The sequence below is a fragment of the Dendropsophus ebraccatus genome, chromosome 7 (assembly GCF_027789765.1).
Source record: "Dendropsophus ebraccatus isolate aDenEbr1 chromosome 7, aDenEbr1.pat, whole genome shotgun sequence".
Taxonomy (NCBI): Eukaryota; Metazoa; Chordata; class Amphibia; order Anura; family Hylidae; genus Dendropsophus; species Dendropsophus ebraccatus.
The window spans coordinates 3,365,800-3,574,635 of record NC_091460.1 but is presented as its reverse complement, the minus strand read 5'-3'; the positions used below and the strand labels follow the sequence as shown (position 1 = coordinate 3,574,635).

General features: G+C 48.1%; 4 protein-coding genes and 1 pseudogene across 4 annotated transcripts in view; 2 read left to right on the top strand and 3 right to left on the bottom strand.

Annotated features, from left to right (window-relative positions):
* Positions 1-11,867: 11,867 nt before the first annotated feature.
* LOC138797207 (zinc finger protein 665-like) lies at positions 11,868-174,134 on the bottom strand (annotated as a pseudogene).
* Positions 89,036-91,637, top strand: LOC138797175 (zinc finger protein 585A-like). Its single transcript, XM_069977006.1, has 2 exons — positions 89,036-89,156; positions 89,419-91,637. The coding sequence occupies exons 1-2, from the start codon at positions 89,090-89,092 to the stop codon at positions 90,636-90,638; spliced, it is 1,287 nt and encodes a 428-aa protein (XP_069833107.1). The 5' UTR covers positions 89,036-89,089; the 3' UTR covers positions 90,639-91,637.
* LOC138797202 (zinc finger protein 665-like) lies at positions 119,440-143,377 on the top strand. Its single transcript, XM_069977039.1, has 5 exons — positions 119,440-119,601; positions 119,690-119,825; positions 127,559-128,376; positions 134,606-134,607; positions 141,744-143,377. The coding sequence occupies exons 1-5, from the start codon at positions 119,578-119,580 to the stop codon at positions 142,765-142,767; spliced, it is 2,004 nt and encodes a 667-aa protein (XP_069833140.1). The 5' UTR covers positions 119,440-119,577; the 3' UTR covers positions 142,768-143,377.
* A 20,908-nt stretch (positions 174,135-195,042) lies between the features above and the next one.
* The window catches only part of LOC138797147 (zinc finger protein 345-like), a 165,366-nt gene continuing 151,572 nt past the window's right edge, over positions 195,043-208,836 (bottom strand). The window contains exon 9 of the transcript XR_011363894.1: positions 195,043-195,526. The gene's annotated coding sequence lies outside the window, so the exon portion shown is untranslated. The remainder of the gene's footprint in view (positions 195,527-208,836) is intronic.
* Positions 196,307-207,202, bottom strand: LOC138797103 (zinc finger protein 345-like). The gene is made up of 7 exons (XM_069976905.1): positions 207,190-207,202; positions 204,757-204,863; positions 204,598-204,676; positions 204,283-204,359; positions 204,021-204,207; positions 197,822-198,016; positions 196,307-197,748 (listed from the first exon to the last, which is right to left on the bottom strand). Exons 2-7 carry the CDS (start codon positions 204,829-204,831, stop codon positions 196,553-196,555), a joined length of 1,809 nt encoding a protein of 602 aa, XP_069833006.1. The 5' UTR covers positions 204,832-204,863; positions 207,190-207,202; the 3' UTR covers positions 196,307-196,552.

Genomic DNA, 208,836 nt, shown 5'->3' with positions numbered 1-208,836 from the left:
CCCAAGGGGGGAATAACCCTAACCCCAGGGGGGGAATGACTCTAACCCCAGGGGGAATAACCCTAACCCCAGGAAGGCTTCTAGTATAAGTGTAAAAAAAAATAAAAGTCAGAAACATCCCCCTTTTCCCATGTTATAAATAAAAGTAAATAAGCTAAAATTATTATGTTAATTTGTTTTCCCTGAGACCCATTGGCATCACAACATATGGGGTAAATTCGCCCCTGCGAGCCCCTGGGACGAAGGAATATTTAATGAAAAAATAACAATAAAATTTTAATCCCCTCCTCCATGAGGTATAAATAGGCTCCACCTCCCCCTAGACCTCAGTCTAATTATAAAGAAACATAAAACACAGGGAGGGAGTCTTGTGATGCCAATGGGTCTCGGGGAAAACAAATTAACATAATAATTTTAGCTTCCCTTACGTCCCATTGGCATCACAACATATGGGGAATTAGCAAGCATTATCCCCAATGGGCGGGTTATTTATTACATCCGCATTAAGAACAGATCTTGCAAAGGTTGTTCTTGACAAGAAAGAAGTATCCAGCCTGAAATATCTCACAAAGGTAGTCAAAGACGACAAGGTAGCTGCCTGGCATATGTCCTCAGGTGGCACAGCGGCACACTCTGCCCAAGTGGGGGCCACAGCTCTAGTAGAGTGAGCCCTGGCGTCTCAACACAAAGGATAAGTCCCATGGGTCTACCTGCTTTACCAGGTTAGGCATAGTCTAGCCTTAACAAAATTCTTTACCTCCAAGATCTGAAAAAAAACGTGAGTTTAGGTGTGCAGAGAGGGCTGCTATCTGCACCTTGATGGAACTAGGTTTTAATCCTTTATAGAAGCCTTCCTGTAAAAACTCCAATGACTGTGTAGTACAAGGTTTAAGTCCATCAATACTCCTGCTCGCACACCAATCTTGAAAATCTTCCAAATATGTGCATAAGATTTATTTGTAGTGCTACTACGAGCGTGAGAAAGGGTATACTATACCTTCTCAGAAAAACTAGAGTCTAATATGGTCCTCTCAGTCTCCAAGCTGTCAAGCTGAGGCTGGAAAGATTCCTGCACAGGTGCTGACCTTGGAATATTAGATCCGGATGCAGAGGTAATCTCCAAAATTCCCCTCTGCTCATATTCATGGGCAGGGTGAACCATGACCTCTTCGGCCAGAAGGAAGTTACTATTATTACTGACGACTGATCAAACTCTGGGAATCATGGCTATGGGAGGAAAGATATACGCCAGCTGGTATGTCCATGGTATTGTCATTGAGTCCACTACCATGGGATTGTCTGCCCTGTAAAGGGAACAGAAATTCCTCCGTTTGGCATTGCTTGCTGATGCCATGAGGTCTCTCTGAGGAAGCCCCCATCTCTGGGTTAACTGAATGAACACTCTCCTTGAGAGAGACCATTCCCCCGGTAATGTCAGGTCTCGACTCAGTCGATCCGCCAATGTATTGTCGACACCCCTGATATGAATCGCAGAGAGTCTGGTTATTCTGGTTTCTGCCCAACAGAAAATCTTCTCTACTTCCCTGAGGAGAGAAGGGGATCTGGTACCTCCTTGTTTAGGTACACCACGCATGCCATGTCCTCTATCCGGATTCTGACTGCTCTTTGTAAAATAAGAGGAGAAAAATGAAGTTCTGTTGACTCCAAGATCCTGCAGTCGTGATGACTGTCAGATGAGCTCCCCAACCTGTTCCTGAAGCATCTGTCGTGATGGTTATCCAGTGTGGTTCTGAAATTAAAACTCCATGTTTGACTAGTCTCCACCACATTAAAGAATGTCTTGTTTGAGTCGATAGAACATGCATCGCATCCAAGTCCTTCAGTCCTCGGTTCCATACTGTTAGTGCTTCTCTCTGAAGAAATCTCATGTGCCATAACGCCCATGGCACCGCGTCCGCAGCTGAGGCAAGTAGCCCTAGAATGCGCATTAATGTTCTTATGGATACCTGACGAAGAGGAATTAGGAATTAAGTCTGATTTCTCTATGTTGATAAGCCAACCTAATTGTTGAAGTATGTCCTGGACATAGCTCAACTGGACTCTCAGAAGATCCTGAGTCTGAGTCATAATCAACCAATCGTCCAGGTAAGGGATAATCTTTATCCCCTGTAAACTGAAGTGAACCATCATGGTGACACTACCTTTGTGAAAACAAAGGGTGCGGAGGTATTCCGGATGGAAGGACTTTGAATTGTAAGTGTCTTACCTTCCCCTGGATTTGGATGGCGATTCTTAAAAATCTCCTGTGAGCCTTCAGAATCGGTACATGAAGATATGCATCCGGTAGACCTATGGTGACCATAAAATCTCCCTCCTGGAGGATAGATTCTACCGATCTTATGTTCTCCATGTGGAACGTCTTCTTTACGATGCACCTGTTGAGATATTGCAAATCTATAATAAGCCTCCACTTTCCGTATGGCTTTGTCACTAGGAGTAAACTCCCTGACCGATCTCAGATAGAGGAACATCCTCTAGAGCCTCAATGGAAAGGAGGTGAAGAATTTCTGTCTCTAGGACTAAGTGTCTTTCTGGCTTAAGATTTCTTGACAGAAGAAATCTTGGAGGAGGAAGAGATGATAAATGAAGGACATAACCATTTTGAATAATATTTAACACTCAGTGATCTTTTCTTAATTCTTCCCAGGCAGGGAGAAACAAACTCAGACGTGTTCCCACTGGACAGCTTCTGCGTCAGAAGTCTGGTTTCTTGTTGGTGTCCTTATTCTGCTGCTTCCCAGAACCTCTTCTGGAATAGTTTCTTCCTCAACCTCTGTACTGGTATCTCCCTTTGCCTCGCTGAGGAGATTTTGCTCTGCGAAAGGAATCACGGCTTTTATAGGACAATGGTAGTGACTTCCCCTTCTTGTCAGACAATTCCTCCATTAATTTATCCAGCTCAGAGCCAAACAGCCTACCTGGCTGGAACTCCATATTACAGAGCTGAATTTTGGAGTTAGCATCTCCAACCCAGGGTTTTAACCATAACGCCCTTCGGCAGCGGTCGAGAGCGCCCTAGTTTTTTTACGCCAACCTGGTTCCCTGAGATGCAGCATCGCAGAGGAAGTCAATGGCCATATTGACCTTTTTTGGCCATTGACATTGACATCACGCCGACACCGCAGTGCTGAGACGCATGCAGTGCCCATGCGTTCCACAGTCGAACGTGACCGGAAGAAACGCCAGCAGCTCAGGTGACACGCAGAATGCGTTCCAAGACGCTCTAGGTAAGAAAAACTTAAAAGCTAAGACCTGCAGAAGCAAATATCAGGATACTACCTGGACACCGGCTCCAGCGGCATCCCAGCAATCATTACCTGGAGAGAAAAGCTGAATGCAACAGGTTAACAAAGCATAAAAACGGAGGAGGGACAAAGTCCACTAGGGCTAACAGCAACGAAGTAAAAAAAAGACTGAGGTCTAGTGGGAGGTGGAGCCTATTTATACCTCATGGAGGAGGGGATTAAAATTTTATTATTTTTTCATAAAATATTCCTTCGTCCTTCGTAAGGGAAATAAATAAATAAACATGTTTGCTACCGCCGTGTGCGTAATCGCCTGAACTATTAATTAATCACATTCCTGATCTCGCATGGTAAACAGCGTAAGCGCAAAAAAAATCCCAAAGTGCAAAATTGCGCATTTTTGGTCGCATCAAATCCAGAAAAATTGTAACAAAAAGCAATCAAAAAGTCGCATATGCACAATCAAGATACCGATAGAAAGTAAACATCATGGCGCAAAAAATGACACCTGACACAGCCCCATAGACCAAAGGATAAAAGCGCTATAAGCCGGGGAATGGAGCGATTTTAAGGAACATATATTTGTTAACAATGGTTTGAATTTTTCACAAGCCATCAGATACAATATAAGTTATACATGTTACATATCATTTTAATCGTAACGACTTGAGGAACATGCATAACAAGTCAGTTTTACCCCAGGGCAAATGGCGTAAAAAAATACCCTTCAAATAAAAGAAATGCGTTTTTTTTTTTTCAATTTCACCACACATTGAATTTTTTTCTGGTTTCACAGTGTCCTTTATGAAAAAATTCAGCCGTCATTGGGAAGTACAATTAGTGACGCAAAAAATAAGGATAAGGGCTCATGTGGGTCTCTAGGTTGAAAAATGCAAGTGCCATGGCCTTTTAAGCACAAGGAGGAAAAAATGAAAACGCAAAAATTGAAATTGGCCGGGTCCTCTAAGGGTTAAACAGCGCACACATTGCTTAAACAAATTTGCTATGTAGCAATTAGGGATGGTCCGAACCGAGTTCGGTTCGGGTTCGTAAGGACTCGAACCCTCGGTAATGACTCCCGCTGTCTGCCCGCTCTGTGGAGCGGGCGGATCCAGCGGGAGGACCGCCTGGAAAACTGGGATACAGCCATAGCCATAGGCTGTATCCCAGTTTTCCAGGCATTCCTCCTGCTGTATCCGCCCGCTCCACGGAGCGGGCAGACAGCGGGAATCTGCTGCCGAGCGTTCGGGTTCATACGAACCCGAACCTCGGCATGTTCGGACCATCCCTAGTAGCAATACATCTTGTGCTGAGTGCAGAAGGACCTTTGGCATCGGGTTGTTACCACAACAACAACCCAGTGAGCATATGCACTACCAACAGGACAAAGGTCCCGCATGGTCTTGCTACTGCAGATGGAGGTGTGAGCAGCACGCTAGGTCTCCCACACCACTAACTGTACGTTCATTTTTATTTACTTTTTTTTTGTATATTCTATATGTTGTTATAACACTGATTGGTGCTTCCTCATTACATGGGAGTCAGCCTTTCTTTTAGGCTACATGCATGTTTATTCATGGAGTGTTTTATGCCGTTTGTCTAGTTTTGTCCGTTCTTATCTGAGGAAGAGGCCATGTGCCTTGAAAACAGGTTTATAATTATTGGACTATTAAAAAAATGTACCCCTTTGGGTACAAAGCCTGCGCTTATGGATGATGTGTTTTTGAAGTTTGGATCTTATTCACAATGGCGCCATTTGTCCGCTCACCATACACGGTCACCACAGCAGCATAAGAACAGTTCACACACTGCACAGTGTCAGAAATACTAACATCTATGGGCTGAAGGCCAACAGTCACCCCTCCCATACAGCTTCCCTCTTACCCATGACAGCAGTGAGGTACATGTGTGCCAACTGCCCACGTCTGCCCCATCAGGCAGAGTACAGATACATTGTCCTCTCACTACGGAGCTTGTTCTCTATAATGCTGCGGTACTGCTGAGGACAATACTTACACTACCGTTCAAAAGTTTGGGGTCACATTCAAATGTCCTTATTTTTGAAGGAAAAGCACTGTACTTTTCAATGAAGATAACTTTAAACTAGTCCTAACTTTAAACAAACCCCCTCTATACATTGCTAATGTGGTAAATGACCATTCTAGCTGCAAATGTCTGGTTTTTGGTGCAATATCTACATCGGTGTATAGAGGCCCATTTCCAGCAACTATCACTCCAGTCTTCTAATGGTACAATGTGTTTGCTCATTGGCTCAGAAGGCTAATTGATGATTAGAAAACCCTTGTGCAATCATGTTCACACATCTGAAAACAGTCTAGCTCGTTACAGAAGCTACAAAACTGACCTTCCTTTGAGCAGATTGTGTTTCTGGAGCATCACATTTGTGGGGTCAATTAAACGCTCAAAATGGGCAGAAAAAGAGAACTTTCATCTGAAACTCGAAAGTCTATTCTTGTTCTTAGAAATGAAGGCTATTCCATGCAAGAAATTGCTAAGAAATTGAAGATTTCCTACAACGGTGTGTACTACTCCCTTCAGAGGACAGAACAAACAGGCTCTAACCAGAGTAAAAAAAGAAGTGGGAGGCCCCGTTGCACAACTAAGCAAGAAGATAAGCACATTAGTCTCTCTAGTTTGAGAAACAGACGCCTCACAGGTCCTCAACTGGCATCTTCATTAAATAGTAGCCGCAAAACACCAGTGTCACCATCTACAGTGAAGAGGCGGCTGCCGGATTTTGGGCTTCAGGGCAGAGTGGCAAAGAAAAAGCCATATCTGAGACTGGCCAATAAAAGAAAAAGATTAAGATGGGCAAAAGAACACAGAGATTGGACAGAGGAAGACTGGAAAAAAGTGTTGTGGACGGATGAATCCAAGTTTGAGGTGTTTGGGTCACAAAGAAGAACGTTTGTGAGACGCAGAAGAAATGAGAAGATGCTGGAAGAATGCCTGACGCCATCTGTTATACATGGTGGAGGTCATGTGATGGTCTGGGGTTGGTGCTGGTAAGGTGGGAGATTTGTACAGGGTAAAAGGGATTGTGAATAAGGAAGGCTATCACTCTGCACCGCCATGCCATACCCAGTGGGCAGCGCTTGGTCGGAGCCAATTTCATCCTACAACAGGACAATGACCCTAAACACCTCCAAATTGTGCAAGAACTATTTCCAGCAGAAGCAGCAGCTGGTATTCTATCATAGGGAATGGAGTGGCCAGCGCAGTCACCAGATCACCACCCCATTGTGGGAGCAGCTGGGCCGTATGGTACGCCAGAAGTGCCCATCCAACCAATCCAACTTGTGGGAGCTGCTTCTAGAAGCGTGGGGGGCAATTTCTCCAGCTTACCCCAACAGATTAATAGCTAGAATGCCAAAGGTGGGCAATGCTGGAATTGGTGCACAAGGAGGATTCTGGGAGGAAAGCAAAGTGTGATGGAAGAACAATGTTATTTCACATACAAATCAGTATTTCCAACCTTGTCAATGTCTTGTCTCTATTTTCTATTCATTTCACAACGTATGGGGGTGAAGAAGTGTGACTTTTCATGGAAAACACTAAATTGTTTGGGCGACCCCAAACTTTTGAACGGTAGTGTATACAGGAGAATATATCTAAAAGCTAAGGGATAGGGGTATATGGGATGGGGTGGGTGCTGGTGGAAGTGCCTAACCATTCATCTGTGAGTAATCTCAGATATATGTGGCCTCACACATAGCCAGCACATTGCCCAACCCTGGAGCACCTCCTAAATATTGTCTCACCCAATCACCATCATTCCCTTAGGCTCTTATGTTCTGTGAAGTTGTCTGTGATTGCAGATCCCCGACCATGGAACATTTTAGGAGCCATTGAATCCTATAAGTGTATACAGACTATCAGTGCTGTGATCCGCACTGGGTAATAAGTTTCCTGGACATCCTTCAGCAGCACACAATGGGTTAAAGTTAAAGGGGTAGTGCAGCGAAAAACTTTTCCCCCCATTCCCTCCCCACATGAAAAGTTATATAGATCCATAATATACATAGATAGCAAATTCAAGGCCCTTACCCGACTTTCGCTGGTCCCGGAAGAGGCAGTCGGGCTTAGCGTGTCCCGGGGCTCCAGAGCTGTCAGCGCTGCTCACCGGCCGCCTCCGGCCACTGCTTGAGGTGTGATGCTCTCTGTGCCTCCTGCTGCCGGGCTCTCCGGGGCCGGTGCACTGCAGCAGGAGGAGAACGGTGTGGGGTGGAGGCGGCTGACAGCTCTGGAGCCCCGGGACACACTGAGCCGCTCAGCGCTGCCTCCGGCTTCTGTATCCACAACTCGGGGTGGAGGGGTGATCGCTGCAGGGCTCTGTGGGGACAATAAACTTTGGAGTCAGCTCCGGGGGCTGCCCTCCCCCCTGGAGATACAGTATAATGTAGTTTGAACGGCGGCACATGTGGCTGTATATGCGGTAATGTGCGGCAGGGTAAAGCAGGTTGTACACTGTCAGTGTATGACCTGCTTTACCCTGCCGCGCTATCTACAGCATTGTCACTACTATTAGTACTGCAAGTCCCAGCGCACCCGATGGCCAGACACATGTCAGTTCAGTGTATGGCCATCGGGTGCGCTGGGACTTGCAGTTCTAATAGTAGTGGAATTACTGAGACGCTGACCAATAGCAGCGCAGGGGAGGCGTGCCAAGCCAGGGAGGGAGTGCCGGGAGCCCCAGGAACGCCCCGGATAGTGACGTCTCAGCACTACGTGTCGACCCCAGATGGCGACCCGGGGCCGTAACATGGTCTTGCCCGAAACCGGAAGTCAGCCTCTTCCGGGACCAGCGAAAGTCGGGTAAGGGCCTTGAACTTGCTATCTATGTATATTATGGATCTACATAACTTTTCATGTGGGGAGGGAATGGGGGAAGTTTTTCGCTGCACTACCCCTTTAACTCCCCTAGATGGAGGCAGAAGAGACATAATTAGCAGTAATTAGCAATGATTAGTAATACATGATGTATATAAGGCAGAAGGAAGGAGTTTTTTTCTTTTGTTAGATGCCATAGAAGAGACAAGTGTGTTTTTTCTTTTTATGAAAATAATTCATTTATATACTCTACTTTAAGATTCATAATCCTGCGCAGTGAGTGATCTCTGCTATAAGGATGTGCTATGGACCCCAGGCATGAGGGATCCTGCAGGTGGGCCTTGCACTAATCACTGGTCCTGTCTCAGTCAGTCTGTCTGTGCGATTCGGGGCCAGTGGTGGATTACCTGGTAAGTCTCATGTTGTGTTAGTGCTGGTTCTCTGCATACTGTGCTCTGCTGGAGTCCGGATGGTAAACAGGAAGTTCACTGCTCGTGATGCCAGTCAGCCCCGTGTGCCGGCGTCTGACGTCACTTCCGGTCTGTCGGCACTTCCGTCTGTCAGCATCTTCTAGCAACTTCCTTTATGATTGATAAATGCTTAATTTAAATACTACGTATATTACAGTACGTTGTGCTTCATGCCGTCCTAAAAATACTGAAGAACCTGATACGCAGGATGTCATAATTTGGGTTACGGATTTCGTTGAAAAATCACTTGCAGCTAAAGAATGTCGTCATTCATGTCAAAAAAAGAAATCTAAGCGTAGTATTTCTCCTTCTATCTCTCATCCTGTGAGTATTTGTATCCTAGGTGCATACAGGTTTGTGTGTCACTCAGCTAAGTTCAATTTTTTCTACCCTAAGGGTCAGAATATAAAGTGATTGATGAGATTGGATCTTCCTCTGATTCTGAAGATGATAATGAGATTTTCAAGGGTTATTTCCCTATGGATAGTATCTATAAACTAGGCAAAGCTGTTCAGGCTGAGTTCCACCCTGATGAAGTGAAGGATGGAGCCTCCTCAAAAAAGCCAAGGGCTTTTTCCGTGGGGGAAACATCCAGGTCCATGTTACAGGTTGAATGGAAGAAACCGGAAAAATCTTGTATGTCCTCAAGGAGGAACAATCCAAGGAGTGGGCTGATCCTCCTAAAGTGGATACTGCTATAGCCAAACTGTCCAAAAATACGGTACTACCTGCTGAAGATGGTTCTAATCTTAAGGACCCTATGGATAGGAGGATTAAAGTAGCCTTCAAAAGATCTTACACGGCTGCAGCTGCCCAAGGGGTTGCTTTCTCCTCCTTTGAAGTATCCATAAGTCTGAGGAGATGGCTGGCTAAAGTCTGGGGTGAACCAGGACAAGGTCCTCAGTTCATTCAAGAAAGTCAATATGGCCATTGACTTTCTGTGTGACGCGGCTTCTCAGGAGACTATGTTGGCAGCCAAGACTATGGAGGACTTTTATTAAGTCCAGTGTTTTCTGCGGCGGACTTAAAAATGTCCCCGCAGCTCCGGCACTAGGGAGATTTATGTAGAGGCAGACTGCCTCTACATAAATCCCATGCGCATGGCAGGAAACCTACGCCAGCTGAGAGCTGAAATAGTTTTCCTGCTTATTCTTTGCGACTCTAAAGATGAATAGTGCGGACTCTGAGACCGCGCCCCCCGTTTCGCCCCTTCACACCCCCTCCCCGCCTCATGGCGTACCGGGCGGAAAGTGCCCATTTGCAAATATTTTATTCGCAAAACGGCCATCTGCGAATAAAATTTGCGTTACTTAAACAAATTCATGATAAAAAAGAAATTCCGTATGGAAAATATAAGATCCGTAAAGACCATCCTCCAGGAGGGACACTTTATGGTATCGATAGACCTACAGGACGCATATCTACACGTTCCTATTCTGCCAGCGCACAGGAAATTCCTGCGGATCGCCACTCAGCTTCAAGGAAAGGTAAGACACCTTCAGTTCAAGGTTCTTCCCTTTGGCATAACTTCATCCCCCTTTGCATTTATGGTGGTGCCGGCCATGATGGTCCTTTTCAGACTACAGGGAATAAAGATTATTCCCTATCTAGACGATTGGTTGATTATGTCTCAGACTCAGACTCTTCTGAGCTCTCAGCTTATGTCTTGGACATTCTTCAGCAGTTAGGGTGGCTGATCAACCAAGAGAAGTCGGATTTGACGCCATCCAGGATAAAGACTTTTTTGGGCTTCGTCATAGATTCCTCACAGATGAAGCTGTTCTTGTCACCATCCAGGCTATTACGCATACAGAGGGGCGCCCAGTTTCTCATTGCTCCACGTCAAGTATCGCTTCGGACTTTAATGACATTTCTAGGGCTCCTGTTATCGGCTGAAGATGCAGTTCCGTGGGCGTTATGGCATATGTGGTTCCTCCAGAGAGAAGGTCTGACAAAATGGAATCGGACCTAGAAGATTTGGAGGCACTCCATGTTCTATCCACACAGACCCGTCAATCCCTAACTTGGTGGAGACAGGTGAAGCATGGAGCTATCATAACAGAACCCCATTGGGTAACAATGACCACGGATGCGTCAGGCTCAGGATGGGGTGCACATCTGGGAGAGAGTAATATCGGGAACATGGAACAGACAAGAACCGTCCCTTCCATCGAACGTCCGAGAACTCAAGGCTATCTATCTAGCACTTCTTCACTTTGCTCCGATTTTGTTGCAGAAGGTTGTGAGGATCAGAACAAAGAACACTGCTTGTGTCGCTTACATCAACAAGCAGGGAGGTACCACATCTCCTCTACTTCTCATGGAAGTAGAGCACATCTTCATATGGGCAGAACCCAGAATAGCAAAACTGTCTGCTCTCAATATAGAGGCATCCACAACACGCTGGCAGACCGTCTGAGTCGGGGACTGACCATTCCAGGAAATGGTCGCTTTCGAGGAAAGTGTTCATTCAATTAATCCAAAGATGGGGACATCCTCAGATAGACCTCATGGCATCAGCAAACAATGCCAAACTGAGGAACTTTTGCTCCCTGTACTCGGCAGACAATCCGACTGTAGTGGATGCAATGTCAATCCAGTGGAATTTCCAGCTGGCTTACATATTTCCGCCGATCTCCATGATTCCCAGGGTCCTGATGAAGATCAGGCAGGATCAAGCTTTAGTCATCCCACTAATAATTCCTTATCAGTGGGAATATAGTGAAAGAGGCATCCCATGGGTTGCCTGTCTAATTGGACCTGCCAGTTAACTTTAATGAATGATATGACATCTTCCCAGAATTGGCGTAAGTCAGGACAGTCCCACATACCATGAAGCAAATTCGCCCTGGGCAGAGAGCATTTTGTGCAACTACGAAGATAGTGGGCAGGAGCATTGGTGTATGAGAGATTGTAGGCTAGCGTAGCCTTGTGAGGAAGGCGAGATGCATCCCCCTCCATCTCTCATCCACTATGGATGCCCTGATAGCCAAGAGTCCCTTCAATAGATTTTCACGCAAGTTATCCTCCGAAATATACGTTTGCCAGTGATAGAAAATCTGAGAGGTCGTGTTGGTCAAAGAGAAGGATTGGAGGAGACGATAAAAGATCGAAAGAGTCAAACTTTCCAGGCATTTCCGCCGCCGCAAAGCCCTGTGCCCTTGAAACACAAAATGCTCTAAGCTGAGAGAACTGAAGAAAATGTGATTGTGGAAGGGAGTATTTACAACGGACCAGGTCCCATGATAGCAGAGTACCTGTTGTTACGTCCAATAATTCACCAACTATTTTTATATTAGCTGTTTTCCACATCTCAAAAAGTTTATTTTGGCATCCAGGAGTAAATGAAGGGGCTTGCCATAAGGGCATGAATGTAGAAGGGTGAAGGGTTAATAAACTTGAGGAGGAGGACACACCATCGTAATCCTGTGCCTGCCGGTGTTCCTCCCAATGGTGATTGTGTGCGATGACCACGTCTAGCTAGAATCTATCCCACGGCTGGTCAGACATGCTGAGCGCCAGTGGTGATGTATATACTTCTGCAGGGCACATTGTGTGTGTAGTTACTCTCCCGCCGAGGTGCCAAGCAGGGGGAAGCAGGGGCCGCCGAATGGGACCGATCGAAGATAGAGCAGCAGTCTGCAACCACCACTCCTATTACACAGGGCGACAAGCGACGGACGCTATCGTGATCAGGATTTTGAACGACCACAACCAGCCAACATTGTGCGTGTCGATTAAGCATGGTCTTTTAACGGACGCATGGTCCATATTACTTGTGTTACTGTGAGTAGCCCGAGTGCTCTGTACACGCAGCCATGGCCCCCAGCATCTCCGCACGTCTCTCATGGGGCGCGTCTGGGACGTCATTAGTCAGCAAGTGCAATCAGCGTGGCAGAAGTTTCCCCAGACACCAATAATAACCGTATTACACGCCTGGCGCTATCACCCCCTTACATCTAATAAAATTTGCACATTATTACATGTCCAGTCATCCTGTCATTCTCCTTCTTGGGGTTGCCTGTTGAGGAGTGTATAATGGACAGCAGACTGAGGCAGATTCCACCAAAAACAAACTTTCTATTGGATTTTTAATGTCTGTGAAGAATTAGAGGAGAGAATTTTCTTTATTTGCTCTAACTAGACCGCGGTTTATTCTCTATTCAGTTTCAAACCTTCTTCCGTAAGTGACTTCTCTTATGTACAACTAGATTTGATTTATCTGTAAAACATTTCCCACATTCGGAACATGAATACGGCTTCTCCCCTGTGTGACTTCTCTCGTGTATAACAAGACTTAGTTTAATTGTAAAAGATTTCCCACATTTTGAACATGAATATGGCTTCTCTCCTGTGTGACTTCTTTCATGTCTAACAAGATTTGATTTCTTTGCAAAACATTTATCACATTCTGTACACGAATACGGCTTCTCCCCTGTGTGAATTTTCTGATGCTTTTTTAGATAAGATTTAGTTATAAAACATTTCCCACATTCTAAGCATGAATGTGTCTTCTCTCCTGTGTGAATTCTCTCATGTCTAGCAAGTATCGATTTATGTGTAAAGCATTTCCCACATTCTGAACATAAAAATGGCTTCGCTCGTGCATTCATTTTTTTGTCTTTTAAAATATCTGATGTTTTTCTAAACACTTTTCCACATTCGTCACATCGATTCATTTTATGACCTGTCCCTGTGGTCGCAGTGTGTGAGCGGTCAGGAGGATTATATGATAGATCTGTAGTGTGACGTCCTGGATGTACAGTAAGGGGGAGGAGGGCTTCTCCTGAGGAGTGCTGCTCCGCACTGCCAGCTTCTTCCTTATAACTCAGCCATAACATGGAGTTTTCCTCGGAGTTCTCACTGGAATTTCCTGTTAAGGGTTAAACATGGATTCTTAGACTTTTGTTACAAACCACAATGTAATCAGATTTATACTATTGTTATTTAGTTGGACCCAGACATACAGCATTTGTATCTACGTCTGCGGTTACGTGGACGATCAGCGAGGGGAGATGCGGCCGTCTTCCCTTTGTACTTTTCCTTCTTTTTGGCCCATTTATGGGTTTGGACACAGAAAACGGCAGAAAAACCATCTGTGTGATTTTACCCTGTAAGTGGATTCTGTGTAGAGAAATCTCATAGGGGATGTACAGGATGGAGGAAGGAGATCAGTCACAGTCTGTAATAAAGGTCTCTAGGACCCTGCGGAGTCCATTCTACCAGAGTGCAGGAGACAGAAGGTCCTATCAGCTGCTATAAAGGGGGAGGCCGCAGAGAACCGGAGCCATCATGGCTGCAGCTCTATATGTACAACACATCAATGGGAGAGAACGGCCGCCTGATCATCAGACGTCTGATTATACATAACACAGGGGGTCACCGGGGGCTGGAGGAGTTACTGTAATGTAGCTGTAAGGTGGAGCCCCCCCTTATATTCCTGTGACACCCCCCCCCTCACTATACTGCACTATACATATATACACGGGGGGGGGGGTCACCGGAGGCCGAAGTGTTACTGTAATGTAGCTGTAAGGTGGAGCCCCGCCTTATATATCTGTGACCCCCCCTCACTATACTGCAGTATACATATATACACAGGGGGGGGGGTACTGTAATGTAGCTGTAAGGTGGAGCCCCCCCTTATATCCCTGTATAACTCCATCCTCCCATACCTGGTATAGCAGCTGCCGGCGTCTCCTCCTCCTTCACCTCACTCATACACGGGGGATCGCCCCTCATCCTCTCTTCTTCTGCTTCATCCTCCACTTTAATATTAGTCACCTGATCTCCCCCCTGATGGGACATATAGAACAATTCAGTACAATCCAGCAGACAGGAGGGAAAATCTAACACATCAACATAAGAAACCAGCAACATGTATCTATCAGCCTCATCACATCTATGAGTGCAGGAGCAACAACCACCAGCACCGGGGGGCGCTATAGAGATATAGTGCTATAGCATCAGCCTCATCTACCTGCTGATTGTCTGCTGGGACATTTCCCTCTGGACAGTCCTGGGAATACAGAGGACGGGGACACCTCTCTGGTGGATTCCTGTCACTGCCTCCATCTGTAGGGAAGACACAGGGAGACAATCCATTATACACTGCTACATGTCATCAGGAGGAGGAGAATGGGGGGGGGAGGAGGATGGGAGGAGGAGGAGGATGGGAGAAGGAGGATGGGAGGGGGAGGATGGGAGGAGGATGTAGTGGCCCCTCCCCCCTGCTCTCTAGAATCAGGAAGGTCTCCTCTTACCTTGTGCTGTGAGGCCGGGCGGCTGATCCTCCATCATGAGCGGCTGCTCCCCCCGGTACAGATCCTTGTGTCCTTCTACATACTCCCACTCCTCCATGGAGAAATAGACGGCCACATCCTGACACCTTATAGGAACCTGACACACACAATGATCACACAGTCATCCCCCCCAGCCTGCTGCCTCCTGGATTACTCTATCATCTCCCAGCATTCCCCAGTGTCACCTCTCCAGTCAGCAGCTCAGTCATCCTGTGGGTGAGTTCTAGGATCTTCTGCTCATGTATCAGTGATGGAGGCTCCGTGATGGGGCCCCGGGCCCTGCTCCGCCCTCCTGACTCCTGGGGGAAGGCCACACCCTCCCCCCATGTCTTCTTCACTATGGTGTAATCCTGGGGATGGAGAGAGACAATGAGGGGACTGAGCCCAGTATTCCTGCCTCCTCCTCACTACAAAGAGGAGATTGTCCCCCTGTATAGAGCTCTAGTGAGGAGGAGGAGACACATCTGGACTACTGGGGTCAGTGCTGGAGACCACCGCACCTACAAAGAGGAGACCAGATCCAGAACATAGAGCGGGGGAAGGAGGGAGGGGCCAAAGAGCTCAGACAACAATGGTGGAAATCTAGAGAAGTTACCTCTCCGGTCAGCAGGCGGATGATCTCCAAGGTGACGTGTAATATTCTCTTACTGATCTCATTCCTGTCCTTCTCCATCCTTGGGGGGTCATTCAGGAGAAGGAGCGTCTGGGGGAGAAGAGGAGACAACTGGAGCACAAGGAGGGGCTAGTCCTGCTGGGGCCTTTATGTCACAGCCAGGGGCCCCAAACTATACAGGGGCCACAGCATATGTAACATCCCTCCTCCTGTAAGCTTACCTTACTGCTGGGGTCACACACTGATAGTAACACAATGTAACATCCCTCCTCCTGTAAGCTTACCTTACTGCTGGGGTCACACACTGATAGTAACACAATGCAACATCCCTCCTCCTGTAAGCTTACCTTACTGCTGGGGGGTCACACTGATAGTAACACAATGTAACATCCCTCCTCCTGTAAGCTTACCTTACTGCTGGGGTCACACACTGATAGTAACACAATGCAACATCCCTCCTCCTGTAAGCTTACCTTACTGCTGGGGGGGGGGGGGGTCACACTGATAGTAACACAATGTAACATCCCTCTTCCTGTAAGCTTACCTTACTGCTGGGGGGTCACACACTGATAGTAACACAATGTAACATCCCTCCTCCTGTAAGCTTACCTTACTGCTGGGGGGGTCACACACTGATAGTAACACAATGTAACACCCCTCCTCCTGTAAGCTTACCTTACTGCTGGGGTCACACTGATAGTAACACAATGTAACATCCCTCCTCCTGTAAGCTTACCTTACTGCTGGGGGGGTCACACTGATAGTAACACAATGTAACATCTTTCCTCCTGTAAGCTTACCTTACTGCTGGGGGGGGTCACACACTAATAGTAACACAATGTAACATCCCTCCTCCTGTAAGCTTACCTTACTGCTGGGGGGGTCACACTGATAGTAACACAATGTAACATCCCTCCTCCTGTAAGCTTACCTTACTGCTGGGGTCACACACTGATAGTAACACAATGCAACATCCCTCCTCCTGTAAGCTTACCTTACTGCTGGGGGGTCACACTGATAGTAACACAATGTAACATCCCTCCTCCTGTAAGCTTACCTTACTGCTGGGGTCACACACTGATAGTAACACAATGCAACATCCCTCCTCCTGTAAGCTTACCTTACTGCTGGAGTCACACACTGATAGTAACACAATGTAACATCCCTCCTCCTGTAAGCTTACCTTACTGCTGGGGTCACACTGATAGTAACACAATGTAACATCCCTCCTCCTGTAAGCTTACCTTACTGCTGGGGGGGTCACACACTGATAGTAACACAATGTAACATCCCTCCTCCTGTAAGCTTACCTTACTGCTGGGGGGTCACACACTGATAGTAACACAATGTAACACCCCTCCTCCTGTAAGCTTACCTTACTGCTGGGGTCACACTGATAGTAACACAATGTAACATCCCTCCTCCTGTAAGCTTACCTTACTGCTGGGGCGGTCACACTGATAGTAACACAATGTAACATCTTTCCTCCTGTAAGCTTACCTTACTGCTGGGGTCACACTGATAGTAACACAATGTAACATCCCTCCTCCTGTAAGCTTACCTTACTGCTGGGGGGGTCACACACTGATAGTAACACAATGTAACATCCCTCCTCCTGTAAGCTTACCTTACTGCTGGGGGGGTCACACTGATAGTAACACAATGTAACATCCCTCCTCCTGTAAGCTTACCTTACTGCTGGGGTCACACACTGATAGTAACACAATGCAACATCCCTCCTCCTGTAAGCTTACCTTACTGCTGGGGTCACACACTGATAGTAACACAATGCAACACCCCTCCTCCTGTAAGCTTACCTTACTGCTGGGGGGTCACACTGATAGTAACACAATGTAACATCCCTCCTCCTGTAAGCTTACCTTACTGCTGGGGTCACACACTGATAGTAACACAATGCAACATCCCTCCTCCTGTAAGCTTACCTTACTGCTGGGGGGGGGGGGGTCACACTGATAGTAACACAATGTAACATCCCTCCTCCTGTAAGCTTACCTTACTGCTGGGGTCACACACTGATAGTAACACAATGTAACACCCCTCCTCCTGTAAGCTTACCTTACTGCTGGGGGGTCACACTGATAGTAACACAATGTAACATCCCTCCTCCTGTAAGCTTACCTTACTGCTGGGGGGGTCACACTGATAGTAACACAATGTAACACCCCTCCTCCTGTAAGCTTACCTTACTGCTGGGGGGGTCACACACTGATAGTAACACAATGTAACACCCCTCCTCCTGTAAGCTTACCTTACTGCTGGGGTCACACACTGATAGTAACACAATGTAACACCCCTCCTCCTGTAAGCTTACCTTACTGCTGGGGGGTCACACTGATATTAACACAATGTAACATCCCTCCTCCTGTAAGCTTACCTTACTGCTGGGGTCACACTGATAGTAACACAATGTAACATCCCTCCTCCTGTAAGCTTACCTTACTGCTGGGGTCACACTGATAGTAACACAATGTAACATCCCTCCTCCTGTAAGCTTACCTTACTGCTGGGGTCACACACTGATAGTAACACAATGTAACATCCCTCCTCCTGTAAGCTTACCTTACTGCTGGGGGGGGTCACACACTGATAGTAACACAATGTAACATCCCTCCTCCTGTAAGCTTACCTTACTGCTGGGGTCACACACTGATAGTAACACAATGTAACATCCCTCCTCCTGTAAGCTTACCTTACTGCTGGGGTCACACTGATAGTAACACAATGTAACATCCCTCCTCCTGTAAGCTTACCTTACTGCTGGGGTCACACTGATAGTAACACAATGTAACATCCCTCCTCCTGTAAGCTTACCTTACTGCTGGGGTCACACACTGATAGTAACACAATGTAACATCCCTCCTCCTGTAAGCTTACCTTACTGCTGGGGGGGGGTCACACACTGATAGTAACACAATGTAACATCCCTCCTCCTGTAAGCTTACCTTACTGCTGGGGTCACACTGATAGTAACACAATGTAACACCCCTTCTCCTGTAAGCTTACCTTACTACTGGGGTCACACACTGAGGAGCAGAGATCTCCACACACAACACAACAGCAGTGACTGCCCGACCAGGAGCTGCTCTGTATCTGGTAGATGCTGGAGGTGTAGAACCTGTGATGATGTCACAATCATGTGGGGGCGGAGCTCAGCAGTGCAGGAGAGAAGAGATGGTGGTGAAGGACCTGTGATCATGTGACAGGAGTGGGTGGGGATTAGCATTTGGTGACACTGTTGCTATGGTTACACGTAGCAGCAGCTCGGGGAGATGTTGAATCTATTAGAGTCTATGTTGGTGTTTGTGCCTTTCTTGGTGATTAGATATTGATCGGTGCACTTGCATTGCATAGTATTGATCTCTGATATCGGGGCTCTGCCTGAGGTAGACACTAGATGCAGTTCGCCATCGGGACCACATGGACAGAAGCTGCTCCGATCACTGACACGGAAGCTGAGATTACGCCGTTTAACCCAGGTGTAATGTTATGGAGTGGGAGACCCCAGTTGCTGATAGCGGCCGATCCTCACCCGCTATGAAGTGAGCTCCGTTTCCGGAAAGAACGCACGTTTCGTTTGTGGTTTTCGCTGCAAAAGAGCCCTTATAGTCCCACTAGCGTAGCTGCAAGAGTTTAGCTTTTTTACTGCGGGTCCCTTAAGGTTTTTTACACTAAAATTCTGCAAAATTCTGAGTCTAAAGCATTTTTTTAGCCTTTAGCTCCAATTGACATTTTGCAGAAAGATAATAAGTGCCTGTAATAGAATCCTTCTCTAACTTCAGGTCAGGTGTAAAAGTTACGCAGTTACTCACGTGCAGGTCGTTTTTGCACAAATGAGAAGAAACTGAATGATGCCCCCCCCCCCCCTCCTCCGTGGGTCAGCGGAGTCCATTATTATGGCAGCAGCTAGACAGGCCGGGGTGACTCGATCGGATCCTGATAGGTGTGATATATAACCTGATTATCTATCCCACAGCTGCAGAAGGTCTGTAGAACCATCCAGGTGGCCCCAAAGATATCTGGGATCAGGGTCAGGGTAGTACTGGGTAGTCTTGGGACATCTAGGTAATTGGGATACACCTAAATAGACTGGAAAACTTCACCCACAGAAACACGGACCATGTGATGGAGAATGGACTAGAGAAAAGCTGAGATTCAAGGAGGCTTTACTCTGATTGTATTAAATAGCGGCAAAGTCTCCAACAACCTTAAAGTGAAGGTACCAACAGCTACAGCACAGGCTTTTTTTTTTACCTTAAAGGGGTATTCCAGGGAAAATTGATAAATTGGTAATGGAAAGGGTTAACCAAGGTTAACCCTTTCCTAATATACTTACCTGTCCTTTATTGCTCCCCAAAGGAGATCTGCGGTCCGGCCACGTGATCTTCCAGATTACGACTCGTGGATCCTCTTCTTCCGGTTCGGTGACGTCACCATACCCGGCCGGCGTGTGGCTCTCTGTCTTATTAGCGGCAGAGCACTGAACCCTGACTGGCTTGGTAGCGTGTAGCCAATCAGGGTTTAGTGTTCTGCCTCTCCACACACACCAGTTACATCTGCAGGGGCCGCGTCAGCACGACATTGTGAGGGGTCCCTGCGGGGTGCCATCAGACATCACTCTGCAGGACACCCCTCCCCCCCCCCCCCCCCGTGTCAGCGATGCCGACCTGAGTCCCAGGAGGGGAAGGGATACGGCGGGCGGCATCGCTGACACGGAGGGGGGGGGGGGGGAGGTCCTGCTGAGTGATGTCGGATGCATACCTCCCAACCGTCCCGGATCCCGCGGGACGGTCCCGATTTTGGGGTGATGTCCCGCGGTCCCGGAACGGCCCCCCCTGTGTCCCGCCGCCCCCCCCCTCATTCCTCACTGAAGCCATCTGAAAGTGTCGGAGGCTCCTGCAGCTGCTGACAGTGTCAAATGGCTTCATGTCTGCACATGCAGGGAGCTTCTGGAGCAGCCGGCCTCACACACAGCTCAGCTGCTGCCCCGGAAGCTCTCTGCTCCAGCCCCGCGGTACCTGCACTCTGTCTCCTCTCTCCTGTCTGTCCCCTACACGCTGCTGCTGATGATGACGTCACAGGTCAGGGACAGACGGAGAGAAGATGAAAGCAGATACCGCGGGGCTGGAGCTGTGAGCTGCGGGGGCTGAGCTGTGTGTCAGGCTGTCTGCTCTCTCCTGCTCTGTCCCTGACCTGTGACCTCAGCAGCAGCTGGAGAAGCTCTGTGACTGATCCCTGACTAGGTGAGTATGTATCTTTATTATTTTCTGTCAGGGATGGGTCTGCCTAGAGGAGAGGGAGGAGTGGGACCTACAGTACTATAGGGGGTGGGGGGTGGGGGTACTACAGTGGGACCTACAGTACTATGTGGGGGTGGGGGTACTACAGTGGGACCTACAGTACTATGTGGGGGTGGGGGTACTACAGTGGGACATACAGTACTATGTGGGGGTGGGGGTACTACAGTGGGACATACAGTACTATGTGGGGGTGGGGGGTACTACAGTGGGACATACAGTACTATGTGGGGGTGGGGGGTACTACAGTGGGACATACAGTACTATGTGGGGGTGGGGGTACTACAGTGGGACATACAGTACTATGTGGGGGTGGGGGGTACTACAGTGGGACCTACAGTACTATGTGGGGGTACTACAGTGGGACCTACAGTACTATGTGGGGGTGGGGGGTACTACAGTGGGATATACAGTACTATGTGGGGGTGGGGGTACTACAGTGGGACATACAGTACTATGTGGGGGTGGGGGTACTACAGTGGGACATACAGTACTATGTGGGGGTGGGGGGTACTACAGTGGGATATACAGTACTATGTGGGGGTGGGGGTACTACAGTGGGACCTACAGTACTATAGGGAGGGTTACTACAGTGTGTTCTATGGGGAGAGGGGGTTACTACAGTGAGATTAACTAGGGGGAGGGGGGGTACTACAGTGGGATATGGAGGCACAGAGGGGTCTGTACCATATGGGGCATAGAGAGTTACTGTGAAGCAGATGAGGATGATACTGGAGACAGGAGCCTAAAATGTTTGTCTCGCAGATGGCCGGAGAGGTTTTCAAGATGGCCGTGCATGATGGCGAAGAAACACAAAAGTGATCAACAAGAGAAGACGTCCCCTGTGAGTCACTAAATAACTGCACTATAATCACCTCTAAGGTCTGCAGGTGTACAGCCTCATCTACCGCTATATGGTCACTGCTGAGGGAGAGAACTGCTCTGTGTATAGTGGATGTTATGCAGTAATAGTATAAGGGGGGGATAAGTCACTATGCGGTGAAGATCTGGTGGGAATATTTGTTTCCTATATAATGGTAATAGGTAATGCGGCTATGGAGGTGTGGCTATGGGGGCGTGGCCATAGGGGCGTGGCACATTGCCGTGACTGTCCCTCTTTCCTCCCAGCAAAAGTTGGGAGGTATGCGGATGTCACACAACAGCACCCTGCAGGGACCCCTCACAGTGACCGGCCCCCCTCCCTGAGTAATCATTGTGATCCCCCCGGCCCCCCTCCCTGTGTTATCATTGTGATTCCCCCCCCCCTCCCTGTGTTATCATTGTGATCCCCCCGGCCCCCCTCCCTGTGTAATCATTCATATACACAGATCACTCACCCCCGGTGTAAGCAGGCTGCAGCGGCGCTGGACCCGATCTCTGCGCCTTTTTCAAGCAGCTATCCTCAGCTGACAGGCGCTGTGTACAGAGCAAGGAAGAAATCTCTCCTGCCTCACACACAGCGCCTGTCAGCTGAGGATAGCTGCTTGAAAAAGGCGCCGAGATCGGGTCCAGCGCCGCTGCAGCCTGCTTACACCGGGGGTGAGTGATCTGTGTATATGAATGATTACACAGGGAGGGGGGCCGGGGGGATCACAATGATAACACAGGGAGGGGGGGGGGGATCACAATGATAACACAGGGAGGGGGGCCGGGGGGATCACAATGATTACTCAGGGAGGGGGGCCGGTCACTGTGAGGGGTCCCTGCAGGGTGCTGTTGTGTGACATCCGACATCACTCTGCAGGACCTCCCCCCCCCCCCTCCGTGTCAGCGATGCCGTCCGCCGTATCCCTTCCCCTCCCGGAACTCAGGTCGGCATCGCTGACACGGGGGGGGGGGGGGGGGAGGGGTGTCCTGCAGAGTGATGTCTGATGGCACCCCGCAGGGACCCCTCACAATGACGTGCTGACGCCGACCCTGCAGATGTAACTGGTGTGTGTGGAGAGGCAGAACACTAAACCCTGATTGGCTACACGCTACCAAGCCAGTCAGGGTTCAGTGCTCTGCCGCTAATAAGACAGAGAGCCACACGCCGGCCGGGTATGGTGACGTCACCGAACCGGAAGAAGAAGAGGATCCACGAGTCGTAAGCTGGAAGATCACGTGGCCGGACCGCAGATCTCCTTGGGGGAGCAATAAAGGACAGGTAAGTATATTAGGAAAGGGTTAACCTTGGTTAACCCTTTCCATTACCAATTTATCAATTTTCCCTGGAATACCCCTTTAATTGTTCAGTGGAGGTGTGGGGAAGCCGGTGGCACGGTCCTCCATTTGAAACGCCACCCAGTTCCAGTACTCTGCACCGGCGTTCTTTTTCTAAACAAGGGCCGGAGCAATAGTGACAGGCCCGCTGCCCCCCAGTGTGGCAATATCCGCCCCTCCCCTCTGTGACGTGGCCCCACTGGTTCTAAGAAAACTCTTTACCGCGCAGCGGAGTCTAATCCTGATACCTCAGGGAATACTGAAGCTGTCTGTCAGGAACTTACCTGATCGGGATCCAGTGCCGTCCTCAGCCTCCGGGCCGCAGCGCCGCCTCCCGACGTCCTCCCGAGTGACGTCACGGATACCCGACAGCGTCTCTGGTAACTCGGCCGCTCAGCTGAGCGGTGTTTTGCCGCTACCACTTAATCCCTCCTGTCTGTCCCATTCTATCTTTGATAGCTATGGTAAGTGCAATACCTTATCCAGACTTGTGCTGTTTGGGGGCAGCTTCCTCCGCCGGTGGTGCTGGCTGGGTTTTGGTATGGTATTTTTGGGTCTGGTCCTGTGGCATGGGGGTTACAGGGCCGTTCCATGGCCTCCCTTCCCTGACTGTGCACGCCTGCGGGGGTGGTGGTCGCTGACTGGCACAGTGTGGACTTAGTGTAGGGACCCATGTGTATCAGATACCTGCACGAGGTACATGGGGCAGTGTGGCTTGATCAATTCACATACAGAATTCTGATGTTTTTTATGCAGCCGAGAGGTACTAGTATCAGCCATAGGTGTGAGGTGCAGCACTCTTTTTCTTCCCTGAGCAGCATAAGAACAGTTCACACACTGCACAGTGTCAGAAATACTAACATTTATGGGCTGAAGGCCAACAGTCACCCCTCCAATAACGCTCCCCTCTTACCCATGACAGCAGTGAGGTAATGTGTGTCGACTGCCCACGTCTGCCCCATCAAGCAGAGTACGGATCCATTGTCCTTGCACTGCGGAGCTTGCTCTCTATAATGCTTCGGTACTGCTGAGGACAATAATTATAGAGGAGAATATATCTACAAAGATAAGGGATAGGGGTATATGGGGGGTGGGTGCTGGTGGGAGTGCCTAACCATTCATCTGTGAGCAATCTCAGATATATGTGGCCTCATGCATAGCCAGCACATTGCCCAACCCTGGAACACCTCCTAAATATTGTCTCACCCAATCACCATAGTTACCTTAGGGCCATATCCCATGGGCCCGATCAACTATGTAAACGAGCGCCGATCTGCTAGATCGGCGCTCGTTTACTGGGCCTATTCCACGGCCCTATGATCGTTATGCGAGTGCTGCAGGGACATCGTGGCCGGGACCACCGCAGCCAGTGATTGGCTGAGTGGTCTGACAGCTCAGTCAGGCCGCATCGGAGTCATGCTGTGCCGCGGGACCCGGGGAGGAAGCTGGAGAGGAGGAGAAGCCCTGCAAGGTAATGTATGGTGCTTCTCAAATCGTCGGTGACCGATGGTTTTAGGTCTAAACCTAAATAAACGATCAGCCGATGACACGATCATTGGCTGATCGTTTTCTCTATGCCACCGAGTGATAATCGGACGAATCGGGCCGATTCGGCCGATTATCGCTCCGTGGAATAGGGCCCTTAGGCTCTTATGTTCCATGAAGTTGTCTGTAATTGCAGATCCCCGACCATGGACCATTTTAGGGGCCATTGAATCCTATGAGTGTATACAGACTCATATCATAACATAACATAAGAGACATATCAGTGCTGTGATCCGCACTGGGTAATAACACTCTATAGCATCCAAGAAGTTCGCAAAAAATGTGGATCAAACCAAACTTGACAATTTTTTGTTTACCAGTTCAACAGGAACCCGACACGAAGAACCCAACAGTCCTTCTAAGGGCTTAAAATTTTTAAAACATTTTTTTTTCTACTCTCGGCTGCTGGCTTGGACTTTTAGTCCATCTGTCAGTAGTCAATTTGTTCTGTTGCTGACATTCTCTTGGCTTGTTGGGATTTGTAGTTCAGCTATACCTATCTTCACTGTGCTGTGTCCTGTGCAACGGGTGCCTTAAAAAAAAAATTTGCATCAGTTACACACATACTCTATACAACCACCCAGCTGTTGCCCATTATTGGTGTAATGGTGCCATTAGGCAGCCTCAGAGGCATCCATACATGCTGCCCCTGCTGTTTCCTGTCAATTTCTGTGGTGTTTCCATCATTTTCTGAGGTTTCCAGGTTTTCACGCAACCTTCCCTGGGCCGAGCTTTGGTCCCCTGCAAAAATGCTTGAGTTTCCCATTGACTTCAATGGGGTTCGTTACACAAAATGAGCACCCGAGCATCGGGAAATATTCATCTCGAGTATCAAGCACCCGAGCATTTTAGTACTCGCTCATCTCTAGTTACTAGCACACAGGTCAACATACAAATCCACATCAAGAAAGGAGTCGGTCCCTTAGAAAACGGATTTTGAAAATTTGCAGACCTGAGGTTTCCCAAATGATTTCCCCACGAAGCCGACATTGGGATTGTGAGTTATTCGCTTGTTTTTAGCATCACTCTTTCTTAAAAAACAGAAAATGTCAAACTTTTAATATTTTTTTTTTTTTTACAAATATCGACCGACATTCATGACTAACATAAAGTTCAAAATAGAATAAGCAATGCCAGCTTACCGCCGTTCCCTTGGCCTCACTGCTCGGGCTCTCACTCCAACCAGTGCGTTTTCACATGACAAACAGGAAAAGATGAGTCCAGCTTCCGGCCAGGAATGCATGAATTGAGCTTTTATTTTCACCCCAGCACCGTGCACACACTGCGGCAACCCCCCCAAAGAAAATTCCAACGCATTTCAATTGTGAACCGCAATCCTTATCATGGCTACTGACCTCATGGGGGAATCAAAACTTATAGTACCAGGTTTCCGGGCGCTCGTGATATGGAGACCACGCCCCGCTGTTTACGTCAGCCTCGGGATACACGGTCTCCGTATCACTAACATAAAGTACAATGTGTCATAAAGCGCTTATCTTAGAATCACAAAGTTATCAGCACATGAAGTCTCTGAACGGTTAATAAGCTGGAGGAGGAGGAAACGCGATCGTAATCCTGTGCCTGCCGGTGTTCCTCCCAATGGTAAATGTGTGCGATGACCACGTCTGGCTATAATCTATCCCACGGCTGGTCAGACATGCTGAGCGCCAGTGGTGATGTATATACTTCTGCAGGGCACATTGTGTGAGTAGTTACTCTCCCGCTGAGGTGCCAAGCAGGGGGAAGCAGGGGCCGCCAAATGGGACCCATCGAAGATAGAGCAGCAGTCTGCAACCACCGCTCCTATTACACAGGGCGACAAGCGAGGGCCGCTATCGCGATCAGGATTTTTCAACCTGTCGAAGGACCACAAACATCCGACATTGTGCATGTCAATTGAGCGTTGTCTTTTAACGGACGCATGTTCCATATTACTTGTGTTACTCTGAGCAGCCGAGCGTTCTGTACACGCAGCCATGGCCTCCAGCATCTCTGCACATGTCTCTGTGGTGTTGACCCCCGGTGCGGAGGCACGGGCAGTCACTTGCCAGATGGTTAAGCGTGACGCCAGTCTTGTGGTGGTTGGCTGAGATATAGCCTTGCCCGGTGGTATTTTGTTGTGACACCAGTGCCGGTTGGGCACACAGGTATGGTGGCACACCTACTTTTAGTTTATACTATACCTTGTTCCCCTGTGGACAGTGACCTGCCAGGCTGTTTGGGGGTCCCTTGGGTTATTGTCACGGTGGTCCGGAGTGGAATAGTGACCCACCCGGACTATTGGTACTCACACCACAGAAAGGGGGGATGACCCAAGGACCGTGTGTGTGCTGTGTCGGTGCTTGACTAGCAATCACAGGGTCTCTTTAGCATAAATATACTTGTTTACTCTGAAGACACTTGAGGTAGGCAGTAGACCATACAGCTTTGCCTTGATACAATACTTTACAGTTGATAAGTTACGTAATACTGTACAGTTCAGATCTGTTTTGAGAGTAGAAGGAGTGTTACAGTTGTGCTGACTTAATTGCGTGCTGAGAGGTAGTAGAGAGGATCAGAAGAGTAGAGAGGAGGATGTCGAGAGAGTCCCAACCCAAGTAGTACAGTGCTCTGCCGGAACTTCAGAGATAGAAATAGAAGAATACTTGAGAGAATACTTGTGCCTGTGTTTTGACTCCATATCCAGTGTCAAGTGACCCGTCCTGCAGGGTGACACAAGCACCAAACCTTGTTACCTGGGATGAGCCGAATGCTGAGAATTCCCTGCTTACACATGCGCTGCGAGATAGAGTGCATAGGCTTCTAGCAACTTTGCTCTATCCGGATCAGTTCCTTACTTCTTTATGGATACTGTCCTTCACTGTGTCTCTCCTTGTCCACGGACTGGGATGTTCCCTGACTTGTCCTCTCTAGTGGAAGCTTAACACTGCATAGTGTTGAGTGAGGTTACTTGAGAAGAAAACTTTAGGGAGTTTTCTACCTCTACAGAGTCTGGAGACAAAAGACCCTACACTTCATCTATCCATGTGACTTCTCTCCTACAGCACATGTAAGGTGTGCTGTGAGTGGGTGAGGAGTGTATATGTAAAAGTAAATAGAGAGATGATAGGTGAAAAGAAGAAAGAACTCTCATTGGTGTACAGACCCATAAGCAAACAATAACCCTTTGGCTCCTACATCTGTGCAATATCTAACTACACATAGTTAGATATCCCAGCCAGGAGATGCTGTGCAGCCCAGTTACCAGCCACCACTTCCTCAAAGACCTCAGAGGAGACGGGCGGTTTGGAAACAAGTTGGCTCAGGTAGGTTGCGAGCTGTAGAGCAGAAGCAGAGCACGTTTGGCCTCTCTGTGCAGAATAGTTTTAGTGTTCTTGCTGATATAAATAGGGATACTGTTGCTGTTGGAGACATGGCCGCTCAGGTGATTTCCAATGGGGATGTTGTTTTGGATGGGCCACTGAGGGCAGAAGTAAAGGTTAGTAAGAAGAGAAGGCATCTTCTAGTTGGTGATTCGATTGTTAGAGGTGTTGTAGGACAGGAGGAGGATGTGTTTAGAGAGGTGAGATGTCTCCCAGGTGCTACTGTCAGGAGGGATAGGAGACGGATTGTGAACATTGTGAAGCCTGCTAGTATAGATAGCAAGGTTGATCTGGTGGTTCATCATGGAACCAATGACTTGTCCCAAGGAGGTGTGGATATGGTTAAAAAGGAATTCCAAAATTTTAGCCTGAAGCTGAGCAAGATAACGGATTCTGTGACATTTTCAGAGGTTTTGCCGGTCTGTAATCAGAACAACAAGGCAGGTCGTATCTCAGAGTATAATGCATGGTTACGGCAGTGGTGTAAGGCTGAAGGGTTTGGGTTTGGTAGTCATAGCTTTTGCAAGTGGTACAAAAAGGACATGTTCAAGAGGGATGGTTTGCACCCATCACACATAGGTACACAGGTACTTGGTGAGGAATTCAGATTGTTTTTGGACAGACATTTAAACTAAATGAAGGGGACAGAAGTATAATAGAGGAGGAGGATTTCTGTCCCCAACCAGTAAAGACAATAAGTGTATCCGGATTGGTGAAAGCGCAGTGGTTGGTGCTGTAGACAAAGTGGTTGGTGCTGTTGATGCAGTTGTTGGTGCAGTAGACACAGTGGTTGGTGCAGCTGATGCAGTTGTTGGTGCTGTAGATGCAATGGTTGGTGCGGTTATTGTTGGTAAGGAAGATGCTGTTGGTGCTGTAGATGCAATGGTTGGTGCGGTTATTGTTGGTAAGGAAGATGCTGTTGGTGCTGTAGACGCAATGGTTGGTGCGGTTATTGTTGGTAAGGAAGATGCTGTTGGTGCTGTAGATGCAATGGTTGGTGCGGTTATTGTTGGTAAGGAAGATGCTGTTGGTGCTGTAGATGCAATGGTTGGTGCGGTTATTGTTGGTAAGGAAGATGCTGTTGGTGCTGTAGACGCAATGGTTGGTGCGGTTATTGTTGGTAAGGAAGATGCTGTTGGTGCTGTAGATGCAATGGTTGGTGCGGTTATTGTTGGTAAGGTAGATGCTGTTGGTGCTGTAGATGCAATGGTTGGTGCGGTTATTGTTGGTAAGGAAGATGCTGTTGGTGCTGTAGACGCAATGGTTGGTGCGGTTATTGTTGGTAAGGAAGATGCTGTTGGTGCTGTAGATGCAATGGTTGGTGCGGTTATTGTTGGTAAGGTAGATGCTGTTGGTGCTGTAGATGCAATGGTTGGTGCGGTTATTGTTGGTAAGGAAGATGCTGTTGGTGCTGTAGATGCAATGGTTGGTGCGGTTATTGTTGGTAAGGAAGATGCTGTTGGTGCTGTAGATGCAATGGTTGGTGCGGTTATTGTTGGTAAGGAAGATGCTGTTGGTGCTGTAGATGCAATGGTTGGTGCGGTTATTGTTGGTGCGGTTATTGGTGCTGTAGATGCAATGGTTGGTGCGGTTATTGGTGGTAAGGAAGATGCTGTTGGTGCTGTAGATGCAATGGTTGGTGCGGTTATTGGTGGTAAGGAAGATGCTGTTGGTGCTGTAGATGCAATGGTTGGTGCAGTTATTGTTGGTAAGGAAGATGCTGTTGGTGCTGTAGATGCAATGGTTGGTGCGGTTATTGTTGGTAAGGAAGGTGCTGTTGGTGCGGTAGATGAATTTGGGAATAAAGGTATTATGAAGCTTAGTAATCTTCGGGCAATGTGTACGAATGCTCGCAGCTTAGGAAACAAGATCTGTGAGCTGACGGCCATTATGTCTAGAGATGATTTGGACCTTGTTGCTATAACAGAGTCTAACAGGTTCAAAGAGTCTAATGATTGGGAAATAGCTATAGCGTGATATATAGTATACAGGAAAGACAGAGCAGAGAGAAGGGGAGGGGGGGAAACCATATATGTCAGGAATAGTCTTATATCCACAGTCATCCAAAATACATATAAAGAGCTGGAGACTCTCTGGGTTTGTATGCAGTCCAAAGAGGGATCTGTTATTAGGATAGGTGTTATCTATAGGGATCTGTTATTAGGACAGGTGTTATCTATAGGGATCTATTAGAATCAGTGTTGTCTATATGGATCTGTTATTAGAATAGGTGTTATCTATAGGGATCTGTTATTAGAATCAGTGTTGTCTATAGGGATCTGTTATTAGAATCGGTGTTATCTATAGGGATCTGTTATTAGAATCAGTGTTATCTATAGGGATCTGTTATGAGGATAGGTGTTATCTATAGGGATCTGTTATTAGAATTGGTGTTATCTATAGGGATCTGTTATTAGAATTGGTGTTATCTATAGGGATCTGTTATTAGGATAGGTGTTATCTATAGGGATCTGTTATTAGGATAGGTGTTATCTATAGGGATCTGTTATTAGGATAGGTGTTATCTATAGGGATCTGTTATTAGGATAGGTGTTATCTATAGGGATCTGTTATTAAAATCGGTGTTATCTATAGGGATCTGTTATTAGAATCAGTGTTATCTATAGGGATCTGTTATGAGGATAGGTGTTATCTATAGGGATCTGTTATTAGAATTGGTGTTATCTATAGGGATCTGTTATTAGAATTGGTGTTATCTATAGGGATCTGTTATTAGGATAGGTGTTATCTATAGGGATCTGTTATTAGGATAAGTGTTATCTATAGGGATCTGTTATGAGGATAGGTGTTATCTATAGGGATCTGTTATTAGGATAGGTGTTATCTATAGGGATCTGTTATTAGGATAGGTGTGATATATAGGGATCTGTTATTAGGATAGGTGTTATCTATAGGGATCTGTTATTAGAATTGGTGTTATCTATAGGGATCTGTTATTAGGATAGGTGTTATCTATAGGGATCTGTTATGAGGATAGGTGTTATCTATAGGGATCTGTTATGAGGATAGGTGTTATCTATAGGGATCTGTTATTAGGATAGGTGTGATATATAGGGATCTGTTATTAGGATAGGTGTTATCTATAGGGATCTGTTATTAGAATTGGTGTTATCTATAGGGATCTGTTATTAGGATAGGTGTTATCTATAGGGATCTGTTATGAGGATAGGTGTTCTCTATAGGGATCTGTTATTAGGATATAGGTGTTATCTATAGGGATCTGTTATTAGAATCGGTGTTATCTATAGGGATCTGTTATTAGAACCAGTGTTATCTATAGGGATCTGTTATGAGGATAGGTGTTATCTATAGGGATCTGTTATGAGGATAGGTGTTATCTATAGGGATCTGTTATTAGGATAGGTGTTATCTATACGGATCTGTTATTAGGATAGGTGTTATCTATAGGGATCTGTTATGAGGATAGGTGTTATCTATAGGGATCTGTTATTAGGATAGGTTTTATCTATAGGCCTCCGGGGCAAAGTGAGGACTATGATAATATGCTGATGGATGAAATTACTAACATGTCAGTAAAGGGGACATTGTAGTTATGGGGGATACAACATGCCGGATGTGGATTGGAATATCCCGTCTGCACTTACATGTAAAAGCAAGAATATAATAGAGACCCTTACAGGGGCATCTCTTATACAGCTAGTGAGGTCACCAACCAGAGGAGAGAACATTCTAGATTTAGTATTTACTAATGGAGATCGGGTGTCTGAAGTTAGAGTGGAAGAAAATTTAGGTTCCAGTGACCACCAGTGTTTATGGTTTGACGTACAAACTGACTACGTCCAATCCCATACTACAACAAGAGTATTGGATTTTAGGAAGACAGACTGTAATAAAATGGGGGAGTATTTAGATAAAGAATAAGGAGGGTGGGATAAAACATCGGGAGCGAGCACTCAGTGGGCAGAATTAAAAAATGCCATATTAAAGGCAACTAGACTATATGTACGAGAAGTTAGCAAAAGTAAAAGGAAGAAGAATCCATTATGGTTTACTAGAGAGGTTAAGGCCATTATAAAGGGAAGAAAGGCAGCGTATAGGAAGTACTAGAAAATGTACCCGTCGCTGCCCGGGTATAAAGTGTCAGTGTGTTAATTAGATTTGTTCTAAGGTGCCCAGGAGGCCAAGCTAAATGTATTGTTTCATCTGAGTTAATCAGTGGAATTAGTGTATACCTGTAGTGCATAGTTGGAGGGGTTCTGTATACCCACAATGTATAGTTTTTAGGGGTCTCGCATATCTGTAGTGCATAGTTGGGGGGGCTGTATACCTATAGTGTATAGTTGAGGGAGGTCCTGTATACCTGCAGTGTACAGTTGGTGAAGGTCCTGTATACCTATACTGTATAGTTCGGGGGTCCTGTATACCTGTAGTATATAGTTGGTGCTGTATACCTGTAATGTATAGTTGGTGGAGGTCTTGTATACCTGTAGTTTATAGTTTGAGGGTCCTGGATACCTGTAGTGTATAATTGGTGGAGGTCTTGTATACCTGTAGTATATAGTTCGGGGGTCCTGTATACCTGTAGTAAATAGTTTGAGGGTCCTGTATAACTATAGTATAGAGTTGGTGGAGGTCCTGTATACCTGTAGTGTATAGTTTGGGGTCCGATATACCTGTAGTATATAGCTGGTGGAGTTCCTGTATACCTATAGTATATTTGGGGTCCTGTATACTTGTAGTGTAGAGTTGGTGAAGTTGCTGTATACCTGTATTATAGAGTTGGTGTAGGTCCTGTATACCTGTAGTGTATGGTTTTGAGGTCCTGTATACCTGTAGTGTATAGTTTGGGGTCCTATATACCTGTAGTATATAGTTGGTGGAGTTCCTGTATACCTGTAGTGTATAGTTTTGGGGTCCTGTATACCTGTAGTGTATAGTTTGGGGTCCTGTATACCTGTAGTATATAGTTGGTGGAGGTCCTGTATACCTGAAGTATATAGTTGGTGGAGGTCCTGTATACCTGTAGTATATAGTTTTGGGGTCCTGTATACCTGTAGTGTAAAGTTTGGGGTCCTGTATACCTGTAGTATATAGTTTTGTGGAGGTCCCGTGCACTTGTAGTGTATAGTTTTGGGGTCCTGTATACCTGTAGTGTCCTGTATACCTGCAGGGTTGTATTTACCCGTATGGCAGTGTTATTCAGTCACAGTGTCGGTATTGGTCATGTCTGGTATGGGGGTGTTATCCAGTCACAGTATGGCGGTATTGGTCAGGTCTGGTGTGGCGGTGTTATCCAGTCACAGTATGGTGGTATTGGTCAGGTCTGGTATAGCAGTGTTATCCAGTCACAGTATGGCAATATCGGTCAGGTCTGATATGATGGTGTTATCCAGTCACAGTATGGTGGTATTGGTCAGGACTGGTGTGGCGGTGTTACCCAGTCACAGTTTGCCGGTATTGGTCAGGTCTGGTATGGCAGTGTTATCCAGTCACAGTATGGCGGTATTGGTCAGGTCTGGTATGACAGTGTTATCCAGCACAGTATGGCGGTATTGGTCAGGTCTGGTATGGCAGTGTTATCCAGTCACAGTATGGCGGTATTGGTCAGGTCTTATATGACAGTGTTATCCAGTCACAGTATGGCGGTATTGGTCAGGTCTGGTATGACAGTGTTATCCAGTCACAGTATGGCGGTATTGGTCAGGTCTGGTGTGGCAGTGTTATCCAGTCACAGTATGGCGGTATTGGTCAGGTCTGGTGTGGCAGTGTTATCCAGTCACAGTATGGCGGTATTGGTCAGGTCTGGTGTGGCAGTGTTATCCAGTCACAGTATGGCGGTATTGGTCAGGTCTGGTGTGGCGGTGTTATCCAGTCACAGTATGGCGGTATTGGTCAGGTCTGGCAGTGTTATCCAGTCACAGTATGGCGGTATTGGTCAGGTCTGGTATGACAGTGTTATCCAGCACAGTTTGGTATATCTGTTGTGCCCTGTATATACATGTACTGTATGGATGGAGTAGGGGGTCCTGTATATACATGTACTGTATAGATGGAGTAGGGGCTCCTGTATACATGTACTGTATAGATGGAGTAGGGGGTCCTGTATATACATGTTCTGTATAGATGGAGTAGGGGCCCTGTATATACATGTCCTGTATAGATGGAGTAGGGGGTCCTGTATATACATGTACTGTATAGATGGAGTAGGGGGTCCTGTATACATGTACTGTATGGATGGAGTAGGGGGTCCTGTATACATGTACTGTATACATGGAGTAGGGGGCCCTGTATATACATGTACTGTATAGATGGAGTAGGGGGTCCTGTATATACATGTACTGTATAGATGGAGTAGGGGGTCCTGTATATACATGTACTGTATAGATGGAGTAGGGGGTCCTGTATATACATGTACTGTATGGATGGAGTAGGGGGTCCTGTATATACATGTACTGTATAGATGGAGTAGGGGGTCCTGTATACATGTACTGTATAGATGGAGTAGGGGGTCCTGTATATACATGTTCTGTATAGATGGAGTAGGGGGCCCTGTATATACATGTCCTGTATAGATGGAGTAGGGGGTCCTGTATATACATGTACTGTATAGATGGAGTAGGGGGTCCTGTATATACATGTACTGTATAGATGGAGTAGGGGGCCCTGTATATACATGTACTTGGAGTAGGGGGTCCTGTATATACATGTACTGTATAGATTGAGTAGGGGGCCCTGTATATACATGTACTGTATAGATGGAGTAGGGGGTCCTGTATATACATGTACTGTATAGATGGAGTAGGGGGTCTTGTATATACATGTACTGTATAGATGGAGTAGGGGGTCCTGTATATACATGTACTGTATAGATGGAGTAGGGGGTCCTGTATATACATGTACTGTATAGATGGAGTAGAGGGTCCTGTATACCTGTACTGTATAGATGGAGTAGGGGGTCCTGTATACATGTACTGTATAGATGGAGTAGGGGGTCTACCAGTTATTACTGTGGATGTTGTGAGGCAGCTTCCCTAGCAACCATTGCTCCCTGTGAAAATGAAAGCAGTAATCCTATTGGTTGCTAAGGCTCCAACTGCCGTGTCTGCTGCAGCTAATTATATCACCTGTGTTTGCAGTGAGGAGATTTTCCCATTCATCTCTATGAGGCGCCTCTCTTTCCCCTCCCCCTCCCCTCCTGTACATCTGGCGGGGACGGGAACTTCGCAATAACCTTCCCGGGCACCCAATGTATCTGTGGGCCAAATTTGGGGTCAAACGGTTCAGGCATTTGGAAGTCTATAGAGGACAGACAGACAGACAGAAGGACAGACAGACAGACAGACTTTGATTTTTATGATATAGATAAGGAGACTGGTAATGAAGCTGACAGAGAGACGTATAAAAGTATACAGAAGGAGGCAAAGCAGATTATAAATGCTGCTAAAGAAATGACAAAATCTGTTACTGCGGGGAATAAAACCTTCTTCAGATATATAAGTGACAGGAAGAAGAAGAAGAATGGCTGCAGCATTACTAAAATAAGTAATGGGGAGAATACGTTTATTGATGGAGATAAGGCGGTCGCTGACTATTTGAATAGTTACTTCTGCTCAGTGTTTTTAGCAGGCGGCCTTCACAATCACAGGATGGTTGGACGCAGCATTGCCTCCAGCTATATGGGTTCGGCTCCAGTATTTTCAGAGGCTGAAGTTGCAGAGGAACTTGCCCGCTTAATAAGGCGATGGGCCCAGATGGGATCCATCCCAGGGTTCTTAAAGAACTCAGATCTGTGATTGCTGCCCCCCTGACAGATCTGTATAACCAATCCCTGCTAACAGGAGATGTCCCCGATGATTGGAGAACCGCCAATGTTATACTAATCCACAAGAAGGGGAATAGAGAAAAGATCAGTTACTACAGGCCAGTGAGCCTGACATCTGTAGTAGTGAAAATGATGGAAACTCTTCTAAAAAAGAAGATAATGGATCACCTAAAAATCAACAATTTGATGGATCCAAACCAGCATGGCTTTACTAAGGGCCGATCATGTCAGACTAATCTCATTGATTTCTTTGATTATACCACAAAAGTTGCTGGATGAAGGTGCCTGGGATATCGCCTATCTGGACTTCAGCAAAGACGCAGATACAGTTCCCCATTATGAGCTGATAGAGAAGTTGGAGAAAATTGGACTTAATCCCTGGATAGTTCAGTGGATTTGTGGTTGGCTGAAGGATAGATATCAGGGGTGATGGTAATGGTGTATATTCCGAGCAGAGACTGGTTACACGTGGTGTGCCTCAAGGGTCTGTTCTGGGTCCTATTCTTTTACTATGTTTGTAAGTGACATAGGAGAAGGGTTGGTAGGTAAGGATAGTGACATAGGAGAAGGGTTGGTGGGTAAGGATAGTGACATAGGAGGAGGGTTGGTAGGTAAGGATAGTGACATAGGAGAAGGGTTGGTAGGTAAGGATAGTGACATAGGAGAAGGGTTGGTAGGTAAGGATAGTGACATAGGAGAAGGGTTGGTGGGTAAGGATAGTGACATAAGAGAAGGGTTGGTAGGTAACGATAGTGACATAGGAGAAGGGTTGGTGGGTAAGGATAGTGACATAGGAGAAGGTGTAACGATAGTGACATAGGAGAAGGGTTGGTAGGTAAGGATAGTAACATAGGAGAAGGGTTGGTGGGTAAGGATAGTGACATAGGAGAACGGTTGGTAGGTAAGGATAGTGACATAGGAGAACGGTTGGTAGGTAAGGATAGTGACATAGGAGAAGGTCTGGTAGGTAAGGATAGTGACATAGGAGAAGGGTTGGTAGGTAAGGATAGTGACATAGGAGAAGGGTTTGGTAGGTAAGGATAGTGACATAGGAGAAGGTGTAACGATAGTGACATAGGAGAAGGGTTGGTAGGTAAGGATAGTGACATAGGAGAAGGGTTGGTAGGTAAGGATAGTGACATAGGAGAAGGGTTGGTGGGTAAGGATAGTGACATAGGAGAAGGTGTAAGGATAGTGACATAGGAGAAGGGTTGGTAGGTAAGGATAGTGACATAGGAGAAGGGTTGGTAGGTAAGGATAGTGACATAGGAGAAGGGTTGGTGGGTAAGGATAGTGACATAGGAGAAGGGTTGGTAGGTAAGGATAGTGACATAGGAGAAGGGTTGGTGGGTAAGGATAGTGACATAGGAGAAGGGTTGGTAGGTAAGGATAGTGATATAGGAGAAGGGTTGGTGGGTAAGTATAGTGACATAGGAGAAGGGTTGGTAGGTAAGGATAGTGACATAGGAGAAGGGTTGGTGGGTTAGGATAGTGACATAGGAGAAGGGTTGGTAGGTAAGGATAGTGACATAGGAGAAGGGTTGGTGGGTAAGTATAGTGACATAGGAGAAGGGTTGGTAGGTAAGGATAGTGACATAGGAGAAGGGTTGGTGGGTTAGGATAGTGACATAGGAGAAGGGTTGGTAGGTAAAGTTTGTCTGTTTGCTGACGACACAAAAGTGTGCAATAGGGCTGATATTCCTGGAGGTGTCAGTAATATGGAAAACGATTTAGCTTTGCTAGATAAGTGTCCAAACAGTGGAAATTGAAGTTTAATGTTTCCAAATGTAAAATAATGCACCTGGGGAGGAGGAATCCTCTATCCGAGTATCACATCGGCAGTACTGTGTTGGAAAAGACTTCAGAAAAGAAGGATCTAGGGGTAGTGATATCTGACAGCCTTAAAATGAGTCACCAGTGCAACCAGGCGGTGGGGAAAGCAAATCGTATGCTGGGCTGTATATATATAATGGTATGCTGGTGTGTATATATATATAATGGTATGCTGGGCTGTATATATATAATGGTGTGCTGGGCTGTGTATAATTATATATATATATATATATATATATATATATATATATATATATAAAAAATGGTATGCTGGGGTGTATATAGAAAATAGCAATTGAAGACAGCGTCTTTTAAAGTATCAAAAAGTTTTTTCTTTTTTCTTCTATATGCTTGAGAAAGGCTCAATATGGTTTAAAGGGCCGAAACGTCTGTTTTTCTGTACGCATATGGCAAAATAAAAGAAGAGACTTTTTGATACTTTAAAAGACGCTGTCTTCAATTGCTATTTTCTATGTGGATGAAGTACTGGGTACGGGCCAACCCGGTGGGGCTGTATATATAATAGTATGCTGGGCTGTATATATATTATATACATATACACTACCGTTCAAAAGTTTGGGGTCACCCAGACAATTTAGTGTTTTCCATGTAGTCACACTTCTTCACCCCCATACATTGTGAAATGAATAAAAAATAGAGACAAGACATTGACAAGGTTAGAAATACTGATTTGTATGTGAAATAACATTGTTCTTCCATCACACTTTGCTTCCGTCCCAGAATCCTCCTTGTGCAGCAATTCCAGCATTGCCCACCTCTGGCATTCTAGCTATTAATCTGTTGGGGTAAGCTGGAGAAATTGCCCCCCACGCTTCTAGAAGCAGCTCCCACAAGTTGGATTGGTTGGATGGGCACTTCTGGCGTACCATACGGCCCAGCTGCTCCCACAATGGGGTGGTGATCTGGTGACTGCGCTGGCCACTCCATTCCCTATGATAGAATACCAGCTGCTGCTTCTGCTGTAAATAGTTCTTGCACAATTTGGAGGTGTTTAGGGTCATTGTCCTGTTGTAGGATGAAATTGGCTCCAACCAAGCGCTGCCCACTGGGTATGGCATGGCGGTGCAGAGTGATCGCCTTCCTTATTCACAATCCCTATTACCCTGTACAAATCTCCCCCCTTACCAGCACCAACCCCAGACCATCACATGACCTCCACCATGTATAGCAGATGGCGTCAGGCATTCTTCCAGCATCTTCTCATTTCTTCTGCGTCTCACAAACCTTCTTCTTTGTCATCCAAACACCTCAAACTTGGATTCATCCATCGTCCACAACACTTTTTTCCAGTCTTCCTCTGTCCAATGTCTGTGTTCTTTTGCCCATCTTAATCTTTTTCTTTTATTGGCCAGTCTCAGATATGGCTTTTTCTTTGCCACTCTGCCCTGAAGCCCAAAATCCTGCAGCCGCCTCTTCACTGTAGATATTGACACTGGTGTTTTGCGGCTACTATTTAATGAAGATGCCAGTCGGGGACCTGTGAGGCGTCTGTTTCTCAAACTAGAGACTCTAATGTGCTTATCTTCTTGCTTAGTTGTGCAACTCGGCCTCCCACTTTTTTTTCTACTCTGGTTAGAGCCTGTTTGTGCTGTCCTCTGAAGGGAGTAGTACACACCGTTGTAGGAAATCTTCAATTTCTTAGCAATTTCTGGCATGGAATAGCCTTCATTTCTAAGAACAAGAATAGACTGTCGAGTTTCAGATGAAAGTTCTCTTCTTCTGGCCATGTTGAGCATTTAATTGACCCCACAAATGTGATGCTCAAAGGAAGGTCAGTTTTGTAGCTTCTGTAACGAGCTAGACTGTTTTCAGATGTGTGAACATGATTGCACAAGGGTTTTCTAATCATCAATTATCCTTCTGAGCCAATGAGCAAACACCTTGTACCATTAGAAGACTGGAGTGATAGTTGCTGGAAATGGGCCTCTATACACCTATGTAGATATTGCACCAAAAACCAGACATTTGCAGCTAGAATAGTCATTTACCACATCAGCAATGTATAGAGTGGATTTGTTTAAAGTTAGGACTAGTTTAAAGTTATCTTTATTGAAAAGTACAGTGCTTTTCCTTAAAATAAGGACATTTCAATGTGACCCCAAACTTTTGAACGGTAGTGTATATGTTGTGAGATATAGTGAGATATGTTGAAAATTTTCTCACCTGTAATTTTCATTTCCTGGAGTCCGGAGGCAGCACACCAAGGGTTAACTGGATCTCATCCACCCGGATAGAAGAGTAATTATTCCTAGCAATACAAATAGAATAATTAGATAACCAGAATACAACATGGCCTATAAGGCCTGGCTAGGGACTCCAATATACGTACAGTTTGTAGCAATAACACCATGGGCGGGATTACTGTGCTGCCTCCGGACTCCAGGAAATGAAAATTACAGGTGGGAAAATTTTCAACTTCCTAATCTTCCTCCGGCAGCACACCAAGGGAATGCAAAGCAATGACAAGAGGCGGGTTTTAGATAGATGATGTTCCCTGGATCACTCCCTTGCCAAAGGCTGATCCCTCAGATGCAAATGTGTCAAGTCTGTAATGTTTCATAAAAGTAGTGGCTGAAGACCATGTTGCAGCTCTACAAATATCTTCCAACGGGATGTTGGCGCGTTCTGCCCAAGAGGTTGCTGTAGATCTCGTTGAATGTGCTTTCAAGGCTAGTGGACATTCAAGCCCTTCTGCTGAGTAGCAGAATCTGATTAAATCCTTAATCCATCTGGACAAGGTAGGTTTACTTGCTTTAGCACCGCGGTTAGCTGCTGGGAATTGAAGAAAAAGCGCTTCAGATCTTCGATATTCGGAGGTCTTATCCAGGTAAATGGAAATGGCCCTTTTCACATCCAGTAAATGTAAGCCAGACCCTTCTTCCAGAACCGGCAAGATAATTTCTTGATTGAGATTGGAAGATGATGACACCTTCAGAAGAAACCCTGGCATGGTACGTAACACCACCGCATCCTGTAATATTTGTAGATAAGGCTCCTTATAGGATAAGGCCTGGAGCTCACTTATCCTTCTGGCTGAAGTGATGGCTATCAAAAATAAGGTCTTCCATGACAAAAATTTTATATCTGCCAACTCCAAGGGTTCAAACGGTGGTAAGCATAGACCCTTTAATATTAATGACAAATTCCAGGATGGTACAGGGCTACGAAAGGAGGGTCTCAATTTTGCAATAGCCATGAAGAAACATGAGACCAATGGTACGCCTGTGAATCTACCTTCTAGATGAGCGTTGATGGCTGTTAGATGAACCTTTAATGTGTTGAGTTTGAGGCCTTTATCAAAACCATTCTGCAAAAATTGTAGCAGGGATCCTATTTCCTTAGTAGATCTTGAAGTTTCTGAACACCATGAAGAATAAAGGGTCCAGATTCTAGAGTATACTCTCGTAGTGCTGGGTTTTCTGGATGCTAGGATTGTATTCACTACATTCTCTGCCTCTCTGTCTTAGGGAAGACCTCTCATTCTCCATGCAGTTAGTTGAAGATTGTTCACCTGCGGGTAAGTCATGCCTGCTTGAAGGAGAAGATCATTGCATTGAGGAATTCTCCTCTCGATAACCTCAATGCGAGTGGAAACCAAGCTCGTCTGGGACAATGGGGTAGGATAAGCACTGCGTCCACCTTCTCCTGTTGGATCTTCCTCAAAACCCTCGGAATCATTGGAAGAGGGGGAAAGGTGTATACAAATTCTTCTTCCCAGGTTATCGAGAGCCCGTCTATGGCTACTGGGTTGCCCTGTTTGAAAAGGGAGCAAAATCGGGGAACCTTTGCATTCCTGTGGGTCGCCATTACATCTATTGTCGGAGTTCCCCACCGCTTTATGATCTGCTGGAATATTCTGGTATTTAGCTCCCATTCCCCAGGAAACATTAGATGTCTGCTCAACCAGTCTGCTTGGATGTTCAACGATCCTTTGATATGAATAGCAGAGATTGCTCGTACATTGTTCTCGGCCCATTTCATTATGAGGTTGCATAGACTGTTAATAGACTGTTGAAATATTGTCTGATTGTATCTGAACATCCTGGTTTGTCAGGAGGGGACTGAAGTGTACTAGGGCCAGCCTCACTGCTCTCAGTTCCTTCAAGTTGGATGACAGGTGGTTCTCCTCCGATGACCATCTTCTCTGTACCCAACTTGTCTCTGCATGGGCACCCCAGCCCCAATCTGATGCATCCGTGGTGACTACCATTGGGAGATGATGACATAGAGTTTTGCCCTGACGAAGATGATGCGTGGTACGCCACCAGAGAAGGCTGTTTTTGAGTACCGGTAGTATAGGCATCTGGTGGTCTAACCCTGGTGTAGATTTGTTCCAGAAGAGGAGGATGTGCTTCTGTAACACTCTGAAATGAGCCTCAAGCCCAAGGGACTGCTTCTATAGAGGATGTTAGAAGGCCTAGGATCTTCATGGCCGTTCTCACTTTGCAGGTTCTGCTCCTCTCCAGAAAGCGAACTGCTCGTATAATCTTTGAGATTCTCTCCTCTGACAGCTGTAGAGTCATCTTCTGGGTGTCTATGATATACCCTAGGAATTGAACGCTCGATGATGGGATTAGAGATGATTTCTTGTGGTTGATCAGGAATCCATCATCGGTCAGACACTGTAAGGTGATGTTCAGATGTTGAGATAAGACCTCTCTTGACGGAGCTCTGAGTAGCCAGTCGTCTAAATAGGGTGTGATGAAAATCCCTTTCAGCCTCAGGGCTGCTGCTAGAACTACTGCCACTTTGGTAAACACTCTTGGTGCCGAGCTGATGCCGAATGGCAGGCAAGTAAACTGAAGATGTCTCACTCCTTGGCGGGTCTCGACCGCTATCCGCAAGAACTTTCTGTGAGACTGGAGGATTGGGATATGTAGGTAAGCGTCTCGTAGATCTATTTTTGCCAGGACATCTCCTTGCTGAATGGACATTGTGGCTGAAATAATGGATTCCATCTTAAAATGTTTCTTTACTATGTGATGATTCAGGTAAGTCAGGTCTATCACAAGGCGCCAGTCTCCTCCTGCCTTTGGAACTGCAAAGATTAGGGAGTAAACCCCCCTGCCTCTCTGGAGTGTTGGGACCTCTTCCAGGGCCTGTTTGAGAATGAACTGATCTAGTAAGTCCAGGATTACAGGCTTTATGTTTCCGTTGACCATGAAACGGTTTGGAGGCATCTTCTGAAATTCTATAGAGTAACCTCTGGTCACTGTCGATGTTACCCAGGCATCTGACGATGTCTCGGACCAGAGATTGGCAAAACTGAGAAGTCTTGCCCCAACCGGCGGAGGAGGAACTGTGGCGTCAAAGGTTGGAGCCCTTGCCGTTGAAGGGCTTCTTTTTGGAGGAGCTTTGCTCTTTCTTAGTCTTGTAGCGATTTTGTCTATTATAGGGACGAAAATTGCGTTGTCTGCGGGGTGAGCTCCGTCCTTTGCTTTGAAATGGCCTGGATGATCTCTTCCTGGTAGGTTGTGGGAAGTTTATACCCTTGTCTTCATTCAAAGACTTGAGTATGTCCTATAGCTCAGGCCCAAATAGGGAGGTTGGGTTAAAAGGCAGAGAGCAAAAATTATGCTTGGAGCCTGCATCCCCGCCCCACTGTTTCAACCAGATAGCTCGTCTTGCAATAGTAGATGAAGCCATGACTCTAGAGGCAAATTTTAGGCTATTCATCTCCCCATCACATAGAAAATCTGTTGCTGCTTTCATCATGGGTATTTCTTTAAGTAGATCCTGGCGGCAATACGTCACTTCCGGCGCACTCCGGTGACGTCAAACGCCATAGGAGTGTGGTCGCGGCGGCCATCTTGGAGGAGGCAGCCGCATGTGTCATACTGTAACAGGCCGGTTAACATCATGGAAGTTGGTAAGGCTGGCAATCTTATCCAGGGGAGGGGGGGGGGGGGGGGGGGGGGGGGGGCGCAAGAGCTCACAACAGCGAGTTAGCGCCCCGAGTGGCGGATCTCGGCAGAAACATGGCGTCCAATATGGCAACCACGGGATCAAGGGGCTTACATTAGCACCTATGCAACATGTCACTATACCGATTTCCATGACCCAGTGACAGCAAGGCAGAGGGAAAAGTCCAGGCCAAAGGCCAATCTCCACTATACCCCCATAACAGTATGTCTGAAAAACAAGAGATATATGTTACATGAGAAATGGTATAAAAACCTTATATACAGCTGCCACAGTGTGGCAACCCATCTATCTGTAAGAAGAGAAAAAAAATACGTATATTGGAGTTCCTAGCCAGGCCTTATAGGCCATGTTGTATTCTGATTGGTTATCTAATTATTCTATTTGTATTTCTAGAAATAATTACTCTTCTATCCGGGTGGATGAGATCCAGTTAACCCTTGGTGTGCTGCCGGAGGACGATCAGGAAATATATATATATATATAATGATATGCTGGGGTGTGTATATATATATATATATATATATATATATATATAAATAATGGTATGCTGGGCTGTATATATATATAATGGTATGCTGGGGTGTATATATATATATATATATAATGGTATGCTGGGGTGTATATATATATATATATGAATAATGGTATACTGGGCTGTGTATATACATATAATGGTATGCTGGGGTGTATATATATATATATATATATATATATATATATATAATGGTATGCTGCGGTGTATATATATATATATATATATATATATATAAATAATGGTATGCTGGGGTGTATATATATATATATATATATATATATATAATGGTATGCTGGGGTGTATATATATATATATATATATATATATATATATATATAATGGTATGCTGGGGTGTATATATATATATATATATATATATATATATATATATATAATGGTATGCTGGGCTGTATATATATATAATGGTATGCTGGGCTGTATAGCTAGATAACATAACCAGTAGGAAGAGGGAGATTGTGATCCCGCTGTATACAGCTCTGGTGAGGCCACATCTGGATACTGTGTCCAGTTCTGGAGACCTCATCTAAAAAAGGACATTGATAAAATAGAACGGGTCCAAAGACGGCTACAAAAATGGTGGAGGGTGTGAGGTATAAACCATATCAGGTAAGACTAAAGTATTTGTATCTGTATAGTCTGGAGGAAGAAGGGAAAGGGGGGACATGATGGAAACCTTTATATATGTTACAGGAGGAAGAAGGGAAAGGGGGGACATGATGGAAACCTTTATATATGTTACACGAGGAAGAAGGGAAAGGTAGGACATGATGGAAACCTTTATATATGTTACAGGAGGGAAGAAGGGAAAGGGGGGACATGATGGAAACCTTTATATATGTTACAGGAGGGAAGAAGGGAAAGGGGGGACATGATGGGAACCTTTATATATGTTACAGGAGGAAGAAGGGAAAGGGAGGACATGATGGAAACCTTTATATATGTTACAGGAGGAAGAAGGGAATGGGAGGACATGATGGAAACCTTTATATATGTTACAGGAGGAAGAAGGGAAAGGGAGGACATGATGGAAACCTGTATATATGTTACAGGAGGAAGAAGGGAAAGGGAGGACATGATGGAAACCTATATATATGTTACAGGGGGAAGAAGGGAAAGGGAGGACATGATGGAAACCTTTATATATGTTATAGGAGGAAGAAGGGAAAGGGAGGACATGATGGAAACCTATATATATGTTACAAGGGGAAGAAGGGAAAGGGAGGACATGATGGGAACCTTTATATATGTTACAGGAGGAAGAAGGGAAAGGGAGGACATGATGGAAACCTTTATATATGTTACAGGAGGAAGAAGGGAAAGGGGGGGCATGATGGAAACCTTTATATATGTTACAGGAGGAAGAAGGGAAAGGAGGGGCATGATGGAAACCTTTATATATGTTACAGGAGGAAGAAGGGAAAGGGGGGACATGATGGAAACCTTTATATATGTTACAGGAGGAAGAAGGGAAAGGGAGGACATGATGGAAACCTTTATATATGTTACAGGAGGAAGAAGGGAAAGGGGGGACATGATGGAAACCTTTATATATGTTACAGGAGGAAGAAGGGAAAGGAGGGACATGATGGAAACCTTTATATATGTTACAGGAGGAAGAAGGGAAAGGGGGGACATGATGGAAACCTTTATATATGTTACAGGAGGAAGAAGGGAAAGGGAGGACATGATGGAAACCTTTATATATGTTACAGGAGGAAGAAGGGAAAGGAAGGACATGATGGAAACCTTTATATATGTTACAGGAGGAAGAAGGAAAAGGGAGGACATGATAGAAACCTTTATATATGTTACAGGAGGAAGGGAAAGGAGGACATGATGGAAACCTTTATATATGTTACAGGGGGAAGAAGGGAAAGGAGGACATGATGGAAACCTTTATATATGTTACAGGAGGAAGAAGGGAAAGGGGGGACATGATGGAAACCTTTATATATGTTACAGGAGGAAGAAGGGAAAGGGGGGACATGATGGAAACCTTTATATATGTTACAGAGGGAAGAAGGGAAAGGGAGGACATGATGGAAACCTTTATATATGTTACAGGAGGAAGAAGGGAAAGGAGGACATGATGGAAACCTTTATATATGATACAGGAGGAAGAAGGGAAAGGGGGGGACATGATGGAAACCTCTATATATGTTACAGGAGGAAGAAGGGAAAGGGAGGACATGATGGAAACCTTTATATACACTCACCGGCCACTTTATTAGGTACACCATGCTAGTAACGGGTCGGACCCCCTTTTGCCTTCAGAACTGCCCCAATTCTTGGTGGCATAGATACAACAAGGTGCTGGAAGCTTCCTCAGAGATTTTGGTCCATAGTGACATGATGACATCACACAGTTGCCGCAGATTTGTCGGCTGCACATCCATGATGCCAATCTCCCGTTCCACCACATCCCAAAGATGCTCTATTGGATTGAGATCTGGTGACTGTGGAGGCCATTGGAGTACAGTGACCTCATTGTCATGTTCAAGAAACCAGTCTGAGATGGTTCTAGCTTTATGACATGGCGCATTATCCTGCTGAAAGTAGCCATCAGATGTTGGGTCCATTGTGGTCATAAAGGGATGGACATGGTCAGCAACAATACTCAGGTAGGCTGTGGCGTTGTAACCATGCTCAATTGGTACCAAGGGGCCCAAAGAGTGCCAAGAAAATATTCCCCACACCATGACACCACCACCACCAGCCTGAACTGTTGATACAAGGCAGGATGGATCCATGCTTTCATGTTGTTGACGCCAAATTCTGACCCTACCATCCGAATGTCGCAGCAGAAATCGAGACTCATCAGACCAGGCAACGTTTTTCCAATCTTCTACTGTCCAATTTCGATGAGCTTGTGCAAATTGTAGCCTCAGTTTCCTGTTCTTAGCTGAGCGGAGTGGCCCCCGGTGTGGTCTTCTGCTGCTGTAGCCCATCTGCCTCAGAGTTGGCCGTACTGTGCGTTCAGAGATGCTCTTCGGCCTACCTTGGCTGTAACGGTTGGCTATTTGAGTCACTGTTGCCTTTCTATCAGCTGGAACCAGTCTGCCCATTCTCCTCTGACCTCTGGCATCAACAAGGCATTTCCGCCCACAGAACGGCCGCTCACTGGATGGTTTTTCTTTTTCGGACCATTCTCTGTAAACCCTAGAGATGGTTGTGCGTGAAAATCCCAGTAGATCAGCAGTTTCTGAAATACTCAGACCAGCCCTTCTGGCACCAACAACCATGCCACGTTCAAAGGCCTCAAATCACCTTTCTTCCCCATACTGATGCTCGGTTTGAACTGCAGGAGATTGTCTTGACCATGTCTACATGCCTAAATGCACTGAGTTGCCGCCATGTGATTGGCTGATTAGAAATTCTAAAGTGGTAACGTGCAGTTGGACAGGTGTACCTAATAAAGTGGCCGGTGAGTGTATGTTACAGGAGGAAGAAGTGAAAGGGAGGACATGATGGAAACCTTTATATATGTAACAAGGGGGAAGAAGGGAAAGGGGGGACATGATGGAAACCTTTATATATGTTACAGGAGGAAGAAGGGAAAGGGAGGACATGATGGACACCTTTATATATGTTACAGGAGGAAGAAAGGAAAGGAGGGACATGATGGACACCTTTATATATGTTACAGGAGGAAGAAGGGAAAGGGGGGACATGATGGAAACCTTTATATATGATACAGGAGGAAGAAGGGAAAGGGGGGACATGATGGAAACCTTTATATATGTTACAGGAGGAAGAAGGGAAAGGGGGGACATGATGGAAACCTTTATATATGTTACAGGAGGAAGAAGGGAAAGGGAGGACATGATGGAAACCTTTATATATGTTACAGGAGGAAGAAGGGAAAGGGAGGACATGATGGAAACCTTTATATAGGTTACAGGACAAATAAGGGTCAGGAGGGAAGTGTTTTTAGTATAAAACTAAGCTCAAGAACAAGAGGAGACAGTGAGAGGTTATCTGGGGGAAAGATCAGAAGCAACGTTAGAAAATATAATTTTACTGAAAGAGTAGTAGATACCTGGAACAAACTTCCAGCAGAGGTGGTTGGTAAATCTACAATAACAGAATTAAAACACGCCTGGGATAGACATACATCTATTCTAAGATAATAAGAAAGAAAATACTAAAAGGCCGACTAGATGGACCCAGTGATCTTCTTCTGCCGACAATCTTCTATTGGATTTTTAATGTCCGTGAAGAATTAGAGGAGAAAATTTTCTTTATTTGCTCTAAACAAGACCGTGGTTTATTCTCTATGTGAATTCTTTATTCCGCTTCTTCCCTGTGTGACTTCTCTTATGTACAACTAGATTTGATTTATCTGTAAAACATTTCCCACATTCGGAACATGGATATGGCTTCTCCCCTGTGTGACTTCTCTCGTGTATAACAAGACTTAGTTTAATTGTAAAAGATTTCCCACATTTTGAACATGAATATGGCTTCTCTCCTGTGTGACTTCTCTCATGCACAACAAGATTTGATTTCTTTGCAAAACATTTATCACATTCTGAACATGAATACGGCTTCTCCCCTGTATGAATTATCTGATGCTTCTTTAGATTACATTTAGTTCTAAAACATTTCCCACATTCTAAGCATGAATGTGGCTTCTCTCCTGTGTGACTTGTCTCATGTCTAGCAAGTAGCGATTTAGTTGTAAAGCATTTCCCACATTCTGAACATGAAAACGGCTTCTCTCCTGCATTAATTCTTTTGTCTTTCAAAATATCTGACGTTTCTCTAAACGCTTTTCCACATTCGTCACATCGAATCATTTTATGACCTGTCCCTGTGGTCGCGGTGTGTGAGCGGTCAGGAGGATTATATGATAGATCTGTAGTGTGACGTCCTGGATGTACAGTAAGGGGGAGGAGGGCTTCTCCTGAGGAGCGCTGCTCTGCACCGCCAGCTTCTACCTTATAATTCAGCCATAACATGGAGTTTTCCTCGGAGTTCTCACTGGAATTTCCTGTTAAGGGTTAAACATGGATTCTTAGACTTTTGTTACAAACCACAATGTAATCAGATTTATACTATTGTTATTTAGTTGGACCCAGACATACAGCATTTGTATCTACGTCTGCGGTTACGTGGACGATCAGCGAGGGGAGATGCGGCCGTCTTCCCTTTGTACTTTTCTATCGTTTTGGCCCATTTATGGGTTTGGACACAGAAAACGGCATAAAACCATCTGTGTGATTTTACCCTGTAAGTGGATTCTGTGTGTAGAGAAATCTCATAGCGGATGTACAGGATGGAGGAAGGAGATCAGTCACAGTCTGTAATAAAGGTCTCTAGGACCCTGCGGAGTCCATTCTACCAGAGTGCAGGAGACAGAAGGTCCTATCAGCTGCTATAAAGGGGGAGCCGGAAAGAGAGCAGGAGCCATCATGGCTGCAGCTCTATATGTACAATACATCAATGGGAGAGAACGGCCGCCTGATCATCAGACGTCTGATTATACATAACACAGGGGGTCACCGGGGGCTGGAGGCGTTACTGTAATGTGGCTGTAAGGTGGAGCCCCCCCTTATATTCCTGTGACACCCCCCCCTCACTATACAAATATACACAGGGGAGTGTTACTGCAATGTAGCTGTAAGGTGGAGCCCCCCCTTATATCCCTGCCCCCCCTCACTATACTGCACTATACATATATACACAGGGGGGGGGGGGTGTTACTGTAATGTAGCTGTAAGGTGGAGCCCCCCCTTATATATCTGTGACCCCCCCCCCCTCACTATACTGCACTATACATATATACACAGGGGGGGAGGGGGGGTTACTGTAATGTAGCTGTAAGGTGGAGCCCCCCCTTATATCCCTGCCCCCCCTCACTATACTGCACTATACATATATACACAGGGGGGGGATGTTACTGTAATGTAGCTGTAAGGTGGAGCCCCCCCTTATATCCCTGCCCCCCCTCACTATACATATATACACAGGGGGGGGGGTGTTACTGTAATGTAGCTGTAAGGTGGAGCCCCCCCTTATATCCCTGTGCCCCCCCCTCACTATACTGCACTATACATATATACACAGGGGGGGGGTTACTGTAATGTAGCTGTAAGGTGGAGCCCCCCCTTATATCCCTGTGCCCCCCCCTCACTATACTGCACTATACATATATACACAGGGGGGGGGGGGTGTTACTGTAATGTAGCTGTAAGGTGGAGCCCCCCCTTATATCCCTGCCCCCCCTCACTATACTGCACTATACATATATACACAGGGGAGGGGGGTTACTGTAATGTAGCTGTAAGGTGGAGCCCCCCCTTATATCCCTGCCCCCCCTCACTATACTGCACTATACATATATACACAGGGGGGGGGTGTTACTGTAATGTAGCTGTAAGGTGGAGCCCCCCCCTTATATCCCTGTGCCCCCCCTCACTATACTGCACTATACATATATACACAGGGGGGGGGGGAGTGTTACTGTAATGTAGCTGTAAGGTGGAGCCCCCCCTTATATCCCTGCCCCCCCCCTCACTATACTGCACTATACAAATATACACAGGGGGGGGGTTACTGTAATGTAGCTGTAAGGTGGAGCCCCCCCTTATATCCCTGCCCCCCCTCACTATACTGCACTATACATATATACACAGGGGGGGGGTGTTACTGTAATGTAGCTGTAAGGTGGAGCCCCCCCTTATATCCCTGCCCCCCCTCACTATACTGCACTATACATATATACACAGGGGGGGGTGTTACTGTAATGTAGCTGTAAGGTGGAGCCCCCCCCTTATATCCCTGTGACCCCCCCCTCACTATACTGCACTATACATATATACACGGGGGGGGGGTGTTACTGTAATGTAGCTGTAAGGTGGAGCCCCCCCTTATATCCCTGCCCCCCCCCTCACTATACTGCACTATACATATATACACAGGGGGGGGGGGGGGTGTTACTGTAATGTAGCTGTAAGGTGGAGCCCCCCCTTATATCCCTGCCCCCCCTCACTATACTGCACTATACATATATACACAGGGGGGGGGGTGTTACTGTAATGTAGCTGTAAGGTGGAGCCCCCCCTTATATCCCTGCCCCCCCCCCCACTATACTGCACTATACATATATACACAGGGGCGGGGGGTGTTACTGTAATGTAGCTGTAAGGTGGAGCCCCCCCTTATATCCCTGCCCCCCCTCACTATACTGCACTATACATATATACAAAGGGGGGGGTGGTTACTGTAATGTAGCTGTAAGGTGGAGCCCCCCCCTCACTATACTGCACTATACATATATACAAAGGGGGGGGTGGTTACTGTAATGTAGCTGTAAGGTGGAGCCCCCCCCTTATATCCCTGTGACCCCCCCCCCTCACTATACTGCACTATACATATATACACGGGGGGGGGGGGGGTGTTACTGTAATGTAGCTGTAAGGTGGAGCCCCCCCTTATATCCCTGCCCCCCTCACTATACTGCACTATACTGCACTATACATATATACACAGGGGGGGGGGGGGTACTGTAATGTAGCTGTAAGATGGAGCCCCCCCTTATATCCCTGCCCCCCCTCACTATACATATATACACGGGGGGGGTTACTGTAATGTAGCTGTAAGGTGGAGCCCCCCCTTATATCCCTGCCCCCCCCCTCACTATACTGCACTATACATATATACACAGGGGGGGGTGTTACTGTAATGTAGCTGTAAGGTGGAGCCCCCCCTTATATCCCTGTGTACCTCCATCCTCCCCTACCTGGTATAGCAGCTCCCGGCGCCTCCTCCTCCTTCACCTCACTCATACACGGGGGATCGCCCCTCATCCTCTCTTCTTCTGCTTCATCCTCCACTTTAATATTAGTCACCTGATCTCCCCCCTGATGGGACATAGAGAACAATTCAGTACAATCCAGCAGACAGGAGGGAAAATCTAACACATCAACATAAGAAACCAGCAACATGTATCTATCAGCCTCATCACATCTATGAGTGCAGGAGCAACAACCACCAGCACCGGGGGGCGCTATAGAGATATAGTGCTATAGCATCAGCCTCATCTACCTGCTGATTGTCTGCTGGGACATTTCCCTCTGGACAGTCCTGGGAATACAGAGGACGGGGACACCTCTCTGGTGGATTCCTGTCACTGCCTCCATCTGTAGGGAACACACAGGGAGCCAATCCATTATACACTGCTACATGTCATCAGGAGGAGGATGGGAGGATGGGAGGAGAATGGGAGGAGGATGGGAGGGGGAGGAGGATGGGAGGAAGAGGAGGATGGGAGGAAGAGGAGGATGGGAGGAAGAGGAGGATGGGAGGAAGAGGAGGATGGGAGGAAGAGGAGGATGGGAGGAAGAGGAGGATGGGAGGATGAGAGGAGGAGGATGGGAGGATGAGAGGAGGAGGATGGGAGGAGGAGGAGGATGGGAGGAGGAGGAGGATGTAGGGGCCCCTCCCCCCTGCTCTCTAGCATCAGGAAGGTCTCCTCTTACCTTGTGCTGTGAGGCCGGGCGGCTGATCCTCCATCATGAGCGGCTGCTCCCCCCGGTACAGATCCTTGTGTCCTTCTACATACTCCCACTCCTCCATGGAGAAATAGACGGCCACATCCTGACACCTTATAGGAACCTGACACACACAATGATCACACAGTCATCCCCCCCAGCCTGCTGCCTCCTGGATTACTCTATCATCTCCCAGCATTCCCCAGTGTCACCTCTCCAGTCAGCAGCTCAGTCATCCTGTGGGTGAGTTCTAGGATCTTCTGCTCATGTATCAGTGATGGAGGCTCCGTGATGGGGCCCCGGGCCCTGCTCCGCCCTCCTGACTCCTGGGGGAAGGCCACACCCTCCCCCCATGTCTTCTTCACTATGGTGTAATCCTGGGGATGGAGAGAGACAATGAGGGGACTGAGCCCAGTATTCCTGCCTCCTCCTCACTACAAAGAGGAGATTGTCCCCCTGTATAGAGCTCTAGTGAGGAGGAGGAAGAGGAGACACATCTGGACTACTGGGGTCAGTGCTGGAGACCACCGCACCTACAAAGAGGAGACCAGATCCAGAACATAGAGCGGGGGAGGGAGGGAGGGGCCAAAGAGCCCAGACAACAATGGTGGAAATCTAGAGAAGTTACCTCTCCGGTCAGCAGGCGGATGATCTCCAAGGTGACGTGTAATATTCTCTTACTGATCTCATTCCTGTCCTTCTCCATTCTTGGGGGGTCATTCAGGAGAAGAAGCGTCTGGGGGAGAAGAGGAGACAACTGGAGCACAAGGAGGGGCTAGTCCTGCCGGGGCCTTTATGTCACAGCCAGGGGCCCCAAACCTTACTGCTGGGGTCACACTGATAGTAACACAATGTAACATCCCTCCTCCTGTAAGCTTACCTTACTGCTGGGGGGTCACACACTGATAGTAACACAATGTAACATCCCTCCTCCTGTAAGCTTACCTTACTGCTGGGGTCACACACTGATAGTAACACAATGTAACATCCCTCCTCCTGTAAGCTTACCTTACTGCTGGGGGGTCACACACTGATAGTAACACAATGTAACATCCCTCCTCCTATAAGCTTACTTTACTGCTGGGGGGTCACACACTGATAGTAACACAATGTAACATCCCTCCTCCTGTAAGCTTACCTTACTGCTGGGGGGGTCACACACTGATAGTAACACAATGTAACATCCCTCCTCCTGTAAGCTTACCTTACTGCTGGGGTCACACACTGATAGTAACACAATGTAACATCCCTCCTCCTGTAAGCTTACTTTACTGCTGGGGGGTCACACACTGATAGTAACACAATGTAACACCCCTCCTCCTGTAAGCTTACCTTACTGCTGGGGTCACACTGATAGTAACACAATGTAACATCCCTCCTCCTGTAAGCTTACCTTACTGCTGGGGGGTCACACACTGATAGTAACACAATGTAACATCCCTCCTCCTGTAAGCTTACCTTACTGCTGGGGGGTCACACTGATAGTAACACAATGTAACATCCCTCCTCCTGTAAGCTTACCTTACTGCTGGGGGGGTCACACACTGATAGTAACACAATGTAACACCCCTCCTCCTGTAAGCTTACCTTACTGCTGGGGTCACACACTGATAGTAACACAATGTAACATCCCTCCTCCTGTAAGCTTACCTTACTGCTGGGGGGGTCACACACTGATAGTAACACAATGTAACACCCCTCCTCCTGTAAGCTTACCTTACTGCTGGGGTCACACACTGATAGTAACACAATGTAACATCCCTCCTCCTGTAAGCTTACCTTACTGCTGGGGTCACACACTGATAGTAACACAATGTAACACCCCTCCTGTAAGCTTACCTTACTGCTGGGGGGGTCACACACTGATAGTAACACAATGTAACACCCCTCCTCCTGTAAGCTTACCTTACTGCTGGGGTCACACTGATAGTAACACAATGTAACATCCCTCCTCCTGTAAGCTTACCTTACTGCTGGGGTCACACACTGATAGTAACACAATGTAACATCCCTCCTCCTGTAAGCTTACCTTACTGCTGGGGTCACACTGATAGTAACACAATGTAACATCCCTCCTCCTGTAAGCTTACCTTACTGCTGGGGTCACACTGATAGTAACACAATGTAACATCCCTCCTCCTGTAAGCTTACCTTACTGCTGGGGGGGGTCACACACTGATAGTAACACAATGTAACACCCCTTCTCCTGTAAGCTTACCTTACTGCTGGGGTCACACACTGAGGAGCAGAGATCTCCACACACAACACAACAGCAGTGACTGCCCGACCAGGAGCTGCTCTGTATCTGGTAGATGCTGGAGGTGTAGGACCTGTGATGATGTCACAATCATGTGACCAGTACATGTGGGGGCGGAGCTCAGCAGTGCAGGAGAGAAGAGATTGTGGTGAAGGACCTGTGATGTAATCATGTGACAGGAGTGGGCGGGATCAGCATGTGGTGACACTGTTGCTGTGGTTACACGTAGCTGGAGCTCTCGGAGATGTTGGATCTATTAGACTCCATGTCGGTGTGTATGCGTGTGTGTGTGTGTAGACTTTGTTTTCCTCCATTCTCCGGTATTTGGTAGTTACAGCTGATTACAATGAGTGTACAGGAGCTGTAATACCACACACAAACTGAGGAGGAGAGTGGCGCTGTGGGATTTACTACATCTACAATCCATTGTGTATATTTGTGCATTTTTAAATCTGTTTGGTCACAGTGGATTTTCCCTCCTCGCCTCTAAGAGCCGTAACCTTCTCATTTCTCCATTTACAGGGACGTGAAAGGACAATTGTACTTTGTGAAGAGTCTGAATACACCGATCTCCATGGTTACAGCTTTACTAAAATTTTACTATTTTTAAAACAGTAAAACTTCTTTTAATGATGTTTTTTTTAATTCTGATGAATATTACCCTATTATGACCCCTATGACCGTTTTATTTTACCCTACGGAGCTTTTGGGGGGTTTTGTTTATGATTTATAGTTTTTAATGGTGCCACATTGGTGGAGGTGGGATTTTTTTTATCACTTTTTATTAATTATTTTCTAATTGATAATGTGACAAAATAATCAGCAATTCTGGTGTTTTTTCCGCTTTTTGTTTAAGCCACCATGGCCCTTTCCACCAACGCCCTGTTATTGGGAGGCTGTGGAGTCCGGCTGGGATGTCGAGGCAGTTCCACACGATCCACCATCATCATCATATTGAGAGTCAACGTGGAGCCCCACAAATCACTCCATTTCAGAAGCTGCACCCCCCAAACTGTTCAAAATCACTTCCATAAAGTATGGAAATACCCCACATGTGGAAATAAAGTGCCAAGTGGGCGCAAGGAAAGCCTCCAAAGGGAAGGAGCGCCATTTGGATTTTGGAAACTGGATGTGTCTTGAATGGACGGAAGCCAAAGCCCCTGTGCTGCCAAAAAAGTGGAAATCCACCACAAGTGACCCCATTATGGAAACTACACCCCTCAAGGAACGTAACAAGGGGCGGAGTGAGGATATAGACCCCACTGGTGACCGAAACATAGGTGGAACAATCTGCCATGAAAATGTAAAATTTAATTTTTTAGACATTTGTTTAACCTTGTAGTTTTCATGTTCACAAGGCCGTACATGTGGCCCTAATGTCTTTGTTTTTCTCCAGTAGAACAGTGGTAATTTTGGAATTAGGACCCCATTGGCATATGGTACGCCTGGAAGCAGTCTGCAATGCAGAGTCCTGGTTTGTCAGGACAGGTATCACACTGATAGCACACCCTGCATTTTTCTGGAATCTCCCCCGTGTGAGCGACTTCCCCAGGAAAGTGCGGCCCTGGCACCATACAGGGACCTCCAGTTGTAGAAGTAGTCGGCCCTGCTCCTTCTTCCAAATACTAGGGCCTTGATGACTGCCTCCTGGAACGGAAGGTTCTTCTCAGAATGCCTGGCACAGCAGTAAAGCTCACAAGCATTGTACAATGCCCTTTGGACCATGTGCACGGCCAGCTTTTTGTACCACACGTTAGTCTTTCGCAGAGCGCTGTATGGCTTGAGGACTTGGACAGACAGATCAACTCCTCCCATGTACTGATTGTAGGGGGGGGGGGGGGAGGCTGGGGGGAGGGGTTACATTGCATTATCGCTACAATGAAAACATTTCAAGACGGCCTCAAGGTGAGACCTTATTGTAACCATCAAGTAAATTGGAGTGTTGTATAGAACATGAACACTCCAATACTGCCTCGTTTGTTTTTTTTACTATCCCTTCTTGGGGTTGCAGTTTCCGGGTTGAGGAGTGTATAATGTACAGCAGACGGAGGCCGATTCATCAAAAAATATGAACTTTTTAATGTCTGTTAATTATGATAATTATCAGAGGTGAATTTTTATTTTTATTTTATTTTTTTGCTCTAAACAAGACCATGGTTTATTCTCTTTGTGAATTCTCTGTTCCACTTTAACCCCTTAAGGTCAAAGCCTATTTTCGTTTTTGCGCTTTTGCTTATTCCATTTTAAGTTTAAAAGTCCATAGCGCTTGCATTTTTTCACCTAGAGACGTATATGAGCGCTTATTTTTTGCAAAACCAATTGTACTTTGCAATGACAGGCATTATCTTTCCATAAAATATGCTGCGAAACCGGAAAAAAATCATTTGCGCTGTCAAATTGAAAAAAAAACGAATTTGTTTTGATTTCTGGGAGTTTTGCATTTACGCCGTCCGTCCTATGGTAAAACTGACTTGTTATGCATGTTCCTCAAGTCGTTACGATTAAAACGATATATAACATGCAGGGCTCCAGACTAAAAAATTTACCTAGGAGCCATTGGCTCCTAACCTGAAAAATTTAGGCGCCAAATAGAATATTTGGTCGCCAGCATTTTAAAACATGTAAAATTAATGTTATGTTAAATGGGACTTACTGTGTGCAGAGGCCACGGCAGCCTCCTCCTCCTTTAGATCCTTTCTTTTCTTAGTTTGAAAACGTTCAACATGGAAACTTGCAACTTGACAACCATATCCAGTCTGACTCAGTACTTCAGCCTCACTTGGCTAGCCTTTTAATGAGGCCTACTCTTCTGAACTTGAACTTAAAAGCTTGCAACTTGACAACAATATACAGTCCACTAGAATGTGTGAGGTGGTCTACAAGTCAGGTTCTGAGTCAGTGTCACTGACTGCCAGTATGTAAGTGCCCCCTGGCCATCCTTTATATTGTGGCCTTCTCTTCCTCTTTGAGTTGAACCAGCGCTTCACAGAGGGCTCAGGATTGAACAGTTCAAGGGAAGGGCCTTCGGAGCTTATGCGAATTAAGTCCTCCAGTGTTGAAATATGAAGAGAACTCCGGACTTGTGACTTGATTCTGTTTTGGGCAGAAAAACCCCTTTCGCATTGTGCAGCTGATATAGGAAGTATTAACATAATGTGAATTAAATGTAAAACATTCCCAAAGTCCGTACAGTATGGCTCCTTTGAGATGAGCGTTTCCCACAAACTGCTGTAAGAAAGGTCAGCAAACTGCCCTTTAACTAAAAATTTCAATTGCCTCCATTCTGCTTGGATTGCTTCCACTTCGCAGCCATTTTTTAACAAAATGGTTTTATACCATTTTGTTAATGTGTCAATCTCCTCCTCTCCATATGTAACAAGATCATCAGGCCAGGAATCATGAGAAAAGACAGAGAAACACTGGATGATGTCTGGACAGCTTGTTCTACCCTCCTCCTCACTACTTAGCATTACTTCAAATCTTCGTTCCAGTTCACCCACTGTTACTTCCACTGTTCTTCTAATGTGCTCATTTAGGTTTTCCATAAACTCCTCCTGTGCATCAAAATCTTTTAGCTGGATATTCTGAAAAGCAATACACCTGGTATGACTCGTCTTGCGCCTTTTAGCCATGTGACTTGCTCTCTGTGTGCCAGTCTGCATTTCCTCTACATTAATTTTTTTATAAAACTCTTGCAATTTGCCATTTCTCAGTGGGACTTCTTTAAAGTTGTTAACTGTCATGATACACGTTTTAATGGCAGCAACTGCTTGGGGAAGGATGAGAGAGTTCTTCTGGAGAGTCAGACTTAACTTTGAGATCTCCCCAAAAAGGTCATGGAGGAAATGACGACAAAATGCAACAAACATCAGGTTCTCCATTTGCTGCACAATGTGCTTGGCTCTTCCTGAAATGTCACTATTTTTTGAGGATACAGAAAGCTGTTCCATATGATGGTGCACAGCGGTGTACTGCCCTTGCCCAGTTTCTTGATCAAACGACAGGAAAACAGAGAGTGCCCGGAAGATATGAGGTAGCCAGCGCTGAGTCTTTACTGCTGAGGGACAGCGGATTTTACAGCCTAACTCTGCACCAATGACTCTCAACTCCCGTTTACTTTTGGGACTAAAGTGATAAGTCTTCCAGACAAGATGCAGAAGATCATATACTTTTTGGACCATAGGTAGACATTTTTGTGTATTTAACATGGCCAGTTCCAAACGATGCGGTAAGCAGTGAAATGAGAGTATATGCTCTCCTATCTCTTTTCTCATTAGGGCACCTATACCACCTGATGCACCCATATTGACACTAGCTCCATCTGCACCAAAAGCACTGAGCTTATGGGGCCACCAATATGGATCACTGTGGTCTGCACTAAAAATATCTCCAATACTTTCTAGTATTCCCCGAGCATGGCTATGCTGAAGTGCACCTAATCCTAGCAGACGGTTCACAGGGACACCTGACAAAATATACCTGCAGTATACTATCACATTATCACTTCCTGATACATCAGTTCCACAGTCTGTTATGATTGAAATGTAAGTTGCCTTTGCAGCTTCATTTAATGTTTGAGCTTTAAATTCCTCTGCAATGCAACCAATAATCTCTGCACATGCAGCGTCATTGTCATATGTCTTGGATATATCCATTCCATTTTTCTTCATAAGTAAGATTTGAGCCGCATACTTTGTAAATGGTAGCTCTTCACGTGCTATCATGTAGGCCACATTAAATTTAATCTTCATTTCTTTAAAGTCTTTCTCAGCTGTTTTTTCACAAGCATGAGCTTCAGCACGAGCTAAAGGTGTCTGTTTGGGGCCACTCCGAGCTATTATACAGTCACCAGCTACAGCACGAGGTAAAGGTGTCTGTTTGGGGCCACTCCGAGCTATTATACAGTCACCAGCTACAGCAGGAGGTAAAGGTGTCTGTTTGGGGCCACTCCGAGCTATTATACAGTCACCAGCTACAGCAGGAGGTAAAGGTGTCTGTTTGGGGCCACTCCGAGCTATTATACAGTCACCAGCTACAGCAGGAGGTAAAGGTGTCTGTTTGGGGCCACTCCTAGCTATTATACAGTCACCAGCTACAGCAGGAGGTAAAGGTGTCTGTTTGGGGCCACTCCTAGCTATTATACAGTCACCAGCTACAGCAGGAGGTAAAGGTGTCTGTTTGGGGCCACTCCGAGCTATTATACAGTCACCAGCTACAGCAGGAGGTAAAGGTGTCTGTTTGGGGGCACTCCTAGCTATTATACAGTCACCAGCTACAGCAGGAGGTAAAGGTGTCTGTTTGGGGGCACTCCTAGCTATTATACAGTCACCAGCTACAGCACGAGGTAAAGGTGTCTGTTTGGGGCCACTCCGAGCTATTATACAGTCACCAGCTACAGCACGAGGTAAAGGTGTCTGTTTGGGGCCACTCCGAGCTATTATACAGTCACCAGCTACAGCAGGAGGTAAAGGTGTCTGTTTGGGGCCACTCCGAGCTATTATACAGTCACCAGCTACAGCAGGAGGTAAAGGTGTCTGTTTGGGGCCACTCCGAGCTATTATACAGTCACCAGCTACAGCAGGAGGTAAAGGTGTCTGTTTGGGGCCACTCCGAGCTATTATACAGTCACCAGCTACAGCAGGAGGTAAAGGTGTCTGTTTGGGGCCACTCCTAGCTATTATACAGTCACCAGCTACAGCAGGAGGTAAAGGTGTCTGTTTGGGGCCACTCCTAGCTATTATACAGTCACCAGCTACAGCAGGAGGTAAAGGTGTCTGTTTGGGGCCACTCCGAGCTATTATACAGTCACCAGCTACAGCAGGAGGTAAAGGTGTCTGTTTGGGGGCACTCCTAGCTATTATACAGTCACCAGCTACAGCAGGAGGTAAAGGTGTCTGTTTGGGGGCACTCCTAGCTATTATACAGTCACCAGCTACAGCACGAGGTAAAGGTGTCTGTTTGGGGCCACTCCGAGCTATTATACAGTCACCAGCTACAGCAGGAGGTAAAGGTGTCTGTTTGGGGCCACTCCGAGCTATTATACAGTCACCAGCTACAGCAGGAGGTAAAGGTGTCTGTTTGGGGCCACTCCGAGCTATTATACAGTCACCAGCTACAGCAGGAGGTAAAGGTGTCTGTTTGGGGCCACTCCTAGCTATTATACAGTCACCAGCTACAGCAGGAGGTAAAGGTGTCTGTTTGGGGCCACTCCTAGCTATTATACAGTCACCAGCTACAGCAGGAGGTAAAGGTGTCTGTTTGGGGCCACTCCGAGCTATTATACAGTCACCAGCTACAGCAGGAGGTAAAGGTGTCTGTTTGGGGGCACTCCTAGCTATTATACAGTCACCAGCTACAGCAGGAGGTAAAGGTGTCTGTTTGGGGGCACTCCTAGCTATTATACAGTCACCAGCTACAGCAGGAGGTAAAGGTGTCTGTTTGGGGCCACTCCGAGCTATTATACAGTCACCAGGTACAGCAGGAGGTAAAGGTGTCTGTTTGGGACCACTCCGAGCTATTATACAGTCACCAGCTACAGCAGGAGGTAAAGGTGTCTGTTTGGGGCCACTCCGAGCTATTATACAGTCACCAGCTACAGCAGGAGCTAAAGGTGTCTGTTTGGGGCCACTCCGAGCTATTATACAGTCACCAGCATGAGCTACAGCAGGAGGTAAAGGTGTCTGTTTGGGGCCACTCCGAGCTATTATACAGTCACCAGCTACAGCAGGAGGTAAAGGTGTCTGTTTGGGGCCACTCCGAGCTATTATACAGTCACCAGCTACAGCAGGAGGTAAAGGTGTCTGTTTGGGGCCACTCCGAGCTATTATACAGTCACCAGCTACAGCAGGAGGTAAAGGTGTCTGTTTGGGGCCACTCCGAGCTATTATACAGTCACCAGCTACAGCAGGAGGTAAAGGTGTCTGTTTGGGGCCACTCCGAGCTATTATACAGTCACCAGCTACAGCAGGAGGTAAAGGTGTCTGTTTGGGGCCACTCCGAGCTATTATACAGTCACCAGCTACAGCAGGAGGTAAAGGTGTCTGTTTGGGGCACTCCTAGCTATTATACAGTCACCAGCTACAGCAGGAGGTAAAGGTGTCTGTTTGGGGCCACTCCGAGCTATTATACAGTCACCAGCTACAGCAGGAGCTAAAGGTGTCTGTTTGGGGCCACTCCGAGCTATTATACAGTCACCAGCTACAGCAGGAGGTAAAGGTGTCTGTTTGGGGCCACTCCGAGCTATTATACAGTCACCAGCTACAGCAGGAGGTAAAGGTGTCTGTTTGGGGCACTCCTAGCTATTATACAGTCACCAGCTACAGCAGGAGGTAAAGGTGTCTGTTTGGGGCCACTCCGAGCTATTATACAGTCACCAGCTACAGCAGGAGGTAAAGGTGTCTGTTTGGGGCCACTCCTAGCTATTATACAGTCACCAGCTACAGCAGGAGGTAAAGGTGTCTGTTTGGGGCCACTCCTAGCTATTATACAGTCACCAGCTACAGCAGGAGGTAAAGGTGTCTGTTTGGGGACCACTCCGAGCTATTATACAGTCACCAGCTACAGCAGGAGGTAAAGGTGTCTGTTTGGGGCCACTCCGAGCTATTATACAGTCACCAGCTACAGCAGGAGGTAAAGGTGTCTGTTTGGGGCCACTCCGAGCTATTATACAGTCACCAGCTACAGCAGGAGGTAAAGGTGTCTGTTTGGGGCCACTCCGAGCTATTATACAGTCACCAGCTACAGCAGGAGGTAAAGGTGTCTGTTTGGGGCCACTCCGAGCTATTATACAGTCACCAGCTACAGCAGGAGGTAAAGGTGTCTGTTTGGGGCCACTCCGAGCTATTATACAGTCACCAGCTACAGCAGGAGGTAAAGGTGTCTGTTTGGGGCCACTCCGAGCTATTATACAGTCACCAGCTACAGCAGGAGGTAAAGGTGTCTGTTTGGGGCCACTCCTAGCTATTATACAGTCACCAGCTACAGCAGGAGGTAAAGGTGTCTGTTTGGGGCCACTCCTAGCTATTATACAGTCACCAGCTACAGCAGGAGGTAAAGGTGTCTGTTTGGGGCCACTCCGAGCTATTATACAGTCACCAGCTACAGCAGGAGGTAAAGGTGTCTGTTTGGGGGCACTCCTAGCTATTATACAGTCACCAGCTACAGCAGGAGGTAAAGGTGTCTGTTTGGGGGCACTCCTAGCTATTATACAGTCACCAGCTACAGCAGGAGGTAAAGGTGTCTGTTTGGGGCCACTCCGAGCTATTATACAGTCACCAGGTACAGCAGGAGGTAAAGGTGTCTGTTTGGGACCACTCCGAGCTATTATACAGTCACCAGCTACAGCAGGAGGTAAAGGTGTCTGTTTGGGGCCACTCCGAGCTATTATACAGTCACCAGCTACAGCAGGAGCTAAAGGTGTCTGTTTGGGGCCACTCCGAGCTATTATACAGTCACCAGCATGAGCTACAGCAGGAGGTAAAGGTGTCTGTTTGGGGCCACTCCGAGCTATTATACAGTCACCAGCTACAGCAGGAGGTAAAGGTGTCTGTTTGGGGCCACTCCGAGCTATTATACAGTCACCAGCTACAGCAGGAGGTAAAGGTGTCTGTTTGGGGCCACTCCGAGCTATTATACAGTCACCAGCTACAGCAGGAGGTAAAGGTGTCTGTTTGGGGCCACTCCGAGCTATTATACAGTCACCAGCTACAGCAGGAGGTAAAGGTGTCTGTTTGGGGCCACTCCGAGCTATTATACAGTCACCAGCTACAGCAGGAGGTAAAGGTGTCTGTTTGGGGCCACTCCGAGCTATTATACAGTCACCAGCTACAGCAGGAGGTAAAGGTGTCTGTTTGGGGCACTCCTAGCTATTATACAGTCACCAGCTACAGCAGGAGGTAAAGGTGTCTGTTTGGGGCCACTCCGAGCTATTATACAGTCACCAGCTACAGCAGGAGCTAAAGGTGTCTGTTTGGGGCCACTCCTAGCTATTATACAGTCACCAGCTACAGCAGGAGGTAAAGGTGTCTGTTTGGGGCCACTCCGAGCTATTATACAGTCACCAGCTACAGCAGGAGGTAAAGGTGTCTGTTTGGGGCCACTCCGAGCTATTATACAGTCACCAGCTACAGCAGGAGGTAAAGGTGTCTGTTTGGGGCCACTCCTAGCTATTATACAGTCACCAGCTACAGCAGGAGGTAAAGGTGTCTGTTTGGGGCCACTCCTAGCTATTATACAGTCACCAGCTACAGCAGGAGGTAAAGGTGTCTGTTTGGGACCACTCCGAGCTATTATACAGTCACCAGCTACAGCAGGAGGTAAAGGTGTCTGTTTGGGGCCACTCCGAGCTATTATACAGTCACCAGCTACAGCAGGAGGTAAAGGTGTCTGTTTGGGGCCACTCCGAGCTATTATACAGTCACCAGCTACAGCAGGAGGTAAAGGTGTCTGTTTGGGGCCACTCCGAGCTATTATACAGTCACCAGCTACAGCAGGAGGTAAAGGTGTCTGTTTGGGGCCACTCCGAGCTATTATACAGTCACCAGCTACAGCAGGAGGTAAAGGTGTCTGTTTGGGGCCACTCCGAGCTATTATACAGTCACCAGCTACAGCAGGAGGTAAAGGTGTCTGTTTGGGGCACTCCTAGCTATTATACAGTCACCAGCTACAGCAGGAGGTAAAGGTGTCTGTTTGGGGCCACTCCGAGCTATTATACAGTCACCAGCTACAGCAGGAGCTAAAGGTGTCTGTTTGGGGCCACTCCGAGCTATTATACAGTCACCAGCTACAGCAGGAGGTAAAGGTGTCTGTTTGGGGGCACTCCTAGCTATTATACAGTCACCAGGTACAGCAGGAGGTAAAGGTGTCTGTTTGGGGGCACTCCTAGCTATTATACAGTCACCAGCTACAGCAGGAGGTAAAGGTGTCTGTTTGGGGCCACTCCTAGCTATTATACAGTCACCAGCTACAGCAGGAGGTAAAGGTGTCTGTTTGGGGCACTCCTAGCTATTATACAGTCACGAGCATTTTTATGCTTCAGACTATCTCCATGTTTTTTTATTGTTTCTTTCTTGAAATGATCTGTTCCTTTAATGAAATCTGTCTTTCCAGCAACATCACCGGCCTTGGAGCAAAACTCACAGCACATCACTCCTTTCTCTTTATTGTATTTAAGCCAAGGAAATTCCTGAAGCCAAGCGCTCTTAGTGTCGGCTCCTGTGGACGGGATCTCTTGTTGCACTGCTGGAATTGCTTGCTTGATCTGATTCACTGACTAATGAAAGCGTTTCATCTGAATTATCCTGATCTATTATAGTAGACTGGCTGGAAGATGCAAAAATCTGTTATTTTTTGTTTCGCCATTGAGCCAATTGCAGTAGCCTGTATATAACAATAAGGATAATTACCTAATTGTCATGGACAAGTCCATTATATTAGTAATATAAAAGCCCAGGCCCCCCCCCCCTGCTGCCGGTGTGTTCCCTCAGCCAGCTGCCATCTTACCGGCAATGATCTACTATATATATATATATATATATATATATATATATATATATAGCCCCCGGCAGCCGATGACATATAGCCCCTGTGGCAATGTATATGGGAAGAGGTACTGTGCAGTGTATACATACACACACACTGAGGGAAGTGGTACTGTGCAGTCTATATATACAGACACTGAGGGAAGTGGTACTGTGCAGTCTATATATACAGACACTGAGGGAAGTGGTACTGTGCAGTCTATATACATCCAGACACTGAGGGAAGTGGTACTGTGCAGTCTATATACATCCAGACACTGAGGGAAGTGGTACTGTGCAGTCTATATACATCCAGACACTGAGGGAAGTGGTACTGTGCAGTCTATATACATCCAGACACTGAGGGAAGTGGTACTGTGCAGTCTATACATACAGACACTGAGGGAAGTGGTACTGTGCAGTCTATACATCCCCTACCGCCAGCCACCCCCCCCCCCCCCAAACCACCCCACCACACCCCACTGACTACCGCACTTGGCCGCCATCACAATAGACACACTACCCAGGCCGCGGTCCCCCCCACACACATTACTGGCCGGCCGCCACCCCTGCCGCCCCTCCGGTTATACTCACCCAGTCACCAACAATCTAAGTATGGTGCCGCTGGGGTGAACTTGAGGATCCGCCGGGTGAGGAGAGGCGGGAGAGAGGCGCTGGATGAGTGTGGCGCCTCTGCGTCCGTCCGTCCAATGAATGACGGACGTGCTAGATGACGTCACTGGAGAAGCGTGTCCCCAGTGTGCGGAGACACGCTTCGGTGCAGCGTGCGGAAGGCGGTCACTGTCCTTAAAGAGACAGTGCGCCGCCGCCGGGGCCAGTCGCAAATGGCGCCCAGATTAATAAATCTGGGCGCCATTTGCATGATGTCAGTCGCATTGGCGACCATTTTGGTCGCCATCTGGAGCCCTGAACATGTATAACTTATATTGTATCGGATGGCCTGTAAACAATTCAAACCATTGTTAACAAATATACGTTCCTTAAAATCGCTCCATTCCCGGCTTATAGCGCTTTTATCCTTTGGTCTATGGGGCTGTGTGAGGTGTCAGTTTTTGCGCCATGATATGTTCTTTCTATCGGTACCTTGATTGCACATATACGACTTTTTGATCGTTTTTTATTACATTTTTTCTGGATTTGATGCGACCAAAAATGCGCAATTTTGCACTTTGGAATTTTTTTGCGCTGACGCCGTTTACCGTACGAGATCAGGAATGTGATTAATTAATAGTTCGGGCGATTACGCGCGCGGCGATACTAAATATGTTTATTTATTTATTTATTTATTAATTTATATTTATAAAATGGGAAAAGGGGGGTGATTTGGACTTTTATTAGGGGAGGGGATTTTTTATTAATAAAAACACTTTTTTACTTTTTTTTTTACTGTAACTAGAAGCCCCCCTGGGGGACTTGTATATAGACAGCACTGATCCCCCTGGGGGACTTGTATATACACAGCACTGATCCCCCTGAGGGACTTGTATATACACAGCACTGATCCCCCTGGGGGACATGTATATACACAGCACTGATCCCCCTGGGGGACTTGTATATAGACAGCACTGATCTCTCATAGAGATCAATGCTGTGTATATACACAGTAAAGATCGATTAGATCGGTCATAGATTGCTATGGCCTGCTGCAGGCCATAGCAATCTATTGCCGAGCCGGGATCAGTGTCATTCCGACGCTGAGGCCCGGCACGGGCAGAAGAACGGATCTCCCCCCCGCGATCGCATCGCGGGGGGGAGATCCGTCCCACTAGACACCAGGGATGTGTTTACCTGAGCCTCTAAGTGCAGCTGTCAGGTTTGACAGCTGCACTTAGAGGCTTAATTAGCCGGCGCGGCAACGGGACCCGCGCCGGCTAATAGAGGCACTGCCCGGCTGCACGTGTCAGCCGGGATCAGCGCCGTTCAGAGCGGGGTCCCGCTCTGAACACCCCGAGCGGCACCATGACGTATCAGATACGTCATGGGTCGCTAAGGGGTTAAAGCTTCTTCCCTGTGTGACTTCTCTTATGTACAACAAGATTTATTTGTAAAACGTTTCCCACATTCTGAACATAAATATGGCTTCTCCCCTGTGTGTCTTCTCCCATGTATAACAAGACTTTGTTTATTGGTAAAACATTTACCACATTCTAAGCATGAGTATGGCTTTACTCCTGTGTGAATTCTCTGATGTGTAACAAGAGTTTATTTACTAGTAAAACATTTATCACATTCTGAACATGAATACGGCTTCTCCCCTGTATGACTTCTCCTATGTATAAAAAGATATTTGCAAAACATTTCACACATTCTGAGCAAGAGTATGGCTTCGCTCCTGTGTGAGTTCTCTGATGTGTAAGAGGAGATGATTTCCTTGTAAAACATTTATCACATTCTAAACATGAATACAGCTTCTCCCCTGTGTGTCTTTTCCCATGTCTAACAAGACTTAGTTTATTTGCAAAACATTTCACACATTCTGAGCATGAGTATGGCTTCGCTCCCGTGTGAATTCTCTGATGTCTAACAACAGTTGATTTCCTTGTAAAACATTTATCACATTCAGAACATGAATACGGCTTCTCTCCTGTGTGAGTTCTTCTATGCTCCATTAGAAATGATTGCTTCTGAAAACATTTCCCACATTCTGAACACGAAAAAGGCTTCTTTCCTATATGAATTCTTTTGTGTCTTAGAATATCTGCTCCTTCTATAAACTCTTTTCCACGTTCGTCCCACTGGATCATTTTATGACCTGTCCTTGTGGTAGCGGTGTGTGAGCGGTCGGGAGAAGCTTCCTCATGGTCAGGAGGATTATATGATAGATCTGTAGTGTGACGCCCTGGATGTACAGTAAGGGGGAGGAGGGCTTCTCCTGAGGAGCGCTGCTCCGCACCTTCATCCTCTTCTTTATAATTCAGCAATAACATGGAGTTTTGCTCAGAGTTCTTGTGATTTCCTGTTAAGGGGATAAACATGGATTCTGAGACTTTACCACAATGTAATCAGATTTATATTATTGTTATTTAGTTGGACGCACACATGCAGTTCTTTCTATCTACTTCTGTGGTTACATGGACTATCAGAGAGGAGATGTGCCTGTTGTCCTGCTCATACCTAGTAGGACCTCGGTACAGTCATCGGCTCATGGTAGATATCTGAGACTGCGCTCTTAGCTATGATTTGGTATTTGCCTGTTTCATTTGCTTCAGTCTGATTGCTTCTGCTTTGGTGATTGATTCCCCACCACACCCGTCTCTTCCCTGCCGAGTACTTCTGGTCAGTAACAGTTACCCTCTGTGTTGCTGTGACTGACATCCTGCTTTCCCCTCATCCTTTGTCAGTCTGTGTTCTGTGCAGGGACAGTCAGGTGTTAGACGGGGAGACAGTGTGTAGCAGGGACAGGTTATCAGGAAGGTTATCGAGGAGGAGGGGGAGCAAGACCAAAACAAAGTTATAACTCCAAAGGAACTAACAACCAATCAAAAAACGCATACGACGTGCAGGGAGAAAACACAGATACCGCTCAAAGATACCCCGCACGGGAAAGACGCAAGAGAGCATACCAATAAACCCATGCAATTCATCACAAAATAATGAAGGGTCTATGATCCCTACAGCTCCAGAGACCCATGATTATCCTTCACCTGGACCGGATTTCTCTGAGGCGACATATGCCGGGGACCCGTTTGCAAACACTCTTACACCAAATTTTCATTCTGATGCAATACTAAATCTCTCATCATTTAAACTTAACCAGGATCATGTAAGTCTGCTGGAAAAAGGTCTCACTTTCGTGCCATCTAATCACTTCGATATGTTTCGAACATTAATGGACATCAACCGCTTTGCCAGACTGCTCACAGTCAAAAGACATTTTTTTCATTTCTGTTCAGAGCCTTCCACCATTCTCACAAATGATTATGATACAATAAATAATGAATTTGTGGAATTACTCTTCCAGGACCAAGTAAATTTGTTACAGTTAATAGACTTGGGCATTGACGGCACCACTGAAAACGAGCAGACAATACATAATGTACAAACCACTGCATCCAATCCCTCCTTCTACCCTTTTAAATCTCGGGTGGAAGCTCTGGACAACTTCCAATACGCCATGGAGCGGGATCTTAAGAAATTGTCAACCAACACAGGGTCCATTTACAATAATGTCACAAATCGCGAAAGAAAAGCCATAAAAGATCTTCAAGCCAATAAAAATGTAATCATTAAAATGGCCGATAAAGGCGGAAAAATCGTACTGCTTGATCGTGAGACAAATTGTAATGGTGCCTACAACATCTTAAATGACACAACCACTTACCATAGATTAAAATCGGATCCCACTCAGATCTTCAGGGAAACTTTAACCAACATCATCCAGGAGGGGATAGCATTGGGTATAATGGAGGAAAAACAACTCCTTTTTTTTTGTCCCTGCCACCCCTACCCTGCCAATTTTTTATGGATTGCCAAAAGTTCATAAGGGAGCCAACCCCCCACCTCTACGTCCCATCATCTCGGGGGTTGGCTCCCTCAATGAGAGGGTGTGTGCCTGGCTGGACAAGTTACTCCAACCCCTGGTAGTGAGAGGACCAGGGTACTTGAAGGATTCCGGATCAGTCTTGAACATTTTTAAGGATTTTCCTTGGAGCCCCTCTTTATCCTGGTTAAGTTGTGATGTGACAGCTCTGTACTCGTCCATACCGCACGATTTGGCGATTGCAGCCCTGTCACATCACTTGTATAAGTACAGTAAATACAGTCATGAACTTAAAGAATTTATTATTGATTTAACAACTTACTTACTCAAACACAATTATTTTTCTGGTGAGTTTTTCCTACAAACAAAAGGAGCCCCAATGGGGGCCAGATTCTCCCCCACTTTAGCAGGTCTGTACATGGCCTGGTGGGAGGAGCAATTCATTTTCAGTCCCAATAACCCTTTCCTTCAAAACATAAAATGGTATGGACACTTTATTGATGACCTGTTATTGGTCTGGGACGGCAAAGAAGAAGAGGCAAACAATTTCATTAAATACATAAATAACAATACGCTTAATCTCTCCTTCACTAGCCATCTCCACAGAACAGAAATTGTTTTTTTGGACATTAAATTACAGGTGTCAGACTCAAAAAGAAGTGTTATCACATCAGTCTTCCGTAAGAGCACGGCAGGCAACACTATACTGCACGCCACCAGTGAACATCCCCTACATACCATACAAGCTATTCCAGTAGGGGAGTTCACACGAATCAAACGCATATGTTCAGACAATGCGGTTTTTGAATTTCAATGCAGAGAAACTTCAGCCCGTTTAAGCAGAAGAGGTTATAGTAGACAGAACATTAGAAGAGCCAGGAACATTGTGGCCATGAAAAACCGAGATCTACTCTTAACCAAAACCACAAGTAATAATGCACAATGTGAACAGACACCATCTACCCAAATAGCATATTCTTCCCAATACAAACAAATTATAGACATTCTCAAGAAGAATGTTCCCATCCTAAGACAGGATGCCATTCTCTCTGAGATTCTTGATGAGGGCTTCAGATGTGTACCACGCCGGGGTAAATCCCTGGGAGATCTACTATCTACTATAGACACATCGCATGTTAACTGTAGGCTTGCGGGCTGCCACAAATGTGGAGACAATCGTTGCCCAGCCTGCAAGTTTATTCCAAATAACAAAAAAACCTTTTGCAACAGTGCTGGAAACAGAAATTATGAAATTTATGACTTTCTGAATTGCAATAGCGATCACATCATTTACATTATTGAGTGCACTACCTGCAAGCTGTATTATGTTGGCTGCACTATAAGGAAATTTAAACAACGAGTGAGTGAACATCTCACCAGCATCAAAAAACAAAATAGAACCAATGTTTCGGGAGCATCCAAGCACTTCATAGAAATACATGAGGGAGATGTCAGCACGTTTAGTACATATGCCATAATAAAGGTTAGGAAACCACCGAGAGGAGGAGATTGGCAGAAGCAAGTTCTGCATAAGGAGGCAGAAATGATATTTCGTTTAGATACACGGCATCCAAAGGGTCTTAATTACAAGAATGATTTGCTTTTTCATTATTTCTAATATATATATCATTATTTGTAATATATATAATCATTACTATTCTTTGCTTGCTTTCCAAAAAAATATTTTTTTTCCCTTTTTCAACTTTAATTACTCTTAGGTGTAGTTCACATTTGAGTTTTACTTATGCAATCCATGCATTCCATTTTTTTGTAATCATTTATTCCTGTCTCTTTAGTAATTTGTCACTCATACTTGTATTTGGTCTAAGAGCAGGAGTACCTCATTATGCAATACCTGTGCTGTCTCAGCACATGATCCATGACGTAGGGATCCTTTTACTGGTTGGTCGCCTGTTTTTATTCGTTCCCAATTCACTTTTCTTTAGACCCTGATTAAGCGCAGAAGCGTGAAACGCGTAGGTACTTGTTTGCCCACCATGGGTTTTTAATGCACGAATAAAAGTTATATTTTATCCACTACGTCCCGGAGTGCCGACTTCCCAATCCCCCTTCTCCTCTTGCTGAAGTCTAGCTTATGGCGTCTGGCCAACGCCCTGGAGTTCGAGCACCCGCCTTTGCACTCAACCTGTTGCTGCTATCCCTGAAGGACTGGTGAGCTGTATCTCTTTTTTCTTTTTTCCTTTTGCTGTAGCAGGGACAGTCAGGTGTTAGACAGGGAGACAGTGTGTAGCAGGGACAGTCAGGTGTTAGGGAGACAGTGTGTAGCAGGGACAGTTAGGTGTTAGACAGGGAGACAGTGTGTAGCGGGGACAGTCAGGTGTTAGACAGGGAGACAGTGTGTAGCAGGGACAGTCAGGTGTTAGACAGGGAGACAGTGTGTAGCAGGGACAGTCAGGTGTTAGACAGGGAGACAGTGTGTAGCAGGGACAGTCAGGTGTTAGACAGGGAGACAGTGTGTAGCGGGGACAGTCAAGTGTTAGACAGGGAGACAGTGTGTAGCAGGGACAGTCAGGTGTTAGACAGGGAGACAGTGTGTAGCGGGGACAGTCAAGTGTTAGACAGGGAGACAGTGTGTAGCAGGGACAGTCAGGTGTTAGACAGGGAGACAGTGTGTAGCAGGGACAGTCAGGTGTTAGACAGGGAGACAGTGTGTAGCAGGGACAGTCAGGTGTTAGACAGGGAGACAGTGTGTAGCAGGGACAGTCAGGTGTTAGACAGGGAGACAGTGTGTAGCAGGGACAGTCAGGTGTAGGTGCTTTTAGGAAGGAGGGACCCACAAAAGCCCTTGTTAGAGCTTAAATTATAGACAGTGGAGATTGATGACACATATACACAGCTATTACACCGGCTAGCAGCACATCAGTGTATTCAGACAGACAGGCAGCTGCAATGTATTCAATGTGAGGAATAGGCTGCATTGTATCTGTCTAGTATACAGCTGTATACTCCTTGTGTGCCTAGGCAAAAAATAAAAGCTTGGTACTACTTTTCTGCAAGCTGTGCGCCACGTACAAAAAGTCGAACGCCCACACTCCCTTATGTGTAAGAAGGGCAAATGGAAGGGGCAGATGAATTTGAAAATGTAAATAGGACGTGTCTGATCGCATCACACACACACAATGACAGGTAGCGGTGTAGTTGTCATAGGCAACGTGATTTAAAGGGGGTGCAGGAAAATGCTTCTTTTGCTTAAAATTTGGCTTTCTGTCCAAGATGATGTAGAGGAAAAAAGAAAGAAGGTTTCCTGGTGTATTTTCCACTTTACATAGCGGTTATATGGTGTTTGGAGTGTATAGCTGAGAGGCTGTGATAGTGGCGTAATGCTGCGACTTTGATATGTTAGATGCAGCCAGGCATGCGTCCCCTGCTGTCCCAGCTGCATCCAGAGCTGTTGGCGTCATTTCCTGAGGTCTCATTGTGGACTTGGTGACCTCCTAGTGGTCGGATTTTGATTTCCAAGATTTGAGCATTTTTCTCCCATACCTGTTATAGCAGCTCCCAGCGCCTCCTCCTCCTTCACCTCACTCATACACGGGGGATCGCCCCTCATCCTCTCTTCTTCTGCTTCATCCTCCACTTTAATATTAGTCACCTGATCTCCCCCCTGATGGGACATATAGAACAATTCAGTACAATCCAGCAGACAGGAGGGAAAATCTAACACATCAACATAAGAAACCAGCAACATGTATCTATCAGCCTCATCACATCTATGAGTGCAGGAGCAACAACCACCAGCACCGGGGGGCGCTATAGAGATATAGTGCTATAGCATCAGCCTCATCTACCTGCTGATTGTCTGCTGGGACATTTCCCTCTGGACAGTCCTGGGAATACAGAGGACGGGGACACCTCTCTGGTGGATTCCTGTCACTGCCTCCATCTGTAGGGAACACACAGGGAGCCAATCCATTATACACTGCTACATGTCATCAGGAGGAGGAGGAGGAGGGGAGGAGGAGAAGGATGGGAGGGGGAGGAGGAGGGGAGGATAGGAGGAAGAGAAGGAGGAGGATGAGGATGGGAGGAGGATGGGGGGAGGAGGAGGATGGGAGGAGGAGGAGGATGGGAGGAGGAAGAGGATGGGAGGAGGAGGAGGATGGGAGGAGGAGGATGGAAGGAGGAGGAGGATGGGGGGAGGAGGAGGATGGGAGGAGGATGAGGATGGGAAGGGGAGGAGGATGGGGGGAGGAAGAGGAGGATAGGAGGAGGATGGGGGGGGGAAGGAGGAGGATGGGGGGAGGAGGAGGATAGGGGGAGGAGGGGAGGATGGTGGGACGAGGAGGAGGATGGGAGGAGGGGGGGAGGAGGATGAGGATGTAGGGGCCCCTCCCCCTGCTCTCTAGCATCAGGAAGGTCTCCTCTTACCTTGTGCTGTGAGGCCGGGCGGCTGATCCTCCATCATGAGCGGCTGCTCCCCCCGGTACAGATCCTTGTGTCCTTCTACATACTCCCACTCCTCCATGGAGAAATAGACGGCCACATCCTGACACCTTATAGGAACCTGACACACACAATGATCACACAGTCATCCCCCCCAGCCTGCTGCCTCCTGGATTACTCTATCATCTCCCAGCATTCCCTAGTGTCACCTCTCCAGTCAGCAGCTCAGTCATCCTGTGGGTGAGTTCTAGGATCTTCTGCTCATGTATCAGTGATGGAGGCTCCGTGATGGGGCCCCGGGCCCTGCTCCGCCCTCCTGACTCCTGGGGGAAGGCCACACCCTCCCCCCATGTCTTCTTCACTATGGTGTAATCCTGGGGATGGAGAGAGACAATGAGGGGACTGAGCCCAGTATTCCTGCCTCCTCCTCACTACAAAGAGGAGATTGTCCCCCTGTATAGAGCTCTAGTGAGGAGGAGGAGGAGGAGACACATCTGGACTACTGGGGTCAGTGCTGGAGACCACCGCACCTACAAAGAGGAGACCAGATCCAGAACATAGAGCGGGGGAGGGAGGGAGGGGCCAAAGAGCCCAGACAACAATGGTGGAAATCTAGAGAAGTTACCTCTCCGGTCAGCAGGCGGATGATCTCCAAGGTGACGTGTAATATTCTCTTACTGATCTCATTCCTGTCCTTCTCCATCCTTGGGGGGTCATTCAGGAGGAGGAGCGTCTGGGGGAGAAGAGGAGACAACTGGAGCACAAAGAGGGTCTAGTCCTACTGAGGCCTTTATGTCACAGCCAGGGGCCCCAAACCATACAGGGGCCACAGCATATATAACATATACAAACGAAAATACTAAGCATATAAGGCCCCAGCAGTGCAGTGTGTAGAGACTGTGAGCTCTGTGTATATATCTGACTGCTGAGCTCCGCCCCCACATGTACTGGTCACATGACTGTGACATCATCACAGGTCCTACACCTCCAGCATCTACCAGATGGTCGTGTCTAAATACAAGTGAATCTACGTACCCTGTCCATTCCCTCACTTGGAAATAGCTTACTCACTCTGAGGATGCTAAATCCAAGTGGATCTAGGTACCTGGTACAGGACCCTATAGCGGTGTAATGACTGGGCCTGTACAGCATCTTATAGCGGGTGTAATGACTGGGCCTGTACAGCACCCTATAGCAGGTGTAATGACTGGGCCTGTACAGTATCCTATAGCGGGTGTAATGACTGGGCCTGTACAGTATCCTATAGCGGTGTAATGACTGGGCCTGTACAGCATCTTATAGCGGGTGTAATGACTGGGCCTGTACAGCACCCTATAGCAGGTGTAATGACTGGGCCTGTACAGTATCCTATAGCAGGTGTAATGACTGGGCCTGTACAGCATCTTATAGCGGTGTAATGACTGGGCCTGTACAGCATCCTATAGCGGGTGTAATGACTGGGCCTGTACAGTATCCTATAGCGGGTGTAATGAATGGGCCTGTACAGTACCCTATAGCGGGTGTAATGACTGGGCCTGTACAGCACCCTATAGCAGGTGTAATGACTGGGCCTGTACAGGACCCTATAGCAGGTGTAATGACTGGGCCTGTACAGCACCCTATAGCAGGTGTAATGACTGGGCCTGTACAGGACCCTATAGCAGGTGTAATGACTGGGCCTGTACAGCATCCTATAGCAGGTGTAATGACTGGGCCTGTACAGTACCTTATAGCGGTGTAATGACTGGGCCTATACAGCACCCTATAGCAGGTGTAATGACTGGGCCTGTACAGTATCCTATAGCGGGTGTAATGACTGGGCCTGTACAGTATCCTATAGCGGGTGTAATGACTGGGCCTGTGCAGCACCCTATAGCGGGTGTAATGACTGGGCCTGTACAGCACCCTATAGCGGGTGTAATGACTGGGCCTGTACAGCACCCTATAGCAGGTGTAATGACTGGGCCTGTACAGTATCCTATAGCGGTGTAATGACTGGGCCTGTACAGCACCCTATAGCAGGTGTAATGACTGGGCCTGTACAGCACCCTATAGCGGGTGTAATGACTGGGCATGTACAGCACCCTATAGCGGGTGTAATGACTGGGCCTGTACAGTTCCTATAGCGGGTGTAATGACTGGGCATGTACAGCACCCTATAGCAGGTGTAATGACTGGGCCTGTACAGTACCTTATAGCGGTGTAATGACTGGGCCTATACAGCACCCTATAGCAGGTGTAATGACTGGGCCTGTACAGCACCCTATAGCAGGTGTAATGACTGGGCCTGTACAGTATCCTATAGCGGTGTAATGACTGGGCCTGTACAGCACCTTATAGCGGATGTAATGACTGGGCCTGTACAGCATCCTATAGCCGGTGTAATGACTGGGCCTGTACAGCACCTTATAGCGGGTGTAATGACTGGGCCTGTACAGCACCTTATAGCGGGTGTAATGACTGGGCCTGTACAGCACCTTATAGCGGGTGTAATGACTGGGCCTGTACGGCACCCTATAGCAGGTGTAATGACTGGGCCTGTACAGTATCCTATAGCGGGTGTAATGACTGGGCCTGTACAGCACCTTATAGCAGGTGTAATGACTGGGCCTGTACAGCACCTTATAGCGGGTGTAATGACTGGGCCCGTGTGTAAGGATTGGTATAGATGTTATTTTGGGCATGTTATCAGATCCATGTCTTCTAATGTTCCTTGCATTTACCATAGTTCATCCATTCTGTTTTTTCAGCTACTACTATGCTGTAGTTAGGTGGCTGCTGCTCATTGTTTTAACTGGCTGCTTATGGAAATGGGGGGGACCTTACACACCTTTTTTTTTTTTTTATTAAAATGAAAAGTGTAGGGGCCCCTCCTATTTCCATGACTAACCATGTTAAAAAAAAAAAAAAAAAAAAGGCAGCAGCCTAGTTGTATCAGGGTGGGAATGGGAATTTTTTATCGCCCATTAGCCAGAATCCTACTCTACACTGACGAGGGGCAACTACTCTGAAACGATCGTCTGTGGATGGATGCCTGCCATGGTATTTCCCTATTCATGTTCCAATACTCACAACCGAGTGGGACTTAAGGGGCTACGTATCAGGGTGGTTTGGTGATCTCCCCACTGGGAGACACCCCCTTGGCAATAGGTTTTCCTCCCCTGGAGAGATATCTGGCTATTCCCGTGTTTTGAGACTCGTAACTGAGACTCCACGGACCCTTCTTTTGCATATTTCAATTTATAGGGGGCAATGCATCAGTGGAGACTCTTCAGTGAGTACTCCAATTGATTTTTTTTGTCGCCGGTTTCCCTGAGTTCAGCGATTGCCGTGTTTTGTCAGGGTGGGAATGGGCATCTATTTTGGCCCTTCCCAGCCTAATAGCACCAGCCTGCCACCATCTAGTCCAGGAGCACCTTTTCTTATTCTGTGGGACTGCTGGCACCCGGTTCTTCACAGGACCAGGTACTGGCGATGGCTTCCACTACTAAGCCTTGCAGCATCAGATACTATTTTAATGACGTGAGAACTGTATTGCTTCCCAGTGTAACAGTGCTCCCCCCTGTGCCCCATATAGTATAGATCTTCTTTATGCCTCGTTCTAGGTAGGGTGTAGTAGTGGAGGTATAGTGGATAAGGGGTGTAGTGGATAATGGGTGTAGTAGTACAGGAACAGATGAGGGGTGCAGTAGTAGTACAGGTATAGATGAGGGGCAGGGACGTAACTCAGAGTCATGGGGTCCCATAGCAGACAACTTCATGGGGCCCCATGAAACCTTGAAAAGGGGCAGACTGGGGGAGGAGAGCACACACCTGGTTTACTCCTCCTCTCACTTCGGGCACACACGTTCCCCTCCCAGGCAAATATGGAGGGCCCAGGCTCTGGAGAAGGCCGCAGGATAGGGTCACTGTGGTTACTGGAAGTGTACAGGAGGAGCGGGGGCGCAGTGCAGACCCGCGATGCTGCTGTACAGCTCCAGTAATCACAGCGATGCTACTATCTCTGCCCCAGTCACCCTATCCTGCAGTCCGAGGCTAGGGGCGTGTGCGGCTGGGAGTGCGTATACTCATCCCGCTATGGGGGCAAGTCAGCGGCAGGGACAGAGGACACTGCTGGGCGCTCTCCCTCCTCAGGCTTTGCTTCAGCAGCTGAGCCCGCCAACAACGCCCGTTTGTCCAATGATTTTATTATTTCTTTAAAATGAGTTTTCAAAAAAAAAAAAGCAGATAGATTATCAAATTTTGGGTGAATTAATTTGATGTATCGCCCAGCCCTACTGTAAAGTAAACACAAAAAAACAAGACACAGGTGAAAAATGTGTTTTATTCAAATATAAAACACGTTGACCATTTTATTAAACCAAAAGATCGATCTAGTCCACGGAATACGGAATGCTCTGGATAAAGAGATCTAAAAAAACAAAAAGGAGAGAAAGACAAAGAGAAAAAAAGCTGAAGCAGAACACCCATCATTTTGAGAGGTGTTTTGCTCCTTATAGTATGTAGCATCTGTGCAGATAGCTGCTTACAGGCACCCAAGGGGTTAAGTGAGGATGCGTTACATCCCAACTGAAGTCATGTACCCCCACTTCATGAGATGCTCCCGCCAAGTACCCCCAAGGATGCCATTGATAAAAGAAAGTTGCCTTAATGAGCCATAGGCTCCGTCAGATATGGATTCCCAGATCAGATACCCCCCCCCCCATAACAATCTGACTGACCTGTAATAATGCCAGTAGTAATGTCTAATAATTTGACCCCTGTCGCCTTCCTAGGGCTGGACGATTAATCAAATTACTCAATTAATTAATACTCCCCCCAATACTAGGCTACTACTCCCCCTAATACTGCTCTACTACTCCCCCCAATACTGCTCTATTGCTTGCACTGCCATTGCTGCTGCTACTCCCCCCAATACTGCTCTACTACTCCATATACTGCTCTGCTACAATCTCAATACTGCTCTACTACTACTCCCCATACTGCTCTACTACTCTCCCCAATACTAGTCTACTACTGCCCCCAATACTAGTCTCCTACTCCCCCCAATACTAGTCTACTACTCTCCCCAATACTAGTCTACTACTCCCCCCAATACTAGTCTACTACTCCCCCCAATACTGCTCTACTACTCCCCCCAATACTAGTCTACAGCTCCCACTACTCCCCCCAATACTAGTCTACAGCTCCCACTACTCCCCCCAATACTGCTCTACTGCTACCCCCAATACTAGTCTACTACTCCCCCCAATACTAGTCTACTACTCCCCCCAATACTAGTCTACTACTCCCCCCAATACTAGTCTACTACTACTCCCCATACTGCTCTACTACTCCCCCCAATACTAGTCTACTGCTCCCCCCAATACTAGTCTACTACTCCCCCCAATACTGCTCTACTACTCCCCCCAATACTAGTCTACAGCTCCCACTACTCCCCCCAATACTAGTCTACAGCTCCCACTACTCCCCCCAATACTGCTCTACTGCTACCCCCAATACTAGTCTACTACTCCCCCCAATACTAGTCTACTACTCCCCCAATACTAGTCTACTACTACTCCCCATACTGCTCTACTACTCCCCCCAATACTAGTCTACTGCTCCCCCCAATACTAGTCTACTACTCCCCCAATACTACTCTACTACTCCCCCCAATACTGCTCTACTACTTCCCCCAATACTAGTCTACTACTTCCCCCAATACTAGTCTACTACTCCCCCCAATACTAGTCTACTGCTCCCCCCAATACTAGTCTACTACTCCTCCCAATACTAGTCTACTACTCCTCCCAATACTAGTCTACTACTCCTCCCAATACTAGTCTACTACTCCCCCCAATACTAGTCTACTACTCCCCCCAATACTAGTCTACTACTCCCCCCAAATACTGCTCTGCTACTCCCCCCAATACTAGTCTACTACTCCCCCCAATACTAGTCTACTACTCCCCCCAATACTAGTCTACTACTCCCCCCAATACTAGTCTACTACTCCCCCCAATACTAGTCTACTACTCCCCCCAATACTAGTCTACTACTCCCCCCAATACTAGTCTACTACTCCCCCCAATACTACTCTACTACTACCCCCAATACTACTCTACTACTCCCCTCAATACTGCTCTACTACTTCCCCCAATACTAGTCTACTACTCCCCCCAATACTAGTCTACTACTCCCCCCAATACTAGTCTACTACTCCCCCCAATACTGCTCTACTACTACTCCCCATACTGCTCTACTACTCCCCCCAATACTAGTCTACTGCTCCCCCCAATACTAGTCTACTGCTCCCCCCAATACTAGTCTACTGCTCCCCCCAATACTAGTCTACTACTCCCCCTAATACTAGTCTACTACTCCCCCAATACTAGTCTACTACTTCCCCCAATACTAGTCTACTACTCCCCCAAATACTAGTCTACTACTACCCCCAATACTACTCTACTACTCCCCCCAATACTGCTCTACTACTTCCCCCAATACTAGTCTACTACTCCTCCCAATACTAGTCTACTGCTCCCCCCAATACTAGTCTACTACTCCCCCAATACTAGTCTACTGCTCCCCCCAATACTAGTCTACTACTCCCCCAATACTGCTCTGCTACTCCCCCCAATACTAGTCTACTACTCCCCCAATACTGCTCTGCTACTCCCCCCAATACTAGTCTACTACTTCCCCCAATACTAGTCTACTACTTCCCCCAATACTAGTCTACTACTCTCCCCAATACTAGTCTACTACTCCTCCCAATACTAGTCTACTACTCCCCCAATACTAGTCTACTACTCCCTCCAATACTGCTCTACTACTCCCCCCAATACTAGTCTACTACTCCCCCAATACTAGTCTACTACTCCCCCCAATACTAGTCTACTACTCCCCCCAATACTAGTCTACTACTCCCCCCAATACTAGTCTGCTACTCCCCCCAAATACTGCTCTGCTACTCCCCCCAATACTAGTCTACTACTTCCCCCAATACTAGTCTACTACTCTCCCCAATACTAGTCTACTACTCCTCCCAATACTAGTCTACTACTCCCTCCAATACTGCTCTACTACTCCCCCCAATACTAGTCTACTACTCCCCCCAATACTAGTCTACTACCCCCCAATACTAGTCTACTACTCCTCCCAATACTAGTCTACTACTCCCCCAATACTAGTCTACTACTCCCTCCAATACTGCTCTACTACTCCCCCCAATACTAGTCTACTACTCCCCCAATACTAGTCTACTACTCCCCCCAATACTAGTCTACTACTCCCCCCAATACTAGTCTACTACTCCCCCCAATACTAGTCTGCTACTCCCCCCAAATACTGCTCTGCTACTCCCCCCAATACTAGTCTACTACTTCCCCCAATACTAGTCTACTACTCTCCCCAATACTAGTCTACTACTCCTCCCAATACTAGTCTACTACTCCCTCCAATACTGCTCTACTACTCCCCCCAATACTAGTCTACTACCCCCCAATACTAGTCTACTACTCCCCCAATACTAGTCTACTACTCCCCCCAATACTGCTCTACTACTCTCCCCAATACTAGTCTACTACTCTCCCCAATACTGCTCTACTACTACTCCCAATACTGCTCTACTACTCCCCCCAATACTGCTCTACTACTCTCCCCAATACTAGTCTACTACTCTCCCCAATACTGCTCTACTACTACTCCCCCCAATACTGCTCTACTACTACTCCCAATACTGCTCTACTACTCTCCCCAATACTGCTCGACTGCTTGCACTGCCATTGCTGCTACTACCCCCCACTCCTGATATCACAACTACTACACCCCTTATTTTCTAGTCTAGTTATCTTGGAGCCATATACCCCCCCCTCTTGGAGCCATGTAGCCCCGTCATATTGTTTATTTGCCCCCTCTGTATCCCCAGTTTTACCTCCCCCGCTCCGTGCCCCCAGTTTTAGTCCCCCTCCCCCCCCATGCCCCCAATAAGTTTAAGGCCCTCCTCTGTGCCCCCAATCAGATTTATGCCCTCCTCTGTGCCCCCAATCAGATTTATGCCCTCCTCTGTGCCCCCAATCAGATTTATGCCCTCCTCTGTGCCAGATATATTTTATTGGCCCCTCTGTGCCCCCAATTAGTTGTTCTAGAAAAAAACTTCAACTCACCTATCACCTGCTCCCTGGCAGCGTTCTGGTGGCAGCGCGCTCTCCTCTCCCGGCACCTCCTTCATCCTCTGCGCGTCTCCTCTCCCGGCACCTCCTCCATCCTCTGCGCGTCTCCTCTCCCGGCACCTCCTTCATCCTCTGCGCGTCTCCTCTCCCGGCACCTCCTTCATCCTCTGCGCGTCTCCTCTCCCGGCACCTCCTTCATCCTCTGCGCGTCTCCTCTCCCGGCACCTCCTTCATCCTCTGCGCGTCTCCTCTCCCGGCACCTCCTTCATCCTCTGCGCGTCTCCTCTCCCGGCACCTCCTTCATCCTCTGCGCGTCTCCTCTCCCGGCACCTCCTTCATCCTCTGCGCGTCTCCTCTCCCGGCACCTCCTTCATCCTCTGCGCGTCTCCTCTCCCGGCACCTCCTTCATCCTCTGCGCGTCTCCTCTCCCGGCACCTCCTTCATCCTCTGCACACTCTCCTCCTTCTCCTTTCGGTGCGGGCAGCGTTGGACAAGGACACGGCCTGCGCCGAAAGATGACAGGAGAATGAGGAGAGCGCATCAGGTGATTCAGGAGAACTGGAGAGTGATAGGAGGTGGTGAGGGGGCATCCGGGCCTAGGCGACCGCTGTGGCCCCTATAGCTACGCCACTGGCTCTCACAGATGGTGACTGCAGCACATCGCAGAATGCTCCCACAGACCCCTGCAGATCATTGCATAACATCATTACTACAGAGCCCTGACCCCGCAGACCATCGCATATGACTCCTACAAAGCCCTGACCCCCACCTGCCCTGCAGACCATCACTCCTACAGGCCCCCACCTGCCCTGCAGACCATCACCCCTACAGGCCCCCACCTGTCCTGCAGACCATCACTCCTACAGGCCCCCACCTGTCCTGCAGAACATCAATCCTACAGGCCCCCACCTGTCCTGCAGACCATCACTCCTACAGGCCCCCACCTGTCCTGCAGACCATCACTCCTACAGGCCCCCACCTGCCCTGCAGACCATCACTCCTACAGACCCCTGACCCCCCCCACCTAACCTGCAGACCATCACTCCTACAGGCCCCTGACCCCCATCTGCCCTGCAGACCATCACTCCTACAGGCCCCTGACCCCCATCTGCCCTGCAGACCATCACTCCTACAGGCCCCTGACCCCCATCTGCCCTGCAGACCATCACTCCTACAGGGCCCTGACCTCCATCTGCCCTGCAGACCATCACTCCTACAGGCCCCTTCTGCAGACCATTGCATTACACGTTACTACAGACCCCCTGACCCTGCAAAACTTCATAAAAAATGCCCCCAGAGAGCAGCTTACCGATTCCAATGTCCGGAAACTCCTCACACGGCCATTACTGTCATCTCCTACCTCACAGAAAGCCGGGGACACAGACAGACGCTGCAGCAACACAGTCCTGACTGACCCTGACCGGCTGCCTCCTCACTACTGCTAGGAAAGGCTGGGAAACCATAAGCTCCTCCCACACAAGTCACATGGGCGTGATGTCATCAAGGGGACATAGATTCACTTGGAAATAGCATCTACCCTACCGGTCACAGAGCAGCTCCTGGTCCCTCAGTCACTGCTGTTGTGTTGTGTGTGGAGATCTCTGCTCCTCAGTGTGTGACCCCAGCAGTAAGGTAAGCTTACAGGAGGAGGGGTGTTACATTGTGTTACTATCAGTGTGAGACCCCCCAGCAGTAAGGTAAGCTTACAGGAGGAGGGGTGTTACATTGTGTTACTATCAGTGTGACCCCAGCAGTAAGGTAAGCTTACAGGAGGAGGGGTGTTACATTGTGTTACTATCAGTGTGTGACCCCCCCAGCAGTAAGGTAAGCTTACAGGAGGAGGGATGTTACATTGTGTTACTATTAGTGTGACCCCCCAGCAGTAAGGTAAGCTTACAGGAGAAGGGATGTTACATTGTGTTACTATCAGTGTGTGACCACCCAGCAGTAAGGTAAGCTTACAGGAGGAGGGATGTTACATTGTGTTACTATCAGTGTGTGACCCCCCAGCAGTAAGGTAAGCTTACAGGAGGAGGGATGTTACATTGTGTTACTATCAGTGTGACCCCCCCAGCAGTAAGGTAAGCTTACAGGAGGAGGGGTGTTACATTGTGTTACTATCAGTGTGTGACCCCCCAGCAGTAAGGTAAGCTTGCAGGAGGAGGGATGTTACATTGTGTTACTATCAGTGTGACCCCCCCAGCAGTAAGGTAAGCTTACAGGAGGAGGGGTGTTACATTGTGTTACTATCAGTGTGACCCCAGCAGTAAGGTAAGCTTACAGGAGGAGGGGTGTTACATTGTGTTACTATCAGTGTGACCCCAGCAGTAAGGTAAGCTTACAGGAGGAGGGATGTTACATTGTGTTACTATCAGTGTGACCCCCCAGCAGTAAGGTAAGCTTACAGGAGGAGGGATGTTACATTGTGTTACTATCAGTGTGTGACCCCAGCAGTAAGGTAAGCTTACAGGAGGAGGGGTGTTACATTGTGTTACTATCAGTGTGTGACCCCAGCAGTAAGGTAAGCTTACAGGAGGAGGGATGTTACCTTGTGTTACTATCAGTGTGTGACCCCAGCAGTAAGGTAAGCTTACAGGAGGAGGGATGTTACATTGTGTTACTATCAGTGTGTGACCCCAGCAGTAAGGTAAGCTTACAGGAGGAGGGGTGTTACATTGTGTTACTATCAGTGTGTGACCCCAGCAGTAAGGTAAGCTTACAGGAGGAGGGGTGTTACATTGTGTTACTATCAGTGTGACCCCAGCAGTAAGGTAAGCTTACAGGAGGAGGGATGTTACATTGTGTTACTGTCAGTGTGACCCCCAGCAGTAAGGTAAGCTTACAGGAGGAGGGATGTTACATTGTGTTACTATCAGTGTGTGACCCCAGCAGTAAGGTAAGCTTACAGGAGGAGGGATGTTACATTGTGTTACTATCAGTGTGTGACCCCAGCAGTAAGGTAAGCTTACAGGAGGAGGGATGTTACATTGTGTTACTATCAGTGTGTGACCCCCCCCCCCCCAGCAGTAAGGTAAGCTTACAGGAGGAGGGATGTTACATTGTGTTACTATCAGTGTGTGACCCCAGCAGTAAGGTAAGCTTACAGGAGGAGGGGTGTTACATTGTGTTACTATCAGTGTGACCCCAGCAGTAAGGTAAGCTTACAGGAGGAGGGGTGTTACATTGTGTTACTATCAGTGTGTGACCCCCCCCCCCTCCAGCAGTAAGGTAAGCTTACAGGAGGAGGGGTGTTACATTGTGTTACTATCAGTGTGTGACCCCAGCAGTAAGGTAAGCTTACAGGAGGAGGGATGTTACATTGTGTTACTATCAGTGTGACCCCAGCAGTAAGGTAAGCTTACAGGAGGAGGGGTGTTACATTGTGTTACTATCAGTGTGTGACCCCCCCCCCCCAGCAGTAAGGTAAGCTTACAGGAGGAGGGATGTTACATTGTGTTACTATCAGTGTGACCCCAGCAGTAAGGTAAGCTTACAGGAGGAGGGGTGTTACATTGTGTTACTATCAGTGTGTGACCCCCCCAGCAGTAAGGTAAGCTTACAGGAGGAGGGGTGTTACATTGTGTTACTATCAGTGTGTGACCCCAGCAGTAAGGTAAGCTTACAGGAGGAGGGGTGTTACATTGTGTTACTATCAGTGTGACCCCTCAGCAGTAAGGTAAGCTTACAGGAGGAGGGATGTTACATTGTGTTACTATCAGTGTGACCCCCCAGCAGTAAGGTAAGCTTACAGGAGGAGGGATGTTACATTGTGTTACTATCAGTGTGTGACCCCCCAGCAGTAAGGTAAGCTTACAGGAGGAGGGATGTTACATTGTGTTACTATCAGTGTGACCCCCCCCAGCAGTAAGGTAAGCTTACAGGAGGAGGGGTGTTACATTGTGTTACTATCAGTGTGACCCCAGCAGTAAGGTAAGCTTACAGGAGGAGAGATGTTACATTGTGTTACTATCAGTGTGTGACCCCAGCAGTAAGGTAAGCGTACAGGAGGAGGGATGTTACATTGTGTTACTATCAGTGTGACCCCAGCAGTAAGGTAAGCTTACAGGAGGAGAGATGTTACATTGTGTTACTATCAGTGTGTGATCCCAGCAATAAGGTAAGCTTACAGGAGGAGGGATGTTACATTGTGTTACTATCAGTGTGACCCCAGCAGTAAGGTAAGCTTACAGGAGGAGGGATGTAACATTGTGTTACTATCAGTGTGACCCCCCAGCAGTAAGGTAAGCTTACAGGAGGAGGAATGTTACATTGTGTTACTATCAGTGTGACCCCCCAGCAGTAAGGTAAGCTTACAGGAGGAGGGATGTTACATTGTGTTACTAACAGTGTGTGACCCGCCCAGCAGTAAGGTAAGCTTACAGGAGGAGGGATGTTACATTGTGTTACTATCAGTGTGACCCCCCAGCAGTAAGGTAAGCTTACAGGAGGAGGGATGTTACATTGTGTTACTATCAGTGTGTGACCCCCCCAGCAGTAAGGTAAGCTTACAGGAGGAGGGATGTTACATTGTGTTACTATCAGTGTGTGACCCCCCAGCAGTAAGGTAAGCTTACAGGAGGAGGGATGTTACATTGTGTTACTATCAGTGTGTGACCCCAGCAGTAAGGTAAGCTTACAGGAGGAGGGATGTTACATTGTGTTACTATCAGTGTGACCCCCCCAGCAGTAAGGTAAGCTTACAGGAGGAGGAATGTTACATTGTGTTACTATCAGTGTGACCCCAGCAATAAGGTAAGCTTACAGGAGGAGGGATGTTACATTGTGTTACTATCAGTGTGACCCCAGCAGTAAGGTAAGCTTACAGGAGGAGGGATGTTACATTGTGTTACTATCAGTGTGACCCCCCAGCAGTAAGGTAAGCTTACAGGAGGAGGGATGTTACATTGTGTTACTATCAGTGTGACCCCCCAGCAGTAAGGTAAGCTTACAGGAGGAGGGATGTTACATTGTGTTACTAACAGTGTGTGACCCGCCCAGCAGTAAGGTAAGCTTACAGGAGGAGGGATGTTACATTGTGTTACTATCAGTGTGACCCCCCCCCAGCAGTAAGGTAAGCTTACAGGAGGAGGGATGTTACATTGTGTTACTATCAGTGTGTGACCCCAGCAGTAAGGTAAGCTTACAGGAGGAGGGATGTTACATTGTGTTACTATCAGTGTGACCCCCCCAGCAGTAAGGTAAGCTTACAGGAGGAGGGGTGTTACATTGTGTTACTATCAGTGTGACCCCAGCAGTAAGGTAAGCTTACAGGAGGAGGGATGTTACATTGTGTTACTATCAGTGTGTGACCCCCCCCCCCCCCCCCCCCCCAGCAGTAAGGTAAGCTTACAGGAGGAGGGATGTTACATTGTGTTACTACACAATCAGTGTGACCCCAGCAGTAAGGTTTGGGGCCCCGGCTGGACTAGACCCTCTTGTGCTCCAGTTGTCTCCTCTTCTCCCCCAGACGCTTCTTCTCCTGAATGACCCCCCAAGGATGGAGAAGGACAGGAATGAGATCAGTAAGAGAATATTACACGTCACCTTGGAGATCATCCGCCTGCTGACCGGAGAGGTAACTTCTCTAGATTTCCACCATTGTTGTCTGGGCTCTTTGGCCCCTCCCTCCCTCCCCCGCTCTATGTTCCGGATCTGGTCTCCTCTTTGTAGGTGCGGTGGTCTCCAGAACTGACCCCAGTAGTCCAGATGTGTCTCCTCCTCCTCCTCCTCCTCCTCACTAGAGCTCTATACAGGGGGACAATCTCCTCTTTGTAGTGAGGAGGAGGCAGGAATACTGGGCTCAGTCCCCTCATTGTCTCTCTCCATCCCCAGGATTACACCATAGTGAAGAAGACATGGGGGGAGGGTGTGGCCTTCCCCCAGGAGTCAGGAGGGCGGAGCAGGGCCCGGGGCCCCATCACGGAGCCTCCATCACTGATACATGAGCAGAAGATCCTAGAACTCACCCACAGGATGACTGAGCTGCTGACTGGAGAGGTGACACTGGGGAATGCTGGGAGATGATAGAGTAATCCAGGAGGCAGCAGGCTGGGGGGGATGACTGTGTGATCATTGTGTGTGTCAGGTTCCTATAAGGTGTCAGGATGTGGCCGTCTATTTCTCCATGGAGGAGTGGGAGTATGTAGAAGGACACAAGGATCTGTACCGGGGGGAGCAGCCGCTCATGATGGAGGATCAGCCGCCCGGCCTCACAGCACAAGGTAAGAGGAGACCTTCCTGATTCTAGAGAGCAGGGGGGAGGGGCCCTACATCCTCCTCCCATCCTCCTCTTCCTCCCCATCCTCCTCCTGATGACATGTAGCAGTGTATAATGGATTGGCTCCCTGTGTGTTCCCTACAGATGGAGGCAGTGACAAGAATCCACCAGAGAGGTGTCCCCGTCCTCTGTATTCCCAGGACTGTCCAGAGGGAAATGTCCCAGCAGACAATCAGCAGGTAGATGAGGCTGATGCTATAGCACTATATCTCTATAGCGCCCCCCGGTGCTGGTGGTTGTTGCTCCTGCACTCATAGATGTGATGAGGCTGATAGATACATATTGCTGGTTTCTTATGTTGATGTGTTAGATTTTCCCTCCTGTCTGCTGGATTGTACTGAATTGTTCTATATGTCCCATCAGGGGGGAGATCAGGTGACTAATATTAAAGTGGAGGATGAAGCAGAAGAAGAGAGGATGAGGGGCGATCCCCGGTGTATGAGTGAGGTGAAGGAGGAGGAGGCGCCGGCAGCTGCTATACCAGGTATGGAGGCCGCACAATGGTTGCTGATTCCCTGGTGCTGATACTGATGTCGCTGTACTCTGCACCGGACGCTGCAGCCGCTCACTGGCCTCACCGGTCACTATTGGAAGTGCAGGAATGTGTGTGTGTATATATATATATATATATATATATATGCATGTACACCTGTAATGATCTTGTGTGTATCCAGTAGAAATGTTCCAGGTTACTTTGTACTTTGTGGTTTGGAAAGATGTCACTAAATTCCTTTTCACCTTAACAGAAAATCCTACCAAGAACCCTGAGGAAACCTTCATGTTATGGCTGAATTATAAGGAAGAGGATGAAGGTGCGGAGCAGCACTCCTCAGGAGAAGCCCTCCTCCCCCTTACTGTACATCCAGGACGTCACACTACAGATCTATCATATAATCCTCCTGACAATGAGGAACCTTCTCCCGACCGCTCACACACTGCCACCACAATTAAAGATCGGAAACGGGGGAAAAGGTTTCAACGTGAGAAAGCGTCTTCAAAAAGCACAAGTGTATTTAGACACAGCATTCAAACAGGAGACAAGCAATATTCATGTTCAGAATGTGGGAAATGTTTCACATTTAAATCACAGCTTGTTAAACATGAGAGAAGTCACACAGGAGAAAAGCCATTTTCGTGTTCAGAATGTGGGAAAGGTTTTACAAGTAAATCAAATCTTGTTACACATGGGAGAAGTCACACAGGAGTTAAGCCATATTCATGTTCAGAATGTGGAAAATCTTTTTTTACTAAAGACAAACTAAGGAATCACCACATGACTCACACAGGGGAGAAGCCGTTTTCATGTTCAGAATGTGAAAAAAGTTTTATTACTAAAGTCAATCTAAAGATTCATCAGAGAATTCATACTGGAGAGAAGCCATATGCATGTTCAGAATGTGGGAAATGTTTTACTAATAAATCCTATCTTGGTACTCATGAGAAAATTCACACAGGGGAGAAGATGCATTCATGTTCAGAATGCGGGAAATCTTTTATTACCAAAGTCAAACTAAGGACTCATCTGCGAATTCACACAGAAGAGAAGCCATATTCATGTTTAGACTGTGGGAAAGGTTTTACAGATAAATCAAGTCTTGTTATACATGAGAGAGTCCACACTGGAGAAAAGCCATATTCATGCTCAGAATGTGGGAAATGCTTTAAAATTCAATCTGACCTTGTTAGACATAAAAAAATTCACACAGGAGAAAAGCTCTATTCATGTTCAGAATGCGGAAAACGTTTTGTAAATAATTCAGACCTTGTTAGACATGAGCGAATTCACACAGGAGATAAGCTATATCCATGTTCAGATTGCGGGAAAAGTTTTATAAATCATTCAAATCTTGTGAGACATAAAAGAATTCACACAGGTGAAAAGCCCTATTTGTGTTCAGAATGCGGTAAATGTTTTACCTATAAACCACAACTTCTTAAACACGAGAGAAGTCACACAGGAACATAGAGGCAGGTTTCTCCGTTCAAAACAAACACTTGGGTCCCGGTTTCCTAGGTAGCCGGGGGTGTGACCACTAGGACTGCCGCTGTCCTCCATCCCTTGGATGAGAGAATGGGTTTCGGAATACCCCTTTATTATACCTTCTGTATGATTTTGATCAGATGTTGGTGATAAATCCTGATGTAATAATGGCTGTTTGATGGACGTTGGTCCAGAGAGGCGGTTATGTGATGTGCTCTGTACGGCCGCTGTCTTATTAGATGATTTCAATAACCGCAATAAAGATGTGTGGATGAATATAAAATGGCGGCTTTGAGGGCATCCCGAATAGGTGATCGACATCTTTACGGATTGTTGGGGAAATATGAGGCTGACTGTAACAGCCCCATTACAAGAAACCGTTATTGGATGTGCTTGGCTGATTACGCTGGGAGCAGTGTCATGTGACCAGAACGTCCACATAAGTCTAAGGGCGGTGTCACTGACATAGTGTAAGTCTATGGGGCTGTGTCATCACATAATGTAAGTCTATGGGGCTGTGTCACTCACATAGTGTAAGTCTATGGGGCGGTGTCACTCACATAGTGTAAGTCTATGGGGCTGTGTCATCACATAATGTAAGTCTATGGGGCTGTGTCACTCACAGTCACAGAGAGGGGAGAGAGATTGGGACATCGGGCGGCCGTCTTCAAGAAGATGTTTGATGATGAATCGAGTGTTTTGGACGTTGGTTTCATAAAGTGAAGTGACACTTTATTAATAATAATCTACTAATATTGATGGTGATTGGATGAGAATGACATCTGCCAAGTGTCAGACCCGGAGCTGCTCACAGCAAATACAGGGGAGGCTTCATAGCCGGCCTAGGCTAGTATGTAGGAATAACAATTACTCATCCGTCCCTCTTCCCTTCATCCATTCACCTTCTCTTCATTTATCCATCTTCCTATGACTTGTCTATCTTCCCTTCATCCGTTTATCCATTGTCCCTCCATCCGCCCATCTTCCCTCCATCCGCCCATCTTCCCTCTGCAGTGTCCCAGAACACGCTGTCTGTTTCTGTCAGGTTATTTTTGCTATTACAGCCATGCCTGTTCTGGAAACTATTTCCACTGCAGCTGTGACTATATAGTCCGTATTACTCTCAGGTTCCTGTATATTGTACATGTGTTTAACTCTGTGCAGTGGTATGCAAAGGCTGAGGATCATGTGACCAAGCCCTGTAATCATGGTTCCTCCAATGGCCGTTGAGCTTTGGCCAGGAGTACCATGTGACTTCCCCTTGCTAGTTCGTTCCGGCCCCTGCTCCCAAGCAAGGAGGTCGTGTGTTTGTGTCTCTCTTCACCTTCAGAAGAGTGGACCTGGTGTTCTGCTGTAACAGATCCTGGCTGTCCGTCTGCTCAAGTTCCTGGAGTATCCTCTCATCTGGGTGTCGTTCCTGTTATTCATCTTCTCATCAAGTCAAGATTCATACCGCAAGTACTCTAATCCACCCAGCCTCTCTATTCCTCTATCACTACTACTCCCATCATCCGGCACGTTTCACCTCAGCCTACGCAGCATCACCTTAGCTCTGTCTATATAAGTCTGCTATATACCCGGTTGCATCCGGAAGAGACTGTTGCTACCAGTTACCTTAGTTACAATAAAAGTGTAACCACCGCTGTTACTGAACCCTGGCATTGGTGTCCGTTTACTGGTGCCCTGACTAGGTACAGCGAAGAATCGCATGCCCAGTAGCAATTATACCGCAGTATCTGCAGACCGGTCCCTCAGCTGTGCCACCCTCAGGCCCTGTACTGTGACAACCCTATACCCTGCAGCTGCCCCGCTTCCTGCCCGCTCACAACACCTGCACTGCGAAGTGACCCCCACGGGTCAGGGCATCGCACCTCTATTTGCCCATCTTCCCCTCCATCCGCCCATCTTCCCCCTCCATCCGCCCATCTTTCCCCTCCATCCGCCCATCTTCCCCCTCCATCCGTTCATCTTTATTCATCCATCTTCCCCTCCATTCGCCCATCTTTCCCCTCCATCCGTTCATCTTTATTCATCCATCTTCCCCTCCATCCGCCCATCTTCCCCCTCCATCCGTTCATCTTTATTCGTCCATCTTCCCCTCCATCCGCCCATCTTTCCCCTCCATCCGCCCATCTTCCCCCTCCATCTGTTCATCTTTATTCGTCCATCTTCCCTTCCATCCACCCATCTTCCCCCTCCATCCGCCCATCTTCCCCCTCCATCTGTTCATCTTTATTCATCCATCTTCCCCTCCATCCGCCCATCTTTCCCCTCCATCCGTTCATCTTTATTCATCCATCTTCCCCTCCATCCGCCCATCTTCCCCCTCCATCCGTTCATCTTTATTCGTCCATCTTCCCCTCCATCCGCCCATCTTCCCCCTCCATCCGTTCATCTTTATTCGTCCATCTTCCCCTCCATCCGCCCATCTTCCCCCTCCATCCGTTCATCTTTATTCGTCCATCTTCCCCTCCACCGCCCATCTTCCCCTCCATCCGTCCATCTTTCCTTCTTCCATCCTACTTGGTTGAGCTTGAAGGTTGTCTTACTTCAGTTGTACAATGTAACTAAATATTAAGATCACTCAGTCGCTCCCTTCTCTCTCTCCACGAGGACGCCATTAGCACGGAGGGAACGGATGGAGCTTGTTTGCATTATGTGTCCAAGGTGATGAGATGACGTGGACAATAGGCGGCCATATCTGATTCCTGCTTCCATAATCCTACCGTATGTCAGCCAGCAAGTGACCGCTATGTATGAGACGGTAACTCAAGTACAACTAGGAAAAGTCTCTTCCAGGTTCTGTCCGGAAGTGATGGAGATAAACATTTCTATGATTGATAGAATATATGAACCACTCCCGATACAATATAACAACCAACAAGAAGCTATCCTGACACTACACACCATGGCACCTGACAGCTCACAACCATTAGGCAGGCTAGTCCACTGTGGCTCGGCTCACTCACCTTCGGGTGGTGCGCAACATGTAGCAGTTCATAATGTTCATGTAAGATAAAAATGCGGCTCTCACCACTGGTGGTTAAAATAGACCTTTATTCCATTAAAGTTGCCTGGAGTAGAGATTTGTGGGCGGGCAAAAGTTTTTGTTTGGGAGCATCCCCACCGAACAGAACACCAGGGCATGCAGCTGGGATGCTTTTCAGCCCCGCCACCATTGTCCCCTTTGCAGAGCAGCTGCATGCAGGACATGGAGAGAGAAGCAGGGCTGCTGTCAGAGGTCTGTGTGGTCACATGACAGCAATGGGGAAGGGGGGGGGGGTTCTCAGCATGAACCAATCAGGAAGTGAGAATCACACAGCTGTGCAGGAGGACAGTGACAGAAACTTTTCTATACAGCAGTGTGAATGGCTGAGTGTGAGTGGAGGCACATTATAGCAGCAGTGTGTATAGCTGAGTGTAGTGCAGATACATTACAGCAGTGTGTATAGCTGAGTGTAAGTGCAGACACATTATAGCAGCAATGTGTATAGCTGAGTGTGAGTGCAGGCACATAGGAGCAGTGTGTACAGCTGAGTGTGAGTGCAGGCACATTATAGCATCAGTGTGTATAGCTGAGTGTGAGTGCAGGCACATTATAGCAGCAGTGTGTATAGCTGAGTGCAAGCATGAAGGAATGAGCAGGGCAGATGTGGGCACATACATGCAGCACTCTCTGTCTGCGGAGAGAGGGGTTACAGCTATGAAGAGATTACCCCCCCCCCCAGTCCTGTCCCCTGATGCAAACCTCAGCCTGAAGTGGACCTGCTATGATTTGGAAGGTGAGGGAGACTTCCTGAGTCAGAAAACTGTGCTGTAGACCCCGCTATGCAGGTCATGCCCCTCCCCCACTCCCCCTCCCACCCAGTACAGGGAACTCTTGAAGGGGTTGTTCACCAATTTTTTTTTTTCTTTCAAATCAACTGGTGCCATAAAGTGCCAGAGATTTGTAATTCACTTCTATTAAAAAATCTTAAGTCGGGGGGCGTGGCTTAGCTATGGAGCCGTGAGGACGCTCATCTGTGGAGCTCCGCGCCGGGCACCGCTATCCGGCCGTATATCGCAGGCATCCGTGGCTCTGCTGACATGTCACGCTCTCAGGGGACTCAGCCTGACACTTTGGGCCGTCCGGTCACCCGCTCGGTTGCGGCAACCCCGGGCATAGACCGTTTCTTTCGGCCTTCTCCTCCAGCCTCACAGTCGGGCCTGCTGGGCAACATGGCGCCCGCGCCCGCCCCGTCGCAGAGTGATTTGCTGCCATCCTCACAGCTACAGGGGGTAAGCGACTCGGGTGCTCAGCATCTCCCGCCCGATACCTCCCTGGCCCCCGCGCACCCCACCTGGCCTGATCATGGGACCTTGCCCCGGGTTGAGCGCGACCCTGCTGCCGCATCACCGCCTGGCTCCCCGGGGGCCATAGTGCACTCCGAATTGCAGCTGCTGCGGGGGCTCATCCAGGCTCTCCCGTCTAAGCAGGACCTGGACGCTGTGGTCCAGAGGATAGAGGCCGCGCAGCAGCAGGCTATAGAGGCGGTCAGGGAGGACGTCTCGGCTCTTACTACCCGCTCCACCACAGCCGAGGAGGCTATTGGGGCCCTTACTGCTAGAGTTGCAGTCCTGGAATCTGAGACGTCCCGGTCTCATAGGCAGCTCCAGTCCTTTGCCCTAATGCTAGATGACCAGGAGAATCGGGGGCGACGGAATAACGTCCGCCTGAAAGGCCTGCCGGACCGGGGGGCTCGGGATGACCTTTTACACCGTGTCACTACCCTTTTCAACATGGTTACCCACAGGCCTGAGGAGGCGACTTTCACGGTGGATCGTATACACAGGGTGGCCCGCCCACAGGCACAAGATGGAGCCACGCCTCGGGACGTCCTCTGCCGCCTACATTATTACACCGATAAGGAACTCATCCTGAGGGCGGCCAGGGACTATGGGCCCATCATGTTTGAGGAGGCGGAAATAAGGCTTTTCCCTGATGTCTCCGCCAGGACACTCTATATGAGAAGGCTGCTAAATCCGTTGCTGGTCCTGGTCCGTGAATGTGGTGCCATATACCGGTGGGGCCACCCCTTTCACCTTATAGTGAAGCGTGGAGAGCGCTCCTACATCCTCCGCAACCCTGATGACCTCCCGGGGCTTTTCTCTTTCCTGGACACTCCACCCATCTCGATTCCGAACTGGCTGTCGGTGGACCGGGTGTCACAGCCGCAGACCCGATCACGCCGCCGCTCTACCTCGGTCAGACGCGGCTCTTCCCCACAGCTGCCTTTCCTGGACTACCCCACAGGTCCAGACCTCTCCGCTGGCCTCCCGCAGGAAGCTTAGGAGCCTATGTTGCTACTAGACTGGTTGGACCCGGATGTACCCGTCCAGTTGGGTTGTATGGTTTGCTCTATTTGCCTGGTCGGCTCGCTTGGTGTACCCACGACTGGTCTTCCAGAGTGTCAGAGACTTAATCTTCCTGAACTATATGTCCCTCTTTTTCTGGATCCACTGCCTGGGTCCTATGAGAGTGTTTTATGTTACATTCCTGTGATAAGCATAACTATGAGTAAGAACATATGTTTCTGTTTAAGCTGATGTGCCCTGGGGGGGTCCCATTGCTCGTTTGCGCTGGGCCCCCTCCAGTGTTTTTCCCTTTATTCTTTGTTTCTCTACGGCCTGATGCGGTTGCCTGGCTGCGGCTCCCCTCCGTGGCTTTCTACCTCCCCTCTACTCTCCCCTGAGGCTTGGCTTAGTTGCCTCCTCGGTGGGTTTCTTCTGGACTTCTTCCTTTCAGTTCCCTTCCCCCCCCCCTTTTTTTTTTCTCTTTTTTCTCTTTCTATTTCCTTTCTTCTCTTTTTCTCTCTTCCCCCTTTCCCCCTTCTCCTAAACCCTTCTGTTGTTCCCGGGAGCTCCCTTTAGGCTCTCGGTTTCCTTGGGTCCCACACCCGCCTCCCTCCCCCCTTCTTTTTTCCCTCTTCCCTCCCTTCTTCCCCTCTTTCCTCCTGTATCTCCCCGGGTTATTTGTTTGTTGTCTTGTTTGTTGGTGTTTGTTTTTGTTAGTCCCCCCCCCTTCCATCGCCCCGAGTCATACTGATGCCTATGGCGCCCCTTCCCGCAGAGCTCCGGGTTGGGTCCCTCAATGTTAAGGGCCTTCATGACCCCGGCAAGCGCTCGATACTGATGAGCTTCCTGAGGAAACAAGCGCTCCATGTGGCATTTCTCCAGGAAACGCATCTGCGTGAATCTAACCGTATTACCCTCTCTAACTCCACTTTTCCTTCTGCCTACCATAGCTTCTCGCCAAATCCCAAATCCTGTGGCTCGTGCATCTTGGTTTCCAGGAGTCTTCCCTGGGAGCATGTGGAGACACGTACGGATGAGGAAGGTAGGGTGGTGCTCTTGAAGGGCCGTATCGCTGCACATCTTTTCACCTTTGCCTCTTTTTACTTACCAACGGCGGGCCAGACCCGTGCCCTTTCCATGATGTTGGAACTCTTGGATGACTTTGCAGAGGGGACACTGGTCCTGGGGGGAGACTTTAACCTGGTGTTGGACCCTCAGTTGGATACTTCCACGGGCCGTACACACCTTAGTCAGGCGTCAATGGGGCGCATCTGTAGTATACTGCACGACCACAGGCTGGTGGACGCATGGCGTCTCTGCCATCCTGTGGATCGGGACTACACGTTCTTTTCCCCAGCCCACAATGTCTATTCTAGGCTCGACTACTTCTTTCTTCACCACCGCGACCTTGGCTTATTGAACCGGGCATTGATTGACAGTATCACATTTTCAGATCATGCCCTGGTGGTAGTTGGTTTATCACTACCTGCTCTTCAGCGGCCTCAGTGGCAATGGAGACTTAACTCTTCTCTCCTCCAGGATGTGGTGGTTAGGAAGGATGTGGAGACCACGTTGACACATTACTTCCAAGACAACTTAGCAGTGGATACATCCCCGACGTCGGTGTGGGAAGCACACAAATGTGTGGTCAGGGGAGTGCTGGTGAAACATGGGGCCTGCCTTAAGAAAGACAGGACCTCGAAAACAATAAAACTTCTGGACCACCTTAGAGAGCTCGAAACAGCTCATAAGAGGGCCCAGACCCAGGACTCTACCACCGCTCTGATCCAGAAGCGTGATGAATTGCGTGCTCACTTGCTTCACAATGCTAAAGCCAGAAACACACGTTCCAAATGGGTATGCGCAATAAATTGTCAGCAAGGGGTCTATTCCTTTACCCCAAATCCTTGTTAACCCAATACAAACTCCCTACTAAAAAAGCCTATAAAACATATATTGTATACCAAAAAAGCGAAAACAAGGCTTTCAGATGAATATAATAATTTAATTTGCATATAACAAGTAAATTACATGTATCAATTAAAAACACATTAGCAAAAAAGAAAAGAATAAAATAGTATCCTACAAACACACTGCTTATAATAATAGTTTATAAAAAATGGAAAAATACCATATTCTCTAGAGTCAATGGAGCTATTATTTCTATTATTGCAAAGCAAGCCTCCCAATTATGGGCTGAAAAGTGCAGAGTTAAATCTGGCCGCTATCTAAAAATACATAAAAATACAATTGTAGCTGTTCACAATGACTCACCCATAGCAGTGTGGTAGTGCTTGACCCCTACGCACGTTTCGCGTGGCTACGCTTCCTCAGGGGACGCCCCCTGAGGAAGCGTAGCCACGCGAAACGTGCGTAGGGGTCAAGCACTACCACACTGCTATGGGTGAGTCATTGTGAACAGCTACAATTGTATTTTTATGTATTTTTAGATAGCGGCCAGATTTAACTCTGCACTTTTCAGCCCATAATTGGGAGGCTTGCTTTGCAATAATAGAAATAATAGCTCCATTGACTCTAGAGAATATGGTATTTTTCCATTTTTTATAAACTATTATTATAAGCAGTGTGTTTGTAGGATACTATTTTATTCTTTTCTTTTTTGCTAATGTGTTTTTAATTGATACATGTAATTTACTTGTTATATGCAAATTAAATTATTATATTCATCTGAAAGCCTTGTTTTCGCTTTTTTGGTATACAAACAATGCTAAAGCCACCTTGTCCAAGTGCAGACACTTTTATTATGAGCACGGTAACAAACCCGGCAGAGCGTTGGCTAGAGCGTTGCGAGCGCAACAGGCACGGTCTTACATCCCTAAGATACAGACTGGTCGGGGCTCAACGGCACATCTCCCAGATGAGATTGCGGGCGCGTTCCGGGATTACTACGCAGACTTGTACTCTATTGATGGTTCTAACCCGAATGTAGCGAGTGAGGGGTTCAGGGAGCGCATTCAGCATTACCTTGCGGAGTCTGGATTTTGCCGCCTGGAGTCGGATGCGCTGGAGGGTCTGGAGGGGCCTATCTCCCAAGCGGAGCTCTCCCTGGCTATTAAGGAATCTCCTACCGGTAAAACCCCGGGTCCCGACGGCCTATCCTTGGCCTATTACAAATCTTTCCAAAATCTCCTAGCTCCACATTTCCTGTTGGCCTTTAATTCGATATCTGGATTGGGGGTGTTGCCCCCGGATTCCACACGTGCGCACATAGCTGTAATTCCCAAGGAGGGCAAAGATTCTTCACTATGCGGCAACTACCGTCCCATTTCACTGTTGAATGTGGACCTAAAACTCTTTTCTAAGATCCTGGCGACACGCCTGTCCACGTTGCTGGGGGGGGGTCGTTCACTCTGACCAGGTGGGCTTCATGCCGGGCAGAGAGGCCAGAGACAACACCATTAGGGCCATTGACCTTATCCATAAAGCTAAGACCATGGATCTGCCTCTCATGCTTCTGTCTACTGACGCCGAGAAGGCATTTGATAGGGTCAATTGGCCCTTTATGATGGAAGTGTTGCGTTATCTTGGCCTGGGTCCCAACTTTATGATGTGGATCGCTGCTCTTTATAACAATCCCTCTGCCAGGGTGAGAGTGAACGGCCTCCTTTCAGAGGACTTTGCAATAAGAAACGGTACAAGGCAGGGTTGTCCACTGTCCCCCCTCATTTTCATTCTGACCTTGGAGCCCCTGCTTTGCAAAATTAGGTCTAACCCGGACATTGGGGGGGTTCCTGTGCGCGACACCACCCACAAAGTGGCTGCATATGCCGACGACTTGCTATTTTTCATTTCTAACCCGGTCATTTCTCTGCCTAACCTGATGACTGAATTGGAGGCGTTCTCCCAGTTGTCCAACTATAAGATTAACTTCTCCAAGTCTGAGGCCCTGAATATTGGCATGCCTGATAGGGTGGTGTCGTCGCTCAGGTCTTCCTTCCGGTTCCGGTGGGCCTCTTCAGCTATCCGCTATCTGGGAATTTCTCTCCCGGCGGACCTTACTAAATTATATGCCTTAAATTTCCCATCCCTTCTCGCCAGGATACAGGAACAGTGCGCTGTGTGGACCCGGGGTTTTTTCTCCTGGTTTGGCAGATGTTCGATCTTTAAAATGACCATCCTCCCCAGGCTCCTCTATTTCTTCCAGTGCATCCCGACTCGCATCCCCTCCTCCTTTTTCAAAACGCTAACCTCCCTACAGATTAAGTTTATTTGGAACAACCAGCATCCCCGCCTTCGGCGTGCAGTCTTGCACCGCCCTAAAAATGCCGGAGGCCTTGGCCTACCCGACTTTCGAGCCTATCACACAGCGGCCTTGTTGACCCGTGTCATTGACTGGTGCCGACACGCGGATATTAAGCCCTGGGTGGGTCTGGAACAGTCTTTCACCAGCACTCCTCTCAACTGCATCCCTTGGATACACTTATCGTACCTGCCTAGGTTGCGGTCGCACCCCACTATTGGCCCCACCCTACTAGCATGTGCTAGTTCCTCTTGTCGCTCCCACCTTCTTCCGCTACACTCTGCTCAATTCCCTGTCTTGGGGAACCCAATGTTTACCCCTGGGTTGGAGGACCCGGTTTTTCGGGCCTGGGTGACGGCGGGACAGTACAGAGCGGACACGTTCCTGAGGGGTTCCGAATGGACGGCCCCCGCGACGTTAGGCAGACACAGACAGATCCGGTACCTTTGGGCTCCTGGCGTGTGGCTCAACTGCGTCACTTTCTGCGCACCCTACCTGACCCTTCCTCTTTTGACACCTCTAGGACCCATTTTGAAACCCTTTGCCTAGACTCTGGCCCATTGAGACACTCTCTCTCTCTCACCTACTCTGCTCTCTTGTCCCCTCTGGACCAGCCCCCTCCTGACTATTTGCTAAAATGGGAGACTGACTTGAACTTAACCCTCACCCCACAACAGCGGGAACACATCCTGATTCTGGTACACAAGTCGTCCTTGAGTTCTGCCTTACAGGAAATGGGCTACAAAATCTTGACTCGTTGGTATAGAGTACCAGTTAAGTTGCATTCGATCTGGCCTCACGTGGATCCAATGTGCTGGCGGTGCGGTGCTTCTGAGGGCACCCACTTACATGTTTTTTGGTCCTGTCCTGTTCTGAAGCCCTTTTGGGATTTGGTGAAGAGAGTCACACTTCAGGTGACGGGTAGCCAGATGGAACTGACCCCGTCCCTCTTCCTCTTGCATCACTGTGCAATTCCTGCCTCTAAATATAGGAAATCTCTTCTGCGCTTTTTGGTCATGGCCGCGAGGGCCTGTATCCCTCTTTACTGGAAGCGAAGCATCCCCCCGCCGATATCGCTATGGGTCTCCAAGGTCAACGATCTTATGTACATGGAGGACCTTACTTCCTCCTTGCATGATACTCACAAGAAGTTCCGCAACACCTGGTTTGCCTGGATGTCCTTTAAGGACACTCCGGACTATGCCGTTTTGGTGGGCAACCCTCCTTCAGATTGATCAATTTGCCTTGGGGGCCCATAGGATGGTTTTCGGCCACTGGGCCTTGCCTCTGGCTTGACCAGGGGCTTCCCGTGGACTCCCGCGCTGGGGGTGGGGGGGGTTTTGTGTCCCCCTTTCCTCCTCCTCTCCCTTCCCCTGTTTAGATGTTTAGTATGTTTTTCGTGTATGCTCATGTTTGTCTCCCCCCCCCCCCTCCACCCCATTGTTCCCCCCCTTCTTCCCTCGCTCTTGTCCCCCCCCCCCTGCCTCTCTCCTTCTTCCTCTCCCTCCTTCCCCCTTTCTCCCATCCTCTCCCCTCTTTACCTGCTCCCAGCTAGTCCCTTTGGGGGCGGGTTTCTTTTTCCTATATGCATAAAATGTTTGGGGGACGGGGTGGGCTGGGCCTCCCTGCCGGGCCTGTAGGCCGGGGTTCATTGCCCGTGCTCTTTGGGTTTTGGTTTGTTATGCAACTGTTATTTATATCACCTGTTACCTCTGTGCACCTTGTTCTTTTTCTTCTTGATTGGCCTGCTGGGTCTGGCGGGCGTGTTGCTGCGCCTTTCCCGTATTCTCCGTAAATAAAGAATTTAAAAAAAAAAAAAAAAAAAAAAAAAATCTTAAGTCTTCCAGTACTTATCAGCTGCTGTGTGTCCTGCAGGAAGTGGTGTTTTCTTTCCTGTCTGACACAGTGCTTTCTGTTGCCTCATCTGTCCATGTCAGGAACTGTCCAGAGCAGCAGCAAATCCCCATAGAAAACCTCTCCTGCTCTCCAGACTGGAAATAATACAACTTCCTGTTGGGCATACAGCAGCTGATAAGTACTTGAAGAATTGAGATTTTTTAATAGAAGTAAGTTACAAATCTCTGGCACTTTATGGCAGCAGTTAATTTGGAAGAAAAATTTTTTAGTGTACAACCCCTTTAAACAAAGTTACAATTTTGAAAAACTGTGATCTTTTTTCAAAACGCTCTTAAAACAAGTTACTCTTAAATCAAGGTACCACTGTACTGGGGACCTGATAGTGGGGTGTGTAATATACTGGGGACCTGATAGTGGGGTGTGTAATATGCTGGAGGCCTGATACTGGAGTATATAATATACTGGGGACATGATACTGGAGTATATAATATACTGGGGTTCGTAATATACTGGGGACCTGATAGTGGGGCGTATAATATAGTGTATATAGGGAGAGATCTATGAAGAGATTACCCCCACAGTCCTGTCCCCTGATGCAAACTCAGCCTGAAGTGGACCTGCTATAATTTTGAAGGCGAGGGAGACTTCCTGGGTCAGAGTACAGGGCTGTAGACCCCGCTATGCAGGTCTGAGCTCTTCTTGCAAAACGTTCTTAATCCAAGTTACTCTTAAAACAAGGTACCACTGTACTGGGGACCTGATAGTGGGGGGTGTAATATACTGGGGACCTGATAGTGGAATGTGTAATATACTGGGGACATTATACCGGGGTGTGTAATATGCTGAAGGCCTGATACTGGAGTATATAATATACTGGGGACCTGATAGTGGAATGTGTAATATACTGGGGACATTATACTGGGGTGTGTAATATGCTGAAGGCCTGATACTGGAGTATATAATATACTGGGGACCTGATACAGGCGTGTATAATATACTGGGGACCTGATACTGGGGTGTATAATATACTGGGGTGTATAATATACTGGGGACCTGATACTGGGGTGTATAATATACTGGGGACATGATACTGGGGTGTATAATATACTGGGGACATGATACAGGGGTGTATAATATATTGGGGTGTATAATATACTGGGGCCCTGATACTGGGTTGTATAATATACTGAGGACCTGATACTGGGGTGTATAATATACTGAGGACCTGATACTGGGGTGTGTAATATACTGGGGACATGATACAGGGGTGTATAATATACTGAGGACCTGATACTGGGGTGTGTAATATATTGGGGTGTATAATACACTGGGGTGTGTAATATACTGGGGTGTATAATATACTGGGGACCTGATACTGGGGTGTATAATATACTGGGGACCTGATACTGGGGTGTATAATATACTGGGGACATGATACTGGGGTGTATAATATATTGGGGTGTATAATACACTGGGGTGTGTAATATACTGGGGTGTATAATATACTGGGGGCATGATACAGGGGTGTATAATATATTGGGGTGTATAATACACTGGGGTGTATAATATACTGGGGACCTGATACTGGGGTGTATAATATACTGGGCACATGATGCTGGGGTGTATAATATACTGGGCACATGATACTGGGGTGTATAATATACTGGGCACATGATACTGGGGTGTATAATATACTGGGCACATGATACTGGGGTGTATAATATACTGGGGACCTGATACTGGGGTGTATAATATACTGGGCACATGATACTGGGGTGTATAATATACTGGGCACATGATACTGGGGTGTATAATATACTGGGCACATGATACTGGGGTGTATAATATACTGGGCACATGATACTGGGGTGTATAATATACTGGGCACATGATACTGGGGTGTATAATATACTGGGCACATGATACTGGGGTGTATAATATTCTGGGCACATGATACTGGGGTGTATAATATACTGGGGACCTGATACTGGGGTGTATAATATACTGGGCACATGATACTGGGGTGTATAATATACTGGGCACATGATACTGGGGTGTATAATATACTGGGCACATGATACTGGGGTGTATAATATACTGGGCACATGATACTGGGGTGTATAATATACTGGGGACCTGATACTGGGGTGTATAATATACTGGGCACATGATACTGGGGTGTATAATATACTGGGCACATGATACTGGGGTGTATAATATACTGGGCACATGATGCTGGGGTGTATAATATACTGGGGACCTGATACTGGGGTGTATAATATACTGGGGACCTGATACTGGGGTGTATAATATACTGGGCACATGATACTGGGGTGTATAATATACTGGGCACATGATACTGGGGTGTATAATATACTGGGCACATGATACTGGGGTGTATAATATACTGGGGACCTGATACTGGGGTGTATAATATACTGGGCACATGATACTGGGGTGTATAATATACTGGGCACATGATACTGGGGTGTATAATATACTGGGCACATGATACTGGGGTGTATAATATACTGGGCACATGATACTGGGGTGTATAATATACTGGGCACATGATACTGGGGTGTATAATATACTGGGCACATGATACTGGGGTGTATAATATTCTGGGCACATGATACTGGGGTGTATAATATACTGGGGACCTGATACTGGGGTGTATAATATACTGGGCACATGATACTGGGGTGTATAATATACTGGGCACATGATGCTGGGGTGTATAATATACTGGGCACCTGATGCTGGGGTGTATAATATACTGGGGACCTGATACTGGGGTATATAATATACTGGGGACCTGATACTGGGGTGTATAATATGCTGGGCACATGATACTGGGGTGTATAATATACTGGGGACCTGACACTGGGGTGTATAATATACTGGGGACCTGATACTGGGGTGTATAATATTTTCCACACCCCAGCCCCACAGATACAGGAGGACCGTCCTGGAGAAGACTTTCCGCTCTGTTTCCAGTCTCTTTGATGAATAGTTTCTGGCACGTGAAAGCGTGAGCAACACGGACGTAGCGTTACACGTTCACTATAGACATGCTGAGGGCCGAGTCCGCTGTGTACAGATAGAGGACTCCCTAAATAGAGTAACGCTCAGTGAAGCCGGAAACCAACAGCAATACATGGGAAATGCGTCATCTCAAGTACAGATCTATTGATTGTTGTGTTTCAGGTGGCCGTTGTGGCTGAGCACATTTAAAGGGGTGTTCCAATATTAATTCTTATCCTAGAGCTGGAGTACCCCTTTAAAAGATTTAATTAAAACGCAGTTGATTTCTAAGTTCCCACAAATCAAAGAGAACAAAAAAAAATACAGTTGTCTCAAATATCTAATAGAGACGTATGTAAGAGGCTTAGTGTGTGCTCCACCTACAGGCTGATCTAATGTAAGTGTATAACACTGCTCTGTATCTGGTAGATGCTGGAGGTGTAGGACCTGTGATGATGTCACAATCATGTGACCACTACATGTGGGGGCGGAGCTCAGCAGTGCAGGAGAGAAGAGATTGTGGTGAAGGACCTGTGATCATGTGACAGGAGTGGGCGGGGCTCCCCACACACTGCACTGCCAGGACCTTATACCCTTCTATATGATGGAGAAGGACAGGAATGAGATCAGTAAGAGAATATTACACGTCACCTTGGAGATCATCCGCCTGCTGACCGGAGAGGTAACTTCTCTAGATTTCCACCATTGTTGTCTGGGCTCTTTGGCCCCTCCCTCCCTCCCTCCCCCGCTCTATGTTCTGGATCTGGTCTCCTCTTTGTAGGTGCGGTGGTCTCCAGCACTGACCCCAGTAGTCCAGATGTGTCTCCTCCTCCTCCTCACTAGAGCTCTATACAGGGGGACAATCTCCTCTTTGTAGTGAGGAGGAGGCAGGAATACTGGGCTCAGTCCCCTCATTGTCTCTCTCCATCCCCAGGATTACACCATAGTGAAGAAGACATGGGGGGAGGGTGTGGCCTTCCCCCAGGAGTCAGGAGGGCGGAGCAGGGCCCGGGGCCCCATCACGGAGCCTCCATCACTGATACATGAGCAGAAGATCCTAGAACTCACCCACAGGATGACTGAGCTGCTGACTGGAGAGGTGACACTGGGGAATGCTGGGAGATGATAGAGTAATCCAGGAGGCAGCAGGCTGGGGGGGATGACTGTGTGATCATTGTGTGTGTCAGGTTCCTATAAGGTGTCAGGATGTGGCCGTCTATTTCTCCATGGAGGAGTGGGAGTATGTAGAAGGACACAAGGATCTGTACCGGGGGGAGCAGCCGCTCATGATGGAGGATCAGCCGCCCGGCCTCACAGCACAAGGTAAGAGGAGACCTTCCTGATGCTAGAGAGCAGGGGGGAGGGGCCCCTACATCCTCCCATCCTCCCCCCATCCTCCTCCCATCCTCTTCCTCCCCCCATCCTCCTCCCCCTCCCCCCATCCTCCTCCTCCCCCCATCCTCCTCCTCCTCCCATCCTCCTCCCCCTCCCCCCATCCTCCTCCCCCTCCCCCCATCCTCCTCCTCCCATCCTCCTCCTCCCCCCATCCTTCTCCTCCTCCCCCCATCCTCCTCCTCCTCCCATCCTCCTCCTATCCTCCTCTTCCTCCCCCCATCCTCCTCCTCCCATCCTCCTCCTGATGCCATGTAGCAGTGTATAATGGATTGGCTCCCTGTGTGTTCCCTACAGATGGAGGCAGTGACAGGAATCCACCAGAGAGGTGTCCCCGTCCTCTGTATTCCCAGGACTGTCCAGAGGGAAATGTCCCAGCAGACAATCAGCAGGTAGATGAGGCTGATGCTATAGCACTATATCTCTATAGCGCCCCCCGGTGCTGGTGGTTGTTGCTCCTGCACTCATAGATGTGATGAGGCTGATAGATACATGTTGCTGGTTTCTTATGTTGATGTGTTAGATTTTCCCTCCTGTCTGCTGGATTGTACTGAATTGTTCTATATGTCCCATCAGGGGGGAGATCAGGTGACTAATATTAAAGTGGAGGATGAAGCAGAAGAAGAGAGGATGAGAGGCGATCCCCCGTGTATGAGTGAGGTGAAGGAGGAGGAGGCGCCGGCAGCTGCTATACCAGGTATGGGAGAAGGGAGGTACACAGGGATATAATGGGGGGCTCCACCTTACAGCTACATTACAGTAACACTTCAGGTGTTTTGAGAATTACACAAATATTAATTTTTACAAAGTCTACTGCTTCGGTTTTTAAATGGCAATTTGCATATACTCCAGAATGTTATACAGAGGGATCAGCTTATCAGCAATTACTTACACAGTGAATATTTGCCTAGAAAATGAACTTTATCCCCCAAAACACATTTCACCATCATTGCAGTCCGGCCTTACAACGAGCAGCTAACATCGTTTCAGTGATCGCTCCAGTAACACAGGTGTGGGTGTTGGTGAGGACAGGGCTGGAGATCAATCTGTCATGATTAAGTAAGAATGACACCACCGGACACTATAAAAGGAGGCTGGTGTTTGGCATCATTGTTTCTCTTCTGTTACCATGGTTATCTCTAAAGAAACACGTGCAGTCATCATTGCACTGCACAAAAATGGCCGAACAGGGAAGAGTATCGCAGGTAGAAAGATTGCACCTCAGTCAACAATCTATCTCATCATCAAGAACTTCAAGGAGAGAGGTTCCATTGTTGCCAAAAAGGCTCCAGAGCGCCCAAGAAAGACCAGCAAGTACCAGGACCGTCTCTTAAAAGTGTAGTCAGCTGCGGGATGGGGCTACCAGCAGTGTAGAGCTTGCTCAGGAATGGCAGCAGGCAGGTGTGAGGGCATCTGCACTGTGAGACTGCGGAGACTCTTGGAGCAAGGCCTGGTCTCAAGGAGGGCAGCAAAGAAGCCACTTCTCGCCAGAAAAACATCAGGGACAGACTGATACTCTGCAAAAGGTCCAGGGAGTGGACTGCTGAGGACTGGGGGAAAGGTTCAGGGAGTGGACTGCTGAGGACTGGGGGAAAGGTCCAGGGAGTGGACTGCTGAGGACTGGGGGAAAGGTCCAGGGAGCGGACTGCTGAGGACTGGGGGAAAGGTCCAGGGAGCGGACTGCTGAGGACTGGGGGAAGAGGTTCAGGGAGCGGACTGCTGAGGATTGGGGGAAAGGTTCAGGGAGTGGACTGCTGAGGACTGGGGGAAAGGTCCAGGGAGTGGACTGCTGAGGACTGGGGGAAAGGTCCAGGGAGTGGACTGCTGAGGACTGGGGGAAAGGTCCAGGGAGGGGACTGCTGAGGACTGGGGGAAAGTCATTGTCTCTGATGAATCCCCTTTCCGATTGTTTGGGACATCTGGAAAACAGCTTATTCGGAGAAGACGAAGTGAGCGCTACCACCAGTCTTCTCTTATGCCACCCAGGGCCAATTCTGGGGTCTCCGCTGCCTGAAGACCACAACGCGTACCCGGCACCCCCCGTATACAAACACCATTCCTCCGCCACCCCCCCCCCCCCCACGCACTCCAGCCCTGCGGCCGCTCACCTGTCCTGCCGCAGCACTCCCGCCGCCAACGCTCACCGCACTCCCACGCCGTCAGTCAGCGGCTGTCATCGCTGACATCCCGCCACCAATGATAACCGCTGTCCCAGATCATCGCGGCCCCCGCTGACCCCGGGCACTTACAACTTGCTGGAGGACCATGAAAGCTGCTGACTTGACAGCGCGGGAGCGTGGCGGGGGACAGCGGTGAGCGTTGGTGGCGGGACCGGACGGCTGCCGCAGGTCAGGTGTGCGGCTGCAGGGCTGCTGTCGCCACCTGTAACCGGCACCCTGAAACCATTCATGTGTGTGGTTGCTTCTCAGCCAAAGGAATCGGCTCTCTCACAGTCTTGCCTAAAAACACGGCCATGAATAAGGAATGGGACCAGAATGTCCTCCAAGAGCAACTTCTCCCAACCGTCCAAGAGCAGTTTGGCCACCAACAATGCCTTTTCCAGCATGATGAAGCACCTTGCCATGAAGCAAAGGTGATAACTAAATGGCTCAGGGAACAAAACATAGAGATTTTGGGTCCATGGCCTGGAAACTCCCCAGATCTTAATCCCATTGAGAACTTGTGGTCAATCATCAAGAGACGGGTGGACAAACAAAAACCAACAAGTTCTGAGCAAGCAGTGATTGTGCAAGAATGGACGGCTATCAGTCAGGATTTGGTCCAGAAGGTGATGAGAGCAGCCGGGGAGAATTGCAGAGGTCCTGAAGAAGAAGGCACAACACTGCAAATATTATAGACTTGCTGCAGTCACTCATCTAACTGTCAGTAGAAGCTTCTGTTACTCATAATATGGTGCAATTATATTTCTGTATGTGATAAAAACATCTGACAAACACACAGAAAAACCAGAGGTCAGGGGATCATGGGAAAATAGAAGAGTTGTGTTATTGTCAAAACTTTTGGCCATGACTGTACAGATAAATATTCAGCGACTTACAGGGACTAACAATATGCATTCTAATCCTACCAGAAGTTCCCTGCAAGAACTCTGAGGAAACCTTCATGTTATCGCTGAATTATAAGCTAGAAGATGAGGATATCATGCAGCGCTCCTCAGGAGAAGCCCTCCTCCCCCTTACTGTTCATTCAGGACGTCACACTACAAACTGGACATTGAGGACTTCCCAGTACACATCATATCATCCCGCTAATCATGAGGAACTTCTTACTCGTCGATCAAGGACAGGACGGCAAGAGGATAAATATATTCAATGTGATGAATGTGGAAAACACTTTACAAGAAGATCAAGTCTTTTCACACACAGAAGACTTCACACGGGAGAGAAGCCATATCAGTGTTCAGAATGTGGGAAATGTTTTGCAAAAAAATCAAATGTTGCTATTCATGCAAAAGTTCACACAGGAGAGAAGCCTTATTCGTGCGCAGAATGTGGGAAACGTTTTGCACATAAATCACACCTTGTTAGACATGAAAAAAGTCACACAGGAGAGAGGCCGTATTTATGTTCAGAATGTGGGAAATGTTTTATTGCTAAATGGGAACTAATAAATCACCAGAGAACTCACACAGGAGAGAAGCCTTATTCATGTACAGAATGTGAGAAACGTTTTATTACTAAAAGGGAACTAAAAAATCACCACAGGAGTCACACAGGGGAGAATGCTGTTGCTACAGTCATAAAGTCACCCACACTTCAGGACAAATCCATGTGAAGTTTGTTACCGTGTGGATGTATGAATATATGATCTTTATTCATTTAGTATATAAAGACAAAGGTGATTCCAAGCCTCTTCACGCTCCTCAATGCCAAAAAAAGTTTTAGTAAAGTCAAAGTGAATGATGCTATGACATAAAGCTCTGGCTCTGTGACCCCTTACCACTCTACGGGCAGTGTGATGAGAGCTCAGGATTTATGTGTATATTTCGATACATTAAAAAAAATGTGCTTGGACACAGGCTGAAGTTTAACATCACAATATAGCACAAGCCAAAAAAGAGAGCAAGAAATCGCACTTACCATGCAAAAACGTGTTCTTTATTGTGGAATCTTCAGAACATTACTTAGGCATCACATCGGGGCAGGGAGAGGGAGAAGGAGAGTAGCTTCAGGAACGCTGTGTGCTTGGTGTATAACAATGCAAATGTTTGGTGACACGAAATGGAATGGACCACCACCACTGGTAGCTGTCATCGTTCTTTGGTGGGCTACTGTCTTGTTTGGGGTCTAATTAAGTTGAGATTCCATCTCTTACAGATGATCCCCAATAGCATCTTCTCTCACGGTCCAACATTACCCCCACATAATAACATTATAGTGATCAGAGTGCAGTTACATTCAGTGACTCACACCCAGTGACTCTTCTCTCATCTGAATCGTTCACTTCCCCCTCTCTATTTGGTCCCAACCATCATGAAGATGTCTTTCAGCCATGACTTGTCCCCGCAGCATTTATTGGACAAACATTCTAGGTTCTGCAGTTTTGTAGCCCCATCTCCTCATCCCTATAACAACTCCCCATCCATAGTCCCCCAAAGCATCAATACTTCCCACAATTTACGACATAATAGTTAGCATCTTCTGCTCCTCCAAGCTGTAAATACTTACCTTATTGCCCCTTTACTTTAGTAAGATCCCCTCTGCACCTCTACAATGTTATGACCCTTTTTAGCCCTCAAATTATATAATAGTAGCAAAAAAAACCTTCCTGTACTTCCAAGTAGCAATAATCCCCCTGAGACAGCACAGGACATCAGCAGGATAACTCCTATCATCACTGGGACACAGCACCCATGTGAAGACCTTGGGACCCGGCGTGGTCTCCTGTCTGACCCACAGGGAAGAATAAAAGAATTACATTTGTTTAGTCTTGAGAAGAGACTATTGTTTCATGCTGGTGGCAGGATACGCTGTAAAATTCCTGCCCTTATGCCGTCTGTTCAGGCTCGCAGGGTTAACTGCATTGTAAGTGTATGCAGGCAATAGTGCTTCCAAAAGAAGTCCATCTCCAGCGCACACCTAAACAGACATGGTATCCTGCTGCCAGCGTTAACTGATAGGTAAGCCTTAAGTATTTAAATGGCCCATACAAGAAATATGGTGGAAGATGTTCCAGGTAAAACCCCCTCAAAGGACAAGGGGGCACCGCCTCCGCCTGGAGAAAAGAGGCCTCCGCCTGGAGAAAAGAGGCCACCGCCTCCACCTGGAGAAAAGAGGCTTCTGCCTGGAGAGAAGAGGCCACCGCCTCCGCCTGGAGAAAAGATGCAACCGCCTCCGCCTTTACCATGAGAATAGTGATTTGTGGAAGATTCACCCCAAGATCTGGTCACAGCAAAAACACTGGAGGCTTCACTACAGGAGAGAAGGGGGTACACCACAATAACATCAATGTATACAGTATAGAATGTAGAATGTATCCATCTACCATCCCTTCATCCATCCACCTATCCCGCTTCCTCTCATCCATCATTCCCCTTCCCATCATCCATCCCTCCTTGGTTGAACTTGATGGACATGCGTCTTTTTTCAACCGTACTATGGATCTTTTGCACAGCCTGAGGTGCTGGCCGAGCTAAACATGTGCTCAGCCTGAACTAAACTGACTGGCCTAGTCCAGATCCTGCCCTCTAGCTAAGTGCCCTATTACATTGTTGATTATCGTGGAAATTGTTGTTATACCGTTCTAATTTAAATGATAATCGTTTTGTGTAAATGCAGCAACGATCAAATGACCAATTAGAAATCGATCATCGTTCGAATGGTGCTGACACCAAAATAATCGTTAATCGTTCGCTGTAATTTTGCATTCGGCCACTAATCGTTCGGTGTACTTCCACATTGTTCCTTCATTTGCTGGGATCAGATGGAGTAACCGATCTTAGTAACTAGCGACTATCTCATGTGAATTATCTCATATGCCACAAGATCAGGATTATATGATAGATCTGTAGTGTGAAGTCCAGGATCTACATGTAATGGACCAAGCACAAGGAGGTTGATTGCCGGGATCACTGAGGAGTGCTGGCCTTCCTTCCTGAGAAGCGGAGTCTAAGGAGCTCACGGATTTCAACAGCGCTCGAAGCAAGGCCGTTTGGACTTCACTGCGGGGAACTGAAGAACTGAATGAGTGCTGGAGTCCAAGGCTAGGTACTCTTAGGGTAGGTTCACACTACGGAACCCGAGCAGAGAATTTCCAACGGATTCCGTAGCTCGTACCTATTCATGGCCTCTCCGTCCATGCCATAGACACCATTCTATGCACGGGCGGATTCCGCCGAAAGAATTCACATGTCAATTATTTCGTCGGATAGCGGAATCGGGCCTCCCATAGAATGGTGTCTATGGAGTTGGCGGAATAGCGCTCATCCGCGAAAGGGTACGAGCTACGGAATCTGTCAGAAATTCTCCGCTCGGATTCCTTAGTGTGAACCTACCCCCACTCTGTGGTAGAAGTGCAGGATGCAGTGTTACAACGTAGTTCAGACTGAAGCTGAGCTGGAATTAGGAATGGATGGAGATCCAAGTAGCAAGAGTGTTGCTAGGAAGTGGCAGAAAGCCAGGGACCACAGCCGTTGTTGCTGACTGACCAACAACAACTGAGCAAGGAGGTGATGAGGTGGAGACTATATATAACTTTAGAGAACTTGCCAGAATACTCCAGATCCTGTGGGCTGAGCTTATAAATTCAGGTGAACAGGTGTATGTCTGCCACTAGAGGGAGCCCAAGCTGAGAGATTATGACAGCACAGTGCGACCCAGAGCAGATAGGAGGTAACGGACATGGCCACGAGCCTTTACAGTACAGTAAGGGGTAGGACGGCTTCTCCTGAGTGCTGCCCCAAGGCTTCATCTTCTACTTTATAATTCAGCGATAACATGAAGGTTTCCTCAGGATTCTTACTGAAATTTTCTATTAGGATTAAAGATAGTTAAAGTTATGTTTTTTAGAGAAATACCTATCAGAAAGTAGATTCTTGTTTGCATCTACCTTGTATCTCCATGTGTGATTCAAGCTTGTAAACCTTTATGTGTAATGTATAATTGTGACAAAAAGTCCAGAAATCTGGTCTTCACTTTTATTGCATAAACTTTATAAATTAAAAAAAAATGAATCTGAACATCCTTGTCCGACCATCAGGATCGTCCTCAGCCAAAATAATTGTCCCTTCAGCACCATTTAGGTATTACTTTCACCCCTTCCCACAAACATACAGCCACTAGTTCAGGGACTGTGTCTGCACCATCAGCAGCTGATCCTTGTTATAATATAACCTCATCATCCTTCTGTAATGGCCGGGATCAGAGATAGTGCTTATCCTGTTTCATCCCTTAGTTACTACAGTCCTCAGAAGCTGCAGCATATAGAGGGTTATACAGGAGGCAGAGACTGAGATTATAACTCAGAGGTGACGCCATAGGTGCTGCCTAACAACTGACAACAATAATGCTTCTGTTTCTCCTGTTTTCAAATCCAGTCCTGGCTTTGGCTTCAAATCTTTGGCAGATAATCTGTCACATAATCTTTCTGTGTAAAAGGGCCCTTAGATTTGTATGCTCAGAAGCTGCACAGCTGAAGTGTGTAAAGGGTTATTGTTTATTTGTGTGTCACATGGATCTGCGAACCAACAGGAATCTGTTCTTCTTCTCTCCTATCACCTCTCTCTTTACTTCTTATGTTTGCACTCCTCACCACTCACAGAGCACCTTAGATGCTGGGAGATAGGAAGCCACATGGGTGGAGGAAGTGTATGAGTCTTTTGAGCTGGACATTGTAGAGGAAGGACGCAAGCTAGACAGCTCTCTGCAGTGGTCCACTCCGGGCCCTGGCCCTCTGCCAAGTCCCCTACTTAAGTCAGTCTTAGCTTAGCTAGTGTAGGAAGCAATGATGCTGCACAACCCTATGCAGTGGTAAACCCCTTCCAGGAGAGTACAAGTCAAAGACAACCTCATTCCACGCCGTGGACTAGGAGAGTCGCAGTGCAGAACAGTATCCACAAAAGCTAGGAACTGATCCAGATAGAGCAAAGTTGCAGTAAGCCTATGAACTCAGGTGTCAGCAGGGAACCCTCAGCATTGTGCTCATGCCAGGTAACAAGGTCTGGGGCCTGTGTCACCCTCTAGGAAGGTTCAGCCAAGTCTAGTGGGCATAAGGTGGTGTGAAGACTAATCAAAGGTCAATACACGGGCACAGGTCTTCTTCTTCTTCTTTTAAGTATTCTACCTCATTCTCCAACCTCCCGGTAGAGCACAGTACTACATGAGTTGAGACTCTCATGACATCCTCCTCTCTGCTTCTCTGTACCACTCTCCAAGTTACTCAGTCAGCACGACTGTATCCTACACTACATTCCTGTCACAGAATTGGTTGCTGTATTGTCAAGTATTTATCTAGGTGTTATTAAGCCTATTATCAAGTGTTTTATAAAGAGAAACTTCATATCTTTGTAACCTGCCTCAAGCCTGTACTTTCTAGTAAAGATAACTCTATTTATGATAAAGAGACTTTCTGATCCTTCGCCTTGCACCGACACAGTACACACCGCAACCTTGGGACACTTCCCCTTTCTGTGGGTGGCAGATCCGATAGTCTGGGAGGGTCACTATACCACTCTGGTCACCTGTGATTCCACTATCCCAAGGGACCCCGTAGCAACCCGGCAGGACACTGACCACAGGGGAACAGGGTGTAGCTGGCCCTTTAAACTAAAAGCAGGTGTACCACCATACCTGTGTGTCCAACTGGCACTGGTGTCATGACACAACATCCCAGGGACCAGCTACATCTCAGCCAACCACCACAGGAGTGTCGTCACACCTCGCCACCTACCAAGTGACCGGCCGATCCTCCGATATTACACCACCGGGGGTACACCACACTTACAGGTTAATATGACCAACCCATCCTCCTCGATCGAGCCAGTCCTGTTTAAGTGGACTCTGATAATTGTTAGCTTAGGGTTCTATACATGTGTGGTCATTATAACATTGACTGTGGCAGTATTGTGCCTGTTGAATGCTTTAGGGATTGGTTCGTCCTCTCCGGAAGAGGGCATGACTTTAGGCATTGTTCTCCACTTTTTGCATAGAGTTACTTTAGTGTTTGGGCTGATAAGCAGAAGCGTGGTTAGGACCGTGAAGTACCTGATGTATCCACCAAGACTGGTCATCCTTAGTATACTGTAGAGTCACAGCAAAAGGCTTGATCACTGGGGAGTGTTTGGACCCGAACTGATCGGAAGAAGTTAGGAGAAGTGCGCACTTAGGGCTTATTCACATCACGTTTATGCCATCCGTCTCTCGTACACAATTTTATAGGTTTTTAATATATTGCAAAGTATATATCTGTGGAGCCATAGGTTTTCATTGTGCAAACGGATGTAATTTTAAATTACATTTTAGTAAATTTTGCTTCTAATACATTTCAGCATTATTTATTTTCTCAGACCAAAAAACTTTTTGATCGTATGTCTCTTAAAAACATATTATTGAAAGTGTTCATGCGAGTAAACGTATTTGTTTATTAGACGTGAGCATGCGCCGCTCATAGAGAACTCACCAAAAATCTTACATAATAATTGGGCCCCTCTTTGGTGTTTTTTTATGTGACTCTGCTCCCTGTCCACAGCCCCTACACAGTTTGGAAAGTGGGCGACCCTCAGAAATGTCTCTGCTATCTCTAAGCGCTGGGGGCGGGAGGAGGAATGACCTCCGGATGTCGTCTCTACCACAGGATTTCACAGCTGATTGTTCTCTGCCCCAAATAGTGCTGAACACAGAGAGAGGAAAAGCTGTCACCTGCACTGCTGAGCTCCGCCCCCACATGTACTGGTCACATGATTGTGACATCATCACAGATCCTACCCCTCCAGCATCTACCAGATACAGAGCAGCTCCTGGTCGGGCAGTCACTGCTGTTGTGTTGTGTGTGGAGATCTCTGCTCCTCAGTGTGTGACCCCAGCAGTAAGGTAAGCTTACAGGAGAAGGGGTGTTACATTGTGTTACTATCAGTGTGTGACCCCAGCAGTAAGGTAAGCTTACAGGAGGAGGGATGTTACATTGTGTTACTATCAGTGTGTGACCCCAGCAGTAAGGTAAGCTTACAGGAGGAGGGATGTTACATTGTGTTACTATCAGTGTGACCCCAGCAGTAAGGTAAGCTTACAGGAGGAGGGATGTTACATTGTGTTACTATCAGTGTGTGACCCCAGCAGTAAGGTAAGCTTACAGGAGGAGGGGTGTTACATTGTGATACTATCAGTGTGTGACCCCCCCAGTAGTAAGGTAAGCTTACAGGAGGAGGGATGTTACATTGTGTTACTATCAGTGTGACCCCAGCAGTAAGGTAAGCTTACAAGAGGAGGGGTGTTACATTGTGTTACTATCAGTGTGTGACCCCAGCAGTAAGGTAAGCTTACAGGAGGAGGGATGTTACATTGTGTTACTATCAGTGTGACCCCAGCAGTAAGGTAAGATTACAGGAGGAGGGATGTTACATTGTGTTACTATCAGTGTTGGACCCCAGCAGTAAGGTAAGCTTACAGGAGGAGGGATGTTACATTGTGTTACTATCAGTGTGTGACCCCCCCAGCAGTAAGGTAAGCTTACAGGAGGAGGGATGTTACATTGTGTTACTATCAGTGTGACCCCCCCAGCAGTAAGGTAAGCTTACAGGAGGAGGGGTGTTACATTGTGTTACTATCAGTGTGTGACCCCCAAGCAGTAAGGTAAGCTTACAGGAGGAGGGATGTTACATTGTGTTACTATCAGTGTGTGACCCCAGCAGTAAGGTAAGCTTACAGGAGGAGGGATGTTACATTGTGTTACTATCAGTGTGACCCCAGCAGTAAGGTAAGCTTACAGGAGGAGGGATGTTACATTTTGTTACTATCAGTGTGTGACCCCAGCAGTAAGGTAAGCTTACAGGAGGAGGGATGTTACATTGTGTTACTATCAGTGTGACCCCAGCAGTAAGGTAAGATTACAGGAGGAGGGATGTTACATTGTGTTACTATCAGTGTTGGACCCCAGCAGTAAGGTAAGCTTACAGGAGGAGGGATGTTACATTGTGTTACTATCAGTGTTGGACCCCAGCAGTAAGGTAAGCTTACAGGAGGAGGGATGTTACATTGTGTTACTATCAGTGTGACCCCAGCAGTAAGGTAAACTTACAGGAGGAGGGATGTTACATTGTGTTACTATCAGTGTGTGACCCCCCCCCCAGCAGTAAGGTAAGCTTACAGGAGGAGGGGTGTTACATTGTGTTACTATCAGTGTGACCCCCCCCCCCCCCCCAGCAGTAAGGTAAGCTTACAGGAGGAGGGGTGTTACATTGTGTTACTATCAGTGTGTGACCCCCAAGCAGTAAGGTAAGCTTACAGGAGGAGGGATGTTACATTGTGTTACTATCAGTGTGTGACCCCAGCAGTAAGGTAAGCTTACAGGAGGAGGGATGTTACATTGTGTTACTATCAGTGTGTGACCCCAGCAGTAAGGTAAGCTTACAGGAGGAGGGGTGTTACATTGTGTTACTATCAGTGTGTGACCCCCCAGCAGTAAGGTAAGCTTACAGGAGGAGGGATGTTACATTGTGTTACTATCAGTGTGACCCCCCCCCCAGCAGTAAGGTAAGCTTACAGGAGGAGGGGTGTTACATTGTGTTACTATCAGTGTGTGACCCCCCAGCAGTAAGGTAAGCTTACAGGAGGAGGGATGTTACATTGTGTTACTATCAGTGTGTGACCCCAGCAGTAAGGTAAGCTTACAGGAGGAGGGGTGTTACATTGTGTTACTATCAGTGTGACCCCAGCAGTAAGGTAAGCTTACAGGAGGAGGGATGTTACATTGTGTTACTATCCGTGTGACCCCCCCCCAGCAGTAAGGTAAGCTTACAGGAGGAGGGATGTTACATTGTGTTACTATCAGTGTGTGACCCCAGCAGTAAGGTAAGCTTACAGGAGGAGGGATGTTACATTGTGTTACTATCAGTGTGACCCCCCAGCAGTAAGGTAAGCTTACAGGAGGAGGGGTGTTACATTGTGTTACTATCAGTGTGTGACCCCAGCAGTAAGGTAAGCTTACAGGAGGAGGGATGTTACATTGTGTTACTATCAGTGTGACTTCAGCAGTAAGGTAAGCTTACAGGAGGAGGGATGTTACATTGTGTTACTATCAGTGTGACCCCCCCCCCCCCAGCAGTAAGGTAAGCTTACAGGAGGAGGGATGTTACATTGTGTTACTATCAGTGTGTGACCCCAGCAGTAAGGTAAGCTTACAGGAGGAGGGATGTTACATTGTGTTACTATCAGTGTGTGACCCCCCCCCCCCCCCCCCCAGCAGTAAGGTAAGCTTACAGGAGGAGGGATGTTACATATGCTGTGGCCCCTGTATGGTTTGGGGCCCCTGGCTGTGACATAAAGGCCCCGGCAGGACTATCCCCTCCTTGTGCTCCAGTTGTCTCCTCTTCTCCCCCAGACGCTCCTTCTCCTAAATGACCCCCCAAGGATGGAGAAGGACAGGAATGAGATCAGTAAGAGAATATTACACGTCACCTTGGAGATCATCCGCCTGCTGACCGGAGAGGTAACCTCTCTAGATTTCCACCATTGTTGTCTGGGCTCTTTGGCCCCCTCCCTTCCTCCCCCGCTCTATGTTCTGGATCTGGTCTCCTCTTTGTAGGTGCGGTGGTCTCCAGCACTGACCCCAGTAGTCCAGATGTGTCTCCTCCTCCTCCTCCTCACTAGAGCTCTATACAGGGGGACAATCTCCTCTTTGTAGTGAGGAGGAGGCAGGAATACTGGGCTCAGTCCCCTCATTGTCTCTCTCCATCCCCAGGATTACACCATAGTGAAGAAGACATGGGGGGAGGGTGTGGCCTTCCCCCAGGAGTCAGGAGGGCGGAGCAGGGCCCGGGGCCCCATCACGGAGCCTCCATCACTGATACATGAGCAGAAGATCCTAGAACTCACCCACAGGATGACTGAGCTGCTGACTGGAGAGGTGACACTGGGGAATGCTGGGAGATGATAGAGTAATCCAGGAGGCAGCAGGCTGGGGGGGATGACTGTGTGATCATTGTGTGTGTCAGGTTCCTATAAGGTGTCAGGATGTGGCCGTCTATTTCTCCATGGAGGAGTGGGAGTATGTAGAAGGACACAAGGATCTGTACCGGGGGGAGCAGCCGCTCATGATGGAGGATCAGCCGCCCGGCCTCACAGCACAAGGTAAGAGGAGACCTGTATATAGATATCACTGTTACCATCTCACCACATGAGCTTTGAGCAGTTTCTTTAACCAATTGGGAATAACCTGGCAGAGGAGGAATGCAGGGGATTTATAATAAATAGAGATGACCAAGTAGTAGTTGATCGAGTAGGTATTGGATGAAATACTACACTATTCTATATACTCGTCTTCGATCGAGCATCCGACCAAATACGCGTAAAAATTTTAATCCACTTCCACCTTCCCTAGCGCGATTTTTGGACTAATAACTATGCGGGTGTGTGTTTCTGAGTGTGTGTGGCCCTAGGAGCACGCTGCCATCGCGAGAACGGCGTCTACATTCGTTGGCTGGCTTACTCATGTGGCCTTCAGGCTTTAAGAACTTGGGATTACCTGCTCGTCGTTAGACGCCATCTTGGACCTAGACAAGGAGAGTGTGAGTAGAGCAAGGAGAGTTAGGTTGTAGTGGATTGTAACCAGGAGGGACCCCCCAAAAGCTCTTTTTATGGCTACAAAAACTATATACAGCTTTTCCCATCTTCGACTGCTAGGGCCCATATGCTTTACTTTGCACATATGGTCGTCCTGCTCAGCTAAGTTTGGGCTCATGTCTAAAGCTTCCCTCTTAACTCTTTCCTTCTCTTCCCAGACTTTTTACCAGGCCTTCAGTCTCAAACTGTACGACTATGGGGTACCAAAAAGCTCTTTCAATTTGCAGACATTGTTGATCCACTAACTAGGACCTTGCTACCCTTTGACAAACTTATGGACAGATCGGACCTGCCGTCTTCTGAAAGGCTAACATACCTACAAATACGGCATCTCATGATGTCTCGCCTGGGTTCTCTCACGGTCTCTAAGCCCTCAGCATTCGAACAGGTAGTGAGATGCAACACCTCTACCTCTGGGCTAATCTCAGATATGTATCGCATCATTAATTCACCCGTGGGGGGGATCCTTGGTGAGACACGCATACATGTTAAAGTGGGAGGAGTTTCTGGGTAGACAGCTTCCACCAGAATGCTGGGGCGTTATTTGGGAGAGGGCGGCAAAGTCTTCCATTTGTACTACGTATAAAGAATTGCATTATAAACTATTGATGCTTTGGTATCATACACCAGAATTACTCAATAAATTAAATAACACAATTTCTCCTTTACGCTGGAGGTGTTTGAGTGCTGTTGGGTCCCTTTTTCATATTTTCTGGGGATGTTCCCTTGTTCAACAGTTTTGGACGGATGTTTGCGGCTTGGCTGCCACAGTCCTCAGAGTGGATATCCCAAGGGACTCCGCAGTATGCCTGCTCAACCTCTTCCCTAAGCTCCTTGGGAAAAAGCAAGCTAAACTATTGTTGGTTTTCCTAACGGCCGCTAAATCTCTCATAGCTAGGGGTTGCAAACAGACCTCCCCCCTCACTTTAGATTGCCTCATGGCTAGGATCCAGGAATTACGATCCCTGGAGCGACTAACGGCCTCTCTTAATAATAAAGTGGATATGTTTGAGTCGGTCTGGTCTCCATGGGACTCTTATTATGCTCCCCTCCTCTCCGCCACTGGGCTGCCCTAGAGCCTTACTTCCTCTCTACCTATCTCCTCTTGTCTCGCCCTTGTCTTCTATGTTGGTTTGTCTTGTTGATACCCCATGTTATAGTGGGCCTATGTTTAGGGCCTGTTTAATGTTCACAGATACTGAACTGGGTCCTCCCTCCTGACAGGTTTCGGGACTCTATAGATGTCTTATTGGAAGTGTACATGTCATGCTTGTTGCTTCGATTCTGTGTCTCTAATTTGGACACCTCGAGATGATAATATGCTAATTACTTGTATATGTACACTTTATGCCTTGTTTTATGATTTTCTGGTTACGGGGATATCCTTTTGTGTGTTTGTTTAAAAAAAAGTTTGAATGGAAAAATTTTAATAAAAATTACAGTTATAAAAAAAAAAAAAACTATATACAGGACAGCAAGCTGAATATCCATGCTACAAGCTGTATATACAAGCTTTAGGGAGGAGAGTGTCAGTAACTTACCTGACCGCGCTCCAGCGTCGTCTGGTCCGGCTGGAGCGCAGCGCCGCCCTCCTCGGCCGAGCCGGGTGACGTCACGGAGACCCGACGGCGTCCCTAGTAACCAGGGAAGCCGCGGGTCTCGCGTTAATGTACGTCGCCCGGCCAAGCAGCTGAGTGCTGTTGAGCTCAGGCTGAGTGACGGATCTCTCTGCCACTCAGCCTGCAGCGCACCAGCTGCTATGTGTCTGGATTCAGGAGGCCGGACCAATCAGTCTTTGGTCCGGGCTCCTGATCCAGTATAAAGTGTTTTCAGTGCCAGCCTCTAATCGCTGGCTATTAGTTGTTTCTGATCCCAGCTCCCCAGTCCCTTGTATTCTGTCCTATCCTTTTCCATTTTGTCTTGCCTGGATTCTGACCTTTTTGCCTGTCCCCTGACTCTCCGCTCGGTTCTGATTTTGTACTGCGTTGCTCGTTTGGTTCCTGACTCGGCTAGTTGACTCTCCGCATTGTGTTTGTCTGTCTGTCTGCGTTTTATGTTCTGCACGTATACAGCATAGGGATTGTCTTCGTGGTTGTCCGCGACCGTCTAGGGTCGACTGAGGCAAGTAGGCAGGTGACAGTGGGTGGGGTCAGATTTAGGGCCCACTGTCGAGTGTCTTGTCTTCACCTGCCGATCGTGACAGAGAGACTATAAAAGCCCTACAACACAGCATCGAGCTGCTTCCATGATAGTACAGAGACTTTCTGGCACTGCAGTATATCATAAGTGACCCAGATCTTGCAGAATAGAATTCTGCTGCGTTTGTTGCTGCGACAGATAGGAAAAAAAAATACTAGGTTCTCACGTATCGCCTGTTACGTAAAAGTTGAAAACACCTCCTGTCTCTGCCTAAATTGGCGTACTTCTGTTGGGGTATTAAACAGTCAAAATAGTCTGTTGCGCTCTGTGACAAATTCACAAAAAAAATCAAACGCCGCATAGAGATATATCACACAACTTTGGGTACAGTTTAACATTTTTGAAATGCAGAAGGCTAGAACAAAGGGATGAGGATGGGTGCGCAGAAATGCTGGTGGGGGCCCATGCCGCGGTCAAGCTCGTGGGGATACAATGCGTGCTGGTGAGGGGCAGCCAGCTTTGCGCTCCTCCAGCATCCCTGGCTTCATCGGAGATTTAAGCGGCGGGCGGGGTAAACAGCTGTTGAGGCCTGAGCAGCAGGAACAGGAGGTAAAATGAATAGTGGATAACGCTTCTAGTAAACTCTCCACCAACCAGTCATCCAAACAGTCCCATCTCATCGCTAGCCAAGAGTCTGGACTGCAGGAACCTCATTGTGACCCTCCTTCCTCCAAACCTGCCCAGTGTTACCAACAGTGTCATCCCACCCTTGCCCATTCCCAAGAACCCTTTTTAGGTACTTTTCCGAAATTGGACTCCGTTCACATACAGCAAGAATCCCAGGAGCTAGCCAAGAGTCTGGACTGCAGGAACCTCACTCTGACCGTCCTTCCTCCCAACCTACCCAGTGTTACCAATGGTCATCCCACCCTCTGCCACTCCCAGGAGCACTTTTCAGGTCCTTTTCCGGAATTGTTCTGTTTGAATACAGCAAGAATCCTAGGAGCTAGCTGAGAATTTTGTGGGTAGTTATTCCCAAACACTGCAGCATCTGCCATTTCTTGGTGATTTTGGTGGTGTGGACCGGCAATCTGCACCCGAAATCATGGGAGACGATGGCAAGACACATTTGCCATGAAGGGAGACTGTTGAGATGTCTGGTGGGCAGGAGGAGGAGCAGAGTGAGAAAGTGGAAGAGGAGGTGCTGGATGACCGAACCGACCTGGCCAGGGGTGATGTATAGCGGGGAAAGTAGTGGAGATGTGGAGACCTGCGCAGCACCACAAAAGACAGCAAGAGTCAGAGGGATAGCCAGAGGCAGAGGACAGTTGGTTCAGAGAAGGCAGGCCAGAGCCAGCAGGGCCAAAGCTCTTCCCGGTAGCAGCCAGTCGCGCAAAGCCCCCCATTGAGGGCACGTTCTTCTTTGGTGTGGAGATTTTTTAACGTGTGCAGACGACCAACTGAGTACAGTTTGCACATTCTGCCGTTGACTAGGGGCTCTGAGAAGAGCAACCTGACTAGAGCACTGGGTGGAGTGGGAGCGAGCAAACGTAGGACAACCTTCGCCCCCAGCATTGCCACCACTGCCTCTTCCCCTGTTTTGTGTGCTGGCATTGCAGTCCAGAACACCAGCCAGGACATCTCCACATCTGCCTCTGCTTCACGACTTTGGGGCCTTCTCCTTCAGCCTCTCTTTGGCTTGTGTCCGCTCCTTCACATTATCTGCCTCGTCCCATCACTTGTCAATTTTCCAGGCATTTGATCACCTCAAGGTCTCTTTAAAGGCTCACCTTAAGGGCCTAAAAAGTTTTGCAGGAAAGTTTATGGCGCTGCGCTAGGATGTCCAAAAATTTACCTCTCTTATGTATGGCCTGCTGCCATATATCAAAGTTTTTAAATTCCACTGTGTAGATTTCTGTGGCCTTTAAAAAATGTTGCAGGAAAGTTTATGGCGCTATGGGCTAGGTTGTCTAAAGATTAATCTCTCATGTATTGCCTTCTGCCTTATGTCAAAGTTTTTAATTCCACTGTGTACGCTAGAGCCTTCAAAATATCTTCTGTAATCAAAAATTGTCGCAGGACACTTTTATAAAACGCTCTGCACCAGGTTGGAAAAAAATAAAACCTCTTCTACGTATGGCCTGCTGCCATACGTCAAAGATTAGGGGACGCTACATCTCCCTGACTGTACACTGGGAGACAGGGCCCGGGTCGTGCACCCTGGGAGGGCCTACCTGCTACCCCCGCCCAAGATTACGGGCCCTTGTTCTGTCAGGGTTTCCACATCCCCTCCTCCTCATCCACTGTAACGCCGCCCTCAGCTGCTACCTTTTGATAATTTTCAAGTTGTAGCTGTTTTGATAGCAGAATCAGCCATGTCTTTTGAATCAGCCAGGTTTTTTAATGTTGAATTTAAGTTGAAGTTGAAGTTTTTTAATTGAAAGCGCCTCAAAAATGGGTATATGGCTCTTCAAATCTCGCAACATGATGGAGAAATCTGAGAGGGAAAATCCAATGCTGGAGTTGAGCCTCAATATCTGTGTTGTTGAGAGTGTTGACATGTTTGACATGCTGACCCGAGCCGCTAAAGGGCAGGAACAGCTCACTGGGCACACCCTTATATTTTCAAATTCTCGCTACACAGTCATGTCTTTTGGGAGGTAATGCAAAATAAATTCTTGAGAAAGGCCTTAAGGTCAGAGACTATGAACAGATGAAGGAAAACTTGTCTTTCATTTGGTTTTGGTATCCATGGGCACATCCATCTGGGAATTCAATATGACCTAAGCGTAGGACTTTATGGGCTGTATTTCTATGTGCTTCTTGGGCGACCTCGATTCAATATTGCTGACAAGAAGCGTTTGGAGTGTAATGTTGATAGGCTGAGATAGTGGCATACTTGTCAGGACAGGGAGGTAAAGACAGGACAAGACAGTGGGCCCTAGGTCTCAACCCACCCACTGTCCCTACCTACTTGCCTCAGTCGGCTCTAGGCAGACGCGGACAACCACAAAGGCGTTCCCTATGCTGTATATGTGGAACACAGAACAAGACAGACAAACACAATATGGGATAGTAAACAAGCCAAGTCGGAACCAAACGGGCAGCGCAGTACAAAATCAGCAACCAAATCGGATAGTCTAAAGTCAGGTGGAAGGTCAGAAAACAAGTCGAGCAGTCAGAGGGAGTTAGAAAGGGAATCGCAGGAATAGACATGGGGGGAGCTGGGATCAGGGTATTAATCTAATTGCCAGCTCTGAGACACTGCCTCAGCTCTGTTTTATGCTGACCAAAAGCCCGGTCTGGATCCTCATTGGACTGGCGCTCTGATCCTCCAGGCTGCAGACAGGCAGAGAAACCTGTCAATCAAACAGACCACCTAGCTGTGTAAATCAAGTCCCACAGCCTCTCAGCTTAACTCCTGCATTGCCAGGAAGCTGAGAAGCAAGCGGGTGTGTCACACAAAAGCAAAACGGGCCCAGTTCCCACCAGGTTACTGCACAATCCTGACAATAATACTGCGACTTGGGTGTCTTGGATGCATCCATGCTAAATTCAACCACTCAGAGGTCACCAAGAAACGAGCATTTTTTTCCCCATAGACCTTAATGTTATTCTATTGAATAGGCGGACATCGCGGTCCGTTCAAATTGAATTTCGAGCTTTTAAATATTTCGCTACTCGCTTATCTCTAATAATAAACCATTGTGAGGTTCTCAGCTCCGTATTCAGTGATCTCTCTATTCCTGCTCTGTAGGTTGTTTCCCCCGAACACGATCACAGGTTTTTGCTCCACTTTTCCTGCTCTTATCATGACTTACGTTTATAAGAACTAGTAATAGGGGAAACAAAATGTCGTGGACATGAAATAGAATTGATCTAGCAATCTGTCTTGTCTCATGAGAGCGGAATTCACATCCACATCCTTCAGCGATCAGAGAATTTCTAGAAATTTAAGTTCCTCAGTTGTCCTTAAAATTTGATTCAAGTGCAATTTGCCATTACAGGAGCAGGGGCTACCCAAGATGAAGTTTAGAACTTTCAGCTTCAGATGAATCAATATTTTTTGAGAAATTCAAATTCAGTCGTTTCAGAATCAGTTAAAAATGATGGAACCTCCTTAGTTTTGCTCCCGATGATTTCACTTAAATCGGTCGCTAACATTTACTAGGACCGTACAACAGCAGTGATGCAGACAGATCACTGCTTACTGTATAGGGGTAGGGACTCCTAGCAAAATGATAGGTGTCCCTGCTCCTTTTACTTAGTTTCCAGGTGATGTAACACAGAGTAAGGTGGGAATGCACTGAGCATGGACTTTTCTTGTCAGAATCTGACTACTCTTACTCTGACTGAGCAGAACTTTTGATTTGTGTTTGCGACATATAAAAAGTCCCTAATAATGACAAATGCACAAATAGGATTGTCACTTACCCCTGGGCTCAGCACTTGTCACCAGTCTCAGTGAATGTGAGCTTAAGAAGAGTACATAATATGTCTCAGGCACTCTTGTTTTTTTTGTTTTTTTTAAGGGGTATTCCACTCAAACATAACTTTATATGTTGCTGCCCTTGTTGAGACTAACAATTCCTTCCATACTTATTATCTATAAAATCTGTGTGTAAGCCTCTGTCTGTCTCCCCCTCCGTTCTGAGACGACTGATGTAAACAAGTCTTTGGCCGGCTATTTCTGCAACATTGTTGCTTCTTTGTAATGCTGAGAAGGTTGTTCTGAGGTCAAATTGCTGATGAACTTACTGTGATTGACCTTCTCAGCATTACAAAGTAGCTACAATGTTGCAGATAAAGCCTGCCAGGGACTTGTTCACATCAGCGGTCTCAGAAGCGAGTTGGGAGGAGGGGGAGACAAAGAGAAAAGCTCACAGATTTTTGTGTCTTCAGCGGAAAGCAGCAGAGAACTGGGGGAAGGAGACTGAATAGATAACAGGTATGGAAGGAATTTGTTTCAGACAGAACACAGAGGCAATGGCCGACATTCACTTATTTATGTAACCATCAAATCGGAATCAGTATATTAACCATGTACAAATAAATGTTCAGCGACTTACAGGGACTAACAATATGCATTCTAATCCTACCAGAAATTCCCTGCAAGAACTCTGAGGAAACCTTCATGTTATCGCTGAATTATAAGCTAGAAGATGAGGATATCATGCAGCGCTCCTCAGAAGCCCTCCTCCCCCTTACTGTACATCCAGGACGTCACACTACAAATTGGACGTCGAGGGCTTCCCAGTACACATCATATCATCCCCCTAATCATGAGGAAATTTTAGCTGGCCGATCAAGGACAGGACGGCAAGAGGGTAAAAATATTCAATGTGATGAATGTGGAAAAAAGTTTACAAGAAGATCAAATCTTTTCTCACACAGAAGACTTCACACAGGAGAGAAGCCATATTCCTGTCCAGAATGCGGGAAATGTTTTGCAAAAAAATCAAATGTTGCTATACATGCAAAAGTTCACACAGGAGAGAAGCCTTATTCGTGTGCAGAATGTGGGAAATGTTTTGCCCTTAAATCCCATGTTGTTATACACGAGAGAGTTCATACAGGAGAAAAGCCTTATTCGTGTTTAGAATGTGGGAAATGTTTTACACACAGATCACATCTTGCCAGACACAAGAGAAGTCACACAGGAGAAAAGCCCTATTCATGTTCAGAATGTGGGAATCGTTTTACGGATAGATCACATCTTGTTAGACATGAGAGAAGTCACACAGGAGAGAGGCCGTATTTATGTTCAGAATGTGGGAAATGTTTTATTGATAAAAGGGAGCTGAAAATTCACCAGAGAACTCACACAGGAGAGAAACCTTATCCGTGTACAGAATGTGAGAAATGTTTTATTACTAAAAGGAAACTAAAAAATCACCAGAGACTTCACACACGGGAGAAGGCTTTAGCTACAGTCATAAACTCACCCACACTCCAGGACAATTCAGTCACAGTTAAAAATTAAGAAAATCCGTGTAAAGTTGTTTTTTTTTTTTTTTTTTTTACTATGTGGATGTATGAATATATGATCTTCAGTCATGTAGTATATAAAGACAAAGGTGAGTCCAACCCTCTTCAAACTCCTCAATGCCAAGAAAGTTTTTGTAAAGTCAAAGTGAATGATGCTATGACATAAAGCTTTGGCTCTGTGACCCCTTACCCCTCTACAAGCAGTGTGATGCGAGCTCAGGATTTATGTGTCTCAAATCAGAATCAAATTTCCTAAAATATTAAAATTTCAATACATTAAACATATTGTACTTGGACACAGGCTGAAGCTTAACATCACTATATAACTGTGTGCATGGTGTATAACAATGCAGATGTTCAGTGACCCAAAATGGAATGGACCACCACCACCTCCAGCAGCATAACTGGCAGCTGTCATTGTTCCTGGGTGGGTTACTGTCTTTTTTTTTAGGGTCTTCTTAAAGGAGAAGTTCGGCAAAAATTTTTATTAAAGAGATACTCTGGCCCGGGGGTATTTTTCAGCTATGGCCGGGGAGGGGGTGGTTATGGATGGCGGAGGTCACTTACCTCCCCGGTTCCAGCGCCGGGTCCTGGATCGTGTCGCCGGGGACGGCCGCTTCCTGGTGTGAGCAGCTCAGCCATTCAGCGGCCGAGGCGGGACTCCACTACGGCCACTGAATTGCTGAGCTGCGTCACGTCTCATGCGGCAGCTCACACCAGGAAGCGGCCGCGGGACGGGTGTACCAGGCAGTGCGATCCGGGACCCGGCGCTGGAAAGTAAGTGACCTCCGCCGTCCATAACCACCCCCTCCCCGGCCATAGCTGAAAAATACCTTCGGCCCGGAGTACCCCTTTAAAGTATTGTATAGCCCCCCCAAATCACCAATATACACTTATTATGGGAAATGATTATAAAGTGCTTTTTTCCCTGCACTTACTACTGCATCAAGGCTTCACTTCCTGGATAACATGGTGATGTCATGACTGCCAGAGCTGTGCGGGCTGTGGCTGCTGTTCGGGGGTTGTGCAGTTTCCGGTGAGCTACCAGGGGGCACACACTCTGCTCTATCACAGGCCGCAGCTGCAGCCCCGCGGTCCTTCTCTACCGCTCAGCAGCGACGCACGTGACATCCTCGCGCCGAACAGGAGAGAAGGTTCGTGCACCGCGGGGCTGCAGCTGTGAGCTTCCGGCCTGTGATAGAGGCAGTGTGTGCCCGCCGGAAGCTCACCGGACGCGAAGCTGCGTTGGGGGCGGACCTGCCCTGCCTACCTCACCTGCCTCTGCTCCCCGGCCGCTCCCTCTTCCCCCAGCCTCTCCTCCTGCACCCCCAGCCTCTCCCTCTGCACAAGTTTTGGTCGGAGAAGTCTTCATGATGCTGCGCCAGATGGAGAAGAAAGCAAAAAAGTGAGCGACGACAATCGGAGAAGACGTCACCTTTGAGTCATTAGTAACTGCACTGTAATCACTTCTATAGCGTGCAGAGCCTGTGTACCATTGGGTCAGTGTATTGTTTGCGGTAGTGTACTGACACAGCCCCGCGGTGACTACAGTAAACTAGCGCAAACTTTTAAACTAGGACCCAACAGCTGCAGGCACTACAACTCCCAGCATGTACTGACAGTTTGCAGCCCTCAGGATATCCTGGGAGTTGTAGTAAAGTGTAGACAGATGTATTGCTGGACCTTCAGGGCTGATGGTTGTCACCCCCAGATTGCAGCCACAGGAGCCTCTGCACACAGTGATTTATTATAGGGTTGTCCTCTCAGAGACTACAACTCCCAGCATACCCTGAGAGCTGTATAGAGGGGGTTCTGAGAGTTTTAGTTCGACTGAAAAAGGGATTTGTCACAGATACAGATGAATCCAGGAAAGGACGGGGTCAGTATGTCATGTCTCACTGGTTCTTTATTGATGGCCCCAAGGATCATTTCCTCTGGTGGGCCCCCGGTGCCCCAGTCCGACACTGGACAGAAGCAGTCCCTGGCCTCCTTCCTTCCTCCATCATGTCTGTTGAGAAGAGCGGGCATCAAGCAGAGCGGCACACAAGTGCCAGGGTATATATCATGCATGTAACCGAGGAGAGGGGGGGCGCCTCAGCGTGCAAAGTGCCTAGGGCAGCGTGAACTCTAAATAAAGGCCTGCATACGTGTTACCATCATACTGCTAAACGCCAAATAATACCGCAGCACAATTCCCGCACATAACGGCTCCATAGTGACTCAATATTATCACAAGAAAACTGCCACATTCTGAGCATGCAACCTCTGCTTAAGGCTCCGTTCACACGGAGTAAAACTGGCGGAATTCCGCTAATTTTACTCTGTATGAACGGAGCCTAATGACTAAAAAATACCACCGCTACTGCTAAACACTGAACAACATTACCCCCACATAATAACATTATAGTGATCAGAGTGCAGTTACATTCAGTGACTCACACCCAGTGACACTTCTCTCATCTGAATCGTTCACTTTCCCGTCTCTATTTGGTCCCAACCATCATGAAGACTTCTTTCAGCCATGACTTGTCCCCGCAGCATTTATTGGAGAAGCATTCAAGGCTCTGCACTTTTCTAGCCCCCATCTCCTGATCCCTATAACAACTCCCCATCCATAGTCCCCCAAACATCAATACTTCCCCCAATGTAAGGCTCACATAATAATTACCCCCAAGCTGTAAACGGCTCCCCTTTTGCCCTTTTACTTTAGTAAGATCTCTTCTGCGCCTCTACATTGTTATAATGCCCACTTTTTTCCCTTAAATTATACAATAGCCCCTTCATCTACCCCTAAGTAGCAATAACCCCCCCCCCCCCACATGTGCCCTTCAAAAAGTAATAATCCCTCTCCTGTGCCATTCAAAAAGTAATAATCCCCCTCCTGTGTTCCCAAGTAACAATAATCCACCTCTTGTATCCCCCAAATAGTAATAATCCCTACTCCTAATCTCCCAAGTAGCAATACCTCCCCCCCCCCATTGTGCCCCTGACTGATCTGCAATCGGAGACACAAGCTGCCAGTGTGAGAAAGCAGGAGGCCGGGCAGCAGAGATTATTCATGAAGAGGAGGAAGCAGCGGTTAGACGGCCAGAGGGCGGCACAAACACTGACTCACAACTCCTCTTTGACTCTTCATTACAGTAAGAGACGTTAGATTGTGTATAATCGACTGCACAGACACATTACCAAAAGGTACCACACTCACTAGGGGACTACCAGCTACAGCACACTGTCACCGCCTCGGGTACAGCTACAGCACACTGTCACTGCCTCAGGTAAAGCTACAGCACACGGTCACCGCCTCAAGGGACTGCCAGCTACAGCACACTGTCACCCCCTCAGGTACAGCTACAGCACACGGTCACCACCTCAGGGGACTGCCAGCTACAGAACACTGTCACCCCCTCAGGTACAGCTACAGCACACGGTCACCGCCTCAAGGGACTGCCAGCTACAGCGCACTGTCACCACCTCAGGGGACTGCCAGCTACAGAACACTGTCACCCCCTCAGGTAGAGCTACAGCACACTGTCACCGCCTCAAGGGACTGCCAGCTACAGCGCACTGTCACCGCCTCAAGGGACTGCCACCTACAGCACACTGTCACCACCTCAGGTACAGCTACAGTACACTGTCACCACCTCAGGTACAGCTACAGAACACTGTCACCGCCTCAGGGGACTGCCAGCTACAGCGCACTGTCACCGCCTCAAGGGACTGCCACCTACAGCACACTGTCACCGCCTCAAGGGACTGCCAGCTACAGCACACTGTCAGCACCTCAGGTACAGCTACAGCGCACTGTCACCCCCTCAGGTACAGCTACAGCACACTGTCACCACCTCAGGTACAGCTACAGTACACTGTCACCCCCTCAGGTACAGCTACAGCACACTGTCACCACCTCAGGTACAGCTACAGCACACTGTCACCCCCTCAGGTACAGCCCTCAGGGGACTGCCAGCTAAATCACACATAATAATTCACCATTTTATTCCATGAAATAAGGATGTGATACAATAGAAGAAGGAAAGTTCCTATTCGGTGCAGAAAAATTTGTTTGCAGAGGTCGGACGTTTCCTGGAGGTCTTGACCAGGTTTGCAGACGGTGCAGCAGGGATTGTGTCCGCCTCCTCCATAAACGTCTTTCTTCTCTAGATCTTTCAGGTTTTGGGGCTGTCACTGGCCAACATTAAGTTTCAGCTCCCTCCAAGGAGTTTCTATTGGGTTCAGTTGTGGAGACTAACAAGGCCATAACAGGAAATGTTTCTTACGGAGCCGCTCCTTAGCTCCGGCTGGGGGTCTCCTCCTTAGTTGTCCTGGCAGGTCGATTTTAGAAAACCAAGGAGCACCTACCACTTGGTTAAGCAGGTCCGGGATCAGAGGAAGGGGGTGCAAGTATTTGATGATTATTTTGTTTAATTCTCTGTAGTCGATACACGGACGCAATCCACTATCTTTTTTCTTTACAAAGAAGAACCCTGCACCCATAGGAGACACCGAGGGTCTAATATGCCCCTTTTTCAAGCTTCCTGGATGTATGTGCGCATTGACTCTCGTTGTGGAGGGGACAGATTAAAGATGCGACTAGAGATGAGCGAACCTGGAGCATGCTCGAGTCCATCCGAACATTTGCCATATGATTAGCGGTGGCTGCTGAAGTTGGATAAAGCCCTAAGGCTATGTGGAAAACATGGATATAGTCATTGGCTGTATCCATGTTTTCCAGACAACCTTAGAGCTTTATCCAAGTTCTGCAGCCCCCGCTAATCAAATGCTGAACATTCGGGTTCGGATGGACTCGAACCCGAACCCGGTTCGCTCATCTTTAGATGCGACCCTTAGGGAACCTGGCCCCAGACACGAGATAAATAGCGCAGTCATACGGACAATGAGGCGGCAGAGCATCAGCAACCGTTTGATTAAAAACGTCAATATAATCTGAAATAAACTCTGGGATCTAAGACGAGTCCTGAACTGAACATACAGGTGGGACAACACAAGAGAGATGAGATTCACAAGAACTACCCCCCTGACCAGTTCCGTGGTTCTCCAGTCAAACAGGATTGTGTTGGCGCAGCCATGGCAATCCCAAAATAATATCTGCTGCTAGATTCTCCAAAACAAAAAAAGAAATCTCCTCCCGGTGGAGATAGCCCACCTGCATGGTGACCTCAGGGGTGCGGTAGTTCACAGATCCTGTTTTTAAAAGATTGGAATCAGCGCCAGCTACAGAAAATGGATAACATAGTGACAACATTTTAAGACCCAACGAATGGGCCACTGATGCCCGAACAAAACTTAGGGCTGCCCCCGAGTCCACCACGGCTGTACCATCAACAGAACCATTGCAACATAGAGTAACGGGTAACAGAAATTTTTCTAAATTCTTTGGCGGTACCTGGGTGCCTGAGTGACCCTCCGGACCATCACTCAGGCACTGGAGTTTTCTGACTTCTGGGAGGGCTTTACCGGACATAATCTCAGGAAGTGGCCGGATTTTCCACAGTACAGACAAAGAGAATTCTCCAGGCGATATTTTCTCCTGGCTGAAGTGTTGCCCAAGACCATGGGTTCCTCCTGAGACTCGAGAGCAGCAGGTGCAGATGCCCTAGGAGACAGTTTGGGAAACTGAACTGACCTAGGTTGTCCCGGAGTCACCCCTGACCTTTCTCGTTTCCTCTCCCTCAGCCTTCGGTCTATGGTCACATAATCGGGCAGTGAAGGTACAAAATCAGAATCCAGGAAGAAAGGTCGGGGTCACGAAATCCAAAAAAGGTCAGAGTTACTATAACAAACAGTCAGAGGAAGGCTAGGTCAAGGCATAAGGTGCTATCACAGGCAATGAATGAACACCAAGGGCTGGAACTTATAGTGAACAGAAATCAGATACTGACAGCTGACTGGTCATGTCAGCTGTCAATCACAATCAAACTACAACACCTAATGCCGATCAGCTGGGGGGTGGTGAAACCCCACCCGCAGCTACAAGAGAAATCAAAACAAAACACAGCAGGCTGGCTGCCAGGGACGCCGTCCGTGCGCCCCTAGCAACCAGCCCCACTCATAACCACAGACGCCATCAGCATCTCCAGGGGCCGTGCTGGAGGCGGAAGCCCTACCTGTTACTAAGGACGCTGTCGGCGTCTCCCACAGCCGAGCCGTGTACCTCGGAAAAGCCGGGAGCTGGATGCACGGCCCGGATTGTGATTGGTGATGTCACACGGACCTGGACATGTGCCAGTGGGAGCAGGGGGACCGTGTGTGTCCTGCAGGATTATAATCTAGGACGGTGTAGCGTCTTACTAGCCATAATCTATGAGACTGTGGTCCCAGCTCTCCTCAGGTCAGTGACTAGCTCCTTTGGTGTAGTTCTGGGCTCATTCCTGACCTTTCTCAGAATTAGCCTTACCCCACCAAGTGAGATCTTGCAAGGAGCCCAAGATTGAGGAACATTGACAATCATCTTACGTTTCTTCTATTTTTTAGAATGTTTGATAGATTCTGTCTCTCACAGGTGAAGTTACCGACCAGAAATATTACACCCCCCCCCCCCATTCTGTGCAGGTGGGAAAACGTGCAAAATCGACAGAGTATCAAACACTTATTTTCCCCTTTGACTACAGAGGACTACAGAACAGCACAATGCCAGTAAGCTGCTTGTAAGGCCAGCAGGATATTGTCATCTATATAACAGGCCTGGTTATAGATAAAATAATTGGGCCCCTCTTTGGTGTTGTTTATGTGACTCTGCTCCCTGTACAGTTTGGAAAGTGGGCGACCCTAAGAAATGTCTCTGCTATCTCTGCGCTGCGCTGGGGTAGGATGAGGAATGACCCCCGGATGTCGTCTCTCCCACAGGGTTTCACCGCTGAAAACAGAGAGAGGAAAAGCTGTCACCTGAGGGGAGATACCTGAGAAAGAGAAAGAATAAAGGTCACTCTTATTCTTAAATAAAAAGAGTAAATAACCTCCTGACATCATCTGTTACATCATAAAGCAGCCCGCAAAAGCATCATGTGACACCTATATAGTCACTGGTCACCTCACAGTACCAGTCAGATCACCTCAGCAACAGGCCAGCAGGGGGATGATCTCCATGGTAATGTGTAATGCTCTCTGGGAACCCCGCCCACTCCTGTCACATGATCACAGGTCCTTCACCACAATCTCTTCTCTCCTGAACTGCTGAGCTCCGCCCCCACATGTACTGGTCACATGATTGTGACATCATCACAAATCCTACACCTCCAGCATCTACCAGATACAGAGCAGCTCCTGGTCGGGCAGTCACTGCTGTTGTGTTGTGTGTGGAGATCTCTGCTCCTCAGTGTGTGACCCCAGCAGTAAGGTAAGCTTACAGGAGGAGGGGTGTTACATTGTGTTACTATCAGTGTGTGACCCCAGCAGTAAGGTAAGCTTACAGGAGGAGGGATGTTACATTGTGTTACTATCAGTGTGTGACCCCAGCAGTAAGGTAAGCTTACAGGAGGAGGGGTGTTACATTGTGTTACTATCAGTGTGTGACCCCAGCAGTAAGGTAAGCTTACAGGAGGAGGGATGTTACATTGTGTTACTATCAGTGTGACCCCCCCCCCCCCAGCAGTAAGGTAAGCTTACAGGAGGAGGGATGTTACATTGTGTTACTATCAGTGTGTGACCCCAGCAGTAAGGTAAGCTTACAGGAGGAGGGATGTTACATTGTGTTACTATCAGTGTGTGACCCCAGCAGTAAGGTAAGCTTACAGGGGGAGGGGTGTTACATTGTGTTACTATCAGTGTGACCCCAGCAGTAAGGTAAGCTTACAGGAGGAGGGATGTTACATTGTGTTACTATCAGTGTGACCCCCCCAGCAGTAAGGTAAGCTTACAGGAGGAGGGATGTTACATTGTGTTACTATCAGTGTGTGACCCCAGCAGTAAGGTAAGCTGACAGGAGGAGGGGTGTTACATTGTGTTACTATCAGTGTGTGACCCCAGCAGTAAGGTAAGCTTACAGGAGGAGGGATGTTACATTGTGTTACTATCAGTGTGACCCCCCCCAGCAGTAAGGTAAGCTTACAGGAGGAGGGATGTTACATTGTGTTACTATCAATGTGACCCCCCAGCAGTAAGGTAAGCTTACAGGAGGAGGGATGTTACATTGTGTTACTATCAGTGTGTGACCCCAGCAGTAAGGTAAGCTTACAGGAGGAGGGATGTTACATTGTGTTACTATCAGTGTGACCCCAGCAGTAAGGTAAGCTTACAGGAGGAGGGGTGTTACATTGTGTTACTATCAGTGTGTGACCCCAGCAGTAAGGTAAGCTTACAGGAGGAGGGGTGTTACATTGTGTTACTATCAGTGTGACCCCCCCCCCCAGCAGTAAGGTAAGCTTACAGGAGGAGGGATGTTACATTGTGTTACTATCAGTGTGTGACCCCAGCAGTAAGGTAAGCTTACAGGAGGAGGGATGTTACATTGTGTTACTATCAGTGTGACCCCCCCCAGCAGTAAGGTAAGCTTACAGGAGGAGGGATGTTACATTGTGTTACTATCAGTGTGTGACCCCAGCAGTAAGGTAAGCTTACAGGAGGAGGGGTGTTACATTGTGTTACTATCAGTGTGTGACCCCAGCAGTAAGGTAAGCTTACAGGAGGAGGGATGTTACATTGTGTTAGTATCAGTGTGTGACCCCAGCAGTAAGGTAAGCTTACAGGAGGAGGGATGTTACATTGTGTTACTATCAGTGTGTGACCCCAGCAGTAAGGTAAGCTTACAGGAGGAGGGATGTTACATATGCTGTGGCCCCTGTATGGTTTTGGGCCCCTGGTTGTGACATAAAGGCCCCGGCAGGACTATCCCCTCCTTGTGTTCCAGTTGTCTCCTCTTCTCCTCCAGGCGCTCCTTCTCCTGAATGACCCCCCAAGGATGGAGAAGGACAGGAATGAGATCAGTAAGAGAATATTACACGTCACCTTGGAGATCATCCGCCTGCTGACCGGAGAGGTAACTTCTCTAGATTTCCACCATTGTTGTCTGGGCTCTTTGGCCCCTCCCTCCCTCCCTCCCCCGCTCTATGTTCTGGATCTGGTCTCCTCTTTGTAGGTGCGGTGGTCTCCAGCACTGACCCCAGTAGTCCAGATGTGTCTCCTCCTCCTCCTCCTCCTCACTAGAGCTCTATACAGGGGGACAATCTCCTCTTTGTAGTGAGGAGGAGGCAGGAATACTGGGCTCAGTCCCCTCATTGTCTCTCTCCATCCCCAGGATTACACCATAGTGAAGAAGACATGGGGGGAGGGTGTGGCCTTCCCCCAGGAGTCAGGAGGGCGGAGCAGGGCCCGGGGCCCCATCACGGAGCCTCCATCACTGATACATGAGCAGAAGATCCTAGAACTCACCCACAGGATGACTGAGCTGCTGACTGGAGAGGTGACACTGGGGAATGCTGGGAGATGATAGAGTAATCCAGGAGGCAGCAGGCTGGGGGGGATGACTGTGTGATCATTGTGTGTGTCAGGTTCCTATAAGGTGTCAGGATGTGGCCGTCTATTTCTCCATGGAGGAGTGGGAGTATGTAGAAGGACACAAGGATCTGTACCGGGGGGAGCAGCCGCTCATGATGGAGGATCAGCCGCCAGATGATAGATGTCCCCGTCCTCTGTATGCCCAGGACTGTCCAAAGTGGAATTACAGTGTCCCAGAGAATAATGAGGTAGACGGCGCTAAATTTGCCACAAAATATAATAAGGTGAATGAGCTCAGGGTAATTTTCATTTCTTTTTTCTCTGTTTAGGATGAAGATCTGATGGATATTAAGGTTGAGGTTATAGATGACATAGAAGAGGAGGATGTCTGGTCTGATCAGCAGGGTAAGGAGGGGTACACTGTCATTGGTTTTACTAAAATATCCTCTCGAGGATCTGCTAAATCCTCCTCCTCCCATCCTCCTCCTCCTCCCCCCCATCCTCCTCCTCCCATCCTCCTCCTCCTCCTCCTCCTCCCCCCATCATCCTCCTCCTCCCATCCTCCTCCTCCTGATGACATGTAGCAGTGTATAATGGATTGTCTCCCTGTGTGTTCCCTACAGATGGAGGCAGTGACAGGAATCCACCAGAGAGGTGTCCCTGTCCTCTGTATTCCCAGGACTGTCCAGAGGGAAATGTCCCAGCAGACAATCAGCAGGTAGATGAGGCTGATGCTACAGCACTATATCTCTATAGCGCCCCCCGGTGCTGGTGGTTGTTGCTCCTGCACTCATAGATGTGATGAGGCTGATAGATACATGTTGCTGGTTTCTTATGTTGATGTGTTAGATTTTCCCTCCTGTCTGCTGGATTGTACTGAATTGTTCTATATGTCCCATCAGGGGGGAGATCAGGTGACTAATATTAAAGTGGAGGATGAAGCAGAAGAAGAGAGGATGAGGGGCGATCCCCGGTGTATGAGTGAGGTGAAGGAGGAGGAGGCGCCGGCAGCTGCTATACCAGGTATGGGGGCCGCACAATGGCTGCTGATCGGGCCCCTGTGACTATGTACATATCAGGCTTATCACCACAAAAAGGCCCTGAGATTTGTATTAGCACCTCTCATTCCTTAAGGCCCTATTCCACCAACAGATCTGACGACAGATTATCTGCCAAAGATTTGAAGCCAAAGCCAGGAGTGGATTTGAAAAGAGGAGAAATCCAGTCTTTCCTTAATGACCTGATCTCTGTTTATAGTCTGTTCCTGGGTTTGGCTTCAAATCTTTGGCAGATAATCTGTCGTCAGATCTGTTGGTGGAATACGGCCATTAGCTGTATGTTCCCAGAGATCTATGAGTTTTCGATTACTTGATTACTCTGATTTGTTTTCCCTCCTCAAGCAGCAGCAGAGTTATGGGGGTACATCTGACCTCTGACCTCTGTGCCGGTAATCTGTCAGCTGTCATTCTCGTTCCAAACTCCTAACACTATTACATAGCTGTTAGGACATATGGTACCTTTCCTATCCCCAGCTGCGCTTCCAGGATGTAGAGAAATGCTTTTAAGTCAAGGAGGCGTTCCCATGCTCCTAAATAGCTGCCCGCTGGAATATCTCCTCTCTCCCTGCCTGATTGACACTTTGAAGCTGAGGTCAGGGCTAGGAGGGGGAGGGAGGAGGTGTTACAGCAGGGTCAGGTGTTACAGCAGGGTCAGGGATGGGAGGGGGGAGGTGTTACAGCAGGGTCAGGGATGGGAGGAGGAGGTGTTACAGCAGGGTCAGGGACGGGAGGGAGGAGGGGGAGGTGTTACAGCAGGGTCAGGGATGGGAGGAGGAGGTGTTACAGCAGGGTCAGGGATGGGAGGGGGGGGTGTTACAGCAGGGTCAGGTGTTACAGCAGGGTCAGGGATGGGAGGGAGGAGGTGTTACAGCAGGGTCAGGGATGGGAGGGGGAGGTGTTACAGCAGGGTCAGGTGTTACAGCAGGGTAAGGGATAGGGGGAGGAGGTGTTACAGCAGGGTCAGGGATGGGAGGAGGAGGTGTTACAGCAGGGTCAGGGATAGGAGGAGGAGGTGTTACAGCAGGGTCAGGGACGGGAGGGAGGAGGGGGAGGTGTTACAGCAGGGTCAGGGATGGAAGGAGGAGGTGTTACAGCAGGGTCAGGGACGGGAGGGAGGAGGGGGAGGTGTTACAGCAGGGATGGGAGGGGGAGGTGTTACAGCAGGGTCAGGGATGGGAGGGAGGAGGGGGAGGTGTTACAGCAGGGTCAGACATGGGAGGGTGGAGGTTACAGCAGGGTCAGGGACTGGAGGGGGAGGTGTTACTCTTCATGAGCTCAGCAATGCCTCTTTGACTCTTGTAATTATATAATAGCATTTTTCTGCATCCTTGAATCACAGATATAGACAGACACAACACAGTCATGGAGCTCCTGACTTACTGAGCAGACTGATCGCCGCTGAACCTACAACCTTATACTGGCCATAACCTCATGGTAGTTCTGCAGCTCGGCAACCTCCCACACGTGTCATGCCTAGTCCATATGGTCAACTTGGTTTTTCAGCAGTTCTGAAAACCTTCCCTGATCTGGCAGAGCTTCTCCTGAAGGTGCTCCGCGTGTGCATCCATTTCCAAAGACCTCTCTTATTCTCTAAGAGGAAAAGAGTTCTTGAGTGACACAATTCCACAAGGCCTGAAAACCATGTTCCATCCTGGCTGCCAGGATTGGATATTACGCTTTGTGTTAGAGAGAGCGACGATCGCTACCGTAAGGTCACGTCACTGGGGTGATAAACGCTATTGAGTCTGTTTACCACATAAATTCATGTACAGCCACCTAGATGATAGAATGATAAATTACTCCTCAAGTTTCCTTGTACCCCAATATCTCATGCAACTATTCTGTCAGAGTTAGGGAACTGGATGACAAAGGACTGGTGCTGCCCCGATGCTGGCACCTGCCCCACCGCCTAATTGACTTAACTGCCTTAGGTGGCAGTGGACAACTGGTCAACAGTCCCTAACCTGAACGAAGGCAAGACAGACACAAACACAATGAATTAGGGTCAGGGGTCTGTGTCAGAAACGAATAGGCAGCGCAGCACCAAAATGTAATCCAAAAGAGAAGTCAAGAGTCAAAGCCAGAAAGTCAAGTTAGCAGTAACACAATGCAGGAACAACACTAGGTCAAGAGGGAACTCAGGGTATAAGGCTCTATCGCAGGCAAGAAATAGGGAGAGGATACTTATGAGGCCTGGAGTCCCAGCCGCAGGACTGTTCTGAGGGCTGACTGGCGGTGCTGCCTGCCAGTCAGTTAATTAAAATCACAAACACCTTGTGGTAAAACCCCGACCACGGCTACATCAGAGGGAATAGGAAGGCGTGGGGAGCTGACTGGCTCCTGCCATATTCGCTGCCACCACCTGTACTTATCAGGCAATAGAGGCCTATAATGGATATCTCAATATTTTGACAAATTTGATGGACTAAGAGCCTGATCGAGGGAGCCGTAGTCTACTTACTTACACAGTGCACCTCATTTGTATATAGAAAAACGACATTTTGGTTTTCTGTTACATTCAAAATTGTGTAAATGGTTATAATTTTGGTTATAAATTTGGAAAAAGAAATTATAATGTTCATTTTGCGTCCACAGGAAATTCCAGTAAGAATTCCATGTTATTCCTATATTATAAAGTAGAAGAAGAGGATGAAGCTGCGGAGCTCCTCCCCCTTACTGTACATCCAGGACGTCACACTACAGATCTATCATATAATCCTCCTGACCATGAGGAACCTTCTCCTGACCGCTCACACACCGCTACCACAGGGACGGGTCAGGAACAGCGGGAAAGATTTCATTGTGGTGACTGTGGAAAAGAGTTTGCCAAAAACTCGTCTCTTTTTGCTCACAGAAGAATTCACACAGGAGAGAAGCCGTATTCATGTTTAGATTGCGGAAAATCTTTTGCGTATAAATCACATCTTGTTCTACATGAGAGAATTCACACAGGAGAGAAGCCATTTTCATGTTCAGAATGTGGTAAATGTTTTAGAGATAAATCGCAGCTTGTTATACATGAAAGAATTCACACAGGGGAGAAGCCGTTTTCATGTTCAGAATGTGGAAACTGTTTTGTATCCCAATCAAATCTCATTAGACACAGGAGAATTCACAAAGGAGAAAAGCTGCATTCATGTTCAGAATGTGGGAAATGTTTTACACAAAAATACCATCTTCTCGTTCATGAAAGAAAGCACACAGGAGAGAAACCATATTCATGCTTAAAATGTGAAAAATGTTTCAGAGATAAATCACAGCTTGTTCTACATGAGAGAGTTCATACAGGAGAGAAGCCGTTCTCCTGTTCAGAGTGTGGGAAATGTTTCACACGTAATTCACTGCTTGTTATACATGAGAGAATCCACACAGGAGAGAAGCCGTATTCATGTTCTGAATGTGGGAAACGGTTTACAGATAAATCAGGCCTTGTTAAGCATGAGAAACGTCACACAGGAGAGAAGCCGTATTCATGTTTGGAATGCGGGAAATGTTTCTCGTGTAAATCATACCTTGTTATACATGAGAGAATTCACACAGGGCAGAAGCCATATGCATGTTCCGAATGTGGAAAATACTTTAAAACGAAATCAGATCTGAATAACCATGAGAGAAGTCACACAGGAGAAAAACCATATTTATGTTCAGTATGTGAGAAATGTTTTGCTCGTAAGTCACAGCTTGTTATACATACAAGAATCCACACAGGAGAGAAGCCATATTCTTGTTCAGACTGTGGGAAATGTTTTATTTCTAAAGGCAATCTATGGAATCATCAGAAATGTCTTAGAAGCCAAAAAGACCTTCCCTCACAATGAAAGGTTAGGAGTAAACAGTTGCAATTTTTCTAAACCGTTTTAGCCATTTGTATCTTTCCTTGTACTTCGTGAATTTTCAAAAAATTTCGCACAGTTTGATAAAATTTTGCACAGTATTTTAAGTCTAAGAAATAGGTAAGTCCCATTATAGACACGTATACATTTGGGAAATGACAAGTGATTGGCACATACAGACCATTGGCGTCAGTGGGGCCTTTGCCAAGAGGCGTTTGTTGGAGCCGGTATCCCATTTTGCCAGGTTGCTGATGAATATATGGAAGATTCTGCAGAATCCATCCTCAGTCTCCGAACCTTAAAGCATTTCCTTGAGGCAGTAGTATTGTAGTACTATGGAGAATTCGGTCCTCCCGGGGTACAGCTCTATCCCCCAACAATCATGTAGAAAAAAAAGAGGATTGAGGACAACATCGTCTTCCAAAACACGTGCTAAATCTTTATTGTGCCAGTTTGCATAAATATAGTGCAACGTTTCAGCTCATTGTCTCGAGCCTTTTTCAAGCAGGATTTTGGAGGATTTTGGGATACGAAGCAGTATACATGTATATCATGAGAATACTAGCGTCACAGATACAACTTTCTATCTGCACACTGGCTTTGGTATCATTTGAAAATAATAAAAAAAAACTGAAAAAAATCCTGTGTGAAGCTCCTGAAACACTTTTGCGCACTTTCCAGTGAAATGACCTGCAGGTTTCTGAGGTGACTGCTTTGCGGCAGCTGCTTTTATAGTGAGGTTCTGGCAGCAGACTTCTTTTTTACATAATTGTGTACAGAGTACAGCGATCACTCAGACGGCTCCGCTATACACTGCTCACTCGGCTCCGCTATACACTTCTCACTCGGCTCTGCTATACACATACTTATGCTGATGTCTGCACCTCACAGCCCCTGCACCTCCCCCACCTGCCAGCCGGCTGGATCCTCACATGTGTTCTCTCTCTCGGACCTCCCGCTCTCCCTCTCCAGCCTTATCCTCCTTCCTCCTCTCTCTCGGACCTCCCGCTCTCCCTCTCCAGCCTTCTCCTCCTTCCTCCTCTCTCTCGGACCTCCCGCTCTCCCTCTCCAGCCTTCTCCTCCATCCTCCTCTCTCTCGGACCTCCCGCTCTCCCTCTCCAGCCTTCTCCTCCTTCCTCCTCTCTCTCGGACCTCCCGCTCTCCCTCTCCAGCCTTCTCCTCCTTCCTCCTCTCTCTCGGATCTCCCGCTCTCCCTCTCCAGCCTTCTCCTCCTTCCTCCTCTCTCTCGGATCTCCCGCTCTCCCTCTCCAGCCTTCTCCTCCTTCCTCCTCTCTCTCGGACCTCCCGCTCTCCCTCTCCAGCCTTCTCCTCCTTCCTCCTCTCTCTCGGACCTCCCGCTCTCCCTCTCCAGCCTTCTCCTCCTTCCTCCTCTCTCTCGGACCTCCCGCTCTCCCTCTCCAGCCTTCTCCTCCTTCCTCCTCTCTCTCGGACCTCCCGCTCTCCCTCTCCAGCCTTCTCCTCCTTCCTCCTCTCTCTCGGACCTCCCGCTCTCCCTCTCCAGCCTTCTCCTCCTTCCTCCTCTCTCTCGGACCTCCCGCTCTCCCTCTCCAGCCTTCTCCTCCTTCCTCCTCTCTCTCGGACCTCCCGCTCTCCCTCTCCAGCCTTCTCCTCCTTCCTCCTCTCTCTCGGACCTCCCGCTCTCCCTCTCCAGCCTTCTCCTCCTTCCTCCTCTCTCTCTGACCTCCCGCTCTCCCTCTCCAGCCTTCTCCTCCTCTCTCCCTCTCCGTCCTCCTCTCCCTCTCCAGCCGCGGAGACCTCCGTGCAGCTCCGGCTCCTCTGCATAAATCATTTCAGCGGGGGTCTGCTACACACAGTAGCCGACCCCTGCTGCATATGGAGCGGGCTTAGGAGGGGTCAGATGCCGCTGTCAGTGTGACAGCGACATCAACACTGTTACATAGCCGGCACTAGCGATCGCAAAGTGCCGGCTATTTAAAATTGGCGCCGCCGGGAGCGGAAGGAGAGAGAACAGAGGAGGAGACTGCAGGGGCAGTGAGAGGCACATAGAGAACACGGCCGGCGCTCAGCTAGCCGCCGGCCGTGTTCTCTGCGTTATACTTTATGTTAAAGGACAACTCCCACAAAATTTTTTTTTTGCTCATTTAACACACATTACAAAGTTATATAACTTTGTAATGTGGTTAAATACCCGGCCTGGCCCCCTTCCCCCACTTTCGGACCCCCAACCCCCCGCCCGGAAGTTAAAGAATATATACATTACCTATTACGATCGTCACGGTCCTCTTCTCCCGGGCGGCATCTGGTGACGACGACGTCAGAGCCGGGGGGCGGTCCGGGTCTTCTTCCTCCTCGGCGTCTTCATGCAAAGTGAATGGGGATGAAAAGGCTGCTGGTGCACATGCGCACCAGCAGCCTTTTCATTGGCTGGAGCGCATCACATGGCTTCCAGCTTGCTCAGCCCTGATTGGCTGAGCTTGCTGGAAGCCATGTGATGCGCTCCAGCCAATGAAAAGGCTGCCAGTGCGCAAGCGCACTGGCAGCCTTTTCCATCCCCTGGAACCGGAAGTCGGAGACATCGCTGGATGGCGGACGGCGGCGACGGAGAGGCGGACGGCGGGCGAATCGAGTGGCGATCGTCACCGGAGAGATGGTGAGTATGGTGTCTGTGTGTGTCTGTGTTTTTTTTTTTTGGGGGGGTCCCGCGGGAGTTGTCCTTTAAGTTGCCTAATAGTGCAGCTTTAACAAAGTATCGATACCAGGAAATCCTGGTACCGAACCGTTTTTTAGCCCGAAATATCGATAGTAGTATCGATATTTCGGTGCATCGTGCATCCCTAGTCCTGACACGGTTCAGGTTTCACTTGCCCCCACATGACCTCTCTCCTGGCTGTCCCGAGTCTACAGAGGACGAAAGAAGAGATGCAAAGAGAATGGTGACTTCCAGTTGGGAAATAATGGCACCCCCTGGGAACGCAATCAACCAATCACTATTTCAAGCCATTTTTTCCCAAAAAATTTTTTATTTTTAGTGTGTGAACATGGTCACAGTCCAACAGGCAATATACCTACCAACTATACAGCTATAACAGGCAGTATACCTACCAACCATACAGCTATAATAATACTCGCAGTATACCTACCAACCATACAGCTATAATAATACTCGCAGTATACCTACCAACCATACAGCTATAATACTATAACAGGCAGTATACCTACCAACCATACAGCTATAATACTATAACAGGCAGTATACCTACCAACCATACAGCTATAATACTATAACAGGCAGTATATACCTACCAGCCATACAGCTATAATACTATAACAGGCAGTATATACCTACCAACCATACAGCTATAATACTATAACAGGCAGTATATACCTACCAGCCATACAGCTATAATACTATAACAGGCAGTATATACCTACCAACCATACAGCTATAATACTATAACAGGCAATATACCTACAAACCATACAGCTATAACAGGCAGTATACCTACCAACCATATAGCTATAATACTCGCAGTATATACCTACCAACCATACAGCTATAATGCTATAACAGGCAGTATATACCTACCAACCATACAGCTATAATACTATAACAGGCAGTATACCTACCAACCATACAGCTATAATACTATAACAGGCAGTATACCTACCAACCATACAGCTATAATACTGTAACAGGCAGTATACCTACCAACCATACGGAAAAAAAAATGTTACCTGAAATTTTCTTTTCCTGGAGTCCGTAGGCAGCACAACAATGGGTTAATACTAGATCCCTGGAACAAGGCAGAGGAGACTAATTAGCAGATAATTAACAGATTAAGTCAATTAATACCCCATAAATACCCCGAAGAAACCCAGACACATCGAGTTAGTATGCAGCAAAACAAATTTATTGGGAGGAGTAGCTTGTGCTGCCTACGGACTCCATGAAAAGAAAATACAGGTAATTTTCTGTCTTCCTGGACGTCCTGCGACAGCACAATAATGGGACTTGGATAGCAACTTAAGAGAGGGAACTATTTACAGCCGCTCCTTGTAGCACCTGTCTGCCAAAGGCTGAACACTCAGACATGTCAAGTCAATAATGGTGGATGAAGGTGGAAGCACTTGACCACGTCACGGCTCTACAGATCTCTTCCAGAGGGGCACAACTGGTTCAGCCCACGAGGTAGATGTTGAATGTGTAGAATGTGCCCGCAAATGGGAGGGCACCTCCAATCCTTCCTTATGATAACAGAAGGCAATGGTATCCCTAATCCACCTTGCCAGTGTTGGCTTAGAAGCTTTAAGGCCAGCTGAAGAAAGGGCAAACAGGAGGAAGAGATTTTCAGACTCTTACCTGTTGATGTAGCACAGGACCGCTCTCCTCACATCTAGCAGTGAAACTGCAGGATCTTCCGAGACAAGCGAAGGCAAAAATATCTCTTGGTTAAGGCTGAAGGAGGTGGACATCCTTGGACGAAACCCCGATAGGGTACGTAATGCCAGACAATTACCCAGGTCCCTTAGATAGGGCTCTCTTGCTGATAAGGCTTGTAGCTCGCTAATCCTCGCTTTTGAAAGGGTGTCTATGACCTCTTCTGAAAACCCCTCCTCACAGAGAAGGTTTAGTCCATCAGCCAAGCTGTCAGATAAAGCCTCTTGAGGTCTGGGTGGAACACTCCCCTCTGGGGGAAGAGATCTGGATGAGTTGGAAGTTTCCAGTATCTTCCTTTCGAAAGAGACCACATGAGAGGAAACCAAGCCCGGCGAGGCCAGAATGGGAGAATCAGGATGGCCTTGGTTTTCTCTCTCTTTATCTTCTCCAAGACCTTCTTTACTAGAGGAATGGGTGGAAAGGCATTGACGAAGGTTGTTTTACAAGATATGGACATCCCGTCCAGGGCAAATGGCTGGTGTTGGCGGGTCAGCGAACAGAACTTGAGAAGTTTTGCGTTCTGTCTGGAAGCAAACACATTGACCTCTGGCATTCCAACCTTCATGTTGAATGATCATGATCATGTTGAATGCTGATGTGCTCAGACTCCACTCTCCCGGTAACAGGCGATGCCTGCTGAGCATATCAGCCATTATGTTTAAAGCACCTCTGATGTGAATTGCTGATATTCCCAGAAGACTGCTCTCCGCCCACTGGAATAGACGCCTGCACTCCGACATCAGTAAGGTAGATCTGGTTCCTCCCCGTTTCCTCAGGTAGAACACTGTGGCCATGTTGTCCGTCTGGACAAGCACCTCCTTGTAGAATAGGATCGGTTGGAAGAGTAGAAGGGCCAACCTTACTGCCTTACTCCCTACAACCTTACTCTTTCCAATTGGACGACATCTTCCCGTCCTGATGAGACAAAGATTTCTGCATCCAACTCTGACCAACATGGGCACCCCAGGCCCAGGAGGAGGCATCCGTCGTGAACACTACTTTCTCCCCAGGAAGAAGAGACACTCCAGCCTCTAGACTACCTGGATGCAGCCACCATCTGAGATCCTGTCTTGTTTGTACAGGAATGAGTAGGCGATTGTCCAAAGAAGATGTGGTCCTTTCCCAAGAGGCGAGAATGTTGTCCTGAAGGCTTCTTGCATGGGCTCGGGCCCAGGACACCGCATCTATTGCGGAGGTTAGACAACCTAACACCTTCATTAAGCGTCTTATTGACGTGTAAGGATGCTCTATCAGGCTGCGCACTTCGGACCTTATCTTGCAGATCCTTTCGGACGAAAGGGTCAAGGGCATCTGCTGAGAGTTGATGACGAAACCCAGATACTGAACTCTCTGAGACGGGATCAGACTGGACTTCTCCTAGTTTACTAGGAAGCCATGTTCTTGCAGGAGCCGTAGGGTGGTGGACAGGTGGACCCGCAAAAGATCTTCTGATGATGCTTTTATCAGCCGATCATCCAGATAGGGTATTATCGTAATCCCCTGGAGACGGAGAGCTGCTGACAACACAACGGCCACCTTTGTAAACACCCTCAGTACGGAGGACAGGCCAAAGGTTAGGCATGTAAACTGGAGATGCCATTGAGCTTGGTGAACATGTATAGCAACTCTCAGAAACTTCCTGTGAGCAGGCAGTATGGGTATGTGGAGATAGGCATCTGTAAGGTCTATCAGGGCCATGAAGTCCATTGGTTGGAGACATGCTACAACCGACTTGATGTTTTCCATTTTCCAAGTGCTTTGCCACTAGATGTTTGTTTAGATAAGTGAGATCTATTACTAGACAAAACTTTGTTTGTTTTTGGTACTGTAAATAGTCTGGAGTACACGCCTTGAAACTTCTGATGTGCCAGAACCTTCTTGAGTGCCTCTTTCAGCAAGAATTCTGACACCGGGGGGGGGGGGGGGGAACTTTTTTTGTGACATAGGAGGAGGAGCCTCCGGACTGCTTCTGGTTGCAAAATCTAGATGGCTTGTAGTTCTTTTTGAACTTTGGAGAGGTGCGTCTGCGTCGGAATGATTTAGTGCTGTTGTTTTAGATGATTAGGGGAAAAACTGCCCCCTTATCCTCATTAATTTCTTTCAGAATTGGATGAAGTTGAGGGCCAAACAAGCTGGATGAAATGGCAAAGCACAGAAATTGTTCTTGGGCGATAGATCTCCGGCAGACCACTGCTTAATCCAAAGACATCTTCTATTGGAGTTAGTTAGGGCTAGGCTGCAGGAAGATAGACGGAGAATGTCCAGAGGATAGTCACAGAGAAACTTAGCTGCTCTTTTCATAGATGGAACTTTCTTGAGAATTTCATCTCTTGGAACACTTTCCTCAATTTCTGACGATAGCTGGCTGAGCCGGGTACGGAGGGCTCTAGCCACTGGAAGCGCTGCCAAGGATGTTTTAGCCGAAAAGGAAGCTGAAGAGTATGCTTTTTGGGTTTGAGAGTCGGCCTTTTTATCCATCGGTTCTTTCAATAGAGTTGACTTATCTGAAGGATACACAGAACTCTTAGACAACTTTGTAACCGCCAGGTTTATCTTAGGGGGCAGTTCCCATGGTTCACTCTCTTTTGGGTCCATTTGATAAATTGCCTTGAATCTGGAGCCTGGGTCTACTCTTTTCTCTGGCTTTTTCCAATCCATCTCAAAGATGGTCTTCAGAAGAGGATGGCTCGGAAAGACCTTATCTTCCAGGTTTGGTAAATAGTACAAAGCCTCCTTTTTGGACTTCTTCTGAACCGGCCTGTTTACTTGACTGCTGTAATCAGCTTGCTGAGATCCTCCTTATGGAAGAGATAATATTCTCCTGAATTATCATGATCAGAAGAGGAAGAGGAGTCCGAGATATTAGACGGGGGAGCTGGTGAAAGGGCTTTAGAGCATCTAGCCCTCTTAGCAGAAGGTTAAAGGGGTTGTCCAGCGAAAATTATTTTCTTTTAAATCAACTGGTGTCAGACAGTTAAATAGATTTGTAATTTACTTCTATTTAAAAATCTCAAGTTTTCCTATACTTATAAGCTGCTGTATGTCCTGCAGGATGTGGTGATTATTTACATTCAGAAACAGTGCTCTCTGCTGACATCTCTGGCCGAGTCAGGAACTGTTCTGAGCAGGAGAGGTTTTCTATGGGGATTTGCTGCTGCTCTGGACAGTTCCTGACTCGGCCAGAGATGTCAGCAGAGAGCACTGTTTCTGAATGTAAATAAACACCACTTCCTGCAGGACATATAGTAGCTTATAAGTATAGGAAAACTTGAGATTTTGAAATAGAAGTAAATTACAAATCTATATAACTTTCTGACACCAGTTGATTTGAAAGAAAAAATTTTTTGTTGGACAACCCCTTTAAGACAGGATACTGTCCACACGATATCTGAACCAGTCAAAGAATCTCTCAGCCCGAGTCTGGAAAACATTCTGAGATGGGGCCAGAGAGTTAACCCATGTATCCCCTTGGGCGTCGTCAGGCAAGGGCTGATGGCATAATACACAGTCTCTATGTCTCGACTTTATCCCTCTCTTTCCATGGCGATCAGTGGACTGAGACATCTAAAGAGAGAGGAAACAAATAGATAAGGCCCCGACATTTAAGGCAAAGTAAGAAAGGGAGAAGTTTACCATCCCACTTACAATTCAGCTGCCCGGCAAGTGCTAAAACACGCCAGGGAGGCCGCCACTTCTGTAAATACCTTAGATTTCCTGCCTCAAGCAGACACCTGCGCTGTAGACCTCATTTCCAGTGCGCCCTGGGTGTAATGCGTGACATTTCCGTTGTGCACGGCCTGTAGAGCGTCACTCGCAGGCCTCAGCACGTCACTTCTGGTGCGCGATGGGCCCTAGAAGCTTCACATCTGGCGCGCGGCCTATGGTACCTCACTTCCAGAGCGCGCGACCTCTGACACATCACTTCCAGTGCGCGCGACCTCTGACACATCACTTCCAGTGCGCGCGACCTCTGACACATCACTTCCGGCCAGTGCGACCTCTGACACATCACTTCCAGTGCGCGCGACCTCTGACACATCACTTCCAGTGCGCGCGACCTCTGACACATCACTTCCGGCCAGTGCGACCTCTGACACATCACTTCCAGTGCGCGCGACCTCTGACACATCACTTCCAGTGCGCGCGACCTCTGACACATCACTTCCAGTGCGCGCGACCTCTGACACATCACTTCCAGTGCGCGCGACCTCTGACACATCACTTCCAGTGCGCGCGACCTCTGACACATCACTTCCAGTGCGCGCGACCTCTGACACATCACTTCCGGCCAGTGCGACCTCTGACACATCACTTCCAGTGCGCGCGACCTCTGACACATCACTTCCAGTGCGCGCGACCTCTGACACATCACTTCAGGTCAGCGCGGGTCCCTGTGATCTGCATTTACAACCATGATTGTCACAGCTACTATGCTCCCGGGAAACACAGGCTGAGATAGGAACCAGCCATCGACTGGAAAGGTAAAGACCACCGGGATATGGGGATTTAGCAGGGACACTGACTGCATAGGACTGACTGCCAGACCCCAGCAGGGAAACACTCGCTGCATAGGACTGACTGCCAGACCCCAGCAGGGAACACTGACTGCATAGGACTGACTGCCAGACCCCAGCAGGGAAACACTCGATGCATAGGACTGACTGCCAGACCCCAGCAGGGAACACTCGCTGCATAGGACTGACTGCCAGACCCCAGCAGGGGAACACTCGCTGCATAGGACTGACTGCCAGACCCCAGCAGGGAAACACTGGCTGCATAGGACTGACTGCCAGACCCCAGCAGGGGAACACTGGCTGCATAGGACTGACTGCCAGACCCCAGCAGGGAAACACTGGCTGCATAGGACTGACTGCCAGACCCCAGCAGGGAACACTCGCTGCATAGGACTGACTGCCAGACCCCAGCAGGGGAACACTCGCTGCATAGGACTGACTGCCAGACCCCAGCAGGGGAACACTGGATGCATAGGACTGACTGCCAGACCCCAGCAGGGGAACACTGACTGCATAGGACTGACTGCCAGACCCCAGCAGGGGAATTGCTGTCACGGGGAATGGCTGGAACGATAAAATCTTGTTTCTGAAAAAGAAGAAAAACGTGATTAGTATAACGCAAACTCCAAAGAAGTCACCCAGTCTCTTCTCTTGTTGCAGAAGAAAGAAAACTCAATGTGTCTGTCTTCCTTCGGGTTATTTATAGGGTCTTAGGGTCCATTTACACAGAAAGATTATCTGACAGATTATCTGCCAAAGATTTGAAGCCAAAGCCAGGAACAGACTATAAACAGAGATCAGATCATTAAGGAAAGCCTGAGATTTCCCCTGTTTTCAAATCCATTCCAGGCTTTGGCTTCAAATCTTTGTCAGATAATCTGTCAGATAATCTTTCTGTGTAAACAGACCCTTAAATGACTTAATCTGTTAATTAACTGCTAATTAGTCTCTTCTGCCTTGTTCCAGGGATTTGGATTAACCCATAGTTGTGCTGATGCAGGATGTCCAGGAAAGCTATAATACTGTAACAGGCAGTATATACCTACCAGCCATACAGCTATAACAGGCAGTATATACCTACCAGCCATACAGCTATAATACTGTAACAGGCAGTATATACCTACCAGCCATACAGCTATAATACTGTAACAGGCAGTATATACCTACCAGCCATACAGCTATAATACTGTAACAGGCAGTATATACCTACCAGCCATACAGCTATAATACTGTAACAGGCAGTATATACCTACCAGCCATACGGCTTTAATACTGTAACAGGCAGTATATACCTACCAGCCATACAGCTATAATACTGTAACAGGCAGTATATACCTACCAGCCATACAGCTATAATACTGTAACAGGCAGTATATACCTACCAGCCATACGGCTTTAATACTGTAACAGGCAGTATATACCTACCAGCCATACAGCTATAATACTGTAACAGGCAGTATATACCTACCAGCCATACAGCTATAATACTGTAACAGGCAGTATATACCTACCAGCCATACAGCTATAATACTATAACAGGCAGTATATACCTACCAACCATACAGCTATAATACTATAACAGGCAGTATACCTACCAGCCATACAGCTATAACAGGCAGTATACCTACCAACCATATAGCTATAATACTCGCAGTATATACCTACCAACCATACAGCTATAATACTATAACAGACAGTATATACCTACCAACCATACAGCTATAATACTATAACAGACAGTATATACCAACCAACCATACAGCTATAATACTATAACAGGCAGTATATACCTACCAACCATACAGCTATAATACTATAACAGGCAGTATATACCTACCAGCCATACAGCTATAATACTATAACAGACAGTATATACCTACCAACCATAACAGGCAGTATGCCTACCAACCATACAGCTATAATACTGTAACAGGCAGTATATACCTACCAGCCATACAGCTATAATACTATAACAGACAGTATATACCAACCAACCATACAGCTATAATACTATAACAGGCAGTATATACCTACCAACCATACAGCTATAATACTATAACAGGCAGTATATACCTACCAGCCATACAGCTATAATACTATAACAGACAGTATATACCTACCAACCATAACAGGCAGTATGCCTACCAACCATACAGCTATAATACTATAACAGGCAGTATATACTTACCAACCATACAGCTATAATACTATAACAGGCAGTATGCCTACCAACCATACAGCTATAATACTATAACAGGCAGTATATACCTACCAACCATACAGCTATAATACTATAACAGACAGTATATACCTACCAGCCATACAGCTATAATACTATAACAGGCAGTATATACCTACCAACCATACAGCTATAATACTATAACAGGCAGTATATACCTACCAGCCATACAGCTATAATACTCGCAGTATACCTACCAACCATACAGCTATAATACTATAACAGGCAGTATATACCTACCAGCCATACAGCTATAATACTATACTAGGCAGTATATACCTACCAGCCATACAGCTATAATACTATAACAGGCAGTATATACCTACCAGCCATACAGCTATAATACTATAACAGGCATATTACAGCAGATATTTGGGCAACCATCTATACTTGCTGTAGTCTATACCACATCAGCAATCCCTACTGCGTATGGGGCTCCAGAGGGTGGTGTGCCCGGGCTGCTCTTCCATCCAGCCCGGGGCTCAGCCTCCAAGTCTATAGAAACATTTGCACCTCTACACTGATGACCCCCGTTTTACACAAACACAGGTGACATCACTCTGTCCTACCGTTAGTGTAGGGCTAGCTGGGTGTTGTAGTGTCGTGGTTATGTGACGAGTGGTGTGCTAGCCAAAGTCCCTGGTGTCCCACACCTTCTCTGTCACTGTAGTTATTCCCATGATACAATTCAGAGATTCCGGGAAACAACTGGAACAAACGTCTCGTGCAGAAGTGCTGAGTTCCGTCAGACGAAGAGCCGGCAAGGGAGTCCTGGAGCAGCTTTAACCTCTCTGTCTATAGGTATGTAGGGGTACATCTAGATTTACCCCCCACCCCACCCCCCATGGCTGGACCAAGACTGGGGATAGCATTGCTTAGTGAATGACCCCCTGCCCCCTGTATGTTAGTAATGACCCCCAATGTGCTCTCCTTATAGTAATGAATGACCCCCTTGTGTGTTCCCCTTATAGTAATGACCCACTGTGTGTTTACCTTATTGCAATGCCCCCTCCCCATAGTAATGCCCCAATTGCACACCAGAAACAAACAAACAACAAAATAAACCTCAACTTACCAACGGTCCACCGCAGATGTGTGTCTTCACACACAACTTTCTTCTCCTATCCTCCAGCACGGGCATCGCGTCGTATGCTGCCTGTGGCGGGAGTCTTGGCTGCAGAGTGGAGTGAGTGGAGCGCTCACAAGGGAGCACACTGATAGTGACACAATGTAACATCCCTCCTCCTGTAAGCTTACCTTACTGCTAGGGGGTCACACACTGATAGTGACACAATGTAACATCCCTCCTCCTGTAAGCTTACCTTACTGCTGGGGGGTCACACTGATAGTAACACAATGTAACATCCCTCCTCCTGTAAGCTTACCTTACTGCTGGGGGGGTCACACTGATAGTAACACAATGTAACATCCCTCCTCCTGTAAGCTTACCTTACTGCTGGGGGGTCACACTGATAGTAACACAATGTAACACCCCTCCTCCTGTAAGCTTACCTTACTGCTGGGGTCACACACTGATAGTAACACAATGTAACACCCCTCCTCCTGTAAGCTTACCTTACTGCTGGGGTCACACACTGATAGTAACACAATGTAACATCCCTCCTCCTGTAAGCTTACCTTACTGCTGGGGTCACACACTGATAGTAACACAATGTAACATCCCTCCTCCTGTAAGCTTACCTTACTGCTGGGGTCACACACTGATAGTAACACAATGTAACATCCCTCCTCCTGTAAGCTTACCTTACTGCTGGGGGGTCACACACTGATAGTAACACAATGTAACATCCCTCCTCCTGTAAGCTTACCTTACTGCTGGGGTCACACTGATAGTAACACAATGTAACATCCCTCCTCCTGTAAGCTTACCTTACTGCTGGGGTCACACACTGATAGTAACACAATGTAACATCCCTCCTCCTGTAAGCTTACCTTACTGCTGGGGTCACACACTGATAGTAACACAATGTAACATCCCTCCTCCTGTAAGCTTACCTTACTGCTGGGGTCACACACTGATAGTAACACAATGTAACATCCCTCCTCCTGTAAGCTTACCTTACTGCTGGGGTCACACACTGATAGTAACACAATGTAACATCCCTCCTCCTGTAAGCTTACCTTACTGCTGTGGTCACACTGATAGTAACACAATGTAACATCCCTCCTCCTGTAAGCTTACCTTACTGCTGGGGGGTCACACTGATAGTAACACAATGTAACATCCCTCCTCCTGTAAGCTTACCTTACTGCTGGGGTCACACACTGATAGTAACACAATGTAACATCCCTCCTCCTGTAAGCTTATCTTACTGCTGGGGGGGTCACACACTGATAGTAACACAATGTAACACCCCTCCTCCTGTAAGCTTATCTTACTGCTGGGGGGTCACACTGATAGTAACACAATGTAACATCCCTCCTCCTGTAAGCTTACCTTACTGCTGGGGTCACACTGATAGTAACACAATGTAACATCCCTCCTCCTGTAAGCTTACCTTACTGCTGGGGTCACACTGATAGTAACACAATGTAACATCCCTCCTCCTGTAAGCTTACCTTACTGCTGGGGTCACACACTGATAGTAACACAATGTAACATCCCTCCTCCTGTAAGCTTACCTTACTGCTGGGGTCACACTGATAGTAACACAATGTAACATCCCTCCTCCTGTAAGCTTACCTTACTGCTGGGGTCACACTGATAGTAACACAATGTAACATCCCTCCTCCTGTAAGCTTACCTTACTGCTGGGGGGGTCACACTGATAGTAACACAATGTAACATCCCTCCTCCTGTAAGCTTACCTTACTGCTGGGGGGTCACACTGATAGTAACACAATGTAACATCCCTCCTCCTGTAAGCTTACCTTACTGCTGGGGGGTCACACCGATAGTAACACAATGTAACATCCCTCCTCCTGTAAGCTTACCTTACTGCTGGGGTCACACACTGATAGTAACACAATGTAACATCCCTCCTCCTGTAAGCTTACCTTACTGCTGGGGTCACACTGATAGTAACACAATGTAACATCCCTCCTCCTGTAAGCTTACCTTACTGCTGGGGTCACACACTGATAGTAACACAATGTAACATCCCTCCTCCTGTAAGCTTACCTTACTGCTGGGGTCACACACTGATAGTAACACAATGTAACATCCCTTCTCCTGTAAGCTTACCTTACTGCTGGGGTCACACTGATAGTAACACAATGTAACATCCCCCCTCCTGTAAGCTTACCTTACTGCTGGGGTCACACACTGATAGTAACACAATGTAACATCCTTCCTCCTGTAAGCTTACCTTACTGCTGGGGTCACACACTGACAGTAACACAATGTAACACCCCTCCTCCTGTAAGCTTACCTTACTGCTGGGGTCACACACTGACAGTAACACAATGTAACACCCCTCCTCCTGTAAGCTTACCTTACTGCTGGGGTCACACACTGATAGTAACACAATGTAACATCCCTCCTCCTGTAAGCTTACCTTACTGCTGGTGGGGTCACACACTGATAGTAACACAATGTAACACCCCTCCTCCTGTAAGCTTACCTTACTGCTGGGGTCACACTGATAGTAACACAATGTAACATCCCTCCTCCTGTAAGCTTACCTTACTGCTGGGGGGTCACACACTGATAGTAACACAATGTAACATCCCTCCTCCTGTAAGCTTACCTTACTGCTGGGGTCACACACTGATAGCAACACAATGTAACATCCCTCCTCCTGTAAGCTTACCTTACTGCTGGGGGGTCACACACTGATAGTAACACAATGTAACACCCCTCCTCCTGTAAGCTTACCTTACTGCTGGGGGGTCACACACTGATAGTAACACAATGTAACATCCCTCCTCCTGTAAGCTTACCTTACTGCTGGGGTCACACACTGATAGTAACACAATGTAACATCCCTCCTCCTGTAAGCTTACCTTACTGCTGGGGTCACACACTGATAGTAACACAATGTAACATCCCTCCTCCTGTAAGCTTACCTTAACTGCTGGGGTCACACTGATAGTAACACAATGTAACATCCCTCCCCCTGTAAGCTTACCTTACTGCTGGGGGGTCACACTGATAGTAACACAATGTAACATCCCTCCTCCTGTAAGCTTACCTTACTGCTGGGGTCACACACTGATAGTAACACAATGTAACATCCCTCCTCCTGTAAGCTTACCTTACTGCTGGGGTCACACACTGATAGTAACACAATGTAACATCCCTCCTCCTGTAAGCTTACCTTACTGCTGGGGTCACACTGATAGTAACACAATGTAACATCCCTCCTCCTGTAAGCTTACCTTACTGCTGGGGGGGTCACACACTGATAGTAACACAATGTAACATCCCTCCTCCTGTAAGCTTACCTTACTGCTGGGGTCACACACTGATAGTAACACAATGTAACATCCCTCCTCCTGTAAGCTTACCTTACTGCTGGGGTCACACACTGATAGTAACACAATGTAACACCCCTCCTCCTGTAAGCTTACCTTACTGCTGGGGGGGGGGGGTCACACTGATAGTAACACAATGTAACACCCCTCCTCCTTTAAGCTTACCTTACTGCTGGGGGGGTCACACTGATAGTAACACAATGTAACACCCCTTCTCCTGTAAGCTTACCTTACTGCTGGGGTCACACACTGAGGAGCAGAGATCTCCACACACAACACAACAGCAGTGACTGCTGGACCAGGAGCTGCTCTGTATCTGGTAGATGCTGGAGGGGTAGGACCTGTGATGATGTCACAGTCATGTGACCAGTACATGTGGGGGTGGAGCTCAGCAGTGCAGGAGAGAAGAGATTGAGGTGAAGGAGACATGGGTATAGTTGTAGTTCAGTAACATATGGAGGGGTGTGTGATGTAATGGTCGCCTCTCCCGTTTCCTTCTCTTTGGGATGGGTTGTTGGTCACCGTGTGATATAGGGGCCCAGCTGTGTCGGTGACTGATCTCTGGGGTCAGAGTGTGGAATCATTCAGGTTCATACTCATTGGATCCAGCACCTGCAGCTCTGTGTTCAGCACCAGGGACAGCACATTGAACACGTCACATAGCTGTGCATCACAGAGAGCGCTCCCAGCTTTCTGCATTAATAATTCTTGAAATAAGAAATATTGTAAATCTGATTTTTGAGACACTAAATATAAATAATGGAAAAAGAAGGGGTGGAGGTCCTCTGGTCAATCAATGGATACAGTAAATTATTGCAAAACATATAATAAATGAATAAATGAATATATTTTAGTGTAAAGGTTAAAAGTATTGGCACCATAAAATAACTGATCAATCTATCAAACCACAAATGTCAGCGGCATATTATACAATACAATCTCAGACAATTGGTAAAGGTAAATGTGGTTTATAGGCAGATAGTTCCTCCGTAGCTGTGATAGAGACAGAGTTCTTAATTGGCCTCAATTGGATACATTTGTGCCAGAATTCATAGATATTTGCTGTAGTTGCACTTAACTGTTGGTGTTTGAGTCTGTGGTATGGTGCTGCAGTTGCACAGTGGAGCCGGTCATTACCCCCATTACCCCCATTACCCCGGTCACGGGAGGGAGGGGGGTGACAGGTTCCCTTTAATGAGCCCATTTGTAACAATAGCAAAGTGACAAGCAGGATCATATTTCAACAGAGCCGTGCGGGGTAATGACCGGGGTAATGGGGGTAATGACCGGCTCCACTGTGCAACTGCAGCCCGATACCACAGACTTAAAGGGGTATTCCTCCCAAGAGCTAAAAAAATGAAATGCTCCCAAACCTAGCTGGTCTTACTCACCAAGTCCCTCTGAGTATTTTGAGACATCTCCCATCTTTCTAGCTGCTGCCGTTCCTGAGTTACAAGTTTTTCTAAAAGCCGATCTATATCCAAGATAGGAAACTACATTTCCCATCATGCAATGCTTCTGCCTGATGATGGCGATGTAGCAGAGCTGAGACAATAGAGGAGATGATGACAGTGTAGCAGAGCTGAGACAATAGAGGAGATGATGACAGTGTAGCAGAGCTGAGACAATATAGGAGATGATGACAGTGTAGCAGAGCTGAGATGGCCGTGTCGGTGTAGCAGAGCTGAGTTGGGGGGACGGTGTAGCAGAGCTGAGTTGGCGGTGACGGTGTAGCAGAGCTGAGTTGGCGGTGACGGTGTAGCAGAGCTGAGTTGGCAATGACGGTGTAGCAGAGCTGAGTTGGGGGGGACGGTGTAGCAGAGCTGAGTTGGGGATGCCGGTGTAGCAGAGCTGAGTTGGGGTGAAGGTGTAGCAGAGCTGAGTTGGCAGTGACGGTGTAGCAAAGCTGAGTTGGGGAAGCCGATGTAGCAGAGCTTAGTTGGGGTGAAGGTGTAGCAGAGCTGAGTTGGGGATGACGGTGTAACAGAGCTGATTTGGGGGTGACGGTGTAGCAGAGCTGAGTTGGCGGTGACGGTATAGCAGTGCTGAGTTGGCGGTGACGGTGTAGCAGAGCTGAGTTGGGGGTGACGGTGTAGCAGAGCTGACTTGGTGGTGACGGTGTAGCAGAGCTGAGTTGGCGGTGACGGTGTAGCAGAGCTGAGTTGGCGGTGAGGGTGTAGCAGAGCTGAGTTGGCGGTGACGGTGTAGCAGAGCTGAGTTGGCGGTGACGGTGTAGCAGAGCTGACTTAAGGGGAAGGTGTAGCAGAGCTGAGTTGGGGATGACGATGTAGCAGAGCTGAGTTGGCGGTGACGGTATAGCAGTGCTGAGTTGGCGGTGACGGTGTAGCACAGCTGAGTTGGGGGTGACGGTGTAGCAGAGCTGACTTGGCGGTGACGGTGTAGCAGAGCTGAGTTGGCGGTGATGGTGTAGCAGAGCTGAGTTGGCGGTGACGGTGTAGCAGAGCTGAGTTGGCGGTGACGGTGTAGCAGAGCTGAGTTGGCGGTGACGGTGTAGCAGAGCTGAGTTCGGGGTGACGGTGTAGCAGAGCTGAGTTGGGGGGGACGGTGTAGCAGAGCTGAGTTGGGGATGCCGGTGTAGCAGAGCTGAGTTGGCGGTGACGGTGTAGCAGAGCTGAGTTGGCGGTGACGGTGTAGCAGAGCTGAGTTGGGGGGGGACGGTGTAGCAGAGCTGAGTTGGGGATGCCGGTGTAGCAGAGCTGAGTTGGGGGGGACGGTGTAGCAGAGCTGAGTTGGGGGGGGACGGTGTAGCAGAGCTGAGTTGGGGATGCCGGTGTAGCAGAGCTGAGTTGGGGTGAAGGTGTAGCAGAGCTGAGTTGGCAGTGACGGTGTAGCAAAGCTGAGTTGGGGAAGCCGATGTAGCAGAGCTTAGTTGGGGTGAAGGTGTAGCAAAGCTGAGTTGGGGATGACGGTGTAACAGAGCTGATTTGGGGGTGACGGTGTAGCAGAGCTGAGTTGGGGGTGACGGTGTAGCAGAGCTGAGTTGGGGGTGACGGTGTAGCAGAGCTGACTTGGTGGTGACGGTGTAGCAGAGCTGAGTTGGCGGTGACGGTGTAGCAGAGCTGAGTTGGCGGTGACGGTGTAGCAGAGCTGACTTAAGGGGAAGGTGTAGCAGAGCTGAGTTGGGGATGACGGTGTAGCAGTGCTGAGTTGGCGGTGACGGTGTAGCAAAGCTGAGTTGGGGGTGACGGTGTAGCAGAGCTGACTTGGTGGTGACGGTGTAGCAGAGCTGAGTTGGCGGTGATGGTGTAGCAGAGCTGAGTTGGCGGTGACGGTGTAGCAGAGCTGAGTTGGCGGTGACAGTGTAGCAGAGCTGAGTTGGCGTTGACGGTGTAGCAGAGCTGAGTTGGGGGTGACGGTGTAGCAGAGCTGAGTTGGGGGGACGGTGTAGCAGAGCTGAGTTGGGGATGCCGGTGTAGCAGAGCTGAGTTGGCGGTGACGGTGTAGCAGAGCTGAGTTGGCGGTGACGGTGTAGCAGAGCTGAGTTGGGGGGGACGGTGTAGCAGAGCTGAGTTGGGGATGCCGGTGTAGCAGAGCTGAGTTGGGGTGAAGGTGTAGCAGAGCTGAGTTGGCAGTGACGGTGTAGCAAAGCTGAGTTGGGGAAGCCGATGTAGCAGAGCTTAGTTGGGGTGAAGGTGTAGCAGAGCTGAGTTGGGGATGACGGTGTAGCAGAGCTGATTTGGGGGTGCAGTGTAGCAGAGCTGAGTTGGCGGTGACGGTATAGCAGTGCTGAGTTGGCGGTGACGGTGTAGCACAGCTGAGTTGGGGGTGACGGTGTAGCAGAGCTGACTTGGTGGTGACGGTGTAGCAGAGCTGAGTTGGCGGTGACGGTGTAGCAGAGCTGACTTAAGGGGAAGGTGTAGCAGAGCTGAGTTGGGGATGACGGTGTAGCAGAGCTGAGTTGGGGGTGATGGTGTAGCAGAGCTGAGTTGTCGGTGACAGTATAGCAGTGCTGAGTTGGCGGTGACGGTGTAGCACAGCTGAGTTGGGGGTGACGGTGTAGCAGAGCTGACTTGGTGGTGACGGTGTAGCAGAGCTGAGTTGGCGGTGACGGTGTAGCACAGCTGAGTTGGGGGTGACGGTGTAGCAGAGCTGACTTGGTGGTGACAGTGTAGCAGAGCTGAGTTGGCGGTGACGGTGTAGCAGAGCTGAGTTGGCGGTGACGGTGTAGCAGAGCTGACTTAAGGGGAAGGTGTAGCAGAGCTGAGTTGGGGATGACGGTGTAGCAGAGCTGAGTTGGGGGTGACGGTGTAGCAGAGCTGAGTTGGCGGTGACAGTATAGCAGTGCTGAGTTGGCGGTGACGGTGTAGCAGAGCTGACTTAAGGGGAAGGTGTAGCAGAGCTGAGTTGGGGATGCCGATGTAGCAGAGCTGAGTTGGGGGCGAAGCTTGCCGCGGGCGATCGCGGGGGCCGGAGCTAGGCGATCGCGCGGGGGGGGGGGGGGGTGCGGGGGTCTGAGTGCTGGACGGTGGGGAGGTCTGAGCTCTGGGCTGCAGGTGACCGGGGGGCTGCTGTTAGAGAGGGATGCAGTCACAGCTGCGCTGATCATTGTCTTCCTCTCTAGCAGCAGCCACCCCATCAGTGTTCTCAGTCACTACACTGTGCTGGGACTGAGGACACGTGATGCCGACACGGAGGGTGGGGGCCAGGAGCAGGGAGCGTGTCGGGTTGGACTGAGGTCTGATGATTCTCTGCAATCCGTGGGGGTGGGGCACCTAGATAACAGCAAAACTGTGCAGAATCCATAATAACTTTATATTGGAAAGATGGAAAGCTACGGGTGGTCAGCGTATTAATGCAAACATAATTTTGGGGGGAATACCCCTTTAAACACCAACAGTTAAGTGCAACTACAGCAAATATCTATGAATTCTGGCACAAATGTCCAATTGAGGCCAATTAAGAACTCTGTCTCTATCACAGCTGCGGAGGAACTATCTGCCTATAAACCACAGAGACTTTGTGCACATTTTCACTCCTTGTTCTTTTGCATTTTTCATTTTATCTTCGAGTTGGTTTTTGATTTTGGATTTTGATCAGTTATTTTATGGTGCCAATACTTTTAACCTTTACAGTAAAATATATTCATTTATTTATTATATGTTTTGCAATAATTTACTGTATCCACTGACTTGACCAGAGAACCTCCACCCCTTATTTTTCCATTATTTATATTTAGTGTCTTAAGGGTGTAGACACATAATAGGTTTTCCTCGCCAAGTCATTAGCAGTCACACTCACACTAACCATATCCTGTGCTGATTTTAGAGACAATTCTGCTTCCCTCCGATACGGTACAGGAACACCGTCCCACTGGGAAAACCTGCCCTCAATCTACTATAGCGGCTTTCAAGACGGTCACTGCCCCCCCTTCTGTATACTCGCCCTCTAGCATCACTGCCCCCCCTTCTGTATACTCGCCCTCTAGCGTGGTTATCCTCCCTTCTGTACCTGAGGTGGTGACAGTGTGCTGTAGCTGTAGCTGAGGCGGTGACAGTGTGCTGTAGCTGTACCTGAGGTGGTGACGGTGCGCTGTAGCTGTAGCTGAGGCGGTGACAGTGTGCTGTAGCTGTACCTGAGGCGGTGACAGTGTGCTGTAGCTGTACCTGAGGCGGTGACAGTGCACTGTAGCTGTACCTGAGGCGGTGACAGTGTGCTGTAGCTGTACCTGAGGTGGTGACAGTGTGCTGTAGCTGTACCTGAGCTGGTGACAGTGTGCTGTAGCTGTACCTGACGTGGTGACAGTAGCTGGCAGTCCCCTAATGAGCATGGTGCCTTTAGGTAATGTGTCCGTGCAGCGGATTATGTACAATCTCAGGTCTCCTACTGTAATGAAGAGTCAACGAGGAGTTGTGGCTCAGCGTTTGTGCCGCCTTACCGCTCCTTTCTCTTCTTCATGAATAATCTATGCTGCCCAGCCTCTTGCTCGCTCAGCTGTCAGTCAGTGCCTCTGCTGCCTGGCCTCCTGCTCACTCAGCTGTCAGTCAGTGTTTCTGCTGCCCGGCCTCCTGCCCGCTTAGCTGTCAGTCATCTGCTGCCCAGCCTCCTGCTCGCTCAGCTGTCAGTCAGTGCCTCTGCTGCCCGGCCTCCTGCTCGCTCAGCTGTCAGTCAGTGTCTCTGCTGCCCGGCCTCCTGATCGCTCAGCTGTCAGTCAGTGTCTCTGCTGCCTGGCCTCCTGATCGCTCGGCTGTCAGTCAGTGTCTCTGCTGCCAGGCCTCCTGCTTGCTCAGCTGTCAGCCAGTGTCTCTGCTGCCAGGCCTCCTGCTCGCTCAGCTGTCAGTCATTGTCTCTGCTGCCTTGCCTCCTGATCGCTCAGCTGTCAGTCAGTGTCTCTGCTGCCCGGCCTCCTGCTCACTCAGCAGTCAGTCAGTGTCTCTGCTGCCCGACCTCCTGCTCGCTCAGCTGTCAGTCAGTGCCTCTGCTGCCTAGCCTCCTGCTCGCTCAGCTGTCAGTCAGTGCCTCTGCTGCCCAGCCTCCTGCTCACTCAGCTGTCAGTCAGTGTCTCTGCTGCCCGGCCTCCTGCTCACTCAGCTGTCAGTCAGTGTCTCTGCTGCCCGGCCTCCTGCTCACTCAGCTGTCAGTCATTGTCTCTGCTGCCTTGCCTCCTGATCGCTCAGCTGTCAGTCAGTGTCTCTGCTGCCCGGCCTCCTGCTCACTCAGCAGTCAGTCAGTGTCTCTGCTGCCCGACCTCCTGCTCGCTCAGCTGTCAGTCAGTGCCTCTGCTGCCTAGCCTCCTGCTCGCTCAGCTGTCAGTCAGTGCCTCTGCTGCCCGGCCTCCTGCTCACTCAGCTGTCAGTCAGTGTCTCTGCTGCCCGGTCTCCTGCTCACTCAGCTGTCAGTCAGTGTCTCTGCTGCCCGGCCTCCTGCTCGCTCAGCTGTCAGTCAGTGCCTCTGCTGCCCGGCCTCCTGCTCCCTCAGCTGTCAGTCAGTGTCTCTGCTGCCCGGCCTCCTGCTCCCTCAGCTGTCAGCCAGTGTCTCTGCTGCCCGGCCTCCTGCTCACTCAGCAGTCAGTCAGTGTCTCTGCTGCCCGGCCTTCTGCTCACTCAGCAGTCAGTCAGTGTCTCTGCTGCCAGGCCTCCTGCTCACTCAGCAGTCAGTCAGTGTCTCTGCTGCCAGGCCTCCTGCTCACTCAGCAGTCAGTCAGTATCTGCCAACAGAGGCAGTTTTAACCTTTTATGACATCACGGGTGCTTAAAGGGGGAGTCCAGCCAAGACCCTTTGTTTCAGAATGCCAGGGGAAGGGGTAGGTGAAAATTACCATCCACTTACCGCCTGGCTCCTGCCCGCATCCTGCAGGCTGGGCCATATCCTACAGAGAACTACAAAAGGATCCCCACATGGTGCGACCTGACCCCAACCCACCTGGTCAGCAGTCCGGCCAGGGGATTAGACTGATCCCATGAGTCTCCCCCAATGCTTCTATAAAGGGGGACTCATAAAAAAACCTCAGCCCCCCGCTGACCATGGCCGCAGCGCTGTCCCATCTCAGTCAGGGATTGGCTGAGTGCGCTGTCCCTGCCGAGATGTGTCCGTCCCAGAAGTGTGGTCAGCGGGTGATCGGGAGACCCCGCAGGAGGAGAAGGGAGAGGTGCGGATAAGATGTTTATTATGTTTTATATAGGGTAGCAGCACTATATATCAGTAGTCTTTAAGTGCAGGAGTTTCACTTTAAAGGGAACCCTGACCGACTGCAGATCCTTATAGGGGACAATCAGCAGGGGCACATGGGTACTAGGACCCTCCCCTGCACTGTATATGGGCCTGGTGCACTGGGGCGGCCCACCTCTCGTCACACCCTACATGATCACTACATAGATGGCCACTGCAGGGGCAACCAAAGGATTCTGCAAGGGCGGGAGGGGCGGGACGCCATATTAGTGAACGGGGGGACTTGGCGCATTTTTATTACACTGGTTTTCTGATTAAATATTTGGGAGATTGATTGATTGGATAACCCCGCCCCATCCAATCCGATCTTAGAAAAAGTGATGGTTATGTCTGGAGCGGAAATATAACACACAGAAGGAAAGAGCTCTCATTTGTTATAGGTTTTTATTCACCTTTGTATATCACAACAATGTAGCCACAGCGATTGATTGGGTCTCCTCCATAGATCCCCCTCGCAGCTCACTGGCTCTTCTTCCCCTCTAGTTATACACTCAGTTCTTCTCCCCCATGGATCCCTTTCACAGCTCACTGGCTCTTCTTCCCCCTCTAGTTATACCCTCAGTTCTTCTCCCCATGGATCCCACTCACAGATTAATACCTCTTCTTCTCCTTTAGTTATACTCTCAGTTCTTCTCCCCCATGGATCCCACTCACAGATGAATGCCTCTTCTTCTCCTTTAGTAATACCCTCAGTTCTTCTCCCCCCATGGATCCCACTCACAGATGAATGCCTCTTCTTCTCCTTTAGTTATACCCTCAGTTCTTCTCCCCCCATGGATCCCACTCACAGATGAATGCCTCTTCTTCTCCCCCATGGATCGCGCTGACTGAATCTTCTTCTCCTCTCCTTATAGCCTCAGTTCTTCTCCCCCATGGATCCCACTCACAGATGAATGCCTCTTCTCCTTACACCCTCAGTTCTTCTCCCCCATTGATTCCACTCACAGATGAATGCCTCCTCTTCTCCTCTCCTTATAGCCTCAGTTTTTCTCCCCCATGTATTTTTCCTCTTGCACCACGTCTCACATCCCGGACAAAAACGAACAGTTTATTTTCTGTGAACTATTTCAATTAGATCATCAACACGTCTTCTCTCCTGTGTGAATTTTCTGATGATCACTTAGTTTATCTTTAGCAACAAAACCTTTCCCACACTGTGAACATTGATATGGTTTTACTCCTATGTGAATTCTCCCATGTCTAACAAGATGGGTTATTTTTGAGAAACACTTCCCACATTCTGAACATGAATGGGATTTCTCTCCTGTGTGACTACTCATATGTATAATAAGTTCTGATTGATATACAAAACATTCCTCACATTCGGAACATGAAAATGGCCGCTCTCTTTTGTGACTTCTCATATGCATAACAAGTTCTGATTTACTTGTAAACTGTCTTCCACATTCTGAACATGAATAAGGCTTCTCTCCTGTGTGACGCCTTAAATGGTATTGTAGTTCTGATTTATTTAGGAAACATTTACCACATTCTGAACATAAATGTGACTTCTCTCCTGTGTGGCGTCTTAAATGTTTTGCAAGAGTGGATTTTTCTGAGAAACATTTCCCACATTCTGAACATGGATAAGGCTTTTCTCCTGTGTGACTCCTCTCATGTTTTACAAGATAATCTTTAGTTATGAAACATTTCCCACATTCTGAACAGGAATATGGCTTCTCTCCTGTGTGAATTTTCATGTGCCTATTTAAACCTGATTTATTTTCCAAACATTTCCCACATTCTGAACACGAATATAATTTATGTTTTTTGTGAATTCTTGTGTGCTTACGAAGTTCTGATTTTTTCAGGAAACAATTCCCACATTCTGAACATGAATATTCTTCTGTGTGAGTTTTCTGATGATAGATTAGGCTGCTATTTGCAGTAAAACATTTCCCACATTCTGAACAAGAAAATGGCTTCTCTCCTCTGTGACTTCTCTCGTGCTTAATAAGATTTGATTTATAGTTAAAAGTTTTCCCACATTCTAAGCATGAAAATGGTTTCTCAGTTGTGTGAATTTTCTCATGTATAAAAAGATGTAATTTACTTGGGAAACATTTCCCACATTCTTGACATGAATATGGCTTCTCTCCTTTGTGACTTTGATCTGTGAAAACAATAGAGATTTTTGTAAACTCTTTTCCACATTCATCAGATTGACCCCCCCCCCCCCCCTCCTTTTCTCACCTGTCCCTGTGGTAGTGTGTGAGCAGTCAGGAGAAGGTTCCTCATGGTCAGGAGGATTATATGATAGATCTGTAGTGTGACGTCCTGGATGTACAGTAAGGGGGAGGAGGGCTTCTCCTGAGGAGTGCTGCTCCGCACCTTCAGCATCTTCTTCCTTATACTTGGGTGAGAACACGATGTTCCTCTCAGATTTCTCACTGGGATTTCCTATAAAGGATAAAAATGGATTTTGTGATTTTTTTTTTTTAATCAAACTTCAGAATAGAGAAAGTTCTAACATCTCAGCAGCTTCCTCTGCAGTTTGTGGAGACAACAGGACGTAGCAGCTATAAAGGTTCTGTATGACGGCTGTAATACCATCTATCACCTAATATACATCATATATACCATCTATCACCTAATATACATCACTAGAAACTGTACCTGGCGCTGCCCGGGTATAAAGTGCCAGTGTGTTCATTTGATTTGTTTCAAGAGTGCCCAGGGGGCCAATCTATACCCTTGCTTTTTTGTTTATAGGCCCTATATACCCCCTATATACCCGACAGTTCTGCACTGTTTATGTAAACTGTAGCTTGTGCACATTAGAAATAAACCTAAACATCCTAAATACCTAATAGACAAACTGAGATGTCATGTGATCAGACTGTATACAGAGCCTGGTTACATACAACATTGGCAGGGTTATATACAGAGCCTGGTTATATACAACATTGGCAGTGTTATATAGTTGGTGGAGGTCCTGTATACCTGTAGTGTATAGTGGGAGAGTCCTGTATAACTGTAGTATATAGTTGGCAGAGGTGCTGTATACCCGTAGTGTAGAGTTGGGGGCCCTGTATACCTGTAATGTATAGTTGGTGGAGATGTTGTATACCTGTAGTGTATCATTGGAGGGTCCTGTATACCTGTAGTGTATAGTTGGTGGAGGTGCTGTATACATGTAGGGTATTGTTTAGGGGTCCTGTATACCTGTAGCATAGAGTTGGTGTGTGTGTGTGTGTGTGTGTGGGGGGGGTCCTGTAAACCTGCACTGTATAGTTCGGGGGCCCTGTATAACTGTAGTATAGTTTGAGGGTCCTGTATACCTATAGTATATAGTTGGTGGAGGTCCTGTATACCTGTAGTGTTTAGTTTTGGAGTCCTGTATACCTGTGCTGAATAGTTTTGGGGTCCTGTATACCTGTACAATAGAGTCAGTGGAGGTCCTGTATACCTGTAGTGTATAATTTTGAGGTCCTATATATTTGTGTATAGTTTTGGGGTCCTGTATACCTGTGCTGAATAGTTTTGGGGTCCTGTATACCTGTACAATAGAGTCGGTGGAGGTCCTGTATACCTGTAGTGTATACTTTGGGGTCCTGTATACCTGTGGTGTCCTGTATACCTGTACTGTATAGTTGGAGTAGGGGGGTCTACCATATATTTCTGTGGATCTGTTGTGAGGCAGCTGGCCCTAGCAACCAATCAGATTCCAGCTCCCTGTGAAAATGAAAGTAGTAATCTTATTGGTTGCTAAGGCTTCCAACTGCCATTACTGCTGGGAGCTGCTGTGCTAATTATATCACCTGTGTGTGCAGTGTGGAGATTCTCCCATTCATTTCTATGGGGTGCTCTTCCCCCTCCCCCTCCCCCCCTGTACATCTGGCAAGGACAGGACCTTCGCTCTAACCTTCCCAGGCACCCAATGTATCTGTGGGCCAAATTTGGGGTCAAACGGTTCAGGCGTTTGGAAGTCTATACAGGACAGACAGACTTTCATTTTTATGATATACTAGAAAATGTACCCGGTGCTGCCCAGGTATAAAGTGTCAGTGTATTAATTAGATTTGTTCTAAGGTGCCCAGGAGGCCAATCTAAAGGTATTGTTTCATCAGTTAATCAGTGGAATTAGTGTATACCTGTAGTGCATAGTTTGAGGGGTTCTGTATACCTACAGTGTATAGTTTTTAGGGGTCCCGCATATCTGTAGTGCATAGTTGGGGGGTGAGGGGGCTGTATACCTATAGTGTATAGTTGGAGGGGTCCTGTATACCTGTAGTGTGTAGTTGGGGGGGGGGATGTATACCTGTAGTGTGTAGTTGAGGGAGGTCCTGTATACCAGTAGTGTATAGTTGGTGAAGGCCCTGTATACCTGTACTGTATAGTTCGGGGGTCCTGTATACCTGTATTATATAGTTGGTTCTGTATACCTGTAATGTATAGTTGGTGGAGGTCTTGTATACCTGTAGTATATAGTTCAGAGGTCCTGTATACCTGTAGTGTATAGTTTGAGGGTCCAGTAAACCTGTAGTATATAGTTCGTGGAGGTCCTATATACCTGTAGTGTAAAGTTTGGGGGTCCTGTATACCTGTAGTATAGAGTTGGTGAAGGTGTAGTATACCTGTAGTAAATAGTTGGTGGAGGTCCTATATATCTGTAGTGTGAAGTTTGGGGGTCCTGTATACCTGTAGTATAGAGTTGGTGGAGGTCCTGTATACCTGTAGTGTATAGTTTTGGGGTCCTGTATACCTGTAGTATATAGTTGGTGGAGTTCCTGTATACCTGTAGTGTATAGTTTAGGGTCCTGTATACCTGTAGTATAGAGTTGGTGGAGGTCCTGTATACCTGTATAGTTTGGGGTCCTGTATACCTGTAGTATATAGTTGGTGGAGTTCCTGTATACCTGTAGTGTATAGTTTAGGGTTATGTATACCTGTAGTGTATAGTTTAAGGTCCTGTATACCTGTAATATACAGTTCGTGGAGGTCCTATATACCTGTAGTGTAAAGTTTGGGTGTCCTGTATACCTGTAGTATAGAGTTGGTGAAGGTCCTGTATACCTGGGTATATCGTTGGTGGAGGTCCTATGTACCTCTACTGTATAGTTTTGCGTTCCTGTATACCTGTAGTGTATAGTTTGGGGTCCTGTATACTTGTAGTATATAGTTGTTGGAGGTCCTGTATACCTGAAGTATATCGTTGGTGGAGGTCCTATATACCTCTAGTGTATAGTTTTGGGGTCCTGTATATACCTGTAGTGTAAAGTTTGGGGTCCTGTATATATCTGTAGTAAATAGTTGGTGGAGGTCCCGTGCACCTGTAGTGTATAGTTTTGGGGTCCTGTATACCTGTAGTGTCCTGTATGCCTACAGGGTCGTATTTACCATTAGGCACCCATGGTCTGGTGCGTAGGGTAACACCTTGCAGAGGGGCAGTACCCTCCCGTTTAGACTTGCCCGAAAATCTGGTGTCTTTTCAAGGGGGTAAGGTGGTATTGGTCGGGTCTGGTATAGCGGTGTTATCCAGTCACAGTATGGTGGTATTGGTCAGGTCTGGTATGGAGTTGTTATCCAATCACAGTATGGTGGTATTGGTCGGGTCTGGTATGGCAGTGTTATCCAGTCACAGTATGGTGGTATTGGTCAGGTCTGGTGTGGCGGTGGTAAGTGTGACGTCTGGAGCTATTACCTACCAGTCCTGATGCTAATTGGTGAGTGAGGAAGGGGCATCTTCAGGTTTGGGGCAGCAGCAGCAGCTGGTAATACGGCCCTGTATACATGTACTGTATAGATGGAGTAGGGGGCCCTGAATACATGTACTGTACAGATGGAGTTGGGGGCCCTGTATACATGTACTGTACAGATGGAGTTGGGGGCCCTGTATATACATGTACTGTATACATGGAGTAGGGGGCCCTGTATATACATGTACTGTATAGATGGAGTAGGGGGTCCTGTATACATGTACTGTATAGATGGAGTAGGAGGTCTTGTATACATGTACTGTATAGATGGAGTAGGGGGTCTACCAGTTATTTATGTGGATGTTGTGAGGCAGCTGCCCTAGCAGCCATTCAGATTCCAGCTCCCTGTGAAAATGAAAGTAGTAATGCTATTGGTTGCTAAGGCTTCCAACTGCCATTACTGCTAGGGAGCTGCAGCTAATTATATCACCTGTGTGTGCAGTGTGGAGCTCCTTACATTAATTTCTATGGGGCGCCGTTCTTCCCCATCCCTCTCCCCTCCTGTACATCTGGCGGGGACGGGACCTTCGCTCTAACCGTCCCGGGCACCCAATGTATCTGTGGGCCAAATTTGAGGTCAAAGGGTTCAGGCATTTAGAAGTCTATATGGGACAGACAGACAGACTTTCATTTTTATTAAATAGATATAAAACACTATATAAACCCATTAAATTATATGCTCCCAATGAGAGAGAGAGAGGAGACATCAGGCCTCTCAGGTGACGGCCGACCAGTCAGAATAAACAATAAACAAACATAACAATATCAGAAGAAAAAGTTGCTGATGGTGCGACTGGTCTGCAGGTACTGCTGCTGCTGCTGGGTAATATTCTGCTCCTCGCCTGATTTGTGTCCCACAAATACACTCGCCTCATACTACACAAATTCTTAATAGTGCCGCTCCAATAATGACCTCAGTACCCCCATCAGTAATAGTACCCCCCCCCCCCCCCCAATAATGACCTCATAACCCTGTGTAACTCCATCCTCCCCATACCTGGTATAGCAGCTCCCGGCGTCTCCTCCTCCTTCACCTCACTCATACACGGGGGATCGCACCTCATCCTCTCTTCTTCTGCTTCATCCTCCACTTTAATATTAGTTACATTTATCTGCTGATTCTCTAGGGCGATCTCCTCCTCGACTTTAACCTCGGCCTTAATACCAATCACATTTTCACCCTCAACAGATGATAAACAATATGTTAAATTCTCGTTCAAAAACTTTATGATCAAAAGTTGGAAAGACTTTACCTGATTTCCCTCTGGACAGTCCTTGGAATACAGAGGACGGGGACACCTCTCTGGTGGATTCCTGTCACTGCCTCCATCTGTAGGGAAGACACAGGGAGCAAATCCATTATACACTGCTACATGTCATCAGGAGGAGCAGAGAAAGATGGGAGGTGGAGGAGGAGAATCTAGGGGACCAGAAAAAGAGGTTTTACTTTTGCAGCCAATGTCCTCCCCCCCCCCTTACACTGCTGAACGGCCATGAAATCCGTCTCTTCTTGTGCTTCAAGTTTAAACTCAACTTTGATATCAGTCAGATCTTCCCTCTAAACAGACAGAAAAAAAATATAATAAGAACTCATATGAAACTTGATCCTTGAGTCTGCAACTTTATGGTCATATTGTGAGGAGATATCAGCGCCCCCTACCTGATGATTCTCTGTACAGTCCTGGGAATAAAGAGGACGGGGACATCTATCACCTGGCGGCTGATCCTCCATCATGAGCGGCTGCTCCCCCCGGTAAAGATTCTTGTGTCCTGATACAGCAAGGAAAAAGCTATTTCACACAAAACACAATGTAACATCCCTCCTCCTGTAAGCTTACCTTACTGCTGGGGGGGTCACACTGATAGTAACACAATGTAACATCCCTCCTCCTGTAAGCTTACCTTACTGCTGGGGTCACACTGATAGTAACACAATGTAACACCCCTCCTCCTGTAAGCTTACCTTACTGCTGGGGGGGTCACACTGATAGTAACACAATGTAACATCCCTCCTCCTGTAAGCTTACCTTACTGCTGGGGTCACACTGATAGTAACACAATGTAACATCCCTTCTCCTGTAAGCTTACCTTACTGATGGGGTCACACACTGATAGTAACACAATGTAACACCCCCCCTCCTGTAAGCTTACCTTACTGCTGGGGTCACACTGATAGTAACACAATGTAACATCCCTCCTCCTGTAAGCTTACCTTACTGCTGGGGTCACACACTGATAGTAACACAATGTAACATCCCTCCTCCTGTAAGCTTACCTTACTGCTGGGGGGGTCACACTGATAGTAACACAATGTAACATCCCTCCTCCTGTAAGCTTATCTTACTGCTGGGGTCACACACTGATAGTAACACAATGTAACATCCCTCCTCCTGTAAGCTTACCTTACTGATGGGGTCACACACTGATAGTAACACAATGTAACACCCCCCCTCCTGTAAGCTTACCTTACTGCTGGGGTCACACTGATAGTAACACAATGTAACATCCCTCCTCCTGTAAGCTTACCTTACTGCTGGGGTCACACTGATAGTAACACAATGTAACATCCCTCCTCCTGTAAGCTTACCTTACTGCTGGGGTCACACTGATAGTAACACAATGTAACACCCCTCCTCCTGTAAGCTTACCTTACTGCTGGGGTCACACTGATAGTAACACAATGTAACACCCCTCCTCCTGTAAGCTTACCTTACTGCTGGGGTCACACTGATAGTAACACAATGTAACACCCCTCCTCCTGTAAGCTTATCTTACTGCTGGGGTCACACTGATAGTAACACAATGTAACACCCCTCCTCCTGTAAGCTTACCTTACTGCTGGGGTCACACTGATAGTAACACAATGTAACACCCCTCCTCCTGTAAGCTTACCTTACTGCTGGGGTCACACACTGATAGTAACACAATGTAACACCCCTCCTCCTGTAAGCTTACCTTACTGCTGGGGGGGGGGTCACACACTGATAGTAACACAATGTAACACCCCTTCTCCTGTAAGCTTACCTTACTGCTGGGGGGGTCACACTGATAGTAACACAATGTAACACCCCTCCTCCTGTAAGCTTACCTTACTGCTGGGGTCACACTGATAGTAACACAATGTAACATCCCTCCTCCTGTAAGCTTACCTTACTGCTGGGGGGTCACACACTGATAGTAACACAATGTAACATCCCTCCTCCTGTAAGCTTACCTTACTGCTGGGGGGTCACACTGATAGTAACACAATGTAACACCCCTCCTCCTGTAAGCTTACCTTACTGCTGGGGTCACACACTGATAGTAACACAATGTAACATCCCTCCTCCTGTAAGCTTACCTTACTGCTGGGGTCACACACTGATAGTAACACAATGTAACATCCCTCCTCCTGTAAGCTTACCTTACTGCTGGGGTCACACACTGATAGTAACACAATGTAACATCCCTCCTCCTGTAAGCTTACCTTACTGCTGGGGTCACACACTGATAGTAACACAATGTAACATCCCTCCTCCTGTAAGCTTACCTTACTGCTGGGGTCACACACTGATAGTAACACAATGTAACATCCCTCCTCCTGTAAGCTTACCTTACTGCTGGGGGGGGGTCACACTGATAGTAACACAATGTAACATCCCTCCTCCTGTAAGCTTACCTTACTGCTGGGGTCACACACTGATAGTAACACAATGTAACATCCCTCCTCCTGTAAGCTTACCTTACTGCTGGGGGGGTCACACTGATAGTAACACAATGTAACACCCCTCCTCCTGTAAGCTTACCTTACTGCTGGGGTCACACACTGATAGTAACACAATGTAACATCCCTCCTCCTGTAAGCTTACCTTACTGCTGGGGTCACACTGATAGTAACACAATGTAACACCCCTCCTCCTGTAAGCTTACCTTACTGCTGGGGTCACACACTGATAGTAACACAATGTAACACCCCTCCTCCTGTAAGCTTACCTTACTGCTGGGGGGTCACACACTGATAGTAACACAATGTAACACCCCTCCTCCTGTAAGCTTACCTTACTGCTGGGGTCACACTGATAGTAACACAATGTAACACCCCTCCTCCTGTAAGCTTACCTTACTGCTGGGGGGTCACACACTGATAGTAACACAATGTAACATCCCTCCTCCTGTAAGCTTACCTTACTGCTGGGGGGGTCACACTGATAGTAACACAATGTAACACCCCTCCTCCTGTAAGCTTACCTTACTGCTGGGGTCACACTGATAGTAACACAATGTAACACCCCTCCTCCTGTAAGCTTACCTTACTGCTGGGGTCACACACTGATAGTAACACAATGTAACACCCCTCCTCCTGTAAGCTTACCTTACTGCTGGGGTCACACACTGAGGAGCAGAGATCTCCACACACAACACAACAGCAGTGACTGCCCGACCAGGAGGGTGGAGGCTAGAATGTAGTTGCCACAGGTAGGTCTTGAGGACCTTTGATGACGTCATGCCCATGTGACCAGCCTCATGTGTGGGAGGAGCTATCTTCCTCTGCTCGTTTTCTATGAGGCGGCTGGTTTCCCGCTTTTCATGAGGCAGCAGTATAGTGAGTGCAGTGTATATGATCAGCAGGAGGTAAACCACTGTTTTGAGGGGTGTGTGGGAGCACTGCTATGTGATGCTCTGCAGGGTCAGTGTGTGTGGGTGCACTGTTATGTGATGCTCTGCAGGGACAGTGTGTGTGGGTGCACTGTTATGTGATGCTCTGCAGGGACAGGTTTGTGGGTGCACTGTTATGTGATGCTCTGCAGGGTCAGTGTGTGTGTGGGTGCACTGTTATGTGATGCTCTGCAGGGAGAGGTTTGTGGGTGCACTGTTATGTTTTATGTGATGTTCTGCAGGGTCAGGGGTGTGTGGATGCACTGTTATGTGATGCTCTGCAGGATCAGGGGTGTGGGGATCCATTGCTTTGGTTGAAAGCCCAGTGCACCCCAGCCGCCAGCAGTGATACCCCCATTCTGTGGCACTGACCGTACCCCTTTGTCCCCTGGACCTTCAGTGCTGGCCACCACAGCCCCCAACTCCCCTTCCCCCCGCCACCTGGACCCCCCCAGTGATGATCACAAAGACCGGACACCATCAACCACCCCCACCCAGGAGCGCGGTAATGATCCGGCTCTCTGAGTGGCACAACTACCCCCCCCCCTGAACTTACTGATGAAGACGGGCTCTGGGCTTCTGCTCCTGAATCGCTGTAATGATCGACTATGCCCCCCCCCCCCCCCCCCCCCCCCTGGACCTCTGCGGTGCTGGCCGTCACAGCCCCTAACCAGCCTGTACCCTCCCCCCCCCATCATCCCTTCCCCACCCCACCCGGGTTCGCAGTTAAGATCATGCCCCCTGAGTGGCACAGCTCCCCCCTCACTGATGAAGATGGGCCCTGGGCTCCTGGACAGCTGTAATGATTAATGATCGGGCCCCCCATTCCTGGATTGTTGCCATGGTGCCCAACTGCAGCTTTAAAGGAAGGCCCCAGCGGGTGAGATGGGGGACCTCACAGTGCAGAGTGATGAGTGCCCCTCTGACCGGGAGCCCGATGGAGTGGTGCCCCTTGTATAGCGCCCTGCTTGCTTTCCCCTCTGTCCACCTCCACACTCCCCCTTCCCCTGAACCTCAGAAGTTCTCCGACCCCCCCAACTGAAGGCGAAGATCCCCCTACCTCACCATACCCCGGACCCCCACCCGAACCTCAGCAGTCCAACCGTCCCCCGGACAAAGGGGCTGATCCTCCATCCCAGGTCTGACGGACCTCAGCGCTGAAAATATCAGCAGTGACAGCCTGACAGGAGAGGTGAGATTACCCCCTAAAACTACAACCCCCACCATGTCCTGCTAACAGCTCATGATGGGAGTTGTAGTTTTGCAGCCTGTGGCCATCCAGAACTACAACCCCCATCATGCTTATAGGCTGATCATTTTGGGAGTTTTAGTTCTGCAGCAGATTAGAGGATGACAGCATAGGAGGAGGAGGAGGCGGCAGTGGCACAGTAGAACTACATCTCCCAGCATGGTGTGGTGATATGAAGCACTACAGTACACAAGGGGACATGTGATGTGTGTGGAATGTATGTTGGCACACTAGACCATAGGGCTGGGCGATTAATCAAATTCAATTAATTTGCCCAGAATTTTAGAATTGATTTGAATTTTTTGTGAAAATCGTAAATTCATCGTAAAAATCATTGCGGGCGGTGAGGTGCACGAGGAGAGAAAGAGCTGCACAAGGCTGAACGTGGTTCTTGTGGCCGGCATTCTCTACCGGCCAAACACCAGGAGCGAGACGCCCATCACAGTCACTCTACCGCCGCAGGCGAGTGACCATCTGAACCCGAGCAGTGCGGGTCAGAGGTGGGCGGTGCCTGGGAGCAGAGGGTGCACTCCGTACTGCAGGGGAGAAGGACATGTCCCAGAGAGTGCCGACCACATGGGGACTACCGCCTCCCTGTACAGCCGGCAGCGGAGCGCCCCCAGATGTCACAGCACACTGGCAGCCGGGGGAAGAGCAAGCGGAACGGGTAAATACAGCCCTGCTCCCCGGTCTCTGGAGGAGGCTGCGGGGCTGCAGGGTAAGGTGATCGCATTGCTACGAGTCCTGGAGCTTTACAGCAGGATCAGGGGGTGCAGTGTAAACCCCCAATCCTGCTGTACAGCCCCAGAACCTGCAGCAATGCGATCACCTTACCCTGCAGTCCCCGCGGCCTCCAGAGACCGAGGAGCTCCATGTGCGGCCGGGAGGAGGTGTGTCCAGCTACCCCAGTCCCATCTGGCACCCCCAGCCCCTCCCCCAGCTGCCCCACTTCACTCTGTTCCCCCCAGATGTCCCCCCATTCAACCCCAGCCACCCCAGTCCCCCTCTGTCACCCCCGGCTGCCCCAGTCCCCACCAGCTGCCCCAGTCTCCTCTGTTCCCCCCAGCTGCCCCAGTCCCCCCCCCCTCTGTCGCCCCCAGCTGCCCCAGTCTCCTCTGTTCCCCCCAGCTGCCCCAGTCCCCCCCCCCTCTGTCGCCCCCAGCTGCCCCAGTCCCCCCCCCCCCCTCTGTCGCCCCTAGCTGAAGGGGTATTTTCTGCTCTCATGGTTCCTGGTCAGGCCACCTCCAGTTCGATCAGGCTGTCCATCACTGCTGATGTCTTCACTGCCGAGATCTGAGGTGGGGTAGTTGGGGACAGTTGGGATGTGGAGGATCACTCCTGAGGTCCTGCTGGGATTACTCCTGAGGGGAAGGGGAAGTAGGGGAGCACTTTTGAGGTTCCGAAGGGTCCAGGGTGGAGGATTGCTGTGGATCGGCAGGGACACAGGGGAGAGTAAGTAGTGCGCTGTGCTCTGCGTTGACACAGCCGGGAGATACAAGGGATGCTACTCAATCAGGGTACGGGGTGCGCTCGTTATTGCAGGGTAGGGTCCGGGTGGCAGGGGTGAGGGTGGGTAAGGGGAACTCATCGTTGCACAGTGAGGTCTGTAAAAGGAACACTGGGGCACCAAATCAGGAGTTCTGGATGCTTTCCTGGTGTGCATCAGGAAAGCATCCGGAGTTCTGGTGCTCCCGTATAGTTCTACGGGGGCATCTGTGCCAGAATTTCGGATGAAATTAGGACAGAATGTGAAAAATCCTGACCTATTTTCCGGAACAGACGCCCTTCAGAAAAAATCCTGAAATGTGTCCATGACTAATGCACCCCTATGGGTCTGGAAATCTGGACAGATTTTCCGGATTTGTGACACATGATAGGTGTGTGGGGGGGAGGAGTTGTTTCTTAGCAATTATCACTGCTGGCGAGAATGAGATGGGTGGGGCTGCAAACATCACTGCTGCGGTCCCGGGGGACTTAGCGATCATCATTGTGCTGAGGTTGTGGGGGGCGGGGGTAGCTAGATAGAGGAATGCTGCCAAGAATGCCTGTGGTCTGCTCCCAGCCTAGTGCTCCCAGTCTAGTGTCCGCTGCACTGGCACTGTGCCTGCCTGGGAGGGGGGGCTGGTGCCTGCAGCTCCATGCAGGCGCCCACCCCGGCATGTCACATGCACCCAGCCTGGCTTGTAACCAGAATTCCGGACACTTTCCTGATGTGCATCAGGAAAGTGTCCAGAATTCCGGCACTCCCATAGACCTCTATGGGCTGTCTCAGACATCTTTGCGACATATCCCTGCATCGGATACAAAAAAAACTGTGAATATAACCTTAATTTTCAAAATAAAGGTATAATATTAATTGCATAAAAAGCCTTGTACACACTATTAGTTTATACAACCAGAACCTGCTGACAGATCACTGTGCAATATTAATCTTTAAATTGTTTGTAATAAAAGTTTATTTAAAAAAAAATGGTTTCATGTTTTTATTGGGGTGGGGGAGAGCTGGGGGTGTTGTTTCATTGTGTTTATTGGGGTGGGGGAGAGGTGATCAGCTGCTGATTGGCTGAGCTGACACTGCACAAGTCTTTGCTCAGCCAGTCATCGCCTGCAGCAATGCCCCGCCTCAGCCGCTGAGTGGCTGATGGTAGATTTGAAGAGACAGAGCACAGAACACTAAAAGCTCAGTGTGCTGGGTACTGGAGAAGGAAGATGTTGAAGGGGAGTATGGACGCTTTACCCGCACTGCACCCATCCCAGAAAGGAAGGGGGCGTTTAACCCCCCTTCCTAGCGGGGATGGGTAAAGAGTGAGATTGGTCTGGCCACTAGGGAGTTGGTGTGGATACAGTGCATCCTCACAACCCCATCGTGGGCACATTGTTCAGTATGGCACCAAAAGGGTTAAGTGGAGATGCGATGCATCCTCACTTAACCCCTTGTGTACCGGACTGTAAGCAGCATCTGGCAAGATGCTGCATATTGTAAGGTGCAAAACACCTGTCAAAATGATGGGTGTTCTGCTCCTGCCCTTTTTTGTGTCTCCCCTCTTGTTTTTCAGATATTGGTAAACAGGCTTGTGACTGATTCGGTGGACAATGTCAATGACCAGTGTGGTCAACGAGGAGTGTGGGGGAGGTTTATATTTTGAATAAAACATTATTTTTTTCAATTTGTCATCTTTACAGGCTGACAGATGGCATCCATGAGTCAGGGCTTAGTGTTAGCTGGTATAAAATGGCTAACACTAACCCCACCTTCCCCCATTATTACCCCAGTACCCACTGCACCAAGGTTGCTGGGTACCCTATACACACACATACATATATATTCCGAGTGAGTTGGGGGATGCGTCTCCCTGCGTGCTGCTCATTGGCAGGGTTCAGAATGTAAAAGTTACAGCATTTCCCCATGTGGGTTAGTTTTTTATTTTTAAGCTTTAGGCTATGTTCACACTGCGTATGAATCCGGCCGTAGTTCATACGCCGCCGTACATGTGCGGCCGAAACTACGGGCGTGGGAAAAATCGACATGCGGCCGGATGATACAAACTGCAAACATACGCCCGTAGTAGAGTTCTGCTTCCCTAGCTTGTTTCGTAGTGATCTGAAACAGGTCATTTACTTGGAAATCTTCGCCCAATAAAACACACAGAACCTTTTGGATCGAAAAATAAAGTTCAATTTGGCTGAAACACAGGTCAACAAAAAAAAAAATGTACTGGTGTCCAAAATATTTTAATGATTTTGGGGTATTTTTGGGGTGCTGATTCTAAATATGCTATCAGTTTTGCCAGATTGGCTCAATTTTTTTTCATGTCTTATTCATTTTTGAAGATTACTTTCTAAAACTACTTAAAATAAACTAAAAATCAACATTTACTTTGTAAAATTTATTGTATTCATGACAATAGCAATAAAGTTAATGCGCGTGTAGCAAATTACGTCTTTTTTTTTTTTACACATTTCACGAAAATTCTCAAAAACTTGAGCCAATCTGGCAAAACTGATGACATATTCAGAATCAGCACCCCAAAGTTACCCTAAATTCGTTGAAATATCTTTGGCCCCAAAAATGCTGTTGACCTGTGAAATAAGTACTCCGTACGGGACCGCATCGAAATCCACGGCCGTGAGTTACAACATTTCCGTCCTCAAACAATGGTCTTGTTCATTTTTCATGGCGCCGTATACGATCCGGCCGTAAGCTCATACGTAGTGTGCACTGTGCAGGCGTATATCGTATACTTCCAAGCGAACGAATCAACCTCAAAACTACGTGCGTATATTTGCGGTTTGCACTACGGACGGAAAAATACGCAGTGTGAACATAGCTTCAAAGTGAATCCGTCAGTGACTGGACCCGAGGTGCTAACCGTGTGTATCCCCTTGTGTGCATTGAACCTGTCTACAAAGCCTCTGTGCAGTGGGATTTTTCCACTTTACAAACAGTCTAAATGTTAAATATGATGTGTTTTACAATGAACAATATCTTGGTATAATATAATGTAAGTCATATATATACTGCTGACCTCACCATAATAGCACAACACTATTCACTGTATAAAGTGATTGTAATACTGACATTATAATATCATATTCTATACTAAGGAGACGTGTATAAGTTGGAAATAGATACATAAGTGTACACAGCACTATTCACGGTTCCATGACTATGTAGGGTGGTAATGCCAGTACACAGCACGATAACTATACATCCATGAGTGGAAACAGGTTATGCTGATGCATAGAGAAAGAGTTCTATATTTGTTATGGTCATATATGTGCAGACACAAACACTCAATTATAATAAACACGCCCACACACATGACATTGACAGTGAGTCATGAACCTATATAAGATGGTAGTTACCAAGATGGAGGTTGGTTGGATCAGGGCTGTACAGAAGGTATGAGCCCTATGTCACAAGAAGGATCCAGAGCCTTCAAGGAGAAGGTTGTGATGAAAGCGTGAGGAATCCATGATGGAAGCGTGAAGGAAGGAATGTCTCCCAGGATGCTTGAGTGAAGCAACAGCTGCCTGAAGCTCGTGACGATTTGTAAGACAAACCCTTCACTTCAAAGGACTCTCATATGGACACTAGACACTAAAAGACTGTAAGACGTTTCTCTGATTCTTTTATATTCATTTCTGTAACTTCCACTACTTTTAAAGAAGAAGCAATAAATCTCCATTTTATAAAGAAACCTCTCTGATGTCATCCTACTGCGGCGAGCCATAAACTACAGGTGCTAACGCCATTTTCTACACTAACCAAGCGTCAAAGAGGAGTGGTGGCTTGGCATTTGTGCCGCATCTCGGCCCGCCTCACCACTACTTCTTCCTCCCCTTTTTAATGCATATATACCTATTCGCCTGCCTCCTGCTCCCCGATATCATTATGTTGCTAATCGTGCATGCGTTGTTGGGCAGAAGTGCGGTGCACACATGCTGAGGGCCTGAAGCCAATGCCCTCTGCACCCTCCTCTTCCGCCCTATGGTGCATGCAGGAATGGTGTTATCAGGAGCACACCCTCAGAGGGAATTGTCTGTGCAGACGTGCAACAACGTGACTACGACGGGGAGCAGGAGGCAGGCTAATGGGTAAAATGCATGAAAATGGGGTGAGGCGGGCCGAGGTGTGGCCCAAATGCCAAGCCAGTACTCTTTGACACTTGGTTAGAGTGCGTTTGTAAGGAGTTTAAACAAATTACTGCAGGGAGGCTTTGTAGAAAGTGACCATGCACACCTATACTACACTGTCAGCACCTTGGGTCTGGCCCGGTGCTGACAGATTCCCTGTAAAGCCTGCCTATCAGAAACAACCTCTTTTAGATTATATGGCATGGAGAGAAAGGAGCTGCTGCACCTCACACCGATGGCTGACACTAAGGGGCTGTTCACACAGAGCAAGAACGGCGGAATGCCGCCAGCCTCCGTATCATAATGACCTTGTATGGGAGGCGCACGCGGCTCCTCTCCCCGCGCTGAAGAATGAACATGTTCATTCTTCAGTGCGTACAGAGCAGCAGCGCGCGCCTCCCATAGAGCGTCATTATGAGCGGGAGGCTAACGGCATTCCGTGGCAGACAATTCCGTCGCGGAATTCAGCTACCTTTCCTCAGTGGGAACGGGGCCTAATGCTTCTCGGCTACATTTAAAAACCAACGCGAGGATGATGGTATGTAATTTGATTAAACCATATTGCCTCATGTACCACGTGCAGGTCCCCTACACTACACACTGTCGGTCAGTGACCGCAAACCCCAAAAAGCGAGCGCAAGCAGAGAAGGGAGGCCATAGAATGGTCCTGCAACCTCTTTTAGATTACTTTATTATTTCCAGTCTGGAGAGCAGGAGAGGTTTTCTATGGGGATTTTCTACTGCTCTGAACAGTTCCTGACACGGACAGAGGTGGCAGCAAAGAGCACTGTGTCAGACTAAAGAGAATACATCACTTCCTATAGGACATACAGCAGCTGATATATACTGGAAGGAAAATTACATATCTCTGGCACTAACCCTTACAATACCCATGTGCTGACATCTCTCCTGCCTGTATAATGGGGCAGATGGATCAGTGAGTCCCATCCACCTCCCATTCTCCTTGTAGATGGATCAGTTCCCTCTGTGTGGTGCAAGGACTGTGGCTGTCTCTCTCTCTCTCTCTCTCTCTCTCTATCTATCTATCTCTCCCCTTGTCAGGCTCAGCTTTTTAGTGAGTGATGAGCTGCCATGTAGGTTACCAAAGCCCCCCCACCCCCAATCTCTGACAACCAGGGACTCCAGGGGTAGGACCTACCTCTGGCAACTACATTCTAGTCTCAACCCGACCAGGAGCTGCTCTGTATCTGGGAGATGCTGGAGGGGTAGGACCTGTGATGATGTCACAATCATGTGACCAGTACATGTGGGGGCGGAGCTCAGCAGTGCAGGAGAGAAGAGACTGGTGTGAAGGACTTGAGAGCATGTGACAGGAGTGGGCGGGGCTTCTCCTGGTATAACGTTAGAGATGAGCATGCTGGGGTGTGGGTTGGGTGTTGTCCTGTCAGGGACACATGTGTAGCTGTATAGTTGTAGTTCAGTAACATATGGAGGGGGATGGGATATAATGGTCGCCTCCCCCCCCTCTGTTTCCTTCCCTCTGGGATGGGTTGTTGGTCACCTTGCTATATAACATTGGCTCTGCTAGTGCTGAGGAGCGGAGAGATTGTGGTGAAGGACTATATAAGACCTGTGCTTATATATATATATACACATATAGTATACAAACAGTTTGCAGCACTCGGTTAAATGCAGGTGGGTGCCAGCTACAGTACCAGGATCCGCTGGTGCTTGGCTAAATATATAACAAATTGTAGCGGCACAACATAAACCCTAACACAACCATATATATATATATAACAAATTGTAGCGGCACTCCGATGGCTTCAGTAAAAACAATGATTTATTCCATGAATCAAAAACAACACAGCAGGGACGTTTCAGTCCTATCGGTAAGGACTTTTTTCCAGCTAGTGAGCACACTCCCCTGGCGGGGTTATATATCACACAACTCCACACAAGCGCAATTAATCACATGCATCACGTGATTTACAAAGTGATAAAGATTATTTCAGTACCATACAAAAGTGCATATATTTGTAACAGTAACTCAACATATATTGATTTTCTTCACAAAATGACAAGTGTCCATATGGGGAGCATTTCTAGTCCCAAATTAGTGCCAAAGTCCGTGAATGTGACAAGTCCTTTGTGCAAACATATCCTGGAAATCCAGAAGAATTAACATACTAAAAGAGATGGGCAGCAGTGTTCACCCCTTCGCGCATTTATCTGCCGAGATCACAATAACTTTGGTACGTATCGCTCACTAAAACGCAACTAGGTGCGTGTCCGTCTGAACGAGCGGCTAAATTGCAGGTTAGCCGCCTGGTGGTCGGTATTACTTCTGACCCGTCTGAAGCTTCTCAGTGAATTATGACCAATGTGGAGGGCTCACCTATTAGCACAGATGCGTACAGTTAGGATTTCTCCCACCGTACACAAACGGAGATCATGTTCCCCTCCTCACCAGAGCGTAGTCAGGCAATTTCACTCCGAATCTGTGGGGGGCTCACCACGGTCTTGTGAATAAAATGCTGCTTCCGGGGTCATATACCACAATAATTCATGACTCAATTGCAGATGTGCAGGCAGAGTATTATACGCGGAGTGATCACTGTTCTCCCATCTCCACTGATCGCTTGATCACAATCTATAAATGAAAGAAAAACAGGTAAGTATACTAATGTTGTGTGAACTGGGGCTCTAGTGTTGCTCTTACACTTACTTGTTGCTCTTAGCGTAACTGTCATTTCCAGGCCCAAATTCCCCCACCCCAGCCAAACAGTAGGTTATGCCTAGGTATAATCATACATCCAGTCATTTAGCTGAAATCATTTGGTTTAGTCCTTTTCATCCCCTGTACATGCTGCAGCTGCCGCCTCAGTAACTGTCCTGTATTTCGGCTGGTGGGCGGGATCCCCCTTTGATGATGTCTGCCCTTCCTTTCTGCCTCACGCAGCCTTCCCTCACTACCCATAATCCACCACAGAGGACAGACCAATCAGAGCACTGCAAGCTCTGACACCCCCCCTCCCATTCTCCTAGCACAGCCTATGCCGAATACAGTCACACCAGAATAGCTAGAAGATGGTACAGCAGAGAAATAGTGGACATTATGGTTAATATAATAAAATACGTTTGTTATACATACAGCACTTCCACAACACTAATTCTGATTATTGTTTGTCTCCAACTATAGTATCTGCAGCTGTAGAAAGACTAGCACTCCCATGATGCTTTCACTGTCATACCATGATGGGAGTGGTAGTCTTGCTGCAGCTGCAGATGTCCTGCACACTCCTATAGTAATGAAAGAAGGGCAGCAGGACGTACTACTGAAAAGTAATGCCCCCTCCTCCATCCCCTGCACTGGAATGGTCTGGTCTGCATCAGCTCCTGCTATGGCTCCCTCTCTCCACACAAATCCACACATGTGACAGAGATGAAGATGCAGAAATCTGCAGGGAGAAGCTGCAGCAGCAGCACCTCCATCCCTCTGCAGTGACCCCTGCTCTCTCCTGCTGCCGTGTATGCAATCCGTGCATAGGGGAGGGGGAGGGGCTGCACAGCAGAAGAGAAAGTGGAGATGAAGACAAGATGAAGCCTTGCTGGGCTGTCGGCATTCAATCTTCACATAAGGATCTCCCTGCTCTTTGAAGCTGACAGCTCCCTCACATCCCACTGCAGTGACTAGGAGAGGACGGACTGAGAGATAAGATTACATGCCGGGAGTCTGGACAGCAAGAGAGGAGGGTGGGTCAGTTAACCCCTTTCTTGCTGTCCAGACTCCCGGCATGTAATCATCACATTCGTATCTCTCAGTCCGTCCTCTCCTAGTCACTGCAGTGGGATGTGAGGGAGCTGTCAGCTTCAAAGAGCAGGGAGATCCTTTGTGAAGATTCTGATTGGGACGGCAGCACCTCTCTCTATGTAGTAGGAGCTATGACACAGCTCCTATGTCCCTGTACAGGCTGGGCATCGGCTCCTACACGGGAGCGCGCACGTAGGCTCTGAGGGAGGTGCTCAGAGAGAATCCGTCTTCACAAAGGCAGAAAACGTGAAGACGGACTTTATTGAAAAGCTGTGAAAGATTGTGCAGATAACAAAGGCTGGGGGGGGGGGGGGAGGATAAAAGTCAAGATTAATTGGACTAGATGACAAGAAAAGCTGATAAAGTATATTAGTAATTAATTTGAAAACGCTTAATCTATGCAAGTAAAAAAAAACAAAAAAACATGACAGTTACACTTTAAGGGCTAAGGTCCAGTTACTAGATGAAGGTTTTCGGAGGGATCCAACACAGGAAGCACAAAATAAATTACTGATAGGCCAAGAAGAACTGGATGAATATTTATTGGATAAGGCCCAAGCACAAACGGGTTTTATGGCTAAGAAAAGATACTGTGAGTCTGGGGTTCCAAATAAGATGCTTATGAAGTTAATGAGAAATCAAGAGGGAAGTAGAGACATCCATGTAATTCGCTCCCCAGAAGGCGAAATAATAAACACGCATGAGGGCATTCTGGACGGCTTTAAAGTCTTTTACCAAAAACTCTACACATCTGAATGTGTGGTGAGTCGGGAGGACATGAAAGGGCTGCTCCAGAGGGCCTGTATGCCAAGAATAACACAAGAACAAAGGGGTCGGTTGGGGGCTCCGATTACTCTAGGGGGGCTGGAGGAAGTGTTGGAGGGTGCCCCGAATGGGTCCGCTCCTGGACAAGACTGTCTGCCCTTTAAGCTGTACAAGAAACATAATGCCCGCCAGGTATTACATAGGGAGAGAGGAGCCTGCCCGCCAGGTATTACATAGGGAGAGGAGCCTGCCCGTCAGGTATTATATAGGTAGAGAGGAGCCTGCCTGCCAGGTATTATATAGGTAGAGAGGAGCCTGCCTGCCAGGTATTACATAGGGAGAGAGGAGCCTGCCCGTCAGGTATTATATAGGTAGAGAGGAGCCTGCCCGCCAGGTCTCACATAGGGAGAGAGGAGCCTGCCCGCCAGGTATTACATAGGGAGAGAGGATCCTGCCCTCCAGGTATTACATAGGGAGAGAGGAGCCTGCCCGCCAGGTATTACATAGGGAGAGAGGAGCCTGCCCGCCAGGTATTACATAGGGAGAGAGGAGCCTGCCCGCCAGGTATTACATAGGGAGAGAGGAGCCTGCCCGCCAGGTATTACATAGGGAGAGAGGAGCCTGCCCGCCAGGCATTACTAAGGGAGAGAGGAGCCTGCCCGCCAGGCATTACATAGGGAGAGAGGAGCCTGCCCGCCAGGCATTACATAGGGAGAGAGGAGCCTGCCCGCCAGGTATTACATGGGGAGAGAGGAGCCTGCCTGCCAGGTATTACATAGGGAGAAAGGAGCCTGCCCTCCAGGTATTACATAGGGAGAGAGGAGCCTGCCCGCCAGGTATTACATAGGGAGAGAGAAGCCTGCCCGCCGGGTATTACATAGGGAGATAGGAGAGAGAAACCTGCGCCCCAGAGACGCCCACCCTATAAATGTATCAAGAGTCCTGCTTATGGCAGCAGCGATACGTGTGGAGTTTCTCCACTGACGGACTGGGCCGGTGGTATACAGGTTGTATGGTAAATGTATAATACATTGTGTGTGTTTGCATTTTATGCATTGTGCCTCCGATGTTCCATTTCTCACTCGCCCTCCCACATTCTTTTATAAATTCTTTATTTATAGAAACTTTTATGGACAGACAGAGGAGGAACGACAAACGGGGTAGGCACACCCCAAAGGCAATCAGGTATAAACAGCAGCAATGTCATAAAATAGAAATGTAAGTTATGCGAACAAACCATTCGGAAGGGGTCCAAGGTCACAAGATAAAAAAAAAAAAAAAGATTCTTGCCCCCCTTCCTTTCTTCAATAATACACAAAGTAGTAAGAGTCCGTTCAGCCAATAGAATAATATATTACGGCAGGCTTGGGGTGTCCCCCCACCACCGGCCCACTCCACCTGTACCTTTTAACAGGAGAAGGAAACAAAAAAAGAAAGGAGAGAAAAGCCCACAGGGGTAAGATAAAGAATCAAGGGGGGAAAGGTGCAAAGGAGGTGGGGGGGGGGAGGCGGGGATACATGAGGGGAGGGGGAAGGACACTGAAGGGGGGGGGAGGAGGACATCAAATGGCCAGCCGGGGGAGAGGAAGTGCGGGCAGTGCCAACACTTCGCCCCCCAAAAGAAAGGGAGAGAGTGCCTACCTCTAGTCAGGTAGGCTGTCCTGCAGTTGACCCCGATATTCATCCGTGTTTTGAAACTCAGACCAGGGCAGCCAAGTGCCGGTGAAACGGGCATTCTGGTTGTGTAATTCAGAGGTCAAGTCCTCCATTCTCATAAGTCCATTAACTCGCGATATCCATAAAGAAATTCGGGGGAGGGGGGGGGGGGGAGGTGCGTTTCCAATAAATCGGGATGCACGACCTAGAGGCCATGACCAAAAACCGCAAGAGGGAATGTCTGTATTTTTTTAGTGGAAATCTTGGTGTGATGCAGAAGGAAGAGAGCGGGGGACAGATCAGCCGCAGTGCCAGTAACTTGGCGCGTGATCTCCTTCACTTTGTCCCAGAAATACGTTAGGGAGGGACAGGACCAGAAAATGAAGGATCGTGCCCTCCGCAGTACCACACCTCCAGCAGGTAGGGTCCACTTCGCATGTAGACGCGTCGGTACCAGGTACCAGGTACCAACGCAATAGGAGCTTGTAGCCAGCCTCTTGAAACCACGAGCTCACACAGCTCTTGTGTACCAGAGACATAACAACGGTTCTCTGTGTAGGGGTCAGGCTCAGATGGAGATCAGACTCCCATTTCGTAAGAAAGGATGGAGGTTCCTGGTCAGGGGGGGAGATCAAGTCAGCGTAGATAAGCGATAGAGCGTGACGCAGCTGACCAGATCCCACACACAGTGTCTCCAGATAAGTTTTAGAAGAGGAAAATTGAGACGCTGGTGGCAACGTGTGCAGGAAGTGAACAAGCTGAGTGACGCACCACCTACCCAGGGGTCTCGGGTCAGAGATGGCTTCAAGGTCAGCCTGCGAGAGCCACGCTCTGGAGGGCATAAAGTGTGGGGCCCTAAACTTGCCCGCCTGGACAAAACCCGGGGTCATTAAGGCCAGGGGTAAACGCGGGGTGTCCCAAGACCGGCGTCATGGGGGAGTGTAAGGGAAGCAGGCGAGAACGAACCGTCGGAACATCACAAACTCTGATTGTCGGACCAATGGTAGGACGAGCCCTAAGGGCGCCCAAAACAGTACTAGGCACCCAGGGGGCACATGCAAGAGGAACATTGGTAAAAGACTGTTCTATTCGCACCCAAGGTTTCAAGTCAAAATGTCTGCACCAATCCACCACTCTAGTTAGGGCTGAATCAATGTAGTAGGAGTAGATGTCCAGCAGCGCCACTCCCCCATTATCTTTTGTACGGCAAAGAAGAGTACGTTTGACACGGGCTAGTTTGGAACCCCATATAAATTTGGATTGAGTTGAGGCCACCGCCCGGAAAAAGGACCTCGGAACCCTGGCCGGCAGGCACTGAAAAGCGTAGAGGAGCTTTGGGAGAAGGTTCATTTTAAAAATGGCCCACCAACCAAACCAAGTGAAAAGGCCTTTGCTCCAAGACGAGCAGCAGGATTGAATCTTAGCCAATAGAGGAGGGAAATTGGCCGCGTAGAGGTCCTTCAGATCCGGAGTGAGGTAGATGCCCAGATATTTTAGAGTCCTAGAGGCCCAGCGAAACCTAAAAGAGGAGCGGATGGAGGTCACCACGTCTGCTGGCAGCGATATGTTCAACGCCTCCGACTTCGAGTAATTGATTTTGAAGTTGGAAAGAGAGGCGTATAGCTCCAACTCGCACATGAGAACAGGGAGCGTCACCATTGGATTCGTGACGAAAAACAAAAGGTCGTCTGCGTATGCTGCGATCGTATGTGTGTTGGTCCCCACCCCCAACCCCCGGATATCCTCGCATGAGCGAACGGTTCTCAGGAAGGGCTCCAGGACCAGAACAAAAATGAGAGGGGAAAGTGGGCACCCCTGCCTCGTCCCGTTCTGGATAGCAAAGCTGTCTGAGAGGACGCCATTCACCCGGACCACTGCGGAAGGATTGGAGTACAGAGCCATAATCCAAGACAGGAAAGTGGAACCCAGACCCAAGGCCCTAAGGGTCTCTTCCAAAAACGTCCAGTTGACCCTATCGAAAGCCTTCTTGGCGTCAGTGGAGAGAAGCATAAGCTGTGTCCGTGAGAGAGAGGCTTTATGGATCAGGCCAACTGCACGTATGGTATGGTCGCGAGCCTCGCGTCCGGGTAGGAAACCCGTTTGTTCCGGGTGAATGATGGCCCCCAACAGGGGAGATAGTCGGGTGGCCAATATCTTTGCGAAAAGCTTTAAGTCCACATTTAGCAGAGATATTGGGCGGTAGTTGGCACAGAGTGAAGGGTCTTTACCCTCCTTAGGGATAACAGCAATTACCACCCTAGTCATGTCAGGGCGGGGAGGGGCGCCCTCCGCCAATGAATTGAAGGCAGATAGGAAGTGGGGGACGAGAAGGGGAGATAGTGCCTTATAATAATTCAGTGTAAAACCGTCCGGCCCTGGAGCCTTCCCCGTCTGAGACACCTTAATGGCAAGTCGCAGTTCCTCTTCAGAGATCGGCACTTCCAGCGAAGTCAAGGATTCATCCGACAGCCGTGGAAGCCCAGATCTGGAGATATAATCCTGCACTCGGGATCTGAAGGAATATGGTGGAATATAAGGACGCATAGAAGTCCCTGAAGACTCTCGCAATGCCAACCGGCAAGTGCTCCGCTGCCCCCGAGCGGTCACCTGAGGTACATAAGTCTGAGCTTGTTGGGTTCTAAGTGCACGCGCTAAGGTCCGGCCACATTTATTCCCAAACTCGTAGAAATGACGCCGGCACTTAGTCAGGGATGCTTTAGCTTTATCGAGGAGATGGGTCTTGAGGGTATCTCTAGCAGACAGTAATCTCCCCTGTAAGTCAGGGGTCTGGGCCGATTTATGTGCGAGATCCAGCTCCAGGAGTTCCCTCAACAGGCGAGAGGTTTTCGCCACCTTTTCCCTCTTGAGTCTCGCCCCATGTTTCACCAAAATCCCCCTAGCAACGCACTTATGCGTCTCCCATACCACTGCGGCCGAAGTATCTCCAAGGACGTTGTAAGCAAAAAATTCCTCTAATGACCGTTTGAGGTCCGCTAGGACCGCTACGTACTGGATTAAAGAGGGGTTAAGCCGCCAATGCCACGGTTCGGGAATCAGTACCAAGGAGACCATGGCATGATCCGAAAAAGTGATGGTATCTATGTCAGCAGCCTGGAGAAGGGGTAAGTCTCTATGTTTCAGGAGGAAGTAGTCCAACCTGGAATAAACATCGTGTACCGGGGAATAAAAGGCATAGTCTTCAGGTGTCCACTAGCTGATGTTCGTGTAGGAGTGAGTCTAAAAGGGCAAGCTGCGTCCGGTTCACATGGGAGGAGCCCCTAGAAGTGTCTACAGATGGGTTCAGCACCACATTAAGGTCACCCCCAACAACCAGCACCCCCTCAGCGAATTCGTCAATGTCGTCAAGGTAGGTTTGCATTGCATGTGCCTGGCCCGAGTTGGGGAGGTAGAGGGAGGCAAATGACACGACCCTTCACCATGAGCATTCGACCCTCATCATCACACCGAGACTCCAGCAATTCCCAAGGCAGGGTTCTAGAAATCAGGATACTGGTACCCCTAGCTTTCTGAATGGGGGAAAAGCTATGATAAGCAAAAGGAAACCAGGAGTTAGTTAATGAGAACCTATGAGAAGAGAGCATATGGGTTTCCTGCAAAGTCCACCTGTATATTCTGCTTTTTAAAGAGGTTCATCATGATGGACCTTTTACCGTTGTCGTGCAAGCCCTTAACATTGAGGGACCCCACTCTGAGCTGAGTCTGTAAGCGGGAGGCCATAGGAAGGGCGGGGTGGGCGTGAGGTAGGAGGGGAGGCGGAAGGGTAGGGTGACAGACAAGGGGGAGGGGGGAAGGGAGAGGTAGCACCCGCGTCTTTAATGGCTGCCAATGCGGGCTGTAGCAGGCGGTGCACTGAGACATCCGGGAAAAGGCGTATTGGGACCCCCTCGTACTGTACAGTACCTGAGTTCCGCACCGCCGCCATGATAGCCTCTTTCTCTGCAAAATAATGCAGCCTACACAGAACATCTCTGGGGGCCGAGGTGCCGCGTGCAGGGGCCCTCGCCACGCGTCGGACTCTGTCTATGGCAAAAGTAGACTCCAGGGGGCGGTTAGTAGCAATGTTGAAAAGCTCTGAGACCCTCCGTGCTGGGTCTTCATCATGTGGCAATTCGGGGAGGCCTTTGATACGGACATTGTTACGCCGTCCCCTATTCTCCTGGTCATCGAGAAGTATGGCCAGCTGCTGTGTGCGTGCTCGGTTGCACACCATTTCCCTCTCCAGCGTCTCTATCCGCCCAGTGAAGGCGGAGGACGTCTCCTCAGTGACCGAGGTGCGCTGGGCCAGGGCCTCCACCTCATTCCGCACCGCGGCTATGGCTTGTTGCTGTGCGGACTCTATGCGCTGCACCACAGCACCTGGTGAGGAGGCGGTCTCCATAGTGTGGCGTACAGTCCTGGCAGGTAGCGGCCCAGAGTCCGGCGGCCAGTCAGACGGATCCCGGTCACTGTCGCCCGAGTCCGCCCAAGCTGCCTGGGAATCATCCTGTCCAGCGGGGAGAGCAGGTAAGGGGCGCGAGGAGGAGGCCGCCGGCGCCATATTGCCTCCAGCAGCCAGCGGTCTGGGACCGGAGGGGTGCAGGAACCGGTCAATGCAGGCGGAACCTCCCGTGGAACGGGTCACCGGGTGGTGTGGGGTTTCCGTCTTCTTATCCCTGCGACCAGCCATGCTGAATGGAGGGTAACCACTGGAAAATCACCGAGGTCTGTGTGAGTTGGCCCTCCCACGTTCCGTCTCTCTCTGTCGCCCTCCCATGTTCCGTCTCTCTCTGTCGCCCTCTCACGTTCCCCCTCTCTCTGTCGCCCTCCCACGTTCCGTCTCTGTCGCCCTCCCACGTTCCATCTCTCTCTGTCGCCCTCCCACGTTCCATCTCTCTCTGTCGCCCTCCCACGTTCCATCTCTCTCTGTCGCCCTCCCACGTTCCGTCTCTCTGTCGCCCTCCCACGTTCCCCCTCTCTCTGTCGCCCTCCCACGTTCCGTCTCTCTGTCGCCCTCCCACGTTCCGTCTCTTTGTCGCCTGCCGCATTCCGTCTCGTTCCGCTGCCTGAAGTGAGTGGTGCTCATCAGTCCCACAGAGGGTAATTGGAGCAGCAGTGTGCGTCCAGCACAACCACTCACACAGCCCTGCAGCGGTATTACATTATTACATTCCTCACTTCCCCCCTGTGGATAGATAACAACTGCTGCATGTGCTGCTACCTTTATTCAACCCATATAATTCTGATGATTTGATTGGCTATCCTTCCTTTTTTTTTTTTTTTTTACAAAACACACAACAGCAGCACAACAACAATCCACAACGATACAGATACAAATCAAGATTTATTTTAGACCATAATCTGCCACATCTAGCGGATGGTATAAAAATAATATAGACGACCTAAGGGGCAGCACCAGGAATCCGAGGCATAGCCAGGCAAGAAAAAATTAATTCTAACAAATAATATATATATTACATCAATTAAAATCAAATATTTCTCATAAATTGAAAAAGAAAAAAAAAAAAAAAAAAAAAAAATAGTGCTCAGTACTTTTCCCCCATGGATCCCGCTCACAGATCACAGCCTCCTCAGTACTTTTCCTTCATGGATCCCGCTCACAGATCCCAGCCTCCTCAGTACTTTTCCTTCATGGATCCCGCTCGCAGATCCCAGCCTCCTCAGTACTTTTCCCCCATGGATCCCGCTCACAGATCACAGCCTCCTCAGTACTTTTCCTTCATGGATCCCGCTCACAGATCCCAGCCTCCTCGGTACTTTTCCCTCATGGATCCCGCTCACAGATCCCAGCCTCCTCAGTACTTTTTCCCCATGAATCCCGCTCACAACTTCCAGCCTCCTCAGTACTTTTCCCACATGGATCCCGCTCACAGATCCCAGCCTCCTCACTACTTTTACCCCATGGAACTCGCTCAGATCCCAGCCTCCTCGGTACTTTTTCCCTATGGATCCCGCTCACAGATCACAGCCGTCTCTGTTCTTTTCCCCCATGGATCCCGCTCACAGATCACAGCCTCCTATCTGCATTAACATTTCTCACATTCCAGACAAGAACAAGCGGTTTCTTTTCTATGTGATTTGTTTGTAAAGAAATGTTTGAATTATCCACAAGTCAAGACGTCTTCTCTCCGGTGTGACTTCTCTAACGATTCCTTAGTTTTGCGATAGTAAAAAGCCTTTCCAACATTTTCAACAGGAATATGGCTTCGCGCCGAGCATAAACACGCCCCCCCTTCTGCCACAGCTATCTGGTCTAAGTGGATGATGTTCATGGATACGCCTACTTATCTCACACATTCTACCTCTTAATCATGACTACCGCGGATACTATGGCGACGGTCTTGCCCTGTACTCTCACTGTTGGCATCCCCTCCTCTCCTAGTCCGGGGCTGTGCTGGCTCTCCTCTTCTTCTTCTCCCTTCTATCCCGCTCTTTTCTTTGTTGGATTAATCTATGTCTATTACTCTTCAGTGACCCTTCAGCAACTATATCAAGGTCTGTTACCAAGCCCTAATGTTGCATTGCACTGTTATATGTTTAGTGCTATGCTCTATCTAGTTGGGCTGTCTAAGCTGGCCGGGTATTATTAACCCGATAGATGTTATGTTACTGGAGATTTTCTGCAACATGCTTATGACCATGTTATTCATGAGGTTATTTGTGGCTCTGTTCACTGTGATATAATCCTGTATGTTGCCTCCCCCTCTTCCTTTCTGTATCCCCATTTAACCTTTCAATAAACTCATCTGAATTAAAAAAAAAAAAAAAAAAAAAAGGAATATGGCTTCACTTCCTTCGTAACTTCTCAAGCGTGTTACAAGAACTGGTTTATGTGTAAAACATTTCCAACATTATGAACATAAATATGTCTTCTCTCCTCTGTGAACTCTCTCGTGTTTGGAAAGACTTTTTTTAATTGTAAAACATTTTCCACAGTCTGAACATGTATACGGCTTCTCTCCTGTGTGACCTCTCAAATGTTGTGCAAGTAGGGATTTACTTATGAAAATTTTCCCACATTCTAAACATGAATATGGCTTCTATCCTGTGTGCCCTCTCACATGTTTTATAAGATCTGAATTATTTGAGAAACATTTCCCACATTCTGAACATGAATATGGTTTTTCTCCTGTGTGAATTCTCTCGTGTATAACAAGATGTCCTTTCTGCTGAAATAATTTCCCACATTCTAGACAGGAATATGGCTTTTCTCCTGTATGAATTCTCTCGTGTCTAACAAGAACAGATTTACTTGAGAAACATTTTCCACATTCTGAACAGGAATATGGCTTCTCACCTGTGTGAATTCTCTTATGTATAACAAGTTGGGATGAATGTATAAACAATTTTCCACAATCTGGACAGGAATATGGCTTCACTCCTGTGTGAATTATCTTATGTGTAACAAGAACTGATTTATCTGAAAAACATTTTCCACATTCTGAACATGAGAATGGCTTCTCCCCTGTGTGACCTCTCTCATGTCTAACAAGAGCAGATTTATTTGAGAAACATTTCCCACATTCTGAACAGGAATATGGCTTCTCACCTGTGTGAATTCTCTTATGTATAACAAGTTGGGATGAATGTGTAAACAATTTTCCACAATCTGGACAGGAATATGGCTTCTCTCCTGTGTGACCTCTCTCATGTCTAACAAGAACAGATTTATTTGAGAAACATTTCCCACATTCTGAACATGAATATGGCTTCTCTCCTGTGTGACTTCTCTTATGAATAACAAGTTGGAACGTATGTGTAAACAATTTCCCGCATTCTGAACAGGAATACGGCTTCTCTCCTGTGTGAGTTCTCTCATGTGAAACTAAAACAGATTTATCCGAGAAACATTTCCCACATTCTGAACACGAAAATGGCTTCTCTCCTTTGTGGCCTCTCTCGTGTCTAAAACGAGCCGAATTACTTGAAAAACATTTCCCACATTCTGAACATGTATATGGCTTGTCCCCTGTGTGACTTCTCTCGTGTATATCAAGTTGGGATTTCTTCCTAAAACATTTCCCACACTCAGAACATGAATATGGCTTTTCTCCTGTGTGCATTCTTTCATGCTTAACGAGACTTGATTTACAGGGAAAACCTCTCTTACATTCTGAACATGAATATGGCTTCTTAACTCTGTAAATTCTTTCATGCCTGACAAGAACGGATTTCCTTGAGAAACATTTCTTACATTCTGAACAGGAATATGTCTTCTCGCCTGTGTGACTTCTGTCTGTTAAAAGAATTGAGCTTTTTATATAACTTTCCACATTTCTCTCTTTAAATCCTGCCCACCCCCTCCTCACCTGTCCTTGTGGTCGCAGTGTGCGAGTGGTCGGGAGAAGATTCCTCATGGTCAGGAGGATTATATGATAGATCTGTAGTGTGACATCCTGGATATACAGTAAGGGGGAGGAGGGCTTCTCCTGAGGAGTGCTGCTTCGCACCTTCATGCTCTTCTTTATAATTCAGCAGTAGCACAATATTCTCACTGGGATTTCCTGTAAAGGGTAAAATAGGTATTTTTTCCCTAAAGAACAAACAAACTACAAAGTAGAGAAAGTAAGTTGTGAGTAGTAAGTTTGTATTCCATGAATGGGTCGGTTAGTCGGCAGCACATCCTGACTCACACCCTGAAGCTGCTGGAAATCCTCACTTCCTGGTCCACTCTGTCTCCACTTCTCTGTCCTCCCCCTCCCTTTTGAGACAGAGGTCAAGTGATCTCTGTATCGTCTTTTGTCAATGGCAAACTGTAACTAGCCATCTGTAACCCCGCCCACCACTGACATCACACCAATCAGTGATCACCTGGCCAAGGACAAGGAAACAACAGCCTCTTCTGAGCAGTATAGGGGAAAGGAGACACGGTTATTTCATCTCTCTCTATCTATGTATATAAAAGAATTGATAGACACAAAGACAGAAATTGTGTAGTGGGTAAAGTAGAAGAAAAAGAAGGGGGTCATTCACTCCATGAGTACAGACTGGGATTCTACCACTGCCCGTAATGTACAAGAGCCGGCTACATTACCATTTGTCATATAGTGTGAAAAGCTCTTACAATCTGGTAAAGTGGGGACGGACTAGTGCGCAGCATAAGGGGAGTCCCTCATGACAGGGATTGACAGGCCAGTAGCAGGTCAGATGGGGGGCAACAGGCTCAGTGTGAGCAGGTGGGGAGCACGTGCACAAGGGGGGAGGAGGAAAAGTGAGTGTGGAGAAGTAAACAGAATAGGTGGTTGGTCAGAAGGAAGAGGGGGGAGTAGCTGAAGGGGCCGGGGTATAAAAGTTAGCCACGAGTGGGGGTGGTCACCCATTGTGGTTTAGCAGGCAGAAATCGTCTTACCTGTACTGCTGCACTGTATTGCTTGCCTCATGTCTGCCGAGGTTCTGATGGAGAGGCTGAGGAGGATGGCCGATGAGCGGGGCCAGGAATGGCTGCAGACCCAACTCCAAGGTCTGCTGGGGTCCGGGGAAGCGGCGCCGCCAGCTCCTTCCCCTACGAGACGGACTAGGAGGTCACGTCCTCCTGAGCGCCTTAGCCCTGAAGTGACCCCCCGGGTCCGACGCTGAATCGGGAGCCCCTCTAGGGACCCTCCGGGTTCTGCCGCGGGCAGGGCCGCTTCCGCCCGGCGTGCAGGATCCGGGAGGAATCCCTCTACAAGGCGGGACTCGCAGCCGAGGGGAGAAGTCCTCTCCCCTCCTTCAGATGCCGTCGCGGGTGGATCGGGGTCCGGAGCGGCTGGTGCAGCGAGGCCTGGAGGGAGAAGAGCGCCAGCTCGGCGGGGGACCGCTGCGGTGAGAAGCAGCAGAGGAAGGAGGCAGGAGCAGGCAGTCGGCGGCCTCTCGGCGTGGGGAGGACTGCGAACAGGGTTCCCCTGGTTCGGGATGATCGGCGCCACTCGCCAGCGGAGGTGAGGGGGCGGAGCCACGCGGGCTTTGAGCGTTGCGAGAGTGACGAAGATGAGCGACGTCATCAGCCTCAGCCGGAAGTGCCCCAGCGTCAGCCACCGGAAGTCAGCCGTCAGGTGGTGCTGGATGTTGGTCACCGCGAGTCACCGGAAGTCAGCCGACGCAGACCGGAGGCCCAGGAGAGAGGAGAAGCCGTGCGTCCGGATCCAGGGTCGGCCGCTGTTAGGCCCGCCGGTCCCAGACAGCCGGGTGAGTGTGCAGCTGTAGCAGCGCCTGCGTTGGGGGGGTTGGGGAACGCGCAGCTGGGGGGTTTGGGGACATTGTTGTATGGGCTGAAGGATTTGTTGGCTGGTTTTGGCCCGGGAGTGGGCGGGGGAGGATCACCAGTACCTGCGTGGACGGGGGTCCGGGGGGTGAGTGGCAGTGTGGCTGGGCCTAGCGGGAGTGGGGAAGGTTTGGTGACGCCGGCCTCTGGTGGCGGAGGGGGGTTGGATAGGGCCCAGGGCAGGGAAACGGAGGTGGACGGGGAGGGTGTATGTGTGTTTTGAGGGGCCGTTGGGGGCACACCTCAAGCCGGAAGTGCGGGAGAAGGTATGGCGGGGGGAATATGTTGAGATTTTGTCACTATTGCAGCTAGAGAAATTTAACCTGGATAAGGTGAAGCCGTCTGAGGAGAAAAAGGACAAGGAGGAAAAGAAGAGGTATCGGTTGATACCTCGAACTTTTACTAACTGGTTTCAGACAGCGGAAGGCTTTGCGACTCAGCATTTGTTGGGATCACAAGGATACCAGCTTGTGGCTGCGGGTGACGGCACCAGTACGCACGGGGGTGGGGTCCCAGTCCTTACCAGGGTCCGTTGGAGGTCCTAGCCAGCCCGGACATTCAACGGCGGCTCAACGGGGGCTGTGTTTCCTCTTTAACGAGGGAAGTTGTAAGTACGGAGCTAGGTGCAAGTTCAAGCACGAGTGCTCCTTCTGCGGGGGTACCCATGGGGCGACGCGCTGTTTTAAGAAGAACAGGCAGCAAGGAGGGAGGGACGCGGTTGGAAAAGGGGGTGACGCCGGTGCGTCTGGAGGCAATGCGGGGGTTTCTAAGTAGATACTCGGATCGTGCTTCGGCTGGTTTGTTGGAAGAGGGATTTGCGGTGGGGTTTCGTATTCCGTCTGTTGGAGTCTCGGAAGGGGGGGCAGCGGGGCGGCGTAACTTGAAATCGGCGGAGGCTCACCCGGGGGGTGGTGTCTGCAAAGTTGGGGAAAGAGGTGGCTCTGGGACGGATGGTGGGTCCGTTCGGGGCGCCCCCGTGTGCGGGTTTCACCTTTGGGGGTGGTGCCGAAGAAAGAACCGAACAAGTTTCGGTTGATTCATCACCTATCATACCCCAAGGGCTCCTCTGTGAATGACGGGATAGACCCGGAGCTTTGCTCGGTGGTGTATACCTCGTTCGACGAGGCGTTGCGGTGGGTGCGGCTGTATGGAAGGGGGGCATTGTTAGCAAAGGTGGATGTGGGGGCAGCTTTTCGGCTGCTTCCGGTCCACCCAGATTCTATGCCACTGTTGGGCTGTTTTTGGGAAGGGGCTTATTTTGTGGACCGCTGTCTGCCGATGGGATGCTCGCTGTCCTGCGCCTACTTCGAGGCGTTCAGTACGTTTTTGGAGTGGGTGGTGAGGGACGTGGCTGGCATCCGGTCGGTCATCCACTACCTGGATGATTTTTTGTGCATTGGCCCAGCGGATTCGAGGGTGTGTTCGGTTTTGTTGCGTACGTTGGAGGGTTTTTTTTTGGACTTTGGGGTTCCCCTGGTGGTGGAAATGTCAGAAGGTCCGGTTACGGCTTTGAACTTTCTGGGAATACGGATCGACACAGTGCACATGGAGTTCAGCTTGCCGGAGGATAAGCTGGTAGACCTCAGGGCGGTAGTGCGGAGAGTAAAGGGGTTGCGGAAGGTGACTCTCAGGGAGTTGCAGTCCCTCCTCGGCAAGCTTAACTTTGCGTGTCGGATCAAGCCAATGGGGAGTGTTTTCTGTCGTCGCCTGGCCCAGGCGACGGCGGGTATCACATGCCCCCATTATTTTGTGCGGCTACGGCGAGAGCTGAGGGACGACCTGGGGGTGTGGGAGTCGTTCCTGGCGTCGTATAACGGGAGGTCGCTGATGATGGACTTGGTCGTGGAGGCGCCGGACTTGGATTTGTTTACCAATGCGGCTGGGGTTGGGGGTTTCGGGGCGTTTTTGCAGGGGAGTTGGTGTTGGGGTTTGTGGCCGGAGTCGTGGCAGAGGGCAGGGCTGGTAAGGAACCTTACGTTGCTCGAACTGTTTCCCATAGTGGTGGCGGTTACCATTTGGGGGAACAGGTTCAGGAACAAGAAGAGTGCGATTTCACTGTGATAACATGAGCGTGGTTTCAGCAATTAACGGGTTGTCGGCATCGTCCCCCCGGTGGTGCGGTTGCTACAGCATCTAGTATTGCAGTGTTTGTTGTTGAACGCTTGGGTGACGCCGGTGCATGTGCCCGGCGTTTCTAACTCCATAGCTGATTCTCTCTCTCGTTCACAGAGGGATCGTTTCCGGTCACTGGTTCCGGACGCGAACGAGAGGGGGGATCCGTTTCCGGAGGAATTGTGGAGGCTGCCCTTCGGTCAGCCTCGATTGTTTTGGTTACGGGGTGTTGTGCAAGTTGTTGGTTATCTGTTTTGTTTCCTTCTCAGGTCCCGAGCGGACCTGGTGTGGATACTTGGACATTCTTTTGTATACTGGAGAGCGTTACGTGCAGCGGTGCGGCCGGACGGACGGCAACTGGGCATTTCACGTGCGGAGGTGGTGGTTCGATGGTTGGGGGAGAGAGGCATGATGTGGAGGAGAGTGCTTCCGGAATTCCATCGTTATGTAAGGTTGGATAGGGAGCCGGATGTGCTGTTACTTCATGTAGGGGGGAACGATTTAGGGGCCCGACCGATCAGGGAGCTGGTGGCCGACATGAAGTTTGACTTTCTTCGGTTATGGTCACAGTTTCCGAAGCAAGTGACGGTCTGGTCGGACATAGTGCCGCGCAAGGTGTGGCGGGGGGGGGGGGGGGGCGCTCGGTAGCGCGGATTAACAAGGCGCAAGTTAAAGTGAACAGAGCCATGGGGAGATTTATGGCGCGTAATGGGGTGGTGGCTATACGGCATATGGACTTGGAGGCGGGTGTTGGAGCATACTGGAGGCGGGATGGGGTACACCTAAACGCTGTAGGCACAGACATGTGGTTGCTGGGTGTCCGGGACGGGATTGATGTGGGGCTCCGAGTGTGGCGGGACGCCAACACCTAAGGGGTCAGGAGTTGGCGTCTGTGGCGGTGGGGGTCCTCGGGGTTGGTGTGGACTTGGTCGTGGTGGGAGGGGACCTCGGAGTGGTTCCGGACTCCTGGGAAAAGTAAATACAATTATTGGGCTGGGCGGCTGTAGTTTGCCACCATTAAAAGGGGTACAGTTATACGCACACAGGTGCTTGGTTGGTGCCTCTGGGTTATGTGGCCCGTAGGCCAGAGGCAAATCCTGAGTGCAGTTGGGGTCAAGTTTTAATAAGCCGCCTGAGGGGATTTTTGGGGCTCCGAGGACCGCCCCGTCAAAATAAATATGTTACAGTTTTGATATGTTTTATACTTGGTGTAATAAACAGCTGCTGTGGCCATTTAATTCCAGAACGGTGTCTGTGGTTATTGGGAAGGGAAGGGGACAGAGTGGTAGAAAGGGGGGCCTTAGTAGGGCGGAAGGGCCTTGGCAACTACCCTAGTCATGCACAAACTTTTTTGTGCTAGACAACTAAAGTGGTGTGCACCCTAAAAACAGCAAAATGTAGGTAAACTGGTAAACTGCAAAGCTGGGAAAATGCTGGGATCTGTAGTGCTGAAAAGAACTCCGCAAACAGATCACCTGCATCACAGAGATCACTGGCATCGCTCCTATGGGAAAGGCTTGAAGTGTTACTGTAATGTAGCTGTAAGGTGGAGCCCCCCCTTATATCCCTGTGCCCCCCCCCCCTCACTATACATATATACCCCGGGGGGGGGGGGTTACTGTAATGTAGCTGTAAGGTGGAGCCCCCCCTTATATCCCTGTGCCCCCCCCTCACTATACTGCACTATACATATATACACAGGGGAAGGGGGGAGTGTTACTGTAATGTAGCTGTAAGGTGGAGCCCCCCCTTATATCCCTGCCCCCCCCTCACTATACTGCACTATACATATATACACAGGGGAAGGGGGGAGTGTTACTGTAATGTAGCTGTAAGGTGGAGCCCCCCCTTATATCCCTGTGCCCCCCCCTCACTATACATATATACACAGGGGAAGGGGGGGAGTGTTACTGTAATGTAGCTGTAAGGTGGAGCCCCCCCTTATATCCCTGTGCCCCCCCTCACTATACTGCACTATACATATATACACAGGGGGGGTGTTACTGTAATGTAGCTGTAACGTGGAGCCCCCCCTTATATCCCTGCCCCCCCTCACTATACTGCACTATACATATATACACAGGGGGGGGTTACTGTAATGTAGCTGTAAGGTGGAGCCCCCCCTTATATCCCTTTGTAACTCCATCCTCCCATACCTGGTATAGCAGCTCCCGGCGTCTCCTCCTCCTTCACCTCACTCATACACGGGGGATCGCCCATCATCCTCTCTTCTTCTGCTTCATCCTCCACTTTTATACTAGTCACATCTATCTGCTGATTCTCTAAGGCGATCTCCTCCTCCTCTGCTTTCACCTCGGCCTTAATGTCAATCAGACTTTCACCCTAAACAGATGATAAAAAAAAAAAAGTTAAATTGTCCTTCAATCCCTTCATGACCAAATGTTTAAAAGACTTTACCTGATTTCCCTCTGGACAGTCCTGGGAATACAGAGGACGGGGACACCTCTCTGGTGGATTCCTGTCACTGCCTCCATCTGTAGGGAACACACAGGGAGCCAATCCATTATACACTGCTACATGTCATCGGGAGGAGGGGGATAGGAGGAGGAGGATGGGAGGGGGAGGAGGATGGGAGGAGAAGGAAGATGGGGGGAGGAGGAAGATGGGGGGAGGAGGAGGAGAAAGATGGGAGGATGAGAGGAGGAGGATCAAGGGGACCAGTAAAACAGGTTTTACTTTTGCAGCCAATGCCCCCCCCCCCCCCCCCCTTACACTGCTGATCGGCCATGAAATCCGTCTCCTCTTGTGCTTCAAGTTTAAACTCAACTTTGATATCGATCAGATCTTCCCTCTAAACAGACAGAAAAAAAATAAGAACTCATATGAAACTTGATCCTTGTCATATTGTGAGGAGCCTTCCGCACCCCCTACCTGATGATTCTCTGTACAGTCCTGGAAATAAAGAGGACGGGGACATCTATCACCTGCTCGCTGATCCTCCATCATGAACCGCTGCTCCCGGTACAGATCCTTGTGTCCTGTACAGGAAGGAAAAAGTTATTTCACACATAACACAATGTAACATCCCTCCTCCTGTAAGCTTACCTTACTGCTGGGGTCACACTGATAGTAACACAATGTAACATCCCTCCTCCTGTAAGCTTACCTTACTGTTGGGGGTCACAAACTGATAGTGACGCAATGTAACATCCCTCCTCCTGTAAGCTTACCTTACTGCTGGGGTCACACACTGATAGTAACACAATGTAACATCCCTCCTCCTGTAAGCTTACCTTACTGCTGGGGGGGTCACACTGATAGTAACACAATGTAACATCCCTCCTCCTGTAAGCTTACCTTACTGCTGGGGTCACACACTGATAGTAACACAATGTAACATCCCTCCTCCTGTAAGCTTACCTTACTGCTGGGGTCACACACTGATAGTAACACAATGCAACATCCCTTCTCCTGTAAGCTTACCTTACTGCTGGGGGGGTCACACTGATAGTAACACAATGTAACACCCCTCCTCCTGTAAGCTTACCTTACTGCTGGGGTCACACTGATAGTAACACAATGTAACATCCCTCCTCCTGTAAGCTTACCTTACTGCTGGGGGGGTCACACACTGATAGTAACACAATGTAACATCCCTCCTCCTGTAAGCTTACCTTACTGCTGGGGTCACACACTGATAGTAACACAATGTAACACCCCTCCTCCTGTAAGCTTACCTTACTGCTGGGGTCACACACTGATAGTAACACAATGTAACACCCCTCCTCCTGTAAGCTTACCTTACTGCTGGGGTCACACTGATAGTAACACAATGTAACATCCCTCCTCCTGTAAGCTTACCTTACTGCTGGGGTCACACACTGATAGTAACACAATGTAACATCCCTCCTCCTGTAAGCTTACCTTACTGCTGGGGTCACACTGATAGTAACACAATGTAACACCCCTCCTCCTGTAAGCTTACCTTACTGCTGGGGGGTCACACACTGATAGTAACACAATGTAACATCCCTCCTCCTGTAAGCTTACCTTACTGCTGGGGTCACACACTGATAGTAACACAATGTAACACCCCTCCTCCTGTAAGCTTACCTTACTGCTGGGGTCACACACTGATAGTAACACAATGTAACATCCCTCCTCCTGTAAGCTTACCTTACTGCTGGGGTCACACTGATAGTAACACAATGTAACATCCCTCCTCCTGTAAGCTTACTTTACTGCTGGGGTCACACACTGATAGTAACACAATGTAACACCCCTCCTCCTGTAAGCTTACCTTACTGCTGGGGTCACACACTGATAGTAACACAATGTAACATCCCTCCTCCTGTAAGCTTACCTTACTGCTGGGGTCACACTGATAGTAACACAATGTAACACCCCTCCTCCTGTAAGCTTACCTTACTGCTGGGGTCACACACTGATAGTAACACAATGTAACACCCCTCCTCCTGTAAGCTTACCTTACTGCTGGGGTCACACTGATAGTAACACAATGTAACATCCCTCCTCCTGTAAGCTTACCTTACTGCTGGGGTCACACACTGATAGTAACACAATGTAACATCCCTCCTCCTGTAAGCTTACCTTACTGCTGGGGTCACACTGATAGTAACACAATGTAACACCCCTCCTCCTGTAAGCTTACCTTACTGCTGGGGGGTCACACACTGATAGTAACACAATGTAACATCCCTCCTCCTGTAAGCTTACCTTACTGCTGGGGTCACACACTGATAGTAACACAATGTAACATCCCTCCTCCTGTAAGCTTACCTTACTGCTGGGGTCACACACTGATAGTAACACAATGTAACATCCCTCCTCCTGTAAGCTTACCTTACTGCTGGGGTCACACTGATAGTAACACAATGTAACATCCCTCCTCCTGTAAGCTTACTTTACTGCTGGGGTCACACACTGATAGTAACACAATGTAACACCCCTCCTCCTGTAAGCTTACCTTACTGCTGGGGTCACACACTGATAGTAACACAATGTAACATCCCTCCTCCTGTAAGCTTACCTTACTGCTGGGGTCACACTGATAGTAACACAATGTAACACCCCTCCTCCTGTAAGCTTACCTTACTGCTGGGGTCACACACTGATAGTAACACAATGTAACAACCCTCCTCCTGTAAGCTTACCTTACTGCTGGGGTCACACTGATAGTAACACAATGTAACATCCCTCCTCCTGTAAGCTTACCTTACTGCTGGGGGGGTCACACACTGATAGTAACACAATGTAACATCCCTCCTCCTGTAAGCTTACCTTACTGCTGGGGTCACACACTGATAGTAACACAATGTAACACCCCTCCTCCTGTAAGCTTACCTTACTGCTGGGTCACACACTGATAGTAACACAATGTAACACCCCTCCTCCTGTAAGCTTACCTTACTGCTGGGGTCACACTGATAGTAACACAATGTAACATCCCTCCTCCTGTAAGCTTACCTTACTGCTGGGGTCACACACTGATAGTAACACAATGTAACATCCCTCCTCCTGTAAGCTTACCTTACTGCTGGGGTCACACTGATAGTAACACAATGTAACACCCCTCCTCCTGTAAGCTTACCTTACTGCTGGGGGGTCACACACTGATAGTAACACAATGTAACATCCCTCCTCCTGTAAGCTTACCTTACTGCTGGGGTCACACACTGATAGTAACACAATGTAACATCCCTCCTCCTGTAAGCTTACCTTACTGCTGGGGTCACACTGATAGTAACACAATGTAACACCCCTCCTCCTGTAAGCTTACCTTACTGCTGGGGTCACACACTGATAGTAACACAATGTAACACCCCTCCTCCTGTAAGCTTACCTTACTGCTGGGGTCACACTGATAGTAACACAATGTAACATCCCTCCTCCTGTAAGCTTACCTTACTGCTGGGGGGGGTCACACACTAATAGTAACACAATGTAACATCCCTCCTCCTGTAAGCTTACCTTACTGCTGGGTCACACACTGATAGTAACACAATGTAACACCCCTCCTCCTGTAAGCTTACCTTACTGCTGGGGTCACACACTGATAGTACACAATGTAACACCCCTCCTCCTGTAAGCTTACCTTACTGCTGGGGTCACACTGATAGTAACACAATGTAACATCCCTCCTCCTGTAAGCTTACCTTACTGCTGGGGTCACACACTGATAGTAACACAATGTAACATCCCTCCTCCTGTAAGCTTACCTTACTGCTGGGGTCACACTGATAGTAACACAATGTAACACCCCTCCTCCTGTAAGCTTACCTTACTGCTGGGGGGTCACACACTGATAGTAACACAATGTAACATCCCTCCTCCTGTAAGCTTACCTTACTGCTGGGGTCACACACTGATAGTAACACAATGTAACACCCCTCCTCCTGTAAGCTTACCTTACTGCTGGGGGGTCACACTGATAGTAACACAATGTAACATCCCTCCTCCTGTAAGCTTACCTTACTGCTGGGGGGGTCACACACTGATAGTAACACAATGTAACATCCCTCCTCCTGTAAGCTTACCTTACTGCTGGGGGGTCACACACTGATAGTAACACAATGTAACATCCCTCCTCCTGTAAGCTTACCTTACTGCTGGGGGGGTCACACACTGATAGTAACACAATGTAACATCCTCCTCCTGTAAGCTTACCTTACTGCTGGGGTCACACACTGATAGTAACACAATGTAACATCCCTCCTCCTGTAAGCTTACCTTACTGCTGGGTCACACACTGATAGTAACACAATGTAACATCCCTCCTCCTGTAAGCTTACCTTACTGCTGGGGGGTCACACACTGATAGTAACACAATGTAACATCCCTCCTCCTGTAAGCTTACCTTACTGCTGGGGTCACACACTGATAGTAACACAATGTAACACCCCTCCTCCTGTAAGCTTACCTTACTGCTGGGGGGTCACACTGATAGTAACACAATGTAACATCCCTCCTCCTGTAGCTTACCTTACTGCT

What these genes read in the sequence shown, in the direction of transcription:
- LOC138797202 (XM_069977039.1), top strand. Translation starts at nt 119,578, where the DNA reads ATGACTGAGCTGCTGACTGGAGAG. An exon ending in CTGAGCTGCTGACTGGAGAG is followed by an intron (nt 119,602 to 119,689) that starts GTGACACTGGGG and finishes TGTGTGTGTCAG; the next exon opens with GTTCCTATAAGGTGTCAGGA. An exon ending in GCCCGGCCTCACAGCACAAG is followed by an intron (nt 119,826 to 127,558) that starts GTAAGAGGAGAC and finishes TAATCCTACCAG; the next exon opens with AAATTCCCTGCAAGAACTCT.
- LOC138797175 (XM_069977006.1), top strand. Translation starts at nt 89,090, where the DNA reads ATGAGGGGCGATCCCCGGTGTATGAGTGAGGTGAAGGAGGAGGAGGCG. An exon ending in GCCGGCAGCTGCTATACCAG is followed by an intron (nt 89,157 to 89,418) that starts GTATGGAGGCCG and finishes TCACCTTAACAG; the next exon opens with AAAATCCTACCAAGAACCCT.
- LOC138797103 (XM_069976905.1), bottom strand. Translation starts at nt 204,831, where the DNA reads ATGATGGAGGATCAGCGAGCAGGTGATAGATGTCCCCGTCCTCTTTAT. An exon ending in ACTGTACAGAGAATCATCAG is followed by an intron (nt 204,677 to 204,756) that starts GTAGGGGGTGCG and finishes CTGTCTGTTTAG; the next exon opens with AGGGAAGATCTGATCGATAT. An exon ending in ACTGTCCAGAGGGAAATCAG is followed by an intron (nt 204,208 to 204,282) that starts GTAAAGTCTTTT and finishes TCATCTGTTTAG; the next exon opens with GGTGAAAGTCTGATTGACAT.